The sequence below is a fragment of the Mauremys reevesii genome, linkage group 10, assembly GCF_016161935.1.
Source record: "Mauremys reevesii isolate NIE-2019 linkage group 10, ASM1616193v1, whole genome shotgun sequence".
Lineage (NCBI taxonomy): Eukaryota > Metazoa > Chordata > Testudines > Geoemydidae > Mauremys > Mauremys reevesii.
In genome coordinates, this window is record NC_052632.1 from 65,977,671 (window position 1) to 66,221,552 (window position 243,882).

The 243,882-nt window shown below is 42.0% G+C and overlaps 5 protein-coding genes and 3 long non-coding RNA genes across 17 annotated transcripts in view; 5 read left to right on the top strand and 3 right to left on the bottom strand.

Annotated features, from left to right (window-relative positions):
• Positions 1-6,460, bottom strand: part of LOC120373091 — a 13,037-nt gene extending 6,577 nt beyond the window's left edge. The window contains exon 1 of one of the 2 annotated variants that reach the window (XR_005585370.1): positions 6,324-6,460. This is a non-coding gene — a long non-coding RNA (uncharacterized LOC120373091). The other variant, XR_005585371.1, reaches the window with a different exon arrangement.
• A 250-nt stretch (positions 6,461-6,710) lies between these two features.
• On the top strand, positions 6,711-10,477 carry LOC120373090. The gene is made up of 2 exons (XR_005585369.1): positions 6,711-6,849; positions 9,901-10,477. It is a non-coding gene; the product is annotated as an uncharacterized LOC120373090 (long non-coding RNA).
• Positions 10,478-11,991: 1,514 nt separating this feature from the next.
• Positions 11,992-26,775, bottom strand: LOC120373092. Its single transcript, XR_005585372.1, has 2 exons — positions 26,469-26,775; positions 11,992-12,184 (listed from the first exon to the last, which is right to left on the bottom strand). It is a non-coding gene; the product is annotated as an uncharacterized LOC120373092 (long non-coding RNA).
• A 53-nt stretch (positions 26,776-26,828) lies between these two features.
• Positions 26,829-52,281, top strand: RRN3 (RRN3 homolog, RNA polymerase I transcription factor). The gene is made up of 18 exons (XM_039490959.1): positions 26,829-27,018; positions 27,299-27,399; positions 29,353-29,409; positions 30,860-30,949; positions 31,059-31,188; positions 31,683-31,742; positions 32,870-32,933; positions 35,360-35,429; positions 36,676-36,774; positions 37,774-37,869; positions 39,491-39,626; positions 43,070-43,200; positions 43,626-43,756; positions 44,691-44,875; positions 46,352-46,460; positions 47,962-48,114; positions 49,104-49,191; positions 50,594-52,281. The coding sequence occupies exons 2-18, from the start codon at positions 27,307-27,309 to the stop codon at positions 50,750-50,752; spliced, it is 1,851 nt and encodes a 616-aa protein (XP_039346893.1). The 5' UTR covers positions 26,829-27,018; positions 27,299-27,306; the 3' UTR covers positions 50,753-52,281.
• Positions 52,282-52,528: 247 nt separating this feature from the next.
• NTAN1 (N-terminal asparagine amidase) lies at positions 52,529-64,484 on the top strand. 2 transcript variants are annotated; one of them, XM_039490961.1, is made up of 11 exons: positions 52,529-53,676; positions 54,128-54,405; positions 56,496-56,598; positions 56,683-56,748; positions 57,916-58,024; positions 59,240-59,313; positions 59,974-60,027; positions 61,222-61,275; positions 62,060-62,157; positions 63,252-63,365; positions 63,550-64,484. In XM_039490961.1, exons 1-11 carry the CDS (start codon positions 53,652-53,654, stop codon positions 63,727-63,729), a joined length of 1,155 nt encoding a protein of 384 aa, XP_039346895.1. In that variant the 5' UTR covers positions 52,529-53,651; the 3' UTR covers positions 63,730-64,484. The 2 variants fall into 2 exon arrangements, with proteins under 2 accessions (XP_039346895.1, XP_039346894.1); XM_039490960.1 differs by having other exon boundaries at positions 52,529-54,405.
• A 2,365-nt stretch (positions 64,485-66,849) lies between these two features.
• PDXDC1 (pyridoxal dependent decarboxylase domain containing 1) lies at positions 66,850-114,023 on the bottom strand. 3 transcript variants are annotated; one of them, XM_039492555.1, is made up of 24 exons: positions 113,787-114,013; positions 103,193-103,272; positions 100,854-100,927; positions 100,178-100,243; positions 98,302-98,385; positions 96,958-97,104; positions 92,789-92,978; positions 90,835-90,903; positions 89,860-89,938; positions 88,804-88,888; positions 87,733-87,781; positions 87,530-87,631; positions 87,187-87,312; positions 84,461-84,511; positions 81,787-81,850; positions 81,281-81,369; positions 78,854-78,959; positions 77,578-77,749; positions 76,727-76,845; positions 74,246-74,367; positions 71,129-71,221; positions 70,934-71,030; positions 69,912-70,016; positions 67,308-67,579 (listed from the first exon to the last, which is right to left on the bottom strand). In XM_039492555.1, the coding sequence occupies exons 3-24, from the start codon at positions 100,925-100,927 to the stop codon at positions 67,308-67,310; spliced, it is 2,361 nt and encodes a 786-aa protein (XP_039348489.1). In that variant the 5' UTR covers positions 103,193-103,272; positions 113,787-114,013. The 3 variants fall into 3 exon arrangements, with proteins under 3 accessions (XP_039348486.1, XP_039348489.1, XP_039348490.1); XM_039492552.1 differs by lacking the exon at positions 103,193-103,272 and having other exon boundaries at positions 66,850-67,579; positions 113,787-114,010; XM_039492556.1 differs by lacking the exons at positions 67,308-67,579; positions 69,912-70,016; positions 70,934-71,030; ... (3 more) ...; positions 77,578-77,749; positions 103,193-103,272 and adding an exon at positions 78,325-78,422 and having other exon boundaries at positions 113,787-114,023.
• Positions 114,024-123,741: 9,718 nt separating this feature from the next.
• Positions 123,742-139,913, top strand: MPV17L (MPV17 mitochondrial inner membrane protein like). Of its 5 annotated transcripts, none has more exons than XR_005585462.1 (6): positions 123,742-124,072; positions 128,820-128,893; positions 130,448-130,477; positions 130,647-130,793; positions 131,846-133,961; positions 135,906-139,913. XR_005585462.1 is itself a non-coding variant. In XM_039491395.1 (5 exons), the coding sequence occupies exons 1-5, from the start codon at positions 123,760-123,762 to the stop codon at positions 138,938-138,940; spliced, it is 627 nt and encodes a 208-aa protein (XP_039347329.1). In that variant the 5' UTR covers positions 123,742-123,759; the 3' UTR covers positions 138,941-139,906. The 5 variants fall into 5 exon arrangements, 3 of the variants coding, with proteins under 3 accessions (XP_039347329.1, XP_039347330.1, XP_039347331.1); XR_005585461.1 differs by having other exon boundaries at positions 132,888-133,961; positions 135,906-139,909; XM_039491395.1 differs by lacking the exon at positions 131,846-133,961 and having other exon boundaries at positions 138,878-139,906.
• A 6,219-nt stretch (positions 139,914-146,132) lies between these two features.
• Positions 146,133-226,137, top strand: BMERB1 (bMERB domain containing 1). Of its 2 annotated transcripts, XM_039491399.1 has the most exons (7): positions 168,195-168,290; positions 169,558-169,657; positions 180,531-180,654; positions 208,580-208,653; positions 215,870-215,984; positions 219,045-219,127; positions 223,899-226,137. In XM_039491399.1, the coding sequence occupies exons 2-7, from the start codon at positions 169,618-169,620 to the stop codon at positions 224,009-224,011; spliced, it is 549 nt and encodes a 182-aa protein (XP_039347333.1). In that variant the 5' UTR covers positions 168,195-168,290; positions 169,558-169,617; the 3' UTR covers positions 224,012-226,137. The 2 variants fall into 2 exon arrangements, with proteins under 2 accessions (XP_039347332.1, XP_039347333.1); XM_039491398.1 differs by lacking the exons at positions 168,195-168,290; positions 169,558-169,657 and adding an exon at positions 146,133-146,394.
• The last annotated feature ends 17,745 nt before the right edge of the window (positions 226,138-243,882 follow it).

Genomic DNA, 243,882 nt, shown 5'->3' on the forward strand with positions numbered 1-243,882 from the left:
TGTGCAAGCTCTTGTTCAAAGGCTAAGAGCTATGCTTAGTCAGAGTTGGCTTTCCTTGGGCCTGGCCTAGGTATCTGTGTATAGATTTAAAATACCTCAGCTCTATCAGAGCCAAAACCCTGAAGGATATGAGGGGAGGGGTGTCTACTTCAAAGAGCTAATCTGGGTCTGTATCTTGCCTCTGTGCCTGTAGGGCAGGAGGTGGTGTAGTGACTTTGGTGGGGATGGGGCAACGACTGGGCTCCTCTGGCACCGGTCCCCTGCTGGAGTTGGCTGGAAGGATTGAGGGTGGGTGATAGGGCTGCCTGACAAGGTGGGGGCAATGAGCAAGCCTCCACTGCCAGGCAAAGCCCTGCAGGAAGTGGGTGGGGAGAAGGAAGACAGGCAAGTGCATCCAGTGTTTTCCCCAGTAATTGAAATTAGGGGTGTATGTTCAAATTTATGGAGGAGCAGAGCCGATGAGGGCCGAGACCATGAGGGTTAAGGTGGGCTGTATGGCACCATAGTAAAAACTGAAAAATGTTTCATGACCATTTTATTAGATTCAACACATGTTTTAAAATCATCACACAAATTAAAGTTGACTATTTGAGCCTTCTATGAAGCACTACATCTACATCCTTCTTGGTTTCTGGTTATAATTTTTCACAACTCTGTTAATGAACTTCTTGAATGCAATGCATTCAGCTTTGGTGGCTTTTTGTGTGTCTCATACTTCCATTCCTTCAATTGATATGCTAATTAGTTCATTCACATGATCAGGCAGAAGGCGACTTCTTTCAGAATACAAAATTCTATGCAATGATGAAAAAGAACTCTCAGCTGTAGCTGTTGTGACTGGGAGTAGCAAGAGATGAATTCCTACTTCTTTCATCCCTGGAAACATAGCATAAAGATTGGGTCAAGCCACGATGATGATAAAAAAAGAAGTCAAATCTTCATTCATTTATTGTATGACATTCCACTCTGTGTTCAAATTCTCTATGCTGTCCTGAGCACATGGCAGCCCCATTGCTAGTAGTGCCTCACCTCCAATCAACTGTCAGTGTTTTATAGGACAGGGATCTGTAACAGCTACGTAGAGGTTGAGTAGAATCTAGAAGCCGCTGTTGTAGATTTTTAAGAATCAAGTATGTGTACTTTTTTGGTTGTCTTAACAAACACTTCTTGTCCTCTTCACTTAAGGATTCAATATAAATGCCTTCATTAGTCAACTTCTGGACTGAAATCTTTGCTTCTTCTGCTACCCCACCTACAAGGGAGGCGATGATACAGAGGCCTTCTTAGAAAATTTCATAAGGGCCTGCCTTGGGTACAATAGCTCTACAGGCCAGTATATGGTGGAGCTGAGACTGCAGCTCAGTGGACCCTTAGCAGAGGTGGCAGCTAAAATGCCTAAGGAACACATGAACAGCTACAAACTTTTTAAAACAAGGCCAGAATTAGAATGGGGCTAACACCTGAGCATGCCCGTTGGCAGTTCAGAGCCCTAAGGTGGAAACCAGAGGTTTCATTTACCCGACACACCTACAACATTGTGAAAAATTGGGATGCCTGGATATCAGGAGCAAGTGTTAAATCTTTGGAAGAGTTGCCCTTCCTAATGCAAATAGAGCAGTTCTTAGAGGGTGTTCCTGAGGAAATAGAAAGGTACATCCTAGATGGGAAGCCCAAAACTGTAATTGAGGCAGGGGCGATTGGAGCCAAATGGGTGGAGGTGGCAGAAAAGAAAAACTAGTAGCAGTTGGAGCGAATATCAGAAGGAGCAACCTGAAACAAAACCCTACCACTGGGGGCAGCCCAAGGCCCCACCTACATCCCAAGGAAAACCCCAAACCCCTTATTATCCCATCACATCAGTCTCCAGCAACCCACCTCGCCCCAGTGACCAGTCTGCTGGGCTATGTTTTAAATATAATGAGCTGGGGCATATAAAGGCCAACTGCCCCAAGAACCCCAACAGGTTGCAGTTCATTACACCAGAATCACACCAAAGGTCCCCAGGCCCAGATGTCTGCCAGATACCCTCAGAGAGAAGGGAAACTGTGAGTGTGGATGGGAAAAAGGTTATCACATGGAGGGACACTGGAGCACAAATGTCAGCTATCCACCAGTCCTTAGTGGACCCCAAATTCATCAACCCTTCATTTCAAACTCTTTAAACTTGCCTATAGTCAAGTTTCCTGTCCAGTACAAGGGCTGGTCAGGAATGTGGACTTTTGCAGTCTACGATGATTATCCCATTCCCATGCTGCTGGGGGAAGACTTGGCTAACCATGTGAAGACAGTGGAAATGGTTACCCGCAGCCAGGCTAAGCAAGCCTTCACACCTAGCTCCGTCCCTGAGCCTTCTACAAGGGCCCAGTCTGTGTTACCCGAGACCCAGACTGAGGTGATGGAACCGGACCCCATGCCCATGTGTGCGGCAGCAACAGTGGATCCAGTCTCAGAACCGGACCTGGCAGAGCAACCAGCACCAGAACCATTGCCAGCACTGAATCCAGCGCTTGCAACCCCGTCTATAACTTCAATGCCAGAGGGCAGCAGCAAGCCTGCACTGGCAGCAGCAGATAACCCTACGCAAGAGGCTCAGCAGGAGCCTGAAATACAACATAGCGCACCAGCAGAGAGCGATTCACAGTCCACAAAAACAGCTCCATCACCTACATCACTTCCAGAGGGACCAAGCCCAAGTCCACAATCCAAGGAGGAACTGATGTTTCCAGCATCAAGGGAACAGTTCTAGGCCGAGCAGGAAGCAGATGACAGTCTCCAGGGAGCTTGGATGGCAGCACGGAGCAACCCACTGCCTCTCAGCTCTTCTAATTGATCCAGGTTTGTTGTAGAAAGAGGACTTTTATACATGAACTGTGTTGTGTCTCCAGAATTCTTAACAGCCTCATTAACACTCACTGGTGTTGTCCTTGGTCAGTGAAGACTGAGTTCAGAGGTGCTTTCACATGAGTTCACCTCCCAGGTGGGGGGCAAGAAGGCACCTTGCTTGTTCCTCCAGCTGCTCACTGTTCGCTCTGGCCACTGTTGTTCGTTGTGCCACTGTTCACTCCATTGCTCTGTTGCCAATGGCCCTGCACTGTCACCTTCTGCTGCCACTGTCTGTGACTTCTGCAAGTTGGTCTTGAGGTTCCACCCAGCTGTCAGTGATTTGAGCTAAGCTCTCAATGGGGGAACCTCACTGCTAGTGCAGACTGGGCCATCTCTTCCACAGAAATACTGTCCCACAGCAGGTCTAAGTACTTAGACCTGATTATCAGTGATGTCAGCTATAGTGGTCACTTAACAAAACAAGACTATCTATGGAGTCTAATCAGCTATCTTTAAACAGTGGAGAGGGGCAGGTCAAATAGTACCTGTGACTCAGGCAGACCATCAAGCAAAACACCTGTCCCCACCCTCTCTCTTGATGCCCTCAATCAGCACAGGCTAAGTACAGTTCTACTGCCCTTGACTCATTCAATAAGAAAAACAACATTTCATTACTCCCTGCATTCAAGTGATTTGTTGTAACCCAGCCCCAGCCAAAATCTATCACTTGGGCAACACAGCTCTGTTTGCTGGATACCTGGGTAGATTAGGTGTGAATGTAAATGCAATCTGGTCCTGAAGCCTTTCCCCCCAGCTCATCACTAGCTGTCAGGGAGAGCTCATTTAGACTTAATTTCAAATGATGATTTGTAAGCAATTAGGTTGGACAACATCACCGAAATGAATGCACTGACATTGTCATAAAAAACCAACAGCTGTATAAGGAAGCTACTCTATGTTTATACTTCTCAAATCTATTATACTCTTTCAGATACATGTATTGTATCATCCACTTAATATGCTTTTAAAGTGTGTATTAATGTTTCAATTTCAATTTCCAAACAATCAGTAAATTTGGCAACACTGCATGTAACTAGTTCACAAAACTGGGGGGGGAGAGGGCTGTTGGGGAAATTCAGGGGGGTGTACAAGATCCCTGAGTGCACCCACGCTGCACAGCCATAGCGCGACTTTATATGGGGGCTGGGGCTTTAGCCCCATGAAATCCCAGGCAGGGCTCTGCCCCCCACCATTTTTTTTCTCCTGGCGCGCTCTGCCGCCGCCGCCCGGCTGCCCCTGCCCAGAGCCTTTCAGCCGCTGCCGGATCAGAGGAGGGGGCTGGGCTGCCTGGCTGCCGAGCAGCCCCCGCCAGCCTCCCCGGCGGGGCTCTCGGGGGCTCCTGGGCCTCTGCCGTTGCAGGGCAGCCCAGCAGGCTTCCCCCCAGCGGGCGGAAGGGAATCAGAGGGCTCTCTGGCTGCCTGCTCTGCCCGGCCGCCCAGCAGCCCTGATTCTGGCTCTGCGGCTGGGAAGGGCCTGGGGATGCTTGCAGGCAGCCCAGAGCCCTTTTCCCTCTGGGCTGCCTGCTGCTGGGGCCCTGCTGCCGCCCTCGCTGCCTCTGGGAGAGCCCTCTGCCCTCTCTGATTCGCGTAAAGCGCAAAGGCTCTGGGCCACTGCAAACAGCAAAGAGCCCTGATTCCCCTCCTGGCTGATTTGGGGGCTGGGGGCCCCCGGCCCTGGGCTCCCGAGCTCCAGCCCAGAGCCCTTCCGCGCCGGGAGCGCGAGGGCTCAGAGGGCTGCCTGCGCCCCTGCTCTGGCGGGAAGCCCAGAGCCCTCTGGCTCCCGGCCGCTCTGGGCCTCTGCTGGCATCGGCAGCCCAGCTGGCCTGCCAGAAATCCCAGCCGCGGCTGGGCCCAGTCAGGCTCTCTGGCGCCCTGCTGGCGGCTGCCTGAGCCGGCGGCCCCAGGCGTCACCTGATGCTCTGCGGCTGGCCGGCGCTTGCGGCCAGCCCAGAGCCCTTCTTTCCCAGCCGCTGCCGGGAGGCAGAGGCTCAGAGGGCTCTGGGCGGGAGCCCAGAGCCTCTGATTGGGGCCGCTGCCTGAGCAGTGGGGGCTCCAGCTCCCCTCTGCAGGCAGCAGGCCAGCCCCCTCTGATTTCCCCGCCAGGACCGGCCCTCTGTGATGATGCCCAGCCTCCAAAAGCCCAGAGCCCCCCCAATCCCAGCCCTCCCCCCACTTGCCCCCCCCAGACTCCCCAGCCCCTCCCTGCCCCCACCCCTCCCCCCCCCCCCCCCCTCCCCCCCTCCTCCCCTCCCCCCCCTCCCCCCACCCTGCCCCCCCCTCCCCCTCCCCCTAACCTCCCCCCCTCTCTGCCCCCCCCTTCCCCTTTCCCCCACCCCCCCCCCCCTGAGACCCCTCCCTGTGCCCCCACCCCCTGTCCCCTCTGCCCCCCCCCCCCCTCACCTACCTCCTCCCCCCCCTGCCTGTCCCCTTGCCCCCCCCTGCCTCCCCCCCAACCTCCTCCCCCCCTGTGCCCCCCCCAACCTCCTCCCCCCTTCCCTCCTCCCCCTCCCTTGCTCCCCTCCCCTCCCCAACCCCCCCCCGTGCCACACCCCCCCAGCCACCTGCAGCCCATGGAGCTCCAGACAGTTGCACCCATGCCACCCCAGCTGGCCCCACAGCCCTCTCTCCAGCCCAGCACACCCCTCCCACAGCCCCCCACACCAGCCCCTGCACCCAGTGCTTGAGCTCGGTTCAGTCAGCTTGCTTTGGTGCTGCTGAACCCAAGGAGTTCAGGAAGGAGGTGGTAGAGGGAGTGCCTGATGAAGGGAGGAGGAGAGGGAGTGAAGAAGTCAGAGACAAGAGGAGGAGACATGGGAAGGAGGTGCTGTGAAGCCCGAGGACTCTGGAAGCTCTGGAAGGGGAGAACATGAACATTTGGAGGAACCTCTCCAGTCTCCACACAGGACTCTCAGGGGGAGCCTCCTCCTGACCTGGCTGTCTCCAGGGCAGAACTCTTACACTTTCTGGCTCTGACCCACTTTCACAAGTGCACCTCTCGCTTCCAGTGCATGCTTCCACGTCATGCACTTTCCAAAGGCTCAGGCTGCAGAGAGGTCCCACAGTCAGAAGAGGTCCAAGACAGAAGTCAGAATAACAGAGGATACAGACACACAGATCCCCTCTGGCCTCTGTGTCTTCTCTTGGACAGGGAGGCCACCTGATCTTGTCCCTAACACCTTCAGTTGGCATCTTGCAGGGGAAACTGGAGGCACCCACACAGTATTCAGAGAAAATATTAAACATTCATTCTCATCACAACAACAGAACAAAAATAATAATACTGTATAAACCTGCAGCCTATGTGCACAGCCCCCTCGCACCGGGAGCAGCTGCAGCGCCAACGGGCTCCGTGGCTTCTCCCCTCGGTCCTGACTGACTGGTGAAGTGAAAGGGGCGTGTCCTCCGGCGCGGGGAGAAGGCGAAAGGGGCGGGTTCCATTACCTGGGGATTTTTGTCCTCAGGTGTAGGGGGCGTGTCCTCACTCAGCGGTGTGCCTGGCCGCACCCGCCCGCCTGTCCGGGCTGTTCCTCGTCCCCTCGCCATGGCCGCTCCCGGCGGGCTGGGCCGCTGCGTGGCCGCCTTCTGGCTGGCGCTGGCTTTCGACGCGCTGGGCCTGGTCGTGCTGCTGACCGGGGTCTTCGCCGACCTTTTCTTCTCGGACCTGCTCATTTACGCGGGCGGCATCGGCATCTTCCTCAGCCTCATCTGGTGGGTGTTCTGGTACGCGGGCAACCTGGAGGTGCCGCCCGCCGAGCTGCGCGACGACGTGGGGCTGGGCCCGCCCAAGGGCCGCGGGGACAGCCTGCTGCGGGGGCTGGTGAGGGGGCTGAGCACCCGCATCTCCACCGTCTTCTCCTCGGCTCCTCGCGCCCGCCCCCCGGCTCCCGCGCCCGCCACCTTGGAGCTCCAGCCAGCCGACAGCCCGGCCCGCACCCAGCCCGCCTGAGACTCAGCTCCGCGCCGCCAGGTGGGACCAACCGCGGCTTCACACTCAAAAATAAAAAAGGAGAAGCGGCGGCGGCGATGACATGGGGAGAAGGGGACAGCGGCCCCGGGCCGGAGGCGGGAGCCAGGGCCCCCGCCCGAGGGACGCCCCGCTGCCTGCGCCGGGCCGTGCTGGCACCAGGCGGTGCTGTAGCTAGGGGGTGGTTCTGCCTCGATTTCCGAGCGGGGAGAGGGGCTCCAGCCTCGCTGGCGGGCGCGGCCATGAGCCCGTGTGGGGGATCAGGGCGAGCTGTGCGAGCCGGGGGGCTTTGACATGGAGTGTCTGGGAAATACAAGCTGGGGGCGGGACGAGGCTGCTTTTCCTAGGACAAACAGAAGAGACTTTTCAATGATATTTCCATGGTCCTGGCAGGGGACCGCAATGAGGGTGCCACAAAGGGGTGTAGTTTAGAATAAGGAGGACTGATTAGAGAGGCAGAGCAAAAACTTCTTTTGGATAGAACTCAAGGAGATTTTTTTCCCCTACCTGGGTTTCTTTTGTCTGATTGAACTTTATATCTATCTATCTATCTACATTTTGGTCCTTAATGGAACCACTAACACACTATATAGTTAGATGACTTTTTAAAAAAAGACTTTGTAATCTGTTTCAATTCATTTGAAATGTTGCTGAGCTTGAGTAATATGATAGAATTGAGAAAAGAAAAAATTGGTCTGTGTACCAGGAAAAGTCCTAAACCTGGGTTATATTAGACTGTGGGGACATAATTCCTTGGGAACTGCTGCTTGATGTATTTAAAGACAAGGCTGGACAAAGCACTGGTAAAAGTGATAGCGGGTTGGCAATTGGGTGGTTTAATGAACTGATGGTGTCTTCCATCTTAAAGTTATGAATCTCTATACACTGTACATGTAACAAAGGTTATTTTAGCCCCAAAGATTTACAATCTAAGAACGTACTACTATGCATCTCACCAGGCTGTTCAAACTGGGAATATCAGCTAGAAAGAGGCCAGTGCCTTGAAACAGCTGAACAAACATTAACCTTTAGTCCTATCAGCTTTATTGAAGAAGAGTATCACTTCTAATTACTTGGTATACCTATCCAAGAGAGAATAAAATACAGTGAAATCAAGGACACTGTATGTACCACACTTTCTTATATCCTTAGAAGTAGAATTGCAGCCAACAGCTTAAAATTCTACATACAAATAGTTCCTTTCCCTGATCTCTCTAACCTCCTAAAGTGGACTTGCCATTACATACTGGGTAAAATTTTCATAGTCACTCAAGTGACTTAGCAGCCTAAAACCCACTTTCAAAGGTCACTTGATTGCAAGTCCTATTGAAAACTTTGCCCAATGTGATTGTTAACCCAATATGTATATTTAAGGAGAAAAGAATGCTTACTAAGTAATGATTTAACTATAAAAACCTGTCAGTTGCCATATGAAAGGCTGCTGTATTATGATATAAGCAAACTTGCTGACCACTAAACACTTTAGTGTCAGTCCTGTTAATTTTGCACAAACTTTTCTTTTAACAAGCAGCAGATAAAAAGCTGAACTAATTGAAAGGGCTACCCACCTTCCCTCTCCCCCCCAAAAAAAGTTTTTGTTTGCTAAAAATGCTGCATAGATGAAAGGAAATAAGACTATTTTTTCCTCTGTACTGGCCCTTCTGAATTCTGAGAGGAAACCTTATAGGTGGGGAGATAACTTAAAGCAGCATGCCAGCTCCACTTTCCTGTATGTGAAACCTATAGGAGGAGGTAAGGGGACAGCACAGCATTGCTCCAGCTGGTGACTTGGTGGCATTTAGTTTATCATTAACTATAACTGCAATTAGGAAAGGCTTTCACTACCATATGACTTGCTTTTGTTTGCTTCAGAAGTTTAGTGACAGCCACACCCAGAAGTTTAATATCTTGACTCATGGCAATGGACACATTTTGAGCTGAAAGAGAAATAACCAAGATTCACAAATAACTAATTGTTACTAATTAATACTAATATTAATTAATTACTAATACTAGCATTAGTAACTAATTAATATCAAATAACTAAAATTCACGAATTATTAGATTTATACTTGCACTACAGAAAAGGAATGCTTTGAAAGAAAATTTATAAAGTATGGCTAGTGTTGTTTCTTAAGATTGTTTTTATTATAGCACCCAGATGTCTCAAATAGCACAGTCTCTGACTCGAAGGATTCAGGTTAGGATTTTCGAAGGGGCTAAAGTTTTTTGTGTAAAATGGATTAGAACTACCCATATAAGTAAAACAAGTAGGTGGTATCTGCAAATTTAGCCTACTTTAAGGAACATGAGTTCGTTCAAATATTACTTCAAATGATAAGGTAGAAAAGTTTCCTGAATTTTAACTAGATTTCATATTCACCAAGTCCTATTCTTTGAAATGGGATTCATTTGTGGCTTCTATTTTTTAGTTACCTGTATGGAGCCAAGTTTATTAGTTAAATTTATAAAGTAAGGTATAGGTATAGGTATAGCAGGTCTCTGCTTCAAATAGCTTTTTGTCTAATTGCATCGGTGAGTAGAACACAGAACACAAACTGAATTACATAAGATTCAAGGTAGTAAGCTTCACCTTATGCATTCCCCCTCCCCCTTGGGTAGGGGTAGTGGTGTTTGCATCTGAATTAAACTGAGTCTCCATTTCATAAGGCTTATGAAAATTGTTTTCTAGAAGTACTTGGTATTTTGTCCCATAAATGAAGATTGCTTGCTGCTGGGACAAACCTGGGATAAATTCCTGAACTTGACTTACTGGACTGAATGTTTGAGGCAGAGATGCTGGAAAGATTAGTCTGTCAGCAGAGAATGTTTTGCACTGAAGTTGAAGACATTTCATTATTCCGTAACTTTGTATTACTTGAAGTCTAAAAAGGTTCAAGCTTTAAGCAACTGTCTATATTTGTAATCAAAGTAAATCTGTTCTAAAACTCAAATTCATTTAATAAAAATATTAAAGGTAAAGAACACTTTGGATAACTTATTTGCCAGAAATATAGGTAAAAAACATAATTTTTTATTTTTCCCCCCCTTCAGCATCTACTGAAGACATGACTACTGATATTACTGCCACTTAGGGAAAAAACTGTTGTTGTGGCATGTTGAAAAACTGGAAAGAAGATTTCCCTCTTGAAGAGGATTCTTTATTTATGGAATAATCTCTGCTACCTTACTGGAATCTATACCAAATAGACTTACAGAGCCATCTCTCTGCCAAATGTACATATTTCAGGGTTGGATTAGAGAATTTTAATTGTATTTATTGACAGCATTTCAAGCCATTTGAAAGATTCCTCTGTTTTTTTTAAATTGTTATATTAGATTTCTCATGTGAAAACTAATTGGTTTACACTTTTAACAAAATCTTAAACAGTGTTTCATAAGTAATTTCAGCATCTCATATATAAATACTTGTTTAAAAGCCTGAAAAAGTATGATGAAAAGCTCTAATTTTAACCAAGGTATAGAAATTAAATTACTGTGAACTTGTTTTTACTGTGGCAGTGCAATGCCTTATTTGTAAGGGTGCTTTTGGTATCCCTTTGTGAAGCAGTTTTGGAAACAGCTGATGTAAGATTATAAACATAATGTTTTTTTTACTGTAAATACACAACTTACTGTGACCCAATGTTTAATCATTAATGTCCAAATGTACTCCTTTTCCAGATTGTTTTAACTATTTTAAGTATCTTAGCTGGACAGATAAAATTAGTGAGTGTTTGACAAGGCAACCATTTCTCTCCTGGCAGAACAGGAACTGCTGTAATGTGAAGAAGCAGGATCGAACTATGAGATGAAGCCTTATCCCAAAATACTGTCCTAACATTGCAGCATTCTAGAAACTACACTTTTTTTTTTAACTTGAGTAAAAAACAATTGTTTTTGGTAGTGCTTAACCTACATAGTAATACTAGTTTAATTCCCCGCCCCCTAGAAATACTGTTTTAAAATAGCAGATAAGGAGGAAGAAGATTTATATTAGAGCTAAAGGTAGCTGGACCTGGGTTGGACAGGTTCCTGCATGAGTTACTTCTTATCTCTCTTGCTGAATAAAGTGAGCATGGGATTCAGTCCTACCATGGGCAAATAAAGGTGGGTCTTACACCTGCATTGGATTTCTGTGTGAATCATTCTTGTGTGCCACTTGCAAGTTGTTGATTAATGAATTAATTAATGCAAAAGAATCTGGATCTGTCACAACTGTGGCAGTCACACACACAATCCTCTCCAGTAAATGATGTTAAGGTCTCCTTTTCTGCTAGTTACTTCCTCTTCATTTTATAGGAATTTTATCTCCGATTCTGTCCAGGGAAATGGAATAATTTTTTTTTCCTGTAAAACTACCCTGTGGCTGCCTTGATCTTTCCCTCTCAGCTAATGATTGCCTGAGATCATCTGCTTTGTTTAAGACACAAAATATATCCTCACTTCTGCTTGCAGTACTGCAAGAGTAACATTCATAGAGGGTTTGTTTTGAAAAAAAAAATTACAGCTAGAATAGGTTCAGATGCAGTTTTTTTTAAAGTTCCTCTATTTACAGACATGAATTTTAATAATGCAGTTGCTAGGAATATTGGAAAATTGCTTTTTTGGTTCACTAGCATGCTCTGAGCCACAGGATTTGGCTAGGAAGTACCATAACTTCTGTCTGTAAACTGGACGGCTTTGAATTAGACATACAAGGCAGAGATATATAGTAATGTGATTGTGAAACTACTTTAGGGCTTTTCCATACCTGCACTTAAGCTTCCCAGTAAACAGTCACATCTATTTACATTAGTTACCGTTGTAGTTGTGTTAACCAATTTATGGGAAGAGTGAGATGGAACAGAATGTAGTTAATTCTAACTGATTTATAAATCCTAATTTTGTACCTTTATAGGAGTGGTTATTTGTGAATTAGACAGAACAGAGCTTGATTTTGGAGTTCCTCACTAAGTTGCAAGAATTAGTGACTGCTGCATTTGTGAACAGTTTACTATGCAAGCTTTTAAAGCTAAATTTAATCAGTGCTTTTCTCACTTATGGAAAAAAAATGTATTTTAGAGAACAGTAGCGATCTGCAATCTGTTTTAAAAGTATTTACCTCTTCCTTATTTTAGACACACTTCCTGATAACATGGCAAGGATTTTATAAATAGTGTATTGAGTGGTGTTAGCTATTTCAAGTTCATATTTTACAAACAGAAAAGGCAGCCTGCTTTAATTAAGGTCAATTTGATGGATTCAGTCTTCCAAATGTTGACTCTTTAAAATGTTTCCATCAGCCGTATTTCCCAAATGTTGTCAAGATGTCATCTTTGGATGATGTATTTTCTTCCTGTGAATTTGCAACAGAACATCTAACTGTAAATAAGTGGAATATTAGTTCTCTACATTTAAAATATTGTTTTTAGTAGAAGACCCACAATAGTACCAATAGGCCCACTGTTAAACTCCAGTTAGTAATGTCTTTAGAAATAGCTAAACACTTTTTTCCATTTTAAGATATGACCATCATAATGATATGAAATCCTCTTCTTTAATTTCATAATTAAACAAATGGATAGGCAGCAGGGGCGACTGATTTTAATCAGTGTGCTTTACTCTTACAGATATCTTCAGTTATCAGCATGTATGGATTTACACATTTAACTATTAGCATTAACAGAAGTTAGGAAGATAAATCTTTCTCCACAGCAAATTTTGTCTTACGACTCAGCAGTGAATTTTCACAATGATTTTTAGTACAAACCTGTCCTTTGTTAAGCTTTCAAATGATTGTTTAAGCTGTATTTCCAATTAAATTAAAAATCCTGTTATTTACCTAAACAGGATTTCTAATGGGTTAATTTCTATGATTATCTTAGACATTTTCACAAAAGTAAATATCAAACTACTGTAATGTGAAAAATTATAAACTGTCTCAAACCTGTATGAGATTTCATTGATGCAAACAGTTTAATGCTTGTCTCTCTAAATTTTCTTTTCAGCACAAAACATACTGGGCTAAATTTATCCATGATATAGCTTTATTGAAATAAGTGGGGTTATACCAGGGATTAATTTATCCCACTGTATTTGTCTGAAGTCAGTATAAACATTAAGAAAAAACTAGGGCTCATGCAATTAAAAAAAAATCACGATTTAAAAAAATACAATTTAAATACTTGTGAATGTTTTCAACATTTTCAAATATATTGATTTCAATTACACCAGAACACAGTGTACAGTGCTCACTTTATTTTTTATTACAAATATGTGCAGTGTAAAAAAACAAAAGAAATAGTATTTTTCAGTTCACCTAATACAAGTACTGTTGTGCAATCTCTTTACCATGAAAGTTGAACTTGCAAATGTAGAATTATGTACAAAAAAAACCTCCACTCAAAAATAAAAATGTAAAACTTAGGAGTCTACAAGTCCCATCAGTCCTACTTCTTGTTCAGCCAATCACTCAGCCAAACAAGTTTGTCTACATTTGCAGAAGATAATGCTATCTGCTTCTTGTGAGAACAGGCGTTTGCATGGCATTGTTGTAGCTAGGGTTGCAAGATGCACTAAAGATTCATATGTCCCTTCATGCTTCAACTAGCGTTCCAGGGGACGTGTGTCCATGCTGATGATGGGTTCTGCTTGATAACCATTCAAAGCAGTGTAGACCAATGCATGTTCATTTTCATCATCAGTCTGATGCCACCAGCAGAAGGTTGATTTTCTTTTTTGGTGGTTTACTTTCTGTAGTTTCCGCATCTGAGTGTTGCTCTTTTAAGATTTCTGAAAGCGTGCTCCACACCTCATCCGTCTCAAATTTCGGAAGGCACTTCAGATTCTTAAATCTTGGGTTGAGTGCTGTAGCTATCTTCAGAAATTTCACATTGGTATCTTCTTTGCATTTTGTCACATTTTCAATTAGTGTTCTTAAAACAAACAAAATGTGCTCGGTCATCATCCAAGACTGCTATAACATGAAATATATGGCAGAATGCAGGTAAAACAGAGCAGGAGACATAAAATTCCCCCCCCCAAGGAGTTGAGTCACAAATTTTAATTAATGCATTTTTTTAAACATCAGCATGGAAGCATTTCTGCTGTACCAATGGTCGAAGCATGAAGAGGCATATGAATCTTTAGTGCATCTGGCACATAAATGTCTTGCAATGCCAGCTACAAGAGTGCCATGGGAATGCCTGTTCTCACTTTCAGGTGACATTGTAATTAAGAAGTGGGCAGCATTATCTCCTGTAAATGTAAACAAACTTATTTCTCTTAGTGATTGGCTGAACAAGAAATAGGACTGAGTAGACCTGTAGGCTCTAAAGTTTTACGTTGTTTTGTTTTTGAGTGCAGTTATATAAGAAACCCTACATTTGTAAGTTGCACTTTCTTTCGTGATTAAGAGATTGCACTATAGAACTTGTATGAGGTGAATTGAAAAATACTATTTATCATTTTTACAGTGCACATAGTTGTAATAAAAATATAAAGTGAGCACTGTATTCTATTGTAATTGAAATACATATATTTGAAAATGTAGAAAAACATCCAAAATATTTAATACATTTCAGTTGGTATTCTATTGTTTAACAGTATGATTAATCCCAATTATTTTTTTTAGTTAATCATGTGAGTTAACTGCAATTAATGGACAGCCCTAGAAAAAACAAAGTCACATGACTGTGCTGCCAGGTCTCACTTGTAGTTCTAGATATGGTGTTTCACATCCAGCTGCTGGGAGTTTTAATTTTGTCACTTCTCATTATGTGCCATAGTGCCTTCTGTCACAGATTATTTCTTATTTTAATTACCCCTTGGGGAATTCTGCACCAAAAAGTTAAAAGTTCTGCACGCAGTATATTACAAGACTATATAGTGATATTTTGACAAGTAAAATATACAATCATGTCAGTTTCTATTCGTTAGGTATTTTGAAATAAATCACCAATCAGCAACTATGTCTGTAACAATACAGACCCAAAAAATTCCTCCAGGAGTAGAGTGTTAAGGAAACCTTTATGACAACCCAGTTCCTATTTCTCTGCCCCCTCCTCCCAGATCCCAGCTGGGGGGGGGTGTCCCCCAGCCCAGCCACTTGCATGCACCTCCTACTCCCCAGAGCCTAGATGCAGGGCACCCCCTAGCCCAGACACCCACACCACAGGGTGATCCGAAGGCCAGACACTTGCACACACACCCTACTCCCCAGAGCCCACCCATGCCTCCCCATCAGTCCATACATTCACACACACCCCCGCCCAAGCACAACTGTGCACTACCACCACCACCCCGACACTTGCACCCCGGAGCCCAGGGATCCAGAGGGAGAAACAGCCTGATGCTGGGTCCTGGGTTTGTACAGTTTCCCCTGCATGCTGCCTCCTTCCTTCAGGGAATGCTGGAAACTGCCGCTGCCAGGAACATGCCACCTCCCTCCTCTTCCCCCGACCCTGTCTTCTACTTGCAAGCTGGGCTCTGCTGGGTCCAGTAGCCCTAGTGGCAGCCAGCAGCTCTACTGCCCATTTCTGTGGGGGTGAAAGGAAATTCTGTGCAAAAAACCCATTAATCTCTGTGCAAATGTGGTGTAGAATTTTCCCAGGAGTACTTACTTCTCCCTTATAATATTTCATATAACCATCTTTTTTATGTGAAGTTGTGAGTAGCAAAAAAGTATTTTTCTCTCAACCTATCTTACTGGCATCTCATGACATTTCTATTTACTGAATTAAAAATAGTTTAGAAATATTATTCTATTCATCTCTGACTTGGTACAGTTTTAAAACTTTAGATTTTTGTTTTGGAAGCTGTTACTCAGAAAACCTGTCCCTTCACAGCACTTCATACTCAAATATCTGTACTATAAAGTTACTGTTTCACTTTTCCTTGTTACAGGTTTGTAACATGTTTGTCAGTGTACTAAGAAATAGCAAATATACATGAAGACTGACCCGAGAATCTCAATTTAGAGAGCTAAACAGGTAAAAGAAAGGGAGAAGGATAATGCCTATGTTTAAAACTGCGTTTCTGTTGGATAGTCTAAAGGCAAAAGCAAAATGAACTGTTGGTATTTAGTATCAGAGGGGTAGCCGTGTTAGTCTGGTTCTGTAGAAGCAGCAAAGAATCCTGTGGCACCTTATAGACTAACAGAAGTTTTGCAGCATGAGCTTTCGTGGGTGAATACCCACTTCTTCGGATGCAAGCAGTGGAAATTTCCAGGGACAGGTGTGTATATATAAGCAAGCAAGAAGCAAGCTAGCGATAACGAGGTTAGATCAATCAGCTGCTGGAACAGGGCCCCATCCTCCCTGATTGATCTAACCTCGTTATCGCTAGCTTGCTTCTTGCTTGCTTATATATACACACCTGTCCCTGGAAATTTCCACTGCTTGCATCCGAAGAAGTGGGTATTCACCCACGAAAGCTCATGCTGCAAAACTTCTGTTAGTCTATAAGGTGCCACAGGATTCTTTGCTGCTTCTGTTGGTATTTAGGACATTTGATTTAGGAAACTGAATCTCTCATCAGAACGATTTTTAATACTAGAAAGGTTATTGAAAGAGCAGAGCAATGAAAGATAAATCAGTTAATCTACAGACTATCAGTTTCCATACAAATAATCTTGATGCACTGTGTTCAACGAAAGAACTTAAAAGTTTATTACATTATTCTGAAATGTTAATTTAATTAAGCTCTTGCATTCTCTATCTTGGTATAATTGAACTGTCAAGACCTCTTAAATTTAAGGCAAAAGTTGAGAATTAATATGTAAGTATTTTATGCACTCTGTAGTGGGAATAATACATTGATTTGGAATAACTGATGCTGTAATTACAGCTATATTTTTCATTTCCTGCAAACTGCCAGCCTGCCCTTCACAAACTAACAATAGTTAAAAATAATCCCTACCTGCACTGAAAACAGGTTTAGTAGGACTCTTGGAGAGCTGTATGGCAACTCTCATAACAGTTAAAAAACAAACCAAAAAAACCCCAAAAGCAAGTCCCATCCCCAGCCCACTTTCAGCAGTGAATACTGCTGGTGAACAGTTCCAGTGGGAAAGGCTGGAGACTAGCAATTCCCTTGCCGGGACTTTACCACCCACCCCCCCTCATAGGAGGGGTTAAGGTGGACTATAATAATGGGGGGTTGGCTCCCTGCCGTACCAATCAGAGGAGTCCCTAACTGCCCCCAGCTCGCTCAATTACCAAGCACCTCTCCTTAATTCCTTTTCCAAGCCATTTATCCGTTCTTTTGTGCCTTAATTTATGGAGTACCTGGACTGAACATCCGCCACAAGGAGGCACCACCCATTAGCTTGGCTGCCTCCTCCCCACACCCAGCTGGGTTCCCAGACAGCTCCCAATGTCCTCTTTTATATCAGCCAAAAATATGGCAGCACCTGAGTCTGACAGGTGTACCCCATCCTCCCGAAATAACTCCAGTGCCCCATAGAATATACCAGGATGTGAAATTACTGTCCCCGCCAAGGGCAACAAATAACAGTGGAAATGCAAGCTTTTCCCACACTGCCATCAGTGTCCCAAATGTGCTACTGAGGGACCACCAGGGGCAAGATGTTAGTTCATTCAGTACAAGGCTCGCCTATGGCACTGGAAAAAGAACCATGTCTAGTAGAACTGATTTTAACACATTGTTCCCTAACTTGCTTATAACATTGCATTACATAGTTAAGAGGAAACCTTAACTGTGATTCCTGTGGTTTTATTACATTTAAGGAACAATTTGGTCCTGTCTATAAAATGGAGCTCTGTGGTAAAACAGTTGACTTACAACACGTCACCCATCTCCTTGCAATATAACTATATTTGTAATCTGAGATGCACCTGTTGTTCCTTCAGTTTTTAGCCTTGAGTGCAAGGTAAGGCAGTGGTTTTTGTTACTTGGATATCTCTCCATTAGGAACAGAACTGAGGGCACTTGTCATACCAGTTCTAAATACTGTGTGTTTTGTACTCTCTTTCTTCTAAAACAGTCTGTCAATGCACCTGATATTAAGTGCAATAACCAAACACACAACTGATTGAAAGGACAAAGGCCAAGAATAATCTCACATATTGCTAGAGCTATTTCAGGTGAATTACTTGGAGAATAGAAAGTTATTTATTCAGTTAGGCTATTCTGAAATCCTTTGAAGTTGCAGGCAGCTTGCCACTCATGGCAAATGTACCTGAGGATATTTCAATGTATATTTCACTGTAAACAGTGGTACATTATTTAAGAATTAATGGTGGAAAAAACTCACAGTTTTTAAATCATAGTTTGTCCTGGTTATTCAGCAAGCTTTTGGTATGTCTATGTGATTCCTATTACTAAAACAAAGTTGTGGCATTGTAAATTCCCTACAGAAAATAGTGTGGACACAGTTTTCTTAAAGCAAACTTCAGGGATAATCTGAAAAGTTTAGATCTGTGGTGTAATGAGGCTGCACTGAACAGATACACTTTAGTGTTGGCAAAATGCATTAGCATTTAGCCACAGAAGTAATGAACAGGATTGAACTAGGCATGAAAATTTCATAACAGACTGTGGATTAATAGCATAACACACAACTATACAGGTGAATAACATTTGATTTTTAAAAATGTATGTTTATAACAAGAGGGGAAAAATCATTTCTAGGCTTTTTTAACATAGTTTGAAGACAATGAGATAAACCCCCCAGCATTCCTATGCCAAAACCAGAAAGTATCCCGAGATAACCAGACACTACTGTGACAATACCCTGCCACACCCACAAATACCAGCCAGAGTGTTTAGTTAGGATTCAGTGCTCCCCATGCACTCTGCTCCATCCTAACACCCTTCCATACCATTGTACTTTATTTATACACATCCATCTCCCACTTAAACCACACACTGGGACTAACAAACTAGAGGTGTAGCCAAGATAGAATGGAAACCCTTAATTCCTTGTCTTCCTGCTTAAAAAGGACAGAATGGACAAAATTGATAGGAAGAACGAGGTAAGATGCCCCCATCTTCTCCAAAACCAAAATAGGGTTACTCCTCCTCCTTTTACCCTTATGGAAAGTCCCTTCCTCCACCCTAAGCAGAGCTATGTCTGCAGGTAAGCTTGCCCTGCAGATAGAGAGCAGACTTCATTCATCAGGGGTATCTCGCTATGTGACCTTGAGCAAATCACATATTCTCTGTACTCAGTTCCCCATTTGTAAAATAGCAATAAATCTGATGCCTTCAGCAGCACTAAATCCACACAATTTTTTTAGAGCAGTTTATGGTGGTCTGCAAATATTCAAATTAACTCATTACATTATATGTAAACCCAAGCACACATGGAGCTCTACAAAGCTTGGTACATATGTTCGTTGGACTTGAGAGGTTGGGAGGGGTTCCTGATATCACTCTTGTAATGCTAACTCAATGCAATCCATCTCATTTTACTTTGCTCCTCAGCTCTTGAAGGCATAAGAAAAGTGTCCTCTGTGGTGAAGCATTGCTAGCTGGGCAGGACTGGGTGTCTTGCACTGCCTATTTTCCTCTCATGCCCATACTTCATGTTATGTTGCATCATAACCTCATAAATGGTTTCTTGATTCTTCTCCATATTCAAAGCCTGCACTTGCAGTTTTGCCTGATTTGATGCTTTGCATATTTGTATGGCTTTTAAAAAAAAGTTAACTTTATAGTCTCTGAGCAAATACATACCTTCTGTTCTGCAGCCCACCACCAACCTGTCTACTCAGAAAATGTTTTAAGGGGGTGGGGGAGTGTCACAATTTCAAGGCTGTCTCTTTAGCTTCCATTCTGTAACATTCCTCAATACTTTCTTGTGCCTTTTACACTCATGTGGAAGAGGAATCTTTCATAGATTTCATTCTTTTTAGGTATTCTGCTAGGGTCCCATTAAAATCAGTCCACTCCATGGGTGAGAGCTGGAAGTTATTAAAAGTATCTATGACTCCTGCACCAAGTACAGTTAGTAAGACCACTTTATCAACAGCACCACTCATTGTCTCTTCATCCACATACAACTACCTCTGTTTGAAGCACTTTCACAATTCATGCATCCTTCCCTTAATTCTAGTGATGATCTGGCCATCCATCCTTACCAGTAGTGTATGTACAATTCAGGGGTCTGGAATTACTGTGAAAATTCTTCCTGATTGTTCTCAAATCTGTCCACTACTGGTATCATGCATTGTTGCTCTCAGTAATGCAAGGGCTTATACTTAATAATTGTGTTATTTTTATTTAAACATGGTAGAACACATGGTGGACAGCAACTGCTGTCTGCAATTCCCTTATCAGTATCTACAGCCCAGAGCCCACACCTCACATTCCAAGATGGATGACCTTTGCTCTCTATAGCCAGCCACAACTCATGTTCTTACACAATCACTGCCTCATATAGTCTTGAGGAACTTCCTGGGATCTGTCAGAGTGGAGGTCCCTGTCTGGAAACACAGGAGCTGATTCCTGGAGTAGGTCTGTCAGTTCTGTTATTCTCTAGGAGTCTAGGGTTTAGAGACAGTCAGAGAAGGAGGGAGGAAGATATATATAAAGTGTCCCAGAGACTTGGGGCTAATACCACTGCTCTCTGATGATGTTCTGGAGGTATCACAAACCTTTTTAGGCAAAAAAGGTCAGTGTCACATGAAAGTGTGTAGAAATAGGAAAGTGTTGTCATGGGTGGATATCCAGTCTTTAAAGACTGTTGCAGCCAGAATAATTCTGATCCTAGTACAAATGGGCTACATTTGCCAAGGGAGTTAGGCTTCTGAACTCTATAGGGTTCTAAACTTACTTGGTGCTTAAGTTTTTGCATTCAGACTTCCCCTATAATAAATGGGACTTAGACACTTAACTGTGACTTTAGGCACCTAAATCCTAGGATCAGGCAGCACTGATATTCACAAACCCCCAGTTTCGCTGCCACTTTGTGAATCTAGCCTGGTCTGACTTAAGTGAGGCAAAATACACAGGCCTCAAAAATGGGTCTAAACTATGTAAGGTTGTCCTCATTATACTAACAAATATAAAAAATTCCTTTTTTAAAAAACTCCCACGCATCAGATCATACTCCATTTATACTGAGTGCCCTCAATTTCTCCATTGACTTCAGTGGGAATTGAAGTAACAGTTCTATCATAAACCATATTTATACAGAATTCAAATGGTTGCCATAACTATGCTATACTTTTAGCAAACAGTATAGTCACAAAGCAGTTCTTTTTTTCCTCTGCATAGCTTGCAGAGATCTCTAGTCACACTATAGATAAAATAAGAGATCTTTGTAATAGCTAGCTATCAAGATTATAAAAAAATCCTGATGTATTTATGGAGCTCCAATAATCTGTGGAGTCTACCTGCTGCTATTACAATTACACTGTTGATTACATGAGTTTACAGTGCAATTGATCACAAGACCATAGAATCATAGAATCTCAGGGTTGGAAGGGACCTCAGGAGGTCATCTAGTCCAACCCCCTGCTCAAAGCAGGACCAAACCCAACTAAATCATCCCAGCCAGGGCTTTGTCAAGCCTGACCTTAAAAACCTCTAAGGAAGGAGATTCCACCACCTCCCTAGGTAACCCATTTCAGTGCTTCACCACCCTACTAGTGAAAAAGTTTTTCCTAATATCCAACCTAAACCTCCCCCTCTGCAACTTGAGACCATTACTCCTTGTTCTGTCATCTTCTACCACTGAGAACAGTCTAGATCCATCCTCTTTGGAACCCCCTTTCAGGTAGTTGAAAGCAGCTATCAAATCCCCCCTCATTTTTCTCTTCTGCAGACTAAACAATCCCAGTTCCCTCAGCCTCTCCTCGTAAGTCATGTGCTCCAGCCCCCTAATCATTTTTGTTGCCCTCCGCTGGACTCTTTCCAATTTATCCACATCCTTCTTGTAGTGTGGGTCCCAAAACTGGACACAGTACTCCAAATGAGACCTCACCAGTGCTGAATAGAGGGGAATGATCACATCCCTCGATCTGCTGGAAATGCCCCTACTTATACAACCCAAAATGCCATTAGCCTTCTTGCCAACAAGGGCACACTGTTGACTCATATTCAGCTTTTCGTCCACTGTAACCCCTACGTCCCTTTCTGCAGAACTGCTGCCCAGCCATTCGGTCCCTAGTCTATAGCAGTGCATGGGATTCTTCCGTCCTAAATGCAGGACTCTGCACTTGTCCTTGTTGAACCTCATCATATTTCTTTTGGCCCAATCCTCTAATTTGTCTAGGGGTTCCATCCTAAATTCCATCCTTTTTTTGGGAGTGCAGACAGACGTGGTCTCATCTTCCACAAAAGACTATGCATAGTTTGGAACAGTGAGTGTTATTAGCTAATTTCAGATCAACATCATAAAAATTAATGAATATATTTGAAAATGAAGTTTTTAATAAAATCTGGCATTCCATTTGCCAAATCAGAAGTTCAAACAGCGTTAACATTGAAGTTGTCTCAAAAGTATTGTCCAGCAACATTTTTTCAACTATAATCTATTAAATGTTTACGTTCCCATTTTTATAAATGCTAAATCCTATCATTATCCTCATTTTACAGGTAGGAAAACGGAGGGCCAGAGAGATCAATGGCAGAACCAAGCAGTAAATCTAACCTCCATCCACCCCCAATCTGTGTGCCCATCTCTTCCCTATTTGCTCCCTCTACCTCAGGTGCCCACCCCTCTGACCCAATTCTCCTCCTCCTCTTGCTCCCTCCATCTAAAAGTGTGCCGTTGCCGCTTGATTTATTTTTATGTAAGTTATTTCATTATTTAGTTTACACATTTTAACACTTTACATACAACTATAACTTTAAAACAAGAACACCTTTCCTTGTGATTGTCCTCCATAAAAAGAATATTGACTAATAGTGTTCTGCTGTGTCAAGTAGTTGGCCTCCTCTCATCTCTTGAGGAGGCCTCTCCCTCCCTAGCACAAGGTAAAACAGTGCTAAATCAATTTTACTTTTATGGAAGACAGACAAAGGGGATATGTTCTTGATCATGAACAGACAGTAGCTTTTCTAGAAAGAATTCCAAGCCAGAGACATCTGTGTCTATCCCCAAGCAAAACCATTCCTCTTTCATACTGTATCTGATTTTAATTACTGCAACCCACCCCTTCTCTTATCCATTTTGCTCCCTTTCCATGTCTCAGTGAACTGCATGAAATTTCTGCAAAAGGGGCCCCACTGTGTTTTTAATTCGTCCCCAAACTGCTGTTTCATCTACATGTTTTAGATTCTTTTTTAGTCTTTAAAGGACCAGAGTCATCTGCTGCCATCTGACAGTATATACATGGTAGAAGCACTACCTGTAGGGTGACCATATTTCCCTATGCTGAATACGGGACATCTGGCAAAATTACTCATTCAAGCGAGTTCAACGGCGATCAGTCAGAACTATACAGTACAAACATTCAAATTAACATCAAGTTGGCTGAGCCCCTGTTAAAAAGAAATACTGCTAGTTGGATTCTTTTTATTTACCTTCTTATTTTTAAGGCTTTAGGGTTCACATGGGAGAGGTGACACACACACACACACACACTCCTGTACACGTCTCTCACACAGGGGGGTGACCAACTGACCGACCCTCTCTGCCAAGCGCTCACTGCCCCCCATGCCTGGTTGGGCCCCTGGGACGGACACATCTCTCCTGTCCTGTACCTGGTGCTGCATCTTCCCACAGCAACATGTGATGGGATACACAGGATTAAATCCCCTCCCCCCCAATTTCTGCCATGGTTCACACCAGAATGTGTCCAGCAGCAGCCTTTCAGCACTGTGTGGGAGGGAAGGGATGGGAGCTGCTTCCAGCCTCAGGGGGGAGGGAGGGATGACCTGACCAGTGTCTTAGCAGAGCTCATCTCTTCCCCCGCCCCCACCGCCTCCCCCCCAAGCAGCTTGTCCCTTCCTGCCCGCACAGTCTTGAAAGGCAGCTAACACCTCCAGGCTGCTGCTGGCCACAGACATAACCCAGCCACCTCCTATCCCCCAGGCTACAGCAAGGGCAGGAAGGGCTTAAGCCCTAAGGATGCATTCTGCACCAGGGCCCAGGGAACCTAACGGCAGGGGCTTCAGCAAACCTGGCCAGAGAGGTGTCTCAGCAGATGAGAGTGCCTAGGGAATGGAGCAGCCCTGCACTACCTGGGGGCAGGACCCAGGGCTGGAGAGGGGTGCGTGAAGAGGGTGCTAAGCTCCTGCCGGGTCGGGGCAAACAGGATGGAATCACTCCCCTGTGTCCCCCTCCTCCCGACTCCAGAGCTTAGCTGAGAGGTGGAGAGGCTTCTCTGTGCCAGCACTATGTGGCACATGCAGGGCTTGACTCCTCCTGACCAGCACCCCAGGCTGGAGGGTCTTGGGCTTTCCTGGGGCACCAGCCCAGCCAGAGACAGTTGGGGAAGGAAGGAGCCTGCCGGCCAGGCTGTTGGTGAGCTGAGAGCTCTGACCAGGGGCTGATTCTCCACACAGCGCTGGGAGTGGGACGTCCCCTGCCAGGGGTGGGGGAGATATGGAGGAACAATGGGGCTAGGGTGGAGTGAAGGGGCAAAGCAAGGACAGGACTGGGAGAGGGGGAGCACATAAAGGGCTGATGGGTGGGTAGCAGGGCCAACATGTAATTGGCCACTTTCTGGCACCTGCCCACACTCACCAGCCACCACAGCTCATGCTGCACAGGCACAGCCAGTGGTGGCTGGAAAGAGGACAAGGGTGGGGCCCTGCTGACTGAGAGCTGGCATGCAGCAGGGGCACCGCTGATGGACCAGCAGGCGGAGCAGCCGGCCCCACATGCTGCAGCTTTGCTCTGCCAGCAGCCTTGCACACCTACCCCCATTGTTGGCCTCTGCACCGCCCCCCACCCCACTCACTGCTGGTGGGCGGATGAGCAGCGATATGGCCAGCAGCAGGACCCACCACTATTGATGGGCGGGGGAGACAGAAAATACAGGATGATTTGCCCGTTTTTAAGAAAACGTTGGGCTGCCTGCAAGAGGGCTGAAATATGGGACTGTCCCTTTAAAAATGGGAGGTCTGCTCACCCTAACTACTTGTCTCTGTTCGAGAGGGACATACAGTCCCTATTTACTTATTACTGTCCAGAATTTAAACACCTCTGGCCCCCATGACCTACCATACATAACTTGTCTACTCCCCGCCAGTTAGTGCCCCATTTGGAGCACGGACCACGGGCGCCTCTGCAGCAAGTTCTATGAATTGGGGATTCGGGAGCAGCGCTGGGATTTCCATTGCCCCCGCCAGGGGCGGCTCTAGAAATTGGGCTGCCCCAAGCAGCGCGGAGCGCTGCGCCGCTTCCCGTCTTCCGCGGCTCGGTTGAGCTCCTGCCGGCATGCCTACGGCAGGTCCACCGAGCCCGGACGAGCAGACCTGCCGCAGTCATGCCTGCGGAGCTCAACCGGAGCCGCGGGAAGACGGGACCCGCCGCAGTCATGCCTGCGGCAGGTCCGCTTGTCCCGGGCTCCAGTGGACCTGCCGCAGGCATGCCGGCGGGAGCTCCACCGGAGCCAAATGCCGCCCCCCCGGGAAACGGCCGCCCCAAGCGCCTGCTTGGCGCGCTGGTGTCTAGAGCCGCCCCTAGCCCCCGCAGCTGTGGGGGGCCGAGTGCTGACCAGGGGGGAGAGGGGCAGCCTGGGGCAGAGGGGAAAACGTGTAATGACACAAAAAGCTCCCGCTCCCAATTCCCGACTTTGGGTGTACTGAGCATGCTCACCCTTACTTCCCTTTTCATGTATTCACACACAAAGTGAAACAGCGTGCCTCAATCATCCAATAGACCAGGGGTAGGCAACCTATGGCACACATGCCAAAGGCGGCACGCGAGCTGATTTTCAGTGGCATTCACACTGCCCGGGTCCTGGCCACTGGTCTGGGGGGCTCTGCATTTTAATTTAATTTTAAATTAAGCTTCTTAAACATTTTAAAAACCTTATTTACTTTACATACAACAATAGTTTAGTTATATATTATAGACTTATAGGAAGAGACCTTCTAAAAACGTTTAAATGTATTACTGGCACGCAAAACTTTAAATTAGAGTGAATAAATGAAGACTCGGCACACCACTTCTGAAAGGTTGCCGATCCCTGCAATAGACCAATTTGTCACATTAGCCAGGAGGAAGCAGATCGTGAGTGTTTTTTACCAAAAACCCCATTCCTCCTGATTCGCAACCCCATGGACCAGGCGGTAGCAAGTCCTGAGCAGTAGCTCAGACGGTCACCTTGAGTGGTGGAAACTGTACCTAGTTGCAAAACGGGAGGGTTGCTATACGTGTCGTCACACCAGCTCCATCGCCTCCTACGCTGAGGTCCCGTTACCGGGCACCGCAGATGAAGCACTGCCTAGGACCCAGTAGGGACCCCAGCTAGCGGCAGGGGGCACCGGCAGCCCAGGCCGGGGACGCTGAGCCTGCACCGGCTGTTATTAGCAGGATTCAACGCGAGAAGGGGAGAACCGGAGCCCGGAGAAGCCCTGAGACCGCCCCACTCCCCAGACTGGGCGCCCGGCGGCGGGGGAAGCCGGGACCCCGAGATCCCCCTGGGCTGGGTGAAGTTGCCACTACCACCCCAGAAGCCGAGGCGGAGGAGCCTCTTGAGCCGAGCTACAGCCCTCACCCCCCGGGATGGAGACGTAGCTGTTCCGGTCTCAGGTGCTCGGCGCTGCCCACCGCTGCAGAGACCCCAGCTCAGACTAAGCGCCTTTCCCTGGAGCGCAGGCACGGCTGGCCTATTGCCGGCGGCCCCGTGCCCGGTCCGGGGCAGAGGTTCAAGCTCCTTCAGGCTGAGCTTGGCCCAAGCCAGGACTCAAACCGGGCCGCTCAGCATCTCTGCGCCTTCCGAGCGGGCGGCCACGCCCCGCTCTCCACGCGCCAGTCCTCCAGGGGCAGCGAGAGCAGCGCTAGAGCAGCTGTCACGCCGCGCTCTGTTCTTGCCGCCGTGCGAACCTCTCTAGGGGTGGGGAGGCGTCGCTTTCACTTCCGGGGAGGTCGCCGCGTCCTTTCCTGTCCCGAGGCAGCATCATGGAAGTGGCTGGGCCGGCGGCGCGAGGAGCGGGAGGCGCGTGGTACCAGCTCAACGGCTAATTGGGACCCCTCCCCCTCCGGCGGGGAGCGCTGCGGAGTCTCACGGGCCCCTGCCCGGGCTCGGGGAGGGCCGGCTGGCGGAGGTGAGCAGCCGGGGCGGGGGCGTTTCTTCCCTTCCCTGCCCCGCAGCTTGGCATCTGCCTGTGTGAAGAGCAGCGGGGCACTGTCACCGCTTCCCGCTTTAGGAACGTCTGTGAGGCGTTCTCCCCTTCCCGGCGCCTTTTTACAGGCCAGGCGCGTGTAAGGATCTTGCGCCGCGTCCGACTTCAAAGTGCGCGTTTCTGACCGGCGGGAGGGAGTGAATGAAATGTCGAAGCCCGGCTGGCTGACAGGTGTGTTTTCATCTTTCGTCTTACTGCGCAGACGCTGCCATGTTGGGAGGCGATGAATTCATCAGTTCCCCACCAAGGAAGACTGTCAGGTTTGGTGGGACGTTGACAGATGTCTTGCTGAAATACCAAAAGGTGACTAGACCCTTGTTTTCCTTCAGAAACTCTCTGCAGAGAAGCGGTATTTTCAGAGTATTCGGGTGTTTATGCCGGTGTATCAGTTGTAAGCATAGTCAAGTTCTCTATTGCACCAATACATGCCACTTGACTTCAGGCGGGTCCTTCCAGCTCTCCTCTCCTCTCTCTTTTTGGTATTTGGGCAAACTTGTGAAAGGCTTTCACAAGTTATCATGTAACAGACACATGGTATTGAGTTGAATGTCACATCCAGTAAATTCCAAAATTTCAGGACCTGTTCTAGGGCTCAGTGGCTGGAACCCCGTGGTTTTTGGGGAAAATCAGAAAACTGAAGGGAGAAAAATGGTGGCTAGATGGAGCTCCTGCCATCTGATTAACACAGCTACAGCTTCAAGCACCACTGCATTTGTCAAATGGCTGGTTGTTGGTACCCATTAATGCTTTCCAGCATAGCATGGCTTATCTTCCAAACAAAAGAATAATGATGGTGGAGTGTGGAATGGGGGCTTGTACACAGCCCCTGGCAATGGGGAGAGAATAGGGGTTCCTGGTATGGGGGAAATGGAGCACACAGAATACTTTGTGGGGCGGTATTGGGGGGATCCTGGAAGTACACAGAGCCCCCAGCATGTGGAGGGGGGGAAGGTGGGAATGGAAGGCAGAGTCCCTGGCATAGGGTGAAACTGGGGACTCTAGTATCAGGGGAGATTGGGAGGAATTAGGCACAGAAACCCTGGGATGGGGGGAAATTGTGGAAAACTGGTATGGGGGGAAGGGGATACACAGAAGAGCCCCTGGCATAGAGAGTAAAGTGCGGATACGGGGCACACAAAGCCATTGGCATGTGGGGGAAGAATGGGGACAGCGTTCCCTCCAATTTTTTACGTCCATGTACAGAATGAATTTTGTTATGTGCACCAATATGGAGGTGTGTGGCGGAGGTGGGGGCCAAGGGGTTCGGAGTGTGGGAGGGGGCTCAGGGATGGGGCAGAGGGTTGGAGTGCTGGGGGTGAGGGCTCCGGATGGGCTGGGCTAGGGGAGGGGCGCCTCTCCCTGCCTGCGCAGCCCTTTTTAGCCTGCTGCGCGGCCGCACATCTTAGAGGGAACTTAGAATGGGGGGTGCACAGAACCCTTGGTGGGGGAGATTGAGGCATATGATGGAAAGGAGTATGGGGAGGGACACAGATGCCCAGGCATGAGGCAGGGGAAGCTGCAGGGAGTCCCTAAGAGAAAGGGGAATGAGAGGTTGCCACATAGGGTCCTTATGAGGTGGAAAGGATGAATACAAGGAGCCCTTGGTATGTGCCATAAGCTTGGCCTATTCAAGCTACAAAGTGTGTGATTCCCTAATATAAGTAAGGGCTGGTCCACACTAAGAAGCGGGGTCGAACTAGGGTACGCAAATTCAGCTACGTGAATAGCATAGCTGAATTCGAAGTACCCTAGTTCGAACTACTCACCCGTCCAGACGCCGCGGAATCGAAGTCCGCGGCTCCAAGGTCGACTCCGCCACCGCCGTTTGCAGTGGTGGAGTACCGGAGTCGACTGCGGCGCTTCCGGAGTTCGAACTATCGCGTCCAGATTAGACGCGATAGTTCGAACTCCGAGAAGTCAAACTCACCGCGTCGACCCGGCTGGTAAGTGTAGACTAGCCCTAAGAAGAGAATTTGACTCCCCTGAGGCAGCCTAATCTGAGGGTGCAGAGTGATCACATTTTATAAAAATAGTGACTTTACAAACATCACTTTTCAGAAACAAGTTATTTCTTACAAAACAGCATTAGCTAAAATTGAGAACCAATCTATGAATACTACTGCTGTGTTTCACAGGATTTCTAGTGTTTATCAATTGTTTTCATAGCTATCATTATAAAGTGTAGAGAATAAGCTTGTATTTCAAATTGTTTAGGTGTACTATATGGCAGAAAACAGTTTGTGTTTATTTTCTCAGGGTGAAACTACAGACTTTGAGTTGTTAAAGCACCAGCTGTTAGATCCAGAAATAAAGGTAAAAAATTGTCTGAGATCATTTTGATTTGGCTTTTCCTCTGAGACTGAATGTAATTGTGGGGCAAATAGTATTTGCTTAATATTAAGTTTATTAATTGTTAAGATTAAACTTGGGTCAGGTTTAGGGCAGTGCTTTTTTATTTAGCCTGACTATCTGCTTTGTAGTCATCTTTTGATGACAAAAGTATTTTTAAAAATATATTGCAATGTGCCTAATGCGGTATTATTGGGTTGCTGTGTTTTCCCCTCTCAAAAATAACAATACATTTATATGTGTAATCCATTCCTGTAGGGTAAATTTGATGATGAGGGAGCGCTGAAGTGACAATCTCCTTTCAGTTCTGCTTCTGCATTCAAATTCTAATTTATAGCTTCTCTACTATTCCAAGGCCTAATTGCCCCTTTCTGCGCAAAAAAAACCAAACAAAAAAAACCCCCAAACCCTTAACTGAGACCTGAGGAAGGAAGACTAAGGATCTCAGTGTGCAGTTTCCTCTAAATTGATCCTGTATTTCAGAGGGAGAAGAGGTGAGGGGAGCGGGTGTTGTTTGTATTGACCATCTGTGGAAGAAATAAGTGGTGGTGTTTTGTTTTTTTTTTCTCTCTCTCTCTCTCAGAATCTGTGGATCCTCTGAGATCTGTCAGCGATACAGGGCTGTCCAGGCAGAAAACTTTTGCTTCTGTACTAGCTCCAGAGTCCAAGGCTGTTCTCCCCAGGTCCATTGGAACTGTGGTGCCAGCGAGTTCCCTGTCCACTGCTTAAAGGGTTGATCCCTCAGCACAGAGAGAGCTCTGTTTAGGAGTTAACATAGCATGAGGTTATATTGACTCTGGGGCAGACTCCCTCAGGGTTGATGGAGAGACAATATGCTTCCCTTGGGGTGCTTATAATCTCCACTAACCCCTCACACATTTGCCCTCTTCAGCACTGCAGAAAGCACTGTACAGGGACAAGAGAAGAGTGCGTGTAGGGAAGCAGATGGTCCCTTGCCTGCAGGAGTGGTAAAATCTGCATGCAGAGTATCATCCTCTTAAATGGATTCTGAGGGGGAAAGGCAGGGACCCCCAATATTCTATTTTGATTCTATTTTTACATTGTATGTGGTTCAACGATATGGACAAATGCAAGTTTGGATAAAACCATTAAACTTGCTTACTGAGGTTCAGATTTAAACCCACATCTTTAGATGTGTGAATAGTGTGATCATTTACTGTGCCACTGCACTCATTCTTGAAACAGAAATAGATTCAAGCTAAAATGTCTGTTCTCCCAGTGATCTTGTCTAACTCACACTAATGGAAGTTCTAGAAATTCATGACATTTAGATGAGGAAATAGCCACTTTGTTTATAATGTCATGTTTGATTTGGGTTTTAAAGATTTTGAAATTGGCTTGAAAGATCATATTATTGAATTTGTTATATCAATCTTGTCTGATTTATTTTAAGGATGCCCAAATCATTAATTGGCTGCAGGAATTTCGGGCTTCTGTTGCATATTTGACCAAAGACTTTGAGCAGCTAGTCAGCATTTTGTTGGTAGGTATAGTATCCAGATATTGCATCTGGAGATCAGTAGTTGAATTCTTAAAATGTCCTTGTATTTCACATGATTGTTTCTAACAGCATGCTATTTGCAATAATACAGAAGCTGCCATGGTTGAGCAGAAGTCAAGATGTGGTGGAAGAATATTTGGGTTTTCTTGGTAATCTAGTATCAGCACAGACTGTGTACCTTAGATCATGTCTGCGCATGATTGCTTCACATTTTATACCCCGTAAGTTTTTATTTTTTGGTTATCTTTTATTCATTATCCAAATATTAGGTTAACATGTATGCAAAATTAGAATGCTTTACTGTAATTATCACTTATGTATGTTGATTATTGTGCATTTATTTGGACAACTGAAATGCAATAGAGAATAACGTTAACTGTAAAGTCTTTAATTTACCTGGATTTTTAGAAAACTCATTTTAAATCGATAATAAAAACTCTTCTTCCTATAATAACTCAGAGTACAAATTATGCTAATTTTCATGAAAAAACGCAACTAAAATGAAGCTAGTACTATGATGCCATGTGGAGAATCTTCCCAGTTCCCAGAATGGAAAAAACCCTGTGATCATCCTATGTTTTTGGTGTAATGTAGATCATTTTGGGGCTGTAGTTCAGATGAGATCTTTCTTCTAATGATACTTTGATCTGTGCCATTGAGATTGTCATCTTTAAATTTTATATGGTTATGTAATAATTATCCTATTTCCTGTCAGCTCGAGTAACCATAAGGGAGGATGATGTGTATATTTCAGATTCTGATGATGATGAGGAAAGTGAGTATTAATGCAGCATGGTTTAAGTATGCTCTATTCATTCTTTTAGCAAAAATGTTTGTATATTGTGTCTTTTTGCAGACTTTTTTCACTGCAGCTTTAATGGTGATGTGTACTATTGAAAACCTATGTAGGAAAATGAGACATCCTGTAGAAAAAGTACAAAGTGTTAGTACCTCCTGCACTTGAATGCACACAACTCCCATTGAAATAATCTGCATGATAATCTGGCCCTTCTAATCCATGGCCACTAATACAGTAGTTGTGGTATTGAGATGAGTGCATAGGAAATAGAAATGTATTTCAAAGGCTTAGAACCATGATTGGTATAAAAACAAGTTAACTTGAGTATTTATGTTTATTTTCCTTTAGTTTAGGTAAACAAAATATAACCAAGTCATGGTTGAGGGGCACTTAAAAACCTTTGCTAGGTTCTTGCTTTTATCTGATTGAATTTCTGCAGCAAACATAAATGTTTGTAAGATGCGGATTTCCTTTCCTTCTCACACTCACTTATGAACAATAGTTGACTCTGTCTAGAATGACTCTTCTGCATAAATTCTGCTGATGGCTGTGTAACTACAGCTCTAGTTTCTTATAGGAGTGAGGTGAGCCTTCTGTGAGCTTTTTCCTCCCAATATTGCACATCTTACATTATTTTTATTTATTTATTTATTTAATCTGATCCTTTAAGGCCTGTATAATTCCTGTAGCAGTCAATGATTATCTTTCTATATACTTTAATTAGTTCAGCCCATAGCGAGTTTAAAAAAAAAAGAAAGTGGAAATGTGCAACACTGTGGGTGAAATGTGAGCCTTCCTTAGCATGTAGTCAGACTCTGATCTCTAGGGAGATCGGTGATGTAGGGGTTGTAATAATATCTTGCTTTGGTGGTGGCTATTTAGGGTTGATTATGGTTCAGTATTCACTGTATTTTACATGTGGACAGTAACTTTGGAAGTAAGGAGACTCCAAAAGCCAACTTTGGTAAATGTAGTTTCCCTGGTGAACTATAAAGCACGAGTGGCTAGCAGAATGTATTTATGCTATCTCCTAGAATAGCCCCTTGCATGTAACTTGATAAGGGAAATAATTCTTTATTACAACTCATTTTTTGTTTTTATAGGTCTTTCTGGAAATTTTAACACATGTCATAGAGCACTGCAAACTATAGCAAAATATGTTCCTTCGTAAGTATATCATTCTGCAGTTTTGTATATCCTTTTAGCTAATACAAAACTTTGTTTCACCAATGGGTGAATTTAAACTAATTGATTGAGCAAAGCGAGGTTTAACTCGCAACTTTATGGTATTTGCTTGTCTGTAACGTAGTAGTGTTAGAATGCTGCATCTGATCAATTCCAGAGTTTCAGGGACTATTCTAGGCATCAATGGCCACAACCTAATTGATTTTGATGCAAATCAGAACAATAGAAAAGCCTGAATCAGAGAACTATCATGGCCCCCAGACTGCCTGGTGCTGCAGGCAGAGGAATCTCTCTGCCGCCTAAACATATCAGAGGCAGTAGCTTAACTTTCTGCATAGGGTGATTGTCTGTAGTCTGGATTCTTAACAGAAATAAAAGAGCCTTACAGGGAGGGTTGTAGGGGGAGAGTGGAGGAATGATGGAAGAAATGGGAACTCAGAGAGGGAAAGGGCAAGAGTAGGGGTGGAGAGAAAGCAGCAGAGACTAGAGGGATGGTGTAGAAGTGCTGGGAGAAGCAGGAAGTGTAAGGAATCAGGGACTCAGACAGGACTGATGGTGGTGAGGGAAGCAGAGACCCCAAGGAGAGTGGTGGTGTGGGGGAAAACAGACTCAAGGAGGTGGGTGAAGAGGACAGCAGGAAATTGAGGGGGTCGGAAGTGATGGTAATGAGGGAAGCAAGGGCCTGGTGTGGGAACTGTATGTGTGGGCAGGCGTGGAAGCAGGAATTGGTAGTTGAGGGAGTGGAAATGGAGAGGGGAAAGTGGGGTCCCGGAGGGAATGGGGAGAACAAAGACCCTGCCATGAGGGGGCAAGGGAGAAGTTCCCCAGGTATGTGCTGGAGGGGAGAATGTGGGGCACACGGAGCCCCTGACATAGGTAGGGGAATGGGGATGCACACAGAGTCCATGGTGTGGGGAGAAGAAGGGGATTGAGGAGGACACATCGTTCCTGCCAAGGGGGAAAGAATGGGGGACAATGAAATGGGGAGAGAGGGTACATGGGGGAGCACACAGAGCCCCTTGTATGTGGAGAAAGGAATGGGGGACACAGAGCCTGGCATTGGGCACTGTGTAGGACGAGTTGCAGGGAGCTCCTGAAATAGAGGGGCATGAGAGGGTGGCACACTGGGAGCTTGTGAGGGAGAACAGAAGAATGCAAGGAGCTCTTGGGGTATGCTGTGCTCTCAGCCTACAGAAATTGTGAAGTGTGTGACATCTCTAGTTATAAAAACTTGGATCCAGTTAGGTCAAACAAGCTTATAGCAGAACTTTACCAAGAAACTGTATAACACATAGTAATACTTTTTGTATGTTTAGTTTAAAAGTATTCAGTATCAAAACTGGAGAGTAAAAATTGCTGTACAAAGAAAAATAAATTCCAATGAGCAATTCAAAAGTTGTTAGTGATGTGAATTGTTCCGAGCACATTGAAGGCTTACTGTGCAGTCAACCTTCAACTTTTCTTTTTGGTGTAGCAGTTCTTTACTGTGATCTGGTAAGATCCTTATTATCAGAATCCCGGTTTACCTCTACTTGCTTCAGGTACAAATCAGGGTCCCTATCCTGCAGTGTGTTGCATGTGACCTCTTCATCTTCCTGCAGTCCCATTCACTTCAGTGGCTCTGCATAGGCACAGGGGTTCATCTGTGTGCACCACAATCCAGGTTCAGCACATAGGCTTTTGTGTCCTCAAAACTAACCAGAATCCAAGTCAGCACAGTAAAGCCAACATAATGTAGCTTGAAAGAATGATATGTCAGATAAGTATAAAGGGCCAAATGTTCCCCTCATATGGGAAAAGTGCTCAAAAATATCATTGCAACTGACTGCAAAGAACTGATTTTACTTCGCTTAGTAGGGAGACGATTGCAGTTGTGTGTAATGGTAGTTTATGTGAAACTCTGGTCCTTGACCCATCACCACTTGGAAGTATAGCTTACTAGCATAGCAAAAAGCCACGCTGCTGTTGGTTCCTCTAGCTATGCACTGAAAACCCTTTGTTGTGGGAGCAATGAGAATGCTTACCTCAGTTGCAGTAACTTCAGTGTGGATTTCCATATGGAAATCTACTGGGTAGATAAGAGACCATGCTACGCTCCATCCTCTCCCCCCAACAAATAATGGATTCTGATAGCTTAATGTTAATATTAGAGGAGCTTCTGTGGAATCAAGTAATGGAAGAGTGTGCTTTCTAACTTTTGTTTTTCCCCCTCTATTCTTACCCCTCCCAAGATAATGGTGGGGGAACTTTAGATTTTATAAAAAATTAACACTTTTTTGTGGAAAGTTATATAATACATTAATGTCCTATAGAAACATCTTGTACAATTCGTTATCCTACAGATTCAATACATGCACTCTCCGTTTCTTCTGTTTTGGGTAAAGCTTCCTGTATTTTCTTTATTACAGAACACCACAATTTCTCATGCCGATACTTGTGGAAAACTTTCCTTTCATTAATAAATCAGAAAGAACTCTGGTAAGAGCAGGCAGACTATCTATCTTTTTAAAATGTAAAAGTAGTAGAAAATACCATAGTTTGGCATTTGATACATTGCATAGTCTAATACAGGTGCTTTAGTGCTCACCATATTGAATAATGTAATTTTAATATTGTTGAGTAATTTTAACAAAAACTATACTTTTTCTGTAGTTGCTTCATTGCTACATACCCACTGAGAGGAGGATCCAGTAGTACTGTCAATTATTAAGGTTTCCCAATACGTCCCATTATAAGATCTTGTTTTCAGTTGCTTTTAACTTTGGAAAACTTTAACCATTTGGACTGAAATTTTCTTTCTGGGTGCCTGCCTCAGGCTATTTTTTTTTTTTTAAATTTCAGCCAAAACAGTTTAGCTGTTTCTGAGAATGAGGCTAGGGAAAAAATAAGTTGTTTTGCTCCTGTTAAAAACTCCTGGTTCTTTGAAAACCTCTATCAGCCCCATTCTTTGCAGCAAGACCTTGACTATGAGTTGGTGGGGGTGGGCAGAGCTTTTTGTCAGAGTTCTGCCTTTTGCCATCCTTGCAAAATTTTCCCCAAATTTATCCAAGTTATAAAATTTGAAAAATGAGTGATTTGTACATGCTCAGAAGAGACTTCTTCGATTTTAGCAGCTAAACTCCCCAAAGATTCTGTGAGCCAGCTGAGCAGTACTTTTTCTGCAATTCCAGGTCTGGGCTGCTGTGGGCCATACTGGTTCCAGGCCCCTGAACTGAGAGCAGGGAGCCTGTCTCTCCTGTGCTTTCAATGACCCCTGATAGGTCCAGGCAGTGTGGAAAAGGCTTCAAATGTAGAGCAGACATGAGCTGAACCTTAGGGGTTGTGGTGGAGTAGATTTAGAAGTAGTCTGGTGGAAAAGGTGGGAAGGGGGAACTGGGACTGGAGGCTGGCAGGATTTCGCTGTTGCACGTGTACTGTTTAAATGTACTTGAAAAAATAGTTATGAAAAAGATTGACAAAAGTTACTGATGCCCTCATCCTCTTGTTTAAGCACATTGTTTGGATTATATATTAACTTGTTTTTAGCAACTCTTTAGAAGTTAGGACAGAACTGTAAGCTGTTCAACATCCACATCAGTTTCAAATCTTTAGATAAGAGATAATTTGTGGTTTAGCGATTTTGTAGCTATACTGCTGCTTCTAGTTTCTAAAATCCTTAAAAGAAATGACTCTGTCACTTTGAATTCAAGGGAAAATCCATATTTATGGTAATGTTGTATTACAGGAATGTTATGTTCATAACCTGTTGCGAATTACTGTGTATCTTCCAACACTGAGGCTTGAAATTCTGGAACTTATTGTTGAAAAGCTATTAAAGATGGATGTAAGTATGGAACAAACTGTCTTTGAAGAAACTTGCTGTCTCTTAAGTGCCAGCAATGACGTGATTGTTTTAATATTAAACCTCAACAGAAATTATACTCAAATAGGGTTCACAGTCTTAAGGTACAAAAGCGAGTAAATTAAAATTAAAGAGCTGAAGCTCCACCCTAAAACTGTACAGTTGTGCTTAGATGTGGAACCATATATGATATACAATATTATTCTTTGTGTGGAAATTCTGTAGCACAGTCTTGAACATGCCAAAATAAGATTTGGATTACAGGATTGAGTGAGTGGCACATATCACCAGAGGCTTTTTGAATTATGTGGTGTGTTGCATCCACATACTGGAGATTCGAATCTGGGCCCAAGGATACATCTTCATAATATTCTGCTCTTCATGTGTTGAACATCTGTCCGTGTTGCTTTTAAAATAGGTGTTCACTCATTAAAACATTTTGAGTGATGAGGACTTCACGGGTCTCCATTTTGGAGCGCATCAACGTAAATCAATCTGTCAGGTTGTTAGTGAGCACACCCTGTGAAGCGTGTGTCTGCTCCCTCCTTAATATTCCCAACTCCTGTTAGGCCAGGGATTTCGAGACCATTAAGAAATGGACCGTAAAACTTTCACATTAGTGCAGTGTCAGTAATAATTGTAGGCCACGTGACCTGATACTTGACCTATTATGGTCCCTCTTGCAAGCACAAAATTTAAGTTAGTTAAAGTCAATTTCATGCACATAGCTACCAAATCATGCCCTAAGTCCTTTTGTCACCCCAACCCTTAAAAAAAAATTAGGAAAATGTAGTTCCTGGAAGTATCTGAGTGAAGTTTTAAGCAGTTTATATTGTGTGTGTTTGTTTATATACTTAGTCCCCAAACTCTGTTAATAGTGTCATCTATATCTGACTTAAAGAATATAGTGTGGTTACATTTTCCTGCACCCAAGGTTTCTTTAAAAAAAATCAGATTTTCTTTCCTTATCTCTAACTACAGGTAAGTGCCCCACGACAAGATATTGAGGATGCTGAAGAAACTGCTAAGAATTCTGATATCAAGGAAAAAACCACAGAGGAAGGACTCTTTGACATGGTTGGCTAAGCACTCTAAAAATGGATGTTTATATTTAAAAAATTAAATAGCAGTTGAGAGTCGTATTAATTTTTGCCTGTAAAGTGGCAACGAGGTACAAACTTGCTTTGTTATAACTAGGTTGTAAGTTAACTGCCAAGAAACATCCAAATCTTCAGTCAAGTTGGGGATTTTAGCCTTTGCAATATTTTAGTAAGTAGAAAGTAATGACTGAAGTGGAATTTGGCCAGGACCCCAGGACATGAGTTAACCGTAAAGCTGATTGGAAACAGTTATATGAAACATTTTGTCAGAATTTGCAATTTCATCGAAATTGAAACCGTCTACAGGGCCATGTTGATTTTTGACAAAATTCCACTGAAAACCAGCCAGTTTGCTTGCCTTGCTCTTCAGCAGCCCAGGCTCCTGACTCGTTGGCAGCCTCCCTGGCTGACTGACAACTGTGAGCTTGGAAGCCCTGGCTTCCTGGCAGCCTGAACTCCCAAGGCATCCAGGGCCCTAGCTCCACGACAGCCTACCAGACCAACTGTCCTGGTACTGGGGTTTCCAGGGTCCCTGACTATGGAGCAGTCTGCCAAGCAGACTGTCCTAGAGTTGGTGATTCCAGGCTCCCCACCTGGTTGCCTGCCAGGACTTCCTGTGGCACTTTGATGGAAACTTTTGAAAATGTTGCTTTTCATTCTGAATTGGAACAAAAAGAAATTTCAAAATCCTCTGCAAAATGGAATTACCAGTTTCCACCCAGCCCTAGTTAGGACCTCTGCATGAGAACATTAAGGAACTCAAGGCCTCAACTTTGTCTTAGACTTACTGAAAGTTGGTACCTCCAGCCGTATAATCCCCTAACGATATGCTGTGGGATTGGAAGGAAAAGTTCTAGCTACTGAATTGCCGTTGTTGATTTGTGTTAAAACAACACCGAACATCTGAAAGCAAACCCTAAGAAATTTTACAGTTAAAGTTAAAACTGTGGGCTGACATTCCATTGATAATTCATGTGGGTGTAACTCCCATTTAAAAACCTATGTCCAGTCTACCTGGTGCACCATCGGCAATTTAGCATGGAGAGTAAATATTCCAAAAGAGGTGACAGTTATTAACCTATTCTCTCTGTGTCAGAGATTGATTCATGTTCAAAGGGGAGTGGGGCTTACACAAAAAATATGCGCAAATACATCTAGAGCCTATTACAGAGTACTAAGTAATTGACTTAAGCCCATCATCAGTACAACAAAGCAATATTTGTATATATTTGCTTGTAGCTCTTATAACTAAGCTGAACAAGAATTAATTATATACTTGATGGTGATTATTTTGAATTATGTTAGTAGTGCTAAATGTATGACTTTGAACAGAGAAAGTATGTTTTGGTTTATTTATAGCAGTGCTTCTCAAACGGGGGGTCGGGACCCCTCAGGGGGTCGTGAGGTGTCAGCATCCAGCATTTATAATGGTGTTAAATTAAAAAAAGGTTTTCTATTTTCATAAGGAGAGTCACACTCAAAGGCTTGCTGTGTGAGAGGGGTCACCAGTTCAAAAGTTTGAGAACCACTGATTTATAGTGACAGTCTTTGTTGTATAGTACATATGAGAGCTTTTTAACTGCTACTTTATCTGACAGGAGGAAGATGAAGAAACAAAAGAAAACAAAGATACCTTCAGTAGGAGTGACACGATGGCCCATCCACTAGCAGAACGCTTGGATATTTTGATGAACATTCTGTTTTCTTACATTAAAGATATCTGCCATGTAGATGGTAATAATGTACCTGAGCCTGTTGTTTTGTTAGTAATTAAATATAATAGAGTTCTGCTAGTGCAGGATTGGTCCTCTAGAATCTGTTTTTTTCAGCTGTAAAATTCTTCTCCCAGCAACATGATATAGGCTAGATTTTTTTTTTTTTTTAAAGCTGTGACAAATATCTGCTGAGCATAGCTGCAGTTGGACGATGAGGCAAAGAAGCCAGTGTTGGCTCCCTTATGCTGGGACCTGTTTTATACCAGCTCCAGTGTACTTTTGAGTAGCCTCGTTAGTCGTATGGCAACTGGCTATACATCTGCTGAGAATAGCTGGAATGCAGTAGCAATAGCATTCTGACTAACTCACCACTCTGTTCCCAACCTGACATGTCCCCTATGTCAGGAGCCACATGAGACAAGTAAAGGAGCCAGCTGTGTTATCTGAGGAATCGGGGGGGGTTCCTCAGTTGCGTAGAGCCATTGGCTTTTCAGCCACTTTGTGCTGTCAAACTGGCACAAAGGGCCAGAACAGCGAAGAGAATCTGGCCTTTCATCTGTTGATTTGAGCCCCTTCTTTCTCTTTTTCTTGTCTGATCTTTTTTGTTTATACTCAGTTGGCCTTATGTATTTATTTTTCCTGCCTTACCTTTGACTTTGCTTCTTTGGTGTCTTGGTACTGTAAAATTTCTGTAATAACCTCAATGCTCCCTTGCTTCTACTTGATGATAACTTTGATAATTAGAATCATAGATTATTTTTAGGGTTGTCAATTGCAGTTCACTGATGCAATTGACTCAAATATTAACCACGATAAAAAAAATTAATCGCACTGTTAAACAATAGAATACCAATTGAAATTTATTAAATATTTTGGATATTTTTCTACATTTTCATATATATTGTATTCTGTGTTGTAATTGAAATTAAAGTGTATATTATTTTTATTACAAATATTTGCACTGTAAAAATATAAACAAAAGAAATCGTATTTTCCAGTTCATCTCATAGAAGTACCATAGTGCAGTCTCTTTGTCACAAAAGTACAACTTATAAATGTAGATTTGATTTTTTTTTGTTACATAATTGCACTCAAAACAATGTAAAATGTCAGAGCCTACAAGTCCACTCAGTCCTACTTCTTGTTCAGCCAGTCACTAAGACAAACAAGCTTGTTTACATTTACAGGAGATAATGCTGCCCTCTTCTTATTGTTGCCTGAAAGTGAGAACGGGCATTTGCATGGCACTTTTGTAGCTGGCATTACAAGGTCTTTACGTGCCAGATATGGTAAACATTTGTATGTTCCTTCATGCTTTGGCCACCGTTCCAGAGGAAATGTTTCCATGCTGATGACGTTTGTTAAAAAAATAATGCGTTAATTAAGTTTGTGACTGAACTCCTTGGGGGAGAATTTTATGTTTCCTGCCGTGTTTTACCTGCATGATAAAAGAAATAGTATTTTTCAATTCACCTCATACAAGTTCTGTAGTACAATCTCTTTATCCGGAAAGAAAGTGCAACTTACAAACGTAGGGTTTTTTGTTATATAACTGCACTCAAAAACAAAACAACATAAAACTTTAGAGCCTACAGGTCTACTCAGTCCTATTTCTTGTTCAGCCAATCACTAAGAGAAATAAGTTTGTTTACATTTATGGGAGATAATGCTGCCCACTTCTTAATTACGTCACCTGAAAGTGAGAACAGGCATTCCCATGGCACTCTTGTAGCTGGCGTTGCAAGACATTTATGTGCCATATGCACTAACGATTCATGTGCCTCTTCATGCTTCAACCATTGGTACAGCAGACATGCTTCCATGCTGATGATGCTTATTTAAAAAAAAATGCATTAATTAAATTTGTGACTCAACTCCTTTAGGGGGAGGGATTTTATGTCTCCTGCTCTGTTTTACCCACATTCTGGCATATATTTCATGTTATAGCAGTCTCGGATGATGACCCAGCACATGTTCATTTTAAGAACACTTTCACTGCAGATCTGACAAAATGCAAAGAAGGTACCAATGTGAGAGTTCTAAAGATAGCTACAGCATTCAACACAAGGTTTAATAATCTGAAGTGCCTTCCGAAATCTGAGAGGGATGTGGTGTGGAGCATGCTTTTATAAGTCTTAAAAGAGCAACACTCAGATGCAGAAACTACAGAACCCAAACCACCAAAGAAGAAAATCAGCCTTCTGCTGGTGGCATCTGGCTCAGATAATGAAAATGAACATGTGTGGGTCCACACTGCTTTGGATTGTTATTGAGAACCCATCGTCAGCATGGACGCATGTCCTCTGGAATGGTGATTGAAGCATGAAGGCACATGTGAATCTTTAGCGCATCTGGCATGTAAATATCTTGTGATGCCGGCTACAACAGTGCCATGAAAATGCCTGTTCTTGCTTTCAGGTGACATTGTAAACAAGAAGCGGGCAGCATTATCTCCTGCAAATGTAAACAAACTTGTTTGTCTGAGCGATTGGCTGAACAAGAAGTAGAACTGAGTGGACTTGCAGGCTCTAAAATTTTACATTGTTTTATTTCTGAATGCAGTTTTTTTGTACATAATTCGACATTTGTAAGGTCAACTTTCATGATCAAGAGATTGCCCCACAGTACTTGTAGGAGATGAATTGAAAAATACTATTTCTTTTGTTTTTTACAGTGCAAATATTTGTAATAAATAAATATAACGTGAGCATTGTACACTTTGTATTCTGTGTTGTAATTGAAATCAATATTTTAAAAAATGTAAAAACATCCAAAAATATTTTAATAAATGGTATTCTGTTATTATTTAACAGTGCTATTAATTGCATGATTAATTGTGGTTAATTTTTTTAATTGCACGATTAATCACGGTTAATTTTTTTAATGCTTGACAGCCCTAATTATTTGTATAATTTATATATCAGCGGTAGCTATCCGGCAACCAACCATTCAGTTCAAATTGGAATTTAAATCATATATTGAAATGCAAAAGAAAAGTAGTTGTTTTTTCTCTTTTGAAATTTATAAGAACAAATATCTGAAAGGGACATTGGTAGGAGGAAAGCTATATTTAGTCATGCATCTGTGGTGCTAAGCCTCAATTATTAAACAAGCAAGAATATTTAAAAATCAGATTTCTTTTTGTATTTCACTCGTCTGGAACACAGATACTATGTGACTTAGTTTCACTTTCTGGCTGTTCTGCACTAGCACAGTATTGCAATATTTGCATATCTAACAGCTCTGGGGAATGTTTAAATCCAAACCTAAAAAAAACCTTAATTGAAATTAATATCAGGAAGCATTTATGTTAATACTGGGTATATAGACCCTAACATTTGGAGTCTAATCTGTCTGGCAGTGTTCCTTTAAAATATTAACTGTAATTTTGAGAAAAATCTAAGTGCCTCTGTGACTGGACAAACTCCCCTTTCCTCTTTTTTTTTTCTTTCTTTTAAATAGGGAAGCTTGATGTTAACAATACGAAGGACTTGTATAGGGATCTGGTTACTGTCTTTGACAAGCTCATTTTGCCAACCCATGCTTCATGTCATGTACAGTATTTCATGTTTCACATCTGTAGCTTTAAATTGGTGAGTACAAGCATACACTTCCTAAAGTGCACCTCTCCTGTTATATTTGTTGCATGTTTTTATTTTGTTCTCCTAGTGGATAAAGTTGAGTTAAGCTGATTAATTTAACTGATAACCCAGTGCCAATCCATATCTGGCTGAAAAGGCACATTTTTATCCCTATTCTCTTTACTTTCTTTCTCCTTTGCCAGCACAGTGTTAAAAACCCCAAAATAAGCAAATTCTCAAAGGACATACCTTTCAGCATTTGTAGGAGTATTTACTTTTTTTTTTTTTTTGTAATTATAAATTTTGTAGTAAACTTTTGGTACAGATTTTTTTTTTTTTTTAAACCAAAAATGTGTACATTGATGTCAGGAGTCTCTGTTTACAGATGGCATCAGCATTAGGGATAATAGTTTGAATGTTTTTGTTTTGTTTTGCAGGGGTTTGCAGAAGCATTCTTAGACCATCTTTGGAAAAAATTGCAGAATCCAAATAATCCTGTGGTGATCAGACAGACGGCTGGAAGTTATATTGGCAGCTTCTTGGCAAGGGCTAACTTTATTCCAATTGTGTAAGTAATGATGCTAGATCATTTAAAATATTTTATACTTGTATATGGTCAGAAGTGAAGGATTTATGGCATATATTAGATTTAAGTATGGAAAGATAATGTGCCAGTTCCTCTCCCACAACTCTGACAATGAGCCATAACTCTTGAGCTAAAATGTCCTTGTTGTTCCCCTTTTGGGGTTTTCTGACTCTTCCAAAAAGTGTTGTGTTTATGGGATGTGGACTAATGCCTGCTGGGTGAGGATGAGGTAATCAAACACCGGATTTATCAGAGGTACTAAGAACCTATAGTTCTCTTTGACTTTGTTGGAATTGTGGGTGCTCAACATGTCTGACATTCAGCCCCTAAACTTATTTTTGAACATACATCTTCAAGTGTGATAGGCATTGCACTAAGCCTCTGAGACATGTAGTGCAATTATTCCTATTCATTGCATAGATTAGTCTCTGTAGTTTACGTGCTCAATAGGTGGATGAGTAGACTTTTTTTCTTTGTAAATGTTATATAGTATGGGATATTGTCTTCAGGATTTCTGAAGCTTTTGTTAAAAGCAGTGGGCTTACTGACTTAATGTTGAACCTAATTTGACATTGGAACCAGAAGGTTTCTCTTGTTGTTTGTGCCTCACAGCTCAGACAAGATGATTTCCAAACTTTTTATTTGGTGGGCCACTTTGTTCATGATCCTCTCATGAACTCATCACTCCTACCAATACTTCAATCTTCCTGATGCTTGGGGTTCTCAATATTGTTGCAGACGGTTCAGTAACTGCTGGCACAGAGGACAAGACGGGCAGTGTAATCTACTTCTTTATAAAGTGATTTCTGTGCTTATTTGCATGTACAGTACACATTAAGCTCCTTAAATATTTTAAAAATATATTTCATACGTGAGTTCAAATGGTGTTCTTACAGACCATGTTTCTCCATTATAGTACAGTGAAAGCATGCATGGATCTGTTAGTTAACTGGCTGCACGTTTACATTGACAATCAGGATGTGGGGACAAAAGCTTACTGTGATGTTGTTCTTCATGGACCTTTTTACTCCACGTGCCAGGCTGTGTTTTATGCTTTAATTTTTCGCCACAAGCAACTTTTGGATGGAAACTTAAGGAAGGGTGAGTACATTGAAAGTGTTAGTCCTATAAAATTAAAACAGAATTAATGTGTAAGCTCTAAAGATATTAATTTCCTTATGGTCAATTTGGTGAAGTGAATTATGGGAAGGTTAAGTTACTATATTTTAAACAAAGTGCATAAGACTTTGTATTTGTATCGGAATACAAAGCTGGATAACTTGCTTTTTAGCTAGTAAAAACCAATGCAGATAAAGTCATTGGGCCCACTAGTGGGTGCTCTGAGTTATTTTACCAGCACAAATCAATGTAAATTGGTGGGAGGGTTCCCCTTGTGGCACAGAGCTGGTGTAGTGGGTCTGTGCCACCCCTTCAGTTACTGATACATGCAGTGTGACTGGAGTGCCCCTATGCCCTGATGATCCTGGCTGATGGAAGGGACCATGTAAGACAGTGAGCAGTTGAGCGTAAATTAGAGCAACCTGCTGCTGTTCTAACTTAAACTGAGGGCTGGGCCAGAACTTGAAGGTCTACTGATGAATAGTACTATGTAAGAGCTAGGGGGCATTTTTTGATTGATTGGAACATAAAATAACCATAAAGCCCCATGGCCATTACTGAGCATAACTCTGCCAGACTGGAGAATCTTAATTATGAATTAAGCGTCTACTGTATCTGTAATAGCATATTAAATATGGAATCCTGTTATATATCACAAGCTATTTGTGTTCTCTACTTGCAGAACTCTGTGACTTGTTCTTTACAGACTTCTGCATTCACCACAATTTTCTTACATTTATTTTATAATTATTAGTAGAGTCTCATTATATGACAGAATAGCCTGGCCGGGGGACATCCTTGTTTATATTTCTTTTTTCTCTCCATCTTCTTTAGATGTTCTGCAAAAGCTTCCTTCTATTGCTTTACATGCATCTGCTTGACAAGTTAGCGTCCCCAGCTGTCCCTCAATATTATATGTTGCTTGATGCAGCCAGAACTGATTTTTTTTTTTAATTCAGTCTGAAAAATCTTAATGCTGAATAATTTTAAAAAGTCACTCTAGAATTTCCACATACTGTATATTTGTACAATCATCTGGCATATGACTGAAAAGATCTGGCTGCTTTGTTTGTGCAGGCCCCGAGAGTAAGTGCTGCATAACTTGCAGGTCAATCATCTAATGCTTATAATCTAATATACATTTTTTTATAATGAATTCTTGCACCTGATTTCAAAGTATTCTCTGAACCAGAAGAAACATGATCTTGCCTTTTAATACTCTAAAGTAATAATGAGAGATTGGCACAACGTTGGGAGAGTTCTAATATGAACTCTGCTACTGACTTGCTGTGTGGCCTTAGGGAAAAGTCACTTCTTTCTGTTTCCCTATCTGTAAAGTAGGAATGATTATCTACCTTCATGGGGGTTGTGAGACTAGTTTAATTTGTACTGTGCTTTGAACATGGAAAACACTGTATAAATCCATAGTATTTATCGTACACCATCCTTATTTTGAAGGTTTGGCCTACCTGCAGAACTTAAATTTTGAACGCATAGTCATGTGTCAGCTAAACCCTCTGAAGATTTGCTTACCCTCCATTGTTAACTTGTTTGCTGCTATTACCAGGTAACTATTATTTATTTTTTCAGTTTAAACTTTATATGAACCATATCAATCTGAATATATAACCATAGTGTAGTATTTTGAAGACTAACATTTTTTTGTAAACTTGTATGTTTGTATAACGACTATAGATTATAGTATAATGTAATATACGATAGCCCCTTCAGTGTTGGAATATTACCCATATATTGAGTGGGAGCAGTTTATAGCTAATACAGATGAAATGAAACCCTGTAGTTAAGTAGAGCTGTTTCACTGCTTTGTGATGGTGCAGAATGTTATATACAGCAACTCCTCACTTAACGTTGTAGTTCTATTCCTGAAAAATGTGACTTTAAGCGAATCCAATTTCCCCATAAGAATTAATGTTTGGGGGGGGGGAGGGGTTAGGTTCCAGGGAAATTTTTTTCACCAGACAAAAAACTATATATTGTATAGATATACACACAGTGTACATTTTAAACAAACAGTTGAATACTGTTCACAGCTATGGTGATTGTGAAGCTTGGTTGAGGTGGTGAAGTTAGAGGGTGGAAGAGGGAGGGATATTTCCCAGGGAATGCCTTACTGCTAAATGATGAACTAGCACTTGGCTGAGCCCTCAAGGGTTAACACGTTGTTAATGTAGCCTGTCACACAAGGCAGCACGAACACGAGGGAAAGGAGACAGCATGGCAGACAGACAGACACACACCTTGTGTGTGGGGGGGAGAGAGAGAGGTGCACACTGCCCCTTTAAGTAAGCTGACCCACTCTTAAGTGCATTGTCTTTTTAAGTGGATCAGGAAGTTGAGACAGCAGCTGCTACCCCAAGCTCTCTGTCTATCTTCCTCCATGTCCCCTCCCTGCTCTATATGGAGAAGGGGTAAGCGAGGTGCAGGAGCAGGGGGAGGGGGACATCCTGACATTAGCCGCCTCCTCTCCCCCCCCCGCGCACAGCAAGCAAGAGTCTCTGGGAACAGCTCCAAGGCAGAGGGCAGGAGCAGCACATAGCAGTGTGGGGAGGGACAGCTGAACTGCCTTGATAGCCTGCTGGGTGGCTGCTGCACAGGGAACATAGGGGGAGCTGATAGGGGGGCTGCCGGTCCACCCTGGTTACAAGCCCCCACCAGCTAGCTGCAATGGGCTGCTCTTCCTGTAAGCAGTGGACAAAACAGGCGGCTGCCAAACGACGTTAGAAGGGAGCATTACGCAACTTTAAACGAGCGTGTTCCCTAATTGATCAGCAACCTAATAATGTTAACCGGGACTACTTTAAGTGAGGAGTTACTGTACTTGCAATAAAGTTCTGTTGAGAGTAGAATTGGTTAGATAGACTTCATTTGTAAGCTCCCTTTGTTCTGATTGTATTGTTAACTCCTGCTGTTAGTCATAAAATGGAAGTTTGTGCTAGAATTTGGATATTTCTGTAATAGTCTCAGCCCACTTCAATATCTTGTGAAATTATTTGCTTTCCTTGTAGTTAGAGATGCTTATACTTATCAATGTTTTTTGTTTGTTTAAGGAAATACCAGTTGGTGTTCTGCTACACCATCATTGAAAGGAACAACAGGCAATTTTTGCCAGTCATCAGAAGCAGCAGTGGGGGTGATTCTGTACAGACTTGCACTAACCCCCTTGACAGTTTTTTCCCATTTGATCCTTACATTCTCAAAAGGTATAGATTTCCAATGCAATAAACTAATTTCTGCCTTGCATAAAATAAATTTAAAGAACATACTTAAGGTGACTGTTCTGTTCTTCTAAAATGTATTGTTGTATTATAAGTGAAAACACTCTAGTTTTACATAAGTTGCTTTTGTAGGACTGAGACTGTCAGAAGCTGGAGAATTGGAGTTTGTGCACTCTGTAGGGTTTGGGTGTGGGGAAGGGAAAAGGGCCCATCCTCTCATACTGCATTTGGTAAAAGGTTACTTTAGGTAAATTTTCTTTTATCTACCCCTCTTTAATGAGTCCATTTCATAATATTAGCATAACAAAATGTACTGAGGTCCGTCCGAGTGGTAGTTTCTTGCATCTCTGGGATTGGCACCATGTGCGAGATGGCATCTGGTTTGTTTTCAGAGGCTTTCGTTATTAGTTAGATGGGCTGTTCTTGAAGCTCTCCAGCCTGGAATGCTTATATTCTTTGATCCATGAATGTTTGTGCAGATGGGTTCTTTAACATACAAAAGATGACCATCTTAAATAGATTTTTTCCGCACAAGCCATCTTCTAGCCTAACAAGGGCTGCAGTGAGTCCTTGCTCTAAAGGAATAAAAGTGTTGGACAGAAGTCCGGTAAATCCTGTGGGTAGGATTACAGGCTAGAAGAAAATTATAGTTGGCTGAGGAAGCACTGCCTACGCATTAAAATACATAATTGGAAGAGCTGAGTTCTGTTCCTAATCCTACCACTCGCAGTCCCTTCAGGAAAACCCATATAACTTCTCTATGCATCGCTTTACCCATCAGGGAAATGGAGATAATTTACCTACCACAGGAAGTGTTCTTGGGATTAGTCTGCAAAGTGTATAAGATCCTCTGCAAGGCTCTAGAGAAATGTAAAGAATTACATAGTACAATATTAAAATGAAATGCCTGGTTCATAACTTTTTGTGTGCAACTTTATTCAGTTTATTTGTACTATGCTGCAATTTGTTATCAGATCAAAGAAGACCATTGATCCTATTTATCAGATATGGGAAGAACTGAGTACTGAAGATCTTCAAGAACTTAAGAAACCCTTTAAAAAGGTAACTCCTTCCTGTCAGAAATGATTTGTGTGTGTGTGTGTGGTTTCTGGGGGTTTATTTTATTTTTGGTTAAAAAAAATAATCTTAAATCCTGCATTAACTGACACTTATGGAAGTATACTTCCATTTTGGGGGTCACAAAATGCTTAATGTTAGTGGGAAACCAGCACTGAATTATTAGCCATGCAGAATTCAGGAAGCTCTGTGTATATAGAAAATGCATTCTTTATCTAATTTGTGGGGGAGATGGGGGATCATCATGGCCCTCAGATAGCTGTTTGATTTCTCCTTTTGAGGATGTATTCATAATTGTGCTCTGATGCTAGCACTATGGGCCAGCTGCTGTGAATCATCAAACAGGTACAATGATATCTCTCTCCTGATTGAAGGAGGAGCTGACATACAGGCTGGTGGGTTAGGATGCTGGCACAGATTGAGATCAGTGTAGTATAAGAGATTTAGTTTGTTTTTTCTCATTAAGCCCCAGTGATGATTCCTGTGGATGCCACTTTTAGATCTGTTTTGGATCTATTCTCACAATAAACTACAGTTATTAAAGCTCCCCTCTGCCCTGCCAATGATTCCAACTTCTGTCTATGTAAAGTATTCCTAGAACAGCTATCTCCACATTATCTAATTGATTCACTTCCTTCTGCCTCTCCTGTCTACGTACACTTTGCAGTCTACGTCTGGAATTCTCTTCCCATCTGTCCGCCAAATAGCCACCTCTCTTCATTCAGCTCCTTAAAACTGTATGACCTCTGTGAGGCCTACAAGCCATGAACTTACTAAAAAGAAAAGCCTCTGGACTTTCCAGATCAGCCAGAGTTTTATGACTGAGCTTGAAAACTCTTTGTGGCAGGGGGTGTATCTTTGTATACTGTACAGTACGTAGCACACTGTTAGAGTTATGTGAATAATATAGTATTGCTTGTGTATATATATGTATTGTGGTAATTGGCCTCCACAGCCTTGCTTTATCTGTTTAATTGGTAGACTGTATTATTGCAACATTTTGAATTATTTCACAGTTTATTTAAAAACACATTTTTGGTTTTCAGCACTTTTTTTGGCCAGAAAATTAGATAAACGCTTTTAGCAAATGAATACCAGAAATGGTCAAATTTCCAGGACTTTTCTCTACTTGTCTAGACATACATACCTGTTGGTCAGATATATGCTTCTCTGTGGTGTGAAATCTACTAGCTGTGTTACGAAGCAGAGATTGGGAGCCTCATGAGAACTGTTTTATTTTACTGGGCCAACTAACATACTCCGGTAAATCTCATGTAGTGTTCAGATAACTTTTCCTGGTGAAGAAATTTAAACCTAAGGCTTGAAACTCTATTTAAGGTACTATAATGTCTTTCTGTTTTCACTAACATTTTTTCTCTTTGCATAGTGTACAACTGAAGATGAAGATGATGACTTTCTGAAAGGAGAAACCCCTCAAAATGATGGCTTGGTTGGCATTACTCCAAATTCTTATGACTCAAATATTCTGAGCCCGGCAAGCAGTGTAGGATCCCCTCCAGAAACATATGTACAACGGCACCTCTGACTTCGAAAATCAGAAATTAAGTGGCTCAAAAGCTATGTGCAATTTTCACTCTTTAAAGAGACTTTCTGAGCAACTTTCCAAACTCTGAAGATTTTACTTGTTTTGGTAATCATATTAAAGAAGAAAGACTCTAATTTTTTCTTAAACTTGCTCAGATTTCTACAGAGATGTGTTCTGATTAATTTCATACATTGCTAGAAAAGGCTAGAGAATAAACTGCAATATTTTACAATTTTCATATTGAAATAGTTTATACATAATTTATAGCTATTTTTCTTGATTAGTTTTTGTTTAATAATGTTTGCTCTATAAGGATTTACATAGTAAGGGTGAAATCCTGGGCCCTCTTGTCATTGACTACAGTGGGACTAAAATTTCACTCTAAATGTTTAATTGTGTTTTGATTGGGTATGTTTTAAAGTTATCTTTCTAACAAGTAAACTGAGCATAGGATGAGGTACCAGGGCCTGAGTTCTGATTCCAGCCTGACTTTGCCTCCCTCTGACCTTTGACAAATCACTTAGCTTCTTTTCCTCAGCTTCCCCTATCTGTAGAATACGTGGTAAAGCACTTTAAAGATGGAAGGTGCTATTATCACTGCATAAGATTTTGTTGAAAAAAAATTTTAAGTGTGAAAGTTCAGACTTTCAGCATCTCAGACAGTTGTCAGTTTTGAAAGTGACATGAAAGCAGCTTAATGTGTGATCATATGATACGTAGTCAGTTCAAGAAATGTTGTGCAGTGCTTTAAGTTCTGGGGATGAAAAGGACTGTATAAGGGTTGGTATTTATTATTTTTGGAACTCTATATTTAAATGTGAATTGCGAAACTACAAAAATAACCCTTTGTTTATAGAAAGGAAAAGATGCAATTCTCCTCATGTGTCACTGCTGGGAATTTCTTTACCCTACCATTACTTTGTTTTGTTTTACATAATTGGATTTTTAGGCGGGAGAGGTTTGAATGCATATATAAATAATTACTGCAAAATGAACTGGAAATATCTGCACAATGCTTCAGTTAGATTACAAACCCTTTTAAAAAAAATAAGTATGAGTTTATTCTGTTTGAAAATAGTAAAATTTTAAGTATTTTGGGCCAAATTCTTTGCAACTCCACTGGTCTGACCTTTTGTTTAGACTCTTATTTGTTAGACTTTCAAGACTTGAGCATTGGGTGGGAATCAGAATAAACTTGACACATGCAGATGCTTGCAAAACATAGATTTACACAAAAATAAATGGAATTCTGTATGTGATCTAGCCACTGGAGGATGACACAGGATGTGGTAGTATGGGTTTCAGAAGCACCTGATTTGGCATGTTCCTTCTGAAGGACTGTGTGATGATACTATAATGAGGTTTAGACTTTGGATGAGAGAGAGGTTTGGGGATGACATGGCAAAATTAATCTTCCTGTATCTATAAATGAACTGGTTATTTTTTGTTTGTTTGTTTTTTTGTTTTAAATCTCACCCCCTTCTGCTGTCATTGCAGAACAATAAAAAGAGAATTGAATTCAAAATTAATTTCCTTATCTCCCAACATAAAAGTACTCATCTTAAGCAACAGTAAGGAAAGAATGGTTCTAAAGTGATTGAAAGATTGTATTCTTCCCCATGACACCAATGGCTTTGTCAACATGTTGGGTGAACTCAGATATAAGACTTTTTTCCAAAACATAATGCCAGTTTTTTCTTCTGGCTAACATTGCTATGTCTTGTATATGATCTGGGGATTTGCGCACGTGTGTGATATATATATATATTTTTTATTCGCTCTAGAAAAATATTTGCTTTGTCTCTAGACCCATATTTTGGGACATCTTGAAGACTGTAATGTTAAAAAATGAGCACATATTCAGTTGTCTTAGCTAGTCAAACAATCAACATCAGACCTTTCAGGTTGTTAGACTGTCAGGGATCTTCTGTGTAAGCAGTATTTTAACAAGGGGCACGCACATTGTTTCTGTGTCTTAGTCTGTGATATATCCGTGATTAGGGCTATTTGTAATCACAAAGACTATGGACGCTGCATTCTCTTTGCTTGTTTTTCCCATTTATGCTTTTATAACCATAACAAAAGGAGGCAACAACATTTAGCTAATAAGCTTATTAAGCTGCACTTTTTCTATTAGTGTTTATACTTTGCTGGGCAAAATTATAGTGAGAATACTGAGAATACAGCTGGCTGGAAAATGAAAGGGGGAGTCTGGTTTTTCTCTCAACATCTTTACATTTTCCATTCAGGTCTAACTAGCAATACATATAGCCCACTGCTTATCATGTGGCATATGACATTTCTGGGTGTGTCTTTTAAGAAGGATGTCAGTTTTGGGATCTGTATCTCTGGGAAATTAATTTGAAAATACATGACATTTAGTGTAGTCAAAAGCAAAAATGCCTCTACAAAAATATTTTTATGAGAGCTAGTTATAAGTAATCTCTGCTAGAGATTTGTAGTAGTATCCAGAGAGGGCTGATTTCATCCCAACATTTCCTTCACTTCAGTTTGCTGACAACAGTTTGAGGGACCCTTCCAGTACAACTCATAATTTAGTAATTACATCTGATTCCGCTGACTTTTGTGGAGAAAGAAAAAGCAGATTTGTTTAAGACTTAAATGAATTAATGCAATGTATGTCAGACCACAGTATCACTTCCCAGCCTGTACAAAGTCTGACTTAGGCCATTAGAAGTGAGGGCTGTGATGTGAGTGCTGCAGATACCAAACCAGTGCATAGGAAGTGGGGGCTGATTGAAAGTACCCAGTTTTAAATAAATATTTCTGAATATACCTCAAGCAATTAATTATTTACTGCTTTTAAGGTATGAAACTCTTAATTTGACATAATGTGCTAAATTTTCAGCATGGATCTAACTACCCACAAAAAGTGTGGATGCGAAGGGGGAAAATCTGTATGTGTGAGTATATCTTACTGCCTCTTCTTATCTAAAGACAAGATTTTTACATGTACAAATGGATGGGCCACACATTCAGTGGGCCTCTTTTTACTGGCCTGCTGAAAATTTGGTTTGAGTATTTGTGCCCTGCTTGTGTAATTGATGGTACTTTTCATGAGAGAATTAAAACCTGCTGTCATGGGCAGATTCCATGATAGGTCATTGTATTCCGCCTGCTTAAAATGTCCCCTGTAGTTTCCATTAGAGATGGTTTATTTTAAATACAGCCCTTCTGGAGTTCAGTAGTCCCTGTCCTGGAGGTGGACATTCAGACAGATCTGCAATTGTCCTAGCTGTGAACCACACATTTCTTCAATCCTTTCTGGGGTTGCAAGTTTCATTTTAAGGGGGAGAGTACCTATGCTGACGTGGTCTAACGTGCATCAGTATCTTTTTCTTTCCCCGCCCTTAGTTGAAGTCAGGTTTGCAGGCTCCTGCGCAGACACTCCAGCTGCTTGCACAGAAGTACTCAAATCCAAACCAGGCTTCTGCATCCGGACTACATCTCCCAGAACCCCTTGCGATGTCGGCCCGTGCCGCCTCCCCTCCCAGCTGGCTGCTATCGGAAGTAGTCCGTCCAGCAGCCCCAGGAGCGGGCGCTTCCCAGAGATGCCTCTGCTGATTAACGGGGATCGGATCGACCTGGCCCAGCCCCCGGGGGAGGTGATCCGCACCTACCCGCAGCTGGAGGTAAGGGGACGGGAGCTGCACTGGCAGGGCTGCAGGGGAGGCAGGAGGGTTGTCGGACTCCAACCAGGAAAGCTGCAGTGCCCAGTTGGAGGGAGTAGGTTTGTGCGGGCTCCCGAGCTGGGCGGGGTGGACGGGAGGCCCCTCTCCTCTAATGAGAAGTCCAGAGCCTGTTGGTTCTGACGGGGAAAAGGGGAGTTTACCAATGTCACATGCAATTTATCAAGTAGGATGGGGGTCTGTACGCCTCTGTTTGGCGCTCTCAGTGGGCTAAATGCCCTGTCACAGGGTATAAGCAGTGTTGTCGCCATGTGGGTCCCAGGATATTGGAGAGAAAAGCTGGAAGATGTAACATCTTTTACTGGACCAGCTTCTGTTGGTGAGAGAGACCAGCTCTCGAGCCAGACCTTGTCTCTCTGGCATAGGGTACTCTTGGGTGTTGGAGACATGCTCACCCCTCTCCCCCACAGTGTGGGGTGCTGGGTGGGAGGGCAGAAACCCTGATGTGGCGCCCGCATGTTGGAGGCATAGACATCCCAGCCTGTGGTGTTCTTGGGGGGCCCAGAAGCCCTGATACAGAGTGTTCTGGCATGAGAAGTGCAGGGGCATAGATGTCCAGCTATGGGTATTGGGGGGAGGGTCTTTATGCATCATCAAGAAGCAAAAAAAAACAAAAACCCAAAAAACAAAAAAGCCCAAGCTCCATTTTTTCCCCCTTCCCATACTAGAGAATGCTATCCTGTTATAGCCACTGGAAATGGAGAACCCCTAGTGAATCATCAAGTCCATACCCTGGCTAGATTCTCACTGAGCCCCTGCAGCTCCCAAATCAGGCTATGCAACATAGCCAGTCTTAGACATTGCTAGAACAAAACAGACTCAAGTTTGTCATTGGGTATTAAAGTAAATCAGTGTTGAATGATGGAAACTGAGTACTCAGTAACAGTTTGGTTTATGGGAAGGAGGGTCATGTAATGTTTTGTGGAGTGCAGATGAGAAAATATCACTTAGAATCTATCCTGCTACTGCATTCCAGCCAGCGGGAGGAGTTTCTTACCAGCTAAAGAAATGAACATAGTGTTTGTGCTCCTACTTCCAAGACAGCTTCTAATGGGGAGACCCAGAATCATTTGAGCAATTCAGGGTTTGCTGGTACAATAGACTTTGGTTCATTCTCCAAATAGGAGGCTTATGTATGTTAATTCTCTAGTACTAATATAATAATAATAATAAAGATTTATAATGAATGAAATCATCAAATAAAAACAACTTACAAGTAATCAAGTTGATTATTTTGTTCATATCTTCTGGTATTTTAGCTCTAGATTGTGATTACCTTCCTCACCCTGAATGGTATCTTCCTCCATAAGACGTCCTTTTGACTTTAGCCGTACTACTCATGTTGCATCATGCGAGTTGGTGTATGTGTGTAAGGTTATCACAGTCAAGCCTTAAAAATTATCCTATGTGAATGTCTCTTAAAAGCATCCAAGACAACAACTATAGGGAAGCTAATAGGTCTGACTTAAATATTTAACTCTTCTAGTCATAGCAGTAGACTGAGCATAGGGCTAGGAGCCAGAAACTGCTGAGTTCAGCTCTTGTACTAATTGATGATTATGTGGCCTTGGTCAAGTCCCTTTCTTTTTCTGTCTCTCCATTTTTAAAGTGGGGATGACAGTCTCTCTGTGTCTGAGGTGATGTGAAGATTAACTGATTAATGTTTGGAAAGAGCCTCGGGGATGTAAAACACTCTTCTTCTTTCTTGCCACTTACCTCTTTGGGAGTCAATGACTTTTATAGCCTTCTTCCAAAACTCATGATTGTACGCTTGGCTGTTGTGGAAACCAGTCACTCTCAGGTCCGCTGATATCCAATCCAAGTTCAGAGTCTTTGGCCTCCCCCTTTGTTACTGAAGATGTAAAACACCATGAAATATAAGTATTTATGGTCAACCTCAGCCTTCATGGTCTTCCCTGAACTGCCACCTGATTCCCTTTGTTTTCCATAGGCCTGGTTGGGTCAGTGTCCATTCTAGTACTTGCTGTACCTGCTCTTTCAGCCATTTTAGTCTGAGTGCAATTTATTTACAGGAGAAAGCAAGAGTTCTAAGAGGCCAACCTGCTCAAACAGTGGGACCCAAAGGACTTCTGTACATCCAGCAAAGAGAGTTTGCAGTGACCACCCCTAAAGATGGTACGTGGGGATGCAGTAATGTTAGCTATTGAAGCAACAGGCATGACGGCCAAATTCTTACTGTATTTCTCTCCTTTAAAACAGGTTCCGTGTCCATCCTTGGGTCTGATGATGCAACTACCTGCCACTTGGTGGTGCTCAGACACACAGGTATCATAAAGGAAACCTGGGCCATGAGATGCATGTTTCTCAAATAATGGCTGTGTAATAACTGTTATTTCATATGGAATTTCCACATTTGATGTATTGAGCTTGCACTGGGTGTCCTAATTCATTTATTCTGGTTTGCATGGGTCAAGTTTTAAGAAACAGATCTTGCTATTACCAGCCTGCATGACCTTCGGCAGCACACACTAGAGCTGCATGTTTACTCTGACCCTTAGACCACAGGAGTCTGGTTTGTTGGTTAAATAAGTGACTTGTCTAGTGTCATACAGTGACTCGGCCTGTCTATGCTAAAGAATTTAGATCGATCCAGATTTAGACTGAAAAATCCACCCCCTTGTGCAACGAAGTTAAACTGGTCGAAGTCCCTGTGTAGATAGCACTACGTCAGCAGGAGAATTCTTCCATTGACCTAGCTCCTGCCTCTTGGGGAGGTGGATTGCCTATACTGACAGAAGAACCACTCCCGTTGGTAGAGGTCAGGGGTTCTCAAACTTCAGTGCACCGTGACCCCCTTTTGACAATACAAATTACGACATGACCCCAGGCCGGGGGTCCAAAGCCTGAGCCTGCCTGAGCCCAACTGACCTGGAGGGTGAAGGAGGAGGGCACAAAGCTGAAGCCCAAGGGCTTCAGCCCCAGGCTGGGGGCCTGTAACCCAAGTCCCAACACGCAGCGCTGAAACCCTCAGGCTTTGGGTGGTGCGGCTCAAGCTACGGCTTCAGCCCTGGGCCCCAGCAAGTCTAAGCCAGCCCTGGCGACCCACTGTGGGGTCCTGCCCCACAGTTTGAGAACTGCTGGTATAGGTGATGTCTATGCTGAAGTGCTGCAATAGTGTTTCAAGTGTGGACAAGCCCTTAGTGAGAGATGGGAATGGAACTCCTTCTCTTGCTCTTATGAAGGCAGCACAGGAGACCTAATGGTTTCAGCAGGATATTGGGAATCAGGAGACTGAGGTTCTGTTCCTGACTACACTGAATTTGTGTGATATCGGACAAGTCACTTAATCTCTTTTAGTGCCAGTTTCTCCTCCTGTAAAATCTGGATGCGGTTTATCCATTTTTATAACCTACTCTACAGAATGACAAAGTTTTTGTTGCTGTTGTACAGAGCTGTGGTCAGGTAAACGTTTCCTTATTGCCTGCCTTCCAGGGAGTGGGGCTACCTGCTTGACACACTGTGATGGATCCAACACGCGAGCCGAGGTGTCGCTGATTATGAGTGCAGTAAAATCTTTCTCTAATGACACAGAATGCGGAAGGTCAGCTCTGCTCTATTATGTCTTGTAGACGGTATTTCACAGGTGTGTCTGTTGGGTGTAAGGCAGGAAATTCTAAATGTGATCATTTGGGGCTCAGAGAAAGAATTAGCGGCTTGCTGAGCCAGAGCAGGAAAACACATCTCAACAAGGTACTGTTTCCACAGTGATATTTTTTTGCCTACTGGCATTGTTATGGATTTAATGGCTTTTCTTGCTCTTGATTTACTCAGCACCATTGATGTTTGTATGTATATATTATTTTTGTAGTTCTCTTAGCAGTGATTTAATTTAAAGCCTGATTCTGCTTTGAATAGTGTCCCTGTAAAACTGCCATTGTGAGGTTCCATGTTTATTGGGTCTCAGTGATTTCCATCTCAAATGTGCTTAGTTTCACAAAGGGATTTTTGTTTTTTTGGTTCTGTAAACTCATTCTGGGATCTGAGTTAATCTGGAAGTTTCTGACTTGCACATAAAACAATAAAGTTTCTGAATCAGAAATTAGTTATAAATTCTGTTGCTGTTGTGGGAGCCAGAAAAGAATCCAGCTCAATTCCTTTTGATTGTGTTTACTCCTGTTAGACCTGTAGAGGCAAAACTTGGTAAAGTTGGCAGCTACAACGCTGAATACACCTGATCCAAGACTTACTTGAAACACCTTAAAGGGGCCTGATTTTCAGCTGGTGACTACTCAGCACTGTCTAAGAATTGGGTCCCCTGAAGTTGGATACCTGAAAATCACTAGTCACTTTTGAAGAGCTTGGTCACAGAGAACAGACCTATAGAGTGAAAGAGGAGCCATATTTACACACCCGTCTCACCAAGACCCCGATCGTAAGGAAGTCACTGGAGTACATTTAATTGATCTTTGTTGAGAAGCTTAAAACACAGCTTTGTAATTTAAGGTCCAGTCCCATGAGGAGCTGAGCACCTATAAATCCCATCAAGCTCAGTGGCAACTTCCCACGTTCAGTGCCTCTCAGATTCAAGTCCTTCATTTGTGCTGCTCATCTGATATTCCCTATAGTGTCCAGAACAAAGAGGTTACTCACATTAGGTCATGAGGTAATACACAATCAGCTGGCGCATGTGATTATAATAAATGAGCCTTCTCTAATGATCAGTGTACAGTGTGGGCTGGGGATTGTATTGAAAAGCTATTCACATTGAGATGCCTTTTTAATTGCTGTTTCCTGTTATTCCATCTCTATTTGTTAGGCTGGAAGTTCACCTAGTTGGAGGTTTCAATGATGATAGGCAGTTATCACAAAAACTTACTAATCAGCTTCTTAGTAAGTTCACATTTTTTCCATTCTCATGTCCAAAAACTAGAATTTTGGCTGGATTTGGGCCAAGTATATGTTTGTGTGTAATTTTAATCCTCAATTATACAGTAGAAAAAAATCTTGGATTTGAGTTTTTCTCCATTTGGGAATTTGAAGTGTTTATACATGGGGGGTGTGTGCAGTTGAGATGATTTACACATGTACTATGCTGTATGCTCTTGGGCAAGTCGCTTCTCTCTCTGTACCTATAGTTACCCATATATAAAATGGGTATTACTAATGAATGTACCCTGCTAAATGTGTAACAAACTAAACCTGAGATCACAATGCCAAAGCGACCTTAAACAAGTGTTTGTAAAAGGCATAAAATGTTGATAGAACAAGGCTTTCTCTTTAACAACTTTCTGCCCTTGCCAGTGGCCAGTTGTGTAAATTACTGTTATATAGAGTAGCTTTCTCTTTATTTTATAAGAGCAAGCTATTGAGACATATCTGGAAAACACACACTCCTCCATTATCTGTATCGAGAACAATGGAGTGGGAGATTTCCTGCTGGTCATGAGGGCCTCATGTCTAAGCTGCAGTGCACAGCATTGATATACCCCATAGTTTACATGCCTTGACATGAGTCTGTTTTATACCTTGCTGCTCCTGTTGTTGCTGTAGGAACATTTGATCTCCAGCAAGATGATGTCCATCTAGTGACTTTCTGCGTGACAGGTAAGAGCTTTAATGTTTTCCCTTTTGTAAAAGTATTTTTAGTCTTTGAAATAAATGTGAGGCTCTTCACTGTAGGAGAGAGAACCTTTCGATCCGGCCTGTAAGCTTTGTGAGTCTGTGAGCTCTAGGCACGTGAGAGCTTATTGCCGACAGTGGTTTTTGCTGTTGTATACTGATCTGTTCATTTTAGTTGGGCACTCCAGAGTTGGTATTCTGGAAATAGTGATTTACCCCAGCACACCGCAGGTAGGGCAATGGCTAGGGCTTCTCTTCCCAGAAGTGCTATGGCAACTTGCAGTTGCTAGTCGGATCTGTGGAAATAGCTGAAGTATTTCACCCATGTGGTCCTGTGAGCACTTCAAATTGAAGATGTTTGTGTTTCTGCTGGGAAGGAAACCTAAACCCATCTAGGATCAGTTGACATCACTAGACCTGCCTCCTGCATTTAGTGTGTTTGTTTTGTCAGTATTGCAGCAGACAGATGAATGAAGTGTATGGGAGCCTAGAAAACACATGCCCCAAATTATTGATCTTTTATCATCCTTGTCCTCTGTCCCCTCTTCTGTTTCCTTTTTCCTCCATTGTAGCCAATTCAAGTCTGATTATTTTTGATGTCTCATGTTCAGTGAGAACACGAGCTGTATTTTCACACTGGCTGTAGCTTAAACCTTTGAAACATGGCATCATTACAGCTGTATGTTTTTGGCATGTGAAATTGAGGGCCAGTAGCTTTGGCTAGAGCCAGTCATGGTGTGGGCAGAAGAGTTACACCTTTCCCCTGCTGCCCTTGCCAATGCATTTTAGTCCTGAGCAGCTGTTTCAGTCCCAGGCCTGTTAGGATGTGAATGATTTCTAGGGTGTAGTGATTTTATATAGTCTGGTTCTGTTCTGGGGATAAATGTCCACCAAAGATAAGGATTAATTCAGAACTGGCATAGGCAGTTGCCATTCTTCTGAGATGGAACTACCCTGACTGTGTCTGAATTTGTCCTGTATACCATGATAGGATATGAACCTAAGTTTCCAGTTCCCTTGTGGCTGCTTTATGCTGCATGTCTCACAAATTTTTTTTTTTTGGGGGGGGGGGGGGGAAGGTCTGGGCACCTCCCTGACTAAAGCTAAACTAATGCTGCTTAGAAATAAACATGCTGACAGTGGCTGGATTATTTGACATATTTGTTCTTTTTGAAACAGAATTAAATGATAGGGAGGAAAAGGACAATCATTTTCCAATCATTTATGGAATAGGTGAGTACAATGCATCTTGTACAGTATACTGTTTTAAACTGGTTGCTTTTAGACTTGTAAAGGTAACACATTGGCCAGCCAAGGCTAATATAGAAGATCTAAAATACCATGGTGCACAGATCAGTGTAACTCTGATGCTAACTCTGGTAGGACAGGGCTGCTGCTAATACCACTCAGAGACTGGCTTTGCTAGACGCTAAAGATGTACTGCTGCTTGGGAAATGCCTGTTGAAAGGGTCCTCTTGGTCAGGAGCATGTGTATATTTTTTCTTTTCTTTTTAATGAGATCATAGAGCCTGAAGGGTTATTTCATGGCATTTAGCTGAACTATTGGCCTGCAGTGAGCTAGACTGCTCCTTCCTTTGCCTTTTCTGTTTGGAGACCAACTCCTTTCTGCTGGGTTTAGTTGATTTTGTTCTCTTCCTCCCCCCCCCCCCAACTACTTTGTTTGTGATCTTTATACCACTATAGGAATGAAATTTGTCCAAAACTTGTATTCCTATAGTGGTATCTTCAAATTGACCATATTCCTTTAAACTTTCCTCAGGGCTGCTAGAAACCCAACCAAATAGCACTGTGAAAATACAAGTGAACCAGAAAGTGAAACTTACCAGACATGTTTCTCTGTCATAGTCTTGATATTAGTGTCTTATAGGTTCTGAAATTCACCTTGTCTGTGCCAAAGAGCGCTGTTGGTCTGGAATGCTGTTTGTAGGGGGATGGACATTTTAAATGTCGTCTTTAGCTGGTTAACTGTGTTTTATTCCAACCATGTTCTCCCCAGCTGTGAATGTTAAAACAGCAGAGATTTTCCATGCAACTTTTCCAGATAAGGGACCAGATAAGGATTTGCGTTCAGCTCGCATGTTAACAGGAGCACCAGTGAGTGAAAACAAATATATATATTTGGGGGGGCGGGGAGAACAACTCTTAAGAGAAAAATACTCTTGATATTTTGTCTGTCAGAAACTAATAGTTACTCCTTAAGGAGAAATTACTCTAATTAAGATAAAACACTGCCAGTTTGTGGTTGTGTAATCAGAGAGGAACACTGAACATACCAGCCAATATCTGTACTACAACAGCTGCTGGTACCTGGTGGAAAACTTTGACAAGTATTCTATTTGGAAACAAGGACAGACTTCAGTATTTGTATTACAGTAGCTCCTGGAGGCCTCAGCTGAGATCAGAGTACCACTGTGCTAGGTGCTGGAGTTAGTCCCTGGCAGATGAAGGATGAGAGGGGTAGTGGTGTTAATCCAATTTTACAGACCTGGAATTGAGGTACAGAGACTAAGTGACTTGCCTGAGTCACGCAGGAAGTCTGTGGCAGAGCTGGGAATTGAACCCAGCTCTCATCGGTCCACACGATCTCTCAGTTGCAGGTCTGCTACATAAAGACACTGCTTTCATCCAAAGGCTAACGACTTCAGTAAGACGACACTCACACAAGGAAGTATTTGCAGGATCTTGACCCATGCCTACTAAACCATAACAGGGAAACACCCTCTGCTGTCCCCAGGATCATGGTGTAGAAGCAGCTGGAATCTCTGAGTTTAAGGTTTGCCACTTAAGGTCTTGAGCCCAAAATTCTGGCACAAAAGGCTATTTAGCCTCTTGTATAAGTGCAGAGCAGCTGTTTTGTCCAGTCGTTTGGTTAATCCAGGGCGGAGTAGGGAGAGAGAGTTGAGTTGGTAGCAGCATTGCAGGGTGGACAAGGGAGCTGAAACAAGAGCAGCAGTGAAGGAGAGGTAGATGGCTGAACAGGACAGGAGCTGGGGCCACTGAAGAATAGCCTGTTGGCCTAGGACAGGAGCTGCAGTTTGTTGCATATCAGAGGGTGGGGGAAGGAGCTGTGGAGCCAGCAATAAGCTCATTCCCCTTCATGGCATGGTTGGCTCAGTGTGATAGAGGGTTCAGTTCACTTGCTGCTCAGTTTCAATAGGGAAACCCTCAAAGTCTGTTCCCTGTTACAGATGACTAATATTTATGATGCAAAGACAGAGCAACTCCACATTGGACCTTACTTCTGGATGCCTTTCCCACACGTGGACTTGTGGTTGGAGCAGGATGATAAACAGATATTACAGGTAACTGAAGTTACAAAAATGTGTTTTGTGCTAGCATTCCGTCAGCCCTGATTGCTTTTCTGTGCATTGCTGAAAGGGGGGTGCATTTGTCTAGGCCAGAAATTAAAGCAAGAGGCACCAGTAGCCATGCAATGTTCTTATCCATCTGGTTCGAAATAGCTCATGACACCATCTTGTTTTTCAGAATCTTTCCACGTCGCCTCTGGCTGAACCACCGCACTTTGTTTCCCACCTTAGATCCACATTGCTATTTTTAAAAGAGCATCCCTTTCCTGCTGCCTCCCTGTTCCCTAACAGGAAACCTCGACTTTATAAAAAGACCGAAGAAGGTTTATGGGAGCGAGTCTGTTTTGAAACGATTTAACGTTGAGGCAAACACTGGAGGACATGCTTTGGGAAAGCTCCGCCTCGCCAAAAGTATCTTTCTGAATCCATGTTGGTCAAATCCCCTGCTGTACCTGAGCTCAGACTAGCCTTGTTTAATGCTTTTCAAAGTAATATTTTGGCAGGGGTGCATTTGTTTGCACTGTTACGTAAGTCAGTATTTTTTTTTCAGGTGGTCCTTAAAATTGTGCCCTTTCCCCCCCATTTTTACTTTTGGTGCTAATCTGTTGTATATTAAGGCCTTCTGCAAAATCTATCTAGAGAGAGATTTAATATGCACTTGCCCTTTCAAGAGTGCTTCTTTGAGCTGGGACTAGGTGTCCCTTTAAATACAATTTAAAGTATAACATGTATACAAACTTATTCCCTGGTAAATGGGCGTTTAAAAAAAAAAATCCAACCATTAAAGTCCTTGACTGAATAAATAAAAAATGTTTTGGTGATATAGATGAGATTTTTCACTAGTTGGCCAGGGGCTTTTCTACACTGAAAGATATAATCATTAACCCTACAGGAATGATGTCCGAGCATAAGCCTTGAAAGCACATTTGTTAAACAGTGCCATTTTACCACTGCTGTTGGAGTAATAGTGTATAATTCAGTACAGCGCTCCAATACTAAAAATGTCTAGAATAATAAATCTTTATATTTACTAATAAATAAAGTGGAGATGTCACTAAAGTTTGTCACTGGGCATCATCTTTTAAAATAAACATTAAACTCAACTTTTCACCATTTGGGTTGTTTGCTTACTTTTTGCATTTCTCTGAAGCTTGGACAATGGAAATAAAATAGCCCAAGATGTGCTCACTCACTGTTGCATTGTTTGGGTTGCAGAGCATACAGGAAAAGATGTAACTTTGCATGCTGTGGATGGAGTTTAAGAACATTCATGGAAATTTTTTTGACTCAGATTTTAAAAAAAAGAGCAATCTGGACCTTGATATTGATACTTTTTTACATTAAGATGCTACATGGAAGATGTCATGAAATACTTGCTTAAGGTGTGTCTCCTGTTTTGTGGTTACATATGTTCATCCCTGCAGTGTGAGAACTTGACAGTTTGGTTATTCTGATAAGTAAATCTGTTGTCTATATAAAGTTGCTGTTAAGTGTCTCCCAGTTTGAGTTGTAGAAGGTAATCAAAGTGTATTGTGCTTTAATAGCCCTAATATAAGTTTTCAGTGTTGTAGATAATCTTGTTTCACAGGACTAAAATCATAGGTAAAGGATCACAAAATACAGTAAGTTATGGATTTCAGGTGACTTTTGCAGTTACTTTCATCTCTCAACTATTGTTTCACTTTCTTTTTGTGCATCCACCTGTTAAGTCAGGGCAATGCTGAATTTGCTAATTACAACTTCACTAAACCATTCCAGTAGAATACATGAGGCCTATAATTCTAATTCCATGTCCAATAAGAATGGATTCACTGCTTGCAGTGCCAGGCATGGCATAGCAGCACTTGTCACCACGTGCCCTCTGGTTAGGCCCTGGAGTGATCTCTCCTCTTGTCACTTGGCCCTCTGGCCAGGTCTGTTTTAAAGTCTCTTCCCTTACCCTGGGGTATCAATATCCCACACAACATTGGTCACCAGCCTGTCATTTTCTCCCCTCCAGAGCTCATCTTTTGTTCCACCGTATGAGTGTAGTGGCCCCAGGGTTTCTCTCTAGAATCTTTTAACCAAACTCAATAGCAACTTCTGTCCTGCCCCAGGCTTGAAAATTAAACATCCTGGGTCCTCCCCACTGTAATGCTGAGTCTCGTATGAACTAGAAGTAGCAACAACAGTTGGAATACAGGCTGTGCAATATATGGATAGAGATTGTAGGAGAGGTATTTGATACTCCAGTTTTTCTTTGGCTTATATCATCGAGTGGTACCTAGAAACAAACATACCCACCCCCCCCCGGGTCAAACACCTGTTCTTAAACTACAGCACAGATTTTAGTGCAACTTTCTTCAATGGTAATTGACTTCTCAGATGTTGTAATTTGAAGAATCTTTATTGAAACATTTGGGTAATATCTAAAGTATGTAGCTCTCATCCAACAAAACCCCTAGTTCAGCAATTCCAAATATAAAAATATTAAATTAATTTTTGATTTTGCCTCCCACAAATATACCCATGTTAATGTACTTCATTACTAAAACTAATAAGGAAGACTAGTTGACTTAATTGTTTTCATACTTAAGAAAAATTGCACTCTGAGAAATATCTGAAATTATACACAAAGTTTGACTTAATATATTTTAACTTCAGCTCCCCAGCCCCAGAGAATCAAAAACTGAAAAGTTGACAATACATATAAATCAATGAAAAATCCTTAAAATATCACACTGCTATCCAATCCTGTTATCACTAGAGCCATTATGACCTACACAAGGTAGTAAATTACACACATCCTATTTATGAAAAGGGAATACTGGTGATAAGTCAATTTTGTAGGGCTGGATCCATTTTTTTTAGTGTATCTGTTTTGCTTCTACACTAAAATCAGTTTCTGCAGGTGAAAATACTTGTCTAATATCACAAGTTAGATTATAAAGGAGCTATGTGCTGTAGTGTATGTAACCTATAATTTCAATATGTACAATATCTACTAAAAGTTAGTTACTCAAAAATCAGAATAGTGTAGAAACCATCACCAACATGACTTTTTCAAGCTTTACTAACAAGTATCTTTAAAAATACATAACCAAAAAGAGTCCTGTAACTCTGTTAATTGGATCTGGTTATAGAGGGTGTGCAGCAGTAAATAAGGATAGAGCTGTATCAATGCTTCTTGCCAGTGATAGAGGCAAGAAATGACTGTCATGCAGAGGCACTATTACTTTCTAAAAGAGTTGGCCAAGTCCTTAATCTTACAGGGCTTGTGTTAATTCATACAACAGCAAAAAAAGTTGATGGCAAAGTAGTATTTACATATTCATAATATACACACATATATTCCTATCACTCATAGTAAGAGGCAATGGATTTCTAATGAACATTAGAGATTAAAAAAGCAATGAGATGACGTGCACCACAGATAGCATGACTACCTAAATTATTGTGCTTTTTTTTTTTTAAATTAAACTGATTTAAAATATAAAGGTGAGCAACTAGTAGGTTTATTGAATATTTTTAAATTAGGACCACTTTACAAATATCACCAGGTGCTTAACCTTAACGCAAATGTATGATCAACTCATTAAGCACTATAATGCCACCTGGATTCATACAATAACTGTCACTTTTGCCAAAAAACATTCCTTCAGGCAAGTGTTTATAAGCCATTAAAATAAATCAGGTATTTTAATATTACTTTGGAGATAATGTATATAGGATTGAAACAATTGTCCTAAGTGTACAATAAAACAAGTTAACTGGCCCCTAGGGGAAAAAGCTTTGTTTTTAACTTGCTTTTGTGCAAAATCCCTGTTACTTGTGAATTACAGTAGTAGTTACTGTACTAACGTGTGGCACTGTTCACATTTTGAATACATCATAAACTTCCCTGCCATACAGGGAATGTGGTTATTATACAAAGTCTTCATTCACAAAATCTGGTTTTTATCTTAGACTTTCTTGTTCCTCTACTTTAGTGCAGTCATTTCCTGATTGTTGTGATTTGTCACTTTGCAGGTCTTCAGTTTTGTCATTTGTTACCTGTGCTATCTCATTCTGCTGCTCTGCTTTCTCTGTCTCCACAGTCCCTTGCTCTTGTACAGTAGACACAGAATGGGATCGTTGCTCCATCTTTTCCAAGTCATCAGTGTGACTAACTGAACTGGTCTCACTAAATCCATCAGAGCTTCTTAAAGATCTTTTAAAAAGCTTTTGACCTGTGAAAATGTTTAATGAATATAGCTTTAGAAGGCAGTAAATGCACAGATGAATCTATACAAACGATAAGCCACATTTTAAAAAGCTGGCCTCTATTTTTAAAGCTGTGGATGCAATTTAGCACCAGCATTTAAGTTCATTTAGACATACAAGCACAGATGTGTAACTGATGTAATCTGCACCAGTAGTTGTTTCCTCTTGTGTAAACAGTAACCCAGTTAAGGCTTGGCTGGAAAAAACTGACCGTCAGTAAAAAGAGCAAGCCAAAGGACACACTACTTGATAAGACTGTTTTGGATGGGTAAATTACTACAACAGGTCACTGTGCTCCAAAGGGATTTCCAGAGCATTAATGACCAACCAGAGAAGCTGACAGTCCAAAACTAAATTCAAACTTAAATCTGACCAGAGGAAAAAGGATACGACTGTCAGTATACCTTTGCCAGCCTACACTTGGCTAATCAACTCATTTACACGGTGAAAGGAAAAAAGCTCATCTTGCCTCTCCTGAGCAGATTGATGTTGTTATGGAAGCAATGATATCTTAGCATGAAATCACACAAAATACCACCTTTGTGTAGTACAGCAAAAAAACTGCAGTGCCCAAAATAAAAAATACATTGTCCTTGGCTTTTTGCAGTTTTGGGTTTGTTTTCTTGCTAATTTGCAAACTTCAGTAACCCTCAGTGTGAACTAGAGAACTTACAATTCTACAATATTTTCCAGAGGAAAAAGCCCTGTGGTCACAGGTAGTTATTACTGTTTAAAAGGATAGCTACCTCCCCTGCAGTCCCAGGAATTATTCCTTCAGAGCACAATGGGGGTGGGAAAAGATGGATTTGAATGGTGCTCCATGGAATGTTTAGCTCTATTGACTGCTGCACTGGTCATTCAAAATCAACAGGACGACAGGTACAATTACAAGCAAGATTAGTGCTCTAGTTTGACTTGATCAGGAAAGTAATGTACAGTAACTCCTCGCTGGTTAATGGTGTTTTTGTTATGTTGCTGATCAGAGAACATGCTCGATTAAAGGTGTGCCATGCTCCCTTATAACGTCGTCGTTTGGAAGCCACCTGCTTTGTCCACTGCTTGCAGAAAGAGCAGCCCATTGGAGCTAGCTGGTGGGGGGGGGGGGTGTGTGTGCCAGGTTCCAAGCCCCCATCAGCTCCCTGCTCCCTTAAGTTCCCTGTGCAGCAGCTGCCCAGCAGGCCATTAATTGCCTGCAATTCAGCTGTCCCTTCCCCCACAGCCATGTGCTGCTCCTGCCCTCTGCCTTGGAGCTGCTCCCTGGAGCCTCCTGCTTGCTGGGGGGGGCGGGGGGTAGGTAGGTAGGGGGAAGGGTGCTAATGTCAGGGTGTCCCCCCTTCCCCCTGCTCACCCCATCTCCATAGAGCAGGGGGACATGGGAGGAAGCTTTCTGGGAGCAGTGGCTGTCTCAGCTTGCTGATCTACTTAAAAAGGCAATGTACTTAGACAAACGCACATTGCCCCTCCTCTGTTTGCCATGCTGTCTCCCCTCCCTCCATTTGTGTTGCCTTGTAGAGTGAGAGGCTATATGGGGTAGGCAACCTATGGCACATGAGCTGATTTTCAGTGGCACTCACACTGCCTGGGTCCTGGCCACCGGTGCCGGGAGACGAGGGGGGGATGATCTGCATTTTATTTTAATTTTAAAAGAAGCTTCTTAAACATTTTAAAAACCTTATTTACTTTACATACAATAGTTTAGTTATATATAATAGACATAGAAAGAGACCTTCTAAAAATGTTAAAATGTATTACTGGCATGCGAAACCTTAAATTAGAGTGAATAAATGAAGACTCCACACATCACTTCTGACAGGTTGCTGACCCTTGGGCTATATTAACAACAATGGGTTAACCCTTGAGGGCTCAGCTGAGTGCTAGTTCATCATTTAGCAGTAAGGCATTCCCTGGAAAATATCCCTCCCTCTTACTTCACCACTCAACCAAGCTTCATAATCAACATTGCTGTGTATAGTACTAAATTGTTTATTTTTTAAATATATTTATTTCTTAAACAAAAGTCTTGTCTGATGAAAAAAATTTCCCTGGAACCTAATCCCCCATTTACATTAATTCTTATGGGGAAATTGGATTCGCTTAACATTGTTTCACTTAAAGTCACATTTTTCAGGAACATAACTACATCGTTAAGCGAGGAGTTACTGTATGTGGAGATGATAAAGCAAAACTCACTCTGATTAGGCAATAAAACTCCATTATGTGCTGATTAGCTTTTTGAACAAAGCAGTGTTCTTTAGTGACAAACTGCACATTTATTAACATGAACTAGAGGAAACTTACCAGGAAGTCTTTGTTTAATGCGACTGGGAGTCGGAGTGGGGGGTGGGGTGGTCCCAGTCCCCTGCGCTTTTGATACATATGTGGGTTCTGTGGACTCTAGAGAGCCTGCCAAGGTGGGGGGAGGAAAAAGTCTTTAAAGGAGACAGTTTTATTGACACCACTCAATAATATTAGAACCAGGTAACGTTAACGACGTACACACTTCAAACCTTTTCTGGCGCTCTCAGGGACAACTAGGCTAGTACTTACTCCACAATGACTTGCATGAGGTACAAGTGGAATCCAATTAGAATAACTTTTCCATTCACTCTTTTACACTGCCATGGAATCCCTCCACATAGCCATGTTCACACTATACCCACCACAGTCAAGAGCTAGTCCCAATTCAGTTCTAACCCGCTGTTCCCAGACTACTAATGTTTTACTGTGCAGACTAGTGAAGGTTGGCAACTTAACAGGTCAGAGGACACCTGAACCAAGAACTCAAATAGAAAAATTGTTAGAGCATGGAGGTCAATTTGGTGCCCCCATAATATATAATTTTCACTATGTACACAAACATATAGATACACATGCAGATATATCGTGCTAGTATATATTAAACACTTAGAGGAATGCTTTTATGAAGCTCTCCCCATCCTGCTGTTTTTTTGTACATAAGCAGAAATCCAATTTTCCAACTTACACATCTGGAATTTGCACAGATGACTTGAAGAGCCCTTTCTTGTAATATAGTGGCGGGAACAGCAGCCAAATCCAGCAAATCGCTTTAATTTGACTTGAGAATTGTAAGTCTTGAGATTTAAAGGGAACTGGACAGATGGTGGCCGCAGATATTTTCTTATTCAGTGTTTGAGAAGGGGTAGACTCTGTTCCTTTAGATTTTTAGAGTTCATTTTTAATCACTTAATTTGGATGTCTTATAAATCAGTTAACAAGAAATCTGTGTAACATTGTAAAGGTTTCCACATTTTACAGAATTATTGATACTGTACTATTGCTGCAGATGTATTTATTCCTACCTGCTGTTAAGTTAAATGTTCTTCCCTTTGGTGATGCTTGAAATGGAGAAAACCAGTTCAGCACAGAGCCAACTACTGGAATCTGTCGTAGCAGGCCCTGTAAAACATGTCATTAAAAGATCATTCTAATGAATGAGCCACCTAAGTGTTACAGAGTTATGTGATGTAGATAACAGATTACTTTGGAATTCTTACCTCTTCAAGAAGTCTTTCTTCATTTGCTTTCTGAAGCTGAACCTGCGCTTCCTGTATCCCCTTTCTAACGACTTCAGTCATGTTTTCCAGCAGCTAATTAAAAATGGAAGAGCATGCATTACTGCACTTAAACTGTCGTCTTGGTCCCTTACATGAAGATTAAATTTAAATGGGGACGTTTGTGTATTTTTCTAGATTAGGTCAGCAGTTGACTAATGTCTATTTATAGTATTAAATAAATGGCAACTATAGATTGAAAGTAGGATTTTTTTTTACATGGATCTTGAAGTCAGAATGTCACACATTTAATAGCAATGGCATGAATTTCTCTTACTTAGATGTCGGCTACTCACCTCTAGCCAGAATTCTTTGAGTGTCCTCTGTATATTCACACTCATGAATATGCCAGTGGTGCAGCTGTGCTGGTGGAACCTTTTGATTGAAGTGCTGGTGGAACACTATTGCGCCCTCACCTATATCCTCCTCTCACTGTTCCTGAACTTTGAGAGCCCCAGCTCAAGTAGGGAGCATCGGTGAAGGATATGATTTTGGATAGATTTTGTTCTGGCAACTTTGATTTACCAGTCATCCAAGTACAGGTATATGTGGATCTCTTGTCTCCATAAATGTGCTGCCACCTCCCTGAGGCACTTTGTATAAATCTCTGGAGGCAATAGAACAGCTGAAGGGAAGGACTTTGATTTGAAAATAATTCTCCTCTACTAGGAAGCAAAGATATTGGCAGTACAATGATCTGATTGAACAGCAAACCAACCTTGTATAAAGAAGGAAGGTGGTATAGATGCCAGTTTAAAGATATAGAATCAGAACTTCCTGCTAAAGGAGTTGAGTTTTGTCATGCCTAATATAGGTCAAAGACGCAGCAGTGTGGGGAATCTGAAGAAGCCTTCCTTTTCTTTTCAGAGTCCTTATTGCTCCCTTCCAGATTTGACCTAAGTTGAGGTTGTGGATCCATATGGTAGATCTTAGCTACCACTGTCATGGTCAGTTACTGAGGAAGTTCAGAATGGAGAATTGAACCCAGCGTATCAGCAATGACAGCTATTTGCTTCGTTAGTCTGGGACAGTGCCTAACCTCTGCTCAGCACCAGCAAGCTAAGGGCACATGTGGGTCAGTGTTTGGACCCCCTTACAGCAGTATGCTAAGTGTCCAACTGGGGTGCTCAACCAGATCTGTGACAGACAGCTCTAGACACATCCACTGACTCCCAAGGCTCTGCTGACAGAGTCCTTCTTTGCACCCTGAGTCCTGCCCCTACCAAAGTTCCTGGTTCCAAGGAAGGTGTCACTCCTGCAGACTGGCTCTGTGAGCAAAGCCAATCACCAACAGGTTATTTCTGCTTTTCAGTTTAAGATCCAATGGATCAGGATCCTTTTTAGGTACCATAGATTTCTTGGAGATCTGAACTGAAGATGGCATCTTATGCAGAGGTCTCTGCTGCCTCTTCTCTCTAGTAGTATCAGGGTCCGTTTGCTTGCTCACAGATATGTACAATATCCAGAGGGCTTGTCTGTCAAAGCCTCCTGACAGCAGGACCATTTGCAGTCTGTTCTGCTGTTCTTCCCATACTCTTGGGGTGAAAGCACTTCAGATTGAACCCCTAAGGGACAATGTCCCTCCCTGACGGGCATCTCATAAGCATCAAATGCAGGGCAAAGGTGCACCTCTTAATAGCTGATCTCTAGCTCTTCATAACCACCATTGGATTCTAATAGTGGAACCAGAGATGAACTAATAACTACTTAGAAAATTTAATATTTCCTTTTAAAAAATCCTCCTAACACAAGAAAACTAAGCTAAATCTATGCTAAGCCTAACGAGCACTATCCAAGCATGGGATTCAGGCTAATTGTCCAAATGCAGTTCCTGATCTATCCGCTGCAGCAATTGGAAGGACCTGAGGTGGCTAGAGAGCCAATACCCTCTTTTATAGTCTCACCCTCAATGTTCAGGAACAGTGAGGGAAGGAACAGGAGAGGCACAGTAGCACTCCACCAGGGACTGCTATCAATGGTTCCACAGGCACAGTTACATAATCAGCACATCCCCAGAAGCGGGAATATTCAGAGTACACTTGAACACGGATTTATTCTGTGGGTGCAGTGTTGTTCAGATAACCATCACTTTCCTTTTTACTGAAGGTTTTGTTATGAGAGCTTCAATAGGCCAGATATTAGGGATAGTAACCAAAGCATCTCAGGTAATCCTGTATAAGCACCAACGTTTTTACTAGCAATAAAGACATTGTTAAATCAACAGCTTGGAAATTAGATTTACAAATAAAATCAATGGAAAACATTAAGTGGCAGATTTTCAAGCTGGTGTGTTGGCATAGTTTCACTGAATTCAATGGGACAATTTACACCAGTTGATGATCTGCCCCAGATCATTCAAAAAGGGAAATTTTTTTCTGATGGCTTAAACCATTATGGAAACTGTACAGTCACTCAGTTTGCCTGTTTCCGCACTAGAAAGGTGTCTAATGCTAGCAGAAGAGTTATAAACACAAACATGTAAACCTAAACCAAGGTATCATGAGAGAGTCATAACACTGTGACGTTTTCTCACCAAGTAGATGCAAATCATTATATAGTTCTTAGGAAATTAAAAGCTCTAAGGGCATGATCCTATGAAGTGGTGAGCACCTCCTTCAAGGTATGGTGCATCTTCAACTCCCACTAACATCAATAGGACTAGACACCTGTTGATTAGCACCTCTCGAAATGTGGCCCTTCTTATCATTACTAACTCATGGCAAAACCATCTAAAAATGTTCACTTGCTATATTTTGAATGTTCCCATTTCACCTTTGAGAGAAAGCTGAAATGCAGCAGCTGTAGGTATGCTCTTGAGTGCTGTGTGTAGTCTTTTAAAAGCAGAAGTAGCACTGAGCGGATCAGGCAAGGTTCACCTGGAAATTCCATGTGTGCACAGAGGCCACTGTATAAATTTCTGCAGACTCTCATGTTTCACTGATATATACATGCAATTTTCTTTCACATCAAAGAGTAAGAGGTTACCCTGAAACCAGTTTGGAGAAAACTAATGCTAAAACATTTTGTAATTTTGAAAATAGGTAAGATTTCAATACATACTCTAGAATTTTCTTCAATTTCTCTGCCTGTTGCCGCAATAGTTTCTACCAGCTCAGACACATCCAGATCTTCAGTTACCATGCCGATATACACACAGTTCTTCTCCCCGCCAAATTCTGGGCCTGTGAACAGAATGGAGATTCCATATTTTTACACTTTTGCAGCAAAATCTAAGTGCTTCTTTAACAAGGTTTAAAATGACAAAACGTAGTAGATTGTGTAGTTAGTAAAAAGAGAACAATATTTAGCTTCATAGAGGAAGATAACCTTACAACAGGCACCCTACTCACACTTATGTGCCAGGGAATCGAACCATATTTTTGTTTTAGTACGTAAGTGTAATATTTGCATATGCCCAATTCACTGAAAGCAAACTTAAGTACTTGGCATTGCACTTCTTCAAAGAGGAACAACATAACTAAGTTTAGACAGGAAGTAATACAGTAGATATTTTATACAACTATAAGAAGTAGTTTTCTATTCCAAAAGCTGTGGTGTTATGAGGAATTGTTGAATATAGATGGGTTAATGAGGCATTTTTACAATGAATACTGTATATACACACTTAAACAGTACATTATTGTACCTTCTAAAGAGCCACATTATTCTGGGACATCTTTCAACAGCATGGATCCATAACTGACACATTTCAACTTATTCTTAAAGATGAATATGGAAGATTAGAACTCTCCAATAGAAAAGTAATGCTATAGTCGCACTGCCTTAAGTAGAGGTAACAGCGACACTTACTGATTTTCATCTTCAAAGCAGTATACAACCATTGATCCTTACAACACTTGTGTAATAGGCATTATAATTCTCATTTTACAGATGGAAAAAAACAGGTTAAGTGGCTTCCACAAAGCCAAAGCCTAATGAGCATGATAAAAAAAAAAGTTTTGCCCAAGGTCTGCAGGATTGGGGGTTTTAAAACTGTCAAAAATCTGGAAGACAGAAATTCCTGAGTTCATGTCTTGGAGCGGTCACTTAACCTCAGTATGAGGGAAATTAAAATACCCACCTCGTAGGGATGGTTACTGAATTATGTTTACATAGTTCTTAGGAAATTAAAAGCTCTAAGGCATGATCCTATGAAGTGGTGAGCATCTCCTTCAAGGTATGGCTCATGTTCAACTCCCACTAAAATCAATAGGACTAGACACCTGTTGATTAGCACCTCTTGAAATGTGTCCCTTCTTATCATTACTAACTCATGGCAAAACCATCTAAAAATGGTCACTTGCTATATTTTGAATGTTCCCTTTCACCGTTGAGAGAAAACTGAAATGCAGCAGCTGTAGGTATGCTCTTGAGTGCTGTGTGTAGTCTTTTTAAAGCAGAAGTAGCACTGAGCGGACCAGGCAAGGTTCACCTGGAAATTCCATGTGTGCACAGAGGCCACTGTATAAGTTTCTGCAGAATCTCATGTTTCACTGATTTTATATCACTCTAGTGGGGTTTTAGACAACTGTTTCTCTAAGCACATTCACACATGACATCTAGGCCACTTGCTTTTAAAAAATTAAAAATGAGTGGCTTTATTAATTAGTTACAGTAAGACTGGAAACCACTACATGTATCAAAATGCAACACATTCCTACCATTTCAAGGACAATCAAAACATATTGTAAGACATTCATTTACTCATGCAATACAGTGGTTAAAATGTAACTGAGTGTTTCAGTTATATATTATAGCCAGAGTCACCTAAAACATCTAACCTAGTCACAGAATGCCGTAAACAGCCCAGTTTGAGATTAAGATCCTGCTTAATTAGGTACAATACTGAGGCAGACACCCCTCCAATTAGGCACATATTATAAACATACCTGGTGGTGGGTAATTCACTTGCACAATCAACTTATAGCTGAGAATGCAGTACTGATATTAATGATCATTAAGTTCATGTTTATGACTGGATGCCTCTTTTGTCTAGCATATGCCCCCTCTGTAACAATCAGAAATAGACTTAGGGTTGGGGGACCACCAGTAAGCACTGCATTAAGAAATGTTCTTTGCTATTCCTAAACGAACAGCAAATTTTTGAATTTTCCCAATTAAGCCACAAAGAAAACATTTCTCCTCAAAAACAAAATATAAGTCAGAACTTTGTCAACATAAGCAATAACACATTTGGGTTTTCTAGAATGAAAACACTTCTCAGTTTAGTATAATCATGCTTGAGGTTTGGTGAGTACTCTGGGAACAATGGACGAACTCTGCTGAAGCTGTTGCTGACAAGCAACACTACTGCTTTCTAGTAGGCCTCAACTGAAACGAGCAGTGGGGAAGGAAGCAAGATCAGAGAAACAATATTTGTAGAAACACATCTACTGTTTAACGTAGAAGCAGACAGAACTTTTTAATAATACATGGATATATGACTTGTAGTGAGTTTTATAATACAGTTTGGGGAAAAAAAGAATTGAGGGCATTAACCTGATTATTTACAGAACTGATATTACCAACAGTGATAATTACCCAAAGAAAAAGTGAGATCCGATTCCAGTTCATTTAATTTTTTCAAAAGTCCAGTGTTAATTTTCTCCGCTTCTTTCTCTTGTTTGTCATCATTCTTCCTATCACTGTTATACTCATACCTTTAAAATCAAGCCAGAGGACAGCAAGCCATTTTATTTTACAATACAAACAAAACAGAACAAATCTGCACTTCTAACATCTTTCAACAATTTACCTACATGTGCCTGTAAACTTGTGTAGTGGGTAAGTTTGAACAGTGATAGCAACCAACCAAGTTGGAGAAAATTTGGTAACGTTTGCAGTTGAAGGAAAAGCATTTTTGGATACAGAAAAATTTCTTTAATAGCTTTTTGGAAGTATTGTATTGATAATGACTCAGCTCTTTCTGATCACATAGGAACCTTAATCATAATGATCTCCAATATATGAGCAGCACTGTATTTGCCAAAAGAGAGAAATAAATTCTACTACTGATTAAAGATAAACTGACTGCAGTGGTAGGCTAAATGCATAAGGTACATAGGTACATTAACATTTACTACAAATGATCCACAAGGCTGCTTAAATTCTATTTGTTAACTCAATTATTTTGGCAAACCAGGTCTTTAATTTCTAGGAAGTTCCAAACTCCTCTAAGTAATTTCACAAAATTCACACATCCTCTTAAGAAAGTGAAGTTTATTCACAAGTCAGTTAAGAAAATTGCAGCTGTGCCATAAACCAGATTTTGCTGGTCCAAAGGATCACTAGTGAAGAGGGTACTTGTTCTCTCTGCTGAAGGTACTGTCTATCCAAATATCTCTTGAAGTAAAGCTCAAGCAATGTCATGTCTGGAGCTACCTAATACTTACCTTACAACACCTAGTCCTGGCCAGCTGAGGTCTTCAATATATGACAAGCCTACTGTTCTTTTCACTTCTTGCTCAAATTCTTCTCTTAGCTGCAGTGTGCATGTCAGTATTGGTATCTTCATTTTCAAGCAGTCCACCAACTGATCTACATCTTGTACTTCAGTTCCTAAAACTGAAGAGCTAATGAATTAGCATGTGAATTACTGAACTGACAGAGTTTTCATATTTTACATACGGTAAGACAAGTGCCATGGTTACCTATATTTATAGATAACCCACTTTACAAGCCGATCCTAAATATGATTTTTTAACATTTTTGAATTATCTTAATCTGTATGCTGAAGGCTGTTTTTCTTCAGCTTGCCATTCACTGAAAACACTTAACACGTCAAAATGGCTGGAGTCAAATATTAAGGAGAAAAAAATAAGCCAATCGTAATACCAAGACATTGATTTTCTGATATTCTAAAGTAATAATGGTAGTTAGCACCAGGAAATCCCTCTCTCTACAGCCAAAAGGCTACAAAAAAGATCAATCAGCTTCAGTTTTAATTACAAAGTTCAGTATCACCAACTACGCATTAAACTGGAATCCCTTGTTCTGTCGTTTAATTTCTAATTTAAAAGTTCTTCCCAGTAGCTACCCCTCCATCTCTCTGTAACTTCAGAGCCTACACCCTCTTCTAGGAGAGAGAGGGAAAAAAGTTTTCTTTACACTACTAATAAAAATAACCAAGCTTTAATGGATACTATTTTCTTCTTCCAATTAGTTTATTATATTCTAAACATGGGCTCAGTTCCTGTGTCTAATCATCTGAATAAGCAGGCCAAAGTCTTTCTTCATTCTGTAAGTAGATGAGAGAGGGAAAGGCAAAGATATTTCATCTCCAATGTTTCTGTATTCTGACAGTTTTAGACAGGAACATTACTCAGCTTCGTACCTTGTTCTCACCAGTAAATGTAGACAGTATAAAGTAAAAGGCTTTACAGATGTGGTGCAACATAATGTTATACAAGATGACAAAGCTACGGCAAATTCAGCTACTTCTAACGTAACTGCTACCAAGGCACAATAGAATATTGAAGTTGTTTTTGTAGTGTTAAAACAGCCTCTCAATATAAAAATAAGGAAAAAAGCAAACCCAAGGAGAACAGATTTAAACATACAGATGTTTTACACATGCAGGATATTTACAATTTTAAATAGCAAATTCCAATTTTTTTCACCTCAGGATGAAGTATCTATGGAAGTGGCTAAATTAAGTGACTCATTTACCTGCAGAAGTCATTAATGGGCTAAAACGTACACATGTGCCTTCATCTTCTAGTTCTACCACATCAACTCCACTGGCAGGCACTAACTGTGCCAACTGTTCACCTAGCTGAAGGGACAAGGCAAAATTAGAGGAATTTATTGAGCATTCATTTCTCATTATTGCCAACTTGCATTAGACTGTTCCCGTAGTTTCAACGAACCATTTGTCTGTTAAATTGTCCCTAGTAAGGTTTCGCTCTCTTTACTTCTTAAAAGTTAACTATTCATTATTCCCTGAAGCACAGTAAAATTTTAGCTGAGCAAGCTCAAAGCACCACCTATAAAAACAAACAAAAGTTGCACACTTATATTAACAAAATGAAAACCTACTTCACAATTTCTAAGCAAACCACAAAATGTGTAATTTTTTCAGTGGTTAGTGCAAGATGGTTACCTCCTCTCCCATAAAGCAGGAATATGTTTACTTACAAAATAATGAGTTTAAAAACAAAATCATGCACTTGTTTGTTTAAAAGTACATTTTAGTAGGAGTTCTACTAGTAGCAGCTAGAGAAAAATATTGAAATTGCAGTATATAAAGGGAGGCTATAAGCCAGAAATCTACTCAGTTAAAAAAAAATTAAAAGTAGTTTCAGATACTTAAGCTGCCATTCAGTCCATTTGCTAATTTTTGTGATTTTTTTTTAAGTGATTGTAAAAAGTTTCTCTCTCCCTGTTGCTCTGTGAAAATATTACACTAACAAGGGCTGATTAAGTAAATGCATCAAATAAAACATTGTCATCTTTTGGTCTTATTTGTAACAATAGTAGACAAAACAGTGTAATTTTTAAGTTGGCAGCATCCTGTTAATACAACTAAGATTCACTGTTATTTATAATGGCAAGGTCTCTTTTCTGAAGATACCCAAATCCTTCATTCATAAAATCAGTTACAAAACCACAAAATTTCTGCCAATTCATGCCAAAAGTACTTTCTATTGTTTTTATTTTGAAGGAATTGTGTTTGCCAAGGATCTCTAAGTTGAATTTCTTGCTGCTCTTGACTCTGAGCATAAACGGGTTATGAAAAATTCAAAAGGAAGGTCACCCCACACTAATGCTACGAGCTGTCACCAATCAGTGGGATTACGTGTTACAGGGAAGTGTGACAGAAACATGCAGCATAATTTCTCCTTCCTGCTGTCTTGTTTCTCAGCTATCATGTTTCCCAGCTTGGAAAGTTGTGTTTTAGCTCCGCCTCTTGACTTCTAGTCCAACTAGATTTCCAGGTGGCTCAAAGCCTCAAATAGGTTAGGGAAACAACTGCAGGTGGGCAGTGGCCAAGGGAGGTCATAAGTACATAGAGGTGGAAGGAAAAAGTAACAGGTGGAAAGGTTCCTGAACGAAGTCCCTCTACACGTGTTCCATTTCATAGGATCCCTAACAGAACCTAGGGCTGCCTTTGTTATTGGGGTCACAAACAGGTTGGGAATGCATAACAGTTCAAATAATTATTAATTAGAGTATGCATATTTTATGCAATTAGAGAGATGCATTTTCATAACACATAATACAACCGTTGCTCCCACTCTGAATGTGAGGGGAAAAAAGAGGCACACATGATTTCACACAAGGCAAGGCATGAATAAGGAAGTTGTTTTGGGTAGGGAAAGAAGATCCTGACACTTGGTAGTCTTGCTTCCCCCTTCCTCTAGTGCTTGTATAGTAAAAAGATTCATAAACCTAGACTGGAGTAGGGAAGTAGATACAAGTTTCTAAGATTGAGTGGAAACTGACATTTCAAATGGATGTCAAAAGTAAATCAGCAGATCTTGCTGTAGTTCTTGATGTGTCAAAATTACTAGTAAGCAGTTTAACACCTTAAATTTTAGCTTACTCCACTTCTGAGCAGTAGAATCCTAGAAAATTTTTGTGGCAAGAGGGAGGAGACACTCACTCCTCTTCTAGGATATTGGACTTCCTAATACAGGTCATCCCTCACTTCTCGAAAGTACCAACTTAAAATGGAGACATAACTGTTGCAAAGTGAAAGCAACATAAAAAGCAGATCTGTTTTTTTTTTTTAAATGCCTGAGGAAAAACTAAATTTATTTAATCTCAGTGGCCTAAAGAAACGAACACACACCTCTTGAGGTATGCAAGAGTTAAGAGAATCAATGTTTTCATCAGGGTTTAAAATTCAGCATAATTATTTTGTACCTTAAAACATATGAACAAATGCCAGTGCTTCAGACTAAAACACAATCTTTTTAATCCCAAAAACTCTCCAGGCTGATTTCACATAGGATACCAAATAGCCATTTGGTGGCAACTGTCACTACTGACCTAGTCTGTTCTAGGTTATATAATTCTCTGAGGCACCCAATCCTCCTCTGTTTTAAAGAACATCCATTTTAGTTCCTAAGAGAAATGAACATTGAATCTTACCCACTGATTGAAGGTGTCACAAATGTGTCTCTCATTGCTGGTTATAGGGGGTTGAATTATAGATGCTGGTCCAGCATGTAGCATCTGATCTGAACCCAAAGAGACAAAAATCGCAGAGACAGAGTTTCATTTATTTAACTAAAGTAAAAGGCAATTTTTTGAGACAAACAACATTTTAATGAAATTTTATGAAATCTAGGAAAATTAAACTCTATTTGACATCAAAAGGGCAAACATGGGATTTAAAAAGATGTCATTCCAAAAGCAATTATAGCACTGAAATGTATTTGTTCCAACAATTTGTAATCACCTTCCATTGTCTCAATGCAATGGAATTTTGCAACAAGAGTACAATTTATGAGGTGGTTCTAACCACTACTATATAAACAAAACTTGTTTTATGTTCAGACTAATTAGAAAAAGTGCACAATGTAATGTACCTAATACAACTAGCTTATTGAATTAATAGATCTGAAACCATCATGTTTTGTCTACAAATTACACACCTATATTTTGAAGTTCTGGGGAAAACTTGAATACCACTACAGGAGAGCTAAGTTCATCTTCAACCTAAAAATGGAATTAAAAAATCCATGTTGTTATGAAAACACTTAAAACAGCTTTATTGTTGTAGATACAAAACTGACAGTAGAGACCACCACATCATTTGGTTTTGTCAGTATTAACAATGTTCTAGGTTCCGTAATGTTTTGACTCAGTACTAACAAAAAATTAACTCATCATAAAACTTTCTGTAAAAAAGAGGTAAACACTGAGGTGGCAAAGTTTGCAGACAATACAAAATTACTCAAGACAGTTAAGTCCAAAGCAGACTGCAAAGAGTTACAAAGGGATCTCACAAAACTGGGTAACAAAATGGCAGATGAAATTCAGTGCTGATAAGTGCAAAGTAATGCACACTGGAAAACATAATCCCAACTATACATACAAAATGATGGAGGCTGAATTAGCTGTTACCTCCCAAGAAAGAGATCTTGAAGTCATTGTGGATAGTTCTCTGAAAACTTCCACTGAATGTACAGCGGCAGTCAAAAAAGCAGAATATAAGGAACCATTAGGAAAGGGATCGATTATAAAAGACAGTAAATATGCCACTATATAAATCCGTGGAACACCCAGACCTTGAATACTGCATGCAGTTCGTGTTGCCCCATCTCAAAAAAGATATGTATTAGAAATGGAAAAGGTACAGAGAAGGGAAAGAAAAATGATTAGGAGTATGGAACAGCTTCCATATGAGGAGAAATTAAAAAGAGACTATTCAGCTTGAAAAAGTTGACTGGGGGGGATGTGACAGAGATCTGTAAAATCATAAATGGTGTGGAGAAAGTGATATTTACCCTTTCACATAACACAAGAACCATGGATCATCAATGAAATTAATAAGCAGCAGGTTTAAAACAAACAAAAGGAAGTACACCTGTACCCCAATATAATGTGACCCGATATAACACAAATTTGGATATAATGCGGTAAAGCACCGCTCCGGGGAGGTGTGGGGGGCAGGGCTGCGCACTCTGGCAGATCAAAGCAAGTTTGATATAATGCGGTTTCACCTATAACGCAGTAAGATTTTTTGGCTCCCAAGGACAGCGTTATATCGGGGTAGAGGTGTACTACACACAATATGATCAAGCTGTGGTACTCGATGCCAGGGGGTGTTGTGAAGCCCAAAAGTATGACCAGGTTCAAAAAAAGAACTAGATCAGTTCATGAAGGATAGGACCATCCATGGCTATTAGCCAAGATGGTCAGGGATGCAACCCCAAGCTCTGAGTGCCCCTAAGCCTCTGACTGCCAGATGCTGGGACTAAATGACGAAGGATGGATCACTTGATAATTGCCCTGTTCTGTTCATTACCTCTGAATGCATCTAGCACTGTCCACTGTTAGAAGACAGGTTACTGGGCTAGTTGGAATCATAGAATACCAAGGTTGGAAGGGACCTCAGGAGGTCATCTAGTCCAACCCCCTGCTCAAAGCAGGACCAATCCCCAGACAGATATTTACCCCAGTTCCCTAAATGGCCCCCTCAAGGAGAGAACTCATAACCATGGGTTTAGCAGGCCAATGCTCAAACTACTGAGCTATCCCCTCTCAGTATAACCACTCATATTCTCAATATATACTTTGCCATGTTTGTGTAAATTACCCCTCACATAAAAAGGGATTTTATTCTATTTCAGTTACATACAACTGAATTTTGGGCACTATAAAGTGAAAAATGTGAATACATTAACTGACAGGCATTTTTTTTTAAATAGCTTTAATTTTCCTTGGTGCTCTATGAACAAAGTTTCTTGCATAAATCTCTCTGAATAGATAATTGAGCTGTTCAATGACATAAGTAGAAGTTATCAAGAATATATATAATGGGAAGGTGGAATGGCTACAGTGGATCTCCATAACTCATGAGTTCTAAAAGATTATTTTCACAAATAAGATTACTTTGTCACTCAGTGATCTGTGGTCATTTGTTTTCCATGAAAACTAGCGTGAATATAGTATTTATTCTAATACACAAGGGTCAGATCAATAAAAATATCTGTTGAATAGGGCATCTTTTCAACTGAAACTGGATTAGAAGCAGCTGCATTAGACATAACTAATTTAAAAACTAGAATGTTCAATTAAGAGCAGTGGTTTTTTGTTGTTTTTTTTAAAAAAAAAACAAAACAAACATCACTCTCCTGTATCATAACACCCTCACAGCAGGACAACTACTTTGTCTACAGATGTAAGAACATCCACACTATATCAACATCTGGCCGGGGTGCTGCTAAATCCAAAGTCAAGAATGAATTTCAAATATAAAAAAGTGCACCATAAAAGAATATTGAATAAGTTTTAATATATTAAGCGCTTCTCAGCAACACAGAGGCAGCCTCTGAACATTATATCCATAGCTTGAGTGTGCATAGAGAGAAACGGCAATGGGACAAGAAACACAATCTAGGGACCAAGTCCTGCTATATGCGAATAAATTTATACAATTCCACTGACACTTTAAGGGGTAATTTCAGTAGTCAGAATGATACCACCACCACGGCTGTGGGTAGGGTCACATTTTTTTTTTTAAGATAATTTGTTTCACACAATTTTTGATATTTAATAACCACCAGTTGCTAAACTACTCCAAGTATGAAAGGCAGGTTGTACCGAAGTTTTAATGAAATCCAGGTTCTTCAAGTTTTCCAGCAATCTCTGACTCTAAAGAATAAAGGATAAAAAACAAAGATTTTTTGGTTTAAAAATTACTGTTCATGGACAGAGACAACACTAACTCAACATCCATAAGTGTGAGCTTACATTTACAAAGTTTAAATTTAGGATGCTACAAACAAGAATCTCTGTCTAATTAATATTACCAATATCATGGAATTGTAATAGTATATTATTTAGGAAAATAGTTTATTGTAGGACTCAAACATGTGCATATATGTATACACCTAAAGCTTTGTAGATACAATTTACATTTTATTTAGTCCATTCAAAAGACTGGATGTATAAATTCCCACATACTAATGGGATAGATTAGCACCTATGGCCAACAGTCAGCCCTTGGGTGCATGTATTCAGCTCCCATTAACTTCATCTTCAAAAACCTGAGAAGAATTAGCATCTATGTGAAGGAAGATTATAGTAATGAATTGGTTATAGCTAAGGCTATGTTCAGTGACGGGTATTTTTAGTAAAAGTCACGGACAGGTCACGGGCAGTAAACCAAAATTCACGGCCCATGACCTGTCCATGACTTACTATATACCTTTGACTAAAACTTGGGGGAGGGGCTGCCCGGGGGTGCCGAGGGTGCTCGAGGAGGGGTAGCCCAGATGCTGGGGAGAGGGTGGGGGGCAGGTTGTGGGTCCCCCATTGGTGCTGGGAGGGCACGCGGCCAGCTACATGGGACCCCAGCCAGTGCCGGAGAGAGGGAAGGGGCAGGTAGCGGCACGTGGCCTGGGACCCCCGCTGGTGCTGGGGTGGGGGGAGCAGGCTCCCTACCTTGCTCTGCACCTCCCCTCCCCCAGCAGCAGCAGAGTTTGGGTATGGGAGGGGGCAGGGAGTTGGGGCACGGGACAAGGTGAGGCAGGCTCCGAGTGGCACTTAACTGGGGGGCTCCCTGGAAGCGGCGACATCCCCCTAGCTCAGGTCCTAGGTGGAGGTGTGGCCAGGCAGCTCTGTGTGCTGCCTCCAGCCAGAGCACTGGTTTTGCAGCTCCCATTGACTGGGAACCGTGGCCAATAGGAGCTGCAGGGGTGGTGCCTGCAGGCAGAGCTGCCTGGCCACAACTCCGCCTAGGACCTGAGCGAGGGGGATGTCGCCGCTTCCAGGGAGCCCCCCAGGTAAGCACCGTTCAAGGCCTGCCTCACCCTGTCCCGTGCCCCAACACCCTGCCCCCTCCCACACCCAAACTCTGCTGCTGGGAGTGGGGTGGGTGCGGTGGCCCGAGACTGCCCCAGCAGCAACCAGTGCAACTGGGGCAGCTCAGGCAGCCCCTGCACCTGACCAGGTGCACCAGCTGCTGCAAAAAGTCATGGAGGTCACGGACAGGCATGGAATTTGTGACCTCCGTGACAAAGTCGCAGCCTTAGTTATGGTCAAATACTATACATGAGAGAGGCTCTCTCAGTTTTCACTGAAGAGCTATAACTTCTAAACAGTTCTTGCCACTGCATTTAAGAAACCCTCAGTACTTCCATTTGGAACCCCTTGTCTCAGTGATTTATAAATTACTACTTATTATTTGCATTACAGTAAGCCTACGCATCCCCATTGTGCTAGGCTCTGTACAAATACATAGTAAGAGATATTCTATACCCTGAGCGGCATACATTCTAAATAGAAAAGACAAAGGATCGGGGAAAGGAATGATTATCTTCATCTACTGATGGAATATTGAGGCACAGAGATTAAGTGACTTGCCTAAGGTCACAGAGGAAGTCTGTGGCATTGCCAGGCACTGACCCTTTTAAGTCCCAATCCAGTGCATGAAACAAAAGGCCATCCTTCCTTTAAAAGTAAAGATACTCAAGGGTTGCCTTGAAAGTAAACTTTACAATTAATTTTAAAAATCTGATTTGATTCCATATTCTTGGTGTAAGTTTTCAGCATGTAAGGATCCCACTACATCTTTAGATTCCTTTAAATAGTTTTGATTAAGAAGCAGTTGTTAGTTAACAACGTCCAACAACAACAAAAATGTAAAACCTATAACCGCCTATCTGGATCCTTTTCTAGTGGGCATATTAAGGCAATGCCTCACTGCAAAGAGTGGTGTTTTTTTACCTTGAGATAGCAATCTCAATGCAAAATCCTAGTGGAGACAGGACACGGTTAGTTTTTATCTCAGTGTATCTTGTCAAGGTCTACCCCTATAGTCCTCACCTGGGTTTTTTACCTCGATGTAGCTAGTCAGGGTAAAAACTACCCGTGACCTGTATCCACTAAGATTTCACTTTGCAATTCCTAATTTCCCTCCCTCCCCGTAAAGAAGACATAGCCTAAAAAGAAGTGCCAATACTGTAGCTGTCAACATGGCTGGTCTTAGTATAGTATGCACTACTACGACACCTTCAGCATATTTGGCAACAATTCTCACTTTATTTCAGATCCGCTGCACCTGTTTTTGAGATGCTTCATCATATTCAAAGATTTCTTTTAAAATGGTTATCAAAGTGGTCTTAAATAAAGAGGTGAGTATTTATATAGTGCTATTGATGCCCAGATGACAGTAACCAAACCAGACACTGCCATTTAAACTAACTTTCTGTCTGGAGAATGAACTTATTCAAGTATGATGGTAGAAAGATCCTTAAGAAGATCCCCCTGCCCACACTCAGAAAAGCAAAAGTTAGCACATCATTTGAAGACGAACTACTACTTACCAGCTGAGATGCATGCTTTATTCTCTGTACAATCCCATCGTGTCCCAGGTACTGCAAGGATAGCCACAGGGGCAGGGCACGGAGTTTCTCTACTGGCTGACTTGATGTCAGGCCTGCAGCTAAGGACTAAAGGCAAGAAAGAATACTGTCACTGAATAAGTAAAATGTCAACACAATCTGATTCATTCTAACGCTATGAAAGCACAAAAACATGTCACAACATTAACAGAAGGATCTTTTGCAACGTATTGTTTATTTAGGAATCTATAAAGGAACAAAGGATCATGTCATGGTTGCAGTTTAAAGTCTCTAGTATCTAAACGTTCATTAAAAAAAAAGCTACCAAAGAAGGATCCTCATGTCTGTAGAGTGTCACTGCAGGTACTGCTGGGAGACCCAACCAGGAACCCAGAGTAAGAGTCATGCTGTCACATTTTGTTGCAGCCTAAAGAGGAAACATTCAAGTTTATTATGGGCCACCCAGATTTTAATTATGTAACAACTTTAAAGACTAGAACATTATACTTTTGACACACCAGTACATACCAGCACTGAAGAGGAGACATAACCTAAAGCCAAAGTTGCCAAATTCACTCTGGAAAGGAAAACAGTCTTAGCTAAATTAATTATTTACAGCTTTTCTTCAACTAAAAGGTAGCATTTTAATCTTCATTTTAAATATTTCATGCAGTTGTATAAAAGGGAAGTCATTTTTGTTCATGTATTTTTATTGCACATAAAGTAAAGATTGCAATTTAATATTCCAGAATTCAGACAAACTAAAATTTCATTTTAGTCTAGATATCAGTCCAACTTTTTAGAGATATTAATCCGTTCTGTGCTAATCATACTTCATCAGTAGCATTCTGTCAATAATTCACAGCATGTCATAAATGTGTGGTACACAACGGTGTACAGTGGTAGCTCAGGGCCAAATAGGTAACAGGCTCTGCTCGGAGGGACTCACAGGCTAAAAGCAGGGGCTCCTCTATTAACACTACTTATTCTGCTACTCCGGTTCTCAATCATGCTGCCTATTGCACCAGTTTCCTTAGCCACCACATGTTCTCTACTCCTCTAAATTTCATCTCTTCAAGCACTCCAGCCTCCCTTCACCTCTTCAATAATCCCTATTAACTGTTACCTTGTGTCTTGTATCATTTAGATTCCAAGCACTTCAAAGCAGGGGCAGGTTACTCACTGACTCCATGCTCATAATTACATATACATGAATAACCTTTTACAACAAAAAAGTGACACCTGCAGGGCTCTAAATTTTGTAGAGTGGCAAATTTATGTTAAGTATCAGAGGGGTAGCCGTGTTAGTCTGGATCTGTAAAAAAACAAAGAAGAATGCTGTGCATAGATAGACTAACACAGGCTGCATGCAGCATGAGGTGAATGAACCCCTTCTTCACTTCTTCAGATGGTGGTGGTTCAGGGGGCAGGTTTATATTTATGTTGGCATAAAATTTATGTTGGCATACAAAACATTTAATAATGGCAAAACAGCTGTGGACATTAGAGTACGTTAGCTATGGAATTACAAGTTGCACCATTATCAGAAGTTTCTGATAATGAATATGATTACACAGAAAGAAGTCTCAAGTTCTGTACCCTTCTACATGTAGCCACATGTTATACTGCTCACAAAGTTCTTTCAGTCGCCCAAGCTTGTCTGTATGACCTGCTCCTGGTGTACCTGAATTGAAAGGAAAGAAAAGTCACTTTAAATATCAAATGTGTAATACAGCAAACATATAAACGTTGATTGTGCATTTAACTCTAGCTCTACATGAATAAATAACCCCAAATACTGTTTAAAAGGTCACCTGCAAGGGGGAGGGGGGAAACATTTGGTGTCTTTTTTCTTTTCATTAGAAATTCAGGTCTTATCTTGAATGGACTCATGAAGAAGTGGAGAGAGCACTAGTGAAGTTATGACATTGGATACCATAGAAGTTCAACTTGATTGACTGAGAATGTGAATTTTATTCATAGTATTTAAAGCTCTGTGTTTTCTTATCTATTTAATTAAAAGTACTTGGGAGACTAGATGTCATAAGCATTCAGAAACTCAGCCATTTCTATTTAAAAAAAGTTCAATACACCTAATTCATCAAAGAATAACCTCTGCCAAAATAAAGAAAACCCTTATTATTTCTAAAAGGAAAAAGCAAGCACAGCACTTTCTTCCCACCTCCACTTACCAAAAAAACAAACAAAAAACTTTTGTCACTAAAGAAGAATTGAAACATTTGCTCAATTATTCATTCAGAGAAAGTTAATTTTTTAAGTTAATGGCATGTACAACACCATAGAAAGGTTTTTGGTCAGCTTTAGAATCCCATTTTTCAAAAGCTAAGCTGTGCTCACTAAAGAACAAACTGTGGAGCCCTAAGTCATGCAAGCACGCCCGCTGACATAAATAGAACTACTTTTATGAGTAAGTTCTCATGAGTGTTAATAACGTTGTACAATCTGGTCCTAAGTCACTCCTTTAAATAACTTCTTGGACAGCTAAATATTATGCAGTCACTATGATATTCTGTATCAAGGAACAGATCTACTCTAACACAAGTCATCAATATTATCTACAATTCCAAGTTCTAAAAAATAAATACTTATTTTTTCTAGAATACTGTTTTACTACTATCTGCTCAGGATACTTACCAGCATTCGCCACTAGTAATAGTGGCAGCTTTCCAGAGTTAATATCATCTTTAATTAGTCTATCCAATAAAGCAACATCCTGTCACCAATAAGAAAAAATATAAACACTGCATTAGACAGACAGTACATAATATGTTCCTGTTGAACTGGAAAATTGGGGTTTCTAAAAGTAGCGCAGGATAGTATCCTGACATTTTAAAAGCTAATCCACTGATTAAATTCTTAATACCTTCTTGTCTGAGTTTTCAATTTCCCCATTTCCACATAGCCCCAAAGACAAAAAAGGTCAAATAAACCATAAACACACAGATAAAGTAGGTGCTTTTAAATTCAGAGTTTTGAATTTACACTGGACAATTCTACTGAAGAAACCTATTTAATGTATAGTCTTCCTCTTACGAAGCATGGACTCAACAGTACTTTCCAACGCTACAAGCTCAGAATGTCTTTCTATTGCCTTCAATGGGCGTTATATTGGGTCCTTGTCTACTTAGGGTTCATCTTTCAACTCTAAAAATCAGGCTTTTGTAACACAAACTTCCATGGACTTTTATCTGTGTGAATCTATTAAAACACAAGGAAAAGTTAAATCATTCATCACAATGTCAGACACAGCAACAAAAAAGTTTAGTGTTCAAGCCTAAACTTCTCCTTTAAAAATTTACCTTCAGGGTCTACATATTTCCAGAGACTCAAACTAGAAAGCCCTTAATGACTGCACCAAAATACACACTGCAGATAATAAGTACCGAGTTCAGGATACAAGTGCTACACGTATTTCTGATTTGATTACTTTTAAGAGATTAAGGCCAATTAATAGCCAATGTTCTGTTACATCTACACCGAGAAAGCTCAGAGGATGAAAAAGTCAAATATTCACCACTCTTTCCTAACAACATTCTCAAATCATTCCTTAGTAAGTGTTCTGAAAAGCAAAAAGAAAAGGTCAGTTTAAAAAGAATGCCCCAAACTTACCATCTGATGTTGGGATCCAAACATGGTGTTACAAGGCACGCGGCACATGCATGAAAGGGGCAACCCAAGCTGCAATGAGAAAGATGGAATTTGAACAACTCACACATGATTTATGTTACTTATTTAAACCGCTCACAGAACTACAAGGAGGACTCAAAAAAAGCCATTGAAAGAAGCAAACACATAGTGACAGAGGCTCTGCTACCAGTGATTTTCCTTGCATTTTAAAAATGAGTTTTCTGCTAGAACTTATGATCAGACTAAGAGTGGAGAAAAGGAAGAGAGTGAGACCACTGTAAAGTAACAAAAAAGTTGTAAAATAAGAGTTAGCTTTTAACATGAGTAAGGGGAAGTAGACAATAAGTCAAACCTGGACATTTTTCAGAGTTTGTATCTTGTCTGCAGGACTGCACTACAAGTGGGCACAGATAAAACACTAATCTTCACCAAGGAAATGAGGCTGCTCCCAATGGACTCAATCCTGTCCAGTCCAGAGCACTTTGGCCTTAATCCAGCAAACATTTAAGCACATGAATAGGCCTATTGAAGGTGTATATTATATATATATTCACTTATGCAAATTATTGCACAGTAGAGAGTTAAGACAAGAAATTTTCATACAATTTATGCAATATATTGCATATATTTTTACAACATGCTGTAATTTCTCTTATTCAGGACCTATCTACAAGCTCGCTATTCCAAGTAAAATTCAGTGAGATTAATTTTTTCAAAGAACTTGGATGCAGAAAAATATTCCTAGGAAAAAGCAAAGTTCAACTGTAAATTGAGACATCTTTCAGTAATGCTTTAGTGATAATACCATTTCAAACAAGAAGCTTGTCATGAAAAAGAAAATTATTATTATACTGAAATGTCTACATGAAACCAGGAACAATCATCCTTAAAAAAAGATACCAGATGCAATTGTTTCATATGAAAAGTTCAGAAAATTCCTGTCTACAACTCTCACATCATCACTGCTGGAATATACAAACTGTGTGCAATCAGAAAACATCATCTTGCTGTCCAGATGAATATTGTAAACTAGAACCCTATAGCTCCATTCTGGGTTATTTTAGTTTATTCCCAATATGTTTATGTTCTTTTTTATGGTTTGGAATCGCTTTGGAATCTTTTAATTAATAAAACAGTCTTACAAACTGTAACGTTATGTTTTATATTATTGTTTTTGCAGATTTTTTGGTTGGCTTCAAGGCATGGTTTCTCCTCCTTCCTTGGCTGGCTTCAGGACAATCTTATTTGTGACTTTCATTGTTTATTCATCAGTTGTTACTAATTTTGGTTAAAAGATAAAATTTAGAAGTATCAAGGAAATTGTGCTTAAAAAACTAAAAAAAAAACTAAAAAAAAAATGGGACCATTAGGACAGTACAAGAAAACTTAAGTTCAGTGTGCGCATACATACACAAACTTTTTAAAAAAAATTCTAGAAACACTATTTCTTCGACAAGCCGGAAAGGAAGAGAGAGGGAGAAGGGTATTTCTGTTATTTAACAACTCGGAAGAAGCTCAGATACCAGGATGATGAGAGCCATGTGAATGCACAAATAGCACTGTTGCAGACACAGCACGTTCAGCGGCCTGAGAGTCAGAGAACCTCACTTTGCTCAAAAAGATCCTCTCTGGTTGACAGAGTATCACTGGCAAACTGAGTAAAGCCCCAATGAGAGGTCAGCAGTGGATGCTCCAGAATGGAGATAAATGAAGGACCTTCTAGTTACAACGGGGATGGCAAAGCAATCCTCCACCCACCCATTACTCACCTGCAACAACCCACACAAAAATTGTGCTGCTTCTGCAACATACCAGTTTCTACCTGTGAACCTCTAGATCCATTCTCAAAATCTAGCTAGGATGCCACTAGGCACGATGATTGCTGCATATAGAAACTTGCAGGTAAGACTCCAAACTTGACACTAAAACTACTTACCTGATTGCAGAGAGTTTGGCCCAAGCCTGTTCTGGCTGCAGAACTAATGTATATAACAGGCTGCTTATTATATAACACATTGAATCCTTCTACTGTGTAGTCTTCATAGCAAGAGTGAATAACAAGCCTACAGACTTTTAAGAGACCTTCACGATCATCTTCATGGTAATAAGCTGACCCATTTTCGTACCTGTAAGACAAACCAACAGAAACAGTCCCAGTTTAGTTAGTGTGTGTAAATACATGGCAGTTATAAAAGTGCTTTCTATCTCAGGCTATGTCTACAGTACCACAGTAAGTCGACCTACGCTACACAACTCCAGCTATGTGAATAATGTAGCTGGAGTTGACATACCTTAGGTTGAGTTACCGCAGGGTCTACATCGTGGGGGGTCGATGGGAGAAAATCTCCCGTCGACTTACCTTACTCTTCTTGTCGGGAGTAGAGTACAGGGGTTGACTGGAGAGTGATCTGCAATTGATTTGGCAGGTCTTTACTAGACCCACTAAATTGACCGCCGTTGATCCCTGCCGTAGTGTAGACCTGCCCTCAGATACTCTATGAAGAGGTACATCAGTATAATCATTGGGCATATGAAACTGAGGCACAGAAAGGCTAAGTAATTTGCCCAGGACCAGAGTCAAAATTAGACCTCAGGAATTCCTTGCTTCCAATCTTCTGCTTTGTCTCTGCTATATTACATTTACTGGTTTAAATAGCATCTGAAACAGAAGTATCTAAGTGCTGTTATATGTTAGTATGTTCTGGCTCCTCATTAAATTAGAAGCTCTACCCAAGCCCAGAACATTACAAATAAAACAAAGCCAAGACAGAAATCAGATGAAGGGTAAATCATTAATTCTAGTTTTATAAGGTTTTAATTTGATCTCCCCCATCCAGTCCAGAGACACGTTATTATATCATAGGAGTTTGTGACTCCAGGAGACAAAGATTATGAAAAAAGATTCAGTGGATCATGGTTCTGACACAAATAGTGGAAGTGACCTTTGGAGGGCTAAAGAGAGGGTAAAGGAAAAAAGAAAAAAAAATTATTTACTAAGATGAGAGCACAGTAAACTATGTTGGCACAGACAGAGATTAGTAACTATGAAAGCTTACTTTACATTCTATTTCTATTTACAGTTACAACAAAGTAGATGAGGGGCAGGGGCAGCTCTATGTTTTTCGCCACCCCAAGCACGGCAGTCAGGCAGCCTTCGGTGGCGTTTCTGACTGCCACCCTCACAGCGACCAGCAGCCCGCCCCCTGCTGCCCCTGATGAGGGGTCTTGGGGAAGAAAACCACTCTTTAAAATCCTCAAAGTTTGCAAAGATATTTTCTCAGACTTATATGCACTGAGTGAAGCCACCAAATCATAAAATGTAGATGGAAACATTTGAGGAACAGGAAAGATTTCACACTTTTAAAGAATTCCATTATAAAAAAACCTCAGCAAGTGGGTATGGCTCACATCTGTAAGAATCATAAGAGTCAGTGAGGAGGATGCAGTTTCAAAGCACAATATTGTAAAATCAGAGTGAAATAGATTTTTTTTTTAAATAGAGTTAAACGTGGACAGGATCTTGCAAACTTTAGTATGAAGCCACTAGCAAACAAATCCATAATACCCAACGTTACCCATGTCCTATTTTAACACTCCTTGAAACACAAACAAATAGACTGCCATTTAGTGCAGTTTATTTAGTACACTGCCATGTCTTCCGCCCAGGAAGTTGGACTACAAATCTGTACTAGCAGTTAATTTGTTTTCATCTCTCTGAACGAAGGATTTCAGCTTCAGCAGTGATATGCAGACTAATGTTTAAAAGCCAAGAAGAGACAATAGTGGAATTAGGTGTCTAATAAAGGTACGACAGTTCCAGTGTAAAGAAATATAGCCACCTAACTAAAATGAAGGGACAACAAGAGGAAGAGTAGTACAGGTCAGGACTTATTAAGTGACAAGGAAGTAGGAGTTTTGCTACATCATTTATGTCCAATATGTATATCAATAATCCTGAATAACCTGAGTCGCTCAGTCCATCCCTCAGCTTAAATTTTTTAAATCCTGCAGCATCCAGCCTCACCATAAATTACCCAAATGACTCCTAATGAGTGACATTCCATCATGCTTTATGGTAGCCATGAAACCTTTTTGGAGCTGAACTATAAGGTAAGCTAAACGTATGTTTAGAAACATTTTAAAAATTATTCATATATCCCAAAGAGTCTATCATATAAATGCAGTTGTAAAACCAAATATACCACTCATTTTACCCTACACACTTGTTCCAAGGTCCAGCAGGTATTCACGCTTGATGTGAAATCACTGCTAACGTGCATATTAGGTGTCAGAACGGGACCAACTGCTCCTCTAAGACTGGGTATTAGGACCATCACTACATAAACTGTCAAATAGATGGATTTCTGCTTAACCCATCTGCATCTCATCTTTGAGTCATGAAACCTAGCCTCATATCCATGTAAGGTTTCAAAAACTTTTAAAGTCACACAAGAGTTTACTAAATAGCTAAATACAGATATTCTTTCATCTTACATTCTACCAACTAGAGAATGCTGATTACGGTATATTGGCTCTACAGAAGGTCCATTTGTCACTGTACGCAGTTAAAACAAGCCTTCATTTATCATCTATAGATGGGGATAATTTGTAACTTTAATAGCTCTATGGCTGGGTCAGTTTTAGTTATTTCCTTTATCGCTTCATTGGTTAATTTAATGAAACGCCCGTGCCTCATTCCTTCCTCCTACAGGAAGGCTCAAATGATTGGATATTGAGACATCTAATGGACAATATATCCTTTTCACATAAGACTAAGATTCCCATCAAGAGCCCCCAAAACCTAAAGAAACGTTGTGATATTAAAGTGAAACAGTTCCTGACTACATTTGTTTTAAGTTAAAGCTCCCTTCAGATTCTTGGTGTGTGTTCATATAAAAGCCCTGAGTATCATTAATTTCCCCTCCCCTTGCTGCCTTGGCTTTTATAGTATGAATACTTTAAAACTCAGTTTGCAGACACTCATGGCTAATCACACCTCTGTGTAAATCCGCTTTGTTGTACCATTTGTCTTTGTCAGCACTCTATAATCCTATGAGGACAGAGACCAGTTATCAGTTTGTCACTGACCATCCACTGCATACAGCATATAATAGCCATATACTACAATAGCCAGTCTTTCATGACAGGGGACTGGCATAAGCCACTCTTTGGAGCCAGTCAACATACTTTTCTGTCAAGGGTCCCACTGAACACCATGTGCTATCCCCATTACCCCTTCCTGCTGTCTGCAAATTAACATCCTGTATTTTACATCATGTCCAAACCATGTTAGTCCAAGGTTAGTCATTCAACCCAGGTCTCAAGAACTGTGGGGACAGGGAATACCTCTAGATTACCATTAAATGAGATATCAGTGAAGCTTTGTCCCACCCAAAGATATTTCTTTACCAAATGGGAAATATTTCCCATATTAGCAGCAGCCAGATTTCATTTTAATCTGCAAATCAGCCAGCTCTGGCACCAGAATGCATTGTTTTCACATATATTAAAGCTTATCTCAAGACTAAGGCACTTTGAGTAAGAATCTTACATGAAATTAAGCCATACAAGGAAATAACCTAGCTGTTTGACTAAGTTTCTTTTCACCTGAAGTATTTCTTGTACTTTTCTTCCCCCTCCAGTGCAGGATCTAAATTACAAGTTCAGGCAGACCTTCAGGAAATATACTTGCTACACTGAAAATTCCTCAGCTGTTCTATACATAAAAACTAAACGAAGTCTAAGGCAGAACCAATGAGAGGTTCGCTGGAAGACCTCTTTTAAAAGCGCTACAAGGCTCAACAGCATATATATGCTTATATAAATGGATATTCAACCATCTGTCTACCCACTATTGTACTTTGGCCCCTAACTCCATTGTAAATTCCTTATAAAAAACACACTTTTATGACTGGTATATTATTGACAAGTTCTTGGCTTTCAAGAACAGCACCCTGTAAACAAGTGTGCTGTATTTAAGATCTTTCACTGTACCACTAATTTAAGGCATAAGGCTATCAAGATGATAAATCGTACTTCAGACTTTTTTTTAAAATCCATTTTTACTATGTAACTTGCATAATAAATAAGCAATTCATGACTTACCTGAAAAGTCTGCAAAGCCAGAGAGTGGTGTCCGAAAGGATTCTAGTTGTAAGATTTCTCAGCCGTTCCCTGTTCAGCACTGAAATATAAGCTGCTAGACTATGTCCCAGCAAAGCCATGTGACCCTGTTCTCCAACATTCTGAAGTCTGCAAACCAGAAACATCGTATGAGAATAACTGTCAGCTTGATACATGTCATGCATATTTATGATGGGTTTATGTTTTCTCCTTTTACTGGATATGCCCAGAATGTCATAGAACTGGTTAAGATGCAATATTTTCTTCAAATATATACCAGAATGATGTATAAAAGATCCATGTCTACACTAGGAGAAAAGGTGAATTTTAACACATTAATTAACATGTGTAGACACGGCAGTTGTAGTTTAGACACCTTTTAGCTGCCTGAGATAAATCCTAAAAGGGAGCATAGAGTTTCATCTCAACCTACTAACATATTAAAACTGCAACTGCCCTTTTACAATAAGATTTTAGTGTGCATTAAACATATGCCTAGGCCTGGTATACACAAAAAAAGAAAGTAGACGCTATGAAACTTGGAAGTTTAAACTATATCTTTTCTCATAACTATTATTTACATAATATTTTAAATCTTCAAACTGTTTTGCAAATATTGATCTTCGACACTCCTGTGCAGGTAGGGAGTCTAGTAGTATCACCATTTTATGGAGAAATGGAAGGAGAGAGGTTAAATGTACTGCCCACGGCTACAAATAAGTCAGTTCCAGAGCAAGGATTAGAATTCAGTGACTCCCATTCCCAGGCTCAGAGTACCCCACTTTAAACAAAACAAAACAAAAAATCCATATGCAGAGCTGACTATGCAACTTGTAATTTACAACTATACTATATCTGATGCAACTAAAAATTCTGAAGGTAAGTCAAAAAATTAGGCTTCCACAGAATGCAGGCAGCATAAGCAATGCTCATAAAGTTGAGGACAATTCAGAGAAATTGAGTTGTCAGCCAGGAATAATTCCCTGCTATACACAACTGCTTTTAATACTTCACTGCAGTAAAGAGTATGGCTATTTTGAGGAAAACATTACCACCAAGTCATGGATAGTTACATAATTTCAACCCAATTTCAATTTGCTATCAGGACTATTAAAAAAATTCCTATTAGGTATGTTCCACATTTTACTTTTTCTCCTGGTTCAGTGTATAATGTAACAAAGGTTTAGTTAAAACAGCTTACACTGTTGCAAATTTAAAATTAATAAAAAAAAATTAAGTGTACAATTTGTGGTTTCAAAAATTATCACAGCAAATATAGTTATCAAGTTATAATCTTCCAAATAGAACAATACAATTTAGCATTACCGGTAAGACTGTGATGACTCATCTTCCTCCTCTCCATGCATGAGGTTCTGTACTAATTGGAGAACGCTCACCATATCTTGCCCACTAGAAAAGGAAAAATGGTAAGTAGATGAGCAACTCTAGTACCTCAGAATACAGATCCTAAAGGCCACTTACAGCTGTTTTGCAACAAGACGCAAGGGTTTTGCTCTGTAGAATGTTGGGATGGTGGGGAAAAGCTATCAGTGGAGGACATAACAGGATCATAGTGGGAAGGCTGCTGTATCAATGAGTCCAGATCCTCTGACTTATGCATGGGGCATTTCAACAGGCCTAAGGAACTGGCCCACATAGAGGCTCCCTTGAAATCTGAGGATTTGGACTGACAAGCTTAACTAAGCAATCGTTCAGCCCTGGAGCGCTGGATTGTAGGTGAAGACATTGCCAGTGGATGTCCAAACTCAGAGGATCCAATCATGAGCTCACAAAGTTGAGCACATCTCTCAGTAATATGATTATCTCTAAAATACACTGATTACTTACAACCATCTGTTTTAGTGACTAGAAAGTGTTTCTTGAAACCATTTCTGGAACTATGCTGCCTTACAACTGCTAGAAGTGCAAAAACAAAAGCCACCACACACCAACCCAACTTGAAATAGTATCAAATTAAAACCTATATTAATAAAATGAAAAATAATGAAAGTATGAAAGAGGTAACAGTTACACTAATAAAAAGCATTCCCAACTTCTTACAAGTCTGTTCAACTTCATCGATTCATACCAGTTTCATTAACTTCCATGAAAGACAAGTTTGTTTGTTTTTTTAAATAAAAACAAGTTGTGTGTTCACAATATTCTTCTGCTGTTAAACCCATGTTAAATTAGAATGGAAACTGAACTGCAGTCTTAGTCTGGGCTCATGAATGATTTTGCAGAAAAAAGATTATGACAATGCAATCCTGAATCTTATTTTTCAGATGCAATAGTCAATTTAATGCACAAATCATAGCACGTAAACTTTCAGGTTGTTATGCTGAGTGATGTATAGTTTTCTGTGAAGGCCAACCATATTCCTCAACATGGTGCTTTGTGCCTCACATACTGTGGAATATCATTCTCAAGTATGAATTTCCTGTCTGAATGTGCATCTCAAACTCATTGAATGCAATATTTCAGATTTAAAAGTAAATCTACATAAAAATTATGCTATATAATAAAGACATAAAACTCCATTAAATTATCTTTTCTAAGGCTTTATTAGAACTCAAGAAGAGCTCTGTGTAGCTTGAAAGCTTGTCTCTCTCACCAACAGAAATTGGTTCAATGCAAGACATTACCTCACCTACCTTCTTTCTAATATCCTGGGATCAACACAACTACAACATTGCAAACAACTAATGCTTCATTAGCTACCAGTGACACAAAATCCTACTCACAAAGGGCAAGTAATTTTTTTGATCCATAAATAAAATATATCAATCGTGGGCATAGTCAGGAGACCAGATTTTGCGGCTGGACAAGTAAATTTTCATGATAGTATATATTATAAGTTCCTTGCAAAATTATTGCAAACGTTTTACTTAAGAGTTTGTCAGGGGCAGCTCTAGGTATTTTGCCGCCCCAAGCATGGCAGGCAGGCTGCCTTCTGCGGCTTGCCTGCGGGAGGTCCCCGGTCCCGCGGATTCGGCGGCACGCCTGCGGGAGGTCCACCGAAGCCGCGAGACTAGCGGACCCTCTGCAGGCATGCCGCCGAAGGCAACCTGCTTGCCGCCCTCGCGGTGACCGGCAGAGCGCCCCCCATTGCTTGCCGCCCCAGGCACGCACTTGGCGTGCTGGTGCCTGGAGCTGCCCCTGGAGTTTGTACACTGAATATGAAGAATACATTGTTACCTACCTCCCCTGGAGTGGTCCAGGAATATCGTTCCTTACATACTTCTTTTCATTTTCTTCCTCCATTTTTCTAATTTAAACACACAAGAAAAAGAGTTACTTACATTTTAACTTTTTGTTGCATAGCAACGAAATTCCTAGTGCTGTTCGACGCTCAAAAATACATTGGCATGTTCACAAGAGACAAAAATCACTGAATATAGTTTGAATAGATCAACAAGCCTAACATAAGATTTAATTAAGGATGGCCTTAAAAAGAGTTGTTGATTTGACTTTCCTTTGATTAAGAAGAAAAAACTTAAAGACTATGCTTTATAAGGCTAGTGAAAACCTTTTTCAGCAGATCATGTGAGATGGAAGTAAAAGTTACTTGTGGAGCCATGATTCACATGCTAAGAGCAAGTCAAAGCCTTTAGAAAATGTGTCCTGGTTGGATTTAGACTGAATGCTACAAAATATGTATTGGATTGGCCCTGCAAATATTCATTAACAACAAACACCCTCAGTCAAGAAACATTCTTGATTTGAATATGGCAGAAATTAAGTACAAATATCTGATAATGATCGGTCCTAGAATTAGTAGAAAAAAAACCATTCCACTTGCTTGAAGACATTGGCATCAGTATCTACATGTGTAACATATATCTGCTGTTCTTCTAGCCATTATTCTTTGTAGATACCTTTGATTATCTTCTAGCATCTTCATGGCCTCATTAAGATTCTTTCCCATTTCTGCTAAGGTAGGGTCAACCATCTATTATTGGGAGAGAGGAAAAAAAAAGGTAATCCCAAATGTCACTCTTACTAACTACTCCCACAGTTGCTTTTACCACTCAGAATAAGCTCAGATTTAAAGTTACATACCGGTAACAAATATCAAGTACTGCATGTTCAACTCAAAATATACTAAATTAATAAATATTTGTGTATTGAAGTAAAAAATTATACTGGATAGCAACATGGATTTTATTACAGGTAGATCCAGAGCAAACCTCTCGATTCAAACCTCTCTTCAACAAGCAAACCAAAACTCATTCCAAACACTTAAATTTGCAGGTTGTGTCTTTTGGGGTGGGGAGGAAGGAGTGGAGCAAGAAGAGGCAGCAGAGGGAGGAGGCTAGTTTGAAATCCAGATTGAAAAAACTTCAGGAAAGATCATGGTGGTCAAATCAGGCCCACTATATATAGCTTGGATCTGCAAATTAATCTCTGTGGTATCCTTCAGTCCCAACTGTAGCTATTATTGACAGTCATTCTGTAGCCCCAGGAACCTCTCACTTACAACTTCTATGAACCTGTGTATGTAAAGTAAAAATATAAGCCTTTGCAAGATCATATAATTTACAGAAAAATGTCTATATGTAGAATTTATACAATATCCTGTTGAAAAATCCTGATAAGGGATATGCATCATAAAATTTCTGCAAAATCTAGGATAGAAACTAGAGTGACAAATTCAGCTTAGTTTCAGATACACAGGCTCTCACCCTCACCAAAAACTAATGATACAACAGTGAGGGGTTCAGAGCAACAGGAAGAAGGAATAGGGGAATCAGAGACAACACTGGATATATGAACATCATCCCTAGGAAAAGGAAACTTTCCTCCTCCGAAGACCCCAAATACTAAAAGTTTTGGTAAGTGACTGAAAACCTGACTGTAGTGTTTCACTTCAACTTCAGGGGGAAAAAAAAAATCACACACACACACACGTAATCTTATTCATATATTTAGTTTGAGAGTTAAACTGAGAGGCCCTTAAACATGCCTAAGCTATCAATTATAGGGGCAGTCAAAAACAAGAGGCTAAACTTTTATATTAATTTTAACAACTGTAAAGAAAAAGGAAGTTTCAATTTAAGGCTGTCACTCTGTCCTTAAGTTCACACTACGGCTCAAAAGCCTTACACAAATCTGAAAGATTATAGTATGTGCCTCTATACTACCCTAATTTTCAAAACAGACTAAAAACCTTAACTCTATTTCCTTGCATTTTTTAACATGATATACTCTTAACCTGATTTTCAATGCTGATTTATGTATGAGATTTTCCCTCTAGTTGACAAAGGCTAAGAACTTGTTACATCTTCGTCTGGTCCAACCAAGACTAGTAGTATTGCCAGAGTGGTCTCATCCTCCAACAGTTGTAATTATACTTTTCCTCCTATCAGAATAGGCAAATAGTCTCTAAAAAGCCTGAACTTGTTGCATGAATTAGCCTACAATGGATGTTTGTGGAAGGGCTTGTCACAGAGTGTAAAGGCCCTTTAAGGATACATGTACCCTGCAACTGTGAGAACTTCCCAGCCTAAGCAAACAGATTTGCACTAGCATGCTGAAAATAGCTGGGTAGGACGTTAAAGCACCAGCAGAGACTTGGGATAGCCAAACAAGCTCCACCAGTGCTGCAAAGTCCACACAGCTATTTTTTAGTGCACCAGCATGAGCCCAACTACCATAAATCAGTTTATCTGGGCTGGGAGGCTCTCTCCCAGCTGCAATGTAAACATAGCCCAAGTTCCTTAGGATTATAGTTCCTACCTGTGACTGTGCCAGTTGCCTACAGCCTGATGAGATAAAAGGCCAACACGCAGCTCAATTAAGGATGGGATTGGGGAAGCTCTTGCAGGAGACTCTGGGTCAGAAAAAGGTGCTGAAAAGGGGCTTCCCACACCAGCTAGCAGCAGCAGAAGCCCTCTTAGGCAGAGGCCGAGGACTAGCCAGGTGGCAGGACCTGTTCTGATTGATGCCAAACTGTGTTTCTTTTTGAACCACATATGCATCCCTGGGAAAAGGAAAGGAAACACTGATACTGGTGAAAACTTCACTGAAGCAGCCAGCCAGCCAAATTACATGAGCTGGGAAATTGAGGCAGAGACAGGTTTTGATGCTGAGCTTGGGGAGATCCTGTAACAGGGGCTCTCTCTTTTCCTCTGCAGACCAAACTTATCAACCCCCATCCCCACCCTCGCAAAAATAGGCAAAAGCTGCATCATCTAAAAACTGAGATTTAGTCCACCTTCACAGAATTGGTCTTGAGCTCAAAGCTTCCACCACTGGAGTAGTTTAGCCTTCAACATTTTTGTCCATCATTTTTATCTAGCGATATTAAAAAAAATAAAAATAAAAAAAATCAACCAACAACAAATACCTTGTACTAATAGTACCTGTAGGGATATACTGACTCTTACTCTTTTGCTACAGTAGCTGAGAAACAGTACTCCCACTGGCTTGTACATGCCTGCCATCATCACTAATACTGGCACACTTGGGTGGGGGAAGGAGAACAGAATGCAGGCATGTTTATTACTGCAAAAGATGGATGGAATATTAATTTGTATGTATTGTATGCCATTTCCTTCTCAAGGACTAACTCAGAAAAAATTCAGTTTACAGTTATCTCATTTTAAAGACTACTTTTATGACAATATTTAGAGAGGTATTTAACCCATGTATGTGGAGGCAAGCAGTGATAATGGTGGAATGGGTAAAAGACTCCACACCTATAAAAATGAAATGAAAGTTCCAAAAATTTTATCATGGAAATAGCAACTGACACATAATTATAGATTGACATTCAAAACATCAGAGTGTTGATTTGTAGTCAAGTTTTTAAGATAACATTAATGGATGGGCATAAGAGTCACGATAGAGAAACAAAAATTGAATCCAGTTATGCTATTTATATTTACTAGTAAAACGTCCATGCAGCTCCACTGATGTTTTCATAGCATTCCTTGCACCAAATCCAAAAACTTTTGCAGCGATCTCGCACACTTAAATAAAATAACTTCCAAATCCATAAGTGAATATTTATGCAGAGTAACTGACTGAAGAATATTATTGATTATAGAAGCCTATATATTGGAGTCATGAAAGCCTGAGTGGCATTCACAAAACATTAAAAATACCTCACTGAAAGGAAATAATTTGTGTTAAACAACCTTAGAAATCTTTTTCTGGCATTGCATGCAAAATACTTGAACAGATCTGTCCTGAATGGTGACATTTGTGGAATGATCTGTAACAGCCATTGTGATACTGAGCTATAAACAAACAAAACAGCTCACAAATTCTCTGCTGCAATTATGTGTTAAGTAAAAACTTAGCAATGTTTACCTTTCCACCTACACACAAACACATTGTCTTTTTTTCAACTATAGCTATCATATATGCAAGCTTTTTGCCAGTACAACTAGTAGATTATGTAGCCAGTGAAGTCTTATGTTTGCTCCAGCTACTTTTCTGTCATCATGAAATAAAAAAGTTACATGAGATGTCATAAAAGCCAAAAAGCCTTTGATTTTTTAAGTGGACTTCATTGTGAACTAAAATCCGCAATTGCTTATTTTGATTGCTAATTGGATAAGAAATATTTATTTTCTGAACTTTTCAAAGTATATTTAAGGTACGTGATTTTAACAATACAAAACTTAGATTAAAAATTAAAGAAAGTTACTCAATTATGATTCAGAAAAATCAAGCATAATTCCCTACCAATGACACTGAAACCACATCCAGTGATGACATTCCTTATCCCCATTCTCCAACATAGGCAAGCGTGTCCTCTAACAGAGAATGGGACTGGAAGTAAGCCCAACATTGGCTCTTTTCTTTAGTCCGACACAGATTGAGTACAGGCTTCATCCAAAGCCCACTAAAGTCAGAGTCTCTTTCCACTAATTTCATGTGTGACCTTGTGCAAGACACTTCTGTTCCTCAGTTTCCCCACACATAAAATGGGTATAATAATATTTATCTCACAGGGATCTTAATTACTGTTTGTAAAGCACTTCAGGGTCCTCTGATGGAAGGGAAAGTTATCCTGTACAGTAAGGATGGGCTCCACCTAAATCAAAACAGAACCAGACTGCTGGCATGTAAAATTAAAAAGGTTGTAGAAGATTTTTTAAACGGGGCTGGTAGAAGTGTTGATAGGTGTGGAGGAGCGCACGGTTAGAGTGCCGCCACCCCTCAGGGATCAATTTATTAAAGGGGGAACTCTATATCCTTGTGAAGGGGATAGGAAAGAAGTTGATAAAGTACAGGTATGAGCTAGTAATGAACAGGCAAATGTAAAAGTCCCATGTAACTATAATATGAACGCAGATTGACAAAATGTACAAGTGCTCAGGGCCGGCTTTAGGCTGATTCGCCCGATTCCCTGGAATTGGGCCCCACGCCTTAGGCGCCTTTTTAATTAATTAATTAAATTTTTACTTACCCTGGCAGCAGTTCGGGGCTTCGGTGACATTTTGACAGTGGGGGGTCTGCTCCGGGAGTCTTCGGCAGCATTTCAATGGTGGGGGAGAGGGGTGTCCTTCGGTGCCATGGAAGACCCGGAGCAGATCCCCCACCGCTGAAGTGCCGCTGAAGCCCTGGACCGCTGCCAGGTATTCAAATCAGGCCCCTGCTCTTCATAAAGCTGGCCCTGCAAGTGCTTATATACAAATGCTAGAGGTTTATAGTGCCTGGCATTAAATGAGGATATTTATATAATAGGCATCCCAAAAGCTTGGTGAAATGAGGATAAATGGGATGTGGTAATACCAGAGAACAAAATATATAGGAATGAACAGAGTAGACCACTGCTCAATGCGCAGCAGCAATCAACAAAGCTAACAGAATGTTAGGAACCATTAGGAAAGGGATAGATAATAAGACAGTAAATATCGTAATGCCACTATAGAAATCAATGGTATGCCCATGTCTTGAATATGCATACAGTTCTGTTTGAGCCATCTCAAAAAAGATATAGCAGAATTGGAAAAGGTGCAGAGAAGGGAAACAAAAATGGTATGGAACAGCTTCCATATGAGGAGAGATTAAAAAAAGACTGACTATTCAGCCTGGAAAAGAGACAGCTGTGACGTTATGAGTGTAATATAATATTTCATTGGAAGATGACAGGGCCAGGGGGAGTTGATTAACTCATAGACTGACCTGACCCATGGGTGAACCTTGAGGACTGGTTAGGAAGATATGTAAATGACTAGAGCTTTGAAATGCAAGTTTGCATTGTTAGAGGTAGAAGAGCAGATGTTTGCTCAGGGCTTGTGATGTCAGCAAACAAGTCTTGTCTATTGCTATAGTTTTAATTCAAAGATCAAAAACGGAATATTAACATTTATGATCATACTTGAGTGAAATAGTAGTATTGTCTATGTGTCTCTTTGAAGGTTGTGGTAACCTGTAGCTGAACTGTTTAATGGATAAATTACTCTGTGCTAAGTGCCAGGATATTTGGGAGAAGGAGTTAAGCCTATTGTTTTCTCAGGCCGAACGGCTGCTGGAAATGTATAAGAACCCTGGGACAGGATTCCTTCTTCATCTCAGATCTGCTTTGGGTTTCAAGAGGGGGAAACCTTAAGCCATAAGGATTGAGATCCCCAGTCATTGACTGGAGCCACCCTGAATATGGAAATTGGACTATAACCTATGGACTATTTCTAAAAGGACTTTTGGCAACTACAAGTTCACCTCTACTATGTATCTGAACCTCGAGAATTGAATTCAAGTCTGTCTGTATATTGCTCTTTTAACCAACACTCTTTTCTTTTTTAATAAATTTTAGCTTAGTTAATAAGAATTGGCTATAGCGTGTATTTTGGGTAAGATCTAAGTTATAATTGGACCTGAGTGTGTGGCTGATCCTTTGGGATTGGAAGAACCTTTTCTTTTATATGATGAAGTAAGATTCTCATATCTGACAGGTGTGTCTGGATGGAGGCCTGAGGCTGGGCACTTTAAGGGAACTGTGTGGTTTGGACTTCTGAGTAACCAGTAAGGTACTAGAGAAGCTGTTTTGTGCTGGTTGGTAAATCTAAGTATTGGAATAACCACCAGCGCTTGGGGTTTGCAGTTCACCCTGATTGAGTGACCTCAGCTGGCTCCCACGGGCAGCACCGTCACAACAGCTATGAGGGATTACAATAGCCGTCTATAAAATCATGAATGGTATGGCCAAAGCAAATAGGGAAGGGTTATTTACCCCTCCACATAACACAAGAAATAGAGGTCACCCAATGAAATTGTTTTAAACCTGCTGCCTACTAAACAAAAAGACGCACTTCTTCACACAATGCACAATCAGCCTGTGGAACTCACTGCCAGGAGATGATGTGAATGCCAGAAATTTAATGGGCTTAAAAAAAAAAATTAGTTAAGTTCATGGAGGATAGGTCAATCAATACCTATTAGCCAAGATGGTCAGGGACCCAACTCCATGCTCTGGATGTCCCTAACCGTCCGATTGCCAGAAACTGGGACTGGACAACAGAGGGTGGATCACTTGATTGCCTGTTCTGTTCATTCCCTCTGAAGCATCTGGCATTGGCCACTGTTGGAAGACAGGATACTGGGCAAGATGGACCAGTGGTCTCCCCCAGTATGGCTGTTACTGTCACAAAAACATGGAGTGCACATAGAATGAGATCAGCATCTGTGTCTATGTCTCATCATAGCTATTAGGGGGAAAGTCAAACTGAAAATCTTGTTATTTTCAGCCCAAATTCCTTACCCTTGAATCAGAGGCATTTTACTTTGATCATACTAGGTCTCTGTCCCTCTAGTTGTTTGGGTTATAACAAACAGCACTGAAGCTTGAAAGCATACAGCTCATCAACTACCATTTCCCTCAACAGGGATTTTAACAGTTTGGAGCCTTCCTCCTCCTTCAGTCCACCAAAATACAGAGAGTTCATAGCCTATTTCGCCTTTTATCACTTGTTTCCTTCAAATCATAATCATCCCATTCTCTTCTTCAATAATCCAGTTTTTGTTTATGTCTGCATTTCCTGCAAAGACATCCTGCTTTGGCCTTCCTTTAAGGCTTTACACTGTTTCCAGCTGTGTAGCTAGTGCCTCAGACCCTTGGCAACAGCTGAAGTGTGAGAGATCTTATTTTCTAATTGGGATGAGACTTAAGCTTTGTGAAAAACAATCACGGTGTGTCAAGCCAATCTCTCACTTTTGTTCACTTTTTTCATTTTACGTTCCTAGTACAGTTTTAGACAGGCCAGCAGAATTTCCGCCTAGAACTGCTCAACACAAGTCATAAAAACATCTATATTCATAAAGGAATAGTTTGCAAGAACAAGCTGTAGTATTGTAAATGCTTCCAAAAAAAACCCATTCATCATAATTTGTGACACATGCAGTGTATTTGTATTTATTTTAATTAAATAATGTTATTTTCTCTTCAGAAATGCCTTGTTTGCAAATGGTTACTCTCTGTTTTATCATCAATGATAAATGATGCTTTGTTTATAACATTGATCTGTTTCTCAGCTAAAGTCATAGTATCCTGAAGGTTTATTCACTAGACCAAGTCAAGTTTGCCACCAAAGCAGGTACATGAAAAATAGCTTGCAGGGAAATGGGGGAGAGGGGTGGGTAGGGTAGGAAAGGGAAGACAACCAATCTATCTACTTCACAATTAGAGCTCATTCAGACTTTTTTTTTTTGCTTTTACTTATGTGTATTTTGGGTTTTTTTGGTCCCTATTATTTTCCTACGCCCAAGTCTGTGATCACAAGTTTTCAGCAAAAAAGTTACCAGGATATTGTAGTGATAACAAACAGAAGAGTCAAAAGTCACAGGATGGACATGGAACCAAAATACATTTTCCATGTTTAGGGAAACAATGAGCAATTCTAAACACAGACATTGCCATATAGTTACAGACTACTGAGCCACCTACTCTGAAGCTACAAAGGAAGGTGAAAATCCCACAAAAGGAACCTGGCCACTTGTGTACCAGTCACGACTGAAGTTTTAGCAAGGTAAATTTTGAGGAGAGTGTTGGAAAAATCAAGGTACAAATGAAAAAAGTTACAAATTTGTGTTAGTCAGACTATTTTTTAAACCCACTGCATGTTTCCAAGTTTAACCCCAACTTCTTGTGAGGTTCCAAACAGCAAATCTTTCAGGAAATGTGTCATACGATAGAGCAAAAGAATCCCCCAGCTTTCCTGGGAATTTCCTCACCCCAAAAGTCCATTTGTCTTGTTCTACACGTTGTGTCTGAGGCTCTACTCTGTATTGATCTCCCATGCAGCACCAGGGGACAATTTCTGCAGTTCTTAAAGTTTGTTCATCTGGCCTCTGAGGTTCATCTGTGTTTGTACAGTACCCTGCACAAACAAGACTGGGGCCTATAAGTACTACCATATTATATATGTGAATGATGGTCAAATAATGGAATACTTTCTGGTGAAAATGTACAGTAGAAAATGTGTCTTTCATCAACAAATTGCAAAGTTTTTTTTGGTCAGCTCCAATATGTTTTAACAACTATTTACCATTACATCTAAACAAAGCACACACAACTTGTTCATCCACCGTTTTCTGACTTCTCTACCTATCTGGCCACTGGGAAGTTTTCCAAGAGGAGCAGCAAGTTTTAAGCCAGGGAAAACAAGATTTTATCACATAAAAGAGTGCAGGGCTTTCACCATGCAAAAACAACAACAAAAGAAAACAAGGTATGCAAAAGGAGGAGTGTGGAGTAAGACTCTCCATATCGATCTAATTTTTTTTACATATATAATGGAAAGATTTCAGAAGGGTTTGGGAATAGTCTTGTGCTTATAATTAAGCACAAGCTTAATTCTTTACAGGATCTGAGCATTACTCTCCTAAACTTCATCTATTCTGAAAAAAAGCAACCCACACTGTGTTAACACATTATTAAACATGATTTTGAACCTAATGTGGGTACAGATGGTTATGTTTAAAAATGAACTAACTGGTCCTGGTTAATCATAGGGTCCTCCATAAGGAGTTAACTTAGATAATTTTTTCACATCTTAGCTCATACTTTTTCTAACATGGTGCTTTCTCTCAGTAGAGACAAGTCCTGAGGTTAAAAACAAATACAGAAGAAACTCTAACCATCTTTATGGCAGCCTTTAACATTTAACCCCAAAACTATGTTTTTTATGGTTCTACTGTGGCAGCATAATAAATAAGGTAAAAAGAAGTTTTCTATTAGTTTGGCAGTAGTGTAGGATATTGACTTTACAAGATGTGAAGAACACTCCTGTCATAATGTGGCACATTCTTTAAATAACTGCATAGTTTACTATGCAGTCAACTAGCCTTAGGCAGAACGTAGATGGCATTATGAACTACTAACTGTAATTAAACCTCACTCAAGCAGTTTGAATCCTTTAGAACCAGGATCAAGTGTTGTAATTTTTGTTGGCACCTTGGAATAAATATGTTGAGCTCTCCAGGCCTACCATATAACCTTCACAATATTACTCTCAGATTTTAAAATATAGTCAAATTGTGTGAAATGAACACTTAGCAATCACCACAAATATATGTTTTGGCTTTCACTACCTTACTCACCTAGCTGATACCCAAACAAGCTATAAAACTGAAGTATCAAAGTTACTGTGTTGTGTATACAGTATATGTTATGTAGCAGTAGAAAAACTGCCTACACTTTTCTTAACCACATGTAAAATATATAATATTCTTAATAAAGTTATGCAAAAACTGGTGATAAATATCAATGAATGATATGAAGACATCTGGTTAAACATGTAATACAATTACTCCCTTGTGACTTGTAGAACAGGTCTCCTGCTACCATTCATGCACTTGCTGTATTTCAGTGGTGTACCATGCTACCATGAGTGTTACTCTGTAGTAGTTTTCTAGAGCAGTGATTTTCAAACTTTTTTCCTGGTGACCCAGTTGACGAAAATTGTTGATGCCTGTGACCCAATGGAGCTGGGGATGGGGGGTTTGAGATATGTGAGGGGCTCAGGGCTGGGGTAGAGGGTTGGGGTGCTGTGGTGAGTGAGGGCTGTGGGGTGGGGCTGGGAATGAGGGGTTCAAGGTGTGAAAGGGGGCTCTGGGCTGGGACAGGGGATTGGGGTGTGGGAGGGGGGTCAGAGCTCTGGGTGCCGGCTCTGGGGTGGGGCTGGTGATGAGGGGTTTGGGGTGCAGGAGGGTGCTCTGGGTTTCAGGGGGGCCTCAGGGCTGTGGCAGGGGGTTAAGGTAGAGGAGGGGGTCAGGGCTCTGGTCTGGGGGTGCAGGCTCTGGGGTGGGGCCAGGGATGAAGGGTTTGGGGTGCAGGAAGGGGCTCCACATTTGGGGGGGATCAGGGCTGGGGCAGGGGATTGGGGTGTGGGGTTACCTCAGGTGGCTCCCGGTCAGTGGCGCAGCACAGGTGCAAAGGCAAGCTACCTACCTGTCCTGGCACCGCAGACCACACTACGCCCCGGAAGCAGCCAGCAGCAGGCCCAGCTCCTAGGCGGAGGCGCGCAAGCAGCTCCGCACAGCTCTTGCCCGCAGACACCGTGTTCCCCCCCAGCTCGGGGTGGGAGCAGCATGCAGAGCCCTGTGCCATCCCCCCTCTTGTGCCCCAGGAGCCAGACCTGCTGCTGGCCACTTCCGAGGCGCAGCGCAGTGTCGGAACAGGTAGGGACTAGCCTGCCTTAGCCAGGCAGCACCGTTGATAGGACTTTTAACAGCCCGGTAGGCAGTGCTGACCAGAGCTGCTGCGATCCAGTCCCTTCCATTCCAGAATTGGGTCATGATCACAGTTTGAAAACCACTGGTCTAGAACAGGGGTTCTCAACCTTTTTCTTTCTGAGCCCACCTCCCTCAACATGCTATAAAAATCTCCACGGCCCACCTGTGCCACAACTGTTTTTCTGCATACCCAGTAGATTAAAAGCCAGGGCTGGCATTAGGGGGTAGCAAATGGAGAAACTGCCTGTGGCCCCACACCACATAGAGCTCCACAAAGCTAAGTTTGGCTTCAACCCCATGCGGCTTGGGCTTCAGCTTTCTGCCCTGAGCCCCAGCGAGTCTAATGCTGGCCCGGCTTTCTGGTTTATTTTGGTTAACCCACTTAAAGACTGTGACAGAGGGCACAGAATTTTCTTAACAGTGACCTGTGGGCTTTACAGGGTTCACACTTGTGTGTTCAGTGTGTAGGACAGCAGAACAGAAAGCACGAAAAGGAAAAAAACATCACATCAAGTGCACAAGGAGAAAGGGATTAACTAACATTCCCACCACTATCCTGTTCTTCAAGACCAACATTCTCAGGAAATAAGCTTCACCTCTTTTTAAGTGCACACACAGATATATTCCCAAAGGGGGAAGAATAGTGAAAGGTATCTCAAAACATAAGTAGATTCACAAGTGTTTTGAGCTCTAAGAAGCATGGCTGGAAACTGTTTTTTGTTTTGTCTGTGACTCAATGCTTCGTGACATGAACTGACTGTCATACCAAAGTTGTTTGCAATGGCACTGGACTCAGGATATTTGAGAGACCAGTGCATTTTGGGGTTTCTTACATGATCTCCAGGTAGGTTTCCTGATATTTTCCATTGGTTTGTGGGAGTATGAGATGATTTCTTGTTTGAGGTGGTCCCTTCTAGAGCAGTGGTTCTCAACCAGGAGCATGTGTATCTATGGATGTATGCAGAGGTCTTCCAGGGGGGTACATCAATGCATCTAGATATTTGCCTAGTTTTACAACAGGCTATATAAAAACCATTAGTAAAGCCAGTATAAACTAAAATTTTATACAGACAATGACTTGTTTATACTGCTCTATGTACTATACACTGAAATGTAAAAGTATATTTATATTCCAATTGATTTATTTTATAATTATATGGTAAAACTGAGAAAGTAAATAATTTCTCAGTAATAGTGGGCTGTGACATTTTTGTATTTTTATGTCTGATTTTGTAAACAAGTAGTTTTTACGTGAGGTTAAACTTGGGGTACACAAGACAAATCAGATTCCTGAAAAGGGTACAGTAGTTTGGAAAGGTTGAGAGCCATTGTTCTAGAGTACGCTTGAACTCACTCACTCACCCTTTCTCCATTGAGAAGACTGGGTAGCTCTGGGAAACCATAAAGGGCCCTGTGTCATCAGATCATCTGACACACAGAACAACAAAACACCGAACAACAGTCACCCAATTAATCCCCTCTTCTTCAAACAGACATTGTTGAGGGGAGAATGAAAGATGAGCCCTGGCTTCTTGCTTGTAAATACATTATTTAATTTATATTTAGTTACAGGGAGGCAATGGGGGAGGGGGGAATCCTCACCCTCCTTTCTCCCCATCCTTCACCATAAACCTGCACACCCTGGCTCCGGACGCTCCATGGCTTCTCAGCCAAGGAGGGGATGTCTGTGGCTTGCAAGATAATCCTGTAAAAACGGTAGGACTCTCCGCCCCCCCAATCTACCAAGCACTTTCACTGCTCATTGAGTGCCTCTTAGCAGGGCAGTATATCCCCCGTGGGGGGATAAGCTCTTCACTAGCAAAACATTACCCCGCCCCCCAGCCTCCCTTCCCTGTCCCCTCTTGTATCAGCCCGGTCCCCATCTCCCTTCCCTCCTTGTGTCAGCCCCCTTTGTGTCAGCCCGGCTCCCCCACCTGCCTCCGCTCACCCCGTCTCAGGCCGGCCCCAGTCTCCCTTCCCCCTTGTATCAGCCCCCCCGGCCTAGGCACCCCCTTGCCCCTTCACACTAGACACACCCTCAAGGCTTCTCCCCCTCGTCCCTCAGCGCCCCCTTGCGTCGGCGCCCCCAGCCACACCCCGTGCCCCCTCCCGCACCCACGGACCTTCTCCAGGGAGCTCTCCATGGCCAGGCGAGTTCTTGGGTGCGACTCCTCCCCTCCGGGCACTTCCGGCTTCTCGGCCGGCCAGCCGGCTCCACGCTGGCAGCGCTGACGAGACCAGCTGAGGGAAAAGGGAGGGAACGCGCTCGCCGAGGGGACGGAGGGGACAGGGCCTTCCAAGCACCCGTAGTCGTCTGTGACAGACGTGGGATGTACCAATCTGGGAGAATACAGGGGCGGAACAAAAGGCAGACCGGGCAGCCGCGCTTCAATGGACCCGGAAACAAGCTGCTATGCCAGCAGGCTAAATGCGGGAAGAACTGACCTCCGTCTTCAACACCAAAAGTAACCCCTTCACTTCTAATTGTCTCCCCCCCTCTTTTTAGACAATGGAACATTCCAGAGGCGAGCGGCGCCGAAGAGAGGATGCCTGAGCATGCGCAACGCTTCTGCAGTGCACCGTGCCCAGGACCGGGCTGGTGGCGGGGCTGCTGCTGGGCAGGCAGCGCCCCCTAAAAGCTCTAGAGCGCCCCGTGGAGCTGCCGGTTCGAATCTAGCCCCGGCAGGGAGGGTGGTCGTAGCAGTAGCAGTGGCAGTGCGACTAACGGGGCGAAGGGCTGCTGGGATTCTCGTGAATCCCTCCGAGACTGAGGGGCGGCTGCTGGTCGGGAGACAGGTATTTGTATCGCCCCGGCGCCCAGCCCACGGGAGCCTGCACGGAACCTGTTGCTACTGAGAGGGGTGTGTGTGTGTAATGAATTTGTCAGTGCACAAACTGTCATTGCCGCAGTCGGCATTAATCTGTACCATCCTTGCTATTCCCAGAGGATGCCAGGATTAATCTAATTCAGGGGGCAACCTATGGCCCGCATGCCAAAAGCAGCACATGAGCTGATTTGCAGTGGCACTCACACTGCCCGGGTCCTGGCCACCAGTCCAGGGGGGGCTCTGCATTTTAATTTAATTTTAAATGAATCTTCTTAAACATTTTAAAAACCTTATTTACTTTACATACAACAATAGTTTAGTTATATATTATAGACTTAGAGAAAGAGCCCTAAAAATGTTAAAATGTTTTACTGGCGTGCAAAACCTTAAATTAGAGTGACTAAATGAAGACTCGGCACACAACTTCTGAAAGATTGCCGACCCCTGCTCTAATTAGTTTAACGATGGAGTTTGATAGATTTATAAAGTGGATTATAGGGGGTCGCCTGCAATAACAAGGAAATGGGCTCAGTGACCCAGGTGATCTTTTCTAGTCTTATGTACCTATGATTAAATGGGAAACAAGACACTGAACTATCCCTCTCAACTGCAGATGGTTACCTCCTGTCCATATTTTGCCCCACATTGCCTGGGGAAGGTGACACTTGCTGTCCATGCATCAGATCCTCTGGAGCAGTTAATCCAGCATTTAGCAAAAGTAATCATAATATTCAAAGCTTGTGCAGATAATGTCAAGTGCTAGATCAAAGTAGCGCATTTAGAATTGTTTAAATTGAAATAATAACTTAATCCAAAAAAAAGAAGAGATTTGTCCCATAGGCTGAAAGCATTGTCTCTAGCAGATTTTTATCAAACTTTTAAAAGCTTGAATTCTTTTCTTTAAAGTCATTAAGTACAGAAATGTGTCTAGGTTTTATGCTATGCTCTACTGTTTTTTTGAAAGAGAACATTTATTGTAATTTAAAAGGACACTATTGAATAACTTTATAATGGATTTTAGTTTTATATTTTAAAATTTGTTGTTTGTACCCAATTCTGTGATTTGTAGGCTAAACTTCCATTGACTTCAAAGGTCGTTTTGGATGGCAAGGAATACAGGATTGATCCCTCAGTGCCTGGTCCTGAGTTCATATTCCAGGCACTCAATTCTTATGAGGATCTGGCCTGATCCTACAATATTTAGGCATCTGTTTAATTTTACACACTCTGAATATTCCCATTGAAGTCAGTGGGAAAATCACATGTGTGAATCTTTGCAAAATTGGGCTGTGGTTTGCAACATACTTTTTGAAAGCTGAAGATATTTCCCATCCTTAGGGGTCTACCTACTTGGATTCCTTTACAATTGGTGCCTCTATTATTCTATTCTCTCTTAAAATTTGGCAACATTGATTTTTCTCTCTCTCTAATGTCAATGAAGCTGAAATTAACATGGTTGTAACTGTATCATGAACAACAAAACATTTTCATTTCCTAGCTTATGTATTTTATTATGCAAGAACTAGGAGCTGTTTTAAGCCCTACATACACTAATCTTTAAACAGACACTGGGAACCATGTTTAAAGTAATTTCATAAACATATTTCCATCTAAATGGAATACATTTTAAAACATGGTTCTAATATGGTTGGTTGCCATCTGTGCAGCCTATCCAGTGTTTAGAAACTAACTCTGTTAAACCCCAGTGTGGATGGGCCCATAATATGGGCCCCTAGGTACTATGATAATATAAATATAAATGATAATTATATAACAATAACATATTAGCAGCTTTCTTTCCGTCAATGTATCCCCCCCCATTCTCCTACCTGACTAGTGCTTCCACAACTGCCAGCATGAGAGAGAATGTTGTTGAGGGTGCTCATAATATTGTCAAAAGACCAAAACAAGACAACCTCCTTTTCAGAAGATTATTATTATGGATTTTGGGAAACAAACTGTATTTTATAAAATAATGTTTTGTCATTAGCCTTTAAGAAAACCTTGGTTGTCTTATCAAATTTCTCAGTGCCTCCTACATCTATGTGCTACACTGGTCCCTGAAACTGCTGCAGATCAAGACATCTGCATTTTCAGGTGCACTGGGATTACCAAAGGATGTCAGCACAACACTCAAATTAACTGGCCTGATGCTGTTCTAGATTTGCCATTTACTACACTTGGAGAAAGATTAGGCCCAATGTTTGCATGTTAACTGTTGATTCTGGAATATAAACAATTTTCCCCCAAATAGAATTAAAGCCAGTGCGGGATTGTGCATTACATTATTTGTTACAATTTTGTATTTCTTTGTATTTATTTATTTATCTATCACAAGGGGGTTACTATGCTAGACACTGTATAAACACATAGTAAGAGAAAGTCCCTGTTCCAAAGAGTTTGCAATCTAAATTGACAAGACAAAGTGTGGAGAAAGGAAATATATTATTCCTTTTTTACAGACAGAGAACATGAAAGAATTAAATGGGTAAATTTTCAAAGGTGCTGAGTCTAGGGCAGAAGAGACTGGGATTAGTAGCATAATGATCTCCCGTGATTCACACATTCTATGAAGTTACGAGTTTTATTATTCAGGCAGCATAAAAGTCTCTGTTTTCCCCCCAGATGTGTTTGCTTATATTTTCCCCAGTTAAACCTCATGTTATGTTCTGTGCATGTGTCTAATCTCTCTAGACCAGTGATTCTCAGCCCGCGGCCCAATCAGCACACAGCTACGGCCCGTGTGACATCCTCAGGGACATACAGGTAGTATGTGTGTGTGTATATGTGTGTGTGTATATGTATGTGTGTATATATATATATATATATATATATATATATATATATATATATAGTGTGTGGATGCTGCTCACATAATACATAGAGAGCTGCATATACAATCGACAGTGGTAAATAGGTTGAGAACCGCTGCTCTAGATCCTTTTATATTATTCATCTCAATTTAGTATAATCTACAAATATCATCAATAGTATGCTATTAATTCCTACTTCCATACAATTAAGATCTTAAATAAGACCATACCTAATTGCGATCCCTGTTCCCTACACAATATTTTTACCCTAAATGCAATATATTGCGGTCTGTCATTTTTCTTTCTCTGTGGCATTTTTAGCCAGATTTTGGCCTAAAAACCTTCCCAAGCCTATTTGAATTATTTTTTCTAGGAATGTTTCTGATACAGTCTAAAATGTATTAATAATATCCAAATATATGGCATGTAGATGTACTATCTCCTCCTTCACCCACTAATTCTGCAGATCTCTCAGAAAAGACAAGCAGATTTGTCTGATTCCAGTAGTGCCCAAAGCAGTCTGCAGGTGGGATCTACAGATGTCTTCTCAGCACCTAGAACTTGTCTGTCCTTTGGCTGTAGAGATTACAGATTTAAATACTGGGCCAAACTTTTAAGGGACAAACACAATCCCCCCCCCCCTTTTTTAGCCTTTATAACCCTAAAAGATATATAATTTGACTGGATAACAGGTGTCCTTTTCAATAGATTTGTCAGGCTCTCAACCTACATCAGCAATATACAGGTAATGTGCATCTGTTTCATAGGTATTCTAATCTTTATTGGATTTTCCTTTGAAATGATTTCGCCAGATGCTGGTATAATCTCCTACACATATGAGTTATTTAACATGAGTTATTAAATTATACTCATTTCAATGGAAATGTGGCCTCTGTGGAATGAGTTAGCAGTCTTAGCCCTGGTCTACACTACGAGTTTAGGTTGAATTTAGCAGCGTTACATCGATTTAACCCTGCATCCGTCCACACGACAAAGCCGTTTTTTTTGACATAAAGGGCTCTTAAAATCGATTTCTGTACTTCTCCCCCGATGAGGGGATTAGTGCTGAAATCGACCTTGCCAGGTCGAATTTGGGGTAGTGTGGTCACAATTTGACAGTATTGGCCTCCAGGAGCTATCCCACAGTGCTCCATTGTGACCACTCTGGCCAGCGCTCTCAACTCAGATGCAGTGGCCAGGTAGACAGGAAAAGGCCCCCAAACTTTTGAATCTCATTTCTTGTTTGGCTAGTGTGGCAATCTGCAGGTGAGTGCAGATCTCATCATCACAGGTGGCCATGATAGAGTCCCGGAATCACAAAAGAGTCCCAGCATGGACTGAATGGGAGGTATGGGATCTGATCGCTGTATGGGGAGATGAATCCATGCTATCAGAACTCCGTTCCAAAAGATGAAATGCCCAAACATTTGAAAAAATCTCCAAGAGTGTCAAGGTTCCTTCCCCACTCTGAACTTTAGGATACAGACGTAGGGACCTGCATGAGAACCTCTAAGCTTAATTACCAGCTTAGATCTGGTTTTACTGCCACCACCCAAATCCTTTAAGAGTTATTTGGGAAACTCTATCTTCCCCTCAGACTATTTCCCTCCCAGTAGCCTTGAGAGACTTCACCACCAAGTTCCTGGTGGACACAGATACAAACCCCTGGATCTTAAAACAAGGGGAAATTAACCATTCCCCCTCCTTTCCCCCCACCAATTCCTAGTGAGCGCAGATCCAACCTCCTTGGATCTTAAAACAAGGAAAAATCAATCAGGTTCTTAGAAAGAAAGGTTAAAAATCATCTCTGTAAAATCAGGATGGAAAATAACTTCACAGGGTAATTAGATTCATAGAGCCCAGAGGAACCCCCTCTAGCCTTAGGTTCAAAGTTACAGCAAACAGAGGTAAATCCTCTTAGCAAAAAGGAAAATTTACAAGTTGAGAAAACAAAGATAAAACTAACATGCCTTGCCTGGCCGTTTACAAGTTTGAAATATGAGAGATTGGTTTAGAAAGATTTGGAGAGCATGGATTGATGTCTGGTCCCTCTTAGCCCCAAGAGCAAACAACCCCAAAAACAAAGAGCACACAAACAAAAGCCTCCCCCCCCAAAAAAAGATTTGAAAGTATCTTGTCCCCTTATTGGTCCTTTAGGTCAGGTGTCAGCCAGGTTACCTGAGCTTCTTAACCCTTTACAGGTAAAAGGATTTTGGTGTCTCTGGCCAGGAGGGATTTTATAATATTGTACACAGGAGGGCTGGTCCCTTCCCTTTATAGTTATGACAGTGTCAGAGTCCTGGAAAGCACAATATGAATGCGAGGACAGGTGGTGGGCTGAAGATAATAAGTGGCGGGCTGAAGATGATAGGTGGCATCAGGTTGGTGACAGAAGGCAAGAGGCAATGCTGAGGCTACTGGAGGAACAAACTGATATGCTCCGGCGTATGGTTGAGGTTCAGGAAAGGCAGCATGAGCACAGACCACCACTACAGCACCTGTGTAAACAACCGCCCTCCTCCCCAAGTTCCATAGCCTCCTCACCCAGATGCCCAAGAACGTGGTGACGGGGTCTCTGGGCACCCAACCACTCCACCCCAAAGGACTGCCCAAGCAACAGAAAGCTGGCATTCAATAAGTTTTAAAGTGCAGTGTGGCCTTGTCCTTCCCTCTTCCCCCACCCCACCAGGTGCTTCCCTCCTCCTCCACCCCTCCCGGGCTACCTTGGCAGTTATCCCCCTATTTGTGTGATTAATAAATAAAGAATGCATGAATGTGAAGCAACAATGACTTTATTGTCTCTGCAAGTAGTGATTGAAGGTGGGAGGGGAGGGTGGTTAGCTTACAGGGAAGTAGAGTGAACCGAGGTGGGGGGTCATAAAGGAGAAACAAACAGAACTTTCCCACCGTAGCCTGGCCAGTCATGAAACTGGTTTTCAAAGCTTCTCTGATGCGCACCGTGCCCTCCTGTACTCGGCTAACCACCCTGGTTTCTGGCTGCGCGTATTCAGTGGCCCGCCATAAATGTCTCCCCCTTACTCTCACAGATATTGTGGAGTGCACAGCAAGCATTTATAAGGATGGGAATATTGGTTTTGCTGAGGTCTGAGTGAGTCAGTAAACTGCACCAGCGTGCTTTTAAACGTCCAAATGCACATTCTACCACCATTCTGCACTTGCTCAGCCTATAGTTGAACAGCTCCTGACTACTGTCCAGGCTGCATGAGCCATGGCATTAAGGGGTAGGCTGGGTCCCCAAGGATAACTATAGGCATTTCAACATCCCCCAACGGTTATTTTCTGGTCTGGGAAGAAAGTCTCTTGCTGCAGCTTTTGAAACAGACCAGAGTTCCTGAAGATGCGAGTGTCATGTACCTTTCCCGGCCATCCCATGTTGATGTTGGTGAAACGTCCCCTGTGATCCACCAGTGCTTGCAGCACCATTGAAAAATACCCCTTTCAGTTTATGTACTCGCTGGCTTGGTGCTCCGGTGTCAAGATAGGGATATGGGTTCTGTCTATCGCCCCACCACAGTTAGGGAATCCCATTGCAGCAAAGCCATCCACTATGACTGCACATTTCCCAGAGTCACTACCCTTGATAGCAGCAGCTCTTTGATTGTGTTGGCTACGTGGATCACAGCAGTCCCCACAGTAGATTTGCTCACTCCAAATTGATGCCTAACTGACTGGTAGCTGTCTGGCGTTGCAAGCTTCCACAGGGCTATCGCCACTCGCTTGTGATCTCTGAGGGCTGCTCTCATCTTGGTATTCTTGCACTTCAGAGCAGGGGAAAGCAAGTCACAACATTCTATGAAAGTGCCCTTATGCATCCGAAAGTCTTGCAGCCACTGAGAATTGTCCCAGACATGCAACACTATGTGGTTCCACCAGTCTGTGCTTGTTTCCTGGGTCCAGAATCGGCATTCCCCAGCATGAACCTGCCCCATTAACACCATGATGTCCACATTGCTGGGGCTCGTACTTTGAGAGAAGTCTGTCCATGTCCTCATCGCTCTCGTCACCGTGCTGCCATTGCCTCCCTCGCCTGGTTTTGTTTTGCAGGTTCTGGTTCTGCATATACTGCAGGATAATGTGCATGGTGTTTACAGTGCTCATAATTGTGGTGGTGATCTGAGCAGGCTCCATGCTATGGTGTCTGTGCTGAAAAAAGGTGTGAAACGATTGTCTGCTGTTGCTCTGATGGAGGGAGGGGTGACTTGGCTTACAGAGAATTAAAATCAACAAAGGGAGTGGGTTTGCATCACAGATAAACACAAACAACTGTCAGACAGAATGGCCCCCTCAAGGATTGCACTCAAAACCCTGGGTTTAGCAGGCCAGTGCTTAAATCACTGAGCTATCCCTCTCCTCACTATTCAGAGAGGGGGAAGCAAATGAATACAAAACAAATCTGGTCTCTTGTTTTGATCCACTCCATCTCTCTTATATATCTTCGACTGGCAGTACGGTGCAGTATGGTGCAGTACGACTGCTAGCCATCCTCGTCTCCTGGCTGCTCGACAGAAGACAGTGCAGTACAACTGCAGGTAGGACTGAATCTCCATGAGATGAAACTTAAAAAGCGAATGACCGGGAGTCACTCCTATTTATGTCCAGGTGCCGAGGTCTGCCAAGAGCATCCATGTCTGCCCAGGCACCCCGACCAAACTCACCGAGGTTGGCTAAAAGAGCACCAATTAGAACAGCTACCAGTCGTAATGCACTGTCTGCTGCCAAACGGCAATGAACTGCTGCTGTGTAGCAATGCAGTCCCACGTCTGCCAGCACCCAGGAGACGTACAATGATGGTGAGCTGAGCAGGCTCCATGCTTGCTGTGGTATGGCGGCTACACAGGTAACCCAGGAACTAAGGCTCAAAACGATTGTCTGCCGTTGCTTTCATGGGGTTTGGGGGGACCTGACGACATGTACCCAGAACCACCCGCGATAATATTTTTGACCCATCAGGCATTGGGAGCTCAACCCAGAATTCCAATGGGCGGTGGAGACTGCGGGAACTGTGGGACAGCTACCACAGTGCATCACTCCGGAAGTCAATGCTAGCCTCAGTACTGTGGACGCATTCCGCTGAGTTAATGGTCTTAATGGTCTTGGAGTAGGGACACACACAATCGACTGTATAAAATCGATTTCTAAAAAATCAACTTGTATAAATTCAACCTAATTTCGTAGTGTAGACATACCCTTAGTATACTTCTCATTGGTCAAGTGATCACATTGCAAAACCCACCACCACAGCTGTTAGTAGAGCTGTCACAGACTGATTGAACATAGAGCCTGAACTTCTGGAAATAGTTCCCTAGGCTGTCAATCCAGCACCTTTCCCCAGCACTAGATTCAAGATATGTATTTAAAATTCTTTGTGGGGGCACAGCTCTGTGCACAGTTTCAATACAACTGTGCATAGGAGTCTGCTGTACAAATAGACATGACTTTTGCTCAGGAAAAACTTGGGATGGCGGAAGTTTAATAAAACAATAAAGCTTAATACCAATAAAATATTTGGATGGGCTATTAAAGCTTGTGTTTCAAGGCTTGAGCAAATCTCCAACTAAGGCCTGGTCTACACTAAGGGCGGGGGGGTCGAACTAAGGTACGCAAGTTCAGCTACGCGAATAGCATAGCTGAACTCAAGCTACTTTAGTTTGAAGTACTCACCCGTCCAGAAGCCGCGGGATCAAAGTCCGCGGCTCCCCCATCGACTCCGCCACCGCCGTTCGCGGTGGTGGAGTTCCGGAGTCGACGGGAGCGCGTTTGGAGTTCGATATATCGCGTCTAAGATGCAATATATCGAACTCTGAGAAGTCGAACGCTAGCCGCCGACCTGGATGGTAAGTATAGACGTACCCTAAGAGAGGTGAGGATGAGACATCTGTGGAATGATCTGCCCGCCCCGTATATCAACAAGAGGGTTCTTACTTCAGCCTCTGAGGCGCCTACTGGAGGATACTGTGCTACGTGGCCTGATCCAGTATGGCAGTTATGGTGTTAACGGGGTCCCGGCAGTTTGAGAGCAATGGGGAGTAGGTCTTCTGCTGGGTTGAGGAACTGGGGCAGAGTCTAGCGAGGAGCAGATGCGCTGGGTCAGGAGAAATGTGGGGGGCTCTCTGAGAAGAAGACGAAGGTTTCACAGGAGGAGAGGCAGGTCGGAGCGGGGTAGTTCCTGCAGCGGGAGGCCATGACAGGACTGGGGTAAGGCCAGGGCAGGGCAGGGCTGGCTGGGGTAAGGCGGGGCAGTACCGGGAGGAGAGGGGCAGGCGAGAGGCGGGGGCAAGGCAGGGCTGGCAGGAGGAGAGCGGGCGAGAGGCTCGGGGCTGGGCGGCTCCGGCAGGCAAGAGGCGGGGCGGCAAAGGCAGCACAAAGCGGCGTTGTGCGCTCTGCTGCTCTGGCCCGGCGGCGGGCGGAAGCCGGCGCGGGAGGCCGGCGAGCCTATGGCCGGGCCGCTGCTCCGGAGCGGGGTGCGCCGGTTCCCCTGGCTCTGCAACGTGCTGCTCTACGGCAGCCTCTTCTCGGCCGGGGACGCGGCTCAGCAGCTGCTGCGGCGGCGCCCGGGGCAGGAGCCCGACTGGGCGCAGACCCGGCACGTGGCGCTGGTGGCCCTCAGCTTCCATGGCAACTTCAACTACGTGTGGCTGCGGGGGCTGGAGCGGGCGCTGCCCGGCCGCGCGCCCGGCGCGGTGCTGGCCAAGGTGCTGTGCGACCAGCTGCTGGGGGCGCCTGTCGCCATCCTGGCCTTCTACACGGGTGAGTGCGGCCGGGAGCGGGCCCGAGGCCCCGGCCCTCCCGTGGCTCCGCCCCCCCAGTGCACGCCCCCCGGCCGAGCCCCCCCCCCCCCCCCCCCCGGGCCGGGCCCCCCGCGCCCCCTCCCCGGGGCCGAGCCCCCCAAACCCCCTCCCCATGGCCGAGCTCCCTGCGCCCCCTCCCCATGGCCGAGCCCCCTGCGCCCCCTCCCTGGGGCTGAGCCCCTGCACCTCCCCGGGGCCGAGCCCCTGCACCCCCTCCCATGGCCGAGCCCCTGCGCCCCCTCCTGGGGCTGACCCCTGAACCCCCTCCCGCGGCCGAGCCCCTGCGCCTCCCGGGCTGAGCCCCCAGACCCCCTCCCGGGGCTGAGCCCCCTGCCCTCCTCCCGGGCCGAGCCCCTGAACCCCTCTCCCAGGGCCGAGTCCCCTGCAACCCCTCCCCATGGCCGAGCCCCTGCCCCTCCCGGGGCTGAGCCCCTGCGCCTCCCACGGCCGAGCCACCCTGCGCCCCTCCCACGGCCGAGCCACCCCTGCCCCCTCCCGGCCGAGCTCCCGCCCCTCCCGGGGCCGAGGCCCCCAAACCCCCTCCCAGGGCCGAGCCCCTGCCCCCTCCCCACGGCCGAGCCCCCGCCCCCTCCCGGGGCCGAGCCCGCCCCCTCCCATGGCCGAGCTCCTGCGCTCCCGGGCCGAGCCCCAAACCCCTCCCGGGCTGAGCCCCTGTGCCTCCCGGGCTGAGCCCCTCCCTCCCGGGCTGAGCCCCGAACCCTCCCACGGCCGAGCCCCTGCGCCTCCCCGGGCCGAGCCCCCAAACCCCTCCCCATGGCTGAGCTCCTGCACCCTCCCGGGGCCGAGTCCCCTGAACCGCCTCCCCATGGCCGAGCCCCTCGCCTCCCGGGGCTGAGCCCCGAACCCTCTCCCCATGGCCGAGCTCCTGCGCCCCTCCCGGGGCTGAGCCCCCGAACCCTCTCCCCATGGCCGAGCCCCCTGCGCTCCTCCCCACAGCCGAGCCCCTGCGCCTCCCTGGGGCTGAGCCCCGAACCCGCCTCCCATGGCTGAGCTCCCTGCGCCTCCCGGGCCGAGCCCCCAAACCCCTCCCCACGGCCAAGCGCTCCTGCGCTCCCACGGCCGAGCGCCTCTGCGCCCCTCCCAGGGCCAAGCCCCCGAGTCCTCCCCAGGGCCGAGCCCCTGCGCCTCCCCACGGCCGAGCCCCCCGAACTCCCTCCCCATGGCCGAGCCCCCTGCACCCCCTCCCTGGGGATGAGCCCCCCGAACTCCCTCCCCACGGCCGAGCCCCCTGCAACCCCTCCCCGGGGCCGAGCCCCCCGAACCGCCTCCCCATGGCCGAGCCCCCTACGCCCCCTCCCCGGGGCTGAGCCCCCGAACCTCCCCATGGCCAAGCCCCTGTGCCCCCTCCCTGGGGCTGAGCCCCCCGAACGCCCTCCCCACGGCCGAGCCCCTGCGCCTCCCCACGGCCGAGCGCCTCCTGCGCCTCCCGGGCCGAGCCCCGAACCCCTCCCCATGGCCGAGCTCCTGCGCTCCCGGGCCGAGCCCCCGAACTCCTTCCCCACGGCCGAGCCCCCTGCGCCCCCTCTCCACGGCCAAGCGCCTCCTGCGCCCCTCCCCAGGGCCGAGCCCCCCGAACCTCTTCCCACGGCTGAGCCCCCTTCGTCCCCTCCCTGGGCCGAGCTCCCTGTGCCCCCTCCCCACGGCCGAGCGCCTCCTGCTCCCCCTCCCCGGGGCCAAGCCCCCCAAACCCCGTCTCCATGTCTGAGCTCCCTGCAGGGCCCGCTCCAGGCCCCAGCACGCCAAGCGTGTGCTTGGGGCGGCATGCCGCGGGGGGCGCTCCGCTGGTCGCCGGGAGGGCAGCAGGTGGCTCCGGTGGACCTCCCGCAGGCACGCCTACGGATTCTCCACCGGAGCCGCGGGACCAGCGGACCCTCCGCAGGCACGTCTGCAGGAGGTCCACCGGAGCCGCGGGACTGGTGACCCCCCCACGTGCCGCCCTGCTTGGGGCGGCGAAATTGCTAGAGACGCCACTGGCTCCCTGCGCCCCCTTCCCAGGGCCGAGCTCCCCAAACCCCCTCCCCATGGCCGAGCTCCCTGCGCCCCCTCCCCACGACTGAGCACCTTCCTCTCCCCCTCCCGGGGCCGAGCTCCCTGTGCCCCCTCCCCATGGCTGAGCCCCCCGTGCTCCCTCCCAATAGTCCAACTCCCTGCACCCCCTCCCCATGGTTCAGTCCCCCAAGTCCTCTCCCCAAGGCCGAGCCCCCTGCACCCTCTCCCTGGGGCTGAGCCCCCTCTCCATGGTTGAGTCCCCTGTGGCCGAGCCCTCCGAGCCCCCTCTCCGTGGCTCAGTCCCCATGCTTCCTCCCCATGGTCCAGCACCCTGCGCCCCCTCACCATGGCCAAGCTGCCTGCAACCCCCCACCATTGCTGAACACTCTTCAGTCTCTCCCTATAGTTGAGCTTCCTGCACCTTCTGCACCCCTTTCCACTGATGGGCCCCCAACACCCCCTATCCATGCCTGAGATTGTGCTCCCTCTTGCACCTCAACACTATGTCAGTGCCCCCTGCACCCTCATCCCATGGTTCAAATCGCTGTGTCCTCTCCAGAAGGGGTTGTTAAGCCCTACCCAGCCCCAGGCAGCAGCAAGGAATGGTTGTGCCCCTTGCACCATATGCCAATGTGACCTTTGTCCTCGGATTCATCCAAGCTTCTTCAGTCTCCGTGGTGGGATATTTGCATTCCACGTGCTTTACTGCACCATGAGTCTTTTAAACAAAACTCTTAAAGAACAAGGCGTAGTTTCACAGTGTGCTAGCAGTAAGGGCGAAATTTTTGGCCAGCCTTGGTTTTCAGGATGTGCACACAGCACCTCACACATTATACCCATAGTTGGGAAAGCAGTTCTGGGATATTTTAGAATGAATTCAATTAATTATTAATACCAGCTACATAGTGAACATTTATATAGTGGGCTAGATTCACTTCAGCATGACTTGTGTTTTGCCTGAATTACATCAATGATTTCAATGAATTACACTCTGCAAAAGTGGTAATTCAGGCCTATCACCTTTAATTAATCCCAAATGATCTGAAGCACTTATACCAACTATATCTAATGAAGTCAGTCTGTGTTACTTTACCCACGATTCTACATCGGCTACCTCCTAGCTGCAACACAACTGCTGTTTAATAGCAAATATCAGCATTACACAACATGTTAGACACTGAACGATGCCAGATCCAGTTTTAGGAATATACACCAGAAGTGGAACACTGCTATTAGAGATGGTGATGATAATATGTAACCTTAACAAAGCTAATGAATGTGAAGACTTTAAAAAATGAGTGAGATGAGTAGAAAGAGAAATAATGTAAGAAACCATTATAGAAAAGACAAGTGTAAAATGAAACAATCGTTTAATTTAAACCATGTGTGGGATAAGAACTAAGAGCTTGTCTACTCATGAAAGTTCATCCAGAATAAGGTGGGCATGTGAATTTAAAGTGGACTAGCTATTATTGATTAGCTCCATGTGTGGATGCTCTTATTCCAGAATAAGTGAGCCTTATTCTGAATTATCTTAATCTAAAATGATTACCTAAACTGCACAAAGGCACTCTTAGTGCAGAATAAGAGTATAAACGCAGGGAGCTTTGTGAGCAATAGCTATTTTTGGCCTTTTTTCTATGTAGACAAGCCCTAAGTGGTTAGGCTCTTTTACCATTGTAAGTATCATGAGATTCTCATTTTGTGATCAGACAGAGAGATCATTCAGGGTATGATTGGAAGGAAATGAAGGGAGGACAGACGCTCATAGCTAGTACAAATTTGACTGTCAACAAATGCTATGTGCCTAGTCACCATTGTGCAATGAGTGGTACAGTGAGACACTACCTACCAGGCACACCCTGGCATGCAAATATCCATTGTAGTGGGCCAATCCTGAGTCGTAGATTTTAAGATCAGAAGGGATCATTATAATCATATAATTTAACCTCCAGCATAATGCAGGCTATAACTTCTGGTTGGATTAGAGCATATCTTTTAGAAAGACATCCAACACTCCCAAACTCTATTCATGGTAATTTGTTCCAGGGGTTGATTCTCTTTACTGTCCAATATTTGCATTTGTCTAACTTCTAACTTCCAACCATCATTGCAAGTGCCCAGTTCTCCTCTGGATCAGGCTCCTTTTGTGTAATGACAAAGCTCCCATGTGTATATTCCTAGGAGCATAATGGGCTGTAGATCAGCTAGTGTGTGTATAAATTTCCACACACAGCTGTCCACAGTATATTAAACAAGTACATTTTAGAGCAACTCTACTCTTCAGATCTACACTTTGGAGTTAATCAAAGGTGCTGTTTATGATGGCAAAAAATGGCATTTTGACCACTTAGCTAATCCCGAGCAAAATGCAGAGCCCTGTTTACACCATAGTTTCTACTGCTGCTACCATTGATGAATTATCCACCCCATTTTTGTCACTATAGATGCAGCATAGTAGATTTAGTTTGGATCACCTCTTTGGTATCACCACTGAAGATTAAGAGAATCAGATCAGGAGATGTGATATAGCAGGATAAAGTAGCCATGCAGAACATTTGCTCTTTGTTATCACTCTAACTTTTCTTTCTTTCAAAGAGACTTGTAACATTGTGACAGAATGTGAAAATTCTGATGCAATAAATAAATGTTGGCCCTTTTTGCAATCTTTCTGATTGTCCTAAATGTTTTGCTAGCAGGCATGAGTATACTTCAGGGGAAAGAGAACATTTTTTCTGACTGTAAAAAGAAATTCTGGAATACATATAAGGTGAGACAAATAGTTAATTAATCTCCCTATTAAGCAAAACAATTAATGTTATTGAATGCTATAGTTAAATCAAAATAGGATGCTAGCCTCCAACATTGTTTCTGTTTTAATTCTGCTTCCTCTCACTTCTTTTGTTTTGGGATTCTGTGCAGGGGGCTCCATGCAGAGCTGCACTAACACTGAATTATAGGTAACCAGATACCAGTTGGGCAAACTGATTCCATCCTTAAATTGTACAACATATGTGTTTACAAATGCATCTGAATCCGTGTCAATTACAGTATCCACAATGTAATAAAGACAATTATACTCAAGGGCTGTAATACCATTTATCTTGAGAAATAACCACCAATAAATAGTTGTACAGTTGGCACCACTTTCTTGAACACCTGTTAGTAACATTAGTTATGAAGACATCTTTTTTAGTTATCAGTTTCACCCTGTACTTTTCACTGACAGTTTTCCCTTCTTTTAAGAACACTTTTAAGACTATTGATGTCCAATTTTAGCACATTTCTCTATGTTTTTCAAAATGGCAGATTGGTGACACTAACCAGTGTGGGTTAAAGCCAGCACAAATCCTAAAACTGAGCAAATCAGGGACTTTCAAGATTTTTCAGGCTTTGGAAGAAAAATATATCATGAGAAAAAAATTAGCAGGATAAACGTTGCAACAAAGTCAGCATTTCACTTCTTATCATGGAACTATTGCACTATGAGGATAAAAGGGCATTTTTGTCACCATGGAGGGTGTTCTTATAACCAGTGCCCACTATATCTTTGTAAGAACATTTGGTTTAACAGTGTCCTTCTACTGATCTTGCTTACTCTGAGTAAATTAATTAATCAGTTCAGCTCTAAGAAAGGGGTTTACAGTATATGAGCAAGCAGAAGGAGTGTTGCAAGTGTGAAATAAATATAAAGTTCAGTGGTATTTTTCATTCACAGCTGAAATAAACATTCACTCATTTAAACATTTGTTCAACCATCTGGTAAATGTGCTTATATATGAGGGATCACATGATTTTGAAGTTTGCATTGTCAGATTTTTTTATGTAAACCGAGGCAGAATAATCTCTTAGACCAGGGGTCAGCAACCTTTCAGAAGTGGTGTGCCGAGTCTTCATTTATTCGCTCTGATTTAAGGTTTCGCGTGCCGGTACAGTAATACATTTAAACATTTTTAGAAGGTCTCTTTCTATAAGTCTATAATATATAAGTAAACTATTGTTATATGTAAAGTAAATAAGGTTTATAAATGTTTAAGAAGCTTAATTTAAAATTAAATTAAAATGCAGAGCCCCCCAGACGCGTGCCATAGGTTGCCTACCCCTGTCTTAGACATTCTTAGGGTAGCAGCTCATGGGGGTTATTTGCAGTTCTAATATTACCAGCTCTTATTTGAACCACCTAATTTGAAACTGAACACCTTTTATTAATTTTGTTGAGGTATTTCCTAGTCCTTGTTAAATACTGTCAATAAAAAGGAATACTTGAAATAAATCATTGTAACTGAAATACATAATAGTAATTAGTCCATCACTTTCATTTCAGACTGGGCTGATGTACTGGCCTTTTGTGCAGGTGAGTTTCAAGTTAACATCAGTGCTAACTCAATAACCCTTTCTTAGCCATACAGTCCTATCCTATGTTGTGCCCACCCAATGCTCCCATTGAAGTCAATGGAATTTTTGGGTGTGTAAGGAATGCAGGATCAGGTCCTAACAATGAACTCTCTCTCTTTCCAACACAGCTTTCAAACTTTGTTCTGGTCCCTGTTTACCTGAGAACAGCTTACACTGGGCTCTGTGGCTTTCTCTGGGCTATCTTCATTTGCTTTTCACAACAGAGCGGTGATGGCACAGCAAAGTCGGCTTTTCTGTGGTTCCAAAGAGAAAAGGTCAATGCAGATGGAGAACCATCAGAGAAATGAGGAAGTTGTTTAATGGAGTATTTATTTTAAATGGTTAAAATGTGCTTATAAAGGGCAATGAATTGCACTGCCAGCTGATTGCTGTGTTTTAAAATGAATTTTCATCCGAGGGCTCAGTGGTCATTATATACAGTGCAATAGTTTGGTTTTGCACCTGTTTATTTTCACAGAAAAGAGGCCCATTGTATATTGCTGTTTAATTATTTTCATGCTGGCAGCTCGTCTCCTCTGGGGACTCTAGCCACTTGCTTGTCACAGTGCAGCAAGAGCATTTGCATAACATGGTAGCCAGCCTCATTGGGGAGAAATATTAGCTGTAATTTAATTTTCAAGCAACTTCTAATTGCTAGAAAAGGGGAGATAGAACATTAAATCATCAGCATTTATACCTGCCAGTTATTATGGGAGCAAGATTCCTTTTGCATTCACTGGAGTTTTCTCTTAATTGAAACCTATGGTACTGAATCTATATTTATTCTGAGAAAAAATTGTACTCTTTTTTTCATAGGAACCGATTATAACATTTTAAAAACTCTTGCCTTAGCCTGCAGTGGGAATCTGTACAAAGACAATAACTTAGCCTTGCAAAATTTACCAGCCTAAGCACAAAATGTATTTGCTCACCCTCTACAATGATCAATGACAAGGAAAAATTAACAATATTTTATGTAGCATAGTTTCCCAACTGGAGTGAGTGAATGGAATTTTGCAAGACTGATGTAGCTGTTGAATTGTTATTGTTGTGTGTGTATTTAATATCCTGAAGGTAATGAGGCAATTAAAAGATGGCTTTATTTATTCTGGTTAGTACTTTTAAAATCAACATTATATTTGGATATTTGTACTCCTTTTCAGTAAGATTCATAGTGTATGGAGTATGGATGAATGTGTATGATAGAGACAATACATAACACTCGAAAGCAAATTAGAAATAATGTGCTCAAATGAATGCTTTTTGTGATAATTCTATTACAGGTAGTGCTTTTATTTTTATTTCTGCATGTGCCTTAAATGTATAGTGATGAACTGCATTCATTTAGAAGAAAGGAGCTTGGGAGGAGTGCCACTGCAGGGAAAGTAAGGGAAATTGACAAGGATTTCAAGAAAGAGTATACACAATCCCTATGTGATCTGCAATAAGATGTGGAAAGCATTCCATTGGTGATCGTTTTTGAACTTTTACCAATAAACGTGACAGCTATCAGGATTGCAAATAATAAGAAATAAGGTTCAGTTTGATATCAGATTACTAATCCCTCCTACAGAGTTGAAAGACAACACCATCAGTTATTTTCTGTTCCCTGTTTCTTTACCTTGTCAGCATGCACAAAATGAAAAGAATATAGTTTTTGGAGAAAAAATGATGACTGAGATTTAGTGTTGCTTTGCTGTGTGCTGTAACAATATGCCTTGAAGCAGATGCAGTTCATTAGTGGATGAAATGATTCATATATAGTTATAATTGTTAGTAAAATTGGTAATGAGTGGAACACCCCTCTTATTTTTAAAGCTTTGGATGTTTATACAAGCTGTGCATTAGTGCTGTATACTTTTCTGATGCTAGTTATTCAGGAACGTGGCTTAAATAGGATTTTTGTCTGCGTAAGGACTTCAGGATTTATCTCCATGTTTCTTCTGTTTGCAGTATATAGAAAGGTAGTTCTTTGTTCCTTTGCTCTTTTGTGTAATCACACTGGAGCATGTAGTTCTCATGTTTCAGTAAACTTAAGAATCTAAGTAATCCTTTTACTCCCTCCATTTCTCTTGAAAAGTTGCTAAGGGCTACATAAGTAAACTAATCTCTCTTCCTGTTCTAAAACCTCTTTGTAATCACAAGCTTTGGCAGTTAGTAGGAATGTTTCAGGGGTGGGAGAAGCAAAAATGTGGCTATCTTGGGCCAGATCCTCAGGTGGTGTAAATTGGCATAGCTCCTCTGAAGTTTTTGGAACTCTGTCAGTATACACCATCTGAAGATCTGGCTCCTTACTTTTTGGACATACTATAATTTCTTACCACTTTATAGATTAGGAGACTCTAATATGACTTTTCCTACATATGCAGGGCTAATGAGTTGGTGATACAGTACTTACCAACAAGGACATCCAAAGTAGCAAACCGTGGACAAGCAGCTGGCAGGTTTGCCCTCATGCCTGTTTGGATGCGTGTTTCATAGGTGGTCCCAGAGAGTCCACCTAAAGGAGCTGTAATAGACTTAATGCCAAGTGAACACTGCACAAAATTCACCAAAAAGTATGGCTAGATATAAGAAGTCAAGGTGGAACTCAGCAAACAGAGGGAACTCTCTGCCATCAGCTATCAGGCATGTATTCACATGACACCTGCATTTCATGGGATTGTTTCTAAGATCAAATGAGTAGTGAAGGCAAATTCTGACCAAGTGTGACAGCAACTTGGTTTTATTCAATGTAGCTGTGTAGCTTATACAGGGTCTGAATTTGGCCAAGTGAGAATTTGAAAGTCTGTTCCAATTACACTAATTTTAAAAAAATGTACTGCCCTAGATCATTTTGATATCTGAGTCACATTCTGCTAGGAGTTCAGGTTGGTATCTAGAAAAAGCCCAGAAGAAGGTCTGAGTTTTTCCTGCCCTGGAAAGCAGCAGCCACTGACATTGCCCAGAATCTTAGGTTTCACAATATGGTACATGAGAAGCTGCTTGGCTCACATATGTACCATGCTAATGAGCACCATCTAAGTATGTATAGCATATTAATAATAATATTGATGCCACATTTGCGACCTAGAAAGCTTCTGACGTCCCATTTTCTCCTGGTATAGCCAATGCTCGCTTTATGGCAATGGGAAAAGGAGTACAAGGAATATACATATATTAGGGTAGGAAACATCCATTTTAATTTTACTTGGAAAATGGTTGTATTTTTGCAGAGAATCAGTAAACAGTAAAAGTCATTATTTGGACGTGACTATCTTTAATGGTGTGTGTATAAACCCATGTTTTTGTGAAAAGTTCCATGGGATCATCGTGGACCATAAGCAGTGAAGACCTTAGTTTTATGTCACACCCAGAAGATGGCACCTCCTACTGCAAGGTCCTTATCACAAGGAGCACGTTATGGAATTACTAGGATCAGGATTATTAACCCCATTTTACAGGTGAGGAAATTGAGTCTCAGAGAAGATTAATGACATACTGATGGTCATTCAGCAGTTCAGGGGCAGAGCCAAGAACAGAATCTAGAACTTCTGCCTTCAGAGTGTTATGCTATAGCCACTGGACTCTACTCCCTCTCAGATTAGAGGAAAATAAAAATCTGGGATTATTATTATTTTATTAGATAATAAGTAATTAATATATTTCCAGAAGCAAGCATGGACATCCGGGAGGAAAGAACGGCATAAAATCAGCGGCTCCAGGCACCAGCGCTCCAAGCGCGTGCCTGGAGCAGCAAGCCACGGGAGGCACCCTGCTGGTCCCTGCAAGGGCAGCAGTCAGGCAGCCATCAGCGGCTTGCCTGCGGGAGGTCCGCCAGTCCCGCGGATTCGGTGGTAATTCGGCGGCGGGTGTGCTGAAGCTGTGGGACCGGGGACCTCCCGTAGGCAAGCTGCCGAAGCCGCGGGACCGGGGACCTCTTGCAGGCGCGCCGCCGAAGGCAGCCTGCCTGCCGTGCTTAGGACGGCAAAAAAGCTAGAGCCACCCCTGCATAAAATGAAAGCTTCAATAGATGTGTAAAATCAACATGCAAAGACTAGTGGTGGTGTGTTAGAGACTGCTAAATTTAATCATTTATTTGTGAAATTCTTGAAAATTGATGGATTTTGTCCAATGGATTTGAGGCAGTCTGAAGTAAACAACATGTAGGACAATGGACAACAATTTAAACTACTTGTGCAAATGCCTGTGAGTTTAGAATTGGTTGTAATCTCTCAGGAGAAAGATCTATGGTCATTGTAAACCACTCAATTAAGATGCTTGCTCAATCCATACCAGTGATTAAAAAAGCAAATGAGATGATGGATTATATTAGGACAGAGACAGAAAAAGATTTATTTCTGTGAACCCATTCAAAGTAGTAGATATTTTATATTATTTTGATATTTATAAAGGAATTGTCCTCAGGGGAAACATTTTCTGCTTCTCTGAATGGAAATGAATTTTGCAAATAAAACCAAATCTGCAATTTTTTTAATATGAGGCAGAGCAACTTTCACAAAAAAGAGGTGCTGGAATCTTCCTGTATTTGGAGATGTTTGTTTTGATGCTTCATAATAATACATTAACCCTTTTCTCTACTGGTTCTATAAGTCATTTGCTGCAGTTTCATCACTCCATTGATGTCAGTGTAGTATTGGAGGTGCCTGGCAGATAGAGCAGCAAAGGAAGTGTGTTTCACTCCCCAGACCTGTAATACAATATGTACAGATTAGCATCAGTCAAAAAGTTCATGTTCATTTTTAAGATACACTGTGCACAGTTCATAAAATAGGTGAGTGCTACTTGTGTTAAAATGTATGTGGAATTCAAGCAGGAAAAGAGAATGCAGTGAAATAGCATGGGATGCTTGGCATTTTATTAAACTGTTTATCCATCCTTCTTCTCATGCAAATTTCATTTCTTTCTTGAAATGTACATCATAGGGCTGCTGTTGAAGAAAACAAAAAGGCTAGATTATTATTATTTAGAGGTACACATTATACATGTGGAATACATTGGTCTCCTGTTCCACTTGCTTTTCACTGTTCTGGCTCTGCAAACCAGGAAGAAAGGCAGCTTAATCAGCTAGTTGGGGATTCCCCCATTGCAGGTGTATCTCCAAGTGGCACAGAGCTATGGTCTTGAGGCTTTTCTAACTACACTGTGGGCTGAACCCAGCTGGCCCCAGGATTAGAGAAGAAGAAAGGTACTTTAAAGCCATCTTTGCTCATTCTCTCCTCAGCTGCACAGTGCAGGTTATGGCCCTGTAAATTTAGTTGCTTATTTTATTTTATTACAGATTAACAGTTGATACTGTAAATTATTTTTGTATACAAGCATTACAGAGATGTATCAGATGACCATGATAACAGAATATAGTAGAGGTAACGCTGTGTATGTTACAGGTTAAAACAGAAGAGGAAACTCTTTGGGACTTTAGATGTCTTTTTAGGGTGAAGAGAAAGTGGTGCAATCAGACTTAGGGAACTCCCTGCTGGAAATATATGAATTGATGGATTAGCAGCAGCTCTGGAGAAAATTCTTTCAAACTTTTCAGAGATTCAGCAATTCCAAGGCCAGAAGGGGCCACTGTGAGCATTTAGTCTGTCCTTCTGTACAACATAGCCTATAGAACTTCCCCAAAATAATTCCTAGAGTAGTGGTTCTCAACCTGTGGTCCACAGACCATGTCTAAGGGGTCAGCAAAAGACTAAGACTGAAAACTGACTGAAAAAAATTCAATTATATATACAGACAATAGATTTCCTAAAGGTCCGCACCTCCATTCAAAAATTTTTAGGGGTCTGCAAATGAAAAAAGGTTGAGAACCACTTCTAGAGCATATCTTTTAGAAAAACATTCAATCTTGATATAAAAATTTCCTGTGATGGAGAATCCACCACGACCCTTAGTAAATTGTTCCAATGGTTAATTACCCTCAGTGTTAAAAATGTATAACTTATTTGACTTATGGTGAGAAAAATCAAGAGTCTCAAATGAAGACAAAAACCAAGAGAGAAAACTCATTGCATTTCTTCATGCTGAAAATGGGTCAATAATGTACAAGAGACCAGTATGAGAGGCTGTATCAAATACAGTGGAGTCTTTTTTTAGTGAACTCACATATAGTGAAAACACCTTTCTAGGGAAGCAGAATGGAAGATCAAAATGGCCTCCCATTGTAAAGTGCAAATTCTAGTTCTGGTTCTAGTGAACCAACTCAGAATGAAGTTGGTTCACTGAAAAATAGTTTCAATATAAGAGGGCCCCACTGTAGTAAGTGTTTGTAAAATGAAGTGATTACAGTGTAACACCAGTGTCTAAGGAAAAAGCCAGATTTACCTACAGTATAATGTGTGGAAATATCATGAAGCTAGAATGACAAATGTGAGATTTGGAACAGTGTTAGCGACATAATTACATTGGAACTTCCATATAATAATTATTTGCATTTATTTCTACAGCGTTTTTTCATCTGAGCTGCTCAAAGCCTTTTACAAATGTTCAGGGGGGAAATCCTCTTCTTAGCACCCACCCAGAGTAACTGGGCTGGGGACTGATGATCTTTGAGGGAGCAGAGAGGAGTAATCCTCTCCCAGAGAACCTGCCCCGAGGCCCACTTCCCAGTCTCAGGAACAGAGTAGTCTCCACAGCTCTTGCAGCCCACTCCAGATGTGTGTGGAGGTGGGGGAAGGATTTGGTCAGTGACCCAACGATCCTGTACCCAAGAAGCTGAGCACAGAAACACAGCCAGTCTACATTGAACAGGGCTTTGACACACAGTTTCCAACCCACGTGAACTTCCAAAACCTGTTCAGCACAACTACAGGGTTCAACAGCATCTGAGACTCTTCTGCCTGTGGAGAGATGGCAGCTTTTGCCCTGAATTAGTTAACCTTCCCAATGCCCTTTTCTGACTAGTTGATGGCTGGGGAAACTGAGGCACAAATGATTTCCCCATGGTCATACAGTGAGCATATGGTAGAAGACACTCGTTCCCTGACTCGTATTTCTGAGCTTTTATCAGAAGACCAGCTTTCCCCCCACTGCACCTGTGTTAGTGATGCCACAGGCTTTTTAGGTGGAGCTTTCTTCCCCTTACTTTCATGTTTTCCACTAGTGCATGGCTTATGTAACATCTTCAGTCTTTCTCTCACCCTCATTGAGTGGCTGAGATTGAGGAATCTACTTTTCTGGCATTCCTCTACTGCTTGTGGTGTTCTCATCTCACCATTACTTTAACAGCCCAATCCTACAGCCATAGCTTGGGCAAAACTGCCATATAATTCAATGTGTGGTTTGTCTATATTAGGATTGCACACTCAGGCCTTTCATATAGTCTTGGTAATGATGGGGTTTGATATCTCTTTGAAATAAGCACCACATTTACTTATCTAATAAAATATGCTCAGCTGCTTCCATTTCATGCATCACATACTTTTATTTTCACATCCAAAGCACAACAAGATTATTAGTTGTACCTGAGCTGCCATAATAAGCCAGTGACATTGATTGAAGGACTTTACGTTAATTACATGCTCAATTGATAACAGTCACAATACATAGTGATGAGAGACTAGTATAGTGTAGTAATTACATCTGATGTTATGTACAAGTACTTGTACTGTTCCAGTGCAATATTTCTCTTGTTCTGTAAGTAGGATTCTGAAAATTCAATGGAACATAGGCTCCTCAGTCACTTGGAGATGAATTTTTAAATGTATTTAGGCACTTAAAGATGCCGATAGGCACTTAGTGGGATTTTCAAAAGCTCCTAGCCCCAACTCCCACTGAGAGCTCAGCCCTGCACAACTCCCAATGGGAGTTAGGGGTTTAGGCGTTTTGAAATTCCCATTAGGTGCCTATCTGCATCTGTAGGTGCCGAAATAAATACTTTTTAAAATCTGGCCTTTAGACACTTGTGAATACCCTGAGAGACATGGAGCACCTGCAGCTCCCACTGGCTCAGAGAAGTACAGGGGCTACTTAGTGTGTCTTTCTCTTGATGCAAACATCCCAATTGGAACAGGTAGCAGGTAGGGTTCTGTGCTGGCCCAGGGAATGGACTGGCTGCATTTAATGGATCATGTTGCACTGTCCTTGCAGATGATGTAGCTTGCATAGCCCCATATTCACTGTTAAGGGAGGGAATTATAGCTCCTGTAGACATGTGGGGCTGTACAGTTCCACATTGTCCGCTACTCAGCCCAGTGAATAAATGGCACAATTTGACCATCAGCTTGAAGCAGGAGATTGGAAGATTCTAGCTGCCATTTCAAGGTGAAGAGAATGCTAAGTGGGAGGGACAGGCATACCTATGGTATTGCATGTGTAAAATCGCTCTTATACTGAATCAGTTTTTTTGTTGTTCTTATAGTTTTATTTCTTGTGGACCAGCAACAAAATAACACGTCTTTCTTCTATGCCTCTGGGCCTGTGAATGTTTTTGAGCTCTCATGTAAGATCAGCCCTTGTGCAGGGGAAATGAATGTCCACGTGCAATTACCTTTAATTTTTGGACTTTCTAATGCCAATGCACGTAAACTCAGGCCCTAAGTGAGATGGCAAAGTGATACTATGTTGGCATGTTTTATATGACTTTTTATTTTAACAGATGTAGCTGTGTATTAAAGTTCAATACACTATTGTACACTTCTGTTAGCATGCAACCTATCATATCCTAGGCCCTGTATCTTTGTGTAATTCAGGAATCTGTTTTTCTGTGTATCTGTTACCACCCAACACCCATGTAAAAACTCTGCTGCAAGATAATGGCTCACCTACATGACAAGGTGCTGAAATTGGTCCTAAGATGGAAAAATGTGAATATTATACTGAGGACTTTATTACCAGTACTATTTGTAATGTAACCAACTTTTACAAGTCAAGGAAACGTACAGATAATATGATGGTTTTTAGTGTACTGCTGTAAAATTTACAATCAAAGAGCAAAGTGTGAATGTAGCATGAGTTTACTAAGAAAAATAGAAAGTCAGATATCTTTTGTTGTGGTCCAAAGTACTGCCAGGTGAAACTTGGTCATTAAGCCTCAACTGGGATACTCAAACTGTTTCTGTTCTGTCTGCCTGGACCTGTATATGCCCTTGTGTATGGAATACCAGTATGTACTTCTAGGGCTGCTGTATTTTGTATTCTGTAATCTGACCTTTCACACACAATGGAATCTGAGTAAATAGATTTTTTTTAAAACGCTGGTGTGGTCTCTATTATTGATCTCTCTGCAACCTTTGCAATCAGACTTTGTATAGACACAGACACCAACCCCTGCCTTCAAACAAACCACTCCACTTAAACAAAAACTCAGCATAACCCACCATATTTTGACGGTTTCCATCCAAAACCATAAATCAGCTCAGCTTCTCTTGAAACCCAGTTCAGACACAAAGGTTTATGAGGCTTGGTCAACCTGGTCTGTGTATTAGGGGCTCAATCCGGCAAGAATCTGAGTGCTGTAGCCCTGATCCAGCAAAGCCTATAAGCACTTGTTTAATTTTAAGCATGTGATAATGGAGCAACTCCTGCTTAAAGCTGAATGCATGCTTAAGGGCTCTGCTGGATTGAGACCAGAGAGTTCAGCCTCTTGAAGGACTGAGCACTAGGTTAGTGATACAAAATGAGACCTTACGTGGCCTGGCCTCACACAGTTTAAGTTACAAGTCAGAAAGACTGTGGGACAAATTCATATGTGAGGTGGCAAATTTGCAGATTTTTCCCCCAGAAAAACAACGTTGGGAACACAAAACGGTGCAGTATTAAATGAAGAAAATGTCCACTAAATTTTGCCAATCATGTCATTTTTTGCTTGCCATTTTTTTGGTAATGTCTCTTGGCATTTTTCAACAGAAACTGTACTTTAAATACAAGTAAATGGAAATAATAAAGAATTACTAATTAAATGCTCAGTTGTTTCATTCATTCTTGATTAAACAGGTAGTCAGTGATATGTTAAACCCAGAGGTGTACCCATTTAATAGTTCACATTCCAAGCATTAATCAAAAATCAAGAAATCAGAATAAGATGACGTATAACTCAGAGAACATGAATGCACACACGTGCTGATCCGCCTCTTAAATTCAAGGAACTTCATATCTCCCTTTAATATGCTCCTTAGAATGCCTTGCCATACTGCCTTTAAACTACAGGGTACTTTTCCAACCCTGGCAGAAATGTAAAGCAGCAGTGGGAAAGGAGTAACACTCCAGTTATTTAACTGCAACTAGCCTGAATTATATATGAAGTTATTTTGGCCTAAAATACATTTACAGGAATGATTAATGATAGGAAAAGCCATGTAAATACATAAATAAGGCAGTAACTATTCATGGTATGGGAAAGATTCATAATGAGGAAGTAATATCAATACTGATACATGATACACATCAATCTACTAGTCCTGACCCTGATCTTGCATAAGGATCTGCTAGAGCAGTGGTTCTCTAACTTTTGTATTGGTGACCCCTCTCACACAGCAAACGTCTGAGTGTGTCCCCTCCCCTTATAAATTAAAAACACTTTTAAAAAATATTTAACACTATTATGAATGCTGGAGATGAAGCAGGGTTTGGGAGTGGAGGCTGACAGCTCGTGACCCCCCCATGTAATAAAGTGACCAGATGTCCTGATTTTATAGGGCCGGTCCCGATATTTGGGACTTTGTCTTATATAGGCTCCTATTACCCCTCACCCTCTGTCCTGATTTTTCACACTTGCTGTCTGGTCACCCGACCAAGTAATAACCTTGAGACCCCCTGAGGGATTATGACCTCCAATTTGAGAACCACTGTGCTAGAGCAGACTCCTGCATCCCTGTGGACTCCCACTGATGTGCTAGGGGGAAGGATCAGTGCCTCTAAGACTTCTTCTTTCATGACAGCACACAACTAAACATAGTTATAAACTGCAAAAAATATTAAGCTATCTCTTGCCCCTCTATTTTTAATTAGGATTTATATACTCCGAAGAAACAAATAAAATTTACTTTTGCCGAATATACATTTTAAAAGAAAATGTGATACACACAATATCAGAAACAAAGAGAGAAAGAGCCCTGATTTTTATAGGGCAGTAACATGAATCAATGACATGAATGGTTTCATATACATTGGCAAGATCAAACTGTTATAATGTCATTGAGGGCACTGAAGTATTGTACCCCAATCTCCTTACATAGTAAATTTGTCTGGCTAGACAGCTCATGACATTATGGGGACAGGAGATTATGTTTAATGCGGTCTTGTTCACAGATCCAGATTCCCAGGCTACTGAGTTCATCTATGGCCTACATGCATCTGTGCTGAGGAATCTGGTTACAGCACACTTGGACATGTCCCAGACTTCCTGGACACTCTGAAAACACAGGCAGGTCCATTCTACACTACAAAATTGAATCATTGAGGGAGAATTGACATGGTTGAAATTCAAGAGCAGATGGTACCAGTATGAGCAGGAATTATTTCATGTAAACTGTGCTGTACTGTGTTTTAGAACAATGCTGTAATGCTCTCTAGGGTGTTTGTTTTCATATCCTAGACTCGGTAGCTTGGTTTGGCTAGCAAGTTGCTCAGGAAACAAATCCCTGGCCAAGCTAACTAAGAAACTATGGTAGAATTGTGCTAGTGTCAACAACTTGTTGCTAACATGGTTTCAACTATAGTATAGCCAGTATAGTATATATATAAGGCTCAATAAGGCTAAACACAAAAACAAAAAAATCTGCTGGCCTCCTCCCACAAGAAATTAAAATCAGACACTGAAGTGTAAAGTATACATGAATATAAGCAAAAGATAAAATACTTTTACATATAATCCACAATTTCATTTTACTTCACTAGGTCAAATTTCAAAATGTAAATGTTAATGATGAATAAATATAGACCTTTGCAGAAGTTTTACCAATATTTTTATGATGTTGGAATGACTGCACTGTCTTACAAAGAACAGTGCCCCTACTTCCTGCTTCCCCTGTGGCCAAGAACTAGCCAGATCTGGCCCTTGGGGAATATCATTGGTGTAATCAGATTGCCAGGATAATATAGCCCTGCCTCCCTCTCCCCATTATGCTAGTCATAAGACTATGCTAGGAGCTTCCCCAGGGAAAGGGGAATGAAAAAAGTGCTACTGTGACCTGGCTATTCTGAGCGACAAAAGTTTCCTGTGGGCCATTACAGCTGAGTGTAAATTATAGCAGCCCTCTGGCTCCTCTAGCTTTCACCAACGTTCAGATCATCCCCCAGCCAGCCCAGAATCCGTTATCCCATAAATGGGCCATGAAGTACTTTTCCCCCTTGCCTTGTGAGCTGCTTTGAGCCAAAGCTCAGACCTGGGGTCAATGCATTTGTGATAAACATCAAGGAAAATATTGTTAGCTGGTTTTAGATTTGGTTTCAGGAAGGATAAGCCTACAGCAGCTTAAGCATATTCCAAAATGAAAGTGCTTGATGAAAACAGAATATTTTTTCTCCAGATGTTAAATAAGCCAACCATGAAACAAATGTAGTCAACTTTTCTGCTAAATCTCACTAAATTAACCTGAGCAGTAAGTTGCCTATAGCATCCACTTGTGAGACTGGGAAATTAGAGACAGCAATAATACCTGTGAAAAAATACCCCAAGGAAATAAACACTGCTACATTGTTGTGAGGTCTCACAGTGGTTTCTCTTCTGTATCATTCCTTCACTGAGTTAGGATTGAGACCTGTGGAAAGACCCAGGCCTCTAGTACCCACATAAACAGGGGACCTGTGGGAGCCTGAAGCAAAAAAAATCTATAGATCCCTGACAGCTATGTGAAGCCAAAGATTATTCACGCACACCTTCTTCTACCCTGATTTCCATGGCATGCTGCCATTCTCTGAGTAAAGAGCAAACATTATATATAGTGTCTTGGCTGCTGCAGGAGATCATTGGTATGTACTGGAGGGAAAGGGGGCAATAGACTGGCACACACAAAAACTGTCCAATTTCAAATGACTAGCCACAGCACCTGATGACATTACTTGATGAATAAATCATTGTAGGAACTGGCAGGGAACTGAAGCAGTCAGATGGTATGATTTCATGAGAGAAATATAAATCAGACCTAAAGGACATCTGTATTTTTCTACATCTCAAACTTCTGAATAACTGGAATGAACTGAGATTTTCATAGTTTCTTTCCGCATGATGCATTCAGTAAAAGAGAACAAACCTTGTGGGCATAAGAGTAAATATCTTTCTGAGGTGCATTCAAGGGCATCATTAGCTGCAGGGAAATTACTTCCACTGCAAATGATGCCACATCACAATAGCAAAAATGCTAAAACATAAGCAACTTAATTTCTTCTGAACTAAGACCTCAGTCCTGCAAATGCTTGCATGTGAACTCATCGGGACTACTCAAATACTCACATGTGTAACTGCTTGCAGGTTCAGCCCTAATATTATAATGTAGATGTATCAAAGGTAAGCAGGTGAAAACACACTATCAGAATATGATTAATTGACTGATATGCTCTGTCACCGACAGTTCATTTCTCAAAGTATCATGATTTCTTACTATTGCTATTACTTTTCATTTTCAGGTTAGCAAACTCTGATCTTAAAATATTTGATTATTTTCCTAGATTCTTCCTCTATCTCATAAAGAAAGCATTTGGGTTGCAATTATGAAAAGCACCCAAGGGATGGATTAAACCTAAATGGGGCCCAGATGCATCCACATATTGGCCCTCCTCCCCACTCAGCCTCTATCTCCTAGTCCAAACCTGGCCCCTATCCCAGATAGGCTTTTGTCTTCCTCCCACTCCTATGTTCTTAATTCCTTCAAGTGAGTCAATACAGCCACCCTCAGGCAGTCACATAGTCACCCAGTTAGCTGTGCATTGTGCTGTCACCTGCTACGCTGCTTCTGACTCACAGCTCTGTCTGGGCTCCTTCTCACTAAGGGCCGAAATCTGCCAGGACTCAACATTTCTTAGTCACTGAGATGAATTCCAGGATGTCTGGGACCCAAAATAGTCCCAGCAAATCCCCACAGAATGCAGATGAGAGGGAAGGAGCCAGGTGTCCTGCAAGCCTTCTAAAATGTTGTCCAAGTAATTCTAATTTGCTAGCTGGCTTCATTCAGTGAAAAGCAGAAATGCAACTAGGCAAAGATTCTCTCAATGCTACAATTTTGAATTTTGCTTTTTCTGTGCAGCCCCTACCTCTCCAAAATTAAAAATAACTCCCCCAATGCTGACTTCAAAAAACCCAACATCATCTTTTGAAATCCCTTCCATACACGTTCTACACCCTTTTTATGTCTGTAATTGAAAATAAACATTCAGAATTACTGGAAATCCATCAGTTGTCATGAACCAGTCACTTGATCTCTCTTAGCTTTTTTATGTATGGGTTCATAAGGAGACAGTATCACTGTGGTCCAGTGGTTAAAACACTGAGTGGGGAGTCAGAAGATGTCAGTGCTGGTCCTTACTCTGTCACTGACTTGCTGAGTGGCAATGGGCAAGTTAATTAACTATGCTTTGTCTGGGCTTCTCATCTGCACAATGAGGGTAATACCACTAACAGTAAAGTGCTATGGGAGCTTTGGATGAAAGGCACTACATCATTGTAAAGAGAAGTGTTGTTAGAAAATTTTACCCACTCACCACCACAATAAAATAAAACTAATAATTGCCACAGTTGGAAATTAGCTTCCTGCATAAACATTTCCTTCTCTTCTAATCCCAGGAGACTGCACAGACAGTGAACGTACATGTTTATGAGAAATGCAAAACCACATCATTTGTTTGGGTGCCATCCTCTGGCTTTTGCTGAAAGTGAAGCTAGAAAGCATGGAGCTCTGCAGAACTCTTGCAGCGGCTGTTGAAATGCACATGGTGGTGGTGGGGGGAGGGTTCACTGTGAAAGTATAGCTTAGCTCTCCATGGTATTATTATTTATGAGGTGTAACATGCACCTGATGTGCTCAGCACTGCACAAGACACAAAAAGAAAGACAATCCCTGCCCTGAAGAATATACCTCTAGTCAAGGGTTCATAAACCTGGATTCCAGGGTCATGCAAATGTTCACGAGGTCAGACATTTCATGTCTCCTAACAGAGCATTTACCTGGCTACTCCTCTAGAAGGAATGAAGAGGGAGCGTCACCAACCCAGCTGCCCTCAAAAAGATCAGGAGCTGAAGTGGACATGAACAGAAGGTGATAGAGGGCGGGGGTTAGGCTAGTTATGTATATGAAGGGGAGAGGGAAGCTAGCCAGTGCCTGGTGGGGAGAGCAGCTTGGGGGAGGGGGCAGGAGATAGGACCATAGAGATGGGCTTTGAAGGGAGGTTCCTTGTGAAGTGGGAAGCATCCTCCTCCATAACCGCTTGGGGGATGGGATATTCAGGCAAGGGTCTTCTTCCTTTGCGTCCCTGCCTGGAAAATACTATCCCCAGCCCGTGTCCTCCCCAGCCTGTGGCAGAATCCCCAGCCGGTGATCGCCTCTCCCCCCGTGGCATGCTTTTCCCCATTGTTTTCCTGCCTCCCCCTTCCCTTCTCCCTTGCTCTCCCCCAGCGCTTCTGTAGACAGCATCCTCGCACTGAGCATGTGCGCTGCATCCCTTCCCCTCCTCCTCCTCCTCGGGTACCAGCCCGGCGGCGAGGTGCAGTGAGCTCAGCAGCGCCTTCCAGTCCAGCCCAGCAAAGGGCTGAGCCGGAGCCCTGCCGCCCCGGCTCCGGTGGAGGAAGCCGGGGAGCCCCATGCCCACAGCCGGCCCGGGCAGTAGCCATGCACTCAGGCGTGGAGTTAAAGCGAGCCATCTCTGCCAGCATGGAGGCAGAGAAACCAATGAGACGCTACGGGGCAGTGGAGGAGACTGAGTGGAAAGCTGAGGGGCTGGGGAGAAGTAAGTGCTTTGGATTGCTAGTGCAAAGGATGAAAACGCTGAGCTGCTGCTTGTTTCCGGATCCCCGCAGCAGCACTTTAAACCAGAGGAAGGAGGGGGTAGGGGGTGAATAGCGCTTTAAAGGGCCATTCTGTTTGATAGAGATTGTGTTCAATGACCTGATCCCCTTATCTTAGATCTGGCAATCCAGACATACATGCAAATGAGCAACGGGGGCTTGGTAACAAAAGGAAACAGCCTTTGCTTTGGTTGGGGCTGGGCAGGGTTTGTGTGATCGTTTTGCCCATTGAGGCTGGTGGGAGCCTCTGCTTTCTGAACTGGGTTGAGTTCAAGGCAAAGGTCTTTCCCTCACTGACCCTAAGAATGGACAGGGGCTGGATTCATTCTAAGGCAGCTCAAGTCACTTTGTTATTTCGTTGAAAAATGGATCACTCACTTAGCTCAATGAAGTGCAGAGATGTTACTGTTTTGGAGGCCGTGGGATGGGGAAGGATAATTGGGACATTAGTTTTCCTTTGATGTCTATACAATGTGATTTAATATATGGCATTTAACAAATATTGGCAGCATTTTATAGGCTTCATGTTTGAGAGGCACAAGTGACATCCGTATTATTCGTTCCCCTGTTCAGTTGGAAGGTATTGAAATACTGTGCTTCATTCAATTGTATAATAATGGATGTACTGTATTTATTGGCTCAATAAAAGCTCTCTAGTGCAAGAGTGCTCTTCAGTGAAATCAACATGTTTCAGAATGCCGCAGCTGACACATCCATTCCAAAGTGCTGATGACAAGAATAGGTATAGAGATAAATGCTATCAATTCAAGCTGTCAGGAGGACTCCTGACTGTCCCAATACTAGTAACTGTTACTCTTTTGGTGGCAGAGCCACCTCCCAGCACAACTTGATAAACCTGTAAATTCCCTCCCATTTCCTAAATAACCATTTGTGGCTAACATCCTTGAAAAGGAAGTCAGCGAAAAGCTGTGCAGTCGTTGCAGGACAAAATTATGATAAATTTTAGCAAGGATTCTGATTACGCTCTATGGAGAATGCTTTGTGGAGAATGAAATGTTTGCAATAACTTCTTTGTTAAGACAGGTTGTGGGCCATAATGTTTGCTGGTCTCCGAGATCTGTCATCCACCTTTTGATATTGTGCATCATAACGTCTTACTAGAATATCTTTAATATCTTTGGTTTGCAGCAGCTTGGTATCATATTTTATCCACTGTTTCCTGCTTTGCTCAAGTTTCTAAGATATTGCAGTGTTCCTTAGGACTGTGTGTAGGGTTCATATTTTACCTCTGGCTTCAGTTTTCCATGAATATGTTATTACATAGATCATATGCTGATGACAGTGAAATCTAACTCTCCCACACTCCTGATGTTTCAATTGCAGCATTGGTTTTGTTGCAGTGCCTGGCATAGGTTCAGGACTGAATGGCTCAACGATTTTCCAAACTGAACTGAACAAGACTGAAATCATGTTGGTTGACTCATACACATGTAACAGTTTCTACTGCTTCTGTGGCACGGACTAGACTTGTGGTTGTCTCCTTGTTTCTAAAAATAAGACTCTTGGTATTGTTTTAAAGCCAGATCTTGAATGTTAGTGACCATGTAGCATCTGTAATAATGATAATAATTTGTACTTATAGAATAACTTTCATCCAAAGTCCACCAAGATCTATATTACTACCGTTCCAGTATCTCTACACAGTAAACTCAGGCTTAGAGAGGTGACTGGCATGATTTTCAGAACTGCTGATTACTTATGACTCCGACTGAATAGCAACTTAAAGTCAGAGAACAACTCATTGGCAGGGTAACTGGCAGGGAGGAATAGAACACAGGTGTCTTGACTCACATGCCCAGACACTAGCCAGTAGAGCGCTGCTGCTTCACACTAGCCCCTGTTTATTGATGACTTTTTTTTTTAAGTCACTTGAAATACATTACAGATTATATCCCAGAGTAATACTGAGGTGCTAGTCTGTTCTCCAGTCACCTTGAGTACTATTATGAGGCTTTACTATTTGAATAATTGATTAGTTGGTTCATAGGCTTCAACTTGCTTAAAATATTATAGAGAGGCTACTTACAGTAGCTGTTCTAAATGATCATTGCACATCTTTCCTGCTCTGATGCCTGCACTGACTTCTAATCATTGATTTTAAAATCTTATTTTTGACTTTGTAAGGTGATTCCAAGCACTTTGGTGCAGAAAAAGGTGGCAGAAGTACTCTCCAGAACATGTGGGAAGCAAAATGTAGAGCGTCATATCAGAGTCACTCCTTCCAGTGCACCAAATTGGCTTTTCATGTTGATATAGCACTTTGAACATGTGAAGTGTTTATTATTATTATTAACAAAATCAGATGCCCAGGATAACCATACATAGTTGCCCTCCCTGTTCTCTTGTTTGTCTCATTTGTTTTCTGTGTTTTGTCATAACTTAGATTGTGAGCTCTTCAGGGCTAAGATGATCATTTTATTGCCTACCTTTACAGTACCTATCACAATATGGCCCTATTCCCCAATTAGTGCCTCTAGACACAACTGTAGTACAAATAAATAATAATAACCGGGTAATGTACATTTGTTTTAAAGTCACTTGATTATCTAGGTAATGTGGTGGAAAGTGATGGAAGCCAATGGAAATAATACAATGGAAGCCAGATAGTTTCCATTTAACTGTTAAAGGAGAAGGAACTCTTTGCTAATATACATCTAGATTTCCAAACTAGAAATAACGTACTTATTGGTTGTATCAGAGATTTGTTATTTTTAGAGCAATTAAGTGTAACACTATATGAAATCCTATTCTACAACAGTCACTTTTAGCCAGCGTGACAATCTGAATGAATTTCACATATAAGTCTGAAACAGCTTTGTTGTAAGACATGGTTTTTTAAAAATTTGTGAGGCACTGAACTTGTTTACTCACATGTGTGGGAGAAAATTTCTGAAGAGAGGAGAACAACATAAGAATGACTGCTTTCCATGCATGGAGCAGTTCTTGTGCTCAACAATAAAATGCATTCAGACTTGTGAATGGACAGCAGTTCCAGCATATAATAATAGTGTGGTGACAACCTTCTCTATAAGTGATATTTATAATATGCTTTTGGAAAGGCTTCACTGAACCAGAGATACATAAATGTATTTCTTGGCCATCATTAGCATACACACAACTTTATTTGGAAGCAACTGTATTGGTTTCAGTAGGGTTATAGAATTTCCTGGGTAAATACCAAAATGCCAATCCAATGAAATAATCACACAGAAATGAATGAGTAGCACAGTATCCTATTAAGCCTCACTGTTCACAGGTATCTTTCTGCATGTTATTGTTTTGAAGTTTAGAACCAAGGTCAGGATACAAGGTCATGCCTGAATTTTGGTCAGCACAAACAGAAGTACATGTCAGGAGACTGCAAACGAAGAGCTTTGCTCTAATTTAATATGAGAATAAACAACAAATATTCTGTTTTTCACTCACTTAGCTTTAGGAATTTGTGTGTTATTCCTATTTTGTGGTAACAATGTCAGATGTAAGCTGCAGTGGTTAATTCAATAGTTCTTTTTTGCTTAAGTTTGAATAAGAATGGTAGGCTGGACAAAGGGGTCAGATCCTCACTCAAGGCAACTGGAAATTCCCCTGTCACATGGGGATTATCCAGTAGCTTAAGGCCAGCACAGCCAGCTCTGCGCCACCTGCTCTTCCTCTACCCTCCCAGCACACGGGGTATGTCATAGGTGTGCCATTGGCAAGAAGCAGTCAGCCTGGAATGAACACCAATCAGGGGCGGCTCTAGGTATTTTGCCACCTCAAGCACGGCAGGCAGGCTGCCCTCGCCGGCTTGCCTGAGGGAGGTCCCTGGTCCCGCGGATTTGGCGGCACGCCTACGGGAGGTCCGCCGAAGCCACGGGACCAGCGGACCCTCCGCAGGCAAGCCACCGAAGGCAACCTACCTTCCACCCTCGCGGCGACCAGCAGAGTGCCCCCCGCGGCTTGCTGCTCCAAGCACGTGCTTGGCGTGCTGGTGCCTGGAGCCGCCCCTGATACCAATTATCCTGGGCCATCGGAACAACCCCTGTGGGGCTATTCCAGCTGGCACAGAACAGTTCTGTGGTTGCTCTAGTTTGTGCCAGGGGTTGAATGCCACCTCTGCCTCCAGCCCTACAAGGGCACTAGGTAGAGCTTTGGCCCACTTGAGGATTTGTTTCTGAGTGTTTTGTTGATAAGTCTCTGAAAAGCTTATTACCTGGTTTACCAAAAGGCTATGATGGCAGCTATTTTAACTGCTCTGTCACTGAGTAGTGTGGATGATCTATGCACTATGTAATACATGCACTCATTTGATAAGAGACTGTTGAAGAAACATATAACGCCTTTGCTGTTGCCAGAACATGCATAATACTGGGGAACTAGATTCCTCAGGTAATGGGAAATCTTTTACGTTTACACAACTGGTTCAAAACCAGGTCATGTTAGTGGTGCTCTTTTGTGCAGAGGTAGTCCCCCTCCCTGCGTATGGGCAGCCTGAAGAGACTGAAAAAATAGCTGAAGTTAGTATAGCACAGGGGCATGATTAGGCATGTCCCATTCCTCTAGCCATGCACTCTTTTTCCTGCTCTGGCATTGGCAGGAAAAGGGAGAGGCATAAGAGCTCCTACTCAAGTGCCTCACCCCTAGAGGTCACTCTTGACCTGGGGCAATCCTCCCTTGGCTGGCTAAGTCAATTTTAAGACCAGATTTTGCTAGCAATGCAGTGTAGCCTCATCACAGAACAGAATCTGTCTCAGAATGTTTAACGTGACTTAATAATGTTTTATAATCCTTTGGACAGCATCTGATGTAGTATTTAAAAAAAAAAACAGCAGTAGGGATATACACTTGGACTGCCAAGACAAATATCTACAGTGCCCAGCTCCAAGAGCTTGTCACTCTTGTCATCCTGTTTTTAAGGTAGTTTAAGGCTTTTCACATTGGATTCACATTTATCATTGTTGATGTTAATCAAATACTTGTGTACATTAGACAGAAAACAGGAATCATTCATTCCTGAATTTGTGTGTCAGCTCCCTGAGATTCTTATTTTCATAGCCCTTTACAGAGAGACGGTCAGACACACATGTACAAACAGACAGACACACACAGCATTTTTGGGCCCAGTCCTACATCATACTGAGTGCCTTCTGCGATTTCTGACTTCACTGGGAATTGAGGGTGGTCATCACCTTGCTGGATTGGCTCTATGACTATAGAAAAGAAGCAGATGGATTTGTCTAAATACCATTGGACTGTCCATGGCAGAATAGATTCAACTAAAGCTTCTGCAGAGCTAAAATAAAACATGCTTTAATTCAAACCAACATCCAAATGAGTGAGACTCTACTGTCCTAGACACCATAAGTTATTATTATTAATCAGTATTATTAATAATAAGCTTCGCTGTATAGTTATCCAGGTCCAAAGGTTTAAAAAAAAATTAGTACAAATAACAAAAAACAAAATTAATCATAAATTGATGAATCATGAGCCAAAGGAATAAAGAACAGATGAAACAACATGGGGGAGACTTTCAAAGGCACTAATGGGAGTTAAAAAGTCCAACTTTCATTGATTTTCAATGGGAGAGGTCCCCTAAACTGCTCTTTGTGTTACTGAAAATCTCCCCTGTATGTGTGTAGTGTGCACCCACATTTCTAAATATAGAACTATTGTAAGGTGACTGTGGTTTATATATGCAAGCAATGCCATTCAAGGTAGTGAATGCCTGCTGTTTAGAAGCTCAGAATTAGATTTGTGGTAAAGAAAGGAGGAGAAACATTTTCATACACTTCTGTTTGTGTGTATATTGTATTGAAGAGTGTCATGTATGTCTAAGTGAAGAATCTGCATGATACTAAGGGCTTCACTCAATGCCTATTTAAGTCAATGGGAGTCTATGCATTGATTTCTGTGGCTTTTGGATTGGGTCCATAGACAATTAGGCCTTGTCAACAGGAGAAAGTTGCACTGGTTTCTTTTAAATAAGTTTTAAAATAATCTGTGTATGCATACTCTTATTTCAGAGTGGCTTAATTCAGTTTAAATTGATTTTTAATTTATTTAAGCTAAAATGAAATAAACTTGGTTTAAACTGAAATAAGACGTGCCATACAGAGGTTTGCACTAGTTTGACTAAATAGATTTAAAATCACACCTTTAATAAAACTGATGCAACTTTCTCATGTATGCAAGGCCTTAGATGTGTGTTTGCCATTGATAATTTACCTCAAGCTAGTGCATCAGATGGTTCAAGTTCTGGGGAACCATAGAAGAGTTTCGCTACTAAATGCAGAGACAAAGGGCCTAGTTCCGCACAACCTTGCACCATGTGTCATAGAAGTGTAGGGCTGGAAGGAACCTTGAGAGGTCAGCTAATTATACATCCCCCTGCACTGAGAAGGGACCATTCTCATTGATACCTATGCAAAGTAAGTATAAAAAAATCCTAACATATCACAATGGTAGCATTTTACGTTCACTTTGCACAGGAGTAAATGATTACACAAGGAACAAGGCAGTGAAGAATCAGGACCCCAAAAGGTGGAGAAAAAGGTCAAGTGTAAGAAGAATAGAAAATCAAAGCTTTACATAAGAAAAGAGATTGGTGGTAAAATAGTATTTAATGCCACAAGCGTGAAAGAAGTTAAAAACTTGTTTGAAGTTCCAGATGTTGAATAGACTCTTAGCCTCTTAACCAAATAGATTTAATTTTGCAAAAGATTCTTGCTTCACTAAAGAGGCAGTGTGGTCAAGAGAGTAGAGCATGGGTTCTACTCCTCACTGTTACTGACCTGCTGTATTACACTGGGCAAGTCATTTAATTTTCTTGTGATTCATTTCCCATTTCTATAAAATGGAGATAAGGATGCATTGTAAAGCACTTGGAGATCTCTGGATGAAAAGCTCAGCATTAAGAGCTAAGTATTAGAAACTGTATCTATTCCAAGCAATATCATAGACAAAACTGCTTTTGGTTTATTCAGCGCCAGCCCACTGGGAAAAGTGGGAAAGGATCTAACCCCAGGGTATGGCAATTAAATATCTCTTTACAGAAGTAGTGAATCTGCTGGTTTTATGAAAGTCTGAAGACAGGCTTTAAATAGACTGAGACAGTAATTAAGATTCTTAGCATGTTTCTATTTTTAAAAGACCTGTACATTAATTTTTAAAGAAACACAGAGAAACCAAGAAAGCAAATTTGCAGTGATAAAACAGCAATAAGTAATCCTGCGGCATTAGACAATATCGGCTCAAGTAAATCCTTGTAGAATATTTTGGCACCTGTTTTCTAACAGGCAGTAAGACAGATATTGAAGGATGAGTCCAAGCCAAGATTATTATTGTCTCTTATTATTGTTATTATTAGTATTAACATATTTATATTGTATTTCTTCACTGAGGAAAGTCAGCTTTTGTCTCATTAGTGCAGCAAAGACAATGCTTCCCACTGAAGAATTTTATCCTTTCTAAAGGATGGAGTCTAATCCAGTTGAAGTCAATAGCAAAACTCTCATTGACATGAGTAGGAGCAGGAGTGGGCCCTAAAATTCTGTTGTGTGAATGTTTCTATGATGGCATTGACCAGTATCAGAAACAAATAACTGTGCTTGTATTTCTGGCACAATTGCAGATGCTTTCATTTATTTGAATTCTCTTCTTGTATTTATTTCTACCTGTGTTAGTCCTGATCTTCCTTTCTCGCAGAATATTCCTTATGTACAGGAAATAACACTTAAAAATTCCCCCAAGGTCGAGCCTGTGTTGGATGTAGCTCTCAAAGAGGAGAGGTTTTCCTACCTCACAGAGGGGACAGGAGCATGACTCACAGACCCCAGAGAGCTTGAGGATTCACAGAATGACTAGTTTCCAAGCTAGCAGAAGCTAGAAATGACTAGTTTCCAAGCTACCTGGTGTCAACACAGGTACCGCTATCTCCCCAACAACATAGCTCCTTCCACTACAGCTGTGGACTCCAAGGAGCTGCAGGGATGGTGTGAGAAGGCAGAAGAAGAACGCTGTTTCCAGTGCCAGTGCACACATTTTTGCACAGAATCCTGCCATTAGTAGAAAGAAGCATGCTACTTTGAGCAGCTGCTTTCTTGCTTCGGTCCCTCTTGGTCCTTGGAACTTTAATACAGATCCACAGAACCCTGATAGTGCAGATTGGCATGGAGGGGCTGTTTTGGCTTCTGGTGATGGAAGTGGAAACAGACCATGAAGCTACTGGTTTCCTCCCACATTCTCTCTATCCCAATTCAGTATGGCTAGACTTCCTCCTACACTCCAGTCCCTTTTCTAGCTGAGTTGCATGGTTGCAATTTACTGCCTCCGCATTCTATGCACAAGCTGAAACCTCTGATTGATTATTCTACTAACTCAATTTACACCACAAAAATGGTCTAGTGAGAAAAACGGCAAAAAAAACCCCAAAACAAAACAAAATAACCTCCCCAAAAAGGGAGTGGTTTGAAGAAATATGGGAGGTGTCTGGGCAAAGCCAATATATTATGCAGAGTAAAACAATGAAAGTTAGTGCAACAAATAAATAGCAAATCATTGCTGCACTGATTAAATGTTTTGGCAAATAAATTTGTCTGTTAAAATACCCATAGGTCAAAGAGTTAATGAATTCCAAAGTCTTTATATATGACAGTGAATACTTAAAAAGGTAAATTAAACTTAGATATAACTCAGTGTTAATATTTGGGTGAGTGTACACCAATAATTATTTGAAATGTTATTTGTGGGGCTCAGATGTCATATTCGGGACAGTTTCTCATTAGCTTTCATATATCCTTTAAATATAATTTATGAAAAGTAATATGGCAGATCTATAAAATAGGACACTTTGAACATAAATTCCTGCCAATAACCAGTGGCATTATGCACTTCTATTATGAAATTTTCTCCTTGTGTTTGGTCGTTGACTCCTATGCTTTACAGCGTGCTTCTCATAGGAGCCACTGTTTACTTATGCCTATGTGTGTGCACCAGTGCAGAGGCAGTAATAAAAAAATAGCATTGTAAGATCAAGCCCACCTGCACTGAGCACCTCTGAGCATTCCTCAGGGTGCTCAGTCACTGTGCAAATTGAAACTCAGCACCTAGCAATATTGAGCCCCTTTTGGTACAACCTGGTACCAAACCTTGGTAAAATCTGCATCAGGATAAGCCCCTTTTGGTACAACCTACAGTGCAAAATACTTGATTATTTTCCTTTTGGGCTATTAAATAAAGCCATTTCATTTCCCTGAGAAGCATTCTGCTGTATAACTAGATTAAAGCTATAGTATAAATTCACTCATAATTCAAAGATGAAAAATGCATGCTTGGAGGGTGAAATGTATGAAAAAACAGTGTGAGTGTCCCTGGATAATTCTGTTAGTTGCCCTACAGAATCAGCAATGAAACATTAATTAACCACATTTTGTCAGTTCATAAAGGGCAAAATGTTTGAGAAAATCATTTCAAGAAAATTCTTCATTAAATGAAAGAATAATTTCCAGTGAGACAGGTGGCTCATTGAGCAGTTCTAATGATTGTATGTGCTCCCAAAAATGCAAAATGTAATGTGTTATATGAAGAGCAGGAGCAGTGTTGTAAGTATCTTTTTACTGGCCTGAAGAAACCACTTTATTGATTGGGGATTTATGGGATTTTGTACAAACACGTTTGTTTTTTATACTGACAAACTGGAAAAATATCTCATCTCCAAGTGATTTAATGGAAATGTGACAGCAGCCTCTGTTCACCTCTTAGCAAAAAGGGCAGAAGAATCAACAAGGAATTCCACCTTTTATGTATTTTCAGAATATGAGGCCAAGCTCATTCCTGGAGCAATGCCACTGAAGCCAGCTGAGCTACTTCAGGGGTGAACTGGTATTGTGGTGAACTGGTGCAGAAGTGTAACACCCATTCTCTTATTTTTACAAACACAGAACCCAGTCCTGTTCCACTGAAGTCAATGGGAGTTTCACCATCAACGTCAGTGAGAGCAAAACTGGGCTTTGTGCTTGCAGCACGTAAGTCTGGATCACTCTGATTTTCTACAAAAATACCCAGGGAAGGGAGTTTGAAAGATGTGTACAATCTGTGATGATTGCCTTGCAGAGATTTTCTGGGATTGTTTCATTAGCATGGTGGAGATTGCGTCCTGTCCACCTCCCCCAGCCAGAGAGAGTGGTCCTGTCCTTGACTCCCAGGAATCCAGGTGATCAATGGGGATTCATCTTCTTGGAGGCCCAGTGCATCTACATTTGTTCTAGGGATCATTGTCTCAATCATTTAGCTCCTGGGCAGCGAGGCACCATTGGGCAATGGACCTGGAGCATCATGGGCCAGTGGCTTTCCCTAAAACCAATGTGTTTCCCAGTTGCAGAGGGAGAAGAGAAAAGTTAATGCTACCTGAAATTAATTCATTCCCTTGGCCACACTCTTGGTCCTCCCTGTGCTACACCATGTCTGTCACCTCTGCCACTAAGGATACTGAACCTCTCAGAGGACTTTCCACCAGAGTCTGGGCTGAGGAGAGGTGAACAATGCTGCTAAAGTGAATCAGTGCAGAGGTTTCCCTCCATGCTGCTAATTTTAGAGCACATAAAGAATGAAACTACCTTGTGGCATGGCATACACAACCATAGAGATGTGTCAGCCAGTGGAATTCAGGTAGATTTGTCCCTGTTGTGATGAAACCTACATATAATGAGGTTAAGAAAACCCCTCCACCAACAAGATCCATAATATTAACTCCCCCTACCGACAGAAGGTAAGTATCCTGAATCCATTCATTTCTGAGCTGACGTTTAGGGCTCTGTTACGAGGTCTCCATTTCTTCATCTTGAAGAACACGGGATAGGCAATCAGCTCAGTGGTTTCAGTTTTATATCAGTCCAGTGACAGTTGCAATGGAGAATGCATTAGCACGTTTAAAGGACATTGAAATCAGAATAAAATTAAGCAATTAACTTTGTGAAAATGAAGGTTCATAAAGTGCCTCCAGATCCTCAGATGAAAGGTGCTGTTTAAAAGCAAATAGTCATTATTATTTTGTGTAAATATAAACAAATAAGAACCTCTACTATGCCACCAGAGCTCTGTTAATCAGTAACAGTTAACACACCTGGGAAAAGTATTAGAAGATCTTGGCTCCACTGTGGGCCAATCTACTCATTCTGGAGGTAGACTGGTCAGCAGAAACCATTTTCTTGATTGCTTGGGGCCTTGACTGTGGCAATACAAGGGGGGAAATCCTGAGAAACAGGACAGTGCAAAGTCTATGCACCACTGAAGTCCCACTTTAGCCTTAAGAATGAAGGATATCCATGTAGCTACCACCTTTACAGTCCAGGGACTGTAGTAGTAGCTGTGGTCCCTGCATGCTCCTTATGTAAGAATATAGGCTATAGAATCCTCATAGTGTTGACCCATTGTCCAGGCCATCCCCTGAACCTGTCCCTGTTTCCCGTCCATGGATCCTCAGAGAGCATCATCTATGGCATCCTGGGGGCACAGAGCCTCCTATGTGGTGTCTCCACAGCCTGGCCCCACCTTGTGCAGTAGAACTGTGCAAGTCTCACTGTATTTTGAGCCTTGTATGCCCATGGGGTAAGGAAAACCAGCATTTGACCCTCTGAGCAGTTAGCAATCATATCTCCTACAGTGAATCTCCTCATTTCCTGGCTTCTGAAAAGAATCTCCTCAATATTTAATTAGTTACCTGTCTGGGAAAGTGCTACATGCACCAATTTCTGTTACGTCTGAAACAATTCTCCATACCAGTATCACTTTGGGCTTTGTTAGACTGGACTCAGATATATAGAATTATTTATTCAACAGCTACTAAAATTGCTTAAAAATACTCACCTGCTGCTTAGAAGGTGACTAGATGCTTAGAAACCCTCTTCTAGAGAACTATATTAGGCTACGTCTACACTGTACTTTCATCTGTAAAACTTTTGTCAGTTAAGGGTGTGGAAAAAAAAACTCTCAAAGGTATGAATTTAAAGTGGCTTAGTTAAACCACATTAAACCCCTGTGTGGACACTGTCATTCAGAATTAGAATGGTCTTAGTTTAGTTTAATTCACTTCCAAGCCTTGAGTGTCTCTGTGTAGACAAGCCTTAAATTATTACAGAGTACTATGACACTGTAATGTGGTACAGAGCTCTATGAGAGAGAACCAAGTTTTATTGTAAAATGATTGGATAATTTGAAAACCAAAGGAGACTATTACGGAGAATTTAAATTTGGGGAAATGCCATTGGTCATTTTACTACATAAATTCACCCAACTGTGTGAATTTCTACCAATTATTTTTCATTGTTTAAAAATACTTAGTGAATGATATAGGTGATACTGTGAGAAGTTTAATGTAAAACTGTATATTTTTAAAGGAACACAGTAAGTTTGGTTAGTTAGTCTTCAGATTTCAGTTTTCAGGCTTTTTTGGTGAGGCTAGGAGAAGAAAAAATAATAGAATTAGAAAATATCTTTTAAATAATTCAAATTTAAATTGGGTGTTTGGAGTTTTATTTGAAAACTGAATTTTGACATTCTTTTGCAGCGTTGTGGTATTTGAAACCCAAACACTTGCTCTTTGTGCAAGAGAAGCAGAAAATGACCCTGGCTGTAAACCAAATTTAAATCCACCAGGCTGTTTTCATTGTTCAAGGCAAATAAAAAGCCAAAAGGAAACCAACAACATAAACCAGGAACAGTCACTTGCATTTCTAAACATTCTTTCTTTTTTGAATAATCTATTGTGTTATAAATACAGGTTATAAATGTGTTATTTGAAATGTGATATTTAACCTGGCATTAGTCCCAATTCCACATCACTTACTGCCTGGAACGTCCATTGACTTCAGTCAGAGTCCCATGTGAAAGGTGAAAATCGCCCCTGTGCACATGCCCAGAACAAGACTATACACCACTTAAGTTCTATTTAAGTCTTCAAATTGGGGCTGAATATCACCCAGGGACTGGCTGAGGGATCAGGACAAGTGACCCTTTAATGATAGTCTTCTGAATCAGATTAAAATACCCTATTTTAAGTAAAGGTCCAATCCATCTCCACTGAAGTCAATGGATATTGACTACAATGGTAGTTGGATCAGGCCCTCAAAGACCATTTTTTTCTTGCTTTTCATGCACTATTTTGAGTCTTTTCTTTTTTCACACAGAGTAGTTGTCAAATCAAATATGGTTAGCAGCTTTAACACAGAGGAAACATACAGATGAGTATTTTTCACATCCTTTGAAGGTCTAATTGCTGTTAATATGTAAGGCCACAGTATTTTAAATTCACTTTTAACCAAGCGCTGGCAAAGGGAAAAAGTGCTATGCAACATCATCAGTAAATCTATAGGCAATATTATTTATTTGAATTTAAAACATTTTTTTGCAACTTATGCACACTGGTTTGTGAAAAACAAAACTAAGTTTAAACACCCAACTATTAAATCTCACCAAATGAACCCAGATATTAAGGTACAGATTGCAGCCAGCCCCTGTAAGGGGTGGGGGTAGGTTCAAGGAATCCTATTCCTCTTATTCTCCAGCATAAAGCTAGTTGGAATCTCATTGGGGAACACAGTCTCTGCTCTCAGCAGCTCCCTACCAGCTATCTGAAAGGGGAAGAAGAGAGGCAGGGTTAGAGTGGAGCCATGGCCATGCATGGGGTGGAGTATGTGTTTTCAGGTTCCCTCTTTAGGAATGAAAAGAGGATCTCTTGGGGTATGTTTGGTAAAACGAGATAAACATGTATCAAATGCAGCGTTATGAATACAGGGGCTCAGTCCTGAAGTTTCTTGCTCAAGCAACACTCCCACTGACGTTAGGACTGGGCAGAGCAAATCTAGTAAATATAAAGTAAGTTGATTCTGAGGCCTTTGCTTGGAGTAACTCAGGGATGTTTGGACTGATGGATCAGTGTAGCGAGAGTGCCTGAACTTATGGTGTGAATCCCAGCCCAAAGCAAAGAGCTTGTATGAGAACTGCCTTATCTCACCTGTGCACCTTTTAAAATGTCCTTCCAGTTTATTTCTCTTTGTTACACTGATTTAATAAGAACTTCTTAGGTGATTTTTTTCTCTGTGATATAGAAGAAACTCATTTGTGTTTACTTCTCATGCATAATGCTTGACCTGGATTTAAACTCTGCCTTGGTAGGGTTTCTCATGGTAAAAGGCAGTCAAGTGTAACAGCACACTTTTTTCATCTTTCTTGAATTCCAGGGCCAGATTCTACTTGCAGTCACAGTAGGGTAAATCCAGTGTAACTGCATTAACTTAACAGAGTCTTGCCTAACCCAGTGTAACTGGAAGAAAAAGCTGCCACCATACATGAGTCATAGAAAGGTACAGGTGTTTGAGTCAAACAAATCATTGACTCCTTTCTGCATCATTCAAAAATGAAATGTAAATCAAACATTGTTTCTTCAAAGCTAAATATTGCTTTAAACCGCGCTGTTCCACTTTACAACACAATTACAAGGAGAGGGCCATGTACTGCCCTACACAGAACAAAACATGCAAGATGCAGGATACTCCAAGTTTCTCTTTGCAGAGTGTCCTCATTATACCACCATAGGTACTTGTTCTTTATGATAGAAAGTGTAAATTTCAGAGATAAATGTCATTTTATGTCTACTATAATAAGGACTATCAGAACTCTCATTAGTTTCTAGATACTATGGTGATTAGTGTCCTATAAGTATTATATGAAAGACACATAAAGTGGGTGGGTGTCAAAGGGAATTCTGTGTGCAAAACAAGGACAGTATTAACCCCCAATTAATGATCTAAGTGTATGTTAATAGGCAGTAGTATGTTAAAATTAATAGGCAGCAAGTTTAAAACAAAAGGAAGTATTTTTTCATACAACGCACAGTCAACCTGTGCAACTCCTTGCCAGAGGATATTGTGAAGGCCAAGACCATAACAGGGTTCAAAAAAGAACTAGGTAAATTCACGGAGGATAGATCCATCAATGGCTATTAGCCAGGATGGGCAGGCATGGTGTCCCTAGCCTCTGTTTGCCAGAAGCTGGGAATGAGCGACAGGGGATGGGTCACTTGATGATTACCTGTTCTGTTCATTCCCTCTGGGGCACCTGGCACTGGCCACTGTTGGAAGACAGGATACTGGGCCAGAAGGCCAGTCTTATGTTCCTGGTTCACATCTAGAGACTAGCAAACATGAGAGACCATCACTTTTTGTCATAACTCCTCCTACAAGAATTAATACTACAACTGAATAAAAACTTCTAAACTAGATGTGAATAAAATACAACAGAACATTCACAACAGCAGAGGAAGAAGGTAAGTATACATACTGTACTAGTGTGTGCTTTATTCTTTAGAAACATAAATTGGATGAGAAATACTTAATTCAGAAGAAAGGTCAGTAAAAATGGACGTTCATCACGTCCCTGGAGGTAAAGACAACTTTGATGAGTTAATTAAACAATGTATAAGCTGTAATGAATCCTCTACAAATAAATGCTAGTTTGAAAATGTATCTATTCTATTCTGTGCTTACACAAAGAAACATTTATTAAAAGGTAAATCCATTAAAGGTGGAGAGTCTACTTAAAAATATCACACTTTTGTTAGACCAACTGTAAATCTACAATTACTAGTAACAGGTAAGATTAATGGCCTGAAAGAGATTATAATGAACATTTTTGTCTGTTCATGTTGTTTACTTTGTGCATTTGATAACACTTTGTGATACACAGCCATAATTTTCTCCTGGTGCCTGTGAATGGTTCTCACACAGCAACAAGAAAGAGATAAACACTTTAGAAATAGGAAAATGCAATTGTAAAAGCTCAGAATGTTGCAGGGGAACTCAGGAACAGATTTAGTTTAACAATTTTTTTTTAAATTGACAGAGTTCATGTTGCTGGCATTCCAATAGTTTATTCACTGATAGGTATCTCTCCAGCCTCTCTCTTCAGACTGCAGCATATTTAATTTGTATAGGGAACTGCAAGAATTTCCACCCACACCAGCCTCAGAAGGCAAGAGTTCTGATCATTGACAATCAGAAAAATATATTATCTATTACCTTCCTTACCAATTTATTATGGAGTAACTCTCTAGTTGGAATAATTTTTAATTTGGCAACTCTTTATATGCAGACATGGCAACAGGGGAAATTGAATGTTAAGGAAAATTCAGAGCCAGAGAAATTGCTTGCAAAATGATTCTGAGGGAAATAAACAGTTTGATTAAAGTCCACGTCACAGTTGCAGGGCTAGCTACACCTCTGTCCCTTTTCTGATTTCTCTAATAGCACCCCCTCAGATCTTAGCGTTGTACCTTTACCTATCATGGGCTAGAATTCCATAATTCTCCCACTCTTAGATCTAGCTCTGAACTACAATACTCTGCATATCACTCATTGTTCTTACCCAGTAGGTCCAACCAGACATCCATGGTTGTTTCCTTCAGAGTCTGGGACCAGTGGTGTTTTTAGTGACATAATAGCTTTCTTAAATCTAAATATTGTTTATTTTAACAGTAGGAACAAAGTACTTAGAGAAAAAGGATTTTAAATAACAATCTACACATATCTCACCTAAACTCTTACCATCCCCTGACGGCAACCTAGGCAGTCTAACTTCTTCAGATACCATAGCGAGTAGCTGCCTGGTTCCTTGAAACAACTCCATCCCTCTTCAGTAATGTTCTTTTTTTTAAACCTGTCACAATTTTTCTAATCTCTATTTCCAGGCCTTTTCCTATCTTAGCATTGTGTCAGGAGTAAGAAACCACAGGTAGCCTGCTTACCTGCTAGCTTAACCCGCAGGCAGTCTAACAAGCACAGCTGGCCTAAACTGCCCAACTGGCTGAGGGGATCACCAGATCTGCTTTTAAGACCAGCAGCAGGAGAAGAGGTAGTTCAGAGCATTTGTTGGTGGTTGTGCTAGAGGCTGTATCTGTTTATTTTCAGTCTTGTTCTAGCCCTCCTTCTGCCTTGGCCCACTCCAGGAATCCTGGTTTTAACCCTGGATTCTGGCATGTGGCTTGACTCCAGCTCTGACCCTTGATGCTAATTCCTGACTTCTGCCTTTGGCCTCTTACTCTAGTTCTGAGGCCTCGCTCTGATTCTTGGCTACTGACTCCTGCTCTAGTCTCTTGGCATGACCACCCACAGCCCAGTCTCTTAATAAACACAGTGTCTCTTAATAAACCCTCAAGTGTTTGCAGAGATGTGGCTTATCCTGTGCTATTCCTTTTCTTTCCTGCTTGATTTTTCTTACAGTCCTCTATTAAACTAAAACAATACATTCTACAGTAAATATCCCAATAACCAGGTCAATGCACAGTATTCATAAATTATTATGGATCACTTGATAATGACCTGTTCTGCCCATTCCCTCTGGGGCACCTGGCATTGGCCACTGTTGGAAGACAAGATACTGGGCTAAATGGACCTTTGGTCTGACCCAGTATGGCTCTTCTTGTGTTCTTATTACAGAGCTGCTTCAAATCCATCATAGACAGTAACGTTGATATATTGGCATAGAATATCTAGCTGATAAGATCCAAGTGACAAGCACTAAAACACCTTTCAAATTCTGAACATAATGTTGTAAACAGTTGGACTCTTCAATTTCCATGTAATAAAAATCTGTGCTGTATTGTAGAGTAAGTGTTTATGTAAGTGCAAGAAAGAAGACCCCCCTAAATCAGGAGTGAAAATTCATCTTGAACAGTAAAGCATCTGTCAGATGAAAATATACTGACCTGGGAAAAAGACACGATAAATAAGAAATTGCAAAAAATGTACAGGCACAGTCCATGTGATCAGAGCAGTAATATAGGAGTTATAATAATTGTAAAGCCAGTGACACTAGTAAAAGGACTGCTGGAGATGTACTTACAGCCACCACATACACCAAGGACATGGCACTATTTTAGAGGCATAAGGCCATTTTCTGCCTTTGATATATAATTCCCATTGACAGACACAAGTTCTACCTATGCATCACGGAGAAGGTATTGGGACCCAGGCTTTTAAAATGGAGATTTACTGAGATCCAGACTGGGATGACAGGTGAGAAAGCTGCTTGCCTTGCAACAGTTCCCTCAGGATAAATCTGACTTTAAAGAATGGTATTTCTTTAGAGAAGATGGTGTCCAATGGCTCATTAACCTTATACTAAAAACTGTGTTACCACATAACTATATTAGAAAATATTTATCTGAGCAACATTTAGAAATGGGACATGTTCCTGTGGTAGGTGCAGAGGTGAGGAAGTCCTCTCTGAGAGATAGATTATGACATGGACTATATGCTTGTCCAAGGAAATAAGAAACCCTCTCATATCCCCGTGAGGGCTATTTAAACAATGGGTCTGGGAGACACTGGCTGCATAAGAGTAAGCAGGGCTTCTGACCTGCCAACTGCTTCCCTAGAGCAGGTAGGTGGGGAGTAGTAGTGAATGAGAAGAACCATGGCTCCATTCCTTACTTGCCAGTCAGGGTCACTGAGCCAGCATGGGGTAGAAGGATCGAGATTGTAATTTACTACTGGCCTATACAGAAAAAAGAACAGGGAGTACATTCTTCTTAGGCTATGGCTACACTTGCAAATTTGCAGCGCTGCAGCAGGGTGTGAAAACACACCCTCTCCAGTGCTGCAAATTGCGGCGCTGCAAAGCGCCAGTGTGGTCAAAGCCCCAGCGCTGGGAGCGCGGCTCCCAGCGCTGTACGTTATTCCCCACAGGAAGCATTCTCACTTTGCTTTTAAATGCTAACACTACTAAGACACTGAAGGCAGCTTTTCCTGGAAATAATGATGAACAGGAGACTCAGTGACATGAAAAATAAGTTGGTGCATCTTTTCCAAAAGAAAGGAAGAAAAATGCTGACCCACTATGGTGGATATAGTAGGACAAATTAGGTTGCTTGGTTTCAGATTAGCATATAAGGTGGCCTGCATGAAGTTGCTTTCACACCTCATCTAAAGGTCACCATCTAAACCTGTGAAAAGTCCTGCTGTTAGAGCATCTGACAATTACTAACCCTAGCAACAATTAATAGTTTCCATTAAGAGAGTGGTTTGCATCAGGAAATAATGTAATGTCTCAGATGGAGTCTTGCAGTTGACTTCAAAGGCACAAGATTGAGCCCTATAATTGGAATATCAAAAAGTGTCCTTACCCTAAGGTTTTTCGAACAAACCAACAAACCTCCGAGCTGCTGTAAAGTAATTCTCATTAATGGACACATTTCTGTCTGAATCCCTGTGCTGTCTGCAGATTTTCAACCACACAAAAAATATGTGAATTTTTTACTTGAGAGTAAGGCAATTTACAAAGAGGTGTGAGGTTGTTAGTTGGCTGATTACAAAAGGACTTAGTCACATAATTTCTCCTATATTTTGAATGTTAAATTCAAGATTGGTGATTGTGGCTCATTAAGCATTTGTTGCAATGGGGGCCCCAAACTGTACATGTGTTAGCTTCTGTACTGCTGTGTGATTAACTTGCTGAGGAAATATTGTCTCTCAATAAAAACTGCATTGTCATTTGGGGGGATGTCAAGGGTACTGAGAGATACAGATCAAAGGCACAATATAAATAGGTAGCATTATAAAAAAAATTAAAGATCTCAATGACAGCAAAATTACATATAAATTATAACTAGAGTACTACAAAACAGCACCAAATCAGATAAGTCTTACAATTGAGTCTCATTATAGATAATTAGGTACCATATTGCCCTATAGTACTGAATCAGCTACTTGTATAGGAAAATACTCTCAGATCCAGATGTAGTAAAATGTAAGGAAAGACAGCACATTATTTTGAAGTGGGTGGATTGTCTTTCCATCCGCTAGATGGTTTCACTTGACAGGATGAATACTTTGATTCTCTACAGATGAGAGAGAATCTTGGAACCACTACACTGCAATATGTCTGGCTATGCAGAGGGCCACATGTAAGGACTGGATACTCAGCTAGTATACACTTCAGTGGAGCTTGCCCATTTTATCCCAGATGAAGATCTGGCCCCAAAACCCTGTGTAAAGTCTGCCCCCCTTCTAAGAAGCCATTAGGTAAGACATTTGGGGGTTCTTCAAGACCTGAACTTCCATTTCCTGCACAGAAGAGGACATTTGGGACGAAACTCAATTTTTCATCATTGTTAACGTTAATCATAGGCAGGGCCTCATCTATTTATCAGCTCTGGATTTTGTCTCAGAATCCACCTTGTTCTGCAGAAGAGTGCTCCAGATGTTAAACTTTCATGAAAAAAATTATAACCCCAGCCCTTGTTATCGTAAATAAAACTTCCTAAATGTGACTCAAAAGAGGATGATTCAGTGAAATCTGCCTGAGTCTGGTGCTAGCTCTGAAGACTAATGGTAACATTTTAATTATTAACTTTTTATTAATTATGAAAAATATTGTTAGCAGTGTAATTATTTTCTTACATTTTATCAGAATGTAAATTTACTGTACTTGTAACTTATATTGCCTCAACTCTGCTTTTACGTCAACATTGCTGTTTTACAAATGATCGTTTTAGCAGAAGTGTCCAACTAATGTTATCACACAGTCCAAAACCACCTCCCAAGACTTCTTGGATGCTCAAGCCACATCTATCCCCTACACAGTTACCAAAACCTCCAGCTTCACCCAGCAGACAACTTCTACAATGTTTGTTAGGTATTATAACTACAAAAATCAGAGGAATACTGAACATTTGGGGGTAGTGTAAAATGAATGGAATGTAATAATAAAATAAAGAATGGCCGTTGGCCTGATTGTATTCATGTACATATTTAATTTAATCTAAAATGTCCAGTGTGTCACTTTAGAGTTCCACAAGAACAAGGGGCCTGCCACCAAATTTAGGTGTCTAACTTGCTACCAAATACACAGGGCCTTGACCAGTGGACAAGACTGAGGGAACAGTAAGTGAGAGATTAGCTCATTGTTAAGGATGTCAATACAAGCTGGAATGAAGACTTTTTTCCACAGTTAATGAGGAAATGCTGAAGGTTCTCAGACTAGGAATATATTTTTTCAAGTGGAAAGAGTATAATGCTGAGGGGCTGCATAATTATACACTTAGGAAATTAGAACTGTTAAAAATGGACAAAATATTGAGCCAGGATTAATTACATCTCCGAATTTTCTCAGGGGAATAAACAAGACAAAGGAAAGAATATGATAGATTTTTTGGGAGACAATAAAAAGTCAAACAAGATGTTTAGATGTACCTTACTTTTATGGACATATCTTGACATTGATCTTTACCTAGGGGACAATAGCAGGATATTGTCCAAAATATATAAAGCTGGAGAAATTATTTAACCATTAAGGCCTTGACTCAGCAAAGCACTTAAGCACATGGTAAAAACTAATCCCTAATTGGGAATCAATTTTGCTGAATCGAGGACTATATCTCTCCAAGTAGAAGTGTTTGAATCTTGGAAAGGCAAAAGTAGGGTCCACTTCAGTTTAAATTTTTATACTAGTCTTATTTGTCACCGAGGATATGGCAATGGTCTGTAAACCTAATGTATACCAGATACAAGGCAGTAAAGAATCTCATTTTGAACAGTAGGCATGGAGATACACCTTCTTCTATCAGCCTGAATGGAATGTGACCCATTATGCACAATTCTGGTCACAACCAGATAGAAAAGATATTCCAAGTATCAGATAAGAGAAGTCAAAATGAGTGGAATGAGTTAATATTTTATGCTTTGAATCTGGCCTTGGTATTTCAGGAGAGATTTCACTGAGGATACTGCATATAGAATCCAGGAACAGAAGGAAGTGGAGTGCTGCCAACAGGCCTTTTGCAATGGTAAATAATGCAAAAATAAAAGGGCAAGGATTGACGATAAGGAAGAGAAACTATAATATAAGCAACTCAAAAATAATCTCTTTATATGAGAAATTGTTAAATATGGAGCAAAGAGGGCACTGATTTTTGGAAAAGCATGCAAGCAATTGGACACGTGGGTAATCTTTACAGTCTCTGCTGATCTAATTTTAAAATTGGGTCATGTTGTGGCTTGTAAGCTAGGCACCATTTTAAAGTGGAAATCTAAGGGCATGTGCAGAAGTCTAACTGTGCCAGTTTTATGTTTGGAGTATAAATGACACAACATAGTGCTATAACTGTGCTGTCCCATCCTAGTCAACAAACAGACAGTTCTGTTTGAACATAGTTGCTTCTAACTGTATCTGACAAGCAAGCATTTATAGCTTGGGAGGCGGTACTGTGGCAAGTGTGGACTTGTGTGGCAAGTTTCTAACGTTTTTTGTCAGTGAAGCCTTTTGATCACACTTCTAATGAAACTCCGCTTTTGATTTAATTCTTTAAAGTTATGTACATGTGCTTGTTAAATGTTGGTCTATCAGAGCACTTAAAAAAATTGAAATAAATACATAAAAATAAATTATAATGGACCCCCAGCTGTGCAGAGCATAAGTGGACTCTGCTGTGCTATTATTAAAAAACAAGTAGGAGTATTTATTTTGTATTAAATAAGCAAAGTGACACCTTATTAGCTGATATTGAATGTTGATGCCAAGCAAGATAGAGAGGCAGATCCAATATTGAATGAGAGAAAGAAGCTGAATAGGGCAGAAGAACTAGTCATATTATTTGCACATTTATTTCTCCAAATGAAGAATTAGCATTTAGTTCAACAAAATATCAAAACACTGTGTTCTAAGCTTGCTGTGTTTAGTATACAGTAAATATTTGTTCAATTTGTCTATTCAAAGTGCATATGCTTTTCTCAGTTGTTAATTACATTGTTAATATATCCCAGATTCCCTAATTTCCACTTTGATTACATAAGAAGTAGTTTACACTAACACTGTGTAACTGCAGCTATTATCTTGACACACTCTAGGAAAAAGAAGTTTTTATTCCCTTCAACTGCAATATAGTGATATTTACTCTGCATCCGAGAGCTATAACAGCACTATTTCAAATGATTCTAAATACCACTAGACAATTTATCAAACTTAATTTCTTACTTACTGATAGTCAAAAGTAAGCTTAAATATGTGATAATTCCTTGTGATCATCTAAGGAATGTCTGTATTTCTCTGTGCAGGTCTAAAGATTGTAGGATTTCTAATCACTTGAACTCTGAGATGCTGGATGTAATACATAGATGAAAGGGTCACTCTTGACCACCAGTGCCTTTTCAAACAGTAAGTGGTTTCTGCAGCAGGACCAAGGACTTGAGAGAGCATTTTCAAAGAGTACATGATGCCTTGCTCTGTTTGTGTGGGCTCTGGGTGTGTTCTTTTGGCTGTCCCTAGCTTCACCCTTTGTGGTACAACTTCAGTTGCAGCCCAGGCCAGTGATTCCAGAATGAATAGCTGTGCTGCTCATCCCAAGTGGGAGAAAGAAGACATTTTTTAGCACTTACGCAGCCAGAAAAATTCTTCCTTTCATGCTGGAGGCTGAATAACCTTATATTCTCCCCAGTATTTGGCATCAAAGCTTTGGAAGCCAAGTGGCTTTGGGAACTTAAGTGCATATAATAGCAGTGCAACATTAGCACTTTGCTCCACTACCAACTCCCCGTGTATTGTACTAGCAGCTTTACAGGCTATTATATGTTTCCATTGCTGCACTCTACTGGGTAGAATGGTAGAACTAGTCATGTATGTGTAACCAAATGGATAACCTATAGAGCTCTGATGCATTTCTAAGTAGCTAGCCTATAACCCAGCTATAACCCTAAATAGGTGGCCTACTGAGCCCTGATACCATCCTGAATGCCTTATCATAGCGCTATAATTGATAGAGATTCTCCAACAGTTGATGTGAAGAGGCTGTCTTTCTGGAATGGAAGACTTTGAGCGCTCTCCTTAATGATGACCATAAAGTACATGTGGCCACACTGTATAATGATTGCAGTGCAGTTAGTAAACACGCAGTGCATCAGGTTGGATGCAGCTGCCAGCCCTGTTCCAGATGGTAGGCTAGAGAAACATATTCTATTTTGGTAATTTAAGCTTTAACAGCAGAGACAGATGCTGTTCTGTCGTTAGTGTAAAGGGAGAGGTTTTGGTGACAATCAATAACCAGGAAGGGAGAGGATGCCCTGGGGCAGGAACGGAGGCTGAAATAGTTGCAAATCTTCCCTAAACTAATGATTTAAAATGAACTATAGATTTTTTCAAGGCAGGAATGGTCTGATAGGATGTGTTTGTATGTGCCTAGCACAATGGGGCCCTGGGCTTGATTGGGACTCTAGGTGCTACTGTAGTACAAAAAACATAATAATAACTGGTAGCAGGTAACATAACTGTTAACCATTATCCAATACAGGTGTTTACAGGTAAAGATTATAATAATTATTTTTGTAAATACACATTTCTTTGCAACATTTTCCAGAGATAATCATGAACAAGGAAGGTAGAATAGGCCACTAAGCTGATGCTGGGGAACGTGGGTCTGATCCAAAGTCCATTGACTTCAAAGTCAATGACTTCAATGGGCTTTGAGTCAAGCCCTTTGCGTACTGATGCCAGGGGCAGCTCCAGGCACCAGCGCAGCAAGCTCGTGAGGTAGTCCGGCAGCGTTTGGCGGCACGCCTGCGGGACGTTCGTCAGTCCCGCGGCTTCAGTGGCAATTCGGCGGCAGGTACGCCAAAGGCGCGGGACCGGCAGATCACCTGCAGAAATGCCGCCGAATCTGTGTGACCAGCGGACCACCTGCAGGCATGCTGCCGAAGGCCGCCTGACTGCTGAGCTTGGAGTGGCAAAAAACATAGAGCCGCCCTTGACTGATGCTATTCCTTGGAAAAACCTTGCCGCCCCATTTAAGATCACATTAACACCGTGCACCCCAGAGACACTAGAAACAAAACATAATGCAGCTATTTGTAGTGTGTTTAGCTATTATTCAGATTTCTTTGGTAATTCTAGCATAATACATTGAATAAATAAAGCTGTACTGATGCACCAAATTACATCATCTTTAGCACTCTCAATGACAAATTTCTGCTGCAGCCTGGATTGGGAGTCAGTATTTGGGTGTCTTTCTTGCCAACATAGGCTAATTATTAGCCATGCCATTTTGCCACCCTATATGTTAATTCCTAAAAATACCATAGCAGGAGAAAACTGAATCCGTATTCACAAAACAGAACAAGGTACAATATCTGGCTAGATAGCTATATTTGGTTCATGTTTCCAGGTGGCAAGTTAGTGAGCAATTAAATGAATCACCTGATCCTCTTTACATGTGCTTGTTATCCAGAGTATTATTTTGTACAATACCAATTAATTTTCCTGCATAATGTAGCTATTTTGGTTTCCACCAAGCATGTTGATTTTTTAAGCTGCACCATCTGGTTCTCTTCTCATCTGCATTTAACCTATACCTCCTGCTTGCTTCTGCTCTGGCTCATCAATATAACTGCTCTTGAAAGTCCTAGCTTTAGTACATGAATCAGTCTTCAGAATATACTTGAAACCATATGTTCCATTAGCATTTAGGAAACTTTAGTAGTAAGGGTTGTGTTAAGTGTTTTTCTGAATAATTGAGGGAACTTGCAAAAATGTTGATTTATATTGAAATGGAAACTCCAGACACTTATGAAATTTTAACTAGGATTATCTTTTTATAATGGGATGGCTCGGAGGTTGGAATAGGATATGAACCCTTACACCTCATATTGGCCAGTTTAAATTCAGTCCAGGTCAGTAGCAATCTAAAATCATTGCCATCCAAGGGACAAAAACTAGGTAGTCTGAGTGAAACAAGTTGATCTTCTTGATCCCTTACGTAGTGGAGAAGTGTCCACATTAGAGGAGCCACCATTACAATTGGCATGAGTTGGTATCCTCTTTTGAGAGTCTCAGAGAGTGTGTTTATTGAATGAGTGTGGAGACTAAACTGAAGGTGGTGGATCCTCCAAGTCAGAGGTGAAACAAAGTGGTAGGGTAGTGTGGCAGTCTCGGATCTGTTCATAAAGGTAGGATATTGTCTCCAAAGCTATCTGTCTGGCACTTTTATCAGCAGCAAATTGCCAAGCAAGAGAAATGTGAAGGATGAAGAGGAAGAATGATGCTCTTAGGGTAAGTCCATACTTACCCCCTGGGTCGACACGGAGAGTTCAACTTCTCGGAGTTCGAACTATCGCGTCTAATCTAGACGCGATAGTTCGAACTCCGAACGCGCTCCCGTCGACTCCAGAACTCCACCACCGCGAACGGCGGTGGCGGAGTCGACGGGGGAGCCGCGGAGTTCGATCCCACGGCGTCTGGACAGGTAGGAAATTCGAACTAAGGTAGTTCGACTTCAGCTAAGCTATTCGCGTAGCTGAAGTCGCGTACCTTAGTTCGACCCCCCCCAGTAGTGTAGACCAGGCCTTAGAGAGACAGTGTAGTCTCACTAGATACGGCACTGGACCTTTTACTGGCTCTACCACTGACCTGCTGCATGGTCGTAGGCAGGTCACTTCACTTCTGTGTGCCTCTTTTTCCCCTTTCAACCTTTGTCTTTCAAGTCTGTGCTGGAAGTTGTTTGGGGCAGGGATTGTCTCTTATTATGTGTTTGTTCAGCTCCTAGCACAATGGAGCTCTGATTGCAGTTCAGGCCTCTAGTACTATTGTATAGTAATAATAGCAACAATGTTGTTCTTGTGGCATAAGAGCAGGTGCCAGAATATTAGGTTCTTGTGATCTTGTTCCTGTGTAACCTTGGACACATCCGTTTCTCTGTGCCTCAGTTTCCTGTGAAGATGTGGATAACAATTCCCTCATTATGGGGCTGTGGGAGACTAAATCAATTCATGTTTGTAGAACACAGTGGGCTTCTCTGATGGACAATGCTATAACAGTGCAACATACTGAAATTATTCCCCATTTTATCACTGTTTTTCTTACAAATGTGGCTGAACATGCCTATAATTTGATTTATACATTCTTCCATTTCTCATTCTGTTACTTCAGGCTTTTTCCAAAGTTTTATTTGCACGTTGAAAGACTTTGTATTGACTAAAAGTACACTTTCTTTTCTGTTGCTTTTTGTTGCAGGTTGCTAATGTTCCTTTTAAGGCTGTCACACTGGGGATGAAATCTCATCATTAAATTAATATGCAGTTTTACTCTACAGGTCTGCATTTAGATTGAAGCAAAATATGTGTAAATTGCTTTGGCTTTACCCTGCATTCCCTCTCATTATATGTAATAGCCTGATGGTTTTATTTCTACATAGTAATTATTTTAATATTAATGCCTCTTTGTTCATACAGTATTAATATTTCACTTTTTTCTTCTCCACTGAAAATGATTTGTGATGATTGCAGACAAGGCAAAATATTCTAGTGCTGTCATTTGCCATGACTAATCTTGGTGTTGTCTTCACTATTGCTTTATGGATCTTGGCTCATTACCAGAGGCTGAGCTTTGATTTCTCTAATAATATATGCTAAAAAGTAGTTGACTAACACACACACAATTGCAGTATCAGTTGACATTTGTTTTAAATAAAAAGGAATGTTTCTCTTTTGTATTATGAAGATACAGTGTTTGTATCAGTGTGTGTTGCAGTCTGCCTAGCCAGAGCCTTGTGTATGAGGTTTGTTCAGAATTCTTAGGGAGCTTTTGAATCAGAACAGTGTATGTCTAGCTCACCAGTGGGTCATATTAAGAGCTTTGCTCAAAGACTTAACATGTTGCTTTTTTTATAGCATTTTGCATTCAAGGAGCTCCAGGTGTTTTATAAACCTCACAACACTCTGTCAGGTAGGGTCATTAATATAGTCCTCCATATTAGAAGTGGGGAAACTCAAACACAGATAGGTTGTTGACTTGCCCAAGTTTGTAGAAACAAAGTGAGGAACAGGATACAGACATTTTGACTCCCAGTCCTGTGATCTCACCACTGGATCATGTTTCCCCTGTGAGCTGCTAGTGGTTGTTCTACTGTCTCAGGATCTGCAGGACACACTGTGCTCTGACAATGCCCTTTCTATTCCCTCCTGCTGCTGGCATGGCTTTAGAGTGCCCACTCTTCTGGCATGGGGAAGGGCAGGAGTGGGCAGCATACTGTTTGCTTTGTTGCCTTTGCACCTAAGGATTCTCTTACATGAGGGGAATTTCCTGCTGCTCTGTTAAAGCAGTTCTCACAGTCATACTTATTAAGAAGTTATGTTTGGAAAGCTGGAGATTCTGGGCAAATAATGTACCGCCCTAAATTGCATAGCAATGAATATGGATTGCCTTATTTACATAAACTCACCACTATCAAATCCTTCAGTCTCTTGCTCTTCCCCTCTGTCACACCCATCATTTCCACTCTGGAGTTGTCCCTTATTCCTCTCCACCAATACAGCTCTCCCTCCAATCTCTGATTTCCCACATCCCCCCGCTTTAGGTTTCCTCCCATCCTACTTCCCTATCTCTGGCTCTCCCATTCAAATTTCACGATTGCCCTTTGTCTGGATTTTTTCACTCCCATTCCTTCCTCTAGTTCTAGCTCCCCACAGACCCCCCAAATGACCCCCCCACTTTCTCCCTGGAGCATGCTTACCACCATAGAGATATGGCTAGAGCAGCGGTTATCAAACTGCATGCGGCCCAATTACCACACCGCTGAGCAGTGTGCTAAAGGCCACCAGGGCGGGGTTCCGGGTTCCCAGCTGCCTGGCTGAGCAGGGTTGGGGTCACTGGCCGTCCGTCCGGAGCTGCCGGCTGTCCCCGTGGGGTCAGTGTAGGGGCTGCTAGCCGGCCCCGCAGGGTCGGGGTCTGGGATCCCTGCTGCCCAGCTCCCTGCCCAGGGCTCCACTCCTGTGGCGGGGTCACTGGGCAGGAGGTGCTGGGCATAGGAGTCTGGGGGGGACTCTTTGGTTCTCAACCTGAGACCCAGGTAACACATTGTGGTCCACCTATGTGGCCCACAATGATAAATAGGTTGAGAACCACTTGGCTAAAGCAATGCCCCACATCACACTGCTCAGGTTGGGGCTTGTACTCTAGGCAGGTTCTCTGTGGTTAGAGTCCTTGCATTGTGTGGTCTCTATGATGAGAGGAAACTAATTGTAGAGACTCAGGCCCTATATTGCCTCCTCCATAGCTCTGCAGCTCCCCATCACCTAAAATCATTACACTGAGATTGGAGTGTGATGCTGGGAGGCCAGTTACCATCTCATGCCAAGGCCCCTAGGCCTCACCTGAACATTGGCAAATGCATAGCTGGAAACCAGTCTGGCTCACCTGTGTGTTAGTATTGTTAAAATATGTACTAGGTTTACGAAAATGTGGTTAGTGTTTATGAAATGCTTGTAAGTTACTGCATGCATTAAGGTCACTTATAATATCTGTATCTTATGTTATAAGGTAATATTGAAGTGTTTGCTCTGAAACGGTAAACTACCACAGTCAGGACAGAAGCATTACCAAGTGTGAAATTTGTTTGCCACAGCAAGGGTTATTTCCTGCCCAACAGAAGAAGGCCCATAGATACCACACAAACTGTTTGGTGATTGCTCCCCCACACCCATGAAGAAGAGATGTGCATGGGGATTCATCCCATTAGCTTGAACTCTGGGGGAAGGGAATAAAAATCCCTGACAGGAATAAACTGCATCTCTAAGCTGCTTGGATTTGGGGAGGGCAAGGTTTCTAAGCATAAGCGAGGGATCCCCAGCTACTTAGCCTTGGTTAGCTATAGAGGACATATAGATCTTGCATACTACAGCAGCTTCTGTTACCTTTTTGAACTTATACACACAAATGAGTTACAATCTTATGTTTACCTGCTGCTTTAACCTTGTAAATAACTTTCTTATTTATTTTTCTTAGTTAATAAATCTTTATTTGGTTTATTATAGGATTGGCTATAAGCGTTGTCTTTGGTACAGGATCTAAGGTGCAACTGACCTGGGGTAAATGACTGGTCCTTTGGGACTGGGAGTAACCTGAATATTGTTGGATTTTTGGTGTAAAGGACCATCTATCACAAAGGCAAATATGCCTGGGTGGCAAGATAGACTGGAGTTTTCAAGGGGACTTTCTGTGATTCCATGTTAAGGCTTTTAACTAGTGTTTGAGGATTTGATATTTGGTTGGTGAAATCTAAATATAGAACTCACAACCAATTTGGGGTGTGTGCCAACAGTCTGCTGTGAGGTTGGTACTCACACTCCTGAGCTACTCCAGTCAGCTTGGCATGAATGTCTTTCTAAAAGAGATGATGTAGTTCAATGGGCTCAATACAGGTGAAATTTTTTGGCATGTGTTATGCAGTAGGTCAAACAGATTGTCACAATAGTCCGTTGTGGCCTTAAAATCTATGAGCTTATAAGGGGGCACTAAAAATTTGGGGAAACTTAACAAATTGGCACAATGCAAAGGGAACAAGAAGCCAAAGGTCTGACCCTAATGTCTACTGGGCACACTGTTTTTTTAATACTTATTTCCAGAATTGCTGAGATCACAGTGGGGTAGTTGGTCTGGGTCATAGCAAACACTGGGGTATTTATAGGCAGATGTAAATAGCGGGTAAAAAGAAAATTACAATTCTTAAAGTAGAACATAACATTCACTTCTATTTTACATGCTCTTGAAAACTATTTTTAAAACCGTATATATTATTTGCATGTTTGGCAGATTTATTGGCTTTAATTCTTTGTAGAATCAGGATGATTTCCTGCATCCTGTTTAAGTATTTGGAAAAATAAATTTGCATCAAAGCTATTTTTGATCCAGCCAGTTAAAATAACTCTATAGCAATGGAACGCTACAAAAAGCAAAATGATGATTACTGATTATTTGATCTAGCAATGAAATGCAATTTTACAAAGAGCAAATTTGGAGCCCTGACCAGTTCTGCTGTAAGTTTGCCAGTTAAAGGATTCTTGCTAATAAAAGCAAAAATTATAATTTATTGGGTGACTCAAAAAGCAAAAATAACCCAGCCAGTGCCAATGAACATGTTGGCCAGCTTAAAAGGTTTTTAAAATACAGTAATGATCCTTTACCACATTTTCCATTTTTTTTTTAAATAATTAGAATGCAATCCATTTTCCTTGGATAAACAATGAGGAGTCCTTGTGGCACCTTAAAGACTAACACATTTATTTGGGCATAAGCTTTCGTGGGCTATAACCCACTTCATCAGATCAGGGGCGGCTCTAGCCATTTCGCCGCCCCAAGCATGGCGGCACGCCGCGGGGGGCGCTCTGCCGGTCGCCGGTCCCGCGGCTCCGGTGACCTCCCACAGACGTGCCTGCGGAGGGTCCGCTGGTCCCGCGGCTCCGGTGGACCTTCCACAGGCGTGCCTGTGGATGCTCCACCGAAGCCGCGGGACCAGCGGACCCTCCGCAGGCACGCCTGCGGGAGGTCCACCGGAGCCGCCTGCCGCCCTCCCAGCGACTGGCAGAGTGCCCCTCATGGCGTGCCATCCCAAGCATGTGCTTGGCGTGCTGGGGCCTGGAGTCGCCCCTGCATCAGATGCATGGAGTGGAAAATACAGTAAGCAGGTATAAATATACCGCACATGAAAAGATGGGAGTTGCCATACCAAGTGGGGGATCAGTGCTAATGAGGCCAGTTCTGTTAGCATGGATGGCCCATTCCCAACAGTTGACAAGAAGGGATGAATATCAACAGAGGAAAAATTACTTTTTGTAGTGCTAACGAGGCCAATTCAATCATGGTGGATGTGGCCCATTCCCAACAGACAAGAAGGTGTGAGTATCAACAAAGTATTTTTTGTAGTAACCCAGCCACTCCCAGTCTTTATTCAGGCCTAATTTGATTGTGTCAAATTTGCAAATTAATTCCAGTTCTGCAGATGCTCAATGAAGTCTGCTTTTGAAGATTTTTTGTTGAAGAATGGCCACTTTTAAGTCTGTTATTGAGTGTCCAGGGAGACCGAAGTGCTCTCCTACTGTTTTTTGAATGTTACAGTTCTTGATGTCTAATTTGTGTCCATTTATTCTTTTGTGCAGAGACTATCCGGTTTGGCTACTGTACATGGCATTGCTGGCACATGATGGCATATATTACATTGGTAGATGTGAATGGGCCACATCCACCATGATTGAATTGGCCTCGTTAGCACTACAGCTAGAAACCTCTCCTAAATGAAATACATCATCATCATCTATAATTTCCACCTTATTTAGGCCCTTTAGGTTGTTTCCTGTCCATGAGACAGAATCAAGTCAGTTTGGATTAATGCTGATAATAAGATTTTTAATTTCCAAATATACTGTATAACATTCCTTCATCTATCAGTTTTGTAGTTTTTATTTTAAAAGCTATCAACTTTTGGTCTTTATAAAGATGTGCTACTTTTGCTCATGGTTCTGTTATCTTCTCGCCATTTAGTGATTTTACTTTTCTTTTCATATTTGCTCCATTGTTTTACTAGGAACTGAAATTGCCAGTCTGTAGTTGCCAGGGTAACTCTTCTTTCCTTTTTTGAAGATTGAGTCTATATTTGCTTTTTTTCAGTTCTCTGGTATTTTCCCAATTCTCCTCGACTTTCCAAGAATAGGTATTGGTGAGTTAGCTAATACAGAAGCCATGTTGATTGCGGGTATTCTGAGGAAAACCACATCTGGATGTCTTCCTCTGTGTTAATAATAATAATGGCTATTTCTTATACAGCACTTTCCATCATTAGATCTCAAAGCACTTCACAATCTTCTCAATGTTCTTCTCACAACAGCCCTGTAAGATAGTAAAGTATTTTTCCCCAATTTAATGAATGGGGCCCGGAGAGGCTAAATGACTTGCCCAAAGTCTCACAAGAAGGCCATGGCAGAGCAGGGAATTGAACCCATGTCCCATGCCAGTGCTCTAACCACTAGATGGTCACTGTAATATGAGACCTTAAGAGCAGTTGCGTAGAGTAAAAAGGAAAACATAAGGAGATTGATAGTGCTTGAAGATGGATAATGCCACAGAGGGGACTGTAGCTTTATTCATATTCCAAGTCTTCTTTGTAAGAAGTTATGTTCAGCTGCCTGGGTCTGGTCTTTATGGTGGTACTTCCATAATTTGTTTCCTTGTAATTGGTAGAGCTGCATTCTCCTAATTCAGAAATGCCGCTAATGCTACAATTTCATTTTTTGTTTTTTTGTGTGTCCTGTACACATGGGTGTTCAAATGTAGCTAGTGAGTTTGGGTGTCTCAGTTTTTGTTATTTAACCTGAGACTAAAGGGGCCTGATTTTTCAGAGGGCAAGTGCTCAGCACTGCCTGAAAACCAAGCCTCTTTATGTTGCTTCCCAAAATCTGAAGTACCCCAACATCATTAGTCACGTTTGAAAATCTTGGCCAAGATAAATAAATGTGATAAAACATCAGTATAAGGTTTTCTGGAGGTCAGACTCCTGCTTCCCAAAGCAACTCTCTGTAGACTGATAGTACCTACTTCTACCAATAGGGAAGAGAGAACACCTCCTACAAAGTACTGTGTATCCTCCACTCCACCTGATTTCAATGGAAATCATGATTACTAGCATTTCACAAGAAGCATCCTTAGCCTCTTATACACACTCTTTAGCCTCTTGTCTGATGGGCCCTTTTCTCTGGGCTGTTCTTTTAACTGCTTGTCCCATTTAAATCAATGGAGTGCCAGGAAGAATCATAGGAATTAGATAGATAGATAGATAGATAGAAAATTCTTATTAGTTCTTTTTGTCCATATCTCTTCTAATGCAAGATTGTTCACAATAGTGAATTCTTGTAGCTGGTAAGTTTAAAAGTCTGTAGTGATGTAAAATAAGGCACAGCAGCTCTGACTGTATACTGGGTTACTGTAGGTTAAGCTTTCTTATGAGTTTGTAATATATTCTGATTTACTGAAACACGTCAAATCGTATTAGAGATTTATAGGAATCCTTTTATTTTTTAATGATTAAAAATCATTGAAAGTACCCAGCAAAACAAGAAAGGACCAGTCCACCTACCATCCAGCTACTATGTTCCCTGCTACCCACATTAATTATGCCATGGCCTGGCACCTCTGTGATTAAGTTGCATTCTTTAAAGGTCCTGCTAAGTCAGTTTGACCAGCCTTATTCATTTCCTGTCTTCCTTTACACACATAGATCAACTTGACATCATCTCAATGGCTGAAACAACAATGATGCCTGAGGAAATCGAATTGGAGATGGCAAAGATCCAGAGGCTTCGGGAAGTCTTAGTCAGAAGAGAATCAGAGCTCAGGTTTATGTAAGTACCAACTCTTCTGGGAAAATGCTAAGCAAAACTAATCAAAATAGGAGTTTAGGGTTTTTTTTATCCATTTCACACTTTAAAAAAAGATGAAGAGTGCCCATTTTAGCTGAATGTTTGCAAAATGCCACTGGGAAATGATTTCTGTAGTTGCAAAGGAAGTTAAATCTTTTATCCAACATGTTTTACAGAATTTACAAAGAGGATCTATTGCTTACAAAAGAAACATTGGAGCAATGCTTCTGGCAGAGTATGTTTTCACACCAGAGCTCATATCCTATGTGGGAGTGAGCATGGTGTGAAAAAACAACAACTAAATTCTATTCAAGTCTCATTGAAGTTAGTGGGATCTGCACATGAATACCCGAGGGAAGAATTTAGCACTGCTCATATAGGGCCAGATCCTCTGCTGATATAAATTAGTGATTACATTGATTTATACCACCTGAGAATCTGGCCCTTTTCTCTTCCCACCTATGCATCCATTTTAAAGGACAAATATAGAGCCTGATCCTTTAACTCTTACTCATGCGAGTAGTCCCATTGGCTTCAATGCTCCCTTACTCTCCTCTTTGACTCACTTGTGTGAGTAAAGTGGGGTTGGCCTCCTATTTTTTATAACAAATCATGCAAACATTTTTTATCCAGGTCTGGGAATTGCACTGTATTAGTGAATTTCAGTCCAGAGCAAATGTACAGCCATAGTTTACAACCTTTTAGAAATAATAGTTTGCTGACAGACTTTGTAATACTGACTGGAGTGATAGTGCTAAAATAAACAAGAACAAGATTGGTTTTGTTACACCTGCTTCTAGGTAATCAAGTAAATACTTGGCTATCAGCTTCTATATAGATAGAGTCAGGTCAGGCAAAAGCGTTGCTAGAGTTTCCCTTGAAATTTTTTATATCAAACAGTGCAAAGGGATTGAAATAAATTATCCTAGAGAAGGAGTACAATAGTAGCTGTCTGTCTGTCCTACTTTACTGTATTCTTTCTCTTCTCTTGATCTATTTTTTCCTCATTTCCAACCTGCCTTTTTCATTTCCCCAGTGCTCATGCTCATAGCTGTTCTCAATGCTCCTTTTCTCCTGTCAGGGTCAGAGTCAGCAGATTAACATGGAGTCAGACTGTTGAAAAGGGAACTTTGCCAAAACTGGCACCATCTACAGTGCTTTCCCAGTGTTATCCATAATTTGAATACACTCTGCTTAATACCCAGAAGCACGCAGCAGCTGTCCACCTGCTGAAGTAGGACAGCTTCTCTGAGCACCTACCACCTGTGCTGTTCTACATTGACTTTGGGATGCAATTCAAAATGTGGATGATGACTGATAACTTTTAAAGGCCTGAATGGTCTGGAATCTGGCTGTCTTGCAGGCTGCCCCTTGCTCTGTTTCCCCCTACAGCAGACAAGAGCATCTAGAATACTCTTGCTATTACTTTACGAGGTGAGACTCTGAGGCTGGCTGCAGTGACTTCTCTCCAGCAAGGGCCTCCAGCATTGGAAATTGCTTCCCTTCACAGTCCCTAACCGCCCAAGACCAGTGAACTGCTGTGACGAAGCTTAGTAGACATGCTGCAACATGCATCTGTTTGGTTTATTTCTTCTGATTTTTAAAAATCTTCTATTTTATTCCTGAAAAATGAGAGGAATATTGCCAATGTTTCCGTAAGCCAGATCAGCAGAGGTTCTTTACTGCCGCTCATTATGGATAGCTCATGTAAATTGTGGTGGGTTTTATTTTTATAACCCAAACCCTGCTTCCCCTCAAGCTAATGATGCAACTTCCATTAACTTCAGTGGGTCCAGGGGTAAGCATTTTACAGCTGTTCAGGCCATACATGCTTTATAAATGAACCTATAAAAATAAAAGGTAGGTACTCTCATTTATAGATGAGTTTATTACTTTCAGTTGTTTCCTGAAGTAAAGGACTTGTAGATGTCCTGAGACTAGTGATCTGTAGATAGTTAAGGCATTTCAGTAGCTGCATTCTCTTGCCAGGACTTGGTCTCTTTTGAAAGATCTATATAGTCAGCTATATGGCCTGAACATAGCAAAGGGCTGAATTGATTCGGCCACACTTTGAACATGTGATAGCTGAGAAACTAGCATATTTAGTGCTCAGTCCACTAAGTCTTCTCTGGCTTGGATGAGAACTCCAGTCTCTAATTAGTTCTGCTGCTGCTTTAGATTTTCAATTAATGGCATGATCAAAGCAAGCCAAAGAGTATATGATGGTGGAGCCCAGAGTGTGGAAGTGTGAGGGAGTGGAACATAGTTTGGTAAGTGTGATTGCATTCCTTATAATTAACCAAGATGCTAAAAGACTTTCTGGTATTGGAATATTGGACCCTTTTTTGAATTCATACAACAGTGAAAACAAACTGATCTTGCCACAAGCAGACTGGTTATTTTTTTCCTGTTACTTTTTCCTTTAGTCATGACTTTCCTTCCCACTGCCACTCTGTGATGTTGCTGTTTTGTGTCCGGCAATGCCAGCCAAGGCAACAAAGTCTCACATTTACTATATATTACTGCCTCCACTTAAGAGCAAAGAAAATAAATTAACTGGAACATAAGTGGGGCTGGCTCAGATGCTGACTATGCTATAAACCATCAGCACAGTGGTAGTGCCGCTTCCCACCTTATAACTTTTAGCCCAGTGCTTAGTGCACTTCCCTAGGATGTGGGAGACCTGGGTTCAACTTCCCCCTCTGCCAGAGGGTGAAAAAGGACTTGAATAGGGGTCTCCCAGTGCTTAGGGGAGTACTTTAACCACTAATCTATAGGATATTGTGATGCATAGTGTCCTTCTCTCCTGATTAGTCTCGCCTAAGTTTGGATAAATAATTAGAGTCATTAGGTCAGAGAGAATAAGACTGAGAATAACTCTATAGCTGAGTGGTTAGGGCACAAACCTGGGTGGTGGGGAACCCAGCATCCAATCTCCCTGCTCCAATGACTAATTATTTATTCAAAGTGGAACAACTTCAACAGGAGAGACTGAAGGAGCCCCACATCAGAATATCCCAGAGCTCAGTGGTTAGAGCACTTACCTAACAGGAGTGGGAGACCCCTGTTCAAATCCTTTCTCTCCCTTGCTGAATTGGGGTCTCCCACAACCCAGGCAAGTGTTCTAAGTAGGGGCCTAAAAGTTATACAGTGGCTGCTCCTCCTCCTCCTCCAGCTAGATTTTGAATGGGTCCTGATCCAGTACGTGGCTTCTGAGTGCACCTACCAAATTGGGCCCTGCATGCAAGTGAGGTTGATGAATCCCTATCTTTCCCCACTTTGTGGATCACTCTGGGGCTTAGGCAGAAGACAGGTGTTCAGATGCATAGAGTGAGGCAGCAGAAATTTAGGTGCCAGGGAACTTTAATTGCAAAAAATTAGGCACTGGGTGTGTTTAGGGACCTACAGGGTTAGGCAGCAGCTGAGAGAGTTTTGTGGGTCACAGTGGAACCTAAAATTGTGACTTAGGTGCCTAAGTACCTTTGTGGATCTGTGCCATGATGCCTAAAGTTAGGCATCTAAATAACTGGCCTGATTTTCAGCCCTATAGCTCCAACTGAAGTCAATAAGTTGTGGGTCCTGAGTAGCTCTAAAAAAAAAAAAAATCAGACCACTTTCTGAGGTGTTTAAATCATGATTTAGGTGCCTAACTCCAGGCACTAAAGTTTTAAAGTGCAGGTTTAAGTGTTTTGCTCAAGGTCACAGAGGAAGTAGGTGTTGGAGTGAGATCGAGGACCCAGAAATTCCTGTCCCCAAATCCTGTGCTCAGATCATTCCATTCTCCAAGAACCATTGAAGAGAACGGCAACCATGGACTGAATTTTAACCTTTGGGGATTCCACAATTTACAAGTAGGATTTTCAAAAGCACTCACCATAAGCCTAACTCTGTAATATCTTTTCGAAGCCAATTGTAAAATTCCCATTTATTTCAAGGGACAAAGAGTAAGGTAATTGCTGAGTGGTTTTGAAAATCCCAACTATGCTTTTACAACTGTGGTCTAAAACAGTCATTTTCAGCAGATGTTTGTTTTGTTTTGTTTTGTTTTCACTTAATTACAGAATAGCATCCCCAGTTCTATGAGAGGAACCTAGGGAGTTAGAACAACTTTATAAATTCTATTTTATTGTGATTTCAAAGTCCCTAAAACACAAAGAGTAATCAAAAGAAAAAAAGACATGAAATGTACTGCTAGGTATCTATTAAGTAACAAACAAAATGAAAATGTCATTGCAGATAAAATTTTTACTGCAGAGAGTATATATATTTAAACACTTTTTAGATTAATTTTTCTTCCTTTAATTCCAAAACTATAACAGGCCACTATTTTCTAAAAGAATTACTTTTGCCAGATACATCAATTTTACCACTATTGCATCACTGGAATTAGAAATGTCTCTCCATTTTATAACTTAGTTTAATTAGATAATTAAATACCAGGGACTATCATTTACACAGATATTTAAATGTAATTAGATACATTTTGTAGTTTTGTTTTTAAAAAGCTGTCTTTGATACTTTTAGAATTTGATCCTGAGCTTTCAAAACCACTGACTCCTGAGAGAATCAGCAGCAAACACATTTAATCATAGAACGTTGACTTGGCTGTGGTCACTGGAGACAAAGCAAATTAAAAGAGGCTTTTCCATTTCAATATATAAAGCTTCTAACATAAAACCCATCCCCAGAAACCTGATGCTCAGTCCCATCCTACTTCACCAAAGGTTGCAAAAATGGACAGTTCCCAGTGCAATAATGGGGTTGGAGCATTTGTCTGCATTGGTTTTCTGTTAAAGGTTATCAAGTGGTGTTCCAGGAATTTCACCATTGCCTCATGGTCTCTGCACACATAGGGCTTGTCAGGGTTTAACCAACAGTTAGTTCCATATGTAGGGTTATAATTACACATGTTCTTGAATCCATAGGACACTGTGATGTTGCTGTTTTGTGTCCTGCAATGCCACTGGACATAGGACACTGAAGACATCACTTATGCTCCATGTCCTGTACTGCCTTGGTATCTGCCTGTCTGCATTACCTACCCGGGCCTAATCTAACTCCCAGCAGGAGCTCTGCTTCCATCTCCATTCTCATTCCTTCCCTGAAGCACATGAACCACCACCCTTTTCCTCAGCCAATCCATCAAGCATCAAAACATCACAATGATTTTAGGGAGATGAGAGCTACAGACTTCCTGCTTGCCATTCAGCACCACCATCACTGCCTCCCAGCTGTTCCATGCTGCCAGCTCTTCCCCATCCATGCCCTGTTCTCCCAACGTGACCACATCCCCTAGTGCAGTGGGTCTCAAACTTTTGTACTGGTGACCCCTTTCACACAGCAAGCCTCAGTATGACCCTCCCCATTATAAATTAAAAACACTTTTAAAAAAATATTTAACACTATTATAAACGCTGGCGGTGAAGCAGGGTTTGGGGTGGAGGCTGACAACTCGTGACCCCCCACGTAATAACCTCATGACCCCCTGAGGTGTCCTGACCCCTAGTCTGAGAATCCCTGCCCAAGTGTGCCTGTGGATCTGATGGAAGGATTTTAGCCTAGCTTAATTACAGATCAGTTATTATATCAAAAACCTACCCGTTGATGATGTTGAGATGGATTGGATCACCAAAACCCCCTTGGGAACTGCCAACTGATGTGCCAAGACTACTTCTGCCCCTGCTTTCCCTGCCAGCCTGGGATCCCAGCACCCTGTCTTGCTGAGCCAGAGGTCTCTTTAGGGGTGGAGAGGCTCTCTCTTTAGCCAGCTGAAGACAAAATGGAGGGGGTCTCACACGGGCTTAAATAGACTTTCTCTTGTGGGCGGAGACCCCCTCCTCTCGTCTATGCAAAGTCCAGTCCAGGAAAGTCACATGTCCATGACTGAGTTCCTTACCAGCCAAGCCACATTCCTGGGAAAGCCCAGATGTGGATTGGTGTCTCCAAGTTCATTGTTGGCTTAAGTGTTTTCTGATTGGGCACTTGATGAGAATAGTCTTTTCTCAAGAAGCTGACCAACTGCTTCACTACAGTCTACTTAGAATCAAACAATCAAATAAAGCCTCATGGGAGGTACTGTCAGAGATGTATTTTAGGAGCTTTTATCTCACTGCTTTTTCTACTCGTATTGGGAGTGTGAATAAAAATAGAGGACCAGATCCCCAGTTGGTGTAAATCAGAGTAGCTCCGGTTCCACTGAAGTCAGTGGAGGGATACAGATCTACAGAAGATGAGAACCTAACCCAGAGATTTCTAACTGAAATGATATAATGTTACTTTCCTTGGGAGGTTGCGCTCTAACAAGCTCAGCAAAGGGTTAGTGGAGCAATAATAAAATTCACTTATACTGGAGGCTTGAAATGGCTTAGCAATAATACGTGCATTGCCTTTGATAGTCACAACATTTACTGCAGCACATATTTTAGCCAATGAAATATGTGCTGCCATGAACAAAGGACATTTGGTGAAGAGAAATTCTCCAGGTTAACATAGTTTCTAGTACAAACATAACTAGCGAGGTCTGGCTGCACAGCAGCCAATTAGCATTCCCCAACTTTCTTGTCTTCTGTGTATAAACCAGCAAGAAATTATCCACTGGTATGTGATTTCATGGATAATGTAATGTTCCTTCAGGCAGTTCCATGTTTAGGATCTATGTAGCATGCATCTCCGACTTGGCATTTTCTCTTCTCCCCTCCACACAGCATGAGGTGCTGTGCAGTTGAAGGAGACTGTCCTGCCTTTATTGTGGTTTAGAGACAGATCTGCTTGCCTGGGAAGTTAAGGTGTATGAGTCGAACTCTAGTTATTATAGTTGGTGCTGTACTGCACCATGCTGAAGATAATTAACTATTTCTAGATGCTTCTCCGCCTTGAACAAAATGACATGAATGACTAAAGAATCTTGCAGGAATACCTTCACTAAGGATAAAATGAAACGTGTGGCTGCTGTGTCAATAGGCAAATGCCAACGTGTTACATTACAACATTCAGATTGGTAACACTCCAGTATTTAAATAGGACCTTTACTGAACAGGTCACCACCACTAGGAGCTTTGTAAAAGTCATCCTGATGCAGGAGGGGGCCTGAGGAGGACAGAACAGGCGGCTGATGAGATAAAAGCCATACACTTAAACATCATCATTTTTAAGGCTAATTTTAAAGCACTTGATGATGGCGAGGGAATAAAGAGACAGACCCTAAGACTGAGCTCAGAAATAAAGGAATGTAGTAATATCTGACTTAAATTTTATTCAGTGCTACACTTTAACTTCCCTGAAGGAGTATGTATGTATGTTCTATACTGGACATATATCCAAGTTGCAAAGTTCAGGTGAAGTCAGGTCTTTGGTTTTGGTTCAGACCCCTTTCTAATACATATCATGTAGACAGCTTCAAAGGGCTCTATTTTTCTGCTTACCATGTTAGGGTTATGTCTGAAGAAGAAGTAGTTTCATACTAAAAGCAACTTTTTAAAATCTTTTAATTTTTGACATTTTGATGAAATTTTGAATTGGAAAAAAATGGGACAAAACTTAAGCCAAAATTTTAAAAATTGACCTTTAATTTTGGATGCTTCTGTTTTTGGGAACCCAACAGCAGACACCTTGGGATTCATCTTCAGAATTATGGCAGATGTGCAGGTCCAGTTGAAGTCAATAGGAATACTCACAGATGTTTACAGGATTAGGAGCTTATAATATATGGTGCAGATACAATATTTGTGACAACAGAATCATCATCTTGCATAGTTGTTCTTCATATATGCCAAGATTCTCTCCAATAGCTTTAATATCCCTGTGTAATGGTATTTCAAGTATAGTGCACTGCTTCTGCTCACAAACACACAATAGATTTTAAAAAAATGTTTTTTAAAAAGGAAATAATTATAGGAAATAAGGAAATAATTCTATTCAACTTCCAAGAGGGTAATTGATTGAGATAGTACAGTGGTAAATAGAAAAATCATAAAATGGAGTCATTATTCTCTTTTGTTTTTTCATTACTAAATGAAATCTAAATTAAGAACCATGACTTTGACAAAATGATCATCTGCAGCTGCTGGTACAAAATGATTGTTTAAATATATGGAGGGGTGAAAACAAATGGTGTAAAGTGCATCCATTGTTTGCAACAAGATGAAGAGTGAGGAAGAATGATTATAATCAGTGTGCATAACAATTTTGGAAAGGAAATAGTATTGACAGGCCAATGCAAAATAGCATAACTTCTTTTTCAGATGTGTTTAATTGGATTTTATCATTGGGTATAGCATTGACATAAATTAGCGGTTATCATTTGATGGATGATGCACTAATAGTTGGTTCCCTACAGGGAAAAAAAATGGTTTTCATCAGTCTATAGATGTTCAGCATTTGATTTTTCTCCTTAAAAGAAAAACTGGTATTTCATAACTAAATGAAGGTTCAGTTGATAACTGGGACCCTGCACTCCTTCAATGGATGGATGATTCAACATGAATACTTTACAATGCATTATGGATGAGTTATCACTGAAAGAGCAGTCAGCTAATTCCAGACCCTTCACAAAAGGATATTTTTGTGATTTCATTCATCATTTTGTAACTGGGTCTGTCGGTTTTTGATGTTATCCCAAACAACAGAGAATGTATCTGTTAATGAATGATAAATCCCATAACTGGCTTCTAAAGAAACCATCAACAGATAATTAAATGATTGAAGAGCTATTCATATAGTAGTGAAGGCTGATTAACTTTTCATTGAAATGATATCCATTCTACCAGGAAAGAAAAGCCTGGTTCCTGGGATATTACTTTCTGTTTAGAGACAAAAATATGAATTATCTGACAAAACTGATGGGCTGCCAAATTATTGATAAGAACTATGGGTTCATTCAAAGTCCATTGAAATCAATGGAGCTTTGCCACTGACATCAGTGGGCTTAGGGTCAGGCCCATAGTCAATAACAACAGGCTGATGAATTTCCTAAAAAAGTAAGAAAGGACCCCAAACTGGCTTGTTATCCCTGTGCCAGATCCTCAGCTGCTGTAAATTGGCATAGCTCCATTTCGAATATGGGTCAGACCAATGGCCCATCTAATAAAGGATCCTGTCTCTAATTGTGGCTAGTACAGGTTGCTTCAGATGAAGGCAGAATAAATGCTGTAGTAGGCAGTTATAGAATAACTTGCCAATAAGGAATGTTTCTTCCTGGTTCCCATTAATTGGCTTATGCCCTGAAGCATCCCTTCACAACTCTCGGTTAATTTTTATCCCTTATCTCTAGATATTCTTATTATCCAGATAAATGTCCAGTTCTTTCATAATTCTTGCTATGCTTCTGGTCTCAGTGATATCATATGGCAATGAGTTCCATAGGCTAATCATGTGCTATGTAAAAATGCATATCTTTATATCAGTTTAAAATTTGTCACCTTTCAGTTTCATTGAAAGTTATCTTGTTTTTGTATTATGTAAAAGGCGAGCAGAAGTTCCAGATAGATTCTCTATCTTCTCTAGGCCATTGAACTCAATGGAGCGATATCGATTTAAACCAGCTGAGAAGCTAACTCTCTGCATTACACAGTATCCACCCCAGTCTCAAACAACGGCTGTTATAGCATCCATGTTTGTTTTTTTATTATTCTACGTTGTGGAAATTAAAAAGAAAAACACTGGTTCTGATTTAACAAACGAGACTGCAAAGCAAAACAAAAAAACCCTTACATTTCAAAAGAAAAACTCCCATACCGTGCCTGCGGATTAAGGAACAACCAGGAGACAAACTGTACACAAAAGTTAATGATTAACCAGTCTAAGATCAATGACTTCTTATTCTTTCCTTTGGTGCAAACATCTGAGCACATCGTTCTTTCTTTAACGTTTTTGTTTAATCACTTCCATATAATCCTCCTGAACCAAGGTTTAGTGCACAAATTAACCAACCATTAAGTATCATGCAGTACGTGGTAAATCTGGTCACCAATCAGTTCCTTATATTCAAAAGCAATGGTGGTTCAACATAAAACAACACAAAGGCTCCCAGATTATTTATCTGGGCTGTTGCAAAAATCCGCCCATCGTTTTTAAATTGAACTCCTTCACAAATCAATGCCTCTGTTTTTGATTTCCCACTGTTAATGCTGTGATATTGTATCGAATCTGGAGACACTTCATGATATTGTTGATACCAGTATTATAAAATTGCAAGGAATTTGCCCAGATATGCCATGTAAGGTATCTGTGAAAATGTTATAATTTGCCAAGTATGGTGATCTTGTTTATATGTTTGTGTCATCTTTGTATTGTGAGTTATAGATATGTATGGTATATCTGTATTTCAAAAATTGTGTTGTGTTTCTGGGTGACACTCCCAGACAGATTGGCATCAGCACTGCCTAACCTGTTTGATGGCCCATCAAGGGTCATCAGCTGTACAATGAGAACCCCTTGAAAGGAGCCAGGGGATACATTTATGAGTCAGCAAGGCATGTAGGGGCATGCCGGTGGACAGAGGCTTTTCCATGCCATGTGCTGTGAAGCTTGTGTTTGGGACACATGAAGTACAAGCCACATGAAAAAGGAATATAAAAGGCAGCTGCATCATCTCCATTTTGTCTTAGTTCACTCCTGCTTCTTACCTCTCGAGTAACTTTTCTACAAAGCGAAGCTCTGAACAAAGGACTGAATGACCCAAGCTGTGGATGTGTGCCAGAGGGATTTTCAAGCCAGCAAACTCACCAGGGCTGCTAAGAGCCTGATATATGGACTTTGAAGTCTCTGTATGTATCTGAGTGTTTTGTCATTTAACAACTCCCTTCTTGTTCTTTCTTTCTTTTATAATAAACCTTTAGTTTTAGTTACTAAAGGATTGGCTGGCAGCGTGGTATTTGGGTAAGATCCAAACTAATATTGACCTGGTAATGTGGCTGGCTCTTTGGGCTCAGAAGAATATTTTGTATAGTGAGCAGTGTTTTTAAATAACTTCTCACTGTACTGGACCTATGTGCTGATTGGGAACCAGAGAACTGGAAAGCAATAAAGAGGGATTTCTTTTTTTGCTTCTTGATAACCAGTGTGCACAGATTATGACTGGCTGGTGAGTCTAATCTCAGTGTTAATCACCAGTTTTTGGGAGAACCTGCTCTCCTTTTTGCAGCCTGCCCTTACCTTGGCATTTTCAGTGAGGTACCCTGGTCACAAATGCCTCCAAAGAAGAAAAAACAGAAAGTGAGAACACATAAATATTGAAATGAATCCAATAAATTATTAGCCCAATAAAGAGGCTAGTCTAGTGGAATCAGCCCAGGGCTAGGAGTAAGGAACTTCTGAATTCAAATCCTCTCTCTATTGTAAAATTACCTTCCATCCTGATTATACAGAGGTGTTTCTTTTACTTGTTTCTTTATTATAAAGTTCTTCTTTTAAGAACCTAATTGATTTTAGGGTCCTAAAAGTAAAGGGTCTGGTCTGTACTTTTATTAAAGGCAATTGGTTGGTATATTATTCTCAAGCCTCCCCAGGAAAGGGGGTGAAGGGGCTTGGAGGGATATTTTGAGGAAATAGGAACTCCAAGTGGTCCTTTTCCTGAATCTTTGTCTAAATCACTTGGTGGTGGCAGCAGTATCATCCAAGGACAAGGAAAGGATTTGTGTCTTGGTGAAGTTTTTAACCTAAGCTGGTAGAAATAAGCTTAAGGGGTCTTTCATGTGGGTCCCCACATCTGTACCCCAAAGTTCAGAATGGGAAGGGTACCCTAACAGCACTGTAGATTTAAACCCCAGCTTGCCATGCACTATTTGCCAGGAGAAGCCCTCAAGTATACCTAGAACATCCCTGACAGATGTTTATCTAACTTTTTCTTTAAAACCTCCAGTGTCAGGGATTCTACAACCTCCCTTGGTAACTTATTCCAATACTTAATGAGCCTTGTAGTTAGAAAGTTTTTTTCCTAATATCTAATCTAAATCTCCTTTGCTGCATAGTAAATTGATTACTTCTTGTCCTACCATCAGTGGACAGTGAGAATAGCTGATCACCATCCTCTTTTTTTCAACAGAAAAGCTTCAAAAACAGAATCCAATGAGAAACTGCTGAGCTTGAATTAATATGCAAACTAGATACCATTAACTTGGGTTTGAACTGAGACTGGGAGTGGCTGGGTCATTACACATTGCATCTATTTCCCCACATTAAGTATCCTTACACTTTCTTGTCTACTGTCTAAAATGGGCCATCTTGATTATCACTACACAAGTTTTTTTTCTCCTCCTGATAATAGCTCATCTTAATTAATTAGCCTCTTACAGTTGGTATGGCTACTTCCACTTTTTCATGTTCTCTGTCTGTATATATATCTTACTATATGTTCCATTCTATGCATCTGATGAAGTGGGCTGTAGCCCACGAAAGCTTATGCTCAAATAAATTTGTTAGTGTCTAAGGTGCCACAAGTACTCCTCGTTCTTTTTGCGGATACGCACTAACACGGCTGCTACTCTGCATCCTCTTTATAACAGCCGTAACTTGAAGAGACTGATCAGGGCCCTACTCAGTCTTCTTTCTCAAGACTAAACGTGCCCAGTTTTTTAACTCTTCCTCAGAGGTCATGTTTTCTAAATCTTTCATTTTTGTTGCACTCTCCTGGACTCTCTCCAATTTGTCCACATCTTTCTTAAAGTGTGGTGCCCAAAACTGGACACTGTACTCCAGCTGAGGCCTCACCAGTGCCAAGCAGAGTGGAACAATTACCTCCGATGTTGTATATAAGACACTCCTGTGAATACACCCCAGAATGATTTTTGTCTTTGTTTGTAATTGCACACATTGTTCTCTTACGTTCAATCTGTGATCCACTATAACCCCTAGATCCTTATCTATGTACTACTTCCCAGTTATTCCCCATTTTGTATTTGTATATTTCAATTTTCCTTCCTAAGTACTTTGCACTTGTATTTATTGAATTTCATCTTGTTGATTTCAGACCAATTCTTCAATTTATCAAGGTCCTTTTGAATCCTAAACCTGTCCTCCAAATTGCTTTCAAACCCTCCCAGTTTGGTGTCATCTGAAAATTTTCTAATCATACTCTCCACTCCATTATCCAAGTCATTAATGAAAATATTGACTAGTACTGGACCCAGGCCAGACCCAGTCTCACAATGAACCATTGATAACTACTCTTTGAGTACAATTTTTCACCCAGTTTTGCACGCATTTTACAGTAATTTCATCTAGACCAAATTTCCCTAGTTTGCTTATGAGAATGTTATATGGGACTGTGTCTAAAGTCTTATTAAAATCAAGATATATCACAACTACTACTTCCCATCCACTAGGCCAGTAACCCTGTCAAAGAAGGAAATTAGAATGGTTTGGCATGATTTGTTCTTGTCAAATCTATGCCAGCTGTTACTTATTACCCTATGATCCTCTAGGTGCTTACAAATTGGTTGTTTAATAATTTGTTCCACTATCTTTCCAGATATCAAAGTTAGGTCTGATTGGTTATGATTCCCTGAGTCCTCTTTGTTCCCATTTTCAAAGATAGGTGCTATGCTTGCTCTTTTCCAGTCCTCTGGAACTCACCTGTCTTCCATGAGTTCTCAAAAATAATTGCTAATGGTTCTGAGATTGCTCTAGCTAAGTACCCTAGTGTGAATTTCACCACTCTCTGCTGACTTGAATACATAACTTATCTAAGTATTCTTTAACCCAGTCTTTCCCTATTTTGGTTCATGTTCCTTCCCCCTTGTTGGGGGTGCAGGCTCTGGTGTGGGACCAGGGATGAGGGATTTGGCATCCAGGGATTTGGGGTGCGGGAGGGGGCTCTGGACTTGGGGGTAGAGCTGAGGGGTCAGAGTATGGGAGGGGACGACAGGGTGGGAGTGTGGAGCCGAGGGATTCAGCATATGGGAGGGGGCTCTGGGCTGAGGCAGGAGGTTGGGGTATGGGAAGGGATATGGGCTCTGGGCTGGGGGTGCAGGTTCCAGGGTGGGGCCAGAAATGAGGGGTTCAGGGTGTGAGAGGGGGCTCTGGGCTGGTGGTTGGGGTGTGGGGGGGATGAGGACTCCGGCTGGGGTGCAGGGTCTGGTATGGACTGGGGATGAGGGATTTGGGGTACAGAAAGGTGCCGCTGCTTCCAGGAGCCCCGCGGAGCCACAGCAGCCAGGGAGCCTGCCTTAGCCCCGCTGCGCCACCAACCAGACTTTTAATGACCACTGCCAGGGTCCCTTTTTAACTGGGAATTCCAGACGAAAATCAGACACCTGGCAACCCTTCACCTCAGCCTTCTTGGTGTTGTCTACTCTGTTATTAGCTCTCCTTCCCTGCTAAGTAGTGGGCCTACATCTGCCTTCATCTTTCTCTTGCTCCTAGTGTAATTATTTCCTTCAATGTCTCTTGCTAGATATAACTCGTTTTGTGCCTTAGCCTTTCTGATTTTTCTCTAAATGCATGTGCTATTCTGAAGTTGGTGGTAAAACTCCATGCCTGTCCTCAGAAAAGATTTCAGCCCAAGATAGCAGAAATGCCACAGAGGACACAATTCAGGCAGCTTGAGTGGTGCTGAATTTATACTAGTTTGAATTTGTCTGAAATATATTAAATATGAACTGCAATGGCTGGGATTTTCAAATACCCCTGCCTTCACCTCTGTCAAACATCTGTGATAATTGAATTACAATACTATTTCAAAGTACCAGTACAGTACTTTCCCTTCCCCTCCATACTTCTTCAGAATCAGATAGTGCTTTTAACTAGAAGAGATAACCCCACTTGCTTTAATACTTGAAGTTAATCATAGGACTTTTGATTTGGAATGTGACCAGTCAGGCAGGGCTAGTCAGAAATCTGTTACATTAATTGCAGGCTCTGTGTGTTCCTGTCTGAGCATCACCAGGTGTCAAGCTGAATAACAACGTGATAAACACGCACCATAATGACTCGGATAACATGTACTATATTCTCCTCTATTAAAGGTTATCTGGGAATTCATGGTTTTATAATTAGAAGCTTCAGAAATCCAAGAGGGAATCTGTAATGTACTGACAGGGACAAATGAAATAAAACAGGCCAGTTTTAGAAAAGGGACACATATAACCTTTCCATATCAATACAAGAATCTCAATTAGCCTCAAGATTTAGTCATTCCCCAAAAATCTTTACTGAAGAAATCCCATTCCATGTTCCCTGTGTCTACTAGTTGGCCTTAAATATAGACAAAGCTAAGCTCTGCAATTCTCCTAGGCCATCCCTACCTCTCCCTCCAGTCCTACTGATAGATGGGGAGAAATCATGCCACCAATCTCCCCATCATCAAAGATTTTGCGGCCAGACTACTCCCCACTACTTCTGTGTAGATTTTTACTCCTAAATATCCAGTTAGTTCTGCTAAACTCCCCTTTGATTTCAATTATATTCTTCCTTTAAAACACAGAAGTCTCCCTCACCAATGTCCCCTCTCTGAACTGGTGTTCAACAACCACTCCTGCTAATGATGTTTAGGGGCAAGACTACTATAAACTCTTTCAGTAGATCCTCTGCTGATTCTAGTGTAGTAATATCAGCTTATGGGTCTGCATCATCATCCATGATTCTTCTTTTATAATCTCCCTTAGGGTGGGTTCTTCCATCTCCTAAGATTCTTATTGCAATGAGCAACTTTACTTCCAGACAGGAATATGCCCCAGCAGAACTACAGAATGAAATAGCTGCTAAAGGGAGTGGACCCACAAAACCATCAAGTTGAAAATGTGGGTTTGCTTTTGAGCAGCACAAATGAATTCAAAAGGGTTTCATGGCCCAATAAAGAGAGAATAAGAGAAACTTAAGCACACTCCTATGGAGACTCCAAGGAGACAATAGATCTATTTTGTAGCCTTCAAAGTCAGTCAACAAAATTAGCAGACACTCCCTAGACACGCTGAACTGCTAAACTTATGCCGAAATCACTGAAGAAAGTACTTGAAGTTTACTTATACAGTTCTGTTATTAACAGCAGGAAAATTAACAGGGAAGTCAGGGTTTCTGGCCACACAGAGCTTTTATGTGATAATTTGATAAATGAGAGACAAAGCGGGTGAGGAAATATTTTTTATTGCACCAACTTCTGTTGGTGAGAGAGACAAGTTTTTGAGCTACACAGAGCTCTTCCTCAGATCTGGGAAAGGTATTTAGAGGGTCACAGCTAAATACAAGATCGAACAGGTGCCTCACCTAGACCTGAGAAACAGCTCCGTGTAGCTCAAAAGCTTGTTTCTCTCACCAACAGAAGTTGATCTAGTAAAAGATATTACCTCACCCACCTTGTCTCCCAAATATCCTGGGACTGACAACAGGGTGACAATAACACTGCATACTGCTTTGATAAATGCCATAGGCCAGATTCTCAGCTGGTGCAAATCAGCACAGCATTATTAAAGTTGGTGGAGTTATGTTGATTCATGCAAGCTGACGATATGGCTCTTCTATGTGTGGCTCAAATGTCTGACTGCCCTATGTGAACAGAGTAGCCACCTTCAAATGGCTTTAGTGTGAAACTGGCAGTTCAGTGTAACTAGAGAATCCTACTTACTTTTACTAATTTGCTTCTGTGATAATGAAAACATAGTGCCACAAGAAAGCTGGGTGTGATTACTGCAACTAGGGCTGGGGAAGCCAAGTTGGTACAAGAAGGAAGTCTTTTTCCCACCCCTCAACTCCACTCAAACTTGAACCAAAACTTTGCTGCAAACTGAAAGAGCTCAGTTAACTCTGCTTCCCTATTTCCTAATTTAATGCATCCCTGAATTCTCAGAACCTAGCAAGGCCTGAGAGCAGAAATGGCCAAATAATATGTTTTCATGGTAGAAAGAAGCAATGGAAATTACACAAGAAATCCTGTTCCCGCAGTTTCCCTGCCTGGTAATGCTGGTGGACAATTCAGATAAGCATTGAATGAAAAAATAAATTAATATTGTGATGGCACTTTCTGACTGAGGATTGGAAAGCACTTTGCAAACATTAATTAATGTAGTTCTCTGAGTTAGGGATGTATTATTATCCCCTTTCTTCAGATGAGGAAACTGGAACAGAGGTGGCAAGTGATTTGCCCAAGATCACATAGGAAGCCTGTGGCAGGCTGCGAATAAAACTCAGATTTGTGCCTTAACTACAAGATCTTCCTTTTTCTTAAACAATGGCTGGGCAGGGTGAAGTTTGTCCCCAAGCCACTGAAATGGAGCCTAAATCTGAATCTTAAACACTACTTGGCAACAGAACCACTGTCGCTCAGCAATGCTATCACCTGAAACTCTGAGATCCAAAACTTTTCAACGTTTATTCCAATCTTTAAACAGTTTGATCTTCACCCACCATTAATTGTAATTAAAACTCTTCAGGACATTTTTTCCCTTTAGATGATCATTACAGTTAAGGGAACAGTGAGAAACACAGAATCTGCTCAAGCTTTTATCATCTTTCTCCCCCCTCCCTCTTCCCCCACACTGGAAGCACAGTTCTGTATAACAGCTGGATCTTAAACTACAACTTTACTCCTCTGGGAGAAACCTCACAAAAGGACTGTCAAATAATATTCAACTGTTTGAAATGAACTAATGCTAAAGTAGAAAACAAAAAATCTCAAGTACAGAAATAAGCATGAATCATTTTTAAAGCCCTGTTAAGTTTTTTACAATCTTTTTATTATCAGGAAAGTCTTCAGGCAAAATTCTGCTCTCGCATCTGCACAGTGGGTCTCAACTCCAGTATGCTGCCCTTCCAGAAGCAGTGCGGCACAAGTATGGAGGCAGAACACTGGAATCAAGATCCAGAATTGGATCAGGGAATAGAGTTATGCTCTTCCTTGGCAAAATATATTTAAAGTCAAAACATGAAAAATGTCTCTTCTCTCTTTCTCTTGTATTTCTTTACTCTTTTTAAAAAATAATCTCTGACATCTATCTTCACCTTACACTGAGAACTGGTTAGACATGATTTAATAGAATTTCCTCTGTGGTCACTGCTTTCTCTCGCTCTAGCACTGTGGAGAGCTGTGATGACTCAGGCTGTATATCAAACCAGTGGATAGTATGGAAACTACTGCATTATGGCTCAGGGCATTCTTCTCCTCATAAATGGATCATGGCAGGATGTATCAGTGGGCTGTGTCACTATACCAGCTTACTGCAGGGCTCTTTAAAGCTGTTTATTTTTCTGTCATTTGTAACATGTATTTAAAATCATTTGTTCACATTTTTATTCATTATGTGCCATTTTATAGTTCATGGGCAAATAGATTGTCTGGTTTTAGCTTTGGAAGATATTTTTTTAAATTGCAAGAGGGTTGATAATTCTTGCTATGCAGAGGTGCTATCTCTGACCATGTACAGGATTTATTGAAAGAAGCCGTTAAATAACAGAAGAGGAATTATAAAAAGAGTGTCAGGAATGCTTTAAAGTATATGCCCAGATTCATCCCTGGGGTAGCTCCACTGAAGTTACTTCAGGAATGAATTTTGTCTGTTATTAAGAGAAACACTTCACCATTCTTGTAACTCACACAGATAGCATTGTTGTGCCTAGAGCCTGTGAAGATATTTAAAGCTCAGCTCTTATGGAAACCAGACAAACTGTATAGCTCTTCAATTTACTGATGCCTTTACTGCAATGTATGGTGCACCAAAACTGTATGGTGCTTTAGGGAGACTGGGTAAAATGCACCATATACCACACACACTGTGCTGTGTTCAGTTACATTTATTTGTATATTGCAACTTTCATATAAAACATCTCAAACTGCTTTGCAGATATAGTAGCAGGGCTGGGAATTTCATCCATACCATACTATGCCATACCATACTGGATGGAAAGGAACTTTGGATTGATTGACCTGATCTACCTGGTTACTTTTCAAAATGAGAGAGCATTGTGGTGGGGAAGCAGATCAGGCCTTTTAGATAAGCTAAACAAAAGCATATATGTCTTTTCCTGATCATCTGCCTTGTGACCTTGTGGATTTATTTGTAGGCCATATGTTACTTTTATACAAAAGCTGTTGTAATAATGAGGAGAATTAGAATGTCCTCTCAGCTGTCATGAGTGCAGGGAACTCTGCTCTGCAGAGCTATGGGGGTGCAAAAAAGGGATATTGCTTCCTCTGCTGTGTAGATTGCCCCCTCTCTGGGACACTGCAGATATTCTTCTTTCTGTCTTAGGTGTTTCTATCATTGCTATATCCTAGCGCTTACACACTGGAGCTGCATGAAGTTTATGGTACACTAGATTTGGCAGTGGGGACCAGTCTTTCTCTCTCTCTCTCTCTTTCTGATTATGCCTTGCCGACTGTGTGGATTTTGAATGATAAATCCATTGGGAGTTGGTGCTTTCTGAAGCAGCATTAATTCCCCCTGGGTCTTTCTTTGGTTGCTACTGTAGAGCTTGCAGTGGGGGCTCTCTCCATGCAACTAGGCTGTTGGGAAAAGTGGGGAGAGACCAGAGCAGCTGCACACATTGAAAGGCCCTCCATGTGGCTGGCATTCCCTTCTCTTCCCAGGGGCCTGTGGGGTTGGGAGGTTGCACCCCCAGCCTCTTCTGTAGGGCTCCTAACAGTTCCCCCCTTTGAGGGGACAATGACGTGCTCCTGGCTCAGGATAAACTGATTTAGCCCTGGGGCTTCATGTTATCCTGCTCACTACACACACTCGTCAGCTTTGTATTTACATCCAAACATGAGTTCCCACATCCATTTATTACACCAGGTGTCTGAGGACTTAGCTTGGAGTTTACAAACAGGCACCCTGGATCTTCTTTAGCCATCTGAATACATTGGAGTGGATGAGACACAAAGGTTGTTTCACACTGAAGGGAGGAAAGATATTAGAAGGAGCTTAGACAGTCAGTGCAGATGGTGGGTTTAGCTCTTATCAGTCACAAACCCACCAGCTTGAGGGGCTGTGGCTCTGGAAAGGTCAAATTGCTCATGACATTTAGAATTCAGATGGTAACAGGGCTATTTCTGCCATGGAGAGTTATTTACTTATCTCCAAAGGGCTATGAGTCAGGAATGACAAAGTTCATGAATCAAGAGAGATATGCTGGGAATATGGTATGTGAAGAAAGCAGGGTCAGCACTGGTGGGGGCCTCTGGCAGCCAAAGCTCCATGGGTGGCCCTAGGGGGCAGAAGTTGCAGTGGTGATGGAGGTCTCTCTATGGCTGGGGAAAGTACAGGAGGCCAGCACTACCACCAAACTGGGCAATGCTGGCCAGAGAGGAGGTGTGGCCAGCAAGACCTGGGGATTAATTGATGGAGCACATCTTCTTAGCAGGCTCTAACAACATTTGAAATCCCTTGAGAGAAACTGTGAAGGTGGACAGCAATTAATATCACCCTCTGGGACTTCATTTTGGAGTGGAGGTGGTCAGACTGGCACAGTGAGGAGTTGTGACCAGCGCCTCTCTGGCCCAGGTTTTCCAAATTGGGACCAATTTATATGGTGGAAGAAGAATTTTCAAAAGTAAATATTATGGGTCAGATCCTCAGCTGGTATGAATTGACTGCACTGGAACTACACCACTTTACACCAGCTGAGGATCTGGCCTGTAGACACGAGCCAAAAATAGCAGGTCAATACTGAACATCTTCCTCCTGAGAAAAATGTCTCCTTCCTGAGAAGTCATTTTATTCAAATATATTATAGTAGTACACAACACCCAAACTGTGCAAATACAAAATGGATGAGGAGCTACGTATTTTGCTTACTCCCCAGCACATTTTATTACTGAGTCTCCTACAGACATAGTGTTTAAGATTATTAATTGATAAATGTAATTTCAGTACCATTCAGCATGATGAAACAGACTTTGCTCATGCTGATCATGAGCAATGTGGAGAACCTGAGAGGAAAATATCCTTCAGCATGATGGTTTCTGCCTCTCTGTGTATTGGGTACAAACATAATAGTGAATTAGTGATTAGGTGATTAGGCCACAGGGTGACGTTTAATCATGATATCAGAAGAGCAAGTTTCTCATCCTGTCGGCAGACCCTACAAGCAGAGATCCTGGAGGATGCGTTGCTTCCCGGGTGAGGTGCACAGTGGCAATTTGAAACTGATGGGGAAGAAAGGAAGGAGGTCATAATGAAGATTATCCAATAGGCGTGCGCAGCACATTTCATTAGGATGTGCACCCAGGGAATTTTTTTTTTTTTTTTTTTTAAAGGCGCACATCATAAAGGTTGGGATGTGTGGGGGGGTGCAGGGTGTGGGAAGGGGTGCGGTGTGCAGGAAGGGGCTCAGGGCAAGGGATTGGAGCAGAGGAGGGGTTCAGGGTGTATGAGGGAGCTCAGGGCAGGGGGTTGGGGTGCAGGAAGGGTGTTGGGTGCGGCAGGGGGCTCAGGGCAGGGAGTTGGGGTGCAGGAGGGGCACAGGATGCAGGCAGGAGCCTCAGGGCAGGGAGTTGGGGGGCAGGTGCTGCTTACCTGTGCGGCCCCTGGGGATGGGGGTGGCACAGGGCTCCGAGCGCTGCCCTTGCCACACCTCCAGGTACCTCCCCCAAAGCTCCCATTGGCCGCGGTTCCCCGTTCCCGGCCAATGGGAGCTGCGGGGGGTAGTACCTGAAGCAATGCATGGAGCCCTCTGCCTGTCCCAGGGACATGGTGCCATGCCGGCCGCTTCTGAGAGTGGTGCAGCCATGGGAGCAAATCCCATGGGCAAGATCCAAAGCCCTGAGGGGCTGGATTCGGCCCGTGGGCATTAGGGTGTGCCTGGGCACACCCAGCACACCCCGTGCACACACCTATGATTATCCCACTGACACCATCTGTGAGGACGGAAACCAGAAATGGAAGGAATAGCCATTGCTCCCTTCTTACATAAACGAAGGAGCAGGCAAGATGGAGATAAACAAAGCAGCAAGCAATAAAAGGATCAGCATGTTTTAATAGCAATAAAAGCAGCTGAGGGATAGGTCTTTGGGGAGGCCAGTTTTCAGTGTAGGGAACTGAGGGAGGATGTGAGCTCAATTTGTGATTAAGATCTTGCTTGTGACAGAAATGCCTACTTTCCCACTCCTCACTTAATTCTATAGTTTGATTTTATTATCCTTTGCTCTCTCCCTGATTGTGTCTCAGATGAGTCTGCTACAGTTCTGGGCCTTCTAGCACAAAGTCCCCTTGCAATTCCCTGTGCTATCATATCCTCTGCCACATTCAAAAGGCTTGAGTAATAGGAATTGTGCAATAATGTAATCATAAGGATGGAGTGTGTAGCAAACATTCAGCAGAAATACAGCTGACTTAGAGAATCAACTGCTGGAACTGGAGTATGTGAAACAGGGAGTCTGGAGATGGGTGCAGACAGAGCTAGCATTGCTGATCTGGGAAAGATACCTGAGCAGAACAGTGTATCTTCAAGGCTAATTTTATATTCTTTTTCTTCTTTGAAATGTGTTGGAAACAGCAGCCTCAGGGTATGGCTACACTTGCGAGTTGCAGCGCTGGTGGAGGCTTTCCAGCGCTGCAATTAGTAAGTGTCCACACCTGCAGGGCACATCCAGCGCTGCAACTCCCTGGCTGCAGCGCTGGCCGTACACCTGGCTCAGCATGGGGAATAAAGATTGCAGCGCTGGTGCTGCAGCGCTGGTCATCAAGTGTGGCCACACACCAGTGCTGTTATTGGCCTCCAGGGTATTAGCAGATATCCCAGAATGCTTTTATAAATTACTCTCTTTGTTTTGTTATGCGGCCTCTCTTTGTTTTGTTGTTAACTCGGAGCTCCGGAGCTCTGTTGATCCCGGAGCTGCTTATCTACAAACACAGCTCCTGTTTGCTGTGATCAATCTGTGAACAATCAAATGAGATAATGAGGCAGGCAGGGAGTGAGTGTTTTCTTGACAGAAACGGGGCAGAGGGGAGAGAGGGAGTCCGTTGGCTGCAGGCTATTTGCAGTTAAGAGTTAAGGGTAAGGGATCGGGAACATGTTCTGATTTTTCAAGGCAGGAAGGTAACACACAGTGTTGGCTCCAAAAATCCACTCTCTCTCTCTCGCCCGCTCCCTGTCACACTACGCCCCACCCCCCTCTTTTGAAAAGCATGTTGCTGCCACTTGAACGCTGGGATAGCTGCCCATAATGCATCACTCCCAACAGCGCTGCAAATGCTGCAAATGTGGCCACACACCAGCGCTGGTAGCTGTGAGTGTGGCCACACACCAGCGCTGGCCCTGCACAGCTGGACGACCAGCGCTGCAGATTTGTAAGTGTAGCCATACCCTCAGAAACAGCCCTCAGCTGCAGTACATGAGCATAAGCACAGTGCTGCTAATGAAGCTGAATTCAAATGTTAATCTAAAATGTAGTATTTGTTGATCACGATTGCTAGATCATCAACATTTGCATTGTATTGCTGCTTCTACCAATGATTATGAATGCCACCCTCTGAGGTGCTATCAACTTCAATGGGAGCTGATAATGCTCAGCATCTCACAGAACTGGGTCTTAGGGTATGTCTACACTACAAAATTAGGTTGATTTTATAGAAGTCAATTTTAAAAAATTGATTTTATACAGTCGCTTGTGTATGTCCCCACTAAGCGCATTAAGTCGGCGGAGTGTGTCCTCACTACCGTGGCTAGCATTGACTCACGGAGCGGTGCACTGTGGGAAGCTATCCCACAGTTCCCGCAGTCTCTGCTGCCCATTGGAATTATGGGTTAAGCTCCCAATGCCTGATGGGGCATAAACATTGTCGGAGGTGGTTATGGGTACATGTCATCACTCTCCTCCTCCTCTCCCTTCCTCCTTCCCTCCCTCTGTGAAAGCAACTGCAGACAATAATTTCGCATCTTTTTGCCTGGGTTACCTGTGCAGATGCCATAGCATGGCAAGCATGGAGCCCACTCAGCACATTGTTGCTGTTGTGAGCACTGTAAACACCTCACGCATTATCCTGCAGTATGTGCAGAGCTTAGCTAGGAGCCAGCACGAGGATGATTGTGAGGAGGACATGACACAGATGTTCCTGAAAGCACAGGCTGTGGCAATTGGGCCATCATGGCGGCAGTGGGGCTGGTTGATGCAGTGGAATGCCGATTCTGGGCTCGGCAAACAAGCACAGACTGGTGGGACCGCATAGTGTTGCAGGAATACGATGATTCCCAGTGGCAGCGAAACTTTTGGATGCATATGGCTACTTTCCTGGAACTCTGTGAGTTGCTTTCCCCTGCCCTGAAGCACAGGAATACCAAGATGAGAGCTGCCCTGACTGTTGAGAAGTGAGTGGCGATAGCACTGTGGAAGCTTACAATGCCTGACTGCTACTGGTCAGTCAGGAATCAATTTGGAGTGGGCAAATCTGCTGTGGGGCTGATGTGATCCAAGTAGCCAGTGCAATCACTGACCTTCTGCCAACAAGGGTAGTGACTCTGGAAAATGTGCAGGTCATAGTGGATGGCTTTTCTGCAATGGGGTTCCCTAATTTTGGTGGGGTGATAGGCAGAACGCATATCCCCATCTTGGCACTGTACCACCTTGCCAGCCAGTACATAAACTGCAAGGGGTACTTCTCAATGGTGCTGGAAGCACTGGTGGATCACAAGGGACATTTCACCGACATCAGCCTGGGATGGCTGGGAAAGATGCATGACGCTCGCATCTTTAGGAACTCTGGGCTGTTTGAGCAACTGCAAGAAGGGACTTACTTCCCAGACCAGAAAATGACTGTTGTGGATGTTGAAATGCCAATAGTTATCCTTGGAGACCCAGCCTACCCCGTGCTCCCATGGCTCATGAAGCCGTACACAGGCAGCCTGGACAGTAGTAAGGAGCAGTTCAACTATAGGCTAAGCAAGTGCAGAATGGTGGTAGAATGTGCCTTTGGATGTTTAAAAGCTCGCTGGTGCTGTTTGCTGACTAGGTTAGACCTCAGTGCAACCAATATTCCCATTGCATCCGACAAAGTGGGTATTCACCCACAAAAGCTCATGCTCCAATATGTCTGTTAGTCTATAAGGTGCCACAGGACTCTTTGCTGCTAATATTCCCATTGTTATTACTGCTTGCTGTGTGCTCCATAATATCTGTGAGAGTAAGGGGGAGACATTTATGGCGGGGTGGGAGATTGAGGCAAATTGCCTGGCTGCCAATTTTGAACAGCCAGACACCAGGGCAATTAGAAGAGCACAAGCAGGCGCGCTGCGCATCAGAGAGGTTCTGAAAACCAGTTTCATGACTGGCCAGGCTACGGTGTGACCGTTGTGTGTGTTTCTCCTTGATGCAAACCCGCTCTCTTTGTTGATTTTAACTCCCTGTAAGACAACCACCCCACCCTCCCTTTGATCACAGCTGCAATCTGCAATAACCTCAGGGACAGAGATGATAGGGGGAGCATAGAAATATTTGCACCTGCAGGGGGGAAACAGAATTCAGTTTCCAGGCAGCCATGGTAAGCCAAAGGGTACGCGGGTTTAGCTTCTAATGTCTTCATAACACGTGGGAATGTTTTCAAACTGCAGTGCCCTCCGTTCCCATAGCAAGCAATGCCGGTTGGGTTTGCCATTTAAAAGGAGGGGCTGAGGTTTATGGGTGGATGTGCAGCACACACCTTTCCCCCACTTCCCCTGGTGTGGCTATTTGGGATGATCCCTTCACCCTCCCCCGCCAACCCCCACGCGGCTATTCTCAGGAATGATCCCTTTTACCCAAGCACAAACAACCCAGCAAGAACGGGGTCCTTTTACTGTCCCCTTACAAAAATTCCCCTATTTCAACCAGGTGATCATGAACGATATCATTCTCTTGAGGCTAACACAGAAAGATATAGACCAAATGTTGCTTGAATGCAACCAAAACCCAGGGCCATTTGCTGCCATGCTTTGTGCTGCAATGTTTCCAGACTACTTGCTACTGGCTTGGCATGGTAAAGTGCCCAGAAACCTTCTGCAAAGGCTTTCAGAGTACCTCCAGGAGAGCTTCATGGAGATGTCCCTGGAGGATTCCCGCTCCATCCCCAGACACGTTAAAAGACTTTTCCAGTAGCTGTACTGGCCGCAAATGCATCCCAATTCTTCACGGCAAATCAAACATTAAACTATTGTTTTTAAACCCTGTACTGTAGTTACAAATGTGCATTCACCAGAGGGGTCTTCTCCGCCTTCAGGGTCGGGGATCTCGCCTTGGGAGGGTATTGGCTCCAGGGTGATGAAAAGGTCCTGGCTGCTGGGGAGAACGAATTCACTGCTTGCCTGCTGCACATTCTCCTCCTCCTCTTCCTCCTCCACAAAATCCTCCTCCGTGTTGTGTGAGACACCCCCTTGCAGGTGTCCACGGACAGTGGTGGGGTAGTGGTAGGGTCCCCCCCCTAGAATGCCATGCAGCTGGTCATAGAAGCAGCATGTATGGGGCTCTGACAAAGAACAACCGTTTGCCTCCTTTGTCTTGGTAGGCTTGCCTGAGCTCCTTGACTTTCACATGGCACTGCTCTGTGTCCCTGTTGTAGCCTCTGTCCATCATGCCCTGTGCGATTTTGGCATATATATTTGCATTTCTTCTTTTTGACTGGAGTTCTGCCTGCACAGATTCTTCTTCCCATACAGCAATCAGACCCAGTGTCTGCCGTTAGGTCTATGCTGGAGCTCGTTTGTGATTCTGGGGGGGACTGCAAGGTCACCTGTGCTGCTGAGCTCGCCACGCTGACCAAAAAGGAAATGAAATTCAAAAGTTTCTGGGGCTTTTCCTGTGTACCTGGCTAGTGCATCAGAGTTGAAAGTGCTGTCCAGTGGTCACATTGGAGCACTCTGGGATAGCTCCCGGAGGCCAATAACATCGATTTGTGTCCGCTCTACCCCAAATTTGACTCAGCAAGGTCGATTTTAGTGCTACTCCCCTCGCTGGGGAGGAGTACAGAAATTGATTTTAAGAGCCCTATAGGTCAACGGAACGGGGTTGCTTGTGTAGATGCATTCATTATAAAATCGACCAACACGGCTAAATTTGACCTAACCCTGTAGCGTAGACCAGGGCTTAGTTATCTTACATTATTCTCTACCTATTGTACTTATCTGGCCTCCATTACTATACTATCTGAGCACCTCACAATCAAGGCCAGCTCCAGGCACCAGCGCAGCAAGCAGGTGCTTGGGGCAGCCAACGGAAAGGGACAGCACGGCCGGCTCTTTGGCGGCAATTCGGCGGCGGGTCCCTCAGTCCCTCTCGGAAGGATGAAGCGGCAGCAGTAGAGCTGCTGCTGATCGCGGCTTTTTTTTTTTTTTTTTTTCCGCTTGGGGTGGCAAAAACGCTGGAGCCAGCCCTGCTCACAATCTTTATCTTCACACCACAAATACTATTATCTCCATTTTAACAGCTGGGGAACTGTGGCACAAAGAGATCTGCTCAACGTCACAGAGGAAGTCAGTGGTAAAATAAAGAATTGAACCATTGTCTCCCAAGTCCCAGGCTACTAGTCTAACCACTGAACCATTCTCTCTTTCATAGTTGTAGTCTCCCTTTTCCCTAGTGAATGCCAGCTGAACTGTAGCAATCGGGGATTGCCCTGCTTATTGCTGTAGCCCTTGCCACAGTTCCACTGCTGATTTATTAAATATGCAGGTGCCCATTTTCAGAGGTAGGGCAAGCTGCAGAAAAGGAAAAAGTAGCTAATGTGACAATAAAAATATATAGATTAGGTCTGCATGGTACAAAAAGCACTGATAGGAGAGGTCACCTGGTAGGGCATTATAATGGAGGATATTTGTTCTGCAACACTGTGCGTTGAAAGGTGTCTGTGACGGATGGCAGTTTGGTGCATGGGCTAAATATCCGTGCCTCAAGCAGATGCATGAAGCCCCAAGGAAAGGGCTGTACTACAGCTTTCACGGGTGGTTTATCTGGACCCACAAATAAATGTAACATGTATGTATGTATGGTCCTGATGTGCTTTTTTTGTTTCTGCAGGATGGATGACATCCAGCTGTGCAAGGACATCATGAACCTTAAACAGGAGCTGCAGAATTTAGTAGCAATTCCAGGTAATTTCTACGCCAACCTTACAAAGTGCTTTGAAAAGCAGAAACCCTTCTAAGGGCCAGATACCTGCAACCCCAAGCCAGGCGCAATCCCTCTCACTGGCATTTCCATCCCTCTCTGTGTGTTTCCTGCACTTTGCTCTCTTTTCTAATGTCCTTATTTTCGCTCAGGTTTTGTTTGCTCTTCCTTCTGCTCTCTATTTTTCTGAAATTCTTTGCTGTATTTCATCTGCCCCTTCTGATGGCCAGGACTGCAAATATCACTCCAACAAGCTGCATTATTCCAAGATTCTTTCAATCCCTTGAAAATCTTATGAGAACCACTGTTGACGCACTATGTTGACACATTATGTGAGGGAGAGTGTGCTAAAGAATGGAAAACGTTGATGGATATGGAACACCTGGTGGTGGTCTGATGGGAAATTAAACCTTGGATGTGGGTTTGTGTGTGTTTCCTAGAGATACTAATTAATTGTTGCTCCCTATAAGCCAAGCTATAACCTAAGAAAACAGCGGAAAGTATGGGGCCTTCCAGAGAGGTCTAGTCCATGTTTACCTGAATCTTTAAGGGCCCAATCCTAAATTCTCAACAGCTTCATTGCTCCAAGCATGTGCAGAATCCTCCTTGGGCACATTCCTTACTCAGTAAAAACTCCCACTGAAATCCATTGATAACTTTCTTTTAGTAAGGACTTCACGGGTTGGCCTCCTTGTTATTTTAGCTCAGTTACTCCTCCTGTTACTTTGCAAAATAGTGAGCCACCATCTTATTCCAGAAAAGGAACCTAGGGCTTGACCCTACAAGCATTTACTTCTGTGATAAGCCCTGGATATGCTCTTTTGACTCCAGTGTGTCTGTGACCAAAAGCAGAATTTGGCCCATTCCCATTGATTTTACTGTATACCCCATCTTATCAATTCATGCCAAACTTTCAATTCCTCACTGTATTCTGGCTATACATTCTGTGAATCTATTAGTCAACGTAGTGTTACTCAGCAGCTGAGATTGGGGGTTGTATTTTATTTTTACCACCTTTTGAACAACCTTTATTCATTCTCTAATAAACCTTTTTAAAGGATTGTGCAATTGCTGACATAAGCATGAGTGCAAAATCAGTGCCACAATCACACACACAGAGCCAAAGAACCTGAAATACTCTTTACCTGTTCCTAGTCACTGATCTTTCACTCCACAATGAAATCTTTGCAGGGTTTACCTCTCTCTCACCCATGAATCTACTGTAGGCAGAGGTGATCTGGTTGCCAAGGGGGATGGCAAAGGGTTTTGATCAAGAAAATGAGATTAGTTCCACTGCCATACATGGGAACTATTAGAAGGGTGGGGGGTTACCAGAGCATGGCTACTCGTCTTTTAATAAAGTAATGAAATGGCCTGGTATCATTCAGATGAACATAATTTCCTCTGGGGCAGAACTTTGGCTAAGAAGTTATAATTAGATATGAAATCTTCCATGAGCCTTTCAAAAAGAACAATACAACCCACCTAGAATGGCTTAAATAAAAATTAACAACCTCAGGTGGAGCTGAATCCCGTGTTTGTATTTTCAGTTCATCTTAAATAAAAAACGTAGTAATGCTAATTAGGATTGTATCCGGTGGATACTAGAACTCAGTGAAGCAAACCGTTCCTGTAATGACATGAGATATTTTAATAAGAATAATATGTGCATTGACTGAGATGTTTTCTTTACCATAGCAATTTGTCCTGTTAACCTCATGCTGTATTATTAAATGCAGCAGATTTGCTTTCCCTTGGCAGGCTCTGGTAATGATAATGCATCAGTGTATTCATGACCCTATGAACTCTGTGTACACTGGATCTAGATTCCACAGTAAGGTTTCCTACTTAAGTTCTGCAGCATAGTGTAATGCCATGTCCCCGTGTGGATCATCAGTAGAGGGGACTGAACCTAAGACTTCTGCATCTAAATATATGAGTGTCTACTGCCCAAGCTAAAAGACTCATCTTTGTCAGCCAAGATTGTAGCAGGCTTCCATATGTGCACTAGGCACAACTAGAAGGAGACAGAGTGCATATTGTGTGAGGGCAGGTTACAACAGCCTTGCTGAATTCAGCAATGAGCTAGAAACTCTGAGGAAGGGGGAAATGTCTAGAAACGCATTAAGAAAATTAGCCTTTTATTTTTTAAATCAAATTATATGCAACAATATAAAATTGATACTGAGGTCAGAATGGTTTTAAATCAGCTTTGCACTCATTTTGTACAGGTGGAAATGACTTGGCAAGGTGCAAGGTCACAGGGCTGAGAGGAAAAATCTTGCCCCCTTGTGTGCCAGCTGAAAGTGGAGTTGTCTGGAACTCAATAGCCCATCTTGATTTACAGAGCATAATTGTAATCCTGAATGGGGATTTCTGGCAGCACAAAATCTCCCATACGTGGAGAGAGAGTCCTCCTCCCTCCCTCCCCCCGTTTGAATTCAATCCTCTTGGTCCCTTGGTGTAGGGGACATTTTGGAGTAGGAAAGGTGTGGCTGGCACACACACTGCAACTATATTTGCTGGTGTAATGCCCACTGGTGGGGTGATGGAGGTGTTACACAAGAGCTCTGCTTAGAGCAGGACTGAGGTTGCTTTAAGTTTTATCAGACTGAAGTGGTTCCCTGACTGTCCCCAGGATCATACGTGTGAGGGGAAGAAGAGGTAGCAGAAAGTCACTGTTGCCATGTACATCCCCAGTCTGCCAAGCACTGCTGTGGTGCACCTGGGATTTTGGTCCCTCAGGCAGTGCTTATATGAGAGGTGGGGGAAGAGAAAGGTTTGCAGTACCAGCAAAAACAGTTTTTTAAAATTGAGCTGGTTTGCTGAGGGACACTCTTTAGACACTGTCTTACCAAAGCGCTGCTCCCATTTTAAGCACCTGGGGCCTAAGCATAAGTCATTAAAAACTCTTAAGTAGACTTCCAGAAAAACACTGATTCACAATTGTTGCTTATATGTACAAACATGCCTCAAATAAGCCAATAAGTACAACTACGCCAGAAGTATGCACAGGGCCTATAGTACCTTTCAGAAATGATTTACTTTTACCCAACCATTAGGGCGGGTTTTGAGTCTTCTAGTCATTTGTCCTTTATTTTTCCACCTATCACTGTGAGAAAAACTTCACAGCTAGCAAACAAGGTAAAAGAGAAGAAAAAACCTTGCCAGAAATGAAACAGCAGGTCAGTCATAAAATAGGAAGCTGATCATATCTACACTTCCCCCCCTCTGAGCCCAGTAGACAAATAGCAGCATTTCTCAGTGGGATAAGAACCTTTCCACGTTTCATGCACATCTAACAAAATACATTCGTGTTTCTTCTTTTTTTTTCTTCTTGACATTATCTCAGCTACTTTTGCGCCAAACAATTCCTCCAATATTTTACTAACACATGTATGGGATGAATAGTACCCAATGGAGAATAATTCAAGCAGAGGTTATTTTAAGGTAACCTTTGCAAAGGATTGTGAATGCTGCATAGATAACAAGTAAGAATGACCTACTCTTACTAGTGTTCCTGTAGCCAAACCTCTCATTTAAACTTTTGTTTACTTATACTTAGGACTATTTTTGTGTATGAGCCAGCTCCTGCTCCCATTGGTTTCAATGGACATAGTTGCATTGACTTAAATGGGAACAGGAGCAGGCTTTTAGTAAAAGGAGATAGCTGAATAAGGACTGTAGGACCCAGCCCTAACACTCAATCTGCATTTACTTGTCAGCAGATCCCCAAAAGGGTGGAGCAGGGGGACAATCTGCATGTGAGCTTGTCCCCACATCCCTCTCCCCTTTCACACCTGGCCTTCCATAAGTGGATCCATGTGTTTTGATCCCACTGATGGCTCTTCACCTGGAGATAGAGAAGATGGTGGGTGGTGTAAAAACTGAAGCATAGCAGGCCTGCTGCAGTGGTGAGTCCAAGTGAGGAAAGTGGATGGAAGCTTATGAATGGTTCAGTCATCTGTACTGACAAATGGTGTTGGAAAAAGGTAACAAAAGTGCAACTGTTACATAAAATTGTTTATGAAAATTAGTAAAAGTGAAAAACAGAAAGACTAAGTTAATCTGAACAGAAGGGCTTTACTGGTATAATTCAAAGACTGTGTTGAGACCATACCTGGTAAACTAGAAGAGTGTTGTACTGGAATTTAATAGACTATATGTGATATGTCAGAAGTTAGGTCTGATGGTGAACAAATAATGAGAGGATGGACTATTCTGTCCGTTAACCCCTTTTTCAGAGGTCTTAAAAAGACCTGGGGCTGAGGACCTGTGAACTGGCAGGAAATTCCTGAAGGAGGGAAAAGGCCTATAAGCCTCCATCCCACTCCCCTCCAGGGACTTCGTCCTTCACCTGTGCCCCTAGAAGGTTACTGCATCATCTTCAAGTCCAGACCTTGGCACTTCCTCAGGGTCACGTGGTCATCACCATTCCATAAACCAGAGACACGTGAGATCCTGATTATTTCCCCTTCCCTTGCGTGTTCCCCTTTCTTCCCCACTCTTTTCCTCCTATCTTCTCGCTTTCTTGGCTTTCCATCTGATTTGATCTTGAGGTCAGTTGTAGCACATGGCACCAGCACAATCAGATGAGACAGCTCTAGCCAGCTCTGCCCAACCTGAGATAGACCAGTAGGAGAGGGGCCAAATCAAGCAGATGACACCCCAGACCAGGAAATAAGCCAGAGCTCAGAGCAGTGCTGTTGTGGCAGACTTGCCAATCCAAAGCATCTGTCTGTGACTGACCTGCGGCTGGGAATTCTCCATCAACAAAAGCTGTATTTTCTCCACCTTTACTATCCTGTTTCTTCTTCCCCTCCTGTCTGTTGGTCAAAAGCAGGAAAAAATTTTTACCATCCTTCACAATGATGTTTAATGTTGGACAGTGACAGGGTCATGCTAATACTGCTGACTCTTTGGGCCCATTTATTCCATCTCAGTTGATGTGTCATAATGGTGGCTGGTCCCTACCTTCCAGGATGGGAGAGGGAGGCTCATTGCAGCATGGTCCAGCAGTTGTCAGTTTTAAGAATCCTTTTTTATTTTTGCTGAACATGTTAAGATTAAGCATTCATTGACATTATGCCCAAGTATTCCCCCCTCCCCATGCCCATTTTAGGTAACAATAAGGAATCTTTGAAGCACCAACAGAATTTGATAACAACATGCACACTTAATCTTTTGAATAAAATATTATTTTCATAAAAAACTAAAAATTCTTCTTGTGAAAAACAAAGTAGCCTTGTTGTGCATTACAAATTGTTTATTTCCTCTTTCACTGGCAAACCGTAACTTACAGTTCTCCAAGGAATAATGATTTTCCAGCTCTGAAAGCCAACTTTCAAAATGCCTTTATTCCATTTTTTAAAGATGTGGATTTATTGCAGAAATTTCCAGTGGGAAATGCAGCTGGAGCCCTTGGGCAAATCATTAAGCTGTAATAAAAAACTCTTTTCAAATGTCTGGATTTTTTAGAAGTATTAGGAGCCCTTATAAATTTGATCAATAAACAAGATATATTGAATGCATCACACTGTAGGTGTGTCCCAGGGACTTTCAATATACTTGACTCAATTTGATGTTTCTCTGAGCTCAGTTCCACAGCTCCACAACTGAAAACAAAAATTCTTGATTTAATGTGAAGCTTTGTTTTCTGCTCATAAAAATTTTGAAATCTTTAAGAAAATGTATGGGCTAGGATTACCCTCTAGCTTTCCCAGCACTGTTCCACTTGCTCAGTTTTAGCACTAGGGAGTTTTGTCTTAACTATATTTGTTTTATACCTTTGAACTATATCTCCCCTAAGCCCTCATATTTACAGTTTTAGCATGTGACAGCCAAATCTATCATTCAACAGAAACGATCATTTTCAGACAATCTAGTCATGATAAATTGGCTCTGGTTTTGCCTGATTAACTAGGACAATATTGATTACACGGGCTTTTGAAATGTTGGGTAAATAATAGTTTTATTTAGCTCCACTATAATGTATAATTCTAGTGCCTGACTTTTATCAGAGTTGATGGTTTTGATGCTGCTGTATGTACCAAATTACAGTGGGAGAGGCAGAGCTGTCACATAGGTTGCTCCACTTTATCTGAGGCCTGATCACAGACATTTTGCAGAAAATTTGATTTTCCATTAGGAAAATTGAAATGATGGCTCCTCATCTGCCCACCTGGAAGGCTTTTGTCAATTTCACTTTCTGCCTAAGGGAAAAGCAGGTGGCTGAGCACCCAGGCTCTCCAGCAGCCAGGCTGAAGCGGCTGTGGAGAGCCTGGGTGCGCAGCCTCTGGCTGCCTGCCTTGAAGACTCTTGTCAATTTCTCTTTTTGCCTGCAGGGGGAAAGTGAAGTTGCCAAGAGCCTTTCAGGGAGGTACCCAAAAAATTCCCCTGTAATTCTCCCCAAACGATATTTTTCTGGAAATCCCTTCCCATGAAACTTTTGCACTTTTAACTTTTCATCCTGATTTGGGAAAAATGGAAAAACATGTTTTTCAAAACATGAAGATTTTCACAGTCGGAGATTTCTATTTTCTGGCTAGTCATAACAATGATTTGTCCAACACCACATTGCAGCTCACTGGCAGTGCTGGTAGCCAAACTCACATCTCCTGATACCCACTCCAGTGTCTTAGTGGTAGGACAGCTGGGCAACCAGCTGTGGCTGGTACAGGTGCTGGAGCAGGAGCAGGAGCAAGCACTGACTGAAGCCAGGGTCAGAAACAGGAGCATCCTGGAGCAGAAGCAGTCTGTCAGAATAACCAGGTAGTAGGGAGCATCCTCAACAAGGTAGCAACATTGGTCTGCAGTGCCTTGCTTTCATTAGGAGCCTATATACTTTCCTTGGGGTCACCTTTCCAGATCCTGGAAATTATCTCAAATGAACACAAGAACACAATTTACTGATTAACCTTATATATTTGCACTGAAAAAAATGTTTCCCTTTCTCACTATATCCATTCACTCCTGACCCTTTCTGTAAAGAGTGGATTGTTGCCTTGGTTTCAGGAGAAGCAGGGAAGAATTTTTACCAAATAATAAAATGTCTCGAATATTATGGCCTGGGAAATTATGACCCTGGATCATGCCCTGCTCTCCTACCGTAAATCTGGACAAAGGCCATTGACTTTCATTGGTCAAATGTTAGAAATCCGAGTACCTAACCTTTGTCTTATTCTTTCTGTTTTTGAGCAGAAAAAGAAAAAACAAAAATGCAGAAACAAAGAGAGGATGAATTGATTCAGAAGATCCATAAACTGGTGCAAAAAAGAGATTTTCTTGTAGATGATGCAGAGGTGGAGAGATTAAGGTAAGGATTGAAAGTGCCTGAATTTGTTTCAGAGACTTAGCAGGCCAAATAGAGTACCTGATACTATTCTCATTGTAGTGACAAAATTTCTATTGACTTTGGTGTCTTCAAACACTGCATGAGGCTAAAAGCCTCTCTCTGGCACCACATGAAATGCATTCAAACTGGACCACTATGTCTCTTTCTCTCTCTATTACATAATTTTACTTAACCTTCTGATCACGGCTACCGAGGATTAATGTCCCTTTGAATTTATTACAAGAAAATATCTGAGCCCTTTACTGTTATGAAAAGAGCTGGGCTGTACCCACTCAGGCCTGGTCTACACTAAAAATTAGATTGGCCTAGCTATGTTGCTCAGAGCTCAGAAAAAGTTTGCACCTTGAACACCACAGTTATGTTGACCCAACTCCTGGTGTAGACACGGGTAGATGATCAGAAGAATTCTTCCGTCGCCCTAGCTACTGCTTCTCAGGTTATATGCCCACAGTAGAAACACTACAGCAGCATAACTCTGGTGCTACAACTGCACCACTGTAGTTCTATAGAACAGACACCACCTACTACAGTGATGGGAAAGGGTCTTCTGTCACTGAAGTAAACCCACGTCTCTGAGGGTACGTCCATACTACCCGCCGGGTCGGCGGGTAGCAATCGACTTCTCGGAGTTCGATATATCGCGTCTCATCTAGACGCGATATATCGAACTCCGAACGCGCTCCCATCGACTCCGGAACTCCACCACCGCGAATGGCGGTGGCGGAGTCGACGGGGGAGCCGCGGACTTCGATCCCACGCCATGAGGACGGGTAAGTAGTTCGAACTAAGGTAGTTCGACTTCAGCTACGCTATTCACGTAGCTGAAGTTGCGTACCTTAGTTCGACCCGCCCCCCCTAGTGTAGACCAGGCCTGAGAGGCAGTACCTAGGTCGATGGAAGAATTATTTCATTGACCTAGCGCTGCCTATACTGGGGCTTAGATCAGCATAACTACATATCTCATGGGTGTGAATTTTTGACACCCCTAAGTGATGTAGTTGGTCAAGCTAACTTTCTAATGCAGACCAGCCCTCAGAGAGATGGAAGGAAAAACCTTTTCCATTGATGTAAAAAATGTCTACACTATGGCACTACAATGGCACAGCTGCAGAATTCTTCTGTCAGCTTAGCTACTGCCTCTCTCAGGGAGGTGGATTACCTATGTCGACAGAAGAGTCCCTCCTGTCTGTCTAGAGATAGTGTCTTCTCTGAAGCGCAGTGGCAGTGCAGCTGCAGCTGTACCACTGTAGCATTTCAAGTGCAGATAAGCCCTTAGTTCTGTGTATGAAGCATGAAGCATCATCATCTGTAGCCAGAGAATATAAAGGCCTCAAAAAAGCCATTCTGCTAGACTACTGAAAATACAGGCAATACAGTTGGAAATGCATTAGTGCTCTCTATTGCTCACTTGCAACGTTTATTGGTACTTTTACTTTAATTAATCTGATTTTTCTACACTAAACTGAAATACTTCTTAATCATTTTTATTGAAAAAATGGAATAATAATGAAAATTCCATAAATGCTAAAGGCTAGCAAAGTGATGTTAATTTCCTTAGGGCCTGATCCTGCCATCCTCACACAACCACAACACTAGTTGACTTTAATGAGAGTTCTCGTAGCATGAGGCAATAAAATCAAAATCTTCACTTAGACAGGCTTTTAAACATAGAGAGCATTATAACACATCATAACGTTCCTTTGCTATTTTTTCTAGAAGGAGCCTGGTGTAGTGGTTAGAACAGGAGTGGGCAAAGTTTTTGGCCCGAGGGACACATCTGGATCGGTAAATTGTATGCAGGGCCATGGATGTAGGACTGGGACAGGGGGTTGGGGTGTGGGAGGAAGTGTGGTGTGCAGGAAGGGGCTCAGGGCAAAGGATGCAGAAGGGGGCTCAGGGCAGGGGGTTGGGGTACAGGAAGGGTGTGGGGTGTGGCAGGGGGCTCAGCGCAGGGAGTTGGGGTGCAGGAAGGGTTCAGGGTGTAGCAGGAAGATCAAGGCTGGGAGTTAGGGGGCTCAGGGTAGGAGGTTGACGTGCGGGGTGCAGGAGGGATTTGGGGTGTGGGCTCCAGCCTGGCACCATTTACGTCGAGCGGCTCCGGGATGGCAGTGGCACGCAGAGGGGCTAAGGCAGGCTCCCTGCCTGCCCTGGCCCCGCACCACTCCTGGAAGTGGCCAGCCTGTCCAGCAGTGGCTCCTGGAGGCGGGGTGGAGCAGGCGGCTCTGCCGCACACTGCCCTCACCTGCGGATACCACCCCCAAAGCTCCCGTTGGCCACAGTTCCCCGTTCCTGGACAATGGGAGCTGCGGGGGGGTGGTGCCTGCAGGCAGGGGCAGCCCACAGAGCCTTCTGCCCTTCCCTCCCCCAGGGGCCACAGGGACATGGTGCCGGCTGCTTCCGGGAGTGGTGCGGGACCAGGGCAGGCAGGAAGCCTGCCTTAGCGCCACTGCGCCATGGGGCTGGCAATCCCGTGGGCTGGATTTAAAGCCCTGATGGGCCGGATCTGGCCCGCGGGCGATAGTTTGCCCTCCCCTGGGTTAGAAAGTGGGAATTGGGATTACAGACAATTGGGTTTGGTTTTTAGTTTTGACATTGATTCGCTGTGTGACCTTTTCAAGCCATTTAACTTCTCTGTGCCTTGGTTTTCCTACTGGTATAGGCCCTGATTCACCCAAGCATGTGCTTTACTTAAGTGCTTTGCTGAATGAGGGGCATAGTGGGGCTAATACTTGCATGTCTCTCAGGATTAAGCAGTGAGCATTAGAATGAAATCCCAGTCCCATTGAGGTCAATGAGAGTTTTGCCACTGACTTCAATAGGGCCAGGATTTCTCTCTCAATTCATTAAGTTTCTAATGAGCTTTGAGATCTTTTAGATGAAAAGTTCTAAATAAGAGCAAAGAAGTATTACTGCTATTAATAAGATTCTTATGGCTCTTGCCTTTACACAAAGTTACGTAGTTACGTAGAAATCGCTTTTTCTTCTACAACTTTTTTTTCCTCTCTCTTTTTGCACCAACAGAGAGCAAGAGGAAGACAAGGAGATGGCTGAATTCCTGCGGATCAAATTAAAACCCTTAGACAAAGTAACACGATCTCCTGCCAGTGAGTTTAACATTTAAAATAAATGGGAAAGAAAAAAGTCTTTGAAAAACTCTGGCAAGGAAGGGGATAGATTTTCAAAAGCACAGAGGGCAGCTAGACATCCAACTCCCACTGAAAGTCAATGAAAGGTGGGCTTTTGCTCCCAATTGTGTCTCTGAAAATCTCCCCAAAACAGCTTAGACCAAAATGAGCTAATATAAAAAATAACACCCCCCCCCCCCAAATGAAATGCCAGCTTCTGTTTCTAGCCATTTTGGCTGAAATTTTGAAAACCACCTAGTGAACTTGGATTTCCAATTCTCTTCAACATTAAATCCATATGTGCTAGGTGGCACCTCTCTTGCTAGTAAAAAGAGTGTGTTTTTCAATCATGTTAGTTCAATCAACTGAGCTTAACATGATTTTTAAAAATCCTGTTAAAATGCAGATTAATGTGCTTGAAACCATTTTATCTAGCTGCCTTTCTGCCTTTGAGGAGTCTAGAGTTTTAACTACTGCTAGCATGACTTCCTATGTGATAGTGACAGTTAGTCTATATCTTAATGATGGTTAACTGGGCTTTTCAGTCAGATAAAGCCAACTTGCTTGATATAACACAATTGAAAGACCCACCCTTTTGTCTATCAAGACAGGAACTACACAGGTTGGAAGGTATCTTGAAAGTCTTATACACTACAATACCATGTGTACTAGGGATATGGGTGTAATATGCTCCAGGTTTCTAGACAGGACTTTGTAACAACCCAAGAAGGGACTGCTATCAGAGAAGTCTTCCTGGGCTTTACACTAAGCCCAGTGCATGCTGGAACAGGATGTTCTGAGTTTAGAACTCAGTCCTACTCCCATTCAGGTCAATTGCAAAACTGGAGCACATTACTGGATTAGTCCAAGGATGGATGAGTGAAGCTCTTTCCAGTTTTACTTACCCTTTGTTAAGAAACTCCCTAAAGCTGTACTTGTCTCATAGATGTACTTCCTAGTCTTAAACTTGTTTTATCTAACTCTGCTCTTTAGTTTTACTACAGAGACAAGGTGGGTGAGGTAATATCTTTTATTAGACCAACTTCTGTTGGTGAAGGAGACAAGCTTTCAAACTACACAGGGCTCTTCGTCTGAACCTGATGAAGAGCCCTGTATATCTTGAAAGCTTGTCTCTCTCACCAACAGAAGTTGGTCCAATAAAAGATATTACCTCACCCACCTTGTCTCTACACAGATACAACCCTACAAACGTTAGTCTTACTGTCCAGTTTACACTGCTTTTACCACCATATATCTGCTTATCTAGGGCATGTTTGCCTTATGTTATATTTTCTGAGATGCATGTTAGTTTATCTTCTGCCATAAGCAATGGCTGAGTTTCCTATTCTGTAGTAGTTGTCTTTACTCTCTTCATGTTTTTCTGACATATATTTGGAGAGTGACCATGACTTTAAACTCATCAAATGGTTCTTTTAAGAAGGTATGGATTACAAACCACATGTGTTAATGCTATTTCTTTTTTCCCCCACAACTGGTTTCTATATTTGTAGCTGTCCAAGGTATACGCATTTTCCCTACACTTGGATAGGTTTTGTTTCCTTACTTGCTGTCCATTAAACCCCTATCAGAAAAACACTTCTAATATGTTCTTAACTGTAAAACCTACTCAAGTTCCATTGACTTCTATGCACATGCTTAAGTGTTTTGCTGAATTAGGCCCTTATTCAACAGAATTATGTCGAAAGAGTGAATCTCCAATTTTTCCATATAGTTGCATTCTTACTCTCTTGGGTTCCTGGTTGAGTTAATCTATCAGTTCTATAGTTCATGTCTGTTTTAATCTTCACTTTCAGATAGGAAGTAAAGGTCCTCAAATTAACACATTTTGGAAAATACTCTCTAGTGGCCTGATCCAAACCCAACTGAAGCCAATGGAAAGGCTTCCATTGTCTTAATGGGCTTTAGATCAGGTCCCAGTCAAGGTGTGAAAAGCTTTAGAGCAAGGATTCTCATGTATATCTTAACAGAGAGATGGCTGCAAAGGCAAACTGCCCATTATATCATGCTATGCAGCATTTTTATCTTATTTTCATCAATAGGAAAAGATTATTCCTCTTTATTAATTGAATAATATGTAAAGAGGAACTGGAGTAAAGCATGAAGGTTCTGAGTGTCTGACAAAACCATATAAGTTGGGCACCATCATTACCTACAGAAACCACATAAGGAAGATATGAAGGAGAGATTTAATTGCTGATAAATCTGGCTATTTTAAAATATACCATAGTTTCAATGAAAATACAATAAATTAAGTGCCAGCCACTGATGTTCTTCCTGAGTCCAACAAAGGGAAAGTGCTGTTGTCAGGGTTCTCTCCCCACTCTGAACTCTAAGGTACAGATGTGGGGACCTGCATGAAAGACCACGTAAGCTTATCTCTACCAGATTAAGTTAAAAACTTCCAAGGCACAAATTCTTCCTTGTCCTTGGAACGGTATCGCTGGCACCACCAAGTGAGTTAGACAAAGATTTAGGAAAAGGACCACTTGAAGTTCCTGTTTCCCCAAACTATCCCCCCAAAATCTCTTCACCCTCTTTCCTGGGGAGGCTTGAGAGCAAACAAAGTGAGCACAGACCAGCCCCTTGGGTTTTTAGGACACTAAAAACTAACCAGGTTCTTAAAAGCAGAACTTTATTATAAGGAAAAAGTAAAAGAAGCACTTCTGTAAAATCAGGATGGAAGGTAATCAGATTCAAAACACAGAGGATTCCCCTTTAGGAAAAACTTTAAAGCTACAAAAAAACCCAGGAATAAACCTCCCTCTTAACCTAGGGAAATTCACAAGCTAAAACAAAAGATAATCTAACGCATTTCCTTCCTTACTTACAATTTCTAATCTTAGATGCTTAGTTCAGGTATGGCTTTAGGAGATGTATTTTCCCTGCCCTGGTTCCTTGCTGTCCCAGAGAGAACACGCAAAGAGAGCACAAAACAAAAACCTTCCCCCACAGATTTGAAAGTATCTTCTTCCCTTTTGGTCAGGTGCCAACCAGGTTATTTGAGCTTCTTAACCCTTTACAGGCAAAGGAGGGATTTGATGCTACCCTTAGCTGTGTGTTTATGACAGCTGTATATGAACATTCCAAATCCACAGACTCTTCCACTAGCCCAAAGATTTATCCCTTTTCAGCATCCTGGCTTATTTATACACATTGGGAGATATTGAGGATAACATTGACCAATATCAGTTCCAGCAACATTTTTATTCAGCAGAGAACAATCCAGGCTGTCAAGCAAGCTATTGTGAGCATCTGATATATGGAAGCCCTGGAATCTCACAAAGTAGAGCCATTGAGGAAAGTAGAAGACGACCCAATCTCAGGAGGAGTCGGAGATAGTATTAAATACAGAAGCAGCTGGGTTCCAAGTTAGGTTGGAGATTCATTGTAATAGAAACAGATGAGGGTTTAATGGATTGATCTGCTGTAGGTGCCAAACCTGATCCTAAAGGGAGTAAGTGTGGAAAAGTGGCAGCACAGTCTTACATGGAGGTGCAGTTGTAGATGAGAAAACCGGTGTAAGAGAGTTCTGTATCTGAAAAGGACATTTCCCTCACATTACCACTTTACACTTGTGAATCCCAAAGGATAAAAATCTTGCTGAAGTGGATTTACTGCAGGGATGTGAATAGGTCCTGATGTTCAAGTACAAGTTTGAGAAGACCTTTTAAAATGTGTTGCTAATTATTTATCCTGTTTTAGTCCTGGTGATTGTGACTCACCTCCCTTGGTAGTTCTCTCCTCCTTGTCTTTCTTTTTATGCATTGTATTGTTTTAAATTAAATGTTATTGGTAATGATATTTCTTTCTCCCTGTAAAGGAATATCCATCTTTTGTCCTAATGATTGAGACATACAGGTCTATAAAGAGAATTCAAAATATCATGATATTCATGGTAGTCAGTTGTACATATCCCCAGTACATGGGTCTGACACAAGAAGCTGACTTTGTGTGGAAGGGGATTGGCAATGGAATATAAAGCCTTTTTGCCTTTAGAGTTAATTTGAATCTGGTACAGGTTGTCAGTGGCTTAAAGCTAGTCCCATCTGATGACCATTTGTTAGACAAAGCAAAATGAGGCTCTTCACAAAACTTGTACCAGGCATCACAAAACCACCAGCACAACTGGTACCAAACTGATACCAAAGGTATCAGTCTCTGAGGGCTGAATGGATCAGGGAACTTGGTCAGTGGAGTTATACTGATTTACACCCACTGAGGAGCTGACCCTCTCACATACTAGATCTGGCTGTGGACCAAGGCACTTGGACAGAGTAGTGAGGGGAACTTATACTGCTGCAGCCCACTCATTACCTTACTGTAACAGAACACTTCAGTCTCCAGGGCTGCCAGATAGTTTCCACTGATTTCTTGGACTCCATCTCAGAGTAGTGGGTGTTGTCTGGGGTTCCCTGCTTGGTGTCCCTTTCTTGTTCCCTCATTTTAACCATATGATTTACATCTAAATCCCCCATTTTCAGTTTGATGTCTGGATTCTGCGGCCCCTCTCTCAGCTGAGTGGGCAGGCCTTCTGTTCCTTTGGTGGGATCAGTCATCACATAGGCTGGTATCTTTCAACATCGCTAAGAACATTGTTTAAAGAATGTAAAATAAACTCGGTCTAGAATGTAGGCCTGTGTGATACTGCAGGATACTGTGTGCTGAAAGCAGAAGGAAATAATTTGGTCTAACTCTAGGTTTTAATGGTGTCCTGTTCTGAATGTTACAGGTACCCCAGCAGAAAAGAAGGCAGAACCTCCTCCGAGCAAGCCCACCGTTGCCAAAACAGGAATAGCTATTATTAAAGATTGTTGTGGGGCCACGCAATGCAACATCATGTAGCTCCAGTCTCTCTACCAATTCTATCTGTCTTTTTTTCAAATGTTTTTATTGGATAAAACTGTAGGGTGAAAGGATTTTAAAGCATCCTGATAGTTGAATCAAGAAATACTGTAAACATTACAGTAATGTACTGACTGTACTAATGGTGAATCCTTCACTGTTGCATGGATCACTCAATGCGCATGCTTAAAATAAAGGAATATATATAGCAGCTGTCCAATGACCAGAACAGATAGGTAAAAATAGCCGAAAAGACAAATACAACTCTGTGGCAAAAATGAATTAGAAAAGTGTATATTTTACCCAATAATGTTTAAAATAGCAGTTTTAAAAAGTCAGCACTTTGTAGGATTTGTTATACACCTTTTTCCCTTGGCAAATTTCATTCAAACACATGCCAAGGTCTGAATATAAAAATGTCCTATCTAGGCTATTTTTCAAAATGAAACCTTTAGAGTAGCGATACTGTATATAGTGCAACCAATAGATGAAGCAAATGTAGTACAACTGGTGTTGCATACAAAATATTTATTGAACTAGTACGACATTTGACTACTTTGCTGTGTAATTTCATTTCCAGTTCTTCACAGGGAACAGATAAGAACAACAAAGATCCTGCTCATCGGCTTGTATTTTATTATGGCATTTCAGTGACCCTGTGGTCAAATGTCCTATGTGGCTTTTAAACAACGCAATTCAAATGGAGATTACCTGTCCATTTGGAAATTGGTTTCTGCTAAATTCTTAGCAGGCACAGCTATAGTTTTTGGTGTAAATTCAAACACTGCATCGTTTATTTGCTTGCAAGCCCTCCACCTTGCAGAGATGCAATAATACTGAGAGTGCAGTCAACAATTAAAACCACAACTAAATGCACTATGAGATTATGTATCACAAGCTCAATAGGTTGCTGTCCAGAAGGGGAGAAAAACATGACGGCAGCAGGATCATTTAACTTATGAAGCAGGGTGCTGAAAAGGGCTATTAATCAGATTCTTAACAGCCATGAGAAACTTTAGCTGCCAACTATTATAAAAAGACAATATATCCCCAAATTCTGACTTAAAGATTAAAAATAATAAACATAAAAGGTGAAGTTTTGGGTACTAAAAAGATAGCAATACATAAAACAGTGGTTTCGAAACTAAGGGAAAAACAATTAGGTCTGATACTTTGATGTTTCACGTTTCAATTGGTGTGCAGATGAACACGTAAAATATAGCTGTCCCTTTACTAGCTGTCAGTAAGATGGTACATCTGTGTGACTAGTATACCATATTATAGATGTATGTTGTGATGGGTGTAAGTAGTTAAATGAAGATGTTCTGATGTGAAAACATTGGGCTTTAAAAAAGATGATGGAATGTTCCTAAAAGAAAAATGTTTTTCAAGCTGAACAACCATTTCTTAATACTGGATAAGCAAAACACTACATATAAATCCACAGGAAATAATAGTTACAGCAGGGGAAGCCAATAAAAATATCAATGAGTTGCGTAACTAAAGTAGATGTTAAACACTTCTGAAAGAGCTGAAGCAATGTCTAGTTCAGATTCAGGGATGTAAACATTCAAAATAGTATAAAAACCAAACTGCCTGAGCTGTATTGGTCCAATATGTAGCATCTGCATCTCCAAACAACCTGTTTCACTGTCACAGACTGTTTTCAAGAACCATACTACAAGAAGACTAAAGAGCAGCAGGGGAGCAGGCCTAAGAAACAAAGAACACGTTACTTCAAAATATTCCTTAGGGATCAGAAATAAGGGAGGAAAAAATATTAAAGTTTTCCTTGAGACACCAGCAGCACTTTAAATATTTTAATCAAAGTACTATATGGATGTGCATGTGTGCTGACATATAGCTTCAAATTCACCTCTGGAGCGGTCAGAATTTGGTGTGTCCATATTTAGGTCAGGTTGGTTGCAGGGTCAGTACAAAATGTGCATCAAAGCAGAGAATTGTTTATAATCTGAATAAACTTTAAGGAAAATGCACATGAAAAAAAATCAGACTGTGGACAATCAAATAACTCCCCTGAAGTTTCTGATACCTTCTCATTGCTTTGGACCAGTCCCTCATTCTCTATCATGTGCAGTGTCTTAACAGAAATATTGGATGGTTATATTATTATATAATATATATTATTAACAGGGGCGAGGAAGAATGTAAGTAGTGTTAGGAGTGGGACTTGCTCAAGAAGTGCCAAATTTAAGGTCCGAGAGAGGAATCAGCTATTTCATATACCTCTTTGTGTATACTGGTGTCAGGAAAGCTGGGTGTCCTGAATAATAGGCTAATCACAAGGCTGCAACTGATAGAGGGAGAGAGAGGACTTGGAGACGGGGGAAGGGGGAGGGGATAGTAGTAGTATTTAGACTTTCTGTCCTTGGTCAAGATAGGAGATATTGCTGGTGATTCACATCTGGAAGGTCAGATTCTCTTGAGGGATGGGGAGAAATCAGCATGATTTTCCAGATGGGAGGTGGGACTGGACAGCAAATTCAATTAAAGGACAGCCCCAAAACAGACCTTTGTGCGATTGGGCATTCGTGATTGGGACACCTCTCCACAGCAGTGGCAGTAAAACACCTTATCACAATTAAATTAAAAAGAACAAGCACAGCGAAGAGAGCTAAGCAGCTATGAACATGGTTGTAATCAGGTATTTGCAATTGGTATCTTGAGGGAACAGAACTAAAGTATCAGTAATGAAAGTGATCCTTTCTTTTTCAGAATTTACAAATCAGATCAGTTGGAAGGTCTGTTTTATCAGTGAAGTCTTAGTTTTATCTACTTTTTTTATCACTTGGGTTGAGTAAGGCATAGAAGTTGAGTGACTTGTCCAGTGTTAATCAGTGGCTCATTTAGACGTAGAATCAAGGATCCTGAGGCCACAAGTCCTGCAATGAATTACTAGACAGTGCATAGTCAGATTTTTCACAGCCTAACTCTACTCCCCCTGAAGTCAGTGGAGATTTCACATTTGGACTCCAATCCAAGCAGACTTAGGCTTGGATGCTTGTGCAAATACCACCCCATTTTCTTTGAAAACTGGACTTATACAGTATATATTTCAAGTGAGGGTTCATAGCCATTTAGCTCCTCAAAGTTAGTAAGTGTCATGTGGCTAAAACCCATCACACAATATCTTGGAAACATAATTCCTTCCATGACTACAGCTTTTTAAAAGATACTTAGCTGAAATTTTCAAAAGCGATTAATGATTTTAGATGCCTCAGTTTTCGGGGGTCCAACTTGAGACATTTAACAGAGCCTGCTTGGTTGGTAATTTCTGAAAATCATGTTGCATGAGGTGTGTCAAGTTGGGCACCAAAATCGTTAGTCACTTCTGAAAACCTTGGCCTTTTATTACCATTGTATCAAGTTAAATACCAATGCATCAGAAAAATCATAGAAGTTCAAGAGAGAAAAGACATGTTAAAACATCAAGTATATCTGTCCAGGGACAATTGCTCCCTACAGCTACACTAGGTTACATTTTGTGAAGGATTTTGCAGTCCCAAAACCCCACTGAAAATGATGAAACTCTACAGCAAAGTAGAGATAAATGTGTTTCCAAATAAACTAAGATGTAGTGTTATCTAAAACATTTGTTACTTTTCTTCAAGCTACCAAGAGCAATGAGTGGTTGTGAACTAGAGTAGGATGTACATGTCTTGTGCACAATCTCTTTCCAGAAAAGTTAGGTTAGCTTTGTGCAAAAAAAGAATAATTTTGTAAATTCATATCGTTTGTGAAAGAAATCCGAAGAGCTCTATTCCAATAAATAAATGCACAATCTCCCACAGATTACACTCCATAGAAATCAGTAAAAAGGAGCCACTTCCATGACTTTTCCCGTCAACTAAGCACTGCAGAAGTATAATTTGCCATGTCCCAGAGAGATGCAGAAACCAAGACAATTCCCAGCCCTGTGTTCAACCTCAGTCATTTGCAAGGTGAGGTGGAGAAGGGGACAAGGGAGGTAAAGACCTCGGTATCCAGTGGTACCATGCCAAGATTTATTTTTTATATAGTATATGACATTGACCCTTCCTGAATCAGAGATAAAAGCCCTCCCTGGCCAGGATGGTTTAACTGCAGCCAGGGGAAGGGGTAAAGTCCATCAGAGGCTGCAACATTCTATGCTGTCTACACTGACTGGTGTTTTTACTAGGGAAGTACATTACCAGTTCTACCTGCAGTCCAGTGCTGTGTGTTCTCAGGATCCAGCTATATAGTGGCCCTAAAATGACATGCCATGGTGGACTAACACGTGGGGAAGGAGGAATGATGATGAGGTCAAGGGGTATTGTTAGAGGATCCTGCTGCTGCTTCTATATTATTACCACCACTGTTTTTGCGGCTGTAGGAATCACAGCAAAATGGTATGTGCTAATGAATTAAGAGTTTAGTTTATTTTACTCCCACGTTTGGAGTAACAGTGTTCCAGAATTTGTAAGAAATATCTAACAATAACTGATTTTATTATCAGATTAATTCAACTCATCTTAACTGAATTTATAGGAAGAGGAGATAAAAAAGATGCAAAGATAAAGAGAGAGACATTTTTTCCCAAATTACAATGAACCAATTCAATCCAACTCCAGAGAAACTTCTCCTACACAACTCTCCTTGTAGGCTGGAAGTGACAATAATATACTAAACCAAGATATATTGGATATGTACAATACATATTAAATAGATTACACCATCCAAACCCTAATCCTACTAGGAGAACAAGACGTTAACTAGTAGCTACTGGTAACTGACAGAGTTAACCCTTTCATAGGTGTCACCCTTAACAGAAGGGTATTAATTTTTTACACATGAATACTTCTAGGCCATCATCCAAACCCACACAATTACATCCTGAACAGCAGTGTACGCAGAAGAGGAAAGTTATGGAATGGCTGTATCTTTTTGTGGTAAATGGAGCCCTATGTGTTTTATTTGGTTGGTGCTCAAAAGTTTATATATGATTGTCAAGCTTTGTTCACACTTCACATTTTCCCAAATGGGCTTAAAAACCTTTCTGCAATCAGGACACAGTCAGTGAGATGTTTCTTTCCTCTGACCTATTTTCCCCAATATGTTATCCAGTTTGACCCTGAGCCATGCTGCTTGGAGTTAAAAAAAAAAATTAACATTGTTTTGAACTAATAAAGCACAGAACAACTGGGTTACTTGATAGGTTGAATTTTGAATGGAAAGGTGTTTTTTTCACCCTACGAACACATCTGTTTGTTTTGTATTAATTGCAATTAATGGACACTTTGTGTCCTGATTCTATAACTGACTTGTGCATGATCTTCAATGGGAGTTTCATGTGTAGAGCAGGTACAGAATTAGGCTTATGGGAAGTGAGGTCCCATAGGGAAGGGCTGTTTTTTAGCTATTCATCCTTTACTCTGTAATGGGTAATGTGGAATCATAACTCTAAATCCAAACACCTTGAGATCTAGTGGAATTTAGATCCACCTCTGAAATTCACAGATGTCTCTTCCCTGTATAGTTGGCCAAACCAAAATCCTGAATCAACCTGAAATTTGAAGAAGTTAGCTTCATATCCAGAATTCACTTCTGGGCCTCTTCTTTACAATACACAGGGCTGAATCAAATCTCTGGATCTGAACACACCCACATATCAGGGAAATTTAGATCTGCATTCCAACTTTATGGTTTAGACTCAGCCCAAAAATTAGGCTAACTAGAGAATGATTATTTATCGCAGGTAGGAAATGTGTAGCTTCTAAAAATGTCACAGACTTTGTTTAAGGGAAATATGGGGTTGAGTGTGTAAGTGTTGGGGTGTTTTGCTATCCAATTAATGTGTATTTCTAAGCAGGACTCTACTGAGTCTTGCATCAAAACATGAATCCACATTACTGTTATTTATTAAGTAACAAAAATGAACAAACGGGACAATCTATAGTCATCAGTAAGGAATATTCAGAGAAGTGTGAACAAACCAATTGTTCTATGTAATGTTGTCCACCTACTGTAATGTTTATGTCTCTCTCTATATCTACATTACAGCTGAATTTTTTCTTGGTGCTCCTGCCTATGAAATAAATATTTGTTTGTGCTTGCAAGTCAGCTCTAACCTTTATATGACAACAAGAATGTTGCTATAAAAAACAATTATGAACACAACAAGCTCTAAGTCATCTGTGAACAGTTCCTCATCTTTATCAACAATCAGCACATGACTCAGGGTGAGCGATGATCATTTTCCATCTGTACATTGTGCACAAGCTGTCTTGTAGCTTACTGCTTTTATGAGAAATCCCAGCTCTAACCAGCATTTGCACGCAAGCAATTTTGTGGATTTAAGGAATTCTGCTCCCACAAAATCAAATCCTGATTTAGGCGCCTTTAACTGAAAGGAGGTTGATCACTACATGAAACCAGGTATTTAAACCAGAAAGTATGCTTTATTGAGTCGGACAGAGCACTATGGTGGTTAGCAAGGCACACTCTGTCAATCAAGCCATCACTCAGCTGCATTTCGGGGCTAAATATACACCTGCTGGGACATGGGCTCTTTTGGGAAAGAGAGATCTGGGCAAAAAAATTATAATGAATGATTTGATTAACTTTGCCTCCTCTTCTCTTTGAAAATTGCCTGCAAACAGATTGCTGCTTTCTCAAATGTATTCATTATGGCCAAATAATTCCTGGTCTGCAGATTGTTCATGAGTTTGTTGTGAGAATATTATGCGTTTGTTTTACAGTTGCACCAAGACATAGCCCCACTGCTCTAGACACTGTACAAACAGAGAAAAAGTGCAGTGAAGCTGCTGAGCTTTCCCAGTAATCAGAGCTTCAGCCTCTCAGACAGGGACTAAACATACCAGCCCTCCCTTTATTCTCATAGAGCACTGCCCCAATTAAATATAATTAATGTAATATATGGAGATATACCTATCATAGAACTGGAAGGGACCCTGAAAGGTCATTGAGGTGAGGCCAGCCCCCTGCCTTCATTAGCAGGACCAAGTACTGATTTTTGCCCCAGATCCCTAAGTGGCAGGGGCAGCTCCAGGCACCAGCATGCCAAGCGCATGCCTGGGGTGGCAAGCCACAAGAGGCGCTCTGCCAGGGACCTCCCGCAGGCAAGCTGCTGAAGGCAGCCTGCCTCCCGTGCTTGGGGTGGCAAAATACCTAGAGCCGCCCCGCTAAGTATCCCCCTCAAGGATTGAACTCACAACCCTGGGTTTAGCAGGCCAATGCTCAAACCACTGAGCTATCCCCTCCGCCCAGACAATTTAAAATATTTTACTGTGAAGAGGACAATTAGGAGGGTGTTAGTTGGGTGTCTTCTCAGAAACTAAGTTCAAAGTACATTTGGTCTGAAGTGGAAATAAGATAAAATGCTTTAACAGTCTGAAACAGACATTGCTGACACAGATGTATCACCAAGGTTGTCATGTCCAGCAGTTATTGTTCAAATGTGGCTCAGAACTGCAAGGTAATGATAGAGGCATTTTGGGACACCTACACAGCAGCTACTTGTACTGGAGCAAACTTTCTAGTGCCTTTCTCTAACTTTGCTATGACATGTACAGGTACCACTGAGGGCCAATATACATCAGTCAGATAGGCTCATGGGATCATGAAACAGGGATCCTTACTAGAAGCCCCAAAAAGTACTCTGATCACCCTGGAAAGCCTCAAAGAAACACACACACATTGGCTAGATTAGAACTGAAATTGGTGACACACAAAATCCCACTAGTACAGTGAGCATGTTTTAACGGATATCTGCATATCGCAGTTTATAATAAGTGGCCTCAAGGGGCACTTTCATGGTGAATTATTTGATCACCAAATTGACTATTAAAGAGCACTTAATCTGTAATCTAACCAGTTTGCTGGTTGTTTTCACTTTGTATTACATCTTCTCTTTAAAGGCCTGTCTACAATGAGGACAGCACTAGCAGTTTGTTGGCAGCAGTAGTTTTATAACTGTTGCCTAGCCAGGCATAGCTGTTTAGAAAATGGTAAAGCAACATGCTTCTACCAGTCTAAAGCATTTCCCCTTCAATGGTCAGGCAAATCATACTTAAAACTGATTATCCTGTGGGGAGAGTTTAAAACCATGTTTAAGATCAGTTTCATTAATGTAATCTTGCCACTAAAGTAGACAGTGTGAGTGCCTTGAATTGCTTTGTGCCATTATTAATGACTGGTGTGTTCATAACCAGTACAGAACCACATAAACCCAATAAGAACAGGAGTACTTGTGGCCTGTTCTTTTTGCAGATACAGACTAACACAGCTGCTACTCTGAAACCGGTCATTATGCAAAATAATCCCAACAGTTTTCCACCATTGGGCAAATCCTGGCCTCACCTCCCAGACTGCCTAGTAGCCAGCAGAAGTAGTGCAACTCCTCTGCATGAAGGCCAGGATGGAGGGAACCTGGACAATAGGGTCCCGTATCCATGTGTGCTATGGAGCTGTGCTCACTCAGCAGGAGCTTCATCCACCCTACGCTGAAGGTTTGGTGTGTGTTTGTTTTTTAAATGGGTACATGGCTAATTAATCCGTAACTATGTGGATGCATATGCCAACCCCTTCCTGATGTGGAGATTACTGCTCTGCCGCCTTTGGGAAGAGAACGTTGTCAGCCCTCAAGGAACTTCCCTGCACAAGGCTCTGATCCAAACAGAAAGACCCAAATTCTGCTCTCAGGAGTGTAAGACTGGAGTGAACCCATTGAAGTCAATAGAATTCACCCTGTAAAACTGGTGTGAGGGGAGAATTGGGCACAAAGTGCTTAAATGCAGCCTTGAAGACAACTCCAGGGAGACTCTGGTACTGTCATTTCCACTACTTTCATGATTATTTCCTTTTCAGCTTTACTATTTGTGTTTCAGTTTTCTTGCTAGTGGAAGTTTTCTACGGGCACAATGCATTGGTTTGCTATACTTTGGTTTAGCTAGCTAAGTTAAGACACAGAGATGCCTTTGATGCTAGATGTCTATATAGTTTACTATCAGTAGAAATGGAGGAAACATGGAGTTGGAGGTTGCACACTAGTTAAGTCTGTGAACCTTATTTCTGCATAATTTTAACTCATTTTCTTCAAAGGGTGATTCACTTAAAAAAGAAAACAAGAAATGTTTTTCTAGCTAAAAAGGAAATGTATGTTATGTATTATGGATAGAAGATCCCAGACACCTAAAGTAGATGGCAAAAGTGGGTGGCCTACATAATGCACATGCATACACCCCCTGCATTTTTCCTACTGTCATTTCTATCCCCCTCTGTTTACCACCTAGTTTTTCTATCTGATTTATTTACTCCTGCCTCTTTCCTTCTCTGTTCACTTCTTCCCCTTATCTCATCATCTGAGGCTGGGTCATTGTATAAGCATCTGCCATCTTCATCTGTCCAAGGTCCACCTGTTTACTATCTTCTTTGATGCAATCTATCCATTGCTTCCTCAGGGTTTCTTTCCTACCACTCTTTGCTGTTTACATTATTTTCACCAGGATCTCTTCATTCATCCTCTGTATGTGTCCAAACCAGTGAAGTCATGCTTCCTGGATTTTGTCAGCCACAACATGAACTTTGACTTCCATCCTAATACATTAATTTAGAAATCTGTCTCTTTGTGTAACTCCTTTTATAGAGCAAAGACATCTTATCTCAAACACCTGCTGACATTGAATCTGCTCTCTCTTTATCACCAATGCTTTTGCACCATTATTCTACGCAGCTGGGCTTTCTATTTCAGTGGCATATGCTTGTCACACAACACTTGAGATGTTATTCCACACTCTTCCAGCACTCCCCAGTCTGGACTATATCTCACATTCAAGCTCACCATCTTCTGTAACCCAGCCACCAAGGTACTTAAACTGGTCAGCCTGGTTTAGCTGTACTCCATTAACGTCTATATATCCAATTTTCTTCAACCTCTACTGGCACACTCAGTTTTAGTCATGCTCATCCCATGCCTCCTTAGCTGGTCATAGCACTGGTTTACTATTTCCTCTGAGACTTCTTTTGAGGAAGCCATTATTGCTATGTCATCTGCATATGGCAGTCTCTCACCTTTTCCCATTGGGATCTTCCTGTTGACATAGTCCATCAATATAACAAACAGCAGAGGACTGAGGGCTGGCCCCAGATGCAGTCCAACTTTCATTTCAAAGGTGCTTGTCATTCTAAAACCATGTTCAGGTGATTGTTTTAGGTGATCTATATAATGCATTCACCATAGTTATTAAATCAGACACTCCATATTTCCTCAGCACTGATTCGAGCATCCTCCTCTTCACTTCATTATATGCTTTTTCTAAGTCTATAAAAGCCCTAAGCTATCCTGTTAGTACTCTAGCCAATTCTCTATCACTTGCCAAATTACAAGTCTACTAAACAGAAAGTGAACCTAATAATTCCCATGAGTGGCGTTTTCAAGCCAACTTGCGTGTGAGTGCCTTTAAATTAGACAAAGCCAATTTGCTCATCTTAATTATGGTATCAGGTTTATTTAAATTTCTTTAACACCACATACATTTGGGCCTAGACTACTTGCTTACATCCCTTTAGGAGTTTAGAAACAAAGACGCTAAACCTAGTCCAATATCAGCAGGTAAACAAAGCTGCCTTTATAAAATACTATAAATACAGAAGAAATATGCTCCACAAAATTAGACATGGTGGTTTGACTGGGGAGTTCTGGCCATGTGGGGAAAATAGAAGAGCTTATACTGCCAAATATAAACAAATAAAAGACTGTGGCTACAACATTATTGCCTATGGATAGCACATGACACAGCTAAATGATGAAGGTGCACAGTCCACTATAAACTTACTTATATTAAATAAAAGCAGGTAGATGGGAAGATTATATATTGGATGCAAGTTGGTTCAGTATATTACACCTCCCACAGGAATTCCAAAAAAGAATGTTTCTTCTGAAGCATAAGACAGCAAGATCTACATCAGCACAACCAAAGTGACAAAGCTCGTCTTAGAGGAAACAGCAGACCAAGTTTTATTGTGATTTACAAACACTCATTTTAAATCTCAACATATTAACAGAATGAAAGAGCTCACTTAAAGGGGCTGTGAACATGATGGCAGATTTGAGGTTGATTTCATACATGTGGGGTTTTTTGTGTGCATTTAATCCTTTATTGATTGTTAATGTATGTATGTGCAGACAAAGATTGTGATGAGCACATTTTAACAAGTCAACAAAAATGTATGTTGGCTGCAGAAGTCAATTTTTATCCATTTCAATCTGTAGCCCTAATATGTTAATAAATAAACTATTAGTTGTGCTTTGATAGCATTTTCCATGCAAAGATTGCAAATAGCTACAGGCCTGATTCTACAAAAGTCAAAGGATATGCACTCTACAGTGATGAGGGTCAGAAGTACAGTAACTCCCCACTTAACGTCCTCTTGCTTAATATTGTTTCGATCTTAAGTCCCTGCTCAATTACAGAACATGCTCCATTTAAAGTTGTGCAATGCTTCAATGTCGTTTGGCTGCCTGTTTTGTCCACAGCTGGCAGCCCCCCATCAGCTCCCCTGTACCCCCGCTGCCCCACAGCGCCTCCCGCCCGCTGGCAGACCCTCAGATCAGTGCCTTCCCCACCCCCTTCCCCACCTCCTGCCCATAGCAATCAGCTGGCTTGCGATGGTCAGGAGGCAGGGGAGGGAGGGGGAGCCTGCACGCCATGTCCTCACTCCTCCCCACTCCCTCCTGAACGCTGCAAGCCAGCTGATTGCCGCAGACAGGAGGCAGGGGAGGGAGAGGGGAGGAGCGTGGATGTGGGGCATGGAGTAAAGGGGGAGAAGGGGAAGAAGAGGAGGGTTAAGGGTGGGAGCTTGGGGGAAGAGGTGGCATGGGCGGGCCGAAGGTTGAGCCCCCCCGGTGCTCGCAGAGTAGGGGGAGCTGCTGCTGTGCAATGTGCTTCTCCTAGCCTACTGCACCTCCAGCCTCCTTGCCTGCCTCATTGTCTCCAGTGCCAGTGGGCTGTGCCTGTGTGGGGTAAGGTGTGGGCACCTCCCAACTCTAGTACTGTACTGTATGGCAAAAAAAAAATTTCCCTGGGACCTAACCCCCACCCCATTTAAATTCATTCTTATGGGGAAATTGGATTTGCTTAACATCGTTTCACTTAAAGTTGCACTTTTCAGGACTATAACCACAATGTTAAGTGAGGAGTTACTGTAATGAAAGAAATATATTTATGTGGCTAAGGGATACTGGTGTAAGCTTTGCATTACAGGTAAGCTGTTATTCCTATTTTGCAGATAGATAAACTGAGGCACAGAGGTTAAGTGGCTTGTCTAAGGTCACACAGAAAGTAACTGACAAAGATGGAACCAGAACCCAGGAGTTCTAGATCCTAGTTTCCTTTGCTACCTACCAGAACACATACACAATGCACAGGGAAATTGATGAATCAGTTGTCATCTGCATGAAGCACTTTACACATGGAGCTGGAAACTTTGCATACTAGCCCCATCAGTTCTCTTTTGCAGTCATCTCAGTCTGCAAACAACTTTGTGCTGAAGCATTTCTGTGCTTAGTCACATGCTGCCCAATGGGAGGGAATTTGAGAAAGGCTGCACTATGTGAACCTGTGAGATGTGTGGCAAAACCTAATTAAATAATTGCTGTTTTGTGGAGGGCTTCATTTTAGGGTTTTGGCTTCCTAGGTGATTGCTGCTTTAGCTAATTGCAGAGCAGCTCGTGAAACCTCAAGCCAGCAGAGAGATGATTGTAGCTAATTCCAAATTCATTGTGAGTTAAAGACCTCGTTCTACCTACATTGATGACAAAATATTATGTATTCTTTTATCGCTTTTTGCACAAAACAGATCTCCTGGCTGGATTCCTTTTTTGTATGCCATTTTAGTTCAAAAAGGCTGATTTGAAATTTCTGTGCCTACAGCATAGCATATGCTAATACTCTTTGAGAGCTATATGAATAGTCTGAATTGACTTGGACATTGTATTGTTCTAACCCCTGTGATACTGAACAAGGCACTAGTTCAATGTGGCACCATCAAAACAGATGACATATGCACCAAACAGCCACAAGAATACTGTGTGCAGATCTGGAAGCCCCATATAATATTTGAAATTGGAAAAGATACAGAGAAGGGCAACTAAAATGATTAAGGGCACGGAACAGTTTACCTCTGAGGAGAGATTAAAAAGACTGGGGGAATTTGATAGAGGTCTATAAAATCTTGACCGGTGTGGAGAAAGTGAATAAGGAAGTGTTATTTACTCCTTCACATAACACAAAAACTAGGGATCACCCAATGAAATTAATAGGCAGCAGGTTTAAAACAAACAAAAGGAAGTACTTCTTCACACAACGCACAGTCAACCTGTGGAACTCTTTGCCAGGCGATGTTGTGAAGGCCAAAACCATAACAGGGTTAAAAAAAGAACTAGATATATTCAAGGAGGCTAGGTCCATCAATGGCTATTAGCCAGGATGGGCAGAGATGCTATACAATGCTCTGAGTGTTCCTACCATCTGTTTGCCAAAAGCTGGGAATGGATGACAGGGAATGGATCACTTGATGACTGCCTTTTCTGTTCATTCCCTCTGATGCACCTGGCATTGGCCACTGTTGGAAGACAGGATACTAGGCTAGATGGACTATTGGTCTGTCCCAGTATAGCTGTTTTTATATTATATTTTTATATTCAATTGTCAGCTCAGAACAGGTCTGTAGCAGCTGATGTTTCTCCTCCTCCCAACTCCCTGAAATCATGGCTCAAAAACTTCTTTGCTTCTGCACAAGGTCAGGGCTAGGAAAGGCTGTCTTAAAAATCTTTAGGGCAGACAATTAGCCATATAGGGTTGCAGCCTGGAGTATTCACTCAAAAATCTTGATGGGTGAAAATGACTAGTTTTGAAGGAACTATTTTGAAAACTCTACTTGGACCACCGGGATCAAAGACTAGAAGGGCCACTTCAAAGGTGTCACTGAAGTGCTTGTGTCTTGAGCTAGAGAAACCATCCATAAACTAAGTTGTTGAGTACCAGGACCAAGTACAGTCTCCCGACTAACACCGCTGAAATAGAAAGCATAGCCCAGGGGTACAAACCAGTTCTACATATGAATCCTTTTTAAGGGTAGGAAGGTTATTCTTATTCAGAAGTCCTTAGCTGTTCTCATGGAGTGATCAACAATCCTACAAGTTGGTATGCATGATCTACCAGGAACAGGACTTTTCCATGTCTATCTTCTTGCCAAGAATTGTTCCCAAGAGGACATTTTCTAATAGCTTTGCCTAGTTGTATGATTTCCAGGTGATGGATCTTCAAAAGCCTAAGATCTCACTTTCATGAAGTTTTTTTCTGATATTCAGCTTAATATTCCCTCTCACCTTAATTCTTACTACTCCAATAAAACTGCCACATACCCCACCTAAAACTTCTCTGTTCTTCATTATTTGTAGATTTTTGTCTTCCCTTTAGTTATCTTAGCCCATGATTAGAACTAAGCAAATATTTAACTTTTTGGTTTGGTGGCCATACTGATTCCTACCCCCCACCCCCTAACAGAAAAACAAACACACACCCCATTTAGTTGAAAACAGAAAGTGAGGGGTTTTTTTTGTTTGTTTTTCCTTGATGAAATTAAAAATTGGAAAAAAATTGTTTTGGGTTGAATTAAATGTTTTGCTAAACCAGAAAATTGAGAAGGGTTTATTTTGTTTTGTTGTGTTGTGTTTTCAGGTGTTTTTATCTTTTAAAAATTTTGTAAACAAATCTGGCTACATTTCAAAACAAAACACTATTTTGAAACAAAGTTGAAATGTTTCATTCTGAAAATGTTAAAAACAACCAATTTAATCTTTTTAACTTTTTTTTCATTATTTTATTTAGCCAACATTATTTGCCCCGAAACTGCATTTTTCAGCAAACGTACTATTCAAATGTACAATTTCACCCAGCTCTACCCACAATATAGAAATAGATTTCTTGAACATTTACTTATATGTCAATCTGACTATTCTCCTAGGTTATTTTGTTGCTCATCTCTGACTCCCTTCAGTTTATTAACAGGTACATTTTATCTCTATTTTACAGATAAGGAACTAGATGCAGATATATTAAGCCACTTACCCAAAGCCTGTAGCAGTCAAATAGCACAACAGAAGTCTTTGGCAGTCAGAAATATTGCACAAGTCTTGTGACTCCTAGTCCTAATGCTTAATGCTTGAAGTCCAGTATCCTAATCCTCACTTAGAGATCCTGGGGCCTAACTCACTCCTAGTCCTCTGTTTGAGGCGAAGATTAATTAGAGGTTCCTGTTAGTGCGCTGCCACCACACTGGACTCCCACCAACATAAAATGACCTCTATGAAACACGATTAGTACAGCAAATCTCCTATGTCAAATGCTTAGAGCTTACCACTACTTTTAGCCAAGCCTACCAAGTGGCTCAAGGAAGGCAAAGCACACCAGCAAGTGCCATTCTTTGCTCAAAGGGTAGAATCAAAGCTCTTTAAGAGACACCATGCAAGGTCCTAACATTATAACTGTAACATTCTATTAGTGGCAATGAACAAACCACATAAAGAAAAGGGAAGGAAAAACTTTTTTGCCTGGAACTGCAATGGGTGCTTCTGGCCTCAATGAAACTATCTAACCCTCCATGCCCAATGGGGAGCATCTGGCACTGGCAACCCTTAAACTGACTAGTCATAAGACAGACACTGCTCTCACAAACCACCCATGCCAGTGGGCGATCCTCCAGAGAGGTGGCCTGAGTGGCTCATCCAATAAATCAAAGTGTGCAACATTACTATAATACAATAGCATTTATAGTAAAGAAAACTGGCAATACATACACTTGGCACTATAGAACAACCCAAGTTCTAAAGCATTTCTCTCTGTGTACTTATATAGCCGTATCACATTAACAACTGTGGTACACATGAAAAAAACAGCCATCAAATGATGAAAATGCATCTTAAATCTTTCTGCCAGGTACTCTCAGCAGCAAAAGGGCCAGGTTCCTTCTGAGGAGTTTAACACTGGCTCAGGCGCCCACCCTGAAACCTGGAAAACTATATATACACACACACCACCCTAGCCTAGGCACCCTTTATGGGCAATACTCCCCCATTCACAAGCACTGTGTCCAGGGGTTTAAAACAAAGAATGTATTGGGGGCAAGGGTGTGTGGGGGGACAACAGAATAAACTTAGGAAAGCCAACAATTAATAAATTAACAGCGCCTATTAGATAAGTCTCCCCCGCCCAGGGCATCCTAAGAACAGTCCCAGCCTCAATCCCCCTCTTGCAGTGGTGGGAGGCTAATGCATTCTAGACACTTCCCTCCTCCCCAGTTCTTCACTCACGGTTTGCTGACCGGGGCTAGAGAAGTCCAAGGATTCTGGCAGGTCCAAGGATTTGGCAGCTGACTGGGATGCTCCAGAGGCTCCACCACCTAACCCGGCTGAAGCGATGTCAGCTTTGAGTGCTGGGTAGGGAGGCCTGCAGCGGAGTCCCTCAGATAGGCTGCTGCTCTCTGCAGGTTCAGTCCGTTACCTCAGTGTTGTCACCGGTCTCAGTGCCGCCTCAGCTCAGCCCAGCCGCTTGCCTCAAATTCACCTCAGCTCAGCCCAGCCCGTTGCCTCAAATCTGCTTCAGCTCCCCAGTCTATTGCCTCAAATCCCACTCAGCTCAGCTCATCGCCTCAGATCCACCTCAGCTGAGCCCATTGCCTCAGATCCGCCGCAGCTCAGTCTGCTACCTCCAAGCTATTCATTGTCTTGAAGCTGCCTGTGCGCCAAGCCTTTGGAGAGGGATCAGAGGTAGAAAGGATTCTTAAAGGCCTTACCACCAGAAAGGCACTCTCCCAGCCCAAGGCAGGAGCCCCTTTTCCTATTTCCCACTCTCTCCTTGTAGCCCAGGCTCCTGCCCAACTATACCTGCCTGCAGTGTTGGCCATGGAGACCCCTCACACCAGGGGTCGTTCTCTTGTCCTGTCATTTCCACAGTTGACAATAGCATTTATTGCCCCCCAAACTCAAACATTTAACTGCCTGTTAATCAGAGTTCTCCCAACTGTCATGTAAGGCCTGGCTCATGCGGTCATTTACCCCATGCCAACCAACAGATGCCAGCAGAGAGCTCCCCAGTCCACATAGAGTTCTCATGCAGCTCTAGGCCGCTCTTCTCCCTATTCACCAACAGGTGTCAATAGTGAGGTCTCTACCGTCTAGGGCAGGGGTCGGCAACCTACTGCACGCGTGCCAAAGGTGGCACGCGAGCTGATTTTTGATGGCACATGGGGCAGGCTGAGCCTCTCATCCCACTGCCGCTCTGGGGTTCCCGCTGCTGGCCCCTTGCCAGCTGGGGTCCTGCCACCGGTCCCACTCAGCACCCACTGCCGGCCTGGGTGAAGGAACCCCAGGCTGGCAGTAGGCTGAGACCCCGGCTGGCAGGAGCCGGCAGCTGAAACCCCAGAGGGGGGCTGGCGGAGACACTCAGCCCACCCCTGAAACCCCAGAGCTGGGCGGGCTGACCCGTTCAGCCCGTTGCTGCTCTGGGCTTCCGGCTGCTGGCCCCTTACCAGCCAGGGTCCCCACCGCAGCCCCACTCACCTTGCTTCCAGTTGGAGTTCCAGCGGAGGCTCCCTGCAAGACAGGGTCCAGGCTTCCAGCCCTGCTCAGCCCTACCAGCCGACAGTTCCACTCACCTCAGCTGCCAATCTGGGGTTCCAGCTGCTGACCTCCTGCCAGCCGGTTATCAACTTACAACTCAGAAGCCTGTGTGCAGCTTAAAGTATCTAAATACGTGCCACCAGACACTGGAAAACTCAGCAAGGAAAAGCAAGGGCAAGGATCACACTAAACTAATAAGATCTGCATTTTAATTTAATTTTAAATAAAGCTTCTGAAACATTTTGAAAACCTTGTTTAATTTACATATAACAGTAGTTTGGTTATATATTATAGACTTATAGAGAGACCTTCTAAAAAACGTTAAAATGTATTACTGGCACATGAAACCTTAAATTAGAGTGTATACATGAAAACTCGGCACACCACTGCTGAAAGGTTGCCGACCCCTGGTCTAGGGCTTTAGGCCACAGGGCTCACAGAGCATTAAATGGTGCTCCAGTATTTGTCTGGGAATCATTAAAATATTATTGTGAGAAATTACTGTGGAAAAATATTAAGTTCAGAAATGACTACGTCTGCAGATTTGTCAGTGTTTTAGGCAACAAGTCTAGTGCACTGTGCTATGTATTCATAAAATACTGACCCCATGGTATGTTAGAAACATTTTGGTATGTGCAAATGACATCAAGTCAAGCTGAGGTCCAGTTTTGAATAAAGTCACCTGAATAAGAGGGTGAAGCCTGCACTCTTGTTGTAAGGAGAGTTTTTCGAGAGCATAAAGGGGAGTTAAGCACCTAACTTGCCTTTTAAAAAAAGAAATCTCCCCCCACATCTCCTAGGAAGGACCTTTATAAGTCTAAGGGAAGAGTTGAAGGCAAGTACAAAACCCGCACAGGACTGTGCAAAATATATTACAAATGCCACACACATGATTTAGGTTAAAATTTGTCTTATGAATTTAGCTCTGTGACTAACTTCAGGAGATAAGAAATAATTTGACCAGACCATGAGCATGCAGCATACAGGATTATCACCTACAGAGTGATTATCAATAAAGTGGCAGTGACACTACCACATATAATTAAAAATGCATCCAAATCTTTTTTATATGTTGCCATGGAGTATCCAAAATTATATTTTGGTTAGTCTTGAGGGCAATATTTGGCCAGGCAAAGTGAGGTTTAACCCTCAACTTGATGGTATTTCTCTGCTGGTCTATAATGCAATAACTTTTGAGCACCATATCCAATCAATTAAAATGTCAGGGAATGTTCTAGGCATCAGTGGGCACAATCCTGTTATTTTTTTGTGCAACTCTGAACACCGGAAAAGCCCAAGTCAGAGGAATATTATGGCTCCCTGACTTTGATGCTTCAGAAGAGGAATCTCTCTGCCCTGCTGCCTACATGAGAGGCAGCAGCTTAACTTGTCATGGGGGAAATTTCTGTGACCTGGAGTCTACCAGAAATAAGGACTTACAGGGAGGAACAAAGGACTTGGGGGAAGAAGGCAAAAAGAGTAAGGGGGTGGGGAGAGAAAGGAGGAACAGCAGGAAGCAGAGGGATGGGAAAGTAGTAGTGGAGAAAGTAGCATGCTGAGGAGACAGTGGAGGTAGAAAAGGTAGGGAGCTGGAGAGAACCTGGTAGCAATAGTGATGGGGGAAGCAAGGCCCTGGGGGAAAGGCAGGGTGCTAATGCTGAGGGGAGCAGGAACCCAGGGAGCACATGGACTTAGTGATGAGGGGAAGCAGAGAGTAGAGGGGTGATGAAGAAAGCAAGGATGGTTTGGGGGTGGGGAGATAGGGAAGGGAAAGCAAGTACCCTAGTGGGAAAATGAAGATTGGGAGAGCGAATACAGAGACCTTGCATGAGGGACAGGAGGGAGTTGCGGTGGGGGGAGGGGAGGGTGTCCCTTAAATAAAGGGACATGGGAGAGTGACACAGGGATCTTGTGAGGGGAGGAAATAGAGGAATGCAATGAGCCCTTGGGTGTTTACAATGCACTCAGCCTACAGAAACAATGAAGCTTTAAACCCTCCTCCCCACTCCCCCCAATACCTCTCCTTCCCAGAGGGAGGAATTTCATGATCAACTGTATATTGTATATTGAGCACCAGATACTTACTTTCAGGTGTAAATTTGTGATTTTGCATCCCGCTGTGCTTTGGTGTTCTTCATTTAGGAACCAGATTTCACTCTCAAATCTTTCCCCACTACCTCTTTGCATTTTC

What these genes read in the sequence shown, in the direction of transcription:
- RRN3 (XM_039490959.1), top strand. Translation starts at nt 27,307, where the DNA reads ATGTTGGGAGGCGATGAATTCATCAGTTCCCCACCAAGGAAGACTGTC. An exon ending in TTCTGATGATGATGAGGAAA is followed by an intron (nt 31,743 to 32,869) that starts GTGAGTATTAAT and finishes TTGTTTTTATAG; the next exon opens with GTCTTTCTGGAAATTTTAAC. An exon ending in AGGAAGGACTCTTTGACATG is followed by an intron (nt 37,870 to 39,490) that starts GTTGGCTAAGCA and finishes TTTATCTGACAG; the next exon opens with GAGGAAGATGAAGAAACAAA.
- NTAN1 (XM_039490960.1), top strand. Translation starts at nt 54,076, where the DNA reads ATGCTGACGTGGTCTAACGTGCATCAGTATCTTTTTCTTTCCCCGCCC. An exon ending in ACTTACTAATCAGCTTCTTA is followed by an intron (nt 59,314 to 59,973) that starts GTAAGTTCACAT and finishes TTGTTGCTGTAG; the next exon opens with GAACATTTGATCTCCAGCAA. An exon ending in ATGATAAACAGATATTACAG is followed by an intron (nt 63,366 to 63,549) that starts GTAACTGAAGTT and finishes CTTGTTTTTCAG; the next exon opens with AATCTTTCCACGTCGCCTCT.
- PDXDC1 (XM_039492552.1), bottom strand. Translation starts at nt 113,807, where the DNA reads ATGGAGAGCTCCCTGGAGAAG. An exon ending in CCCAGAACTTCAAAATATAG is followed by an intron (nt 81,370 to 81,786) that starts GTGTGTAATTTG and finishes CTTTGGGTTCAG; the next exon opens with ATCAGATGCTACATGCTGGA. An exon ending in AAGAAAGACTTCTTGAAGAG is followed by an intron (nt 71,031 to 71,128) that starts GTAAGAATTCCA and finishes CATGTTTTACAG; the next exon opens with GGCCTGCTACGACAGATTCC.
- MPV17L (XM_039491395.1), top strand. Translation starts at nt 123,760, where the DNA reads ATGGCCGGGCCGCTGCTCCGGAGCGGGGTGCGCCGGTTCCCCTGGCTC. An exon ending in CATCCTGGCCTTCTACACGG is followed by an intron (nt 124,073 to 128,819) that starts GTGAGTGCGGCC and finishes ATGTTTTGCTAG; the next exon opens with CAGGCATGAGTATACTTCAG. An exon ending in TGTGGTTCCAAAGAGAAAAG is followed by an intron (nt 130,794 to 138,877) that starts GTCAATGCAGAT and finishes TTGTTCTTATAG; the next exon opens with TTTTATTTCTTGTGGACCAG.
- BMERB1 (XM_039491398.1), top strand. Translation starts at nt 146,277, where the DNA reads ATGCACTCAGGCGTGGAGTTAAAGCGAGCCATCTCTGCCAGCATGGAG. An exon ending in GAATCAGAGCTCAGGTTTAT is followed by an intron (nt 180,655 to 208,579) that starts GTAAGTACCAAC and finishes TTGTTTCTGCAG; the next exon opens with GATGGATGACATCCAGCTGT. An exon ending in GCAGAGGTGGAGAGATTAAG is followed by an intron (nt 215,985 to 219,044) that starts GTAAGGATTGAA and finishes TTGCACCAACAG; the next exon opens with AGAGCAAGAGGAAGACAAGG.